The sequence below is a fragment of the Phacochoerus africanus genome, chromosome 2, assembly GCF_016906955.1.
Source record: "Phacochoerus africanus isolate WHEZ1 chromosome 2, ROS_Pafr_v1, whole genome shotgun sequence".
Lineage (NCBI taxonomy): Eukaryota > Metazoa > Chordata > Mammalia > Artiodactyla > Suidae > Phacochoerus > Phacochoerus africanus.
This window is the reverse complement of record NC_062545.1, coordinates 211184346-211472703: the sequence shown is the minus strand read 5'-3', so window position 1 is coordinate 211472703 and position 288358 is coordinate 211184346. Positions and strand designations below refer to the sequence as shown.

General features: G+C 37.6%; 1 protein-coding gene across 7 annotated transcripts; it reads right to left on the bottom strand.

Moving 5' to 3' along the window:
- Nucleotides 1-59865: 59865 nt before the first annotated feature.
- On the bottom strand, nt 59866-229956 carry MPDZ (multiple PDZ domain crumbs cell polarity complex component). Of its 7 annotated transcripts, none has more exons than XM_047767639.1 (48): nt 229833-229956; nt 204387-204462; nt 201778-201944; nt 169799-170008; nt 168952-169091; nt 167072-167285; nt 166234-166362; nt 164472-164681; nt 161682-161796; nt 161248-161336; nt 154421-154604; nt 153507-153596; nt 150622-150731; nt 147982-148128; nt 146951-147115; nt 144684-144872; nt 143395-143604; nt 140330-140446; nt 137468-137635; nt 130746-131030; nt 130369-130492; nt 122633-122831; nt 116392-116496; nt 112679-112771; nt 106131-106308; nt 103201-103311; nt 98615-98713; nt 97804-97875; nt 94945-95107; nt 92712-92908; nt 91494-91585; nt 91187-91277; nt 88825-88905; nt 80153-80245; nt 79988-80062; nt 78858-79032; nt 75756-75901; nt 75100-75183; nt 74654-74847; nt 72989-73136; nt 69417-69503; nt 68410-68500; nt 67485-67528; nt 66564-66686; nt 65096-65200; nt 64416-64528; nt 63200-63323; nt 59866-61234 (listed from the first exon to the last, which is right to left on the bottom strand). In XM_047767639.1, exons 2-48 carry the CDS (start codon nt 204400-204402, stop codon nt 61088-61090), a joined length of 6309 nt encoding a protein of 2102 aa, XP_047623595.1. In that variant the 5' UTR covers nt 204403-204462; nt 229833-229956; the 3' UTR covers nt 59866-61087. The 7 variants fall into 7 exon arrangements, with proteins under 7 accessions (XP_047623595.1, XP_047623597.1, XP_047623596.1 ...); XM_047767641.1 differs by having other exon boundaries at nt 153525-153596; XM_047767640.1 differs by lacking the exon at nt 229833-229956 and adding an exon at nt 205689-205827.
- Nucleotides 229957-288358: the final 58402 nt, after the last annotated feature.

Sequence of the window (288358 nt, the reverse complement as noted above, 5' to 3'; positions counted from 1 at the left end):
AACATACATTTCTTCTGAAAAAAAAAATGGAAAAACTTTATTAAGTATATCAGGTACTCTCCTAAATGGAGAGACAGCAACAGACGAGAGAGAATGTTGATTGCCTTGGACCTTACATCCTAGAGGGAAAAACAACAAGCAAGTAACAAGCAACAAGCACCATCACATCAAACTGCAGTAAGTCTTAGGAAGAAAATAAAACAGGATGACAGCATAGGGAGGGGACGGCGCCTTCCATCAAGATGGTCATTCAGAAGTGGCCTTTGACCTGGGACGAGGACTGCCGAGAATGTACAGGGACGAACTCTAGGTTGTGGGACTCAGGTGTTCTGGGAAATACAGGAGTGATGGAGGAAAACAAAAACCACCCTGTTCCATGGAGATTCTTATTGGAGATTCATAAGGCACATTAGCAGCTTAAAGATATTTTCAAGCCCTCAGGAAGGAGAACCTATTTGAAAAGGTTCCCCAATACACCTGAAAGGAGTGGTCCTCCTTTTCTTGGGGCATATGTATGCCTTGCAGGAGTCAGGAAAGTAGACAGGCAGGTTGTAATAACATTTCCGCTAATGGTTCTCAAAATACCGCTTAATGCTAAACTAAGACGCCTGAACTCCAGTAGAATAAAACCTAAATAGGGTTTCCTGTAGTTGGGCCATGTGGTGGCCTCTTTGGATTTTGATTATAGTAAATAAGGAGCCATTCTAGCTTTTGAACAGGAAATTGACAAGGTAAAATTGTGTGTTCTGATATTGTTACCCTGACAAGAATAATGCTGAGTGGGTTTAACAATGGAGAATACAGAACTAGGTAGTCTAGCTAGGAAACTATTTTCCTAGCCTAAGCAAGGATTAAAGATCCAAGATTTAACCAAGGAGGTGAAGGGAAAGGGAGAGGCATGAAAGTAGGAAAGAAGACTTGGCCCAACAAGTGGACATCTTGTCTAGAACATGGAAGAAACACTCATTAGTGAGTCAGAAGCAGGGGGTTGGTTTTGGGGTGGTGCATCAGAAATAATAAAAGAATATTAAATAATATTTCACAAGAAAAAAAAGGATAGGCAGGGAACAGAAAGATGAAATGGCAAGAAGAACTGAAACAAAGTTGAGGTTATGATAGGAACGGCCTAGTGTGGAAGCCTAGTGTGGAAACGGTAGGAGTTTATTACTAATTTTCTAGGCAAGCTATGATGGTCTTCTTAGCAGGAATGATTTTGAAACATGTTTTTGTAAGTTTCATTGGGTACTCATGTGTAGGATTCACTGGAGAAGAGAAAATGGAGATAGAGCCACTCAAGGACAAGTTCAAAAGTCCAGTCAAAGATAAGCAATGCCTAATGGAGAAGGGAGCGTGGGGGCTAGGGAAGAGGACAGGGTTGTTAAAACTGTCTCACAGGTAAAATAGGGGAACTGGTTGGGACCAAGTGTGAGGCAAGCACTGATGGGGAAGGAAGAGTAGAGCCTGGTGGCAACTTCATCAGAACCGGGAAGTTGGACAATTGATGTGAAGCAGGTACCTGGCCCCAGACCCTCCACTCCATCTGCAACATGCTGGATTCGATGATCCGGTAGGTGTTTGGGAAGAGATGTCCTATAGCCAGAACTGAATTTGAAGGAAGATTTCAGCCTAGAGGTAAAGATTAGAGAGAGAATTTGTTTAGCAGGAAGGGTATGTAACAAGACCCTGTCCTGACCATCGCCTCCTCTGCATGGGACTCTGAATGTCATTTCTCTTTTACGTGACTCAGTTTCCTCCTCAATAAAATTGGGGTGAATGCTTTTAATCATTACATTTCATATAGACCTTCTACTCCTAGTCTCAACTCTAATTGCTCATGATTTTCTCTAGAATTTGGAATGGTGCTATTTTACAGGATTTTGTATTAAATTCACAGAAATGATTGCTCTCTGTGTCATCTATACTATATTTTGGCATTGGAGTGTCAGAATGATGTTATCTTAGAAACCAAACTGAAATGGTATTCATCTTTGTCTATAGTTAGCACTTGCTAAAAATGTGAAGATAATACATTCCGAAAATTTTAAAAAAATATATTGTGAAAGTGTGGAATCAAAAAAGAATTAAAAATAAAAAAACAAAACAGGGATGATAAAATGCCAACCTCATAACACTGTCATAAGGGTTAAATGTCACTATACGAGAGTAACTAAAACAGCACCTAGTATTACAGTGCTTTCTAGGACCACAGCACTGTTATTGTTTTATGGTTATTACTGCTACTAAATGACATAAATGAGGAACTTAAGCAATGAACTAGAGCAATAATCTTTAAACAACTCTTTCTAGTCTCAGCGTCAAATTATATAAGCCGTCTAATTCATGAGAATAAGAAGGGCTATTGCAATGGAGTTTATATTTTGATTTTCAAATTCAGACTCAGAAAAATATCCTTGTAAAGGTACAATACACTATGCCTTTGCCTTGTGTACAGAACAGTGTTATTTTCTTTGTAGTAGTTGATTAATTCGGCAGTGAGAGTAACATATAAACTAGACCTAGGTTGTGAAGTAATTTTAAAGACAATTCAACACTCCATTAAATGGGATGGGCTTGGAGAATCAGAGGGATAAATGGAGAAAGTATCCCTTTATTCCCAAGGATTCTATTTCAACTATTTATGCTACTGAAAACATAAATAAGACTCAATTCAGGTACCTTCAGATTAGGCTTAAGGAAATTTTAGCAAACTAAGTTCTTCAAGATATATGACTATAAGAAAATGAACCATTTAAATAATTATTTTCTTTTTTCTTTTTGTGGCCACACCTGTGGCATATGGAAGTTCCCAGGCTAGGGGTCAAATAGGAGCTGCAGCTGCCAGTCTATGCCACAGCCATAGCGAGGCTGTATCCAAGGCGCATCTGCAACTTACACCACGGCTTGTGGCAATGCCAGATCCTTAACCTATTGAACAAGGCTGGGGATCGAACCCACACCCTCACAGACGCTATGTTGGTTCCTTAACTTACTGAGCCACAAGGGGAATTCCCATTTTTAATAGAAAAGACTTTTTTTTTTTGGCATCAGAATGTTGGCCAGTTACTGTTGCAATAAAACTGCAAGGATCATTATTTCAGTTTAATGAAGCTGACTGTGAACTGCTTCTTTAAAAATGTGTGCCTATGAATCCAGACTGTATCTCAAAGTGGCCCTTCACAAAGGAAGTGATTCTCTTGTCAGTACATCCTGTTCTGTTGTGCAATGAGGATGCTTCATACGTTCATCTGAGGATGATTCTCTGGAAGCAGTTAATACCCTGAAGAGGCATCCTGGAATAGGAATAGCACAGCTTCTCTTCACAAAGGGAAAAGAGTTGGTTCACATGTCTTAAATGCTAAGACCTCAAAAATAAAATGGCAAGACATGGTTTTGGGTGACTTCTTAATGTGTGAAAAATAGTTTAAATATGTGTTTAAAAATGAAGATTCAGTTCTTTTATGGAAATTAAGAGTCACCAATAACATGTTTAAAATTCTGATGGCACGTAACTGTTCTATGGAGAAGCATAAACAGATTAGATTTATCTCTTGAAAGGTTTGAGTCAGATATGCACAGGAGAATTTTTTAATATTTCAATTTTGTTATCAAACTTCTGTTTACTGTAAAGTTTTTAGCAACTGCAACCATGTCATGTAAATATAGAGAAATTTAGGCAGAGGATATTTTCCACTGTTGATCATGGGATTTTGTTGTTGTTGCCATTATGTTTCTTTTATCTCAAACAGTACTGTGAATCAAAAGACATTTTTCTTGAAATTCTTTTTTTTTTTTTTGCTCTTTAGGGCTGCACCCACAGCATATGGACGTTCCCAGGCTAGAGGTAAAATCAGAGCTACAGCTGCTGGCCTATGTCACAGCAACACAGGATCTGAGCCACGTCTGAGACCTACACCAAGTTCATGGCAACACCAGATCCTTAACCCACCGAGTGAGGCCAGGGATTGAACCCTCATGGTTCCTAGTCGGATTCGTTTCTGCTGCACAAGGATGGGAACTCCATTTTTCCTGAAATTCTAAAAGAGCATAAAGACAGTTTGGTGTTTAATGTTTGAAACACCTGGAGGTAAAAGAAAGTTGCCACTTTACAATTGCATTTTATATGAAATAACACATAATCTCTATTTAGCTACATTTTTATTTTTTAAAAAAACCTAGAAATTTAAATGGAAGTTTCTTTCCAGAATTTTCCAAAGAAGCAGAACAGGAAGTTTATATGCTCATAGGAATGGGGCACCAGCTCACAAATTGGGTGGGGAAAATATCTGAGCCTGAAGGGGAAACATTGGACTTTTGGGTACCCTCCTCTAGTGAGTTCTGTATGATTATTCAAATTTTTTTTCTCATTGCAGGTCACTAGCAGAGCCCTCCTTCCCTGCTCTGGCTCCCGCAGTTGGAGCAGATGGAAAGGCCACTGACCCCTTGTGTGACTGAGGGACTGAGGCTTCAGGCTTCTTTCTGAGGGCTCTGAGCGCAAGGCCCAAGACCAGGTGTGGATATATACAACATTTTTCTTAACAGTTCACTTCTCACACGGGAGATTAACAAAAGAAGAAACATTTTCTGTCTTCCCCCTCTGTATTTGTATCTCCCAGCACTTAACAATAATCCCTGACACATAGTAGGATCTCAATAAATAATTATTAAATCAATCAATCAATCATTACAGCTAGACTTTTTAAAGGGCATGGGCAAGTGATCCAAGTAATAGGATCAACACAAGCCTTCAAGGGAACAAGACTATAGCACCAAAAGGAGAGGGTATCACAGCATTTTTGGCAAATATTAGAATCTCTCATTTGGCTCCTCTCTGTGGCACTGTCCCTTTCAGTCCTACATTACAGTATTTACCTGATTGCTCTGGTATTTTGTTTACATGTTTGTCTGCCCTACTAGACCACGATGTCTGCTTTTCTCCTGCTTAGTACAGTGCTTGGCACATAATGTTTAATAAATATTACATGAATGAAGGGACAAGTAACAGGTATCCAGATGTGTTATTGAGATGTCAAGAATCCCTTCAGCTTTTATTTATTTATTTATTTATTTATTTATTTATTTATTTATTTGCTTTTTAGAGCTGCACCCTCAGCATATGAAAATTCCAAGGCTAGGGGTTGAATGGGATCTATAGCTGATGGCCTACGCCACAGCCACAGCCACAGCAACTTGGGATCCGAGGCACATCTGGGACAGTCTGTGGCAACACTGGATCCTTAACCCACTGAGTGAGGCCAGGGATCAAACCTGCATCCTTGGATTATTTTTCACTGCACCACAAGGGAACTCCCCTTCAGTTTTTAAATGGAAAAGAATTATAGAGTGATATCCTTCTCAAGGTTTTTTTGACCCTTTGGAAGACTGGTTCATTCCACTTTTCAAACATAAAGGAGAAAGAATGCCTTTCTTCCTCTGAAATTCCACTAATGACCACATGGTGGTGCTGGTGCTGCACCATAAATACCAATGCAGCTGGGTAGTGTGGATTCCCTAGGTACACCCAGGGGCCTCCCTCTGTCTTTTCCTGCCCCTATTCCTCTGCTGTTTTTTCCCCCAGGTCCTCCTTTCCATCCAGTGGAGCTTGATACATACAATATTTTCCAAGAAGCTTTCAGACCAGAACTGGATACTGCCCACCTGAAGCTGGTATGTTCTCTGTTCTCAGACAGCCCAAATTCTGTATGTTCCTCCCATCTGAAAAATGCCTAAGAACATTTTAAATGCTGTTTAAATCTGTGCATTCTTAGTTTGCAGTACAGGTCTTTTTATTTTGCACTTAATGGGCCCTTGCAAGTGACTATTCCTTCCTAACAAGGTAGCCAACAGAGCAAATAATGTCTGGATAAATTATTAGAATCCACCCAACTAAGAAAATTGAGAACTCAGGCTTGCCAACATTTATAGAAGTGTATTCTGACAGTACAAAGTGTATAGATTTCTACATACAAGGTAGATTGGAAGACTTAGAGGACAATAATAAATTACTTGAAAATCATCTACTTCCTAAGAATTAAAAGTGAGTTCAGAAAGCAGAAAATTAATATGGTTTTCAACAATAGAAGAAGGATAAAGTTTTCATTACATTAAATGGGGACTTTTTAAATTGGGGTAAATATCATCTATGGTGAAATGCTCCAAGGTTTATGCTCCTTTATACCAATTTTGTTGATATAATTTACATTTAATAAAATGTATCTACTTAAGTATATTGCCTGATGCATTTTGACAAATGTATGTATTCTGACTTAAACAATATCACATCTTCACAGTTGAGATACAGAACTTTTCCAGTGCCTGAAACAGTTCCTTTAGACCTTCTCAGGTCAGCCCCTCCTCACCACTCTGATTTTTATTGCTTGAGAATACCTTTTGCCCAACCTTGACCTTCATAACCATGGACTCATACAGTAGAAATATCCTTTTCATTTCTGGCTTCATTTACTGTTTTGTCTTGCTTGGTTTTGTTTTTTTTCATAGAGTTTATTCCTTTTTATTGCTGAATAGTGTTCAACTATATAAATCAAAAACAAGTTTTATTCAGTCTCTTGGACATTTGGTTTATTTCCAGTTTTGGCTATTAAAATGAAAGCCATTATGAATATTCTCACACAGTATTTTTGCAGACATAGGCTTTCATTTCTTTGGAGAAAATACCAAGGAGTAGAATTGATGAGTCGTAGGGTGTGTGGGTGTGTGTGTGTGTGTGTGAGTGTGTGTGTGTAAAGTTATCAAAATTTCTAAAGTGGTTATATTATTTTACCAGGAATGTGATAACAAAGTACCACAAACTGGGTAGATAGATCACCAGAAATGCATTGTCTCAGATTTCAAGAATCTAGAACTCCTCAAATCAGGTGTTATGATGTCAAGGTGCTGTGTACAAACTCCCTGTCAAGGCTGTAGGCAAGAATCCTTACTTGCCTTTTCCAGCTTATGATGGTTGCTGGCAATTCTTGGCATTCCTTAGCTTGTGTCCAATCTCTGCCTCTATCTTCATGGTCATCTTCCCAGTCATTTGATTTACAGTCCATCCTGTTGTGGCTTAGTAGTAACAAACCCAAATAATATCCATGAGGATGCAGGCTCCATCACTGGCTTCACTCGGGTTAAAGATCCGGCATTGCCATGAGTGGTGGTGTAGGTCACAGACGAGGCTTGGATCTCATGTTGCTGTGGCTGTGGTGTAGGCCGGCAGCTATGGCTCCGATTTGACCCCAGTCTGGGAACTTCTATATGCCTTGGGTGCAGCCCTAAAAAAAATAGTGTAAGTCTTCCAACTTTGTTCTTTTTTAGGATAGTTTTGACTATTCTATGTACAATTTCTTTTCCATATAATTTTCAGGGTTAGCTTTTCAATTTCCACTAAAAACAAACAAAAAAAAACCCTGTTTGGATTTTATCAGGTTGAACTGAATATACGGAAACTAGGTTTTAATAGTTAATTTGTAAAGTCCATTTCTTGCTAAGAAAACCTCATTTTCTAACCTTTTTTTTTATTTTCCCCAAATTGCCTTATCTTTGAAAAATGTGCATAACAGTCATAACAGCCAGATCAGACTTTATTTTGAAAATCTTGGAAATCATCCAATCCATTTTAAGCTACTTTTCCTTGAAAAAAATAAAAAATAAAAAAACTTCTCAATAATTCAAGTCTGGGAAAGAATTTTTCTGACATTAGGAAAAAATATACATGCTTATGACAAGTAAAAACTGTAACTCCCAAAATGTTTTGGAAGATTTAAAAAAAAAAAGACACATTTCCATTTCATTTAACTCTTAGCTTCTAAATATGTCTCCAGAGTAGACTTAATAGAAAACTATACTATTTTAACTCCATGTATTTGAATATTGAAAATTAAAAACCAAATCTATTTTTCCTCCCAGCTCTCTCTTATTCCACTATCCCCTTTAATGATATATTCGCTATATATGTATAGAAGGTTTGAAAAATCCACTGCACAGAAGAAAACACCTGGCATATTTTTACTTTGCAAATGTTTTCAGCCTTAGGTTGTTCTCAGTCTTGTTTGTGTTTCTTCCCACATGAAATATATTTAATGTTCAGAAAGTGAAAACTCAAAAAAAGTCTTAATTATCCTAGCCTTGTATTTTTTCAAAAATCTTGTTCTCTGATGCCTGTTGAAGAAAGCAGTGATGTATTTTGAAGAAAGCAATCCAAACACCATCCCTTCCCAGACATCCCCACTCCCTTTATCACACCTCGTTTCAATTTTCTGTGCATGAAATATCTGGATTTTAGCCCATTGTCCTTTATCTTTCCAAATCCAAAGTGAAAGAGCTGCAAAATTAAGGAATTGTTGTCTTCAGAATCACAATGATTCAAAGAAAACTGCAGCTCCCACTGAAGTGTGAAACTTAAGTCTCTGTGGTGAAGGTGCCATCTGCTGGGAAGGTGAGGGAGCACAAACCTGCATCCCTCACTGATTGAACACGGGTGATTCCTATATTCCTTCCAGCATAAGATGTAACTTCCTCTCAGTATAATATTTCCTAAAATTGATACGCATTGTAAAATATACGTTAAAGTATAACCATGGGAACTAGTAACTTCCCCCCATCAGAGAAATATATAAACTGAGGTTACAAGGATTAAATCAATTCAGTACAGCAAAAGCTTGCAAGACTAGATCTGTTTGGAAAATGGCCTGGAGACTATGTATAAAGAAATTAATTGGGAGTTCCCGTCGTGGCACAGTGGTTAACGAATCCGACTGGGAACCATGAGGTTGCAGGTTCGGTCCCTGCCCTTGCTCAGTGGGTTAACGATCCGGCGTTGCCGTGAGCTGTGGTGTAGGTTGCAGACGCGGCTCGGATCCTGTGTTGCTGTGGCTCTGGCGTAGACTGGTGGCTACAGCTCCGATTCAACCCCTAGCCTGGGAATCTCCATATGCCGCGGGAGCGGCCCAAGAAATAGCAAAAAAAAGACAAAAGAAAAAAAAAGAAATTAATTGAATGAATTATGAGAAATCCATAAAATGAATGCTTCACTGTTATTAAAGATAGTTATGAAAAAGTTTAATGAAAATGATTTATAATACTAGTAGGAAAACTAAGACAACAAAACATTCATACCATTTAAGCCCAAACTAAGGTACTACTGTGTCCTGGTTAAGGATGAAGGATTTAGCAGGCCTGTGTTCCATTCCTACCTGTGCCATTTATTCCCTGTCTGATGCTGGGAAAGTTAGCCATGCCAAGCCTCAGATTCCTCAACAAAAATTGCCAAAAGTTACAAAATTCATAGGTTTGTGGAAATTAAATGTTGGAGGTGAGGCTCTTAGAATTATCCCTGGTACAGATTACACTCTCATGGGAAGGATTTATGAGTTTATAGCAATAATAAAATAATTCAGGCCAAAACTTAAAAGTGAGCTTATGTGAAATGATTGTGATGCTTCCTTAAGTATTTCTGCATTTTCTAATTTTCTAGAGTGAACATATTTTATTTCAAAAATGAAGGGGGCAATGGGGCAATGACAAAGAACAGGAAGAAAATAGCTGCTCTCCGGGTTCTAATGCAAGCCTCAAGAGTGGCAGTCCAGCTATAAGAAAAGCAGCTGCTCACAGGCCAATAATGTATTAGTCCTAATTATATTAGAGCTGTCTCTAAGCAATGCAGTGGGAATCACTTGAAACCCTCGGGCAGTCGGGAATATCAAGACAGAGAGGCATCTCTTCTAAAATCTTCTATACAAAGTTTTCAAAAAGCACAAAATAATTAATGCAAAGAAGTTATGGATCCATATCTTCTTCAGCAAGAATAATGCTCTTGATTTTTGCAAGTACTAAGAATTGAACAGGAATTCCCATTGTGGCTCAGTGGTTAACGAATCCAACTAGGAACCATGAGGTTGCAGGTTCCATCCCTGGCCTTGCTCAGTGGGTTAAGGATCCTGTGTTGCCGTAAGCTGTGGTGTAGGTCGCAGACGCGGCTGGGATCCCGCGTTGCTGTGGCTCTGGTGTAGGCCAGCGGCTACAGCTCCAATTTCACCCCTAGCCTGGGAACCTCCATATGCTGTGGGTATGGCCCTAAAAAGACAAAAGACAAAAAAAAAATTGAACAAGCCTAGAATTTCCTCACAAATTGATACCAGCTAGAGAGGTGAGAATAAATCTAGCGCCCATGTTGGTAGTTACTATTTTCCTCTAGAATCCCACAAAAACAAATAATTCTGAAGTACAAAGACAAAAGGGAAAGTTACAATAAAGAAATTGTAAGAAAGTTTTGAAAGAGCATTACAATGCTAAAAAGCCCATACTGTGGCAGTTGGGAAATGCTAAATATACCAGTGTTAACAACATGTAGCTGTTCACATATATCATGGTTGTATAACTCCTCATAGCATGAAAGTCTATTAAACTGTCCCATGAAGAAGGAATATAATGCTGCAGTTTCAGATACTTTAATCTGATGAAGGACTTTGTTTCTTGCAATTAAGATTATATCTTAATATTTCTATCTTCTTAGTGCCAGGAAATGGTTTATGTCTATGCAGCAGATAGGAATTTGCAACTTTCTACTTGGGTAACAGAAAGAGCATAACTTTAATAACATAACAGAAATAAATAACTTTTCTTTAATTAGCTTAAACTTGACTCTAAGCACCCATCCCGACAGGCTGCCAAGAAATTCAACCCCAGTCATTATTAGGATTCTCTTGTACTCCAAAGTCAAATTATACATCAAGGCTCAGGAGTTTTGTTTGGCATGGGGCAGGTGGAGAGAGCGAGCCCCAGTCATCTGGAAACAGTAACAGCTGCTGAGATGCTGATGTGCTGGCTCTCACGGTCATCACTCCTTCTGCTTGTGTCATTCTTAGAGCATGTGAACTTGTGCCCAGCATGGGAACCGCAAGGCCAGGAGGCCACTGTCACGGTCTTCACTGCTTCTGTGTCATTCCTGGGGCATGCGAACTTGTGCTCAGCATGGGAACCTCAAAACCAGGAGGCCACTGTCCCCTTCTCTCTGGTATCTTGCTGTCACAATCCTCCAGGCCAGAAGGAATTGGCCTTGGGGTCCCTGTATCTTTTACATGATTTTACCCCTTTTTGGGGCACAGCATAAAATTTTATTTTTCAGTCAGGAAAAGCAGAAGAACGATAGGTAATTGTTTCCATACTTAATCAATCCTAACTATCCACTGCCTGGATGAGATCTCAAAACTTCCTTATTGAAGGACAGAAACTTAATATCAACACTTTTATCTTACTATAATAAAATTCTTACATCTTCTCTATTCCCAATACCTACTCCTCACATGGGTCAGGCAGGGGTTAGGTCAAAGGCACCACAGAAATCACATGCACAGAAAAGCAAAGAGAACTTATCTTCCTAAGTGTTGGCCCATCTATCATGATTTCTCTCCTGTCATCTCTGCCTGGACCAGTTAAGTAATTTGCAGGGCCAAGTGCAAAATGAAAATGTAGGGTCTCTTTTTCAAAAATTATTAGAAGTTTTAAGATAAGGACAGTAGAGCTTGAAACCAAGCACAAGACCCTTCAAAGCTGGGGCCCTTGTGTGACGGCACAGGTCACATGACCTGAAGCTGGTCCTGACCATGGTTTAGTTCAGCTCTTAGTTGCCTTCCTTGTTGTTCAATGACCCCCTAAATGATGCTCCTTCTTTAGATTCACTCCCTTCAGCATCATCTTGTACATACCCTCCACACAGAATGCTAAAACAGACATCTGGTTCTGTCACATCCCTGTTTAAACCCTTCAATAAATCCCCTACAGGGGGATGTCCAAGTTATAACTGTGAACTTCAAGGCACTCCTCCATCTGGCCTCTAATTGACCAGTCATCTCCCATTGCTTTCCACTCCCTGCTTCACACACAATGTTCCACCTGAGAGTCAAAATTAAGCTCCATTTAAGTATTACAGACTCCATCTTCAAACAACCAGAGAAAGACGGTAAAACAACACTGCATTAAACATATGCAGCCCTTCCTTTCATGTCGATGGCAATCTGTCCTTTTGGACAACCCAGCTTCCAGACATGTTATTTATCAACCAACGAAACCTCAAGAACCAGAAAATCAAATGCTGCTTTAAATACACTTGAGATTTATATTCACTGTCAATGCCATTATTTCTAACCCTGTTATAGTCTAAATTCTCAGGTTTCACCATTCATGTATTCTTTATTTTCTGCGGACCTTTTGTGCAAATCTTTATTGTACAATTGCTTTGTTTTGGGCACTCTGCTAGGTGCTCAGGCTAGAATGATGAATAAGAAAAAAAAAAGATTAAACCTCTTCTCTCAAGGAGGCCGCATTTTAAAGGAGATGAGGAAGATAAAAAACAAAGCAATTACAATATAATGTACTGTGGCTATCATATATCAAGCCCTCACATAAGTCAAGTATAGCATTGAGTATTTCATATGCTATACTTAGGCTGTTGCTAAACTTCACAAAGCCTGGACATTCTTATTTCTATTTGATAAGTGGGAAAGCTAGGGTTCCAAGAGTATAAATAACATGTTATGGTAGGTCATAAGCCAGGACTTAAAGCCAAGTTTGATTCCAAAGCCCCTTTCTTTCCCCCATGTTATGATGCTGTGTCTCATATATACGAGAATGGTGCTCCAAAGATGGTGTGTACAGAGAAAAGAGACCAACAAACCCAACCAGGTTATGAATGAGCTAAACAGAAGAGGATGAGAAGTGGCAGGCCTTGTAGAAAGAGTGAAGATTGAAGAGTGCAGAATGACATGACAAAGGAAGAACACATTGAGACAAGGTCCTGTTCTAGGAACTGCAAGTAGTCTGCAAGGAAAGGACCATGTATGGAATTAGGACACATAGAGCCAAAATGTTAGGCAAAGAGCCATGTCCCAAGGGCTCGGCAGGCCACCTAAAGAGCTCAATTATTCAAGGTGATGAGGGGTCATGGAGAAGATTGAGGGGTCATGGGAAGTGATATATCAGGTTTGAATTTTAAGAAAACATTCTGTTACCAGTTTGGAAAGCAGATCAAAGGAGCAAGCTACCACTGGCAGAAAGACCATGAGGCAAGCCCTTGAAGTCTACGGAGAAATGGAGATGGCCTAAACAAAGTCAATGCAAAGGAAAATAAAGAGACTATTTAAAGAAATAAATAACAAGAAGAGAGATTTGGTGATCAATCAAATCAGGACTTTGTGATAAGTGTGAAAAAGGAGAGTAGGTAAACTCTAAGGGTTCCTAATTTAAATATTGGAGCAGATGGTTCTTAACCCAATTGCTCACTTAGATCTAGAACCCCAAGTAGCAGACCTTTGAAATGTTATTTTCTGTCATAATCTTCCATTTAAGAAACATGACTACATTTATCTTTTTCTTTTCTTCAGAATTGAAGCAATCCTTATTCCTTCTTCCCTGAATCACATTGCTTTGCTGCTGTGTCTCTTTTTAATGAAAGGGACTATTTGAGATCAGTGATTACTAATGAACATGGTTGCCTTTCTTCTCAATTATTTTCTAAGAAACCATTAGTCTTCCAGGAGGAAATCTTCCTCAACTTACGTGTGTGGGAAACCCTTACACTATGATCACTCTCCGCAGTATACACAGCATTTTCATGAAAAATTTCCATTTGATCCCCTGGGAGCTGGAGAGGAATTCAATTTCCTATTTTAAAATGTGGAAAAGGAAACTTTCAGAAAGCATGTATCATTCCCATTCAAAAGGGACATAACCCAGGTCAATCTAGTTTTCTGAAAAGGTGGGCATTCATCCTCAGTTCTCCCTCCTGCAGCCATGTTTGACTTTTCTTGACCAGCCACAAAGCAACCAACATGTGCACTGTAATTAGGCATGAGAATTTATTAAAAAAAAAAAAAACATAAGGAACCAACAACTTTCAGGATCTGGGGAAGATAAGGCTCAAGCCAGTTTCTATTAAATAAGGATTCGTCTGGTCACTTGAATTTCCTCCCCACCCTCCTGAGACAGTATGTGTGATTGGATTTAGGCCGTTTGCACCATGCAGTGGATCAGCTAATTGCTCCTCTGCTTCCTATAAGGACAATTGGCTACATTGGTTAGAAAACCAACCCAGGGAATAGGCTATGAAATTGGTATTGGGGCTTTGGCAGCAGACTAGCTGATCAGGATACTGAATGAAAAGCTGAAACACAAAGCACAGCTTGTTTAGTTCTTTTTTTTTTTTTAACAGTAATTTCTAGTGGCGGAGACAGATGTTTCTTGAAGTGGCAAGAGATTTGCAAAGCAGAACGTTATAGCACTTACTGTAATTGCTTTATTAATATTGTATGTGTTTATGGCTTCTATCCTTTGGCTTGTGGCACCTCTTATTTCAAATGACTTTAGATTTCCTGATGACTGGCAGTTAATCATTACTTTGGAGATACTTTGAGTCACGTATGCAGCTTTGCCCCGGCATAGGGAATTATTCCATATGAATCGGCATTTTTATTTGCTTTTATTACACTTAGAAGCCCTCAGGGGGCAGTGAAACACCATCAGAGACAGCAGTCCTATATCTGCAAAGGAACCTCTAGTTTGCCAAGAAATAAACACCCAGTTACCTGCCCATCCCTGCAAAGGAAATAACCTATTATACCCCCAGCCAAGTCTCTGGATTTAATGTATCATGAGAAAGACTTAAGAGATTTTAATCCAGGATCTTGAAAGGACTGGATCCATTTGGGGGAGTCAAGTCTGTAATAGGCAGATTCAAAATAACTTATTTTTTGTGCTTGCTTTACTTTGTTTCGAAAAGTAGAGACCTTATTTTAATTATCTTCCAATATGTGATTAAAAAGCAGGAAGAAGGAACTGATAAGGAAATAAATCAAAACATGCAAGTTAAATTCAGAGTTAACATTTTTGGAGAAGGTTGGTGGGTTGCTCAGCAGCTATCGTATTTTCTTCTTTCCCTTCCCAAGCCAATCGTAGTAGCTCCTACTTGTGCCTCATCTTCTCTCAGAAGACTTTGGCTCTTCACTGTCCTTGCCCACAGGGCTTTCCTAGGTGAGGAGGGGCAAGGGACATTGTTTGGGAGTTTCCTTCTGAATTTCATGGTTGACATTGTGGTTTTTTTGTTTGTTTGTTTGTTTGTTTGTTGTCTGCTCCTGCAGCACATGGAGGTTCCCAGGCTAGGGGTCTAATTGGATCTGTAGCTGCCGGCCTACACCACAGCCACAGCAATGCCAGATTTGAACTGCGTCTGCGACCTACGCCACAGCTCACGGCAACACCGGATCTTTAACCCACTGAGCAAGGCCAGGGATTGAACCCGCAACCTCTTGGTTCTTAGTTGAATTCGTTAACCACTGAGCCACGACAGGAACTCCCAGGTTAACATTGTTATAATTTTCTTTAGGGTTGCCCCTAATGACAGCCCTGTGGGTTAAGTGTAGGTTCCACTCAGCCAAAGATCATAAAGGGTGCATGGAAAAAACAGCCAAGTCTACAGAAAGATGCTGATCACTGAGTCGTTTCTGCAAACTGCTGAGACTTCCTTGCAACACAACCAGCAGTGAAGGATGGAGCCAGGTGTGATGTATTCCGTGTTCATTACCATGTTGTGACAGTCTGATTCCTTTGTGCAAAGAAATACAACTGGAAGCCTCCAGACTCACTGGTAGGAAAGAAGCATCTTTCTTTGATTCACGCCTTGAGGAGGAAGCCTTCTCAATATGTAATTTTAGTCTAACATGTCACACTTTTTCCATGCCAAGAACTAGCCCACCGGTGATGCATAATTCATAGTAGTGGACAAGAGCCACAGCAGTGCTCCTAGACAGATGCTGTTGAGAGGTGCTATGCAGCAGTCAGCTCTGTCAACTTCCCAGAGACTTTTGGACTAAGGTGTTTTTAAAGTTGATCAACATAAACTCCTTATATATAGACAGAAATTATTTAATGGAAAAAAGAAAAAAAAACAAAAATGGAGTAAAAAGTTGATTTTTTAATATACCTTGTCCAAGAGGGATAAACAAGTGCAGCTTAGAGCTAATCACAGACAAACTTTCTGGACTTCAGATTCTCCATGTGCGCCGATGGCTCTTCTTTAATAATGAGGGTGAAATGGATTTTAAAACTATCCAAGACAAAGAAACAGGGTTGCAAGATGCTCCATTACTGTGGTCTGTAGTATGCAAATAGTTTGAAGTTGAGCCCACCATGGTCAGAAAATATCAAATGATAAGAATTACTGGAATCTACCTTGAGCCCTGACAAATACATAGTTGCCTCTGTTTTTATCTTCAACCATAAACTCTCTCTCCCACATCTGATCTACTTCCACTCTTTTCAAAAGAGACTTAAATTCTACCTTGCTGATATCAAAAAAAAAAGTGGAGATAAATATCTATAGAAGTTACATTTCTGTACTTAAGCTAATACCATCTTGCAGGTAAAGAGATTATTTCTAAAGGCCAGGTTGCCATATAATATTATTAAAATACTTCCATTCCCTCAAGCTGTTCAATAGCACAACAATCTGATGCATTAACATACTGCATAGCGAAAAGGCTGCACTTGCTACGTTTTCCCGATTTTGTTTCATTTAAAACATTGTGTACAAAATAAGTCATGTTCAAGATATCGCTTGTCCACAACATCCCTGAAGTGCTTTGACAGCTATGAGATTTTTTTAGTAACTGAGCCATGTATACATGCATTTGTTCCCCGTTAATGATTTTTATAAAATTTTTTTGGGTACCACCAGCATTTGATTTCACTTTTCCTTATGGGTAGTTCTTGAGCCATGCATTTTTTTTCTGGGTTGTAACCAACTTTCCAAATGGATACCGCTAATTGGAAGCTACCCCATTTTACCTGTATCTTATAGTGGATGCCTTCCTAGTCCACAGTAGAATTGTGCCCAATAAAGAAAGAAGAAAGGAGGGAAGAAAGGAAGGAAGGAGGAAGAGGGTGGGGGGTGAGAGAGAGGGAGGGAAGGAAGGAAGGAGGAAGGAAAAAAGGAAGGGAGGAGGGAAGGGGAGAGAAAGAAAGAACCTTATGGATATTTTCCCTCCAATTTCTCATTTCCTTCAGTTCCAAGATGTGCAATTCTGAAGAATATTATGTTCCCTGGGCTGATCAGTATTCTCTTTCAATAAAACCACAGGACATAGCTGTTGGGCACAGAAACTAAATGTCATGAATTCAGTGCCCTGCTACTTGGCAGGAAACTCTGGCTGCATGCTTTTTATGTAATGTTTTTTTCACCTTCACTCTCTTATTGTGCTTTTTTCAAAAAAAGTTAGACAGTAATAACTAGTACATTTACACACCGCAGTTAATGATCGTAATAGTATAAGGTAAGAGGATAAATACTCATTAACACAAAAAAAGTACAGTATAACCCTACAATGAATAGAAAAAATTATTTCAGCAGTTAATGAAAACATGGATACATTTGACAGAATTACTTAGGGGAAGAAAATCACTTGCATGCCTCCTGGGGTCAAATTAACTGGGTGTGTATGTGTTTAATCCTTTCAGGACTGTAAAGTATAATTGTTGTAAACTGCCACTCTCCTTGCCTCCTGCCCCAGTCTGAGTAGGCACCCCCCAGCTCTATCTTACCTTCTGGTAGCTAATTTGAGTTTCTCTTCCCAAGATGCACCACCATGTCTGCAGGAAAGGTGGCTAATAATGCCTTTCTGGGAAATCCTAGATTCTCTTCCCTGGGGTTAATTGTTGATCGAATAATGGACAATCAGAGAAGTAGCCATTTGGATGAAGACGACAGAAAGGAGTGGAGGGGGGCTATGGCCAGAACAAGGAAAAAAAAATACTTTCAAAATCATTCTATACATTATCTAATTTCACTTTTCATTATCAGTTAGCACTTCTACATCTTTTGTTACTGTACCCTGAATTAATTTGCTGTTCAGACTAATTAAATTAAATATAGACTAATTAAAGGGCTTTCCATGATCACCTTGTTGCTTGCTAATCTAGCCAATGACAAAGAGTTTTCCCTGGCATATATGGAATATATACCCCCAAGGAGAAGGTACTCATCACATATACAGAGCTAATCTATCAAAATTCAGATGAGTAAAATAATCTTAGCTAAATACATTAGGAGATGATTTAATAAGATTAGTAAATGGGCAAAGTCTAGGATCTGACACTTACTGATTAGAAATGTGATGAAAGTGAAGAAATTCTCTTGAGACAATTAACTTATGAAGGAAATTCACTCTATAATTCTTTTTTTTTCTTTTTTTGTCTTTTTAGGGCCACACCCAAGGCATATGGAGGTTTCCAGGCTAGGGGTAGACTCGCAGCTGTAGCCACTGGCATATGCCACAGCAACACCAGATCTGAGCCGCATCTGCAAACTACACCACAGCTCATGGCAATGCTGGATCCTTAACCCACTGATCAAGGTCAGGGATCTGACCTGCATCCTCATGGATACTAGTCAGATTCGTTTCTGAGCCGTGACAGGAACTCCTTATTCTATGATTCTTGCAATTGGAGATGAATCATTTAACTACTGTAACTACTGTGGCCCTCAGCTGAATCATAGCATCTATAAAAGATCAGGGTTGGGCAAAGTGTCTACAACTCTAGATTTATTTAATTTAGGTAACTTTGAAAATTTGTGATAATTATCAAAAAAGGAAAAAGGGCTTCAGAAGATGAGGACATGAATATATCGTCTTAGGTTTCTTGATAACATAAACTTTAGCAATCTAGGTTTCAGTAAGCTGTGTGTAGAAATACATGGCATTCTACCACCAGAGAATTGAAAAATATCCCTAAGAAAGGGTGGGAGGCACTAAAAGTTTCAAGAAATCACAGAGAAAAAGAAAAGGAAAACAATCTAAGGAAATGAGTATCTTGGAAGCAGACATGAAAGGGGAATTTGGAGACAAAATGATTACTGGAGAAGGGGTGGAGATGTCCTTAAAAGACAAAGGAGAGGGAAGTAGGTTTGGGTAAGGAAAGCCCTTAGGTGTCTGTGCAGATCTGACCCTTGTGAAAGAGGGCAGGGAGGGGGCAGGATTGGGCAGGGAGCTTCAGATAAACTCTCAGCCAACCCAGTAGGAACTATAGGTAGAAACAACTAAATAAAAGTATCCTGCCAAAATGGCCAGGCCCTAGAATCCCCTTGCCATGTTCAGGCATTGGCTGTGGACTTCCCAGAAAGTCTGTGGCCTTGGCCCAAAGCTAAGGTGGTATGTGTCATTGTAGTTTGATTTGCATTTCCCTGATTAGTGATGCTGAGCACCTTTTTACATACCTCCTGTTGGCCATTTGTATATCTTTGTTGAAGGATAGTTATTATAAAAAAATAAAAAATAAAAAAAAACCCCTTAAGAGACAAGTGTTGGTGAAGCTGTGGAGAAAAGGATAGCTGTGCTCTGTTGATGGGAATTAAAAACAGTATGAAGGGTCCTCTGAAAGTTCAAAGCAGAATTACTTCTGGGTATATATCTAAGGGAATCTAAATCAGGATCTTGTTAATATATATTATCATATTTGTTGTACCATTATTCACAATAGCCATGGAAACAACCTAAAAGTTCATCAATAGACAGTGTAAACTATTTTTTAATTTAATACCCTTTTAGTCTTCCACTTGGCTCTACTGCATCTTGTAACATATTGCATTGTACCATGTGTGAGGTACTACAGCATCTTTTCTAGTATCATATAAAACCACATGGCTCATCTAGTCAATGCCAATGGGTTAATTCAGTTCAGTTATTTTTTCTATGCACCAATGTAACATTGTAATGTGTTTATTTGAATATCTTAAAATACCACAGGTTATCATGATAGCTATGTAAGTTTCATTGATAAATCGAAATGAATAATTTTACAATGCTAATATTAACTCATTTTTTTAGTTCAGCAACATAAGTATGGAAGGTTTTTCTATTTTAAAATAAAGATATCAGTGGAAATGATAAAGTTAGTTTTATAAGTGGAACATTAAAGAAAAAAGAAGGAAGAATATCTGTGACAAATAACATATCAAATGGAAAGTAAAATTTGTTGGAGGAAGAAAAACAGCTGCTTATTATATAAAACTATAAAAAAAAATCAAGATATATGACTCTATGCGCTTGTAAAAAAACTATACAGAGTGGATGTTTTGGTGAGGGTGCATTTGGATAAGATTAACATTTAAATCAATGCACTTGCATAAAGCATATTGCCTTCCATCTTACGGGTGGCCCTCATTCAATCAGTCAAAGGCCTGAATAGAACAAAAGGCTGACCTCCCCTGAGCAGATGGTCTTCAGACTTGAACCACAACACCTGCTCTTCCCTGGGTCTCCAGCCTGCCAGCCCACCCTGAGGACCTTGGACCTGCCAACCTCCATGAGCATGGGAGCCAATTCCTTTCATCAGTCTCTTTATGTATATTCTCTAATGGTTCTGTTCTCAGGATAACCCTGACTCATGGACACTGCAACTCACACCACCACTGAGTAGACGAGTCCCACTGCCCAGGCCTGTCATACTTGTATCCCTGTGGATGGTCAGGACAGGGACTCTGAGAACAGGTTTTAATTTCCCTCCTCCGGATTTCCCTTTGGACAGGCCTGTTTCTGAGGACTCACTCTAATAACTGACATCCTCAGAGACCGTCAATCTGGGTCCTCGTGGAAAAGAGTTTAAGGTTAACCCCCAGGAAGCACAGAGATGAATGGCAGAAACGCATCTGTGAGTTAGTGTCCCCCTTCGTGTCAATGATCCTCTTCCTGGTCCTGCAATGAGACTGAAAGAAAAAAAAGCATGAGAGTCTGGGGCGTCATCCCCATTCCCTACTATCTAGAAAAGCTGCCAATGTGCGTTATCTGTGAATAATATGCTTTTCTGAATTTAACTTACTAAGACCAACTTTCCATGTCTGTTATTCATTTTTAAAGTGGATAAATTGATTGTCCACTGTTTCTTCTCTGAAGAACTCTGAAAAGGTAGCAAAGGAGAGGCCTTCAGGTGACATTTCCACCAGCAGTCCCTTACTAAAGAAGGGCCCAGATCCTCAGATATTCTGAACCTTCCACACTCCATCCAATGGAATTCTGTTCCCTGAGCAGAGGGGGTTACATCTGATCAGAGCTCAGCACTGCTCTCCAGATCAGTCTCACACAGGAGGCACCATCCTGGGGCGGCTGAGACAGAAGGCAGCTGATGAACAATATTGAGAATGATCCTCCTCCAGCATCTTAAATACTTTAAAAAACCAAATTAGCACAGCTGAAAAATGATATTTGGGATTTACCCGAGGAACATCTATCACACCCAGGCAGACGGTCTGTGAATCTGGGGTGGAAGCCCCAGTCTCCACTCTGACACCTTTCCTGCCCAATTTGTTCCCCTAGAAGGATGATGCCCTGCTACTTCCTGAGAGTTCTCATTTCAAGGGTCTCTGCTCCAAGCGACTTAGAAAAGTGGGAAGAACAGAATAAAACAAGGCCCAACCTCCTCTGGGAACTAGGTCTAGCTTCTTCTCTGATTTAGAGCCTTTCCCTTCATATTGATATATATTAGAAAAAAAAAAGAGCGAGGGAGTTCCTTCCTGCTGTGGTTCAGAAGTAACGAATCCGCTTAGTATCCATAAGGATGTGGATTTGATCCCTGGGGGATCAAATCCCAGGGGGTTTGATCCCAGGGGGTTTGATCCCTGGCTTTGCTCAGAGGGTTAAGGATCCCAAATTGCTGTGGCTGTGGCTATAGCCAGCAGCTATAGCTCTAATTCAACCCCTAGCCTGGGAACTTCCATACGCTGTGCCTGCGGCCCTCAAAAAAAAAAAAAAAAAAGGAGGAGCCACATCTGAAAAAGAATGTACAAAAGGAAAGCAGAAGAGAGTTAGAGCTTGCCCACAGGACAAAAAGTACCCATTCTCCACCATCTGAAGCATGCTGCATCCACAGGTAACCAGGCACTGACCAAGCATGCTGCAGAAGGGCAGAAGGGGGGCTCCAGGCTTGGAACTGTCACAGAGGGCTCCTGAGGATGAGGGAGGGGACAGGAGATGAAATGTGTCCTCAGTATCCAGGTCGCTAGATCCCCCAACCTTCTCTGGATCTTACCATCTTTCACTCCTTCCCTTCATCATATCATGTACATAAACATTAGTCAATGTTTTATTTACTTCACATGTAACCCAGATGCTTGCTGGGTCCACCTTTACCCTTGGGGATATTGGCTTTGAGTCTATCAGTGCTATAGCCTTGCAAGTCTGAGGTTTACCCCAGAATGTTTTGGAATTACCCGAAATGTACCCGCTTGTCATTTCCTCCATTCTCTTTGCAGCTTCTGGACATAATCTATTTTGGTCTTGTATCAACCCACACAGAGACCTCGGTCTCTCCCCTTCAAGCATCACCAAAAGAAGTTACATTTTTTTTTTAAATGTTATTGAGCAAAGTAGCCCTTACTCAAGGGTCTATATGGGTGATAAAGGGTGGGTAGCTCATCCCACTATGAACAATCATTCTTCTCTTTATAAATTGTCTTCCACCCAAAGTGGCTTTTGAACTTTTCTACCCAGCAGGCTCCCAACTCTCCCCACTCCACTTGTGCAGTGTCACAACCTGCTGGCCCCTCTCTCCTCTTTCCCAGATGCCCACACTACCACAACCAACTCCTACCTCAAATTCTCTCTTTTTCAGAGTATGTCAGCTCTCCCAACTCTCTACCCGAGGCTGGGTAGCCAGACACATCCTGATCTGGAGGGTGAGCAAGGTCTTTTCTTTTGCATAAATAACTTTTTTTTTTTTTGCCACCCCCATGGCATATGGAACTTCCCAGGGTAGTGATCAAAACCAAGCCACATCTGCAACCTGAGCCACAGGATCCTTAACCCACTGCACTGGGTGTAGTTCAAACCTGTACTTCCACAGTGACCAGAGCTGCTGCAGTCAGATCCTTAACCCACTGCACTGGGTGTAGTTCAAACTTGTACTTCCACAGTGACCAGAGCTGCTGCAGTCAGATCCTTAACCCACTGCACTGGGTGTAGTTCAAACTTGTACTTCCACAGTGACCAGAGCTGCTGCAGTCAGATCCTTAACCCACTGCAGCATAGTGGGAACTTCCTGAACAAATAACTTTTTAAGAGAGCAGTTGGAGTCATATAGGGACAATATTTTTTGTTTTGAATTACATCCATATGTTACTTCCTATATAAAGGTTTTCCTAATATTTCCCATCTATTTGCTAACTTTTCTCCAAAATCCCCATCCGTCTTTCAATACTTATTAAAAATAAAGGATAGGTGGTTACCAGGGGCAGGGAGGAGAGGGAAATGGAGAGTCGTGATTTAACGAATATAAAGTTTCAGTTACGGGAGATAAGCTCTAGAGCTCTGATGGACATCACAGTGCCTAGGGTTAATAATACTGTGTTGTATACTTAAAATTCTTTAAAAAGAAGATCTCCAGTTGTGCTTTTACTACAAACAATAACAACAAAAACCCAAGAGGCAGGAAGCAACTTTTAAGTGTGATGGATATGTTTATTACCTTGATTGGGGCAATGGCTTCTCAAGTGTATGCATATGTTTAAACTTATCAGTTTTATCCATTAGTTTATGCAGTTATTTGGATATAATTACACTTTCATAAAGTTGTTAAAATTAGTTTTATTGTGGCATATCTATGTCTGTTTTATCTACCCATGTTAGCGAGACACTTAAGAAATTTATACTTACTTATGACTTTATTCTAAGGATTTTTAAGAATGAATCTGAAGAATTCAAGTGCTGTCTCATTTCCTCCTTAGAATGCTTCACTTCCTTTGTAATGCTGATGAATCACCAGGCCCAGGACCCCTAAACTCTACCATGGATGGGATGAAGTTTCAGCAGAGCTGACAGCTCCTCCTTCACAGTTTCCTTCTGCACCAGTAGCTTCTCCAGAGTCACCTTCCAACAAAAGGCATACATTTCAAGCTCCACCCTTGTCTACTCTCCCTTCAGTGCAAAACATAGTTGTGTTCAGCCAAGTTTCCCCATATATCCTAGTATCGCCAGCATTACCATTTATGGCCCAAGGCTATATCCCTGATTGATCTTAAGGGCCAAAGGGCTCCCAGGTCTAAAAACAAAGTTTGAGCAAAAATTAGCTTCAGAGAACTATTTCCAGGTGAGAAGAAAGGGCTCTAAAAATGGCCCATCAACTGAATTTTCCAAAAATGTCAAAGTCATAAAAGACAAAGCAACCCTGGGAACTGTTCCAAATTAAAGGAGACCCAATAAAGACTCACAACTATGTGATCCTCGACTGTATTCTGCACTGGAGGGAAAACACGTTGTAAAGGACATTGCTAGATAGGTGAAATGACAAAGCTGAAATAGACTAGATAGGAGTCCAGTGCTCATGGTAAGTTAGTTCATTTGATAACTGTGCTATGGCTGTGGAAGGGGAAAGTCTTCTTTTTGGCAGATACATGGTGAAGTATTTAGAGGCAAAGGGCCATGATGTTGGTAACTCAATTTCAAAAGCATAGACAGAAAGAGAGCAACAGGACAAATTATAAAGAGTAAGTGGATCTGGGTAAAGGCTATTGGTCATTTTTACTATTCTCGCAAATCTTCTGTATGTTTCAAATTGTTTCCTAATAAAGACTTTTAAGAAATGGTCCCTCAATCAGTCCTGCTGAGTTTTAATCCCTCTGAGATATGCACATCAATGCCCACAGCTGTCATCATCACATCCAACATCCCCAAGTGAGAAACTCCAACTTTTAAACAGTTTAATGAGGTTCTAACTCAGACGAAAACATAAGGATCTTCTTATTACAACTGTGGTTCTTACATTTTCAACACTGATTCTTAAATTTATCGGATAATGAAAATGAAATAAAAATGCATACATGTAGAAATATAAAAATTAAAAGAATCACATGAAAACCATGATTTCAAACCTTTGTCCTGCTAACATACCAACAGTGTGATATGGGAAATGTCATTTTACTTCTTTCTTTGTCAGTTTCTTTATCTGGAAAGTAGAGATGAAAATCCCTGGTCACATTAAAAATAGTTATGATTAAGAATAGAATACTAATAGAACCAACTGACCTGAAATGTCTTTATTCAGAAGATCCCAATTTCTCTGAATGCACCTGGCACAGCTGCTGCCCAATAACCCTAGAAGCCTATGGGTTGATTCTATTCCACAAGATGGTATGCCCAGTTCTTATTTTTGCATGTTCATATCCCTATCCCATAATTCTGATCTGCTGAGGTCAACTCAAGGCAGACTTCAACCCATTTCAGCTTTTATGGAATCTTCCCGAGAGCTCTTTCACCATAGGCTATTCTCTTCCCTTGAGACTTGCTCACTATGTTGGGCTAGCAGATTTCACTTGACTTCATTTCTCTTCAAAGCTTTTCTACACTGGGATAACATTGCTCCATGTTCGCTTCACCATGCCTCATGCTGACTTTTGGTTCATCTCCCTTACTCTTTATTTCCTCTCTGAAAAATCTATTTATAGGTGTCATTTTCTACCAATAGAACCATTTTGCTCCTGGCCTCCTATAGAAGAGAAGCAAATATTCAGGCATAGGTAACCACTTTGCACTCTGTGCATCACTGTAAATATCTAGAAAGAAACCTACAATTGCATGGAGAGTATGAACTGTATCTGAAAACTTCAGACTGCCAAATCTGGGTAGGAAGGGTGTACTTCACCAGCTTCTTGATTGCACTGGTAAAAATTCCTAGTTTGAAAGCTTAAAATGATGAAACACAAGGCTCTATAGCGTATCCCAGAGTTAAATGTTACTGCATGATTTTTACTAAAAAGGAAAAGATATTAAGGTTTTGGCACTTAGGATACACAGTTCCAAATACATACCAATATATCAACATGATTTTAGAAAAGTTTTTTTTTTTTAATTTTCTGTCTTCAAATCCAATTTTTCTAGGTGTTACTTTTAAGAAATCCTACATAGACAGCATTTTAGGGTTTCATATAATAAAATCACATTTGAGAAACAAAAACTTTTCAAGTCATAACTGTAAAATAGTATAATAACCAATATTTCTGCTTTCTGCCTACCTTCCACAAAAGAAAAATACTTAATCACCTTTATTTCCAAGGAGTCAGACATGGGTTTCAAGCATGAAACATAAAGGGTGCATTCACAGACTTCAAAAACTTATGGTTACCAAAGGGGAAAGGTTGGGTTTGGGATTGACACATGCACACTACTGTACATGGAACGGATGGTCAACAGGGACCTGCTGCATAGCACAGGGAATACTACTCAATGTTCTGTGATAACCTATATGGGAAAATAGTCTGAAAAAAATGGATAAGTGTGTATATATAACTGAACCACTTTGTTGTACAGCAGAAATTCACCTAACAGTGTAAATCAACTACGCTTCAATACAACTTTTTAAAAATGTACATCAGACCTAGGAAAGAATCTAAGAGGTTAATTACTTTGACTCCCTGTTTAATATAATAAGAAACTGAGGCTCACAGAAGGATTGGCAGGACTACTCAGCTAGAGATGACACATCCAGCTCTCCCCTGGTCTCCTTGCTCCTGGCCTGGTCCTACTTCTTGGCCCTGCACATCCCACCCATGCTAAAGTTTTGTCTCCAACATCCCTTCCCTCCACTGAGGACTCCTCAGGGCTTTCTAGATACGCTGCTTCAGAATAACATCTTTAAAGTCATTATTTTCATTCTAGTGGTTCTCCTTCTGTGACATTAAGATTCTTTCCAATTATAATGGAAATACCCCACTCATGTTCACTGAAATGCAGTTTGATGACTTTCATACCTAGAAGTCTTTCCTGAATTCTTTTCTTTTGCCTCTATTTATTCAACCTTATTGACCTACTACTGAATGAGAGGAACTCTGAGAGATGCTGAGGATATAAAGTCAAGTAAGACAATGTTCCTGCAAGAAACAACTCAGTTCTTGGAGTTACTTCTATTGTCATCACTGAGGCTATCTACCAATTTGCAATTCTCTTCGTTCTTGCTTTTTTTTCTATCGGACATAAACATTGGGTGATATGTGTTTATATGAGTACTAATACTATCTGCCCATCTATCCATCAGGTCATTCTTGCATCTGTCCATGCATCTATGTATCCCATAAACAGAAGATACCATTCTGTTGACTAGGGCATCGACTTGCCTGATTTATTAATCTGGCATAGTCGTGTTGAATTATATCACCACCTTCTCATAATTAATGGTCTTTTGTTCATAGGGTAAATAGTTTGGAGTTAGATGAAAATCTGGAATACAGTGGTTTTCACTCTTGTGCCCTCAGGATGATGATTTGTTAAGGTGCTTCTTCTGTCATTTTTAAAGCTATAAAATGACATTTTAAAATGGTACCATATAATCAAATCTTTTCAAAATACCAGAAGAGAATCAGTAAACTTCCAGAAACTTGAGTCTTTGTATTCTCAATGGACAGTCTCTTAATTAACTGCTTTGAGATCCCACCTGCTGTTAAAAAATGTGCCATCTTTTCACTTAATTCTTATATAACTTCAAAAGACTTTGAAGTTTTTTTTTTCCTTCTTGGATATTTACTTTACTTCCCCACATTACTTTTCTCATAAACTGTTTCAATACACACTTTAATTCAGAGGAAAACTGAAAAGGAAGAGCATTTTCTTTATTAAAATCCAAGAGCCTTCTCAACAGGGAGGGGCTCTGGAATAAAGGGAGCAGCCTTGTTAAAACTAAGCTACGCTTGAACACATCCTAAAATGTTTAAATTGTCGGTTCCGGTTATAAATTATAAGCTTGGTAGTTTAGAGCCAACTCCCAATGACTAATAATATGGGAAATATTGGAGTAGGCCAGATCCTAGTTTTCTGTGAACAGCTTCTTCATGAATTGCAATGAGAAATGTTCAGTACAAGTGACAGTAAACAAAAGTTAGATTTAAAAAATGCCTGGAGGACATGTAATTCACAAGAATTATGGAATTTGTTTCTACTTTCAGATAAAGACTAATAAATCATAAGCACATCAAATGTAGCTGCTGATACAATAATAAATATTGATATAAACAAAGCTCATAATACCTTCTCTTGCAGCCTGAATCTTCCAGTCCAGTCTGGCAGCTCAATGTTACTCAGATTTTACTAAGGTAAACTTTTTTTTTTTAGATTAAACAGCAATAACAGAAAGCACTGTGTTTATCTAATAACAAGGCATTACAGTTCACGTGAGAAAAATGGATTCTTGGGTAGACAAGATTGTATAAAATGCTAAGTTCCCCAAAAGGTGAAATATTTGGTACCTCTAAAATAAGCAATCATAGGGAGTTCCCTTGTGGCACAGAGGGTTAAGGATCTGGCATTGTCACTGAGGTAGTTTGCGCTGCTGCTATGGCATGGGTTCGATTCCTGGCCCAAGAACTTTCGTATGCTGTGGGCGTAGCCAAAAAAAAAAAAAGTAAGTAATCATATTATAAGAGTAGTAAAAGAAGGAGAGCTTAGATGCTTACATTCTTGGTGTTTCATGTAAACCACAAAATTAAGAGTCTACTTCCACTTTCCTTCACAAAATAATAATATCTGATCTTTTGTTTTCAACTGATTATTTGCATTGCTGCTCTTTGCTTTCCTCCTCAAAGCACTCCCATTTTGAAAACCTTCATGAAAAAGCTGTTTTTTGTGTGACTGTCTTTTATTTTCACTATACACTAAAGTTTGAAAGTGGTATGTAATAAAAGGACCCCTGTCTGGAAAGTTTAAAGCCAGAATTCTGGTTCAGTGTCTGTATTGTGAGAGCTATGATGTCATGGGGAATTCATTTACCCATGTTTTCATTGATGACATGAGAAAGTTATCCCAGATGGTCTGTATAATCTTTATACCTCCAAGAAAACTGACAAATTTCAATCCATCATATCTTTCACTTCTTTGAAGCTTAGTTTCCATGGGACTTTCCAGAGAAAACTAGAAGTGGAATGAAGTGTGCTCTAGCTCGTGGAACTAGGTCTTCATTCCAACTTCCTATTCAGCCTGGTACAAAGGAGGACATTTTTGATTTGCAAATTCCAGTTACTGTTTTCTCCATGCATCCTGAATTATGCCAGGCCATTTCCTTGAACACGGTTTACTTTTTACTCCTACAGCTGATCTTTCCATACTCCCTATTTGCTATCACTTGACAAGTATTCCTATCTGGCTGAGGGATACTCACTATCAGCCTTGCCTCCTGCCCCATCTCATACCTTTTCTCACATGTGCCCACTGCTCTAGGCAGCTAGTCACTTCTCCCTGCAGCTGCTAATGACCCTTCCAAACACTATGCCTTCACTTTCTCTCTTCTTCATCCATCCTGTTCACATTCCAATAGAATCTTTTGGGCAAAGATGGAGATGTCCTGGGCTGTCCAATATGATAACTATCAGCCTCAAAATATTACTGAGCACATGAAATGTGGCAAGGCAACGGAAAATCTGAATTTTATTTTATTTTCACTCATTTAAGTTATAATAGCCACATGTGGCTGATGGTTAACATATTGGACAATACAGCTCTAGATTATTATAGCTCTTGTCTAGCTCAAATCTCATTTCTTATAGGACAAGGCTCATTAATATTAGCTCAAACATGTAGAGAGAGAGAGAGAGAGAGCTGTCTAAGCCCCATCAGCAGATTCTTTTGTCTTTTCTTTTGGTCACACCCATATCACATGGAAGTTCCCAGGCCAGGGACTGAATTTGAGCCACAGCTGTGACCTACACCATAGCTGCGGCAATAATGGATCCTTAACCCACTATGCTGGGCCAGGGATTGAACCTGAATTGCTGCAGAGACAATGCCAGATCCTTAACCTCCCATCCCTCAGCAGAATCTCCCAGATTTTCTAATCTAATTCATCTGGCCATGAATATTTTTAGAAGGCTTTCAAGAAGATGCTGAGGGGCTGCCATGGTTGACAACTGCTACTCTGTGAAGACCTCTTAAGCCTTTCATGTTTCAGTTATTTGCTGGATGTCTCTAAAATACTGCACAATAGTCTGGATCATGCAAATTAACATTTCTTTTTACTGCTACCTTCAGTCTTATTTACCAGATTGGAAGCATCTTTTCCATTTTGTCCACTGAATCTACTGCCACTCATGGAAGATTCTGGATACATTTTTGATTAGTGAACAGTCTTCACTTCTTATACATACCCATGAAGTGCAAAATATTTATAGCTTTGAATCCTCATTTATAAACCCTAAATGATGTTAGGCTTGCTTGGGTTACTATCTTTCCTTAAAATCATTACCATTTTTTTGTAGTTAGCCCATTAATGAGACTTCTGTGCTAGACTGTGAGTTCCATGAGAGCAGGGGCTGTAACCCTTCACCAATGTATCTCTACTAGCTAGTACCTAGTCTAACACATAGAGACATTGAATAAATCATTGCTGAATGAATCCCATCCTGGTTCAGCAGTTAACAAACCTGACTGGCATCCATGAGGACACAGGTTTAATCACTGGCCTCGCTCGGAGGGTTAAGTATCTGGCATTGCCGTGAGCTGTGGTGTAGGTCACAGACGTGGATTGGATCCTGCATTGCTGTCACTGTGGCATAGGCCCAGCGGATACAGCTCTGATTTGACCCCTAGCCTGGGAACCTCCATATGCCGCAGGTGCACCCCTAAAAAGACAAAAAAGAAGAAGAAATCATTGCTGAATGAATCATTTAATGAAATAAGTGCTTGAATAAATGCATTTAAAGTCATATCAGTATGACTTGTTCATGGAAGGTGAGCATACCATCATCAGTACCCTGAGGTGGAATGTGTATGTGTGTACATGTGTATATATGTGCACATGCATGAGTGTATGTGCATGCATGTGTGACTATCTATATGCTGTGTGTGTTTCAGATGCACAATCACTGTGCGCATCCTTACAACGATCCAAAAGTTGCTGAGTATTCCAAAGGATCCCTCAGCACTTCTCGGTTCTGCACAGCTGGTATCTCTGCTCTCCCTAGCTATCGTCCTGGGAAATATGGTATTAATACTGAACGAACAGATGGTGTAGGGTGTGTTACTTAAGACAGTTTTGCCAGGAGGTAAATTTATGCTTTATAAATGTACTTCAAAACTATGCTATTTGATTTAATCACTTAATGCAAAGACAGCTGCATACTATATTTGCCTTAACTGCAGTTATATGGGTTATCTGCCAATCTGTTAATTATAGTATTTTGAAAGGCTTCAGGAAAAAAAAAACAGTAATTATACAGATGGGGGGGAGGAACATTTTTGAAGCCTAAATTCAGACATTCATTCCCAGCAAACACAAACTTATTGAAGATTTAGAAAACCTGTTAAAAAAGTGGGAGTAGATGTGATGGTTTTCCTCTGAAAGGGACTTATGCATGTGTTCTCACCCAGCATTAGTTACTATGGGTAACTGCAGGGGAGACAGGAAGGGAGAGGTGGTCCAACTGGACAGTGCCACAGCCCACTCGCCATGGTCTTTGAGCAACTGCTCAATTCCTTGAAATTAGAAAGAGGGGGAGGAGGAGAAGGGGAAGGAAGAGGCAAAAGGGGGAAGACGGGAGAAAAGGGGCATGAGGAGGAGGTTCTACTTTAAGTGCCAACCTAATTCTGCCCTTGATGCTCTCATATTCTACCATCATCTGCTTGCTCCCTGAGCTCTCTGTGCCTAAGTTTTCTCTGCTAAACAGTTACAGCAATGATTAAGCAAATTTAATTAATACCATATCAGGGAAAAGGAATATTTTAAGCTTAGTCTGACAACTTCCTTTTCTTGCCAAGGACTAGATAGTGCATACTTGAAGGAGAAATCTGGCCCATTTCCCCTATCCTCTGGGAATGCACGTTCAATGAATTTTGTTGTCATGTTAAGAGCAAGATTTCCTCTCTCTGGGCAGCTGTACCAGGATGAAAGCATTGAACAGGACCCAGGCTGTAAATCAAAGAATTTTGGAAGGAGTGTTACAGATTATCTGGTCCAATTCACTCTTTTCACAGATGAGAAAACTGGGAATCCACATTCTTAACTGACTCACTTTCCCAAATTAAGAAAAAATGAGGTTTTGACCAAGGACCCTCTTCTATCAGTTTAGGCCATTTTGACGTGCATCACACTGTTTATAAGCCTATAAAATAACCGAAAGAGCAAAGAATTTATTTTCCTGTGCTAGTCCAACACATGATTGGCTGGAGCTGCCTTTGGGCAAAGTAAGAAGCCAGCAGTAATAGTAGTCATCCTGACTTCCTAAGGCCTCCACATATCACAGCTTCCAGTGCCATCTGCCCTGACAACAGTGCCCTGTGCAATTGTGCATCACAGCCTGCGTGCCACCTACTATGTGCTAGGTACATTCCACACATCATCTCAGCAGCAACAACTGCCCACAACCTAAACGCAAATAGCATCTCACACACACTTCACAACAGGGAAACATGCTCTCAAAGTTTGAGTAAGTTCCCATCATAGCTCAGTGGAAACAAATCCAACTAGGAACCATGAGGTTGCAGGTTCAATTCCTGACCTCACTCACTGGGTTAAGGATCCGGCGTTGCCGTGAGCTGTGGTGTAGGTCACAGACGTGGCTTGGATCTGCTGTTGCTGTGGCTCTGGCATAGGCCCCTAGCCTGGGAAACTCTGCATGCCGTGGGTGTGGCCCTAAAAAAGGACAAAAGACAAAAAACAAACAAAAAAAAAAATTGATTAACTTGCTTAAACTCACACAGCTAAGTTCTGGTACAGTCTCATATTTAGACCTCATATTTAGATCAAAAGATATTTGTCTTCCCCCCAAAATATACTTGTTTCTTGGCAACCTCCTTGCAAGATGGACTAAAAACCTTCCTCTGCTTCCCTGAGGCATTTTACTGGGTCTGCTGCCATTTGTCTAGTGGCATCTGGTGGCCTGCTACCCCAGGCTACCCCTGTGCACTGCAACTCACCTGACCAATAACTCATCTTCATAGCCAGGCCCTATGCAACATTCAACAAGCCTCAGTTGATAAAACTGATGTGTGCTTCGACAAGCAGCCTGTGAGAACTCAGCTCTTTTTTTGCAAGATGTGTACAATTCCCTACAGTCTTGGTTATGCTGAGTCCCAGGGCCCCATCTAACCTAACAGAGTAGAATTTTTTTAATTTCTTGTGTTAGGCAGAAGGCGAGGATAAGGCCAAGGCTGGCAGATGAAGAGGAATTAGAGGGGGGCAGGTCTCACTTTTGGTAATTCTCCTATCATATTTAAGCAATTCATCCCTAATCTATAAAGGAGTTGGGAGGTACTTACATTTTCAGTGGTCCCTCGTATTTTCATTTCCTTGAGGCTGATTAGATCAAAATTATGAACACAGCAATCGCTCTGAACCTTCATATCTCTGCCTTGAACAATTTTATCTATTAAAAAACAAGTGTTTTATTAAATTTTTCACAGGTATGCCTATGATCACAATTTTCTTGTGTTTTAGGGCAATATAATTATCAATATCCTCTGCTATTTTCTGTTTTCTGATTTTTTTCTATTATTTCAAATTTTTAAAAAATTAGTCATCTTTGAATAAAGCAAGTTTACCAGTTAATTAAAGGTAGTTTATGCATGATAGATTAGCATTCTAAGTAGGAGAAATTCTTTCTGGTTTATGCTGAAGTGCTTTACAGCACAAGGTTGAGTGTGTGTGTGTGTGTACACGTGCACATGTGTATTTCTTTATAGTATAGGATAGCTTTCAGGAAAGCTCTGCCACTAGCCCAATAACCCATTTCTGTTCTTCCAAAGAGGGAACTTTCTGTTCCTAAGAAGTATGTCAATTCTGGGGAATTCTAGCTGTTTAGAGATCGACAGCCCCATATAGAAAGTCTTTATTAAAATCAGAAACTTTTTCTCTGAGAAAAAGAGTGAAAGACAAGTCAAAGATGGGGAGACAATATTTGCAAAACACATATCTGACAAGTTATTTGTATCCAAAATAGAGAAAGAACCTTTAAAAACTCAAAAATAAGAAAACTGATGCCTTTGGGATGGATTAGCAATGGGATCCTGCTGTGTAGCACTGGGAATTCTGTCTAGTCACTTATGATGGAACATGTGATATAAGAAGAAAGAATGTATACATGTATGTGTAACTGGGTCACCATGCTGTACAGTAGAAAAAAAAATAATAAAAGAAAAAAAAAACCCTCAACAATAAGAAAACAAGCACACAGTTTAAAATTGGTCAAAAAATCTGAACAGACACCCCACCAAAGATATACGGATGGAAAAGCAAGTGGAAATACTGTCAACATCATATGTCACAAGGAAAATTGAAAATTAAAACAATAATGACATCCCACTACACACTTAGGATGGCTGTGCAAAATGCTGATAACACCAAATGCTGACAAGGATAGAGAGCAATAGGAGTTCACACTGGTTGCTGTGGGAGGATGCAGATGAATACAGCCATTTTGGAAGAAAGTTTGGAAGTTTATTAGGAAATTTTAAGCATACTGTTACTACATGACCCAGCATTTGCACTCCCAGGTATTCACTCTATTGAGTTGAAAAATTACATCCACATAAAAAGCTGAACAGTGGTATTAGGCGGCTTTATTCATAATCATCAGAAACTGGGAGAAATCAAGTGCCCCTGAACAGGTGGGTAGATAAACAAACTATGATACATAGAATGGAATATATTTAGCAATAAAAGAATTAAGTGATCAAGCCACCAAAACCATGAAGGAATCTTAAGTGCCTATTGCTAAGTGAAAGGAGTCACTCTAGAAAGGCCACATATTGAATGATTCCAACTATATGACATTCTGGAAAAGGCAAAACCACAGAAATAAAACCATCAGTAGATGCCAGAGGAAAGGGGAAGGAATGAAAAAGTGAAGCTCGGGATTTTTAGGATGATGAAACTACTCTTTAAGATACTGTAACAGTAGATAAATGGTATTATGTATTTGTCAAAATCCATAGCACCGTCCAATATAAAGTGTGAATCTTAATCTAAACTGTGGATTTCAGTTAAGATAATGTGTCAATATTTGTTCATTAATTATAACAAATGTATCACACCAATGAAAGATATTATATAAGAGGGAAATTGTGTGTAGATTCAGGGGAGGCATCTATGAGAACTCTGTATTATCTACTCAAGTAAAAGTGTTTTTACATCACTTTTATTTAGAGAGGACAAAGATTTGGGTGATGATGCCATCATTCAAGAAGTTCTGTGGGGAGTTCCCATGGTGGTACCATGGTAACCAATCCAACTAGTTTCCAAGAGGACGTGGGTTTGATCCCTCCTCAGTGGGTTAGGGATCTGGTGTTGCCATGGTGAAGGTTGCAGGCGCAGCTCAGATCTGGCGTTGCTGTGGCTATGGTGTAGGCTGGAAGATACAGCTCCAATTCAATCTCTAGCCTGGGAACATCTATATGCCCTAAAAAAGAGAAAAATAAAGTTCTGTGGACATTTTTCAGACTACTTTAAGAGGCTGTGCCATATCTTTCTGAACATCTTTAATCCTAGCAAGTATAATTTTTTTCTTTGAGTTTCTGAAGTTAGTCTTTAAAAGATATTATAAGGGAAAGCTTTTGTTTATAAATCTAGGAAATATAATTTTGGTTTTAAAAAACAAAATTAAATATGTTTATGGAATAATCTATCCATGAAAGATGGATTCTAAAAAGGTAATGTATAGTTTGATTAAGGCAGAATAATAACTCAGGTAGTCAGTGTAGGAGCATGGGCTTTGATACATTCTTTGATATGGCTATTCATTAATATTTGTGGCTTAAGGGCTCCAGGGAGTAGCATCCCCACAGGCCTTGTTTACTATAGGGAGTGTACCTACGCCCAGGTGGACATTAATCTCTAACCCCCTGTGATTCAGTCTAGGGGAAGAGAAGGACAAAGAAACCATGACACTTACAGGACACTTCCACCCCTAAGACCCCTGTTGGGCAAGGACTGATACAGGTAGTTGGGCAAGGCCAAAGGTATAAAACCACATCTTTCTGGACCCCACGTTGGTAACCCTCATCTTTAAGGGATGAAAATCCCTATAAAACAATAGAGAGGGGGATTCTTCTTCCCCCTCCCAGCTGTCCTGGGAGCTATTTTCTTTCCTGTAATAAAGATTTTTGCTTGCTTGCTGTCTGTGCATTCATGAAGTTCATTCTTCAGCTACATGAACAAGAACCTGGATTTCATTACCATCTTTTCAGCATCACAATGATATTAGCAATTGCACTGTTTCCCAAGATAACTATTGTGGAAGATTGCCTTCATGGAGACTTTCAAATACAGATTTTCATAAAATCTGTCAGAATATTACCCATGCCCTCATGCACACCCATCAAGAAGAAGGAAAAAATGCAAAAGAAAGATTAGAGGCTGGGAATCAGAAACTTGACCAAAGAGACAAGATGACCACAAAAATGCATGGGATCCTAAGAGAAGTAAGGAAAAGAGAAGTAATACCTGTTATTTCTAAGGTGTTTTAATCCAGGTGAAATAAATGGTGTTATAAATAGCTTATAATTAAATTTATTGTATGCATACTAACATTTTCTTATACAATACAAATGACACTTTGCTAATTATGGGAAAATAAATTACACATACAAAACAATTTGGGGGTGATCATTTCTACTGCTTAGTGTAGCCTGAGGGCCAAGTTTACATACCCTTTGTTCACAAACTTCTCTTTCTCATAGATTCTGCTCCTATAGAGCCACACCTTCTGCCCTCTAAGTTGTCCTAGAGTAGCTCTTAAGTCTTCATAAAGGAAGACTTCAGACAAGTGGTTTAGAAATGGATTAACTGAACAGAAGGTGTTACTCAGATCATGCCTGTGGCTGTCTGAAGCACAAGCTAGGACAGAAGAGCTTAGGATGCGGCTTCTGTTTGAGTAACTCACTCTCTCTTTGCCCAGGAATAATAGGATGCCACTGAGAAGAACGGTACTCCTTTTTGAAGAACAGGAATGGCATTCAGCCATGGGGAGTTTGTGTTATTGTGCTTTGTGTTGTTTAGGGTCCTGAGAAAGTCCTAACATAACTTAATCCCATTGGATCCTTGTAGGTATATGTATATTAATTTTGAGTTCTCTACAAACTACAGAGACCAAGTGATAGGGATAGAGTAGGATAGTTACACAGGTAGTTGTAGAAGTCCCAGCAGGGGACAATAGCAGAGGGGGAAACCTAGGGAACTTTGGGAGACAACTGTATAAGTTAATGATTGCTCAAGAAAGACACCAAAATGTCATGGAAAGAGGCAGGCTTGGTCAACTATAAAACCATAAGTAAAAGCCTGAGATATGCCCCATGAGATAGGTCATTAAGTGAAAGATAAAGTGAGGCCTGCATTCAAGTTCAGCAAGATAATGGTCCTTAGGACCAAGGACAGGAATTTAAGGGAAAGATGACATTCCAAAGTAGGAGACCCTAATAAGGAAATCTGAGATGATTCAACATATTTTATTTTATTTTGCTCTTTAGGGATACACCTGTGGCACATGGAGGTTCCCAAGCTACAGGTAGAATCAGAGCTACAGCTGCCAGTCAATACCACAGCCTCAGCAACTCAGGATCTGACCCCAGATCTTAACCCACTGAGCGAGGCCAGAGATCGAACCCACATTCTCATGGATCCTCATAGGGTACATTAACCACTGAGCCTTGAAAAGAACTTTTGATCCATCATATTTTAGCATATGTTACCACCCTTTTGCTGATTTGAATAAGCACCTTGGCAGTCCAAATTTGACCTCACAGGGTTAAATACTCACTTACCCAATATGAAGATGGAGCCAGTGATGTAAGCCTGATGTCTACTCGAAGAATGAGGAAAAAGTTGGTCATTTCCCTCTCTCCACTTTCCTCGGATTATAAAAATGTACCCCACACAATTCTTGGGGCTGATCCTTCTTACCTGCCTGCTTGTATCTCTCACGAGCATCCTATCTTAATAAATATATTTCTTGCCTATCATTTTGTCCCATGCCAAATTCCTTCTGCTCTGAGACATAAAGAATGTGAACCTCATCAGTAAGTCCAGATACAAGGTGAGTGATTCCAAGTAAAAAACTGTAAGTTAGGGAGTTCCCATCATGGCTCAGTGGTTAATGAACCCAACTAGTATCCATGAGGATGCATGTTTGATCTGGCGTTGGGTTAAGGATCTGGCGTTGCTGTGAGCTGTGGTGTAGGTCACAGATGCTGCTAAGATCCTGCGTTGCTGTGGCTGTGGCGCAGCCTAGCAGCTACAGCTCCAATTCAACCCCTAGCCTGGGAATTTCCATATGCTATGAGCATGGCCCTAAAAAGCAGCAACAACAACAACAAAACTGTGGGTTCAAGTCCCATTCTGGGTCCTGGCGAGGTTCAGGTCAGAGGTGCTTCAGTTTCATAAGGTATACTATTAATACTTATACTCATTTGGCACTATCTGCCTTTTTTTTTTTTCCCCTCTATTTTCCTAACCAAATAGTAATTTTTTTTTTGTCTTTTATCCTTTTAGGGCCACACCTGTGGTATATGTAGGTTCCCAGGCTAGGGTCTAATCAGAGTTGTAGCTGCCAGCCTACGCCAGAGCCGCAGCAATGCCAGATTTGAGCTGTGTCTGTGACCTACACCACAGCTTATGGAAATGCCGGATTCTTAACCCACTGAGCAAGGCCAGGGATCGAACCCACAACCTCATGGTTCCTAGTCAGATTCACATCTGCTGAGCCACGACGGGAACTCCAAATAATAAATTTTTAAGTCAGGACATATTAGGGTTTTTTTTTGGGGGGGGGGGGCTCATAACACCACACTGTCTTGAATATAGTATAGTATATACTAAAGAAATATTTAATTTTTTAAATTTTTTTAAACTTTCACTTAGATTTCATTTAAATATAATATTCAAAAGCACATGTGGTATATAATGTAAATTTGTTGTTTCTCCTTTTCCTTCTTGAACATGTTATTAAAAACATCCTTAAATTTATTTCAAAACACTATCTTAAATAACTTCATTTTTCTTTTGATTTTCTTTAAGGTTATTAAAAATCCTCTCACATTAATGTCATATTGAAAGGGATGGAGTAGGATAGTTACACAGACAGTTGAAGAAGTCCCAAGAGAGAACTAACCATAGATAGAGAGGGAAACCTAGGGAACTTTGGGAGATCACTGTAAGTTAATAATAGGTCAAGAAAGTCATTAGCATGAAGCAGGCTTGCTTCAGGAGATATACTTCAGGTCATTAAATGAAAGATAAAATGAGGCCTGCATTCAAGTTCAGCAAGACAATGACCCTTAGGAGCAATGACCCTTAAGGGAAAGATGACATTCCAAAGTAGGAGATCCTCATCATATAGAAACATGAGATAATTCAATGTATTTAAGTATATGTTACCGCCCTTCTGCTGATTTGAATAAGCACCATGAACTCATGATGTAAGCCTGAAGAAAGAGGAAAAGCTGGTCTTTTCCCACTCTCCATTTCCCTAGGATTATAAAAAACTATCCCACCTAATCCTTGGGGCAGAGCCTCCTTGCCTGCCAGCTTGCATCTCTCACAAGCGTCTTATTTTAATAAATTTATTTCTCATCTATCATTTTGTCTCTTGCTAAATTTCTTCTGCATTGAGGCACCAAGAACCTGAACTTTAGTGAGTCCAGGCACAAGGTGAGTGATTCTCATTTAAAAACAGTTGAGTTCAAACTGCAATCTGGGTTTAGGCTGGATTTGAGTCCCGGCATGTGGGTTCAAGTCCCAATCTGGATTCTGACTAGGTTCAAGTCCTAAGTGTTGTCAGTTTCAATACATTATTCTCTGAACCCTTTATAAACATGCTCAGGCAGGTGTGGACATAGCTATTATAATACACAATCATGTGGAATTTTTAGAACTTTGACATACTCAGTCTGAATGAACACTTAGGTATACCTTTTTAAATTTCGGCATTGATTCATATTTTGATGTATGTGTAAATATATCTACAAATAAAACATGAAACTTGATGAAAACATAAAACAAATTATTATAGAACTCTTGCCTTTCCACAGCACAACTTAAAGATAAATTTTAAAAAATTACCTCCCACTTGTTGTAGGCTTTCAACTGCTGGGTATGTTGAAGTAACTCATGCTAGACTTGCCAACCTGCTGTTAAAAAAAATTAAAAAAAGAGAACAACTCTGAAACTGGACAAAATACAAGAGACAGCTATATTCAAATAGTGAAAAATAAAACCTGTAAGACTATAATTCAGGAGGGAAAAAAAATTTGAGATGATCCTTATATTCACACTGATGACAAGAGCCTTAAGGTTTTTAATGGAAACCTTTTTGCAGGGCAACAGAACTCAAGCAGAGCAGAGACCACAAATAGCAGAATTTAGGAAGGCTGGAACCACTGGAATTTTCAGACAAATTACAAGACAGATGGGAGAGTGAGTGAGTGGGGCCAGGGATCAAACCCACATCCTCATTGATACTGGTTGGGTTCCTAACCCACTGAGCCACAATGGGAACTCTAGAATAAAGTCTTTTTGACTTTGAGTTAGACAAAGCTTTTTAGATAAACACAAAATGCATGTACATAAAAGAATGAATTAATTATCAGACTTTATCAAAATAAAAACTTCTGTTCTTTGAAAGACAATGGGAAGAGAATGAAGAGCATATCACAAAATTGAAGGGAAAAATATTTCTATGTATATAATATGAAATAAAGAACCTGCATCTAAAATATATATAAAAAGACTCCTCAAAACTCAATAATTTAAAAAAATAAACAAGCCAATTTTATAAATGTGCATAAGAGACTTAGACACAACTAAGAAGACACACCAATAGGAGATAAGTTGCTTGACATGATTATTCATTAGAGAAATGTAAATTAAAACTGCAAAGTAGGAGTTCCCATTGTGGCTCAGCAGTTAACGAACCCGACTAGGATCCCTGAGGATGTCTGTTTGATCCACGGCCTCACTCAGCGGGTTAAGGATCCGGTGTTGTTGTGGCTGTGGTGTAGGCCAGAAGCTACAGTTTTGATTCGACCCCTATCCTGGGAACCTCCATATGCTGCGGTACAGCCCTAAAAAGACAAAAAAAAAAAAAAAAAGATTGATCATACCATGTATTAGAGACTATACCAAGAAACTGAAACTCTCATACTATGACGGCGGGAATGCAAGGTAGTACAGTTTGCAAGTTTCTTACAAAGTTTATATATATATATATGTGTATATAAACTATATATATATATATATATGTGTGTGTGTGTGTGTATATATATATAGTTTCACGTATGACCCAGCAATTCTAACAATAGGTTTTACCCAAGAGAAATAAAAGTGTTATATGGACACCAAAACTTTTTCAGGAATCTTAGTATCTTTATTTATGATAGCTGAAAACCTGAAACAAATGTCTATCACAGTGAAGTGGACATCCCAATAATGCAATACTATTCGGAAATGAACTACAGAAATGTACAATATAGATCTCACAAACCAGCTGAGTAAAAGAAGCTAGAACCAAGAGAATACATGCTTTATGTGATTTTGTTCATATGGAATTCTAGTAAAGAAAAACTAATCAGCAGTGCCAGAAAGCAGATCAGTGGTTGCCTGTGATCAGGTGCGGCAACAGGGAGAAGGGGCATCTGCCTGAAGAGGGACACTTGAACTTGTGGGAATATTGGAAATGATTGGCATATAGATTTATCAAAGCATATTGAGATCTACAGTTAAACCTGTTACATTTCACTGAATAAAGATTATGCCTTATTAAAGGTGATTTCAGCTATAGTTTGTCTTAACTCCAGCAAACATCCTGAACAGAATAGCCACTCAATGGTGAGATCTACATTATCTTCTATACTTAATGTAATTTAATTTGTCCTTTATTTATTAAAAAAGGAAGTAATCGGCTGCAAAGAAAATTAAAAAAAAAACTTTCTAGAGATGTACCAGCTTGTTTTCAAAATAATCATTTATATAACTGAGATTAAATTGTAATTGGCCTTTTCAGCTGAAGCAGATAAAGATCTGGGTTGCTGGAACTTGTTTTGCTGCTCTATAAAATAGCTTTAGTATTATTGGCACTTATAAGGTATGAATTGTGGCACAAGCTTTCTGTTTAAAGACTTCAGCAGAACAGCTGCATTCTGAGCTATAATGATGGGGTTGAGGACAGGGTAGAGTCTGTAGGTGCAAGAAGGCTTCTGGGGGTTCATACAATTGTTCCCACTAATAGCAATGACTCTGAACTTGGCTTGTGCTTTCAAATCCCGCTTTAGTCCAGTTTATACCACTTCCCCTCCTCGGGAATGGAACTACAGCTACAGTTTTGACAAAAGCAAGAACTGGAGATGAAGTCGTAAGGTGTGGCTTTGATTCTTACTCTGCCCCTTTAAACTGTGCAATCTTAGACTATCTCTCTTTATCATATCTGTAAAATGGAGAAGATCATTGTCCCACTTTAATGAAAGTTTTAAGTATTCAATTTTTATAATGTAATGAGGGATTCAGTCACCATAAGATAAGCCCTGAGTAAATAATGGTTGTATACGAAATCAGAGTCTGGAATAAAAGGCTAACGATTTGGAGGCTACCCAGTAATAATGCTACAGACACCAGAGGATGTCTTAACTACCACCCTAGAAGAGGACCAAGTGACCTATTCTCTCCAGGGCAAGCTGGTCCTCAAGTCCAAAAGAGGAAGTCTTGGCAAAGTAGTATAGGTTGGAATGTTAGCTGACAGGAGGAGACACTGAGTTAAGTAAGGTCATCCTGTTTCCAGCTTAACCTGATCAAGTAGCTCATTTAAGTGTAATCTCATCCACAGAGAGGAAGAAAAGGACCTCTCTCCATGCTAAAAAAAAAAAAAAAAAAAAAAAAAAACTTCCTCAGTAAAAGTTGCCAAATTAAAATATCTTATTCAAATTGGGCAACTATGTGAGAGAAAGAGGAGTTATGAGTGGTCCCCATTTCCAGAAAACTTACTTGACAAGTACAAGTCTTCATTTCTGAAATACCAATTTTCTGCTTTAGGGTCTAGGGATTATTATTCTGCTCTAAGGAGATAAAAGTAACATATTTGAGGTTACCTTGTGTTGTTTGTTTGTTTGTTTGTTTTGTTTTTGAAAAAGAAGTGTCAGAATCCATGTGGCTGCCTTCCAAAGAACTTCTACTAAAAATATTATAGCTAAGATTGCTTTGATACACCTGCACTGTCTCCTTAAGATCACGTCCCTGTAGTTCTTTAAGAAAGGCCAATGTAAACTGAATCATTGCATGAGTAATAGCAGACTTACACACCAAGGAGAAACTTAAACTGAGCCAGGAAGATTTTTGTCTATAAAGCTCTTATTGCAAAGCCTTTCCAAGAAGTTACTTGTCAAGCCCCAAGTAACTTCCACATACAGAATTAAGTCCTTTGCAAATCTCCAGAGTAAATTTGTGTAGGGGGGCAGAGTACCAAAACTGTGTGTGGTGGTTACAAAAAAAAAAAATTCTGGTGACAACATGCAAGGAATTTGGAGAAAATTAATCACTTGGGCCAGCCATTGAAAACACAGTCTTTGAGACACTGCAGTTTGCTTGCTGTAATCTCAAAATATGTTTAAAAATATCTCTGCCAAAATTCAGTTGACTTTAACTGGAAAAAAAAAAATGTGTCATGGAGCACTTTTATGACGAGAGTGAGACACTTTAATAAAAACTAACCAATATGACTGCTAAAGTTAATCTATCTTAGGGTTAGCAATATTGAACGTGTATTACCCATAAGAAAATGCTAAGAGTTCCCAGCATAATGTTTGGAATTTAGATACATCCAATAAATGATAATTTTTGTTGAACAAATTGAGTATCTGCTCCATGCCCAGCACTGTTTTGGGGAATAAATAGTTATTCAAAAGTATAGTTGAAGGTCTAAGCATATCTAATCAAGTTTTCTAAGGAAAACTCATATATTTTTCCTTTTAGGAGTTGAATCAGAGATGCAGCTGCCAGCCTACACCACAGCCACAGCAACACCAGATCAGAGCCTCACCTGTGACCTACACTGCAGCTTGTGGCAAGCCAGATCCTTAACCCACTGAGCCACAATGGGAAGTCAGAAAACTATTTCTTAAAAATATTTCTCGATAGGATTCCACTCTTCAACAAGTAAGATTATCAGCTCAGTAAGTATGTTTATAGAAAAATTTAATTCCAAGTATTTCAATACCAAAGATCCTAACTAAAGTTTTTTTTTTCTACAAAGGAAATTTTATGCATAAAATCTTGAAGACTGCAGTGATTATCACTGACAGAGCTGGAAGCAGAAAATAGAAAAATGATTTTACTTTTATCAGTGATGTATTACAACTTAATCTTTCTTTATTGGATAAAACACAAAATAAGCACTCAGAAAATCGGTTTCAACTTAAGTCAAAGAAAATTTTGAAATCTTTCACTTTAACAAAAATAAAAGCTTTTGTTAAAAGAGAGAAAGGCAACGGAAACCAGAAAAAAAAATTGAAAAATCCATTTTTTTCTTCCAAACCCTAGAAATCATATGCAATAATAATATCAATGAAAATCTAGGCTTCATGTGGCTATTATTTTATGTTCTTCATATAGAGTTTCTTCTTAAAAATACAAAGAGCTTGGTTCATCACTTTTATATTTTTTAAGTTAGATTTTCAAGAATGGAAGTTATTTTAAGAATTGACCTAAGAATTAATTGATTTAGTATTTAGCATTAATTTTTTTCAATAGCCACAGAAAAAGGCCTTCAGATATCCCCCTCCTTTTCTGCTCTAAGCATTTACTTCAAAAAAGGAAATTTCAACATAGACAAAAACAGTATAATCAAACACCCCTTATATTTGGAAAAATTTATACTCATATTCTACTTGTACTACCTTGTATCTCAAGCATGTTTTTAGAAAAGGTAATGCTCCAGTATTTTAGAAATAAGAAACTGCCCCTTTTCTCAATAATCCATTTACCCATTCAGCAAGAGAAGGAGGGGCTGAAGACAAAGTGGAGGTGGGGGCCAGAGAAATGGGGCGGGTACTGTAGAACAAAGCCAATGTAGCATGGACTCTTCTGCCCTCTAGTGGTTGGACGCTAGAAAAAAAAATTAAATTTTCCCTGCATTTCTTTTATTCTCTAGTGAGTTTATTTTGAGAATTTAAACTAAATGGAAAGGTCTTTAACCAATCGACAATATTTCTTGGAGTATTAGGAACAGCTTCCTTTTACTTCATCAGTCATAGTTATCCTCTGGTTATTTTTTCAGGAAAGCACCCTAAACAGTATATCAGTAGAATAAAAGCACTATTGAAAGTTGTCCACCCCGTATCCCGCAAATTAAATAGCCTGGTTTCATAATCATATACGCATTTTCCCCAAATGCCTCACTTTCTCAAAAATGTCTTTTTTTTTTTTTAACATCCTGAAGTTCAAGAAGTAAGATCAATCAGGCCCGGTGGTGTCGCTGTTGCACTGTATGTGTACACATTAACCGGCAATACTTGAGGAAACTAAAATAGCTGATGCTCCTGGGGTGAGGCGTATATTTTAACGTGGGTATAAGGTTATTTGATGTTACACTTATTTATTGACTCTCTAATAAAAGTTGTAGGCTAATCCTTAATGTATTTATTCTCAAGTTTTCCCATTAAATGGGACTGTGCTTTTAAAAATTTACTCATCTTAATAGTGTTAATTGCTAATCTAAACCTATCGACTTGTAATGCATTTCCATTTACAGAATGAGCTTTATAATCATATATGATTCCAATTGACTATACCTGAACAAATGCTTTTAAACTTCTCAAAATATTAAATTATCACAAAATGGTTTTGTCTTATAACCTAATATTGCAATCACCATCATACAGAGACATCTAATTAAGCTTATGCAGGGAATTAGTATCAACAGTGACCACAATAATAATGAAGACATAATTTTGTTTAATTTTATTTTTATGTAATTGTCTTAAGACTTAGTGGCTAGAATGACAATAAACTCATGGAGGCTTTGCCTTATATTGCTATGGGGAAGGGAGATGAAACTTAACTCCAATTTAGAGATACAATTTGAGAAACAGTGAACTTTAATACCGGCTGAACAAGTTGCTCATCTACAGCTCCTTCCCCCATCAAAGAAAAAGTTGAATCTGAAAGATATTTCAGGTATTGTCCTGCTGTATTATTTGTATATATGGATGACTATGAACTCTATATAGATTGATGTCTGAACTTTTGTGAGTACAGCTCAATGAGTTAATGACAACAATCAGCTCATTCATACCCTTTGCTCTAACTTAAAATGTACAAGATTAATGTGTAGTTAATTTCCTTCAATTATGTTAATATGGTAAGATACTATTATTATAAATTATTTAAGTACTGAATTCTTTTTAAAAGAATTCAAATCACTTTTAAATACTTGTGTTGAATTAAGAGTCACTCATTATCAGGAAACCTGAGTTGTAGTCCCAGTTTTACCATAGATTGCCAGTAACTTTGAAGATGGCTCCTCTATAATATTAGTGGTATAGATTAGATTTTGTAATTTAAAATTTTTAGCCTTATTGAAAGTGAGAATTTTCAGGCCTCTTACTTAGTATTGGCTTTGGAATGACGCCATGCCAGGCACATAATATATGATTAAGGTTCTGGTCAAATTTAACAAGCTAGGGAGATGGTAGATAATTAAAATACTAAAATATACTCAAGAACTTACCAAGTAACAGCCACCTTGGAAACATATTTGACTATTAAGGACTGGCTTGTACTCTACAACCTACTCTTTCAGTATCAACTAAATTATTTCGTTGCAACTTTGTAAGTATGCCAAAAGCTGACCCAGTATTTCTCTCTCCAGAACCAAGCTATCTGCATGTCAGATAATGCACAGAGGGTTTTCTTTTTACCACTCACAATTAATTTAATTCCCTAAAAATAATAAACATATTTACTCTACCTTCCTTGCTTTCAACTCCTTTCCATTTTCTTTAGGGAAAAAACCTTTCTCTCTTAAAAAGAAAAAGAAATGTATCATGGCCTGCCATGTGATATATGTTATATTTTATGGGGATAAAAAGCTGAATGAGACCCAGTGAGACTCAAAATATATTGGGGAAGAGTATACACAGCCAAATGACTTTATCAGATCAAAGACTAATGTGCTAGAGGTGTGCTCCCTTAAAATGCATTCCTCGGAATTAAGTCTCACCAGATTGTTTTTTGGTCAATTTAGTTTGGAAGATGGCATCTCACACTCAGTGAAGATTTACAATATATAGCTAGATTTGTCATTCTGGAAGTCTGACATAAAAAAAATGTCTTTAACTGAGTTTAACATATATTCCAGCTATTTGGACCATGGAAGAGTTTTATTTTTTAATAAGTAATATGTAACTTTTAAATAATGCTATGCCGGTGACAAAATTTTATGAGCATAAGAAGAAAGATGAGTTCTGATTAATAATAATCAGTATTCTAGGTGCTTTCCATGAGAAATACTTTAGCACACACACCAGCTTATGAAATAGAAAACTTTATGAAGAGTAGGTGATTTGAGCTGGGTCTTGAAGGATGAAAATAAAATATAACTCAGGGACAAGTTAAGGAAAAGGTCATTCCAGAAAAAAGTTAAGTGTAAATAGAAACACGGAGGCCAGTCTATACCAATCATGTTGGGAAAGCTATAAAAATAATGATAGGATCAGAGCTTCTTCAGGACAGAATGGGGAACTAGGTTGGAAAATCTAATTTAGTGGCCAAGTGGTAGATGCTTCCAATATTAAGCAAAGTATGGACATATTTTTCTACACGGTGGGAAGCCTAAGACATCTTTGAGCAGAGTGGTATGATTAAACAACTAGTCCAAAAGAATATCGTTAGTGACACAAATAGGTCAAAGAAAACAGAAGGCTTGCATTTGGAAGTAAAATTGGGACTCTTACAGAACCAGGTTTTTTTCATTTCTAGAGTTCTTGAATGCTCTTCTCTGAAACCCCCACAAGAGTATTTGACTTCTCCTCCTCTAATGAAGCCTACTTCTCCTCCAACACCAGTATTTAGAACATCCCAGACACTAGTTTTTCCATGTCGATTATTTAAAAATTTAACAGAATGCAACATTAGTAGACAATAAAGGCCAAGAACAAAGACAAGAACAATAAACAGTTTTAGTAAAAGAGATGGAGAACAACGTGAAGTGAGGCTTTGAATCAAGGCCCCCTAGGAGCCAAAATAACCATTCTGACCTGCAAATTGCAGAATGAGAATAAACTCTTTCCTTCCTGTCCCTACTCAGCACACACCCTGAAACACAGGGCTAGACCCCAGGCAGTGATCACAGAGCACCACCTTGAAAGGAGAGCTCAGTCTAACCAGTGGCTAGAGCAGTGGTAAAATATGTTCCAAGTTCTATTCTCAACCACTACCCTCCTCATCTTCAACTATTCTTACCCCAACAAAAATTTTGAAACACTAGCCACTCTGGAGTTAGAGATATCTTTGGTATGAGGACTTAAATGTTTGCATGGGAGAAACAAGTGCCATGATCCTTGCTGTTCTGACTCTTATAGAACTTCCTAACAGGTAATGAAATGCACTGGCCTTCAACAGAGAGTGAGATTTTTCCTCCATGTCCCCAAACCCACCCAAGTCATCCAATGCCCCCTCCTTCAGTTAGATGACTTGGAGTGACCAGTTCTGTCAGATAGTGGGTTGTCCACAGGCAAGGGGTGGTCAATTCAAGTGGGCTGTCAATGGAGGATACTCACTGAAGGACAACAGGACATTTGGTCCCCATCTCCTCAGCTTCCAGGTCCTAACATTGGGCAATACTTCCAGCCTTCCACTTTAAGGCTTTTCATTCCTTCTCTTCCTTTATTCCTTCTCCCTCACAAGCTATATTCTGGTATAGTTTTCGGGAGTGAAAAACTGTGCATTAAGAACCTGAAATTTTTCCTCTAATATTTTTGTCAGCAGCTACTTTGAGAGTCTGCTTATATTTTACTCTGGGCTTGGAGGAGGGGAAAGATTTCTTTTTTTTTAATTTAAAGAGAGAGAAAGGAAGACAGATAGGTTGGGGGCAGAGGGTATGGAGAGAGAACTATGAAATGCATGGAAAACACACATATCCTCTGTTCCAGATACAATCCCATTACATGTTTGTTATTACTCTATACGTATTCACTATGCCCACCCACCTCACCTTCCTACACATTCTTCCAAGCAAGCAGATTTCTTTTTTTTTTTCTTTTGCTTTGCTTTGCTCTAATTTATGTGTGTGTATAAATCAGGTAATGGGATGATTTTGCCATGAAAACTGGTCTGAGTTACAATGAAATCTATTTCTTGTGGGCTGCTCTGTGCATCCTTCCATGACTGTCAAAAAGTACACGGAGGAGTTCCCGTCGTGGCACAGTGGTTAACGAATCCGACTAGGAACCATGAGGTTGCAGGTTCGGTCCCTGCACTTGCTCAGTAGGTTAATGATCCGGCGTTGCCGTGAGCTGTGGTGAAGGTTGCAGACGCAGCTCGGATCCCGCGTTGCTGTGGCTCTGGCGTAGGCCAGTGGCTACAGCTCCGATTTGACCCCTAGCCTGGGAACCTCCATATGCCGTGGGAGCGGCCCAAAGAAATAGCAAAAAGACAAAAAAAAAAGTACATGGAGTTACTGATTAACGTCATGTGTCTGGCAGGCACAAGTGACCATTAAAGCATGAAGCAAAGCAAAGAAATAGGGTAGCACACAGTGTGAGGAAAGCCCTGGGAAATGAGTAGGGGCGAGGATGTCATTTTAATCCCTTCTTTGAAAGCAGAAGATAAGATAAAGACCAATCAAAAGATGTTTAAGAAGGTTTAATGTCCATATAACTAAGTTTTCATAAGTAAAATAAATACACAAGCTCCTTTTAGTTGTATATTTTTGTTGCCAGTCTGTGCTTCTTTGGATATAGCCCATTTCTCTTTGGATAACATATCAATTACAGTTCACCCATTGGTCATGCCATTATGAATATCAGCTTTTGATTTCATGTCTATTATATAATGTGTACTCGGAGTTTTGGAGAGGGCTCACAAGAAAACAAAGGAGATTCAAAAGTTGATAAACAAGGAGTTCCCGTCATGGCGCAGTGGTTAACAAATCTGACTAGGAACCATGAGGTTGCAGGTTCAATCCCTGGCCTTGCTCAGTGGGTTAAGGATCCTGCGTTGCCGTAAGCTGTGGTGTAGGTCGCAGACGCGGCTCTGGTCCCACGTTGCAGTGGCTCTGGCGTAGGTCAGCGGCTTACAGCTCCAATTAGACCCCTAGCCTGGGAACCTCCATATGCTGCAGGTGCAGCCCTAGAAAAAGGCAAAAAGACAAAAAAAAAAGTTGATAAACAAGCTATGGATAGAAAAGGCTGGGTCTTCAGGGATGTCATGTTTAGCTATGGAAGATGAGGTGCGGGTAAAGAAAATAAGACTTCATGAAACCCTCCAATCACTTAACTCCCACAAACTTTTCCTTCATTTGTCAAGAAGATGTTGCAAGCACTTCTAAATAAAATGTTACCAACACTCTGAGAATGAGCTGCGGGTCCTTCAGCCTCTGTAGTAAAACAATGGTTGGAGCAGAGGCCTTCCCAGTGACAGCAAAGTCTGGTTCCCTTTTCCCTCTTAGTCTAACCTTAGGCAATGAGTTCTCTTAATCTAACTAAACACAGTCCCTAATGTTGTGACGCATCTTGAGGAAATGCTTGTCATTACAGTAGCTTCCTCTGTGTGTGTGTGTGTGTGTGTGTGTGTGTGTGTGTATTTAACGTTTCGCTTCAGTATTATTATTATTTTTGGCTACACCTACGACATGCAGTAAATTCCTGGGCCAGGGACTTAACCCTCACCACAGCAGTGACAACTCCAGATCTTTAATCCCCTGCAGCTTCCCATGTTTTTAATCCAAAGCAAACACCACACCCTTTCATGTCCAAGAATTTAGGTCTTATCTATTTCTCTGAGAGAAGCAATGAATCGTCTTTCTACAGTTTGAATAACAGTGAAGACATTGCAAGGGAACTGCTCTAATGGGGCAAAAATACCTTCACTAAAGGAAGAGCATTATTTGAGAAGGGGAGATGGAAAGGTTAGGGAAAGCCCTACAGAGGATGTGCCTATAGTCCTGAGCCTCTAATCATCTTTTCCTAGGAAACATTCACTGTCTAAAGAGGTCATGCAGAATACATGTGAAAAAACATTTCCTGGACCAAAGACTACTCTGGTTTTCAACTCCTGTCAAAAATGAAATCCACATCTCTGTGTCTTTTGTTTTTGTGTTAGTACTTTATTTTGATTATACTTCAAGCCAAATCTATACTAGAAACACTGAAATATCTAGATTATGGTAATGATGCTTTACAGAAGACTTCATTCAGATGATTCACAGACTAGAAGGCAGAAAAAATATTCTTTCCTTTGCATGATATCAAGTGGTACCATTGGAACGGACTATTCTGATTATCATTAATCAGCATCTACCTAGAAACCAAGCCTTCCCATGGAAACTACCCAGTGTCTCTAAGTGTGGCAATGTCTGCAGAAACAAACAGCAGCTGCGTTCTGCCTTTCGACCCCTTGAGACTCATGCACTTTTCCTACTTCCTCAGAGAGTGAAAAATATCCATGACTTACCACCATACTCATAGTGTCATCTTCTCAATGTTAAACAAAAAATTTGAAAAGGAGGAAAGAGACAAAAGATGCAGAAGATGCAAAGTGGTCTTGGCCCCACTGACATGATTCTCCATTTCTTTTTCCTTGATCTGTTCACATCTTTCCCCAAATGACTCTATCTTCCCTTCATTTAATCTTACTAAACACTTATGAAGGTCTTAGTATTTATAAGCAATATGTGAGATTTTTGTCAAGTCTACTTTTTGTCTTTAATTATAAATATAATTGACCCTGACTTTTGTCTCCCATTGACTCTGAGGAGGACATCCATATTTAACTTTCATACCCAATAGTAGAAATTTTATCAGAATAGGCTTGGGACTAATGATCCCCCTTTCTCTAAACTTCCTTCCTTCCTTCTTTCCTTCCTTTCTTCCTTCCTTCTTTGCCTCTCTCACCCCTCTCCATATTAGTAAGCAAAACTCCTGAGCTAATATTATTTTCAGTAGAATAACAGAGCCCATAATGAACACAAAAAAAGCAACAGAGTGCAGCTATCTGCTATAAAATGGGTATGTCCAAGACACAGTAATGATAAAAATGGTGAGAAGATCTTGCTTGGGAATCAGTGTAGATTTGTTCTTTACTGTATTTATGATTAATTTTTTTTAAGTATAACAAAAAGTTAATACTTTTGGAAAAGTATGTGATGTATGTCATTCACTAATAAAGCATTATGTCAAGAGGAATATTTCATGTCTAGAACTATGTAACAGGAAAATTACAAAATATATATTTAGGTAGTATTGGTTACTTTGATAACTTTTAAACACAATAGTCATAAATGTGTGGTTTAATTAACATATAATAACAATGATCTATGGTTTAAAACTTTAAAAACTTTTATATCCATCACGTATTCTTACTTTCAACAACCTAGTTGGAAAATACTATCCCCATTAAGAAATATATTTGGAGCAACTAAGTATCTGGCCTTAGTAAATTTTCATGGCGCCACCTCCACTTTTTCCTCCTTTGCATTAGAAACATTTTCCACAATCTCATGCAAATGCTTTAGTAAGTAAATTTCTATTCTCTCTAGTGTTCAGAATCACCTTATGGAAAGTTAAGATATTTTAATAACTGTTTCTTGTTTTCATCTGAAAGTTGACAAACAGATGAGCTTTCTAAGTAGCAACATCACAGCAAGTATCAAAAAAAATATGATCCATGCAACATCACAGCAAGTATCAAAAAAAATATGATCCAAGCAAATATTTTCAGGCTTTAGGACTTCCCATCAAAACTTTCAAAGGAGGTCATCTAATTGCAAATGATCACTTCTGCACAGGAGGTTATAAACACAGATTCTTTAGGATCTCAATACTTTCTAAAAGTTTAAGGGTGATCCTTGAATTTTCACTGTTTCCAAAATGTAGGTAATTTAAAAGTATAATTTGTTTTATAAATATCCATAAAGTATTTTATTAGCAAGTGGGATTGAGAATGTTTTATGAGCTTATCCCATTCAATGCCCAAACCTAGAAATTAGGCTTATGTGCACTAGTTATCTGCTCTCCAGTACAGCAAAACATCACCCTTTGCAACACCCTAAGAAAAGCATGCTGTAGTATCCCAAATAGAAGCTTTTACTCTCTCAACCCTCACCTAAATCTTTAAGAGTATGAACTGTCGATCCAGGTTTTCAGAGACCTTAAAGCTTATTTTATAGTCAAATGTGGTTGTCATTTGGTAGAAATCTTCTTTAAAAGTTAATTCTTCCCTTTCATTGGCCCCTTAGGGAAATAATTTAAAAATTTAGCTTCTAGTAGGGCATATAATTTTCACCTTGCATCTCCCCAGCTTACTTAGTTTCAAGCACTTGAGAAATAATATCTAATGTGGAAGAAAGGAGTATCTTAGTCTGATCTCACCACCTTTCTTCTAGAAGACTGTTCAGTCTACTAAGCTAATTATTTTGTCATTCCCTCCTTTCTGAAAAGGAAGATAAAAATAAATTTACTTATCCTAATTAACTGAACATAGATGATAAGGAAGGAGATATTATATGAGTGATGGATATTGCACAACTTCCTGTTTACTTTAAAATGAGATACTGGGCTTATTATGCAAGTGATGGGGCTTAGATTGACAACAAAACCCCTCACTAGGTTTAAGTAACTCCAATCCCAAGTATATCTTACTTAAAATACTAAGGAATGACACATTAACTTCACCAACCAATGAAACTACACAGTTCTGTTTTCCTGGAACCATGTTTGCTTCTGCTTTCCATCCTAGCAGAAATCATGAGGATATTTATAGAGTAAGAAATTAAGAGGGCACTTGGAAAGTTTATTTTCAATGTTGGGATATAAATTAATAATTGTGACAGCACACTCTACTCCAGATGATTCCACAGTCACACTGACTTTAGAAATAGTAACAGTACTGCTGTCATCTGTCAAGTGCCACCATGTGCAGACACTTCATCTCATCTAACATTAAGAGACCTGTGGGGGAGGTGGTATTATTCCCACTTTACAGTCAGGGAAGCAGAGGCTCAGACAGGTCAGCCACCTTCTAGAGAGGAGCCAGGCCAGGATGGGAACACAGAGCCATGAGATCTGGAGGCCCATGCTCTTTATACTCCATTTCACAGAAATCCCAAGCTCCATGAGGTTAAGACGTTTGTCAGCTCCGACTACGTTTATTCATGGACATCAGAGTGGGCATTGAGACATGGATGACTTCCTTACATAAATACCTATAATGTACAGAAAGGAAAAACTTCAGAAAACAAATCAACTACTGAATACAAGGACTAATAGTCAGGCAGTTGTAAATAAAATAAATGAATGGGTTAAATATAATTCTCATGGTTTTAGTTATCCAAATAAATCCAAGAAAAACTGTTAAGTGTCTATTTTAAAATATATAATTCCTTTATTCTAATCCTAGGATTAAAGAGTCAAAGATGAAGAAATTATATGCTCCGTAGCCTTAAAAACTTTTCTTTAAAATGAGCCAGCATCCTTTATCATAAAGGAACACATGGCACCAGATCTATTTTGATGAAAATAATGTCTGAACAAGAATATTTTACTTGTCCTATTTAGTTTTAAAATGTAAGTTATACATATCTAGTTACAAGAAAATAATGACTGTGTATAACAAATATGAGCATTTTAAAAATCATTCTGAAAGTAATACTGGAAGTTGCTGGTTGTGCTTTTAACTGCATAGGAAACTGACTGCAACAAAGTGAAGTTTATGAGAATTCAGATTCCTTACATGAAGAAAATGCATATAAGCTTCACAAAGTGCAGTGGCATCTCTGAAATATCTGTAGTAAAACATGTTATCTATAGGTTTAATTGCACTGATATATTTTTTAGAGTAGCTACTTCATAAAGAATTGAACAAGTTTATAATTATCTGATAACCAGCCAATCTAATTTGTACCTAGAAAGCAAATCTACTTATTCAGGATGCTATTAGTAAATTTATCTTTTTAACTAAGTAAAAAAGTAAACTTAAAGTACTTCTTTACTAGTTTGAGAAGTATCTTTTCCTTATGGGACTCAGACAGATTTCATCATTCACAGAAAGGACAGAGACTACAGAGACTATGACTGTAAAAATGACTCATTTTAAAAATCAGGTAAATGTTTATTTCATTTAACTTAAGAGAATTGCATATTTTCCTCAAAAATAAGTATGTTAGGCTGTTTTTCATAGATCGTGTTAACTTAAACTTGTCTGGAGCGAGGGAACAAACATATTTTATACTCAGTTGAGAGATTTCTATCAGTACACTTAAAGGCAGCAGGGTGCATAATTAAGTATGCTTGCCATCTGCATTGCCCTCCAGGTGTAGAAGACATTAGCTTTATTTAATATTACCACAACATTAATTTTACTCCATTAATTTATGTCATTTGTCCTTTATTCCAAACTCAGATTGCCAAAACTAAAGCAATGGAGGCGATGACCCAATTCTGGTTTTAGTCAAAATCTTATAAACAAAATCTTAACCACATTAGCTAAGAACACTCTTAAGAACAGGTATTGACTGGCTTGCTTTTACATTTTTGAAAAGAAGTTGATAAACAAAACCTTTCTGGTTTGGGTATAGTAGAATTTTTCCAAAGAGGGTGTGTATCGTGATATCATTGTTATATGGGGCACTGACAAAGCACCAGAAAATGGGAAAGCATATCATGAAAAATGTATTTTCAGTTCTTTCAGTCCAGGAAAGAGTATCCATTGAGGCATTAACACCATTCCAGTACTTGCAACCCTCCTTTTCTGAGAAGACAGCATGCCTCAAGTTCTGATCCTTGGTACACAATGGTATTTTGATAGAATTTAATAACATCACTTTTGTTCATAATTAAGTTTATGGCAAATGATATTGGTTTTCCACTCAAAAGTAGTGAGATACAACCTCTGTTAAGTACATTTAGTTAAATCTATTTATTTATTTATTTATTCATTTATTTATTTACAGGGGGCAGGTATGGCCTATGGAAGTTCCCAGGCAAGGGGGTTGAACTGAGCTATAGATGCTGGTCTACATGACAGCCACAGCAATGCAGGATCCTTAACCCACTGACCGAAGACAGGGATGGAACCTGCATCCTCATGGAAACTAGTTGTGTTCATTTCCGCTGAACCATGATGGGAACTCCAATAAGAGTCTATTTTAAAGATAGAGAGAGATTTAGTAATTAACAGTAGAGTTATATGAGGACATAGGAAACAACATAAAGGTTGTATGCAAAACAACTGAAATTTTGGTGTAAGTTGGTTTGCATCCAACGTTAGAACACATGATTATACAAAAATGAAAACTTAAAGCTAAAGAAAGCTATTGAATTTACATTACTCTATGTCTTCCAGGATATAATACTAAAATAACAATTACTATTTCTTGGCAGCTTATGAGTATTAAAACTTTAAAAAGTTATTTAATTTTCCAAAGCAAAGTAAATTTGTAAGTTTCACTGAATGGAATAAAGGGCCATTGGATAAATGAAATATAGAGAGTGGAACTCTGAATATGAAATAATTCAAGGCAGACTCAGGTGAAAAAACAATCACAATTTTGAATACATCAATATGAAAATAAGACAGAAAGTAGGATTTCCAAGGATGATTCTTTATTTCTGAAAATCTACAAGGCAGACTCAGGTGAAAAAAATCACAATTTTGAATATATCAATATGAAAATAAGACGGAAAGTAGGATTTCCAAGGATGACTCTTTATTTCTGAAAATTCAAAGTTAAACTTTCATTCCTGGTAGACATATGAGGAGGAGGGAGGATGGGGGAAGGAGGGCGAAAGGATCACAAAGAATCAGCAAATAACACAATTTTCTGAAAAAGCCCTGTATTAGATCAACAGTTAAAGCTCCCTCTTCAAAGCTGCCTATAGCAGTCTTTTTGATGGCAGTACTTTTTGAAACTTTGAGAAACAGTTTCAGGGAGAGGATTCTGAGAACATGACCATAGATTTGCCTCCGTACTGACAGAATTCCTTTTAAGGAGCTACTATTGAACTTTCAGTACTTGAGTAAGTAAAATTCCTAGACAAATAATATTCTTTTTTTCTAATTTACATAAAATGGAGTACTGGTATTTTGAAGGAAGCAAAGCTGCAACATCAAGTATACAAAAATCATGATAACTGCATTTGCCTTCCTTGTTCTTTCATTTAGAAATATTCTTGAGGCCAATTTTTTTTTTTTCTCTTGAGGTAAGAGAGGTCAATCCCATCTTACAAATGACTCCCTTTAGGAAGGGTCAAAGTTAAACTTTCATTCCTGGTAGACAAAGTTGAGGAACATCTTTGCACAAATGAAATGCATTCCAGAATACTTGTCACTGACATGAAAACAACATACTAGGGCTGTTGAAAGCAGGCGATGATAGTTTTGACATCCCCACACCTAGACCCCCAAAAAACCTATTTATTCCTGTCTCCCTGCAGGCATTCTTTCAACTTCTTCACTGTGATGGAGATCAGAAGAAAGGCACTAAATCACTGTCTGGCATTCTCAGACAATCAGCTAGACCAAATCTAAGACAACATGGCACCATATAATTCAAAGCGGGGAAGAGGTCCCTTTGTTTCTTCAAATCTATCAAAATCTGCTTTATCAATATTCTTAAAATGGAAAAAACAATCTCCCTTTTCTTGTCTTTAATCTTTTATGCTTCCAATTCCATCTCTGTTCTGATGTATGGGTTCCATTCACCTCCTATACCGCAATGGTCCTCCTGCTGGTATGTATCAGTAGGTGTTGATATTAAACACATCATCACCATCATCCTTTTGCTGGGGTCACAAAGAACAGAAGTGCATGGAATTCACCAATGTGATTTAATCACACAAGGAAGTATACAGAACCAATTATGGGTAATCCATAGTCTTATATATGGTCTTGAGTTTGCACACGACATTAACACTATAACCTTCAAGTCTTTAAACTCTTTGTTCAAGCACTTTCTTCCTTCTCCAGGAGAATTCTCACATTTCCAAAAAGAATAATATAGGAGACAGAAGCCTTTGTCACTCTCTCCTGTACTAATGCATCTATATTCTTTTCCTCTCAAGTCTTCTTTTCCTTCCTTTCTCATTTTCTTCTCTTTGCTTCCACATGTTTTGACTTTGTTAATTAATAACAGTTCAAGAAGGGAGCTTTTCCCCAGTGTTTTTATATTGCTACAGTGGCATTCCCATTGCTGCATTTTTGCATTCAGTATGAAGGCTGCAACCAGCTTAACAAGGTGATACCATGAAATTAATCATGATCTATAATTTAATCATCTATATGCTGAACAAACACATACAGAGCCTCTCCTATTTGCTAGGCATAGTGATTGTAGCTAAGGATATAAAAACATCCTAAGATACTATATTAGTGCATCCCAGGGCTTCCATAGCAAAATACCAAAAACAAGGTGCTTGACAACAGAAATGTATTGTCATACTTTTGGAGGCCAGATGTATGAAATCAAAGTGTCAGCAGGGACAAGCTCTCTTTCAAGAAACCAGGGAAAAAAATTTTTCCTCTCCCAGCTTCTGATGGCTCCAGGTCTTCTTCAGATTGTTTTTATTTTTATTTTCTTGTCCCCATTTTTATATGGCCTTCTCCTATTTCTCTGTGTCTCTACATGGTCTTCTTTTTAAGGATTTAGGGCCCAATGTATTCCAGCCTGACTGCTTTTCAACTGAAGTAATTATATTCACAAAGACCCTATTTCCAAATAAGGTCACATTCTGAGATTCCTGATAGGCCTGAATTTTGGAGCAATGGTACAAAAATACCCACAAGGCTCTTCTCATTGGAGTACTCCAACATATCTACTCAAACTTTAATTTGGTTGGTTAGCTTGCCTTCCTAAGGTCTGCCATGGAGTGGACTCCATAAAATCTTTGCTGTTTGAAACTTATAAAAGGATGGCTTTGCTTCCAGCAGCCGACCACAAGAGGATCTTGGCATGCCTTCATGATGGAGGGCCATTCATTGGTGACTAAGAAGCTGGATGGGTCACTGTGATACTGAAATAAATTCTGTTACATCAACTACCTCCAAACGGTAGTACAGTAGCTGGTTGGGAAGAATATCTCCCAAATTGCTGCAATGTGTAGTTTGTCTATTCATTTTGTATACATAAGAATCACAGAATTCTATTTTAGAACTTGACACAAGCTTTGACATAAAATAGCCTATCATTTTACAGATGAGATGAATATGAGGAATGCTTGTGTTCATTAGCTAATTAGGGGAAGGACTGGCAGAACAAAGGTTCCCCAATTCCTTGCCCAAATTCAAATCAGATTTTTCATGTTATTACAAATAATTTTCCTAATGACGTCTTCTGTGTGAATTAGCTCTTGGCTACTCTAAAGAACAACTTATAATATTGCTTCATTAACAGCGTCTCAGAAAAGCACATACAGGCACGACACCTCTCTTTCTTCAATGTTGTTTATCTTCCTCTGCTCCATGAGGAGTCTATGAATCTTTAGCACTAGTAAAAATTCTGGGCATAAAACACATTGAGCGTTTCATAATGATGTTGTCCAAAGTTCCTCTAGCCGTAACTATGGACACCATATGTTCAGTTAGACATGATAAAAACCAATTTTAAATTGTAAATCTTGAATATAATAAAGTTTTTCCCCAGTAAAAAGAACAACAACAAAAAAATACGCCTGCGTCTTTTTTGTGTGCCATGAAACTTATTTATTCACTTCAGTTCTGCATTTACACAAAAGTGCTGTAATAAAATATCTGTACACTACTTTTGTTACAAATATAGATAATATTTAAAGTGACTTTATATATTCTAATGTAGGAGTTTCACGCTCTAAAATGGGAATGAACACATGATAATTCCTCACCAGTTGTCTCAATAAACAGCTCCATCTGTTTCCCTTAAACTATTGTATTATACGATGTTAATATAAAGCAATGAAAAGAAGTTATGTTAATCCCCTTAAGTTTTCTATCAATTTACTAATGGCATACAACCAAAATAATTACTAACGCATTGCTTTTTTTTTTCTGTCATTAATACTAATTGAAAACCAATTGCACAGCACACTGACACATTTTTAGTGCTGCATCACTTAAACCAGTACTGACAATTCGGAGAGTCATCTATGTTCCTCCACAGTAAGCATGGCTGCTTCTAGACAAACCAAAGTCAATACAAGACAGCAGCATCATTTTACTTACAGAAACATGAAAATATATTACAACAGGTCAAAAATGAAAATGACCATCAAGCTGTGCAATAAATGGTTTCTTTACAGACTTAGGGACAGTGCTTCCTGTATTTGCTAGTTACTCAATCTTGAAGCCCATTTTGGAAGGAAACTATGTATGTATATATTAGAGGTGGGGAGATGTGATTTTTAATAAGATTCAAAATTTTTTAAATAATGAAAGTAATTAAAAGTATTTTTAAAGATTTTCAGCAAAACTTTTTTTTTTGGTTAGAATTGGGGAGACAAGGTGGATTAACAAAATAAGATTTTTATAAATTTCAGGTTTCTTCTTTATATTTTCATTTTTTTACTTTAATTTCATGAAGACATTCCTCCTTGGTTAGCTTTGAATTTTCTTTCTATACAAACCAGTTGAACACATATTAATTTTTGCCCTCATGATTATGAAATATCAGATACCTTCAGGAAGAAAGACTGGATTTACCCATGCCAAGAGTCCTTTTCTTTGAGTTTATATCACAAAATACAAGGAGAAAGGAAAAGTGATGCACTGTTGTCAGTAGAAAAGCAAACTTAAATGCTATTTCCTCCCTTCTGTTTTGAAGAGCCAGATGACCACAGACTGGGAAGAGTCCACAGGACTGGTTCCATTCTCTTTACACCACCAGATGCATAAGAGGGGCTGAGGTAGCTCAACTCCAGCAGCAAATTCAGGAGAGAACCATCAAAGTGACAGTGCCTTTTGTCCGCTTAAGGATGGCAACAGCTTCTTCATGAGTTACCCCTTCTAGACTCTGCCCGTTGACAGCAATGATCTGATCACCCCTCTTCAGACGCCCATCTTCCGAGGCTGCTCCCTGCAATAATTAAATAGGCTTGTTTATGTCTCAAAAAATGCTGCCCTGCAGCTACACAACAGAAAAAGATTCAAACAGGAATGTAAATTGCTCTGCGTGTTCACAAGCACTGTTCTCAATGCTCCACGGGCTCTCCACAGCCATTAAGCAATGATGAACAGATACAAAGGAAGCCTTTCTCCTAAATGGTGTTAGCACTGAGATTCCAATTTGAGTGAAAATTTAGCAGTCAATAGATTAGCTGGATGGTTTTTTGACTGTTAGGCACAGCAGTTGGTGAAAACTCAAATTAATAAAGAATATCTGGGAATATGCCTAATAGCAGTGATTTCATAGAATCCAAGATTTTTTATCCTATAAAGAAGATCTACGGAAAGAATACAAAGGACTAGCAGTTTTATAGGACAAGGGCATAGGGCCACCAAACCCAAAGGTTTGCAGAAGCACAAAAGCCCACATGAACTTTGACAAGGGCAGGATAAGGCACAAACTGCTGATTGATTCCAATTCAAATTCTTTTTGTGGCTTTGAAAAGGCTGCTTAAGCTGTGTGATTCTTTACTTCCCAAGGGTAGATGGCATCTTTATATGCCTTATGTGCCCTAAATGATGACAACTAGATACACTGTAAAATAACCCCATCTTAAGGCATATTTAGAGTAGGCAATTATGCAATTAAATATAAGATTAAAAACATGGAAAAGTTAATGAGGAATACATCATGATGAAATTCTTAAAATATGTTCTAACTAGCCTGCCTTAAACAAATCGTTCCAAGACTGAGGAAAAGGACTGCATGACTCTTCCATTTACTTGCAAATGCTGTTTGTATTTTTGGACATACCAATGGCTTTAAAAATCTTATAAATTAAGTCTATAGCTAGACTGCTATAGATACAGCAGTTTAAGTTGGTTAAAAAATATTTTTTTAAAAAAAATAGAATGAAACCTTTATAGGTACATTTTAAAGAACCACAGCACTAATCTAAAACTCCTGCATTAGATCTTTTGATAGGTTTAATATAGTTTTGGCTCCTTTGCACTGTAGGTTTTGAGAATTCAGGTTTTTCTCTTGCAGGAAATTTTTTTTTTTTTTTGCCCCACAGCATATGGAAGTTCCTAGGTCAAGAACTGAACCTGTGCCACACCAGTGACCCAACCACTGCAGTGACAATGCCAGATCCTTAACCCACTGCACCACAAGGGAATTTCTCTCCCTCAGGAAATTTTGTTTAATTTTGTAGTTCCTAAAAAATTGCTTTAACAATAAATTAACAATAATTATATGTTTAAATTATTTCAGTAGCTTCACCAATGTAATAACTTTGTTTTCTAAATATTCTCAACCTAGAATGGGATGCTATATGATCACAACTATATACAAATAGTTTTCTTTATTCAATCTTTTGCAAATAGCTAATCTGTGGTAGTGATAGAACTACTGGATATTCTTAAATTTTTTTAGTAGTTATTATTCTATTTCATTCAATGAAATGAAATTTGCAAAAGAAATGACCTATTCGTTATTCTGCATATGCATTTTATGTACTTTTCAATGTCTATTTTATATTTCATGACCAAAAAAAATGCAAAGAAAAATAAACACCAGGGCTCTATAGCATACACATAATTAAAATGTCCTATTTTTGAAAGATGTTCAATCATATGCAACTTGTTTTCAAAGGAAAAAAAATCAAGCCCTTTTAAGTAAACTTCATTAATAGTTTTATGTATATGTCAAGAGCGCCCATGCAATTTCAATTTGCGCCTGTTTTCCTTTAAATATAACTAAATCTCAAAATGGACAAAAACATTTAATGACCTGTTCCTGTAGGGAGTTCCCAAAGAAAATGACCAACTGTTAACCATTTGGCGTTACCTCAGGACATAAACTAATAAGCCAGCTGCTGACCACTGTTAATGAATGTTTAGAGGGGAAGAGGGTGGTTAACATATGCAAGCTTACCTTTGCAAACACTGTTTTAACATAAATGGGTAAGTCTCCATGAGGGCTACCATATCCTCCTACTATACTGAAGCCTAAGCCATCTGGTCCCCGGTCCAGTGTAATAGACTTACACTGAGGAGGTCTACAGTAAAACGAAGAAAAAAGAGATTTTAGATTTTTAAAATATAAATACACATATATGTTTATACACATATACATATGTGCATAGTATATGTATGTATCTCCACGAATCTGCAAGTTATAGGTTATCTGACTCCACCCAGGGCTAGTATAATTCTGTTACTGACAATGACTATATTATGGGTATTTTGGGGATGCTTAAATTGTCAGTGCATGTCCATGGTCCTATCTTAAATTTACATAATCTAATGTAATCCAACTTAATACCCTAATCCTATTACTCATGTCCAGCACCCTTAACCTAACACATCCCTGGCATGTTCTCACTGCACTGAATAGCTCCTTCTTTTTCGTTTATTTAAAGCGAGAGGCTAATGTGCTGAGGACTCTGATGAAGTCAGTCATAAACGTCAGTATTCTCAAGCTCAGAGACAAAAATCGATGATAAGCAATATAAAAGCTGTGTCAAATTACATAAAAATTCTAATAATATCCTCTCTTCTCCTCTCTCTATTCTAATTCTTTTGCACTTGTTTTTTTAATCAAAAGGATGATTAAATGAGTATACAGTGTTAGAATTATGTTTTTAATTTTTTGATTAATGTATCTTCTTAATTTTTTAAAGTTTTATTGAAATATAATTGATTTACAAGGTTGTGATAATTTGTGCTGTACAAAAAAGTGATTCAGTTATATGTGTACAGCTATCCATTCTTTCCAGATTCTTTTCCCATATAAATTATCATAGAATATTGGTAGAGACCCCTGTGCTATAGAGCCGGTCCCCATTGGCCAGTCATTCCATACACCACAGAGGGCATATGCCAATCCCAAACCCCAAGTCCGCAGACTGATCCCAATACTAAATATCTCTCCTCAAAAATATGAGTCAAAAATATGGGAATAGAAGTGGCAAGCATGCATGAGTTCTGACTATCTATCTAGCTATATACCTACCTCTGATAAGCTAAATCCATGTCATAATTATTTAAGAATTTAGAAACACTTGGTCTTTGTATTTCATACCTCATTTCCTATTATTTCACTTTTATGTTAGTGGTAGGGACATGGAAACCACAGTATCTGAGCTCACCCTACATCATCCTGAAATATACTGCTTGATGTCAGCCCAGTGAAAGACAGACTAGAAGTGACAGGCTCCTGCTGGTGACCTGTGACCACACTCACATCTCCTCCAGCAACTACCTGCACACAGCAGAAATATAAAAAGAAAAACATGTGCTCATGAGGCTAGGAAGACATCAGTAATTTTCCTTTCAAAAGGGCATTTGGATTAAAATGTGTATTTTATTGTCCACTTAATCATTTCTTTAACATGATTAAAATTAGAGAAGGGAATTTCATAAGACCCAGAGGCCTCTTGAGCTGACAGTAAGAATAATCTACTTATTCATTTCTATCAAGTTTTCTGATGCTTTTCAAACACAGTCTCACATGTAATTATTTTTAAAGATCTTCAGAATATAAGCCAATCACACCACTAAAAATTTCAGCAATTAATCATTTCCTGCTAAAGACCTCATTTTTTCCCCCTTACCTAAGTATGAAACAATAAATGCATCAGGATAAAATGTGACATGAATGTGCTTCTTCCGTCCTTTCCTGGAACTCTCAACGTAATCGTTTATGTTTAAGGGAAATAGTAATAAAGAAAGAAATAGCAGGGGATTTAATCATTTTTACAGCTTTAACATCAAAGCTCATGTGCCCTCAAGCTACCCATGTTCTGAAGAGTGGGGATAAAAATCTTACCTGCATTTCTATGGAGCCAGGGGCATTTTTCAGTAAGTTAACTGCTTGAGTGTGAGTCATCCCCTCAGTAGATGTGCCACAGATAGTGACAATCCTATCCCCAACCTGCAAGGGAGAGAAACAGCCATCTGCTGCCACAGCCCTGGGAGTGGGATGATTTCCTTCCGTCCTGTCCGTGTCATTTATATACTGCTAGTCAGCAACAGAAATAGAAGCAAGGAGCCTCCACTTCCAAGCCACAGCAACCACAAAGAGAAGCTGCACATAATGGCTGAGTTTTATCATCTGTGGGGCAAGGAGCAGGGAACTGCTTTTCCTTTCTCTCATTTTTCCAGGGTAAGACATTACTTCCTATTACAAGAGCAACTTACCTGCTATCATTTCAAAACCAGAATTTCTCTGGACATTATAATACACATCAGTTAGGACTCTAAGTCAAGGGTTGGCAAACTATACAGTTCACAGGCCAAGACTGGCCCACCGCTTATTTTGGTTAATAAAATCTGGTTAGCAGAAGACACAATTATTTGGCTGCTTTCACAGGGCAGAGTTGTGTACTTGCAACAAAGACACGTATGTCTCTCAAAGCCTAAAATATTCATCTGGTCCTTCATAGAAAAGTTTTCTGACTCCTGTTCTATGAGTACAATCAGTTTTTAAGTGCCTGTCATAAATTTACTTAACAAAAGGAGAGTGAATCATTATGATTTAGACACTTTTTAAATTGTGGTTATTGTTTGAGACCATTTTTAAGGCATGAGGCCATACAGATTTTACTTCATAGAGATTCAGTTACTTTAATGTAAATATGACCTAATTCTATAAAACTGATAAACAAATACAACATAAATGATAATTTTAAATTTAATAAAAGTTAAATCAGCATTTAAACCAATAAAACACATCAAGAAAAATTTTACTAAATTCTGGCAATACTTTCTTAAAATACTGTTTTCTTTTAACTTCTTCAACAGGGTTTCAAACAAGTGAAAATAATAAGAAGCAACTGTAAATCTTCTCATTTCACTTATTTGCAAATTGGCATATGACAGCAAATTCTCTTTTTTTTTTTTTTAGGGCCACACCTGCACATATGGAGGTTCCCAGGTTAGGGGTCCAATTGGAGCTGTAGCCTATGGCCTAAGCCACAGCCACTGCAATGCCAGATCCAAGTACCGTCTGCAACCTACACCACAGCCCATGACAATGCTGGATCCTTAACCCACTGAAAGAGGCCAGGGATCAAACCTGCATCCTCATGGATACTAGACAGATTCATTTACGCTGAGCCATGACAGGAATTCATCTTCATCTTTCACTCAAACCAAGCCCTGCTGTGGCTAGATTACCTGATTTAAAAGCTCATACAGACATTTCAAACTGCTGGCAATAGCTGGTCAGATTCAAATAGTTTAAAAAACCTTTTGACAGATTTTCTAAGGTTACCCGGGCTATGAGTAAAACTTACTCTGAGTTTCTGGGTCTGAGCTGCAACTCCATTCGGGTGCATCATTGCAATAAATATAGGAACATCACCAAGGGGGCTGCCCACTCCTCCAGCAATGCTGATCCCCAGTGAATCAGAAGGCCCCTGACATTGAACAGATAGAGTATTTTGGTCAAACTGCTATTTTTAATTGGCTTTTGGTTTCTTTGGCATAATATTCTAGAGTTAACTCTGATCTTCTAGATGGTAGAAAATGAGGCCCAAGAAAATTGCATTACTTCATTTGATACAGGTCCTAATGTGATTTAGAAAAATAACCATCTGTTCAGGAAGTAAAACAGATCAAAACTGGCTAAATGGAAATCATGTTATCCGGACTGAAGAAAAGCAAATTAACTGATGAAGTAAAAAGGAACCAGAGAAACAAACCTGTGTTAAAAGGCCCACACTTATAAATGGTAGGATGTGGAACAAATCCACTGCTCTCAAGGAATCTCTAGATCTTCACGGACAAAGTGGACAGATTACCATGCCTCTACGCAGTGACTATAACATGATGATGATGGCATGCAGTGTCTGCAAGAGTGCTTGGCGCATAAATCTGCTTTTATTTTCTCTGTTGTGCATGGCTGTCAGAGGAATCTGTTTCAAGTAACAGGAAATGTCTGCTGAAGCCAAAGTCTTACTTATCAGTATGAGAAGTGAGAGAAGACTGGTGTTCTTTTGTGTGGGGCTGGACTGATACCATTTTTGGCAATAAAGGATGTATCAACAACGATTTTTCCAACAAGGAAATTCAGCAAAGACTGCATTATGCCCTATCTGTGTATGATACATATTTTATCTGATAGAACTATAAAATAGTAAGGCAGTAACAGGAAAACACATATGCAGACACCTCTGGAGTCAACAGTTTACGTTTTTTTCTCTCTTCTAAGTTACCTTTTTAATTTCAACTGTTCTTAATCCCTGTATTTCAGATGCTACTGTAAGGGGAAAAAAAAAGATTAAATATTGTTATTAAAGCATTTTTAATGTCAGTTTAGACTTTAGTTGATGTCTAGAGCTAGATGAGACTAAACGGGATACTCTAATTTTTTGTTAAGGGGGTGCTCAAAGTTATTAGCACACATGATTAAATCTGTCTTACACGGGGACTCCCAGTTGGCCATATCCACACACCATCCCATTTTTTCCCTTCTTATTTCAAGCATTGCTTATACAACTGCATAATCCACTTTGAATGAGTCAAGGACAGGATGTGCTTTGGATAAAAAGGCACATGTGCACAGCTGAGAGGAATAAAGTCGTGGAAGCATTAAAAAGAATCCATGGACTTAAGGGCCTAAATTTCTAGAATATTAGTCACATTGCAAACAGAGACTGCCATATGGTTAGTTTCTTCAATTTGAACAACTTTCAACCAACGCTCCAAGCCAAAAAAACCCTCTGCATCATGATTTCATGTAATTAAAACACAGGAGGATCATATTAATTTTCTCAATCAAAATTTTTGCAATCTTCATGGAAAGAAGGCTTCACTTAATGGCATCTTTTGAGGTATTAGTGTTACATCAAATAGAGAAAGGGAATAAAAATCAAATATACCAATCTGTTTGTAAGAAACATTAGAATCTTGCTTCTAATGTTTAGAATATCACATAGGGAAAACATCAAATGGGAAATGCCACCATAGGCATCATTTCATGCTGTTCCAAATTTCTGCTGGCACTCATTTTTGCACCTGTATTAGGATTGGGATGATTTAGAGGAAAGAGAGCTTCAGAGTAAAACAGGGAAAAAAATCAGCATTGACGGTCAAAATTCAAACCAGTAAGTCATGCTTAAAATTTCAAACCAATCTTACATGCATTCTTCTTTGAGCTACTTTCCAGTGACTCAGATGTACTGGAGCCCGAAAGTGGAAAAGTAAATGATGACAGGCTGCCTTCACTCATCTACAAATACATAACAGTTGTTTTAGAAAGCTTTGGATGTAATAATACACCCCCACTCCAATACCACTTATTTCAGAATTCTTTTAGTGCACCTACAGAAGAATATCTGTTAAGCAAAAGCTGCATTTGATAATTTGAAGGGCAATATAAACAGTTTCCACTGATTTTTTTTCTTTTTAAGAAAGAATTTACCCAATGACATGAATAAACTGAAGGTAAAAGAATGGATGCAACTGACTCCAACCTACCTAAAATTTTAGCAGATTTTCTCACTAGATTTAGAAAATAATCTCACTAGAGTTAACCTTCTCTAAATTTAAACTAAAAATTTGTACATAGATAGGGACTTAAACAAAAACTGTAGAAATAGTGCCAGTCAACAGGAAACTAATGGCAGTTATCAAGGGATAACTAAGGGGTCTTTAACGACAGGCCAATAAAAATGGGCTTCTGTTATCAGAAGGCTAGACTGGGGAGGGGCTTGCCAAAGACTCCCGCTACCTCACACCAAATTTTTATACATTGTGGTGAGCTTCCACAGTTCCCCTACATGGGATATTTTCAGTTGAATATTGGTTGATACATGCTTGTTACCAAATACTTTAAAAATATATCATCTTGTTAGGCTTATTTGTATTAACTGGTTAATTTTGAGATTATGGAAAAAGATTCATGTCAGAGAAGAAGAATGCTCCTTAGAATGACTCACCAACTATTCAAGGGCCACACCTTGATTTCCTGTCCACTCTCATCTCCTGCTCTTGCCTATCTCAAACTCTGTACCTCAGCGGCTCTGCAAGCAGCCAGAGGGCCAGGCCTGTGTACAGAACCCTGGACAGACCCAAAGTCAGGGCCACCTTTGAGTTCTATTTGACCTGTGGACTGCACCACCCTGATGAATCCCATAGCCACCCACCTGGCTGCTTTGAGAAGGCCTCCTTTCAGAATGGAATGGACCAGCTTTGACTCTTCCAACTTCCAAGGTTACTGTGCCTAGGGAACACTAGGGGAAAAGTTGTTTTACAGAAATGTTCAAATAAAACGCTAGTCAGCTTTAGGATTACATTTAACTCTTTGAGACTGGGTTTTTGAAGGGCATTTCCCTTTTGGAATTTCTATAGGCAAAGATCGTTCCAATCCTTTGTGGAAAGAGGCTTTTTGAAAACATTAAAACGAGCAAAAATTTTAACAAGCTGTGGCAGCAACACCAAGAGTCTAACTACCTCATGTTTTACATGGAGACTATGTATCCCGAGGCAAAGGGAAACTGAGCAATTATCTCATGAAACATCAATTTAAATAGGCTAGAAGAAACAAACAACTCAGATTAAAAAATAAATAAATAAATAAATAAATAAATAAATAAAACTACCACTACTGCAACAGTTCATTTGGCTCTCGCCAGCAGATGACTGAGTAAGTGCTCTGCCACCAACACTGTACCTGCATAGATTTACTATACTATACTTAAATAAGCCCTGTTGTTATTAACACAAAACAAGAAATGAAGACAATTTCTCTGTGGCTCTTTATGAATAAATCATAGACATGCAAGAAATGCTATACAGTCTAAAGCAGAAGCAACGCAATGAGGTATTTGAGAACCCAGGCTTTTTGGCATCAGATACACTGGTTTCAATCCAGACTATGTGATTTACTAGCTGTGTGACCTTAATAGAGATCTATCTTGACAAGTCTTTAACTCTGCATTTTTAAAAATGGAGACCATTAAAGGCTGTTATAATAATCTACATACAACGCTTATGAAAGTGTCTAGCACAGAGCAGTACTGTCAACTGCTGCTTCCGGTGTTTCTATTACTACAAACAACATTGCAATGAACCTTACATATATGAAGAATTTTGTGTACTGAGCATTATGCATGCAAGATTTTTAAATGAAGGATTACTAAATCAAAACAACAGGAAGCAGCAGCTACAAATAACAAACTTATACAAATATTTAAGGCTCTCTGTATGTACTGCCAAACTGGGTGTTTAAATGGTGGTTTAACTGGTTCTAAAACTATTTATGTTATTTTCTGGATGTCTCCTTTAATGTCTTTGAGAGTCATCTATTTTACAGAATTAACTATCATTTTAAATTTATCTCCAAAAGACAGCTACTTCTTAAAGAATTCTAATCTATTTTTTGGAAATTGATAACTCTAATAATAAGAAATGATAGATTTTAAATGTGCTTTTTTCCCCCTTTTTCTTTTTTTTGTCTTTTTAGGGGTGCAACCATGGCATATGGAGGTTCACAGGCTAGGGGTCTATGAATTGAAGCTGCAGCTGCTGGCCTACGCCACAGTCACAGCAATGCACTCAGAGCTGCGTGTGCAACCTACACCACAGCTCATGGCAATGCTGGATCCTTAACCCACCAAGCAGGGCCAGGGATCGAACCCACATCCTCATGGATACTAGTTGAGTTCGTAACTGCTGAGCCACAACAGGAACTCCTAAATGTGTCTTATTAATAACTAAGTGTTTATGCACATACCAGATCCTATGCAAACCGCAGAGGTTAATAACAAGAAGCTCACTTGAAAATCACTCCATAAAGTTTAGCCACTGACGAGGCTTCCCACCAGCATGTGAGAGCTCTGACACTTCTACTGCTGGTGGACACTGACATGAAGGCTCGTGTCCTTTAATATGTGCTACATCACATGGGTACTGATGGTGACCAACTTCTAGTCAGCACTGAACTATATTTCAGGTCATAAAATTACATGTTAGGTAAAGGAAAAGCAATGAGATAAGCACTGCTTTATCTATTTACAAGACACAAATACCCTCAGGAAACTGGAATATTTCCCAGTAGGAAACATACCTAAAGTGCTAAGAGTTGTATTTTTAAGTGACTAATTTATATTTTATAATTTATTTTTAAAATGAGACTGGATCTGCCTTTCTAATCAGAAAATGATTCTTCATGGAGAGTTTACTTTAAAGGAACTACATTTCAGGACTTCCCGTCGTGGTGCAGTGGTTAACGAATCCGACTAGGAACCATGAGGTTGCGGGTTCAGTCCCTGCCCTTGCTCAGTGGGTTAACGATCCGGCGTTGCCGTGAGCTGTGGTGTAGGTCGCAGACGCGGCTCGGATCCCGCGTTGCTGTGGCTCTGGCGTAGGCGGGTGGCAATGGCTCCGATTCCACCCCTAGCCTGGGAACCTCCATATGCCGCAGGGGCGGCCCAAGAAATAGCAAAAAGACAAAAAAAAAAAAGAAATACAATTCATAAAGTAAAATGTGCTTAAGCCTAGCAATGACACCTTGGGATGGGTGCCTTATAATTACTGAAATTACAACTATAATAACTGATGAAGGTACTGCTAGTAAATTTGCATTAAATCACCTTAATTTCATAAGGATGACCCATTCAACTACAATTTTTTTTGTCTTTTATGGAAGCACCTACCATATATGGACATTTCTGGGTCAGGAATCAAATGCTGGATCTTTAACCCACAGTGCTGGGCCAGGGATCAAACTTGTGTCACCACAGAGACAATGCTGGATCCTTAACTTGCTGTGCCAAAGCAGGAACTCCCATCCAATTACATTTTTTTTTTTTTTTCACCCAAGGCACATGGAAGTTCCCAGACTATGGGTTGAATTGAAGCTGCAGCTGCAAGCCTACGCCACAGCCAGAGCAGTGCAGGATACGAGCCACATCTGTGACTTTCAAAGGAGCTTATTATGGCAACACTGGGTCCTTAACCTGCTAAGTAGGGCCGGGATCAAACCTGAGTCCTCATGGATACTAGTAGGCTCCATTACTGCTGAGCCACAAGTGGAACTCCCAAATATGATTTTAAAAGACAAACTTTAAATAAATAGTTTTGAATCAGAATAAGATGTGAACCAAGCATTCTCTTCTATGGTTCAAAAGGGTAAATCTTTCTTCTACATTATTCATCTCTGGGGAAATATAAAGATGTCCAATTTAGCACCCAGATAGGGGTTAAGAAAGGGGCTGAGACAGGACAACCCAGAAAGCATGACTTCCAGAGATGCCCTTCCTCCCTCCTGTGATCTCCTGCCTTTCCGCTGGTCCCTCTTCAAAGGGCATCCATGCCAGGGAGGAAAATCTTCCCTTATGCCAGGGGTCATAAGAATATACCCAAATATAAACAGGGGAGAACTGAGGTTAAGACTTTTTGTTCCTCCTTTGTGGCCTGAATATGTGCTTTTCTTTCAAGAGGAAAGCCACACAATCGTCACTATATAATAAAAGATTTACTAAGATCGCAGATATTCAGTTCATAATTCTCACTATGTAACAATATAATAGACAGCTGATTCTAAGTTTGTTAGAGATTTATCACTGCAATATGGTATCTTATGCATAAATACACCTTATTTTAGAAAATCTAATAAATAAAGAGATCAGTACTTGTCTGAGTGTGGCAGCTCAATGTGAAATGCTTTCCTTTCCTGCACTATCACCCACGATCATGTGTGGCATTGGCTTTCTACCTTTAGCAGAGCTGCGACAGCTTCCTGGGTGGCATGACGGACGTCTTCCCCGTTCACCATCAGTATCTGGTCTCCCTGCATCAGTCTTCCATCAGCATCTGCAATTCCTCCTTTGACAATGTCAGACACAAATACTCCAGTATCATTTCTGGAAACATAATTTTGAATTTCAGCATTATTATTTTTTCTCCACCATAATGCAATTCTGATGTAACATTTGACAGTCTAACAGTTTTCAAGTGAAGACTTTATACTTCTACTTTTGTGACTTTAAAATAGTTTTATTGTTTTCAGCATTACTGGGGCAACTATAATAATGATTTTTGTAATAGTACCTGCATAATATTTCATAGATGAACCACGTTTTATAAGCATATTTACTTAATTCTACATTGTAAGTAGAAGTGGCTACTGTTACATTCATTTTATGGGTCACATAGATACTGAATGAAAAAAATGGAACTTAAGAGTCAGTCACTGGGAGCTAAATATATTGTCCTTTCTACACCATAATGAAGTCTTGAATGCATATTGACCTGTGCCCACACAAATATGTTACTATTGTCACCAACATCATTAGCATGACTAAAAATAAATAATAGATGTGTATCTCCACTAAAACCAGTTGTTACTCAAAATTTAAGTGCCATTGCTATGATGTCTTTCATTTTAAATCATTAACTTTATTACTTTTAAATCTAACTTTCACACAACATAGGTGTACACAAATGAACAAATATTAATCTGATTCCAACCTTTGTTTCATAAAACTATAAACAACCCAACAACTTCTTGTTGAGATACAAAGGTAACTGTACGTAGAAGCATTTAGTGAAAGCTGAATTACATCACTTGTTCTTGCCAAGGTCATGATCTCAAACAAATCATTTCATAATCTGATACTCTGCTTTCCCATCTTTAGACGTATTAGAAAATACTGGAATACATATATATATATATATATTTAATATTACCTATATATAAATAAATTTGGTGAATGTACATTAAGTTCAGTACCTATCTAGCCTCTTAAATAACTTTTTATGTTCCCTTCTGATGGCATGCTCTTGTTCACCCTGATCCCTCTCCCTTAAATATCCTCCCCCTTTTTGTTAGACCAACTCACATATATCACTTTTAGCTTCATCTCAAGCACATCTTTATGAAGATGTTTTCCTTACCTACTTCTCTTAAATAAGGTCACACAATCTCTTTCTCCTTTGCGTCCATGGATCCCCCACAACACGTTTCTGCCTCTCATTACCAGATGCCTTGGTTGTAAGAATTTCTCATTTACCAAGCTGAGGTTTTGTTTGTTTTGTTTTGTTTTGTTTTTTGACATCAGGATCCATGTTTTACTTAATTCTGTTCTCCAGAACCTAATGTATCTCCTGGCAAGCACCAAGTACTCAAAAATACCTATTGGCTTTTTGTCTAGTACCTCCAACCTCCCAACTGCCCCGCCTCCCCGACCCCCAGCACAAAATACTGATGAAAATAGTTCAACACCAATGTCTTCTGATGTTCCACTATTGTGTACGCTGAAAACTACTAACTGAAGAAGACTAGCAGTTGATAAAGATTCCACTACTGCTGGTGCTCTTTAAAAGGACTTAAATTCAATCACTTCCAAGAGGTCACTGTGTTTGCCCTGTTCAGTCATACCTTTTACCAACAATACTCAACCCCAGGCCTTTCCCCGGCTTCTTCTGCAGCTCAATAGTGAGGGTGTCATACACGTCCTCCTCTCTGTATGGGGCCTCATCTCTGTAGAGCATCAGGCGCACCCTTTGTGGTGTCTGTCTCAGGACATTTATTGCTTCATCATGTGTGGCTTTTCTCAAGTCAATGCCATTCACCTGTACAGAAATGGGACGCAGACTCTGAGAAGTCAGGTAAGTTGAGTAAAGAAATGAGGGGAGACACGAGAGATGGGTCAGGGGGGGAGCGGGGAAAGGAAGGGAAGGGAAGGGAAGTAGGAGAGTGGAAGTGAAGGAGAGAGGGAGAGAGGGTGGGAAAAAAAACAACCACAAAGACCACCCTCCCCAGAGTAGCCTCTCCTTTGTTAGTTGTAAAGGTCAAAGGCACAGCATTCTGTACCTATTCTGTACCTCTAAAATCTGATCTCCAGCCCAGAGTCTCCCGTCTTTACATGCTGCTCCTTCTTCGTAAACCTCATGGATAATAATGGCACCCTATGGACTCAAACAAAACTTTTGCTAAATGGTTCCAGGAAGCTTATACTTCTTTCAAATGATGGGAAAGTTTAAAGAAATAAATTACAAAATACATACAAATCATCCAGACATGCACATATGACAGATATTTATCACCTTATCCCCTTTTCTATCCACAAGTGCATCTTAAAAGTACTTTTTTTTTTTGGTACTTATAAAATTTTGTCTACAGATTGTCCAAATTTTCATACTTTTCTCAATATGGGTCTAACCCAGCAGTATCCAGTCAGTAAAAGGAAAATTAAAATACAAGAACTGGTAAACTAATGAAAATATTTTGAACCTAAAGGTCATAATCACAAGTATAAAGGAATGTTATTAAGTCAGTGCTGGCTTACTCAAAATAAAAATTTCAGTACCCAGTTGGGTATCTGCCCTACAAGTTAAAATAACAAGGAATGATTACGCTTTTCTAAGCCTTTGTACTTCATTTCATAAAACTGATAGAAATCTCCCTGATAATGGTCTCTCAGGGTTCACTGAACAGGCTGCCTGTGGGCTGAAGCATCCATCTCTGGCTGTGTCCTCACCAGCAGTGTGTCCGCACCCCCGACAATGCTCAGGCCCAACCCTGTCCGCCCTTTGGAAATCTCAATTGTTGTTTCACAGCCTGGGATGATGGGGCAGGTTGCAGGGTCAGAGGCAAAGATTGCTGGTGTTGATGACCTACTTGTACCTAAAAATACGTCAGAAATGAAGTAAAATACAAATGAAAATTGGTTAGAAGGAGTACATATCAAACTTACCACAACAGTTGCCTATGGGGGATGGAGAAGAAAATGAGCATAAGTTTGGGGACAAGGATGACTTCAATACTACCTTAATCTCTTGGTTATATTTAAAACTATTCAACAAATAATTAAATCATCATTGGTAATTCAGAATGGTAGGCACGAATTTACCTGTTAAATTATTTTCAGGACTATTCTATATATTTTTTTTTAATTACGAGAGATGATATGTAAAAAGAATGAGAACAGAGAGTTGAACTGAACCTCTAGTTTACCTCTGATAGCCTGTATTTCACAGAGCTAAACAACCTTACAGAATTATGATTTGTAAAACTGAGATGTATGGAGTTCCCGCTGTGGCGCAATGGGATCGGAACCATCTCTGGAGCACTGGGACACAGGTTTCATGTCTAGCCCACTGCAGTGGATCTGGCAATGCCATAGCTGTGGCTTGGATCTGATCCTTTCTCTGGGAATTCCACATGCCAAGGAGCGGCCAATCAGGACAAAAAAACAAAACCAAAACTGTGACATGTGGTGGAGACCTAACCCACATTCAGGAGAAACCACAAAACACAAAGAATCAGTCGGCCAAAAACAAACAAAATAATGCCATTTGCAGCAATATGGATGGAACTTGAGACTCATACTAAGTGAAGTCAGAAACAGAAAGACCATACGATTTCACTTATATGTGGAATCTAAAATATGGCACAAATGAACCTATCTACAGAAAAGAAACAAACTCATGGACATGGAGAACAGACTTGTAGTTGCCAAGGGGGAGGCAGGCAGTGGGATGGACTCAGAGTTTGGGGTTAGTAGATGCAAATTACTTCATTTGGAGTAGATGAGCAATGAGATCCTGCTGTATAGCACAGAAAACTATTGTCTAGTCACTTGTGATGGAACATGATGGAGGATAATGTGAGAAAATGAATATATATACATATATTTATTATAAAACTAGGTCACTTTGCTGTACAGCAGAATTGATAGAACATTATAAATCAACTATAATAAAATATTTTTAAAAAAAAAGGACATCAGTAACTCTGGTCATGGTGCCTGACATTCAGGACTTTTCAGGTTTTTATTTGGTTTTCCTTCTCATCCTATCTTAGAGTATCTCTTCTTACGTAATTAAATTTGAGCATATATGCAATTGGATTTAATGTCTGAGTTTACAAGACATCAAGTGAAACCCACCTGCCATTTCTTTCCTTGTGTTGCATTGTTTTACAAACTCAAATATTAAATCCTGGTGCATATATGCTCAGAATTAAATAAGATTAGATTATGGAAAATAAGAATATAATTTCACACTTTGTTTTATGATGGTCTTCACATCATATGTTTCCTGATTTGCTAAGAGCACACAGCAAACAGCTTATTTTAGGAAAGGTGGAATACTTGATAAATTAGCTTTGCAAAAGATGCTCTCATTTTAAGAATCAGAAACACTTTTTGCTACTTAAATGGGAAAAGCAGGTGTAAAATTATTTTCTTTTCTTCTTATGGACACACCTGCAGCCTATGTAAGTTCTCAGACTAGTGGTTGAATAGGAGCTGCAGCTGCCAGCCTACACCACAACCAGAGAAACTCCTGATCCAGGCCATATCTGTGATCTACCTCGCAGACTGAAGCAACACAAGATCCTTAACCAGGGATAGAACCCACATCCTCATGGACACTAAGTTGAGTTCTTAACTCACTGAGCCACAACAGGAACTCCAAGATATTTTCTTTTATGTTTCCATTTGGCATTTTATAGTAGAATAGACAATGCTATCTAGGGATCAACTTACAACTGAAAAATGTTCATAAAATTTTAAAATATTTTAATGAATTACCAAGTCTTTTTTTTTTTTATGGCTTTACCTGCTGCATGTGAAAGATCCCAGACCAGGGATCGAACCCGTGCCAACAGTTGCAACCTGCGCCACAGCTGCAACAATGCCAGATCCTTAACTTGCTGTGCAACAAGGGAACTTGTGATTCAGTCTTTTTAAATAAAGGGTTATTTTCATCAGATATTTCTTACTTTAAGACTTTTTAACCAACTATATTACAAATGTTTTAAACTGTTGTTTCCTTAAAATCCTGTCAAAGAACTGAATGTTTCAGTTTGGAGGCCAAAAGAGATCTTTTTCTCCCCAAGTGCAGAAAATGCCAATGTGTTTAAGTACTTTTTTTAATGCTGCAAATCTTGAAATTTACTCTTTTATTAAACAAGAGTTTAATTTTTCTCAAAAAGTAACTCAAAGGAATAATGTGCCTCAGTATACTAGACTGGCATTTTAATCATGCTCAAAAGTGTCATCCCAGGCTTTTCCTCTACTTTGACAGGATCTACTACTCACACCCAAAGTACAGAACTCATATCAACTACAAATATGCTGCAACGAATAGCATTTTTAAGAATTAGATGTAGTTCCAGGCACTGCTGATTCCACCACTGAAGTGGTATCACTGTGTCCATTTTGCAGATGAGAATACTGAGGCTTTGCAAAGTTAAATTACATGCTCAGTAGTATTTTTTTTAAAAAAAGGAATGTAAAAAAAGATGTATCTCATGTATTAGCAACATATTTGGAATCACAGGTGCCCTTAGCAAAAGATCCCTGGAGAACAAACAGTACCACATCCTTGTCTTAGACATGAGCAAGCTGAGGCTCAGAACCAGTGGATAGGTTTCCTAGAACCCTGTAGCTGATTAACATATAGCACACAGGCCACCTGCCTCAGAGTCAAGTATTCTTTCTTCAGGAGCCCTCTCTCCATACTACCCTCTCACCAACAGGTCACTGACTATGACCTTTCAGGCAGGAGGCTCCCAAGTATGGACCGGCTGCTGAGTCTGTGTATGCATGCAGGACCAGGAGGAAACCAGCCCTTACTTCGGATAGACTCTGGTTCCGGGGAGCCAGACGGCGGGACAATCGGAGACAGGGGGCTGTTCTTTTTTTCTCCATTGGCTGTACCAGCTGCTGAAGCAACAGCCTGGGAATCTGCATTCTCAGCATGAATGGTCAGTTTCACAGTTGTCTTCGCTGTTTTCAAAAGGCTGATAAACTGACATGGTGTTGGTGTGGAGCAGAAATAAAATTTAAAGGCAAATTAGTAGATTTATACAAATAAACCACTATTATAGCTGGAATCTAAAACTAGGCATAGTTGAGAGAAGAGTCAGAGGCAAATTCCTTCTCAGGATTTGAGAGGTCAAGAAAAGAATGGATACAGTTTCTTTCTAGTTTTTTCAAATTCCCTGATATTGATTAAGGCCACCGTTAAGTTCTACTATACATCTCATTCTGACCCTATTCTTCATTATATAAGTAAAGGGCTTTCAACTTTTGACATTTCTAATATCATCCATTTATTTATATCTCTACAACCTTAGAAGACACATGGGGTGCTTTACCCCCTTCTGATTCTATAGAGAATCTTAAGTGGCTTACACAAATGTTTTTTAACAAAATGGAAACACTTATGTTAAAAGTAAGATAAGGAAAACTATCCAACAAAAGAATCAAGCCTAATGGAAAGTTAAAACATACACAGGTGGGTTAAAGGACCAAATCCATACAATTATTAAAACTGTTTAACACCAATAAAAGTTACACATTTAATGGCTGAGTTTTAAAATACGTTTATAAAGCAATGTACATAGTGCATATTTATAGGACTAAACACACTTAAAATATTCCTTTGGTTTTAATTCTAAGTTGACTTTTGTTTAGAAGTTCCAAGTTTTCCTAAAGGAAAAATGAAATGATATTTACCAGAAGTGCCCACTGAATACTGAATTTATCAGGCAACAGAAAATACCTTAACATTACCTTCACTGGAAAACATAAATGAGAAATTAAATAACTTCCAAATAATCTTTTCTTTTCCTTACAGATATATGTCTAAACAGCTACACAGCTCTGATTCCCTGACTGAGCACACACACACACAAACACATACATTTAGGCATGCCCAAGGATGGGTTCACAGTACCACCTGCATTCTTTTGGAATATTACCTTCTCAACAGGATAGCCAGCAACTACCTCATCATCTACAGCCAAGATCTGATCACCAACTTTGAGCCGTCCATCCTAGATGGAAAAATGGAAGATTTTGAGTGATTTTATAGAAATAATTCCCTTCCCATCACTTTATGAAAGTGAAAATGGGGGAAGCCTCACCTTGGCTGCTGCCCCATGCTCTGTAAGACTCTTTATGACGACTCCATTGAGTGTATCTTCTTCGCTGATGGCAATGCCTAAACCTCCCTGATCCTAGAGAAGCAAAAACAAGAACATTCAGAAAAAGTGAAACATCAAATTTATCCAAATGGAAAATGACAGAAAATTCTGAATATCACCTTCTTACTCAAGAGCTAGAAAAGCATTCGAAACTGTTCTAAAATCTACCATTAGAAATCTCTTCTCACATTGTCATAAGTGACTAGACATGGTTCCCAGTGCTATACAGCAGGATCTCATTGCTTATCCATTCCAAAGGCAATAGTTTGCATCTATTAACCCCAAATTCCCTATCCATCCCACTCCCCCCTCTTCCCCCTTGGCAACCACAAGTCTGTTCTCCCTGTCCATGATTTTCTTTTCTGTGGAAAGGTTCATTTGTGCCATATATTAGATTCCAGATATAAGTGATATCATATGGTATTTGTCTTTCTCTTTCTGACTGGGTCACCTTGTTGTACAGTGGAAAATCGACAGAACACTGTAAACCGGCTATAATGGAAAAAATAAAAATCATTATTAAAAAAAAGAAATCTCTTATGGAAACTTGTAAAATCTTTAATGGGAATAAATTCTCCATCAAATATTCAAACATTGGAGTTCCCATTGTGGCTCAGCAGGAATGAACCTAACTAGTACCCATGAGGACGAGCGTATGATCCCTAGCCTCGATCAGTGGGTTAAGGATCCGGCGTTGCCGAGAGCTGTGGTGTAGGTTGCAGATGCAGCTCGGATCCCACATTGCTGTGGCTGTGGTGCAGGCTGGCAGCTACAGCTCTCATTCGATCTCACCTAGCTTGGGAACTTTTATATGTCGCAGGTGTGACCCTAAAAAAAAGCAAAAAAAAAATTCTAAACATTTTTACTCCTTACATATGTCTACTATCTACATAGCATATCTTTTGCATATATATCCAGTAACAGAGCTTTAGTTACTGTACCAAAATACTCAGGGAACAAAAATCCATTCAATAATTCAGTGAACATAAGGGAGTTCCTGTCATGGCTCAGTGGAGACAAATCTGACCGGCATCCACGAGGACACAGTTTTGATTCCTGGCCTTGCTCAGTGGGTTAAGGATCCAGCACTGCCATGAGCTGTGGTGTAGGTCACAGACACGACTCAGAACCGGAGTTGCTGTGACTGTGATGTAGGCCAGCAGGTACAGTTCCGATTCAACCCCCAGCGTGGGAACCTCCATGTGCCGTGGATGTGGCCCTAAAAAGACAAAAAAATAATAATTCAATGAACACATAACACCTGAGCATGTAGTTCTGTGTAACTGGCTAACCAACTAAGTGATTCAAAACCAGTAACAAGTACCTTCTTGCTTCCTCTTTCTGGCCTAGAGCTCTAGAGACAGTCACCAACACTGACCACGTCATCCTTTTCTGCTGCCCTTCTTTTTAGCAGACAGACTGCCATGGCTATTCATATTCAGGCTCTGTCCTTTTTCGGGTCAAATAAGCACTTTCTCCAAAGACTCATATTTCAATTTGGTGCAGAAGGAAAACGCTCTCAACTCTGAGTCCAAAGTCCTGCACTGAAAACCTGCCAAGGCTTAAGAGCTACTCCTGATGATCTATACTTTCCATACCACATGGAAGTTCTCAGGGTAGGGGTTGAATCAGAGCTGCAGCTGCTGACCTACGTCACAGCCACAGCCACAGCAATGTGGGATCCGAGCCTCATCTGCGACCTACACCACAGCTCACTGCAGTGCCAGGTTCTTAACCCAGTGAGCTAAACCAGGAATTAAACCCGAGTCTTCATGGATACTAGCTGGGTGCATTACCACTGAGAACTCCCATACTTTCTTTCTTTTATCAGAACCAGGTGTTCCATAATACTGGCTACACCTATCCTTAACATCTACATGAATACAATTACCACAGGGTTTTGAAAATTTTCAGTCTGGTTAGAACCAGCAACATTTCTCATTAGAGTTTCCATCCAGGAAGATGCAAAGCAAAACGGACAAAAGGGTATCTCGCCATGGTTTCTCTGAAATGTATACATGAGAGGCAGGCTTGCCACAGGACATTTAGGACCATGACATGGAGGTAAGGCTTCGCCATCACTGTAAAGGTTATCAACATTGTGTCTTTGCTGAGACGGATGAGAAATGTTTGACGACTTTTCCACTGTCACTGTGCATCTTCTCTATCACCCCTCTTTTTCAGGTCATCAGCTATGTGTACAAGAGACAATCATGCGCTTTTAGGGTAAGCAGAGCTCAGCTCTAATTTCCTTTCTGGCTAGATCTAGAAATTTGAATACGTTAACATAACATCGTCGAACCTCAATTTTCTTACCTTCCCCTCAAAAATAATAATAAAACTTGCCAACCATGAGTTTGCTGTGAGGATCAAGTATAATAACAAAAGGCCTGAAAACCTGACGTACTATACAGAAGTGTTGCTATAACACACATACTCCTTCTACTTATAACTCTACACAATATAATCACATTTACTTCAGATAAAACCTCTAAACTTGCCAGGGTTTTGAAACCCTGATCTGGTGGTCAAAAAAAAAAAAAAAAAAATCAGGCCCAACCAATAGGAAGGCCAACATGCTACCAAACTGACAAATCATAATGCCGATGCCACATGCAAATAACTGAGCTACCCTCTATTGGGGGTATTCGACACCAATGCTCTTTCCTAGCCCCACAAAGAAATATTCATATGAATACATAATACTCTATCTACAATGACTGTGTGCAGTCAATTCTGAGATTTGATTCTATTATGGTCTATTCACTTAACTATAATCAGAAAAATACTTCACTAGCATAGTGACATTTGCTGGTTGTTTACCTAACATCCATTCTCATCTTAGTCCTTCAGACAAACTCACAGATTTTCATTAGAATATCCAGTCCCCTGTCCCCCTGCTGCCTCAAAACAGTTCTCACTCTCATCCTACATTTTGGGTGGTGGTGATTTTAATGTATGTTCACAAACTCTGTGATATTCCTCCCTTTAAGAAGAGGATCTTAAGTGTGGTCTGGACTTGGTGACTTAATTGTAACACACAGAATTAAGCAGAAGTGATGTTATGCCAGTTCACAACTAGGTCAAAACAAAGGCATCGGGCTTCCTCTTTGCGTTTTCCCCTGGACCACTAGTTCTGAGGGAAGCCAGCTGCCATGTTATGAGGACAGGCAAGCACCCCATGGAAAGGATATAATTCTTGTCAATAGCCATTTGAGAAAACCATCTTGGATATGGATCCACCAGCCCCGGTCACTCCTACAATCTAGCAGTTTGCTGGCAACTGAACATGAGAGTCTGAGCCAGACTACCTAGCTAAATTCTTCCCAAATTCCTGACCCAAAGAAGCTGTGAGATAATAAATGTCTATTTAGTTGCTAAGTTTTGTGGTAATCTGTAATGCTGCAATGGACAAGTAGCTCCAAAGATGATGTCTGAATGACTTAAGTCTCTTGTATAATTCTATGCCGTGGCCATAGTCCCTAGCCTAAGTTCAATTACGGAATCCCGGGGCTTTTGCCTGAAATTTTTCGACAGCCAACTATATATGAAAGAAGTAGCACATGACCCCAACTCTGGTTAGTAGCCATTCTACAACTATGAGGAATACAAGCTTTGGGAAGAAGCTGACACTGTGGATGGATGTGCAGAGACAGGAAAAGAAGTGGCTTTGATGATATTGAGCCCCAGGATCAACTGTCCTTGAACATTGCTGACTAGCTACCAGAGCCCATAAATTCTTTTCCTTGATCAGGCCTAATAAATTAAGTTTTTGTTATCTGCAACAGGCAGAGTCATAAAAGGAACAATAAGCTACACACCTCCACATTTAATATGCCCCATTCCACTTAGAATAGTACCAAAATAAGTTTATAGACATTTACAGACAACTCATTAATATCAGAAAAGCAGAATGATAAGGAAGGATAACAGGGTGTCCATGCATCATTTCCAATCTAACTGCTCAACTTTCCACCTCACTTCTGCCACAGTATATACAGACCTCAATAGAAAAAGACCTGAGAAACTCTGTCCTGAGCTAGTTATTAAAATACCACCATACAGGAAATTTGAAACAAATTAAAGAAGCACATTTAGGAAGGAACAGCTGTATAGTTAAATAGCTAGAAAAGGGCAAAGAAGAATTAAAAGTGGGACTAAGCTAAACAAACTACTATCATTAGGGAAACCAGTTGGAAGATTCCCTAAAATTCTGAAGAAGGAAAAATTCTTAATTGTACTTGAAATCCATACATATAAAACTGTATGGATAACAAATTTATCTCTGATAATCATGTAAGGCTGTAATCTGCTATGACATTTAAGTACTTTCCTAGGGCAACATGTGCTAAAAATAAATCACTAGTCAAAAATATTGACTAAAATACTGACCAAAAATATTGATAAACTGAATTAGCATTCAAGTCAACCACCAAGGGTTTAGATTATATAATTTTAAGCTTTCCAATAAAACTCATTTTTAAAAAAACTTTGTTTATATTTCTATTTTCCTACTAAAAGAAGGATTAAAAAGAAAAAAATAATCAAAGACAAGGCAGTTTCCAAGGAGTCAAAACAGAACGAGAAATGATAGTTTCCCTTATGTAACAGAACAAAAATTATTATCTCCTTCCTCACTCCTGATCTTGACATCTTTTCCCTTGTGCCTACACTGCATGTAACCATTCTTTCATACTTCCCTCCCAGATACTTAGCATGAACTATGGTATACAATATATAATAAGAGAAAGGATAAGTGTGTCCTCTCTCCAGATGTATGCAATTTAGATATACAGAAAAATACACCCACATGAAACTGTACTTCAAGAGACATGCTCTTGGGTCATGCATAGTTACGTAAATGAAAAATAAATGAAGACACTAAGAGTATGCGTTATAAAGGCCAGAATGAGGAAAGAACATTTCAAAGGAAAGAGAGGTGAGATTAAGTGAGGTCCTGAGTTATGCAGGATTTAAAATAATCTAACAGGAGTTCCCACCTTGGCTCAGTGGTTAACGAATCCGACTAGGAACCATGAGGTTGCAGGTTCCATCCCTGGCCTCACTCAGTGGGTTAAGGATCTGGCATTGCCGTGACCTGTGGTATAGGTTTCTGACGCGGCTCAGATTTGGCATTGTTGTGGCTCTGGAGTAAGCCAGTGGCTGAATCTCCAATTCAACCCCTAGCCTGGGAACCTCCATATGCCACAGGAGCGGCCCTAGAAAAGGCAAAAAAAAAAAAAAGACAAAGAAAAAAGAATTAAAATAAGCTAACAGAAAGAAGAAGGGCATCCCAAGTGACATAAACAGGCAGGAGTAGGGGCATGAATTCTTAAAGCTATTTCCATGGGCTCTTGATTCAAGTCAGTTTGAATAAAATAGTAGAGGGTTCTTATAAGGACTATATTGGAGTTTTGGAAAGGGAAACGAGGCTCATTCAGAAGTTGAAACAGGAAAAAGAAAACAGGACTTGAAGAGAGCAGACTGGATTTTAAGTTCTAACTTTACCATTCTGAGTTTTGGGAACTGCTAAAAATGGGGCAAATAACAGCAATCTCACAGGGCTGCTGAGAAGTAAGTGATGTAACGCGCACATTTGACTTTACCACTAAAGTAGTTGTTCAAATAACCATAATCTTAAAAAAAAAAAAAAGGACAGTATAAATGACAAAGGATTTCAGATGAGGATGAATGCTGTAAAACTGCTTAATTCTTCCTTCTTTGCTTTCTTGTGTTTTGTTCCCAAAGTCTAATAATGGAGTTTAGAGCCTACAGGCCTAGAGTCAATGTGTCACTTAGCATGTCATTTTAGCAATGTCTTCCTCAAAAGATGTTTTCAAGGCCATTCAGAAACTCATGGTTAAAAATAGTAATGAAAACAATAACTTGCCCAGTGCTAAATGGGTTATGTTAATTATTTCATTTAATCCTTACAAAAATATCTTTAATATAAAGGCATTATTATTTCCCCCATCTTATAAAGAAACTGAGGCTCAAGAAGTTAAGAGCTCCAAAAGCCCACACTTAAAATCATGATCGAATGCCTCTTCTGTCAGCTGATTTTAACAGATTATTGAATATTCCCCTTAGTCACTTTGGCTTTCATCAATAAATACACTTTGGTTACCCGAGCTTTAGATTGTTCAGAATCTACAGATAAGTGGAAGCTTTCTGTGGGCAACAAAATCAGATCTTGAAGTTCTAAGATTCCTCCATAGCAACTAACTCAGAAAAGGATGTGCACTTTTCAAATACATTGGCAAGAGGCTAAAAGGCAGAAACCAACACTTAGGTTGCAGAATAAAGAAAACTTGCTCATTAGCTTAAACGATTCTAACCATAACCCCCTGATCCAGGCACCCCCCACTCACAGAACAGGAAAGTGGGGACCAATGGGATTAAGTGACCAAGTGACCTATAAGCAATCACTCCAGCTGTGAGAAAGACTTTTGACAGCACTGCTAAAGCAGCCACTGATAAATCTTGTCAGGCCAAGCAACTTGAATTTATCTGTTTGAAATTAGAAGTTCTTGAACGATTCTGAGTAGGGATTAGGATGAGGCAAACATCTATGGAAGACCTTAGGTAGCCTAATACAGGAAGAGAAAACCAGCGTCATGAAGCAGGCAGAGTCTCTTTGCCAGCTTATTCTTTCCTAATAATTCTAACAATAATAATAATAAGGTGACACTTACCTATGTATGCAAGATACTAGACTCTATATATGTATAAATTTAATTCTCACAATATATATTTAACTCTCACTACGACTCTAAGAGGTTAAGCACTATTATCATCTCCATTTGGTAGACGAGAAACTATGTACAGATTAAGAAACCCTCCAGGGTCACACCTAAACAGCCTCAAAAGAGGCAAACTGAGGGGTCCAAAGCAGGTGGTCTGGCTTTCACTACAGTGCTATGCTCCTTATGCACTGATTTAATAGCTCATTCCCCCAACATTTTCTGGGCACTCAGGTCCTAGGACGTACTATTATCCTCGGTGGATAGATTAGAAAGGATACATGTGAAATAAATGATCTTATTTTGGAATTTTCTGAAGATAAACATAAACTAAGATTAAAAAAAATCATCCATTATAATAAATTTAGCATATGTTTAAATTTTCATAAATAATAGATTATAGGGGAAGGATTACAGTGTTAAATACTATAAACTCTGACTTTAGGATTTAGGGGGAAAAAAGAAACTTCAACCCTAAAATCATCAGGAGAAAGAGGAAGGTATCACCTCTCTTAAATAGCAACAGAACAAGGGATTCTTTTTTCTCTTTTCTTTTTTTTTTTTTTGGCCACACCATTGGCATACAGAAGTTCCCAGACCAGGGAGCTAATCCAAGCCACAGCTGTGGTAACAAACGATCCTTAAGCCGCTCTGCAAGGTCAGGATCAAACCCATGATGCCACAGAAACAATTCCAGATCCTTAACTCGCTGTGCCACATCAGGAACTCTGAATGTGGGATTCTTGAATGGAAGTACACGGACTTCATGGTAGAAAAGGCTTTAAGGACTTTTGTTCTTTTCCCATAACACAAACTGTCCACAATGTCCACAATAACTTTTAAATAGGTAAGATCAGAGCAATTCACTTCTATACAGGGTTACCTATTATTTAAAAAAAAAAATCAAGAAGAGTCATAATATTTTTCCCCACTAAATGCTTAGCAAAGTCTGACCACAAGCCAAGCATCATGCCCATCACTTTATAAACAACTCATTTATTCTTTACCTCCTTTCAAAGGCAATATTATCATCTCCAATTTACAGGTGAGAAAAAAAGAGACAAAGGAAGATTCCACGATGTGTGACATCTGTACCAGATGAAACAGGGATTCAATTCAGATGCACTGACCCCAGCACCTGTATTAAGCATGGAGCTACACTGCCTTGGAGTGGGAAGGAAGGCACACAGGAAGGGCTCTTCTTCCTTCTGGTGCAGCCTTTCATGTAAACACCTCATCCCCTACTCTACCTTGGCCCTTGGCCCTTCCTCTCCTCTTCCCTGAGCACCTCATTACTCCTTCTGTTTATCCTCTGGTTCATCCACTTTCCCCTGCCTTCCGGCATGAGACTGAACAAACCACCTCTTTAAAGTGGTCACCTGAAACTAAGGTTCAGATCTGTGCAAAAGCAAATACCTCACGGATGCCTATCAGTGAGACTTCCAGTCATCTGAGCCTTCAGTTTTAGAAAGGACAAAGACTGTAACTTTGGTTTGTTTATTCTTTTCTTTTTCCTCCATGGCAGGTCCCTGGTAAATGAATCAAAGGAGAGACCACTAAATGTCATACCCTGGGATAATCATAAAGGCAGGAGAAGTTGGATCCTTGCCAAAGTATTAATTAGCTCGGTGGTTTTCAAATGTAGAGCACACTGGTGTCATAAAGAAGGCTTATTAACACACAAACTGGGGGCTTACCCCCAGAGCTGCTCATTCAGTAGGACAGGGTGGGTCCATGCACCTGTATTTCTAACAAGCTCTTAGGTAATGCTGCTCCTGCTGGTCTGCAGACCAGTTTTGAGAACCAGTGAATTAGAACACCGGTGTGAAGGTACTTACACCACTTCACTCCAGTTCAAAGCAGACTTACCTTGGGAAGCTCCAGATGCTGCACGTCTTTAAATGAACTGAGGTCTGCAGTTTCATCGGAAGTAGGAACACTCAGTTCAGCCTGACAAGGGAAAGAAATGACGACACAGGCAACTGAGCTATGTAATTTTGTTTAAATATAAGGGCCGCTTGAAATTATTTCACATACTGTAATTCATTATTACTAGTTTAACATTTCATTTAACACTACATTCTCTTTAGACCACAGAGACACAGTGCTTCTCAAAATCTCCTGGATTTACTCTATAATGATATAATAGCAACCTGGCTCCCAGATGCTGCCAGCACTGAAACACAGAACACCAGGAGAAGCACCATTCCCTGTTCCTGTTTTAGTCATCAAGTGAATTTAGGAGCTATTCTATGTTTTACCTGAAAATTATTAAAATCCATTTTCTTAAGAACGTATTTGGCACAATTCATAGGAAAATAAAATTTTCTCCTTTGTACTCTTGAAAAACCACTTAATTCAGTTCACCACTATGATCAAGGAGTCAGGTGATCAGCATGAGACAATGATGTGCACATCCTTTGTACAGAAAAGCCCAATGTTTAGATATTTAAGGAAGAGTGTTTCCATTTTTACACCCCTCGCACTGAGAGTCATCATGGCTCCTCTAACTTTAAGCTTTTCACTGTCTCTTACCTCCCAATACTCATTCTAAACAGGTATCTAAAGACTTTCCAAATCAAATCAAAACTCCCTCCAAAAATTCTCTTAATTTTTTGTTACCTCTAGTCACTGCCTTCTCTTTCCTAATATCTTCTCCACCATTTGCTCTTTCAAAATCATTAATAATCTCCTAATTGGCAAATCCAATGAACTCTGTTAATCCACCTTCTGATTCACCTTCACCTTGAGACCTCAAGGTAGTCAAGGCTGTGGAATATACCCCTTCTCACTGGGCTCCCCTCAGCTGCTTTATAACACACCACCTTCTTCTTCATCTCTGACCTTTCTGTTAGGCTTCCTACTCACTGCTAATGCTGCATAATTCTGACCTTGGCCTTAGTCTTTTCTCAGTGTTTCCCATAAGCTGCCATGGCTAACAACGCCAAGCCAGCATCTGTGGGAATGCAATGCTAAGCTCTAGACCAAATGACACTTGGACCAGGCTTTCCAACAGGCATGTCATTCTCAAGCTTCCTCAGAGAGAAGTTTTTTTGTTGTTTTTTCACAAATACCTCCTTTTCTTATTTTTTCTATTTTGGTGATGAAAGTTGGCCATCTATCAAGTCACTAAGTCAGACATCTAGAAGCCTGATACATCTTGTCTGTTTCATTTACCAGCCTAGTCTCAACCCAAAAGACAATACCAGGTATAAGGCAGATGCTCAATAAATTTTTGTTGGATACATAAATTTTCAACCACTCATTTTTCCTCACTGGATTTATTTAGTTAGGGATAAAGTAATGTCAGTTTGGGTCCTAAAGACCTGATGTAACCATTATTCATTTTTTTTCTTTTTTTTGGTATTAGTTCAGACCCTCATTATCTATCCTCTAAACTACTCCAGTAAGTTTCTTACTCCATTTAAATTAACTTCTCTGCACTGCAACCTACGATTTTTCTCTGCGCCACTGCCAGAGAAATTTTTAAAACTACAATTCTCATTCTTTGAGTTTGCAAAGATATGTCCTCCAAGACAAAGTGTGTGTCATGATCTCCATGATCTGATCCTAACTGTGCCTGCTTCCCACTGTTCAGGAATGCTTGGCAATGTTCAATGCTCTACATTTGCCAGAGCCTCCAGGCCATGCTTCAATCCATGCCCTCTGCTTGGAATGTTTATATCCCCCAAGTCTTCTACTTCCAACATAATATATCATGTGTAACCTCTCCTATAAAGTCTTATCACTTTCTCTCCAGAGATAAAATTGTCAACTCCTTTCTACTTTCATTATTCTGTATGCAGACTTTACTAGCAACCTTCATGTAAGTTGTGGGCTTATCTACATGAGTGTTTCTTATCTAAATTATAAACTCCTTGGAGATCAAGGCTATGGCTTATTTATTTATTTTTTGCTTTTTAGGGCCGCACCTGAGGTATATGGAAGTTCCCAGGCTAGGGGTAGAATTGGAACTAGAGCTGCTGGCCTACACCAGAGCCACAGCAACAGAGGATCTGAGCCACGTCTGTGACCTACACCGCAGCTCACAGCAACCCTGGATCCTTAACCACTGAGAGGGTCCAGGGATCTAACCTGCATCCTCATTTCTGCTGTGCCACAACAGGAACTCCTCTTATTTTTTATATCCCTCTAAGGGTTCTATAACTATAAACTGAATAAATGGTGTATCAGTGAAATCTTCCCAGATAAACAACCACAAGCTACATACCTCCTTATTTTGAAGATTCTCTGAGGTAGGAGGCAAAGGTTCCACTGCATGCCCAGGACATACAGCCATCTGACTCACTGCATCTTTATTTCTAAAAGAAAAAAAAGCATTGATCTATCATATCCTATCCATTCATATTATTTTCATTCTTTAGCCTGAAGGCTCAGATTATTACAGAAAACTCTGTAGCCTCAAACACCTGGAACTACAATATTCACATATTTATAAATGTTTTATTTTCATTCAAAAGAACTCAAAATTGTAAGGCTAAGAAAAAAATTTAACACCAGAAAAGGAAAATGCTCACCTGATAAAAATTATTTTTACTTTAGAAGGGGCACATTTAATGATTGATGAAGCATTCTGATGACTTCTTCCATATAAAATTTGACCATTGATCTACGAGAAATAAAAATTATTCACTGAGCTAAGAATTTTACTTTCATGTTTTTCATCCTATCTAATGGAAGGCACATTTTTTCTTCCTTTAAAATGTTATATATATCTTCCTTCCCAGAACATGAACATGACTGTAATGCTGAATAAAGAAAAGCTCATGTTTAAAGCCAGTATTAAAATATCATGCATGTAGTTTGGTTTCCACGGGCTAAGAGGCACCTCTTAGACTCACTATAGGAGAGCAGAGTGCCAACTTCTGGGCAGGCAGTGAGCTGCTAGTGTGCTTTGTACCAAGCAGGGGCTCTGTGGAAGCACCTGTGACCCCTATATCTCATCCTGGGAAGTCCCCTACTGTCACAGGTCCTAATTAGTCTCAAAACTCAAGCCCTGGGAACAGCCACTGGAAGAAGCAACACAGTGGATTCATGGTTTGGGCAACAGAATATGCTCAAGCAGCACAGTACCTGAGGGAAACTGCCAGGCATCCTGCCATTTAGACACTGCTGACTGAGCCTTCCCAGCCAGTAGGGACGCACACACAGCGTGGGGAGGAGCATTAAAGCTGTGCAAAGACTTGTGGATCCCAGCCAGCAAGAGGCAAGGACAAACACATCAAGCAAATACAATTCAAAACACTATAAAGACTGGTCCACACATTTATTTCGTTTGGTGGGCTGGATTACTGTTTTTGTTATTTAGCCTTAACATTGACCCCACACACCCTACTCCCATCATTTCTACCATTAGGGATTCAACCTTCTAGAAGGTCCAGTGGATCAGACACATTACTGGGGGAGTGATTGGTCATTTGGTTTTTCTAAAGCTCCTAATAAAAATGCAGCACACAAAAAAATGTTTTTGAAGTGTGATCTTTACTACTCTCTTTGGGCAAAAACTGTTTCTGGTGCTACATAGTCACAAACTTTTAATGGAAGTTAATGGGAACATGAGCTGCACTTAGAAGAAATTTGGTTTTGAGCCAAATTTGCTGCAACGCATCTATTTTATTAGGCAAGAGATAGTTTTCTCAGTCATCATATGAGACCCAGGTGGATTTTCTTGAAACTGATGGTTCCATTGCACCAATTCAGTGAGAGCAAATCCAGTGTCTTCCCCAAGAACTTACCTCTAGAAGCTCATCTGCAATCTGCAATCGACCGTCTTTCCCAGCGGCTCCATTTGGATCAATCCCCACTATAAAAACACTCATCCTGGATCGGTCTTTGTTCCCAGCAAGACTCAGACCCAAACCACTACGACCTTTCTCCAGTTCAATCATATGTAGCTCTCCTGTTAGGGTTCCATAACGCTCTCTGATACTTTCTACATACAACAAGGACAAAAAACCCACAGGTAGTCAGAACTAATTCACAGCTAGGTGCCTTACTATGGAAGGTAATTTAGAATGGCATCATAAGGGCATTATTTGTACCAATATGTAATCTTTAGCAATTAAGAAAAGTTGAACCAACCAGCCATCTAGGCTTCAAGACTGGTTTCCTGGAGCACCCAAACTCTGAGGAATCTCTCTGTATCTAGGATGCATAAAGTATAGTGTCTAATTAATCAGTTCACCTGGGGTGATCAGGCTTCAAAAAGTCATTCACATTAACAAACTCTCCAAAGATTGTGATTAAAACAGAAAGTTACTTTATCGTTTATAGAGAACAAAACATCCAAAGGATTTGTCTTTACTGGTAAGTGGTAGCTCTTTTCCCAAAGAAAAATCTCCACTTGTGTGTCACATCATGTTGGATGGTGCTTTGTCACAGATCCAGAATAAAAGGAATGGGTTTTCTTACTGCACTGTGCCATCGGGTCAGGACAAAATGATGGATCTGTTCTAATTAGATGAGACAATTCATATCTCCCATCCCACATGTTCAAGAGATAATTTTATTTATTAGGCCCAAACCAGGGGCATATGGAAGTTCCCAGGCTAGGGGTCAGATCAAAATTGCAGCAGCTGGCCTATACCACAGCCACAGCAATGCCAGATCTGAGCCACGTCTGTGACCTACCCCACAGCTTACGGCAATGCCGGATTCTTAACCCACTGGGCAAGGGCAGGGATGGAACCTATGTCCTCACAGATACTAGTTGGGTTTGTCTCCACTGAGCCACAGAGGGAACTCCCAGCCCTCATTCTTTAATCTGAGAGGGCAAGGTCACATACAGGTCCCTCAGGCCCAGATGAATGACTCGCTAGAAGCAATATAATTGCCAGCCATGTGAGTGAGCTATCCAAGAGGCCCAGCCCAGCTGAGCCTGATCAACCACAACACCTTGATAGATTATGAATAACTTGTTTTCTTAAGCCATTAAGTTTTGAGATAGCTTGTGACACAGCAATTGATAAATTAAACATTTCATTTCATGTTTCCTCAGAGTAAATTACTGGCCACCTTGATGGATTAGCAAAATGTTCTAACTTCATCAGAAAAAGTCTGAGAAAGCTACAAACTATACAAATCACCTCTTAGAAAATGTTACTAAAGGGCTAATGCCATGTATTAGATATTGATTCTTAACTGCATCAATTTCATAAATGAACATTTCCTGATTCTCCTTCTACAGTTTAGCAGCACAAATTTTATACTCTGTACTTCCTAAAAGCATATAGCATAGCATTCTTAAGGGAAATAGTAACATTTTTTAAATGAAACTTTTTAAAGCACTGACATATAACTTTGGTCTGAATTTTTAATATTTCCCTGTAAAATGGCTTGTTTCCTTGGGAAACAAAGACTTTTCCATGACCCTAATAACAGCTGCCTTTGAATGCTTTCTATGTATCAGACACTGGGCTTACGGCTCCTCAGAAGCTGTCTAATTCACTGTTAGAAGCTTGAGATAGGAACTGCACTCTATAAAAGGGGGTAACCCCCCCAGGCTGGAACTTAGAGACAGTTAAACAACTGGCCAAATGCCCTAAATGTTTGCCTCAACAATTATATATGTTACCACCTTAGCAGAGAAAATACCTAAGTTCAACATTGTCTAGCAGCAACAACAAAGATATTTTACAGTGAGGAATCTGAAGCCTAGAGGGAGACAATGACTTGGTCAAGACAATGAGACAGCTGGTTCAATACCAGTTTCTGGGGAAGTGCTCTGCCTTCCTCAATCCTCATACAAATTGCAAAGTGGGATTGAACAGGAATGCAGATTTTTTTTTTTAAAGGAAGAACATGATTTCATGCCTCGGGAATGTGTACTGTATTCAAGCACAACAAACAATAATTTTTGCCACACAAGACAGCAGTGTTTGTACCTAAATGGGGAATGTACTCATTCATACAGGGCATAAGACTTGAGAAACCTCTAATAATTCAATGCATTTCAAAAAGACAACTTACTCCAGCTGTAACCAAACTCATCCTCTTTGTCCACATCTTCTGAGACTTTGTTTGCAGACGACTGTGCATGATCCCCACTTGTTTCTGCAAATGCTGAAGAAGGGGGTGGAGGCACACTGCACAGAGGAGCCTTTTCCGGCTCAGATTCCGACTGACTGGGCGCCTGTGGGAACAAGAAGAATGCAGTGAATATGTGCAGTCTATGGAAGGAAAACACAGAAAAGAAACGACTGTAATGTTGAAAACAAAAAAATTAGCTTTATGATAACTGTCACATTAAATAATGGGAAAATATGCATAGATAAGAATGGCAGACAGGATTCAGGTAAAGTTGAAATACACTAAACAAAACAGTATGTTCAAGAGTACAATCCACTAAACAGTTATGTGGTATTTTAAGGTGAAGAATTATTTGATTTGAAGGCTTACATAATTTAAAATGTAAAGTTGTATAAAATTCCCTTTTTGGAAAATAAATCCCTTAACATTACTTAAGATGGGAAGTTGCACAAAATTTCTTTTTTAGAAAATAAATTTCTAATTCAAAAGTTATCTGGGCAAGATTTTGGGGTCTTGAAAAAAATATATTAACAAAGTTAATCAAATAACCAAATGAAACAGTTCAAAGCTTATAAGACTATATGTAGAGACTTTTTTTTTTAATTGCTACCCGAATCCTCTCTCCAAATGACTCTCAACAAATTTATGAAAATAAGCACTGCAGCACTGCACATGCAAGTTCATCTACCAGGGAGGCAGTCTGTTAGAAGAGAGCACACAAATTCACAGAACACAGATCTGAGGGGATGATTTTAAGGAAAAACACCATTGCTTCCTTGTCAAGGTAGCCCAAAAGGTAAATGGGAAAGCAGGGGTGACTACTTTATACACACCCAAAGTGTGGTTGGTATATTTGCTATCACTTAGGACTACAGGTCTTACTTCCAAAAAAGGGATGTGGCATCAAATTCTTTTTTTTTCTTTAATTGAAACAGAGTTGATCAAGTTCTTATATTATAGGTTATCAAGCAGAATATTAGAATTAGAAAGGCTCTTAACTTTCTAACTTTAAAATGAAGTCACTGAGTTCATTTTACTAATTTTGCAGACGAATAACCTAAGGCTACGAGAAGTTAAAGACTTTGTTCAGAATCACACAGTGAAACTAGACTTTTTTCTGCTTGATTCTTAACATAATCCAATACACGTTCCATGATATCATGCTGTCTCCTTCAATTTCCATAGTAAGACAGAAAGTACCTAATTCAAGGGTCAGAGATACCCAGCTAAAAGTTCTAACCCTGGTGGGAGGATTTCCCTGATACCGTTAGCCTGTATTTTTCCTTCCTTATTTTACCTTTTTCTATACAAAAAATACATACATTGTTTCATTTTTGTTGTGTATATCTTGAAAAAGATTGTAATTTAAAAATATTTCTTACAGAACACACTAAATGGCAGGTATGCATTAAACTTAGGATTTACTAATTACTCTAAAGAATCAAAAATATATACCTAAAACTAAAACCATATGGCACTGAATGTAATCTTACTTTGATAATTCAGAAAGCACTTCAGGATTCTAACCTATTCCAAAAACAATCCTAATAACATGAATTAATATTTTTCTGGCAAAGCACAGGTAAGCTGATTGATAGACACTTATGGGCAACAGATTTTCAAGTACAGAATGTGCTGCATTAAAATGTTCAGTTTACACACCGATTGGCCAAATAGACAAAAATTACTAATGCAAACAAAATCCTTGTTATCTTCCCAAATGCTGTGCCATGAAACTCTCAAATTAATAATGTAAAATAAATACAAACAAATAAAAACTTCATTTGATCAAATGGAGGTTCATTAAACATACTAAGGTAGGGAGAAACAAGTAATTTAGAATTTTTCTGGTTAAAATTTTTTTTTTAGTTTGATATAATTTCTATTTTTTTCCATTTAAGCTGGCTTGCAGTGTTCTGTTAATTTCTGGTTAAAAATTTTTAAAAAATTACCTAACAACAGAAAATGTGAGGAGGCATGAATTAAACCCATTTCATTTGTAAAAAGTGGAACAAAATCTAATTTAAACTTGACATAATTCTTTTTCTTTTTTGGGGGGGGGACATACCTGTAGCATATGTAAGTTCCCAGGCTAGGGGTCAAAATGGAGCTGCAGCTGATAGCCTATGCCAGGAACAGCAACACTGAATCTAAGCCACATTTGCAACCTATACCACAGCTCAAGGCAATGCTGTACCCTTAGCCCACTGAGCAAGGCCAGGGATCAAACCCACATCTTCATGGTTACTGGTCTGGTTCTTAACCCCCTAAGCCTTAACAGGAACTCCATAAACTTGTCATATTTTAATAAATTTGTGGATGCAAAGTTTATAGATCTTACTTGCTACATAACTTTTCTGAGCTGTTTTCTTTAAAAACAAACAAGACCTGCATGTCTGAAAACTATTCAGAATCTTACTTTGGCACATTTTCATACTAAGAATAAATTCAAACGGTATCCTAACATACCTGATTAATCATCAAGCCAATACAGGCCTGCATTTACTAACTGGGTAACTAGGTGTTCTATTTTATTGCCCCTGAAAGGTTCGTTCTTATTGAGATAGTGTAACTTAGCTTGCTGTTGACACTTCTTAAAATTTATCTGTGAAAAAAGAACTCTTTAACAAAGATCATTTACCCTTCACTGGCAAAAATGCAAAGTGTACTTGAAATCACTCCATGCCATGTACACGCACAAGTTTCATGTACATATACAAGTGTAACATACACATATACAAGTATAACATACACTGTAACACACCCACCTACTTGTGAAAATTTCACACTAAGACAAACCTTAAATGGTGTGGGAGCAAAGGGGTTAGTTGGGGAACAACTGAAGATAACTCTACTTGGATTCTGTAATTCCTACAGCAACAGAAAACATATTCCTTCAGATATAGCATCTTTGGTTATCCATATTACAATAACATAAAAACCCAATGAATATTCATAAAATGCTTCCTGAAGGAAACAGTTAACAGCTTTCTTCCTTTTATGATCAAATTATAGCATACACGTTCTTTTAAGATTTTGTTTCAATTTTGGATTTATAATTTCATAAGAATATGAGAATATCCAAGTATAGATTTACAAATGTTGACACAGTGCCACATTTTCTGATCAGGCATTTACATGGACACACTTTATGAATAGGCAACAGTCTCCTGCACATAAAGAATTATGTGTGGCATGATTAACTAATAAAAGAGCTTCTAGGACCACCCTGTATAATAAGTCAGAGAAGGATTTAAACCAATACAGGGTTTTAAAGAAAGTATGTGTGAAAGTGGCTCCTACCTTTTGCAACTAACAAATATTTAAATCTCTGAAAATTCAACTCACACCAAAATATGGGAAAGGCATTGGACTCACGATTCTCACTCATTCTTCATAAGGGCCATCTAATTAAGCTATAAAAATGAATAGGCTCTGGCAAGAAAATTGCTTAAGCAAGGATTTGCATGCCCACTCCAAACACACAGTTGTTTTTGGTTTTTTTTCTTTGCCCAAATTTAGTCAACAGTGAATTGGGACAAAGGCACAGTGGTAACAAAGAACAAAACATTGGCAAAAGGCAATGGCAAGACAATGGGCATTATCCAACCTTGTCAGCGGTGAACTGAAGAGAATCAGCAAATGGGTTAGTGCTGCTGAAGTTGTACTTAGGGTAAAGGTTGTGCGGCAAGGAAGGCAAAGGGGATTTCTAAAAGGAAACATAAGAGGCGCTGAACGCAATAGAAAACAACTTAGTTATAAGGACAAAGTACTTACTGATTTAAATAGTTCTGCAACACTACATCCAGTTAGATCTCGTAATGAATAACATCTTAGCAAATGGTCTAAAACTAATGATTCCTCTAGCAACCTGAATCCACACCCAAACCTGACCACAAAACACAGAGGAACCAATTCTGTCAAACTGATCCCAAATTCCTTTTTTTTTCACTATATGTTTTCACTATCACTGACAGAGATACACATATGCTGCCCCCACTTATATTAAGTTCCATGTATATCAATAAGTATGCTTCAAAATTAAAACCATACAAGTTTTTTTTAACTTACATTTAAAAGCATATTATGCTTTTTTGGTAAAGTGAAAAAAGTTTATCTGCTGCAAAATGCAAATTAAACATTTGTCTACTAGTTCATTGGTAACCTTCAGTGTTCTTTTATCTTGCTTCCCAGTAAGGAAACTTTCTGTACATTGACTCAATATTAAGGCTGCTTCACATTAATAGTATTCTTGAATTTTAAAAACAAAATCAACATTAAAAGAAATGAACCCCTGTAAGTGGTGTTCTCTATTTCTGCCCCCTTTTTGTGGAGATAGTATGTATTTTTTTAAAATTCCCTGTAAAAGTTTCTATATTACTGGGGAATTTATGAGGCGTTGGGTAATATTTGAAGTCCTGCCTGAGAATGTTCTCATAGATTTTGTGGCCTGCTTGTGATATGCCCTGAACTTGGACTATTGGAACTGAATATACGTATTACAGGCAGGATGACTGCCAGATAGAATGAAGCATTTTTATAGTTTAAAAAAAAAGAAAGAAAGAAAGAAAAAAGAAAAGTAATTTCCTTAGCACAATAAATTCTTCTCTTTTTCACACTGCTATCTTTTTCTTTTATTGACTGTATCTTTTAAGGGAAATTGCAGACATTTAACATTCATTTTGGCTCTAATTGAATGTTTGTGTTACTTCTCTCTAAAAACGCCCAACTGGCAGGCACTGAGAGTAGGAGAGGCTGTCACATGACACCCCTTGTAGGAGACAACACTGCAATGACTCCCCTCATACAGTTCCCCTGCACTATGGCTTATGCCACATTACCCTTTCAATCTGCTCTTCCTGCAATGTTTTTCCTACAGAAGGAAGATGGGTAAAAGATGGGCACAGTGACATTTCTGCTCATCTCAACTCTCTCTCTGCTTTTCAGTTTAAAATGTCAACTCCTGCTTTACAAAAGAGAAGATCACCAATGCCAGAAGACATGACCATTTATTAAGGTGGAAGAAATGACTAGACAGAGATTAAAATCATATCCTAGGCAAAATAACGCAGTGCTATGGAAGGCAGAGGTTATTTCTCATCCTCGTGCAGAGATTTGTTAGATCTTACATTTCCCTTATAATTCTGTAGAACAATATAAAGCAAAATCATACTGGCAAGAAATGGGATATTTTAAGAACTTTTTTTTTTCCCCCTTTAGCTTTGCTTTTTGTTTTTTAAACTTGCAGCTCTTATAGGATTAGAATTTGGCCCTGATAGAAGAGGATAAAGGTACAGGAGGAGCACAGCAAATCAAACAGTAGATCACTCTATTATTAGGAAAAGATTTATAGAAATGGGCTACATTTCTTATTAAAAAATCAGTGATGAAACCTGTGTTCATAGTCCCAATGGCTGATAAAAATAGAAATATTACTAACTGAGAAGAAACACAGGGATACAAAATCAACCTCTGGCCGGTATCACTGGGGCCCACTCTTTAACAGGACAATGTGGACAGGTTCAACTGTGAAGTCTCACATTGGTGGAATTATCAGGACTAGTTCTGGGAAGTTCTAATTCCTGAACAGTTTAAGAGCCAAACAGACCAGCTTTTCAGTCCACGTGTAAGATTTTCTTGAAGCTTTATTATACCCACAAATAATATGTTTACTTATTTGTAATTTTTTTCCTTTAGATTACTGGAGACATGATTATTTCCACAGGGAAGTAAATCACTGAAAACAAAGGATAGTTCATTTTAAATGCAAAATTAATTCTAATTTCCCAAAGCAAAATATGTATGTATGGGAAGAAAAATATCTTTCCTCTACCATTTAGATTCTTGGCTGGATCTCTGTAACAAAAACAAATTAGTAAGAGAAAAGCACCCACATCAATTTCATGTAAGTTTTGCATGACAGGGAGCCCTCAAAAGGAAATGAAGATCAGAAAAAAATGGTTAAGGCTGAGTGTTTTTATAGGAGGTCTGGTGAACAGTAGAAAGTTGGGGAAAATAGGATAAGACAAACTAGTATAACTAACTGTAGTCAAGGGGGAACACAGCAAGACCTGTCTGTCAGATTCCTCTCAGGGTTCCTACTCTTCTGGAGGTAAGGATGCTCCTTTCCTCCAGGCACAGGGAGTGTACCTCTCAGGAGTCTTAGGACCTGTTTCAGGGGAGAAGGGGGAGGTCAGAGTCCTTCCAGCACCTGACTTTCCTCAAACAACTTGATTTTAAATATTCAACATGTCAAAGTGCTGTATTTTAGGGTAGCATGTCCTAAACCCTGTTGTGTATAATTTGACTACACGTCATTCTAAGCAAGATTTATTCTGGAATAATTGCTATAAATCAGACTTCAGTATACTTCAGATAGTAAGAATATTTTGCAGGTGCAAGAGAACATATCTTCCCAGCACATTAGAAAACGTGACTGGCATTGAAAGAAATGTTTGCTGTTTAATTTTTAAAAGTAATACTGAGAATCCTATTCAGCAGTTTGTAGTCTTGTCCTAAAATGTTATGAAGTTGGAAATTGAAAATAATATAAAAAAGGAATAAACCCCACTCCCACACAAAAAATAGCTTAACTTAAACAGCCATTTACCAACATTATCATGCTGTGTCTATGTTTAACACAACAAATGGAAACAAATGTAGAAAGATCTGTAGTTATTTAAACAAACTGAATAGCATTTGAAAAGAATGCAGGATGATGCAGCCCTACCATTTGCCAGATTTTCTCATCTGAATGGATAATTATCACCTAACAATAAACAACTGAATGATTAAGAACTGCAGATGTGAAGATAACTGCTTACTTTAAGAACTACTAATTCACTCCCTCCAGGGAACTCAGACCAGAGCTACACCTGTCTTGACAACAAAAGGAAAAACCGATGGGATAAATCTGGTCACTTTGTTTTCCAGGGCACAGAATCTTGGCAAGTTCCTTTTAGTGATCTTGTCTACTATGGAGCTGTTTGCTATACTTCTCCCATCATTTGAGTGCTGCTATGTTAAAATTTTACTTTCAAAAATTAAAATTAAATGTATTATATGCATAAAACTACATATTTTAAGTTTTAAATGATTCTTTTCACTTTCCTCACATGTTAACATTTTCTTTTAATAAAGACAATAAACCCTAAAGGCTAATAAGCAGGTACTTCAAAGAGAATCAGTATGACAGGGTTCTTAAACCCACAAGTCGAACCTCTCTATGAGACTCAGGACATTTAGGAAACTCCTGACATGACATGCTAAGCAAAACTTGCAGTAAATCTGAAGAACTTTCAAAGGAATATGTGGCTCAAATACATTTAATAGCTGCTATACAGGAAAAAAAAAAATTCCACCAAGGCATAAAGAAGAAACAAAAAAAAACAGTTGTAAACTCTTGGCATAGTTTTCATCTTCAGCAGCATTTGGGCATATCAGATACACAAAGCCTCACTTAGTATCTTGCCATCAACCACATTCGCTAAATGTGGTTAGACTTTCTCAAATTCTTTTGAAAGCCATTTCATTTGTGATCATTGATGGTAAAATGGATTCACAGGTCTCTGTTCATCAGGGGCTACATAGTGATGAGAGCTGTATAGTGACTGTGGCTAAGGGACTGCAGTTGTGAAATCACTGGTATATAAACACAGAGATAAACAAAATCCACCATGTGGAAAGTTCATGTTCACTGGGGTAGATAAATACATTAAAGACAATCCACAGGAAATTATGGGGTTGCATAAGCCGAAAATTCTGCCTAGAGAATAAATTGATAAAGAAAATGTACTCTTCTCATGCTTCGAAGGGACTTAACAGTAGAGGCCACAAACTGTTAACCTGAATAACTACACCACATCCCTCTTAACAACTTAGATGTTTTATGACGGTAATGAACACTAATAATTATCGATCAAGACGCCTTTGGCCACCAGGGACTCCTACTTCTGTGTGTTTTCAACAGGTTTCAACTGTTTGTTAAACACGGTTGAAAGAGTTTCCAGGACAACTCAATCAAAAAAAGAAAAGAAAAGAAAAACAAACTTTTAAAAAGTCTCCTGAGATTTTGAGATTTTGAGACTCTCTAGGATCAGAGATCAGAGATCCTAGAGACACGTGGGCCCTGGATACACTGGATTCCAGGGTGAACACTGTTTGGATAGGCCTACCTTGCCCTCTGTGTTTGCTTACCCTTGGTCTGTTTATAATGCTCTGTACCATAAAGACTACAGGGTTGCCTGCTTTCCGAATGGCTTCCACAGCTTGTTCATGGCTTGCATCTCTGAGGTCCATTCCATCCACCTGCAATGGAAGGCCTCAGCTTAACATTTCAAGAAGCTATAGAACAACAGAACAATTTGTGGATCTGGAGTTTTGAGGATCCTGGGTAAGACTTCTGGAAAAGCTGTCTCAGAGTCAAAAATAATTGAGGCTACTTGTGAGGCTCCAGAACTTTTCATCACTCCAGCAGATTTGAGATCCCTTGTTTTGGACAAAGATTTCTGCCTCCAATCACCAACTGAAATAATCAGAAGTTCAAATAAAGGCTATGCTTCTGCTTCCCTTACACTGCCCAGTTGTTCCTTTAAATTAATAAACTGGCATCATCGAGGCAGTAATATAAGGGGACTGCCTGGCAGCTCTGTCTTCATCAGGAAAGTCACTGTATAAATTTTCTTCCAATTCATTACAGAGAAGTTTAGGAAGTGAGTGGGTGATGCTTTTTGTATTTCTCTCTGCACAGGGAGGCCTGAAGTTAAAAACAAAATTCTGATGTATGGAAAAATCAGGTTATGATAAGGTTAGTCTTGCAAAAGAATCTTTGCAGTACACAGGACAGGAGCTGAAAGCCAAGAAATTGTGCTTATTTGTTAGTAATTCTAATATAAAGAGCTTGAAAATGAAAGCTATTTTGTAACTTTTTATTGCGCAGGGCCGGCCTGGGTGATGATCAGCTCAGTTTAGGCACTATATGAATAGGAAGGAAAGTAGTGTGAAAGGCCAAATACTAATCCTGCCAGAAAACTATAGGATACTACTGTTATTTTATCATTTCCAATTACCACAGAATGGTAGATACAACAAAACAGCAAAATCAGAGGACACAATCTGAAAAAGAAAATTATTAGATCTCTGCATAGAACATTATCATCTTTAAAAGAATTACATTTAATTGAAAACGTCCTTCAAGTTGATACTTAGATGAAATAACATCTCTTTCAGTAAATACTAAAAATGATATTCTAACTTTTTACGGAATCAAAGTATTTATGTTTACTACATATTCCATTAGTGGGAAAATTTAACAGGATATTAAATATCTTCGCTCAAGTCCAAAGAACTCTACACTTAGAAAAGAATACTTCACAGGCGTGTAGACTTCCAGTTTACACACATTTTCAGAAACTCTTAGAAGGAACATGTTCAAGAATCCCTAGGATTACAGAGGCCAAAGGTTTATTACTATTTACCGAAAAAAAGCCCCTGTACATAATAGCACTCAACAAACCACTGCTGAACAGCAGAGTATTTTACCACATACCCCAAATATTTTCTTTTCCATTTGGAAGGGATGCTTTACCTCTCTTATCACACTGAAACAACAATTTGGTGCAAACTGATTAATTCTTTCTTCAAATAATTATAAACATTTCTTGCTTTTCCTATTTAGGTCAGAGTATTTAATAGTGAAGGATTCATAAAATAAAATGCCTTGTGATAACTTTAAATTAGAAATTTTATGTAGCATTTTCACTACAAGAATTCTGTGAAAGAGGACTAAGATATCTAAGGAAAGGTAAAGAAGAAGGAAGATATTTACAAGCCCATCATTTTTATAAATGGCCAGAAGGGGGGAAAAAAAAACCCACCCAACATGGCCCTTGCTTTCTCTCAAGTCTCAAGCTTCTTCTTTCTTCACTTCTCAGAGATAATCAATAAAGGAATAAATGCTTCAATGCCCAAAATGTTCATTTTAAAGTTGTGGCTGATACATATAACCTTCTTCTACAAAATTAAGTCACTTGAGTGATTAAGTTATATGGATTTAGAAAATCAAAGACAATCACTTGTATCAAGCAAAAATAATGGTTGTTATAGAAACAAAGTGATCTGTTTCTAGATGGAAGCTGTCTCTTTTAGCCTATTGTCTAAATCCTGACAAGTCAGCAAATCTGGGTCAGATCCCCTTCCTCTACCCTCTTAACTAAAACTATGATTATGCCGATCAAATAATTCATCACACTGCTCGGAAGGGACTTGATTACTCGTCAAGTATGTCCCGCTTGACAGGCAGGCACAGTGTTTTATCTACTGTGGCATGCCCAGAGCCTGTTAAAGCACCTGGAACACAACAGCTGCTCCAGAAATATTTGTTGAGTAAATGAGGGACTCATGAGAGAAGAGTCTTTTTAAAATATTAAACTTAGCTTTGAATTAAGGGATTAGGTACATTTTGCTCAAATGCTTCTCTCTCACACATAACACAGTACTCACACACGTGTACACCCACGTGCATACATACATACATACGCGTGTGCGAACACACAACCCTCAGTGATGAATGGGTGATGGGCACAGCACTGAGATGGAGGAGAAGCCAAGCCTGGACTGGCAGGGATGGGGAGTGGGGGACAGTCATATAAAAGGCAATAAGGATCTTAGCATAAAATAATTTTACCCAAAAGACCCACTTGGGGAAAAATATGTCGCTAAAAACATTTAACCATTTCTTAAAAATCTCATTTGAGGCTTTAATTATGACATACACATTTTGTGTATATTTATTTATATTTGTGTATGTCATAATATATAAAGTTTGCTTTGTTCTTTTAAAATAATTAAAACTTAAATTATTTTATCTCAAGGCCAATTTTTTTTAAAAGGGTTGATTATACCTCCAAACATCGGTCTGTACACTGATATATAATTTGTCACCATATGGATGGTGGAATTATGAGAAGAATTATGGATATGGATGAAAGCAAACAAGTAAGGAATAAATGCTTTAAGGACAAATGTATTTTACTCTAATGTTGGGTCAGTGTGAAGATGATGATTCCTATGGTAGAGAGGATGGGCCAGGTAGATAATTTTAGCACAGAAAGCTCACTGGAGGGTACCTCTACTATTCTATCTCCAGGTTTCAAGGTTCCGTTTTTGCCAGCTGGACTATCTTCAAGAACATGTTTGATGAAAATGCCCCTCATCACTTCACCATTGCTTAGACGACTCCCCATCCCTCGTCCACCAACAATGCTGATGCCCAGGGACTTGCTTGGTTCTCGCCAAAGTTCAACCCTATAAAAAGAAATAACATTTTAAACTTTCATAAGAAAATACAGAGAGAAAGCCTCATAACATTGGGTTTGGCAATGATTTCTTGAATTATGACACCAACGGCAATGCAACACAAGGAAAAATCGACAAACTGGACGTCGACACAATTAAAGGCTTTTGTTCATCAAAAGGTACCATTAAGAGAGTAAAATGGCAACCCACAGAGTGAAAAAAAGTTTGCAAATTACATATCTGGTAAGGGATTAATATCCAGAATACATGGAGAACCTTTAAAACTCACCACCAACAAAAGAAACGACCCAATCAAAACACGGGCAAAGGACTTGAATAGACATTTCTCTTGAGACTATATACAAACAGTGAATAAGTGCACCTGACAAAATGCTCAACATCACAGATCATTAGGGAAATCAAAACTACTAAGAAATACCACCTCACATGCAGTAGGATGGCTAATATTAAAAAACAGAAAGTAAATGCTGGCAAGAAGAAACTGTAGAGACTATGGAGAAACTAGACTTGTGCACTGTAGGTAGCAATGTGAAATGCTGCAACTGTTATGGGAAAAAGTATGGAAGTTTCTAAAAAAATTAAAAATAGAATTACCATATGATCTGGCAATTCCATTCCTAAGAATACACCCAAAAGAATTCAAAGCAAGGTCTTAAAGACATTGTATACAACCATGTTCATAAAAATGTTATTCACAACAGCCAAAAAGTGGAAGCAAACCAAGTGTCCATGTACAAATGAGTTAATAAAACAGTATATAAATACAATGGAATATTATTCAGCCTTCAAAAAGAAAGGAAATTCTGACGTGCTAGGACACAGATCAACTGTGACAACATTATGCTAAATGAGATTAGCCAGCTAAGTGAAATAAAGGGAAAATCCTCTATGATTCCACTTATATGATGTACCTAGAGTAGTCAAACCCATAGAAACACAAAGTAGAATGGTAGTTGCTAGAAGATGAAGGCAGAAGGGAATGAGGAGTTATTATTTGATGGGTACAGTGTTTCAGTTTTGCAAGATGAAAAAAAATCCCAAATGGATGGTGGTGATGGTTACACAACAATGTGAACATACTTAATGCCACTGACCTGTACATTTAAATATGGTTCAAATAGTTCAAAAATAAAAAATATATTTTTAATTCAAAGAAATAAAATATCATTATATATGTTAATTTTTGCAAATATTATTTGCTCAGTTAAGGTTTCACAAGTAGTAAGACATGATTATTTCAAGTATTTTTATAATTATGTGCTTTATAGGGTCTGATAAATACTAATGTGTTTCTGAAGCTAACAGATCAAGCTACTTGATCTGTTACAAGTAAATACTGGATTTATGCTCCTGGCTGGGGCACAGATGAATGTAAAAGGACCATTTTCCAGAAGCTCTATTATTGTAGACATTGAAAAATTCAGCTACCCTCAGACAGATGGCAGCTTCTAAGCTTAGCAACCCAATCAAGTTTGTGCATTTCTGCATGCAGTAGGTCAGAAGCTTTCCTCTGCAGAAGTCTGTCTGGTCAACGAGACCTAGTAACTAACAGGGCATGTGGAGAAATTGCTAATAAGACCCTCGGTGATGTGATCCCACCACCACCTCCTAAACGCATTTCAAACAGCTCTCCACTCCAGCTACCACTCATCTTTCTGCTGTTCCTTAAGTTCATCAGACATGCTCTCCTGCCTTGGGGACTTGGCACTTGCTACTGCCCCTTCCTTGACCAGTTACTCTACCCACGTAAGAAACGCTTGAGCTTATATCCAACAATTAGCTGTCAGAGCTAAGGATGAATTCAAAGTACATGTCTCATGAAAAGGCTGGAATAGAAGAGTAAGGTGATATGCAGCGAGGTGTCTGGCAAAGAAGAGGGAGCAGCTCAACTAGGGGAAGCAAACAGAGAAAGAGAGCAAAGAGTTCTGAGACAGGTAAATAAGACTGCAATCTGCTCCCCACTGCAGGGAGGGAGCCAGTGCCAGACATCAGAAAGGGGATGAAAGCATGGTCCCACATGCCCTTAACCTTGGCAATTAAGGTGCTCCTAGAGGAAAGAAAAGGTTGGATTTAGGACTCCTATGCAGTGAGAGAGGTAAAAAAGACTGGTGATAAAGGAGCCCTATGGGTGGAGTGAGGGGGTGGACAACTGGTCAGATGAAGGTAGATGATGAAACAAACCTTTTCTTTGTCAGCCCCTTTTTCTTTACTAGAACTCTATCATCCTAGAGATCTACTTGTTTACATTAAAAGAGTCTCACCATGATTCTTGAACATAATATATGTGTGTGAATAGCTTAAATTAGTTAAAATCCTATTCATCATTTTCTTTCATTCTAGGAATTCTATTACAGAACCAATTTCTTCCTGTTCCTAAGGTAAAATGGATGGTAAAGTACTAAAGTCAGTAGAGTCAGCCATTGTCTTCAATATTTAAGAATTCAGAATACACAGGTGGGAATTCTCCTCTCTTTTTTCAAAAGGAAAAAAAATCAAAGACATAATGAAAGAACTTGTCTCCTAGGATTCTTTGTGGTTGGTATAAATAAGAAAGTGGTTTTTATGATTTCTTGGTTACTAAAGATAGCAGCAGCAAACACTTATGAAGGGCTTCTCATATGCTCAGTATTTATCTCTGAGTTCCATATACTTTTATTTAATTATCAAATAATCCCTATTTGGCCGATGCTCCTGTCAGCCCCATTTTACAAAGAAAAAGGCACAGGGAGGTCAAACAGCCTCTGGATACTAGCACCGTATGCTTCCCTAGGATTTGGCACAGACAGCCGAATATACCCCTTAAAGCGTTTTCAAAATATACTCCTTAAAACATCAGAGAAGGTAATCCAAGACAAGAGCTGCCAAAATAACCACAGAGCTGAGGAATCAGACTCAGTATTCACAGAACAGAACATGAAAAACATTCCATGGAAAGAAAAAGAGAGACCTAGGAAAGAAAAATTTTATAGAATTTGTGCAAAGCTGGTTTTGCAGAAAAAAATAGCAGCCTTTCTTGAGAACACAGGTTTAAAGAGTGAAATTCAGAAAAGCAAAGGCAAAACAGAACTCTGAGGCTAGGCTGCCTGAACTCTGAACCAAGGCTGCCCTTTTGCTCCTTAGCAATGGTGTGACCCTCTGAAACTTCTTCAATCTCTTTTACTTTCCTGAGCTGGGAAATAGAGCCAATAGAGTCTCTCCATCACAGAGTTGCTGTGAGGATTAAATTAATGAATACATGCAACATGCAAAACAAAGCTTTGGTGCATATGGAGCAATCAACAAATCTCTGATTACTATTATTGTGATGACTAAAAATATGATAACTGAAATAACCTAAGATGTAATATTCAACCCATACGACAAATGAGCAAATGCGTTCCCCAGCAGCTCTATTCTGTTAGGCTTATACATTGTTTGTAAGATAACGTACCATTTTCTATCCATTAGGTTGACAAAAACTTGTTTAAAAATGATCATGTGATGTGGTAACAACAATATGGGGAAAAGGAAACTTTCATTTACTGGAAATAGAAGTTAAAATTGGTGTAGCCAACTGAAAAAGTAATTTGACAATTTCTAGTAAATAATACAGTTAAATGCATGAGCCAGAAATTCTACTTTTGGATATATACCTAGATAAATTCTCATCCATAAGTATAAGAATGTAGATATATTTACCGAACAGAATTGTTCTAATAATGGATAAATGTTAACTACTCAATCATCAATGTGAGAATAAACTGGTATATTCATATACTGAAATGCACTGCAACAAGTAAACTGAATGAATTAGATATTTAAGTATCAACAAACTACATCTCCAAGACATTGGCTTAAGACAAAAGTAAGAAAGCTGGCAAATGATACATACAGTATATATGGTACAATGCTTCATGTACATGCTGTACAGCACAGAGAACTCAACCCAATATTCTGGGATAATCTATGTAGGAAAAGAATATGAAAGAGAATGGATATGTGTATATGTATAACTGAATCGCTGTTGTACAATAGAAATTATCACAACCTAGTAAATCAACTATACTTCAATAAAACTTTAAAAAATAAAAAAACTAAGCAACATGCTAAAAGCCCAGGAAAAAGAAAGAAAGAAAGAAAGAAAATCACAGCCAAGGAGGATGTAACACAGGTTATTTATAATCTTAAAATTTACACTTGGCTAAAAAAAATTTTCTCTATTTCCACACAAAGTAAATTTTTCCTGACTACATGTAAGAATGTTATAGCAGGTTCCCAATATTTTTAAGCATATTCATAACACTTGTTCCTCATTTACTAAAAGATCTGCTTATTTTGGTAGGTTTCCTCATGAACTTCTATGAACTTTGCCCCAAAAGTTCTTTAGGGCTTTATTATAGGTTAATGAGGGCAGAGTACCTTCTTTAAGATTTATGGAAGTTCCACACTGTAAATTAGTTACTACCTTTACAGAAATCTCTTAGGCTGATGTGAAGGTTAAAATCAAGGTTGAATGTGTTAAATTCTTCTGGTCCAGAAGTTATACCCAATTCCACCTCTCAAGAAAATTCCACAATGAGTCCCGTGCTCAACATTTTTTATCTGCTTTATTCTATGTAATGATGATGAAGATGATGATAACCACTAACGGCGACCACTGAGTGCTCACTCTGTACTAAGGACTTCACATGCATTATGATACTGAATTCATTAAATTCTTCCCCAAGTGTAAAGGTTTAATGTTTTCTTAATTTTTTAAATAAAAAAGATATTACTATTTCAAAAATGTTTCTTTTAAAATGAAGTATAGTTGATTTTGCATATTAGTGTCAGAAGTACAGCATAGTTTTTCAATATTTTTACAGATCATACTCCATTAAAAGTCATTACAAGATAATGGCCATAATTCCCTGTGCTGTATAATATATCCTTGCTACTTATCCATTTTTATGGAGTCGTTTGTACCTCTTTCTCTTAACCCTAATTTAACCCCCACCTTCTTCCCCCTTTGATAACCACTAGTTTGTTTTCTCTGTGAGTCTGTTTCTGTTTTGTATACACATCTGTTTAATTTTCAGGTCCCACATATAAGTGATATAATACAGTATTTGTCTTTCTCTATCACTTAGCATAATATTCTCGAGATTCATCCATATTGCTACAAATAGCAGAATTTCATTCCTTTAATGGCTTTATATATATGTATAACTCAATCTAATAAAGATAATTCCATCTAACTTACTCTATCTTCAAATAAATAAGAAACTTAACATCTTATAATACAGCTTCTGCCATAGATCCAGCACTTATATTCTCAACATGGGTAATAATGTAGAGAGATCCTGATTTCTTTAAGCAGCCTAAATAGCATTTAAAGAATTAAAATAAAAAAGTCACTTGAGATGGCTGGAAATGCTTACTGGTTTTGTGAAAGCAACAAAAAACGTTTCCTATACTTTGAAATGTGACCCAACCTACAAAATGTTTAAATGTGATGGCTGCAGGGACAAGTTCATTTGTGAGCAAAGAAAATCATCAAACTGTATTACACATTTCCAGAGTAGAAAAATTTTGTCTTGAGAATTTTATTTATTTGTTGTTGGATAAATATTAAGTATTTACTACATAAAAGACAACTTTGTGACGGTCACCTTTAGATCTGTTTAGAGAAAGCACACAATGATTATATGCTTAATGCAAAATAGGTACATTTTTCATTATTTTGTGTGTCTATACATCTCACCTTCCAAATACACAAGAGCTTTCTTAAAGGCAGAATTTATGTCTTGCACTTCCCTGTTATTCACGAAATAATCTGCCTCTCATCTGGGTCCATAATCAGGACTCAATGAATTCTTATTAAACTGAATTTCATTCTACTTGGCATGAACATGAAAATACACTTTAGTGATATGTAGTGGTTTATCTGAGCATATTTATGAAAACTGTCTTTTCTATTATATATGAAATTCATTCTAGACAGAGCATGGGTTAGAATTCCTGCAGCCTATGATAAGATGTTTACAGGTACATTTTGAATATATGTTTAACTATCTAGTTTCTACAAATGCTAGAACGAATTTAACATTTGGTGGTATATCTAAGATCAACTCGAGAGAAAAAAAATGACCTATTCTAATTATGCATACTTTTCTCTAATTAATTTTATTTCATCCCCACATGTGCCCAATCCCAGAATACAGGATTTTAAGCTTGTGTGATGCACAGTATCTTCTCTACTGTGCACATGAAGAAGTGGAGGGTAAGAGATATTAAACAGCTTGCTCAGAGTCACAGTAGCAAGCTGTAATCCAGTACTTGAAACCACCCCTCCCTATCTTTAAACACTGAGTAGGCAGGAGGCAGAAATAGTCCTTACCGCCTGGGCTGATTCCAATTGCTGTATGCTGCATTTTGAAGTTCACTTTCTTCCCCCTCTCCTTCTTCTCGTTCTGGTAGCTCTGGAATGTCTCTGTTAAAAAAGAGTTACACAGTGTGTACTCCAAAGTCCTACTAAAACCATGCAAGGTTGCATTATATGTACTTTATTATTGTTTCAGCTAAAAATAAATTGCTTTGTATTTTCACCATACTTGGCTGATTAAGTAACATTTTACATTAAAGGGAAAGTGAAACATGATTAAACAAAATAAGAGCACTGTATTAGAATCAATCATCTATGATAGAGCTGAACACAAAGAATCTTGCCTAGTCTGTTTCTTTCCTAATGAAACATGGATGAATAAAGGAAAGGAATGAACAAAAGGGAACAAATGCCAGAATTTTTAAAGGACAACTGTGCAACAAGTATTTCTTAAATGCTTACCACATGCAAGAAGGTAGAAGCACCATGTGGGTGATAAGCTTGCACAGCCCTGACTGATCCCTGGCCTGAAAGAACTTATCAAGTATGGCAGGAGTACAGTATCTCTGCTTCTTCAGAATGCACCAGTGCTTTCCCTTCAACTTTTGAAGACAGATGGAAAATGCTTAGGGTCCAGCTTTAGCCCATCTAAAGGAGCCAGACACAGAATTCGCCTTACAGGAAGCAGTTCAGAATGCCCTCATGTTCAAGGACAGTTTTCAGTTTCCGTAGGAATTCAGATCTTGCCAAATGGCAGGCATATAACAAAATGCACCCAATCTGTTAAGTGAGTATAAATAAAACTATAAAATAATAACCTTGTCACGAAATAGTTTGGTTTTCCAAAGTACATGTCACATCAATAAATGGCATTGTAAGGGCAATAGAGAATAGTTAAATCAATTATGGTGTAGCCTGACGCTGTGAGTAACAATTGGATTTCTTAAGAAATATGTCCACATATTCTTTTGCAAATAGAGGTTTTACAAATTCTATCTCAATAAATGTTTAAAGTTGTTTTTTATAGAAACTGTAAAAATCTAAAGAAAGAATATGTTTGAAGTTCTCTTGCGGTGCAGTGGGTGACGGATCCAGCATTTTCACTATAATGGCTTGGGCTGCTGCTGTGGCGCGGGTTCCATCTGTCAAATTATATCATCTTTAGATTTTTAGATCAGATGTCATCTAATCTGATAAACCATTTGTGTTTGAACGTGTTTCCCAATATTTCTGCCAAACGACTGTCCAGGCTATCCTTGAAATCTCATTCTTTCTTTGAACTGAATGTTAGATTTTTGTCTTTCATCCGTTAAAAGGAAATTCACTTGCTTGTGGTCCCTGCCCATCAGTTGTGTGATTGAATTCCCCTCCTGTGTAAACAGAGGAAGGAGGCTCTGAATGAGGCTGAGATTCCCACAGCCTAGTCCTGACAGTGAGACAAGACTGCCGGGATCCAAAAGAAGCTTTTTAAAACAATAGTAAGAAGCTGACTGAGAACTAAACAGCCTGAGTGAAGCTCGATCCAGAAGACTCAAGGCAGAGAGGGGAAACAAAGGCCTAACCCTCGGAAACACCACTGGAGAGAAGAGGACAGAAAAAGCAGGCATAGAATATGGATGAGAAGGAGAACTTAGAAGAGTCCCTAAAATATTCAGTTCTTTCCCCTAAAGCCTAACCTGGGGAAGCTACTCAGACAGAAACACACACACACTGCATCACATGTTGCTTCATTTTGAGTTGGGAAAGGATGAATAGCCAAAGTCTTCAGATACAAAGCCCTGTTCTCTTTAAATGATTCTCCAATCTCAAATCATTTCACTAACACAGATATGCTCTTATAAATGTGCTGATTATCTCTATCTGTCTTAGAGTGGGGTTTGTGGGATTCATGTTGAGTGCTCCAAAGAGCAGAATGGACCGGTTCTGTTCCTCCTGCACTCAGTCAGCCAAGAATGAATTAGTCTTCATTGCACCTGTGTCTGATTGTTGAATATCAATGAAATGTCTGTCACTTATAATAACTAATTCACCCTATATCTGCATTAAGATGCCAGAAGCTGGCACAAGGTCACATAGTAAAGGTGCAGAGTCGAGACCTGAATTGAGGCCATCTTACTACAACACCTGAGTTTTTAACTTCCATGCTATGCTGTCCCATATTTTTATACTGGGTTTGTGCAATTCTTTCTTTGGATCCCAATGGTTAAGAATATGGAGACTGAACACCTGCATTTTAACCTTGGCTCTGCCATTTAACATCCACGAAACTTGGGCAAGTAACTTAACCTCTCTGGTGAAGATTCTTCCTGTGTAGAACTAAGACTGTTTTGAGAACTTATATTAATAGCAAATATAATTTTTCTGCAGGGAATCAGCCAGTCACAGCCCTGGACAATTTAGACCATTTTCCTTTCTGTGCTGGGAGGGAAGCACAGTGATCAAAGGGATTCTCACTCTAGCATTAAAATTTTGAGTGCTTTTAAAGCCTCAGAACTTAATAAAAATCATGTTACTTTGGCATATTTTTTAATTAAGCCATTTGAAATGCTACTTCAGAGAGATGCTGGAATTACTACTTTTTCCATTTTAACAGGAAGTATCAGGGCCACTTTAATAAATCTATGGCATTAACCCTGTGACAGAAATTCTAGAGAGGAACATGGCTGAGCTTTGAGCAGGGTGGAATGAATACTCCTTTTCCCATAAAATTCAAGAGGCCCCCAGGGCTATGACATTCCTTCCCTTTGTTAAACGTGTAACACACCTTTTCCTTCTTTAACACTTTCTGTATTACTGTGCAATTGTAAAAGAAATAATAATATGATGTCATGAAGCCTGCAGAGTCACTGGACACCAGAGCATTCTGGGATGTTTTGACACCCTCTAAGGAATGATAGAAGTTTTGTTAGAAGACCTCAAATGTTTGCAAAGACATTTCTCCTCTACAGCATGCTTAAAGGAAATCTGTTACTCAGCTGCTAATGCAAGGCAGGGGGGGGGGAAGGGGGGGAAGGGGGAGGGGACGGGACACAGGCCCTCAATTGAAAGTATACAATGATTCATTATTCACTAAAAAGAAACTTGAAATTATTTCTCTCCCATTGCTGAACTCAGCAACAGCATCAAAACCTAGTTTCTGCCATTCCTAAGGAGGGGAAAAACTTCTCCTATCTTATTTAAAGGTTCTTAATATACTGTGTTTATCAAGAAGCTCTAAAAAGCCATACACTCTATTTCCTAACATGCATATACAAAGACATTCAGTTCAACGTTCTCCAAAAGAGTAAAAAGTAAACATTAAAAATGTTTCTGAATCTGGAGGCATGTCAATAAAGAAACAAAATTTCTAAAAATGTTTGAAAATATTTATGAAAGAGGAAAAGTGCTAACAATACCATATAAATTATAGATTTCAGGGAGTTAATGAAATCATATTCCTATCTGCAGTGAATTCCCAAAACTCGGTATATTGAAAGTGCTATATTCAGTAGTACAACTAAAGGTGGTTTAATTTATTGATTTCAATTTTCTCATTTGTTCCAAATTTTCCACACTATATGATCACTTCTTAAGCAATATGGGTGAAAGGGGTGAATATTTCTTAAAATCTTGAGAGGAAATGAATTCAGTCTTTTTCACTTCCAGTCCTCCTAACTCTGTATTCAAAACTGTTCTTTATGACTTGCTGTATCATTTATCCACTATAGCTGATTTACTGTTTTACTTACCTTCCAGTGTATGAAGAAAAATTATCCAATGCCATTATTCCTCCAGATTGTTGTCCCAAGTTTATTTTGAACTCTTCCAAATGTTCTGCAGGCACATAAGTAATTCTGGAACAAGACATAATCCATGAAAGCAAAGAGAAACAAAGTTTTGACTGTTAAGAAAATTTTCCAAATATGAAACAAAATTAGATTGTCCTTTCATCTCTCCTTTTCACACAACCTATTTAAACCAGCTCACTTAGTAGAGAGTGCAAACTTCAGAAAGAAAAAGTATCCTATAGGGAGGAATAACAACAGAAACTGATTTTTTTTTTGGCCTTTTTGTCTTTTTGCCATTTCTTGGGCCGCTCCCACGGCATATGGAGGTTCCCAGGCTAGGGGTCTAATCAGAGCTGTAGCCACCGGCCCACGCCAGAGCCACAGCAATGCAGGATCCAAGCCACGTCTGCAACCTACACCACAGCTCACAGCAACGCCGGATCATCAACCCACTGAGCAAGGGCAAGGATCGAACCCGCAACCTCATGGTTCCTAGTCGGATTCGTTAACCACTGCGCCATGACGGGAACTCCGAAACTGATATTTTAAATGCTACTTAAAACTAGGTGTTTACCAATATTCATATGGGGAAGGAAAACAGCATTTTATCTTTCCAAATGAGAGAACTAACAGCAATTTTTTGAAATTAGAAAAATCTTTAAATCCTTGGAAAAATAATTGTCAGTAGTAACATTTATTTTATCCAAAGATTTTTGGGTTTCTCAGCAGAAACAAATTAGATAAACTCTACTAAAACACTGGGTTTCCCAAACTACCTTACATTCTCCCATAATAAGTAATTAGGGATATTAACAAGTATTATTAGTAAGTATATCCTAGCTTTATTAAGTTATGAACTCTTCAAGTCTAAAGTTAAATCATTATAAGTTTATGTAAAGACTCTCTTAACTTGTAGCAAGTTCTTGGAAGTTCATTTTGGTTTCAGAGAAAAGCCTACTGTTTACACTTGAATGGTCACTTACTAATTCAAAAAGTCCTGGCTGAACACATACAACAGAGAAGGTGCTAAGCAAGATGCTGGCTATAGCCACAATGCTTAGAAACTGACATTTCGAAATTCAAATTTTCTGCTCTCCTATAGGGCTATAGAATTGATATACCTAGTTAAGAAGGATGCTCTAAGATCCTCAAATTAATGAATAGTAAGGCAAAAGAAATACTGCATTTAAAGTTGGTTCAGCATATTTGTGCAATGGAACAAAATTATGTATCAAAAATGCACAATACAAAAATCATGAAGACTCTCAAACCAGCTAAACATAAACTTACCCATGAAGACACCATGTATTAAAACCTTAGTGCTTGAGGGTAAGGATAAAGGATTGCCTTTATTTTATATTAAAGTAAGATTTACACCAATGGCATAATTTATTGAATGAGGAGAATACATAATTTCAGGCACATTGGTAATCCCAACAAAAAGCATTCACTCTTTGGAGGTTCGGAGTCAGAGGACACAGTTTTGTTGCCTCTCAGGAACATAACATAAGGCCAAATCACCACCAATGAATCTCCACATCCTCAATCACAAAAAGGATGTCACTTTTTATGAGCTTATGGTAAGCTGAGAAGCATAATATAACGAATGTAAGGCGGTGCTCTAACAGAGCATCAGCCAGCCTGGCCACACCCCATCACTCTGCCAGAAGCCGAAGAGCCTTCTGATACTTCATGACACTCTTACTTCAGGGAAGCACAAAGCACCATTCAGTGGCTATAGGATTAGGCTGGTTGTGAGAGTTGCATTCTAATTCTGGCCCTATTTAATTTATTCATCTATAAAAATACATACTCTATAGTGTCACAAAAGTATATTAAATAGAAATCTGGCATTTATCCCTTCAAAGGAATGAGCCAAAAAAGGTATAATACATTATTACACTGGGAAAGAAGACTGTCTTTTATACACAAAAAAATAAACATAAAACATAAACCCAGAAAAGCTTATTCAAGAAAACTGGTATTATTTCTGAAGGTTCAGTAAAGGAAAAGCTCATACAAATAAAACTTAAAGAAAAAAAAAAGCCAGGAAGAGGTAAGGAGAGAAAGTTAGAATACAAGAGGAAAATAATAATAATAAATTCAAAGTATTTAATTTTTAAAATTGGCTTGAGAAGGAAAAGGTGTTTCTAACCCAAACACTGTTGAAAATGAATTTCCCTCCCTATCGGTTCAAAATTGTCTACAATTTTACCAAAGGGTGGGGGATAAAGAGCTTTACAAATATTTTCAGATATTTTAGGGAGCAGAGAGAAAGAGAAAAAAAAAGCAGTTTTCATAAATATTGAGCCCAATACAGACAGGAAGGCCACCAGAACATGCATCCCACAGTGCCTTAGCACATGCAGAGCAATTCTAATACTTGCCTGTAACACAGCCACACATCACCACCACACACCAGCAAATGACACCATACGATATTATGAGCTGCATAAACACACTGAAACAGCTTATTTGAGAGCTGTATTAAAAATTCTGAAATGCAAACTAACCTTAGATTACACATGGAGTGGGAAAAAAGAATAGCATTAGTGATGCCGAAATGGGACACAGCTATTCCTTCAGAGGTTGCGTCCACACATGCAAACAGGATCATCCCCTGACAAAAGAGCTGGGAAGCCTAGTAGTTGGAATATATGATTTTCAAATGAGTTCACAATCACCAGTGCAATGTGAAAATGTAACAATCTCATGGTTCCAATGGAACGGATGTTGTTACGTAAAGGAGAAAAAAAAAAAAGCCTACATGTATACAGGCTGAATATCTATCTGGATCTATCCCTGCTTCAGGATGTTACAAAGCACAAAATGGTTTTCACAGACAAGTTGTAACACACAGCCATAATGAGCTTTTGAATCACCGATACTCACACATAAAAGGGGGCTCGATCGTCAGCAGGTGCTGCAGAAAATCTAGAATGTGAAGCATACGCCGCGGCATCTTTTTACAATGGTGTTAACAAATGTCAATGTCTTGTGCTGAATGTGAGATGCATACATATGTAGTTAAAAGTGGGTGCTCCTGGTTGTTTCTTCCCCTTTCCACCTCCCTCCTATCTACACCTCCCCCAGAAAAGCATCTGCTCTTTACTGGTGTCTATAGCAGTGATTATTAACAAGCATAGAAAAATGTAACTGCAATCAATCTTTTATTCCTTGATCAGGAATTCATCCCACACTTTAGGTTAAGGCAGGTGAAGTCTGATTCAGCTCGGTAATTATCTGGCAGATGTTGCAAGCAGCTGCCGCCAAGCGCAAAACCCTGACTATTATTATAGATATATAAGCACTCCTGGCAAGGTGGAGTGTGAAGTGAGACAGAATGCATTCTGGTGAGGCTTCACATCTGGTTTTCCACAGAAAATAATGAAACCTGGAACTTAAACTGGTTGTTCCTGAACTCTTGAAACTCAAATTATCTACCCAGGCACGCATGAAGGCACATTCACAAAGTTCCTAGCCATCTCTCATAAATGGCAAAAAAAAGCCAGCCAATCCATTGTTTCAATAAGGAGTACTTTTCCTAAAATCAATCAGTTATGTAACTGAACCAGTTAGAGTCTTTTTTTATAAAGTCCCTGCAATACATTCCTCCACCACCACCCAAGATTAAGCTAGCCTCATGACAAGAAATCAAAAGGAAGAGACACGGATGGAGGCTAGATCAAGGCAATGACTACAACCTTTAACTGGCCTGAGGAAATGTCATGGTTCCATTCAGAGCATGGAAGGACAAGACTTTCCCTTTGAGAGAACTACTCACATGGCTTTCAAGGTAATTTTAAAACTTTTGCTTCATGAAAGCAAGTGATAGGGAGGAGACAGGACCAAAAACACTTCATGCAAAATGCATGGAACATGCTGGTCAATCTATATGGCTATTTGTTTTATCACTGAACACATTTTTTTTTCTGAAAAAGCATTCTGTGACTCATTTCTTTTTATCATTTACCCAATGGGTCAAAACTATAGCCTTTCAAATCACAGCTTTAGTATGATACTTGAGAAAAGAAACTGATGTGATTCGTGGGGCGGGAGTGTGTGTGTGTGTGTGTGTGTGTGTGTGTGCATGGGAGCATGTGAAAGACTGAGTGACTTCCAGAAGAGGGAAGGTTGGGATTTTTCTTACTTTCTCTTTTTAACTTAAGATACTTATATTACATTTTGCTTCCTGGCATCCTAAAACAATTATTTATGAAACTAGCTCTCTAGCTCTTTAGATACCCTTCACAGTCATAATAAAGCTGCTAAATACACAAATGGGTAACTTGCGGTGGTAAATCACAGGATGGGAAGGACATCAAAACAAACAAACAAACAAACAAAACCAGGAAAGGAGAAAAAAAGACTTGGAAGCTGGAAATATACCTAACAACTTCTCTAGAGTCAACTAGATGCATGACTTCCGCTAAATTAATGTCACATTGGTCTTATCTGTTTGCTGGCCACACTTAAAGAGCTGCAGTACATTAAAACTGAGAGGTAAGGTTAAACCAAGGGCCAATCTAGCGCTCAGAGTACCAAAATGCAGACAGGCGACCTGCATCCAGTTTCACAACATTAACAAGTACGTTATCACACAATCAATCAAAGTTAGAGGCCATCTTTATTTTATACCACCTCTAAACTACATAAGCTAAAATTCCAGCAGTAAAGAGTTTCCACGGAGATTATTATTCATCCTTTAAAGAATCACTAGCCTGTAAGTGGCGAGGAGGAAAGCTCTTCAAGTTTCTCTTTTTATTTAGTATAGAGGCACTGACATTTCATCTTCACTTGTACTTGCATGATTAATAATAAAGGAAATGTCACATGATCTAATGACCTGTTCTATTATAAAAGTCAAAAAGGCATGCAAAAATATGAAAGCCCATTAGTGAAATTCTGCCCAAAAATAATACCTCTTTTTTTATAACACTGCAGAATCCACTCTATACAGCATATATTTTTCTGCTTTTTTTACTGATGGAAGCTCATTTTTACCTAAGATCCACCAATATATATTTTGCAAAAAATAATACAGAATGCTGTCTGTAAAATAATATTAATACAAAAACTCTCCATACTTGTATTCATTACATCAATTTAAGATAAACAAGCTTTCCCTGAGCTCTTATTTTACTATTTTATCCCTTAAAGGTTAAATACAAATATTCGGTTATTAATGCTTGGGAAAAAAGCATTACACCGAAAAAAAACTACACTGTTAAGGCATGACAATAAATTATGAACTGATTTTTATGTTGGCTTAAGAAATATTTAGTGACTTAAAAACCAAACCATACATATGACACACTTTCAGTAGATTATAGGATGATGAGACATTTAAATGCTTCCTGACCAAACAGCCTTAATGACCTACCATCGGACCATATCAACATACTTCTGAGTTCTCCTATACCATGAAGCAGTTCAACAGAGGGTAAGTTATGGGTTAGACTGGCATTGTTCTATACGATCTCTTCCATGCCTAGCCCTTAAAGAATTGGCTCACTTGGTGAACCCATACAGATTGTTAGGTAGTGTGCAATATGTTATAATGAGGCCAATCCAAATTTCTAAGTTCCTAAGAGTGGACCATCCTGCTCTATAAAAGATACTTCATATCTTCTACATCTAAGAATTTTTTGTAGAAATCAATGGAGAAGTAAAAATAAAAAGAGAAGCAACATCATTTTTAAATATAGCTGTCCTTAGGTATCTACAGGGAACTAGCTCCAAGTATCTCCACAGACACCAAAATTCACACTCAAGTCTCATACATAAAGTGGCATAATACAGTCAGCCCCCTGTATCCATGGGTCTTCGTTCTGTGGACTCAAACAACTGCAGATGGAAATTATGATCCAAGCTTGTCTGCATCTGAAGATTTGAAACTCAGGAGTATAGAGAACCAACTGTACACTTACTGAAAAAAAAATTCCTGAATACATGGACCTGTGCAGTTCAAACCTGTGTTATTCAAGGGTCAACAGTATTTCAGTATCATTAAAGTCTTTAGGAGACACCATCTACAATCAATAAGTTTTTGGTAATATTCAAATTCTTCAGTGACTTCTTTTAAATAAATATATAATGATTTTTGTCTATCAAAAAGATGTATGTACCGAGAAAAAATTCTGATTAGTGAACTGAAATTTCTGAATTTCCCAAGCCAGACTAGGGTCCAAGTGATACTTACTTTATGTCAGGTCCAATGAGAGAATGTCTTCTTAACATGGCTCGTGCTTGGGCATTGGTTAAGCTGATAGTAGATTCTTCATTAATAGACAAGATGCAGTCACCAACAGCAATCCGGCCATCTCGACTAATGGCACCCCCGTGAATAATGCTTCGAACAATCATCCCCAAGCCATCTTTATTAGCACTTACTGTCATTCCTACGGTTAAAGGAGAAACACATGAAGTAAATGTCTTTCAAATTCATTTTAATTGGAATTTAACAATCCCTATGGATTCAGAGATAAAAGGGAAGGAGCAAATTTTTAGCAAGTAAAAAAACAAGCAAAAGGAAAGGAAAACACTGGTTTATAACAAAAAATATGTTTTAAAGTAAATTTATAAATGTTTATGCTATTGTATCTAAAGATATTCCATGCTAAATACATTAGAGATGAAATAATACCTACACTGTGGAATGAATGGAGCTATTTGATGTGTTGCCACATATGCAAAAGCTCCTCCAGGAAGAATGTTTTGACAGTCTCAAATCAATTTTACCATAACAATTTATCTATTACATATATAAAAGAACAAAGAGCAAGACTACAAATGGAAGATTAGTTCTATAAACAAAGAAACTCTCTATTACCTTTAGATCATTTGTTCATTTGATGAATACTCATTATATGCTTAGTACGTGCTAAGTACCATGCTGGGGGCTTGATATGAAAAAGCATTAACATAACTCCTAACATCAAGAAGTTTGTACTCAAATCTTATCTGCACTAGGGCCTATCACAGTGCCTGAATGTACAGGAATCTGTTGAACTAAACTGATGTGAACTTTAATCTATTACCATTTTATTTCCACATCTGAACGTCCATGAGCTCCAGATATGGCTATTCATTTGCCCTCTTGACTTAATCCCTGGATGATTTAAAGAAAATACAACCCTACTAAGTGTAAATTTGAATTTCCTAGTTTCCATCTCCCCTTATTTCTCCATTGGCCTCACACTTTTGGGTAATGGTACCACCACACTACTCTCCATTACTCAAAGCAGAAATGAGGGAGTCATTCATTCTGGATTTCCATCTTTCTCTCACTCCCTATATTTAATCCATCATCAAGTATTGCCATTTCTAACTCCAAAACTCATCTTGACTTCATTCACCTTCCATGCTAAAACTAGACTAAGACAGCACTTCTCCTGCCTCACTTTTTGAAACGGCCTCCCAACTGGTTTCCTGGTTTCCAAAGTTGTCCCCTCCAGTGCATTCTTCTCGTAGCAGACAGGGCCACCACTCAAAAAGACCAATCACATCGCTCCCTTTGCTAACAGACCTTTAATAGTTTCCTATTGTGCAAATACACGACATACCTACACAGCACTATTAATATGGAGCTCATGGCCTAGCTCTCCAGACGTGCACCCTTCTCCTGTGCCTTGCCCTTCTTGCCCCGCTCCCCATGTTTCAGCAACATGGCCTTCTTTCAGAAATACACCTTGTCTCTCATTTCAGTCTCTGCCTGGCACCCCCTTTCTGCAGCTCTTGCACAGCTGACAACTTCCTGTTCTTCAATGTCACTTTCTCAGAAAAATATTCTCAACAAGTACCCCATCTGAATGTCTCCTTCTTATACTACCATCACTCTAGACCTTCCTACTGAAGGACTAGAAATATATAAAAAATATTGAAATAATTTTTAAAACTCTGCATAAAGTAATAACAAATTCACTTAAAACAAGTACTCAAATATCCTTCCAAAACAATATTATATAATTAAACAATATAAGGAGACATATAAATCTATTTAAGAACACTTTGGAGAGGAACCACCAATCCCTTTTTAGGTTTTTATATCTTTAAGAGAAAGAAATTCTATTAATTCTAATTACACCAAATTAGACATGATATTTCAAATATTTTTTAAGAATGATCCTGGAGTTCCCGTCGTGGCGCAGTGGTTAACGAATCTGACTGGGAACCATGAGGTTGCGGGTTCGGTCCCTGCCCTTGCTCAGTGGGTTAATGACCCGGCGTTGCCGTTAGCTGTAGTGTAGGTTGCAGACGCAGTTCAGATCCTGCGTTGCTGTGGCTCTGGTGTAGGCCAGTGGCTACAGCTCCGATTCAACCCCTAGCCTGGGAACCTCCATATGCCGCGGGAGCAGCCCAAAGAAATAGCAAAAAGACAAAAAAAAGAAAAAATGATCCTGATGACAATATATTTCTAGGCTGATATTTCATGCCCGGATATGGGCCATCCAGGCTCCTATTTATCATTTTCTGATAGAAAAGAACCATTAATCAAATGTACTCTGTCAGGACTCATACTAATGATTTTTAAGTGTATTGTTATTGAGGAAATAGCTCTGCTTACCATAAACCAATAAACAAGAAGAGACACTACTTGATTCAAGGTGGGTTTCTTATGAGCAGAGGGGCTAGCTCTGAAATGTTTCAACAGGTACTTGTTTGCTGTGATGCTGCCACCATTCCCACCAAGATCCACCAGAAACCTGTACTACTGTAAAATCAAAATGTAATTTAACTCCATGACCCACCTGGAGGCCTAAATCATCATCCTGATCTCCTCAGCACCATGCATTCTGCAATCAAGCAAGTCTTTAGAAGCTACGGTGGACACGCCCTCTAGATACATTCTGAACGATGTATTTAACTCATGACTATCAGTTATTAAAGCTGTCAGTTCACAATAACCATATAAAGAGGTTGATATCAGTTAGCTCAGCTTATACTTTCCTTTGACCAATGGATAATTTTCAGGGTTCAACAACTTCAAGGTAGCATCTACTGATTAGATTTTGGTTGTAACCTGTGGGATTATTTCCTGAAAAAGTTAGCAAGACAGCCCAAAGCATGTATATAGCAGAATGAAAGAACCAGGTCCAAATTTGAGTTCTGCCACTTCTAATCAGAGCAGCTTTGGGGGACTAACTGATGCTCACATTGGGCTTCATTTTACTCATCTATAAAATGGGGAAGATATCTACTTTTAAGGTTATTTAAAGAATTATGTGGAGTTACCATCGTGGCTCAGTGTTTAATGACTAGTATCCATGAGAACACGGGTTCAATCCTTGGCCTTGCTCAGTAGGTTAAGGATCCAGCATTGCCATGAGCTGTGGTTAGGGTACAGACATGGCTCAGATCCCATGTTGCTGTGGTGTAGGCTGGCAAGCGTAGCTCTGATTCAACCCCTAGCCTGAGGACCTCCATATGCTGTGCATGCAGCCCCAAAAAGACAAAAAAACAAAAAAAAGAGAGATCCAAAAAAATAATAAAGAATTATACAAAAAAGCACATGTAGAGTACCTTTCAAAGTGCTCAATAAAGTACAAAAAAAAACCTCAAAGAATATTCAAAAGGCATATCTACCCCCATCTAAAGCTATGCTGCTTTCTAAAACCTAAATGAAAATCTTAATTCAGCTTCAAAATGAAGCTTGTTATTACAACAACCTTAATGCAGTCTTGGGTGCAAGACTGGAGTGCCTTGTGTGGTATATGAAAATTGGAGCCATACTCAGGTTAGGGTCCTGGTTCCACCTCTTAAGGGCTTAGTACTTTCAGAGAAATTCCTGAGCCTGTCTATGTTTCTGCATCTCATCTATGAAGAGAAGATAATGCCTTTCATGTGCTTCTCACATTTTTACCTTTGCTTTTTACCTCTAATACATAATACAACATAATCAGCCAGTGGACTTCAAAACTACCAAAAATCATGAAGATTAAATTTTTTAAATGTCACTATATGCATGTGTACATATGTGTGTATATTAAATTTAACACAGTTTAAAAAGTTATTCAGTTGTTCAATTTAAAAAATCAAAGCAAATGGATGATGACAGCTTTTACAGAAACCTGTCATTTTTAAATAATTTCTTCTTATTATAACTGGAAAGAAACAAATTACCCAGAAAATGAAAACTGCAAACAACCTTACACAGACTAAGAAGAGACTGAATCTAAGAAAATGTGTTCAGTGATAGACCCTTTCATGACATACTCTCCTACTACCACAAAGCCAGTCTCTGTTTAGATTTTCTAAAAATCACCCTTTTTGTTACCTCACATTGTAAAGGCAACATCTTCCTACATCAAAAGCTCAAATGACTGCTTTAATTAAATGGTTTTAATGTTCTACACAGGTTTTTACAATAGGCATTTTTCAATATCCCTTTACATTTAGTTATTCTGAGTGTGGCAGAAATTTGAATATCAAAATCTCCAGTCAAATGAAGTAACAGAGAAGTGTTCTTGTTTTGGCATATTGAATTTTAACTTCAAAATGCTACAGGAATCTCACTGAGTTCTAGGAAATTCAACAGCAAGGGAGACAAAGCCCCATAGATATTTTGGGTATGTACATTATTCAAATAATGGAAATAAAGCAGAAAAGTAAAATATACATACATACATATGTATAAATGTTTATATATATATATACATAGATGTTTATATATATGCAGGTAGACTAAAGATATGCATTTAATTAAAACATACATTTTTATATTTATATATATATAACACATGCACATATATATGTATATATGTTAATACTTTTATATTACAATTTGGTTAATAAACTAATGGTGCTATAATTTCACACTATAAGTGTAAATGGTTTACTCTCATAAAGCAAACGAATCAGCTATTTTATACTTTAATTTAAAAATCAAACTACTAATGTATAAATGAATTTCCTGACATAAAAGCAAAGATACTTCACCTTTTACTGTTTTTCCCCAAGAGCTTAATCATTTTAGTACATTTTTTAAAAAATCAAAAATCAAAAGCTAATGTGGAAGCAACCCAAAATCTCCAACAGATGAGTAGATAAACAAAAGTTTACACACACACACACACACACACACACACACAAAATGAAATATTATTCAGCCTTAGGAAGGAAATTCTGAGACATGTTACAACACAGATGAACCTTGAAGACATTATGAAGTAAGCCAGTCATAAAAGGACAGATATTGTATTATTCCATTGACATGAGGTACCTAGATTCGTCAAGATTTACAGAGACAGAGTAGAATGGTGAGGATGCCAGGAGCGAGGGAGGGCAGGAGGATCAATGAGTGCAGAGTTTCAGTCAGGCAAGATGAAAAATCCTGGACATGGGTGGTGATGATGGTTGTACAACAATATGACGTACTTAATGCCACAGAAATATACACTTAAAAGTGGTTTAAATGATCAATTTCATGTTGACTATCTTACTAGAGTTAAAACATGAAATATCCTGACATCGTAACAGAATAAACGAAACATCCATGATTGTCTCAATAGATGAAGGCAAGGCTTTCACAAAATTCAACATTCTCTCCGCAAACCAAAAATAGGTGAGCAATCCAAAAGGGCAGATTGTAGAATCAGATGTGCTCAAACCATGGTTCTTTTTTTTTTTTTTTTGTCTTTTTGCTATTTCTTGGGCCGCTCCCTGGGCATATGGAGGTTCCCAGGCTAGGGGTCCAATCGGAGCTGTAGCCACCGGCCTACACCAGAGCCACAGCAACGCGGGATCCGAGCCGCGTCTGCAACCTACACCACAGCTCACAGCAACGCCGGGTCATTAACCCACTGAGCAAGGGCAGGGACCGAACCCGCAACCTTATGGTTCCTAATCAGATTCGTTAACCACTGCACCACGACAGGAACTCCTCAAACCACGGTTCTTGCAACAGCCTCCCAATTGCTTTCAATCGACCTGTGCCAGAGTGATCTTAAAACACATATCTGATCACGTCACCACCTGCCCTTAGCCCCCAGTGACCACTGGAGTTACAGCAGGGGCATGTTATGATGCAAGTCCCATGTCTTGCACATGAACCTGCCTAGCAGTTGTCTCCCACCTGCCATTCCCTCATCTTCAACTCTTATTCTCTCTGCCACCCCACCACACTTCATCCACACTGAACAAACTTCAGTGATGTTTCACAATTTTCTGCTTTGGCTCTAGCAGCTTCCATCCTTCCCACTGCTTCAACCACGTGGTAAAAATCTACTCCTTTTACATGGACTAAAGCAAACATCTTCTCCTCTTTGAAATCTTCCTAAACTCCTCCACACTCAGGGAACAAGGTCAGCTATTTTCACAATGAAGCCTTCAGTGTTCTCTGTATGACTTTCTATCATAGCATGTATGATATTTAAATGCAATGAGGATTTTATAAGTCAGTTAGTCTATTCCTTTAAACTTATGTTCCTTAAGGAAAATGATTATATCATGGTATCTATGCATAGAGTACAGAATACAGAAAATAACTACTGTTTGAGAGAGTTCAGTAAATGCATATACCAGCACAGGGTTTCTCTTATGGACTCTCCGTCTTATAAGCTAATAAAAAATGGGTTCTACGGCCAATGACGTGAAAAATGCTGCATCTTGTAACTTCTTAGAGATCCACAATGCGTATTTGAGTATAAAAGCCACCGAGCAGTGAAAACAGAAACACCTGTCTCCATAAATTTATCACATTCCAAACTTTTAAACTTGGAATCCATTTAGAACTCCTATTAGCATCCTACACAGATCTAGTATTCTAAGTAACACACTTCCAGAAACACTACAGTAGCAGATGAAATCCTTCTGACATGCTTAGGTATCTAGAGTATCTATCCTGTAACTAAGGCATTACAGAAAGTTCTATGGCTCAAGTTTTATATAATTCTATTAAATGTTAAATGTAAGAAATGTTACAACTAGGTAGAAATTATTTGCTATGATTCTCCATTTAGCTGCTGTCAGTAGAAGCTAGCCACCAGCAAATGGAACAAAATCTAGGAGACAAGAGATAGGAATCTCAATCACCTATTATGCCCTGCTGGACTCCCCTGCCAAGTCCCAAATATAACAAGCAAAGTAAACCCACCACAGCTATCAATGTAAAAGGTACTGTTGGTTACATCCTAGAAGGAACAAGATCTCTGAAGGAGAAATAACCAGAGAGAGTTGGGCTGCCATCAGGCCTCCAGAGCAACTGACTTATGATCCTATTTATCAGCAACGAGCACTCAAGACAGAGCCAAGTCATGTCACTGCTTAACTCAAAAGAAGAACAAATGTGACCTGCCACGATATAATTTTAGCTATTGTGATTAGGGCTTTATTTCTACAGGGAGTCTTCTTTGCCCAATTCAGAATATTTAGGATTATTAGACATTCGCAACCTTCCATGGGAAAGGGGGAAAAAAAAAAAAAAAAACCTGCCACCTGGGAAGGACTGTTGAATAACTGCATTTATATTTTGGTGTGGTGCACCTGGCTGTCTTTTGAGTCCTTACTTCAGTGAATGAAAGAAATGAAATACAAAGTGACTTATACATAACTGGTAAGATTCAAAGAAACTAATAATTTACTTTTCCAAAAGAATTTAGAATTCTAAATTGCTGACTTTTCATTTTCTAAGAATTCCTTTTCTGATTTGCTGTTTCATACACAAACAATTCATGTATCTTTTACATGAATATAGATGAGGCTCATGAATTCTTTTAAATAATTAGGAGAATGAGGGATTTAGGCTAGTCTGAAGTACGCCAACCTGTTAACCATTTCAGATCAAAATAATGAGTCTATAAAAAGAATAACCATAAAACTATGGTAAATTTTATAACACCACTTTTTTATCTACAGTCAAAAGTACTGAAACTATGTTTAAGATTTCATCCTGTCAAGGCGGTTGGGAGGGAAGTTATATGTGCAAAATAGGAAACTTACCTAGGCTAGAATTGCCTTTTGCTATTGTAATAGTCCTCTCAAGAGATTCTCTGGATAGATTTTGGAGCATGGCACACTCGGCAGCAGAGGCCAGGCAACCCTGTTGAATTAAGAACTTGGAGCCCTGTCAGAAAACAAAACAAAGTCACATGGAAAGGAAAACTAGACTTTGGAGTACTGTTTCAACATCACCTGTTCTCCCACTATTTGTGCTTTTTTCACCAAGAACCTATAAACAAAACAAGTTCATAGGTTGTCCTCTGAAAATCTCAACATCAGAACAGCACTGGCTCCAAATGGGGAGATTAGCTAGAATAATCTAACCCTTCACTGTCTCACTTCACCATAATACACAAACTTTATCTCTAGAATGTTACCTTCCCAGAGGAATCACTTAGCACAGGAGAATTCAGTTCTGCACTTGATACAACTTCATTTGGTAGATGAGATTCAGTCCAGGCTCTTGTGTTTTCACATTTGTATTGCTGTTCAACAGCATTTGCAGGTGTATAATCATTTACGGTAAAGCCAGAGGCAGGTCCCATGGTCATGTCCACTGAAGGCGGACTCTCGTCCTGTCTTTGCAGGAGATTCTGGGCATAGAGCTCCTCCAAGGACATGTGCAGATCAAGTACTGGATCTGAAGAACTTTCAGTAATATCCTGATGATTAAAGAACAAATAAAAGTTATGGCCATAATTATATCAATGCATTTCATAAGATTTTAATGAACTATTTAGTGAAAAACAAAACTTAATCACTCATTACTCAAAAGTATTAGCAAGCACACACATTCTTTGTTTAGCTGACATTCCACGTATATTTACTTTCATAAATGCTTTCGGATACATTTCCTGCATATCATAACCTCACATTATATTGACACATACAAGATACTAGTACTTAAAATCATTAAGACACAATATTTCATTTTACTCACAAATAAAATTATTCAGAGCTCATTATGCATAGGAAAATAAATAACTGCTATTTCTAAATCTTATTTAAAAAGTAGTTCATTTCCAATCTGTCTGAACTTCCTACTTATTCAGAACATAAAGAATATGACATTAATTGATTTCAATTTATAGGGACCTCCAAGAAAAATTATTTTGATAGGTATTTGCAGGTATTTATGGAATTGAAAAGAAAGCCATATAATTCATATTATCACTGGGAAAAAAGGAACAGAACGAAGAAAGGGTGTCAGAACCTATCAAGGTTCTCTAATTAGCAATACATACATCACATAATCTCTCTTGGCTTTATGTTAGATACTTTCTAAAATTCTATCAAACTCTAAAATTCCACAATTTCACATAAATACATGTACCTACTTACAACACATATATTGTATCATTTAGGTGCTTTGGGCAAGCAGTGTTCCATGAACTGCTACTGAGTAAGTGTACTGATTGCTCCTTCAATTCTTGCAGTGATATTTTTAAAGCATAAAAGCAGTGTATGAATACATTATCATCAGACAAGATTCAGGCCACATAGGTATATACGTGTATGCATACGGAGTATAACAGGAAAGTCCTCCCCCATAGCTTATACTCCCAGTCCTTTCCTCAGCAGAAAAAAAATGGCTAGCATCAGTTGAGTGTTTATTCATCAAAAATGTTATAATATCTGTATAATATCTATGTACAAGTACACATGCATACACATATAGCTAAACCAAACTATACACGAAGCACTATAGGTCTCCTTGCTTTTTTGAAGTATCTTTGTATGCTGACACAAGATATCCACGTCAGTATATATGCTGTCATTAACATATTCTGAACAGAAAAGTCCTTGTGCTGAAATATTTTCCAGGCTTGCCACTTGTCTTACAAGTTTGTGGATATTATACATACACACATGCAGAAGTTAAATTCTTCATGGAATCAAGAATTCTTTATGTAATTCTTTATGAAATTCTTTATGTAATCAAACATGTCAATTTTTTATGCTTCTGGGTTGTACATGTTACCTAATAAGTCCTTCCTCTGCACAGAGTAAATGAAAAGCTTTCTATTAATTTTCTCCAATTTTATAAATGGCGTGTTTTCAGATTCAGTTTCAATTCATGCGGAATGTATTTCAGGGTGCTGTGTGAGATATACGTCTTTTTTCATTTTTTCTTTTAAATTAGTAACCATTTGTTCCAACACAACTTACTACATTCTTCTTGTTCAATCAAGTTCTCGTCTCTCTGAAATTATCAAATATTCCTGGTACAAAGAATTGAGGAATGTGTGAACACCACAGAAGCAAGTAACATCTTTAAAATACTCAGGAACAAATGATAGAAAAATATCATCCTCTACATGCCTAGAACCTAACTAATAATCCACTGGCCCATTCACCCAACTTTATTTTAGTCTTATGAAAAAGTCTACTTCCTAGAGAATTGGCTAGCTTTAGTATTACTAAATTAATTATAACAATTAACAGTAAATCACCTCCACCACTCTTCAAATAAAGATGACAATCAAAGCTACTTTTCATCAGAAAAAGAGGTCAAGCTGCCCTTGTTAGCTGGGGTTTACTATAAATCATGCAACAGAAATTTCCATGCATTATTCATGCCGGCGTTCATGCCGACACATAGAAAAGAAGAGTGAATCAACACAGCAGACAACACACGCCTACTTCAGAAACATTTCTGGTTGCTGAACAACCGAGCTTTATTTTTAAAAAGTCTTATGGATCTAAAAGAAAAGCAGTCCTTCTCTTATAAGATATCCAAAAATAACTCTTCGGTTTCCCAGTACAACTTGCTATCCAAACTGAGGTCTTTCAAAAATTCACGTTAATATGTTTCTCCACTTTATACATCCTTGGTCTTAAGAAAAAATGGGGGAAAGGTTAAATTCAAATGCCGAGTAGACTTAAAAATAGTTCTTTTTCTTAAGTGTAATGCATATAAGGTTATACTTGGGGACATTATTTACCCAGATAACATGTTTATATAGACTAGCTACATACTTCAGCATTCAATGAACACAACCTGCTTTTCTTGAAGAATCGATCTACCACAGAAGTCTTCACTTACTTTTGAAAAATATACGTAAGCACAGGTGCTCCAACTTAACATTGCTCTCCCACTCTTTCTGAAATAGGGTATAGTTCCTTTATTTTCTGTACTCTTATACTCCTGAGAGAAAAGATAACGTCTTTCATACTTTTGCAAGCTTGCAGTTTTGTCACTAAGATTTATAGTCACTCTCATCACCTTGACTGGAGTGAATTAGTTAGTTCTGATACTAACCCTTTCTCCAAAAAATAAAAATTAAAAAATGGTATCAACAATATAAACATAAATGTGAAGGCAGAAATACTTTATGCCAGAGAATGACACCAAGTGGAAATTTACTCTTACAAATAGAATTTTTTAAAAATCATGGAATCCATTAGTTGTGTTTGTTATGCAAGGTGTGAAGAGGGGTTTCTATCATTACAAACATGAAGTTCAACTTGTACTGGAATCAGCAGCATTTCCTAGGGGGTCCAATGTTCAGGAGTGCAGGACATGCACCAAAATGGTATCATTTCATCTCTAAGCAAGAGGGAGACTGTGGGTGTAGCAGAAAGTGTGGGGCATAGGTGTGTGGATAAGAAGCAGAAAAGAGAATTAATTACACTGCTATTGAATCTTTACTGGTTGTACTTTTAGGCCAAAACAGAAAAAAAAAATGATAACATTTTCTCCCTCCCAACTATACTGAGCTTTTAAAGAAAAGTCTACAAGCACTTAACAAGTTTTGAACACAATTATTTCTACATTCTATTATGTCTTTGAAGATGAAAAGGAAAGGGGGATAAACAAATTAATCAAAAATTAAAACCTAGAACAAGGAGAAAACTCACTGGCGTTTTGTCTTTAAAATCCACATTTCAGTGACCGGCCTCTATTAATCCAAATACCATGGAAGTGGCCATGTTTTTCAGATTCTTGAGTAAGGGTTGTTTCCTTTAAACCCTTAAATGATAATCAAATATGCAAACACAATTCCTTAAAAAAACAAACAAACAAACAAACAAAGAACCCCACAAAATGGTCCTGCAAAGGGAATTTTGTGCAAAGGAGCTCTAAGGACTGCCTACAACCTTTGCTATCCAAGCAGCTGTCCAGGCCCAGGCTCTGCCCTTAGGAGTAGGGCCTCACATTACCTTGAGTCCGTGCTCTGCGTGATTAGCTCACCAAACTTAGAATTTCCTATAACATACTAGGCAAAGGTCAAATCAATTCTCATCAAGGTAAAAGAGAGAGGTAAAATTATTTGTGTATTTCCAGACACCATTTAAGCTGCAGCATTATTACACAATGAGCAAAGTCAAAAACCTGAGGAATCACTGAGATCCTCATACTCTATTTTATCCTTCTTTCACACCCACATGGAAGATTGTTTTTCTTAAATATTATATATGATTTTAATAATTAAAGAATCCCCAAGTGAGTTCAATTTTCTTTAAGAAAAATGGTCAACTTTGAAGTTCCATAACAAACTGCCACTCTGTCTTTTTAAAATAAATTTAGTGCTAAGAAAGAGGAAGATGAATTAATCATATAATTTTAAATTTACTTACATACAATTTTCCTGAAAATATCTTGGTACTAAAAAGACATTACAAAACAAGTAGAGAAACAAACAAGCAAAAAAAAAAAAAAAAAATCCAGTATTGCAATTTAATGAAATACAGAAAACAGTTCTATTTCTAAGAAAACCGAAAGCACACAGGAGTTTCACAATGTATTTTAAAACACTCTCATTAATGTCTCCTTTGTTGTTTTGTAGTTTAAATATTTCAGTTGATAGGCCAGCTTGCTAAAATTTGCTCCAACAAAAGAGTAAACTGCTTGGGAAGAAAAAAAAAAAAGGAAGCAAACAGACTTCAGTAAGCCAATATGTTGTGCCGCATACAGCCAGCATTTGCCCTGTAAAATATATGCTTCTCAGTATGCAGATTGTGTAATCCCTTTAAGTAACAATTACTAAATTAAACAATGCAATCTGTCCCACTGGCAAGAAGAAGTATGCTATGCTGTGGATTAGGAGATTCCATTAGGAGATGAATTCAGCTTCCAGCCCTGAGGCCAGTCAGACTGAATATGTTCCAGACAGGATTCAGTCCGACAGAGTCTCAGGTGTGGTGACAGAGGAGCAGCTGCTCTATTCAGGATTATACCTTGAAAACCAATTCAAGGAGATTGCCCAGCATCATTTGCAAGGATAACAGGTGCACTTTGAACATAAAAGAAAATGCTTTGAAAATGTTCTAGCCAAAAAATTACTTGTTAATCAGGAAAGGAGGAAAACTATGCAAGGCCTATGGAAATTCTACTTCCAACTTATTCATAAATATGGATTCCCTTACCATTAAATTTATGTGGAAAAAATACCTATTTCATATATTTAAAAAATAATTATTATCTAGTCTTTTATCTTAATTTTTATCTATACTTATATTTCCAACATAGAAAAATAAAGAAAATATATCCACATATGAACTCTTTGCCCAGATTTGAAAATCATTAATATTTTGTCATATTTTCTTCAATCTCTCTTTCTTTTTAAAGGGATATAATGTATTATAGATAGTTAAATTCCCATGTTTTCTTTTTTCTCCAAGAATAACTTCTTTTCTGATGTTGACTCATTCCCACCTATTTTCAGATTTTTAAAATATACACACTCACACACATACTTATAAAAATACACTGAATTGCTCTGTATATAAATTTCTAGAAAATATAAACAACTCCAACAAATCAATAGAAAGACAAAAACAGCCAAAAGACATACGAAGAGGCCATTGATGAATATGACAACTGGATGGTTCAATGCACGACAACATGTTCATTCTTCTAGTAATGAAGAACTCCAAATTAAAACAATAAGATATCATTTCACACCCAAAAGATTGGAGAGGTTGTTAAATATTACTTATTAAACTTTGTAGAGTATGTTATTAAGAACACAGGGTTAAGGGGGCACATACACCAATAATCTATTTCTAAAATTATAGATGGCACATAAAGTAATAGCAGCTAAATTCATCGTTCACATCCAGTGACCTAAACATACTCCACCATTCACTGGGATTTTTAAGTCAAGTGTTCCTTGGCATCATTTTATATAAAAACATATGAGAGCATTAAGTTTTAACTTAGGTAATAAATATTAAATTCATGCAAGAAATATTTGACTATACCACTGTGCATGAAAGTCAGTTTTAAAACTATTAAGAAAAATAAATCTACTACTGTAATTTTTCCAATATAGACACAGCTAAAAACACTACTTCAGAAATACATTTCAGGAGTTCCCGTCGTGGCGCAGTGGTAACGAATCCGACTAGGAACCATGAGATTGCAGGTTCGGTCCCTGCCCTTGCTCAGTGGGTTAACGATCCGGCATTGCCATGAGCTGTGGTGTAGGTTGCAGACAGGGCTTGGATTCAGCGTTGCTGTGGCTCTGGCGTAGGCCGGATTCGATCCCTAGCCTGGGAATCTCCATATGCCGCAAGAGCGGCCCTAGAAATGGCAAAAAGACAAAAAAAAAAGAAATACACTTCATTAATATTTTCCTTTCTGGAGTTCCCGTCGTGGTGCAGCTACAGTGAATCTGACTGGGAACCATGAGGTTGAGGGTTCAATCCCTGGCCTTGCTCAGTGGGTTAAGGATCCGGCATTGTAGTGTTGGTTGCAGCCGTGGCTCGGATCCCACTTTGCTGTGGCTGTGGCGTAGGCCTGCAGCTATAGCTCAGATTAGACCCCTAGCCTGGGAACCTCCATATGCTGTGGATACGGCCCTAAAAGGACCAAAAAAAAAAAAAATTTCCTTTCTAATATGCAGATTCTAATCAGATTTTTAAATGCTTGTGTCCATTATTCTGTATAACAGAGCCTAGATTTAAAAAGTCTCTAAGTGTCTACAAGGTATCCAATTAACACTATCCAAATAAAACTTTAATTTGATAATGAATCTATGACTGGGAAACATAATGTCTTCAACATGACACTCCCAAAACACCCCATTAACCACAACCTCTGGGAAATGACACACTATGTTCTCCCATAAATAAAATGGCATGTTCTTTGTACCTTGGGAGGAGAAGATGGAAGAGAAGGACCATAATTCAGGCTATCACTACAAGCACTGCCATGAAGAGACAGCAGAGACGTTTGAGTGGAGTAGATACTGTCATTATCTGGAGAGTACTGAGACTCAAATGCAGATTCATCAGCTAGGTCAACATCATTTGTGTCCACCTAGGAATAAAAACAATAATATCAGTGGGGCTGGGGGGAAGGGGGCAAGAAGATTTCTGTTACATTTATCACAAGGTCTCCACTTGAGACTAAAAGGCATAAAGTTAAACATTCTTTGGCCTATTCTATTTTTTATATTATCTCTTCACCCTCTTCACATCAGAAACTAACCAGTTCAACAGAACAAGGACAAACTGGTTCTAGCATGGAAGGCACAGAAAGTTATTTCATCAATAAAAGGATGAAAGCTAACAATTAACAAAGGGCCTGGAGCAATTCTAAGTTTAAAGTTTCATAAATTTTAAAAATACTTTTTTCCAGTTCACATTTTCTTTAAAAAAAAAAAAAACAGCTGTCCAACTCCTTGAATTTTATAATAAAATGAATGAGATCATCACTTTTCTTATTCAACTAAAATAAACTTATTCAACAAGGCAGCAAAGTAATTAATCTGTGTGTAAAGTTCCCAAAACAATGTATTTTGTTTCAATTATCCTTTAACCAGATTTTAAAATCATTCAGGTTGTAGGTCTAGAACTTGATGGTGATCATCAGAAATCAAAAAGAATATCTATGATTTCACACTGCAATTATATTAATAAGAGACCTAATTATGATCTGTTTATAATGAAGCTGTAAGTTATAAACTTCTATTGTTGGAAAACTCAGAAAGAGTGAGGTAGAGAACTTCACATTTTATTTAAAAAATCCTATTACCATTTTCTGTGGCAGAACCAAGCAAAACAATTAAGTCACAATGAACTTGTAGCTCTTCCTACAAATCACCCACAAGTTACATCTTAGAATACACAGAACTGACATAAATACTACCTTTCTCTTATATCAGCAGTATTTTTCTTGATGGTGAAAACCCATATGTTGTTTCTTTGTGATTTCAACTTACAAGTTTAGCCAGGAGAAGCACTGCAACATTATACTTGCTTACGTTCTTGCAAAAACCTCATTAAGACTGCAGGTTGGTCATTTTAAAGTGATCCTCTCTAATAACATATTTTAAATACTTATTCAAAGTTACTAGTGGAGGTTTATACCTTACAAATGTACAAAGGTACGTAGACTCTTAACTTTTGCTATCTAGATAGTATTAATGAAACCTGGTGTTATGGATTATAATAAATACGTAAGAGTATCTAGGAATAATCTGTATGCTTATCACTGACACCCTAGAATCCTGAGAGATCCTAACAATGAATTCATCTAATTACTGTAGAGACTGAAAACACTAGAACCCAGAGAAGCTGACTGACCAATGTAAGACCATACAGCTAATTAGAACACCAAATACCATTATAAGATGCTGAACTCACTTAAAGGTGGGTCTACTTTTCTTTTTGACTGGCATTTATTTAAGGAGATTCAAGTAAGCCATGTAAAATCTAGAGAAAACTGCTACTTGGGGCACTTCTAGAGACAATAATGTATTTGTGATATACTTAAGAGGAATTTACTATGGCTGGGTACTATTTAATACATTTATACCCTAGTAGTTTATGTAGTTCATAGCATTCTAAACTATCTACCTTTGAAGTGGTAATAACGCCCTGGGGGGAATGGGGCCAAATGTTACCTGCTATGCTGAGGATTATAATGTGAAATTATTCATTTATTACAATTACCCCAAAACTTACCAAATGGCTATTTTAGGGGCTGGCAACTGAAAAATACTAATGTGAAGAACTGTCTCCTTTAACACAAGGATTATCAGAATCAAAGAAATAATTCATACTCTGGTTTAAAGAAAGATACACACGATTGATTACAAACACCTAGTAAAGAAGTTCACAGGTTTTAAACCTCTCACTAGTCTAATACTACTAAAGCAAGTATTTAAAATATTCCTTTCTAGTAGACAAAGCAATGTCCCTCCTCCCCAAAAAAATTTAGGTCAGGCTTTAATGGTGGAAGTACTAGGAACAGGATATACAATTTGCTACATTTATATTGTATAAATGTCACATTCATAGTTATATCTGGAATTTAGTTTTATACTTTAACTATTAACACAGCATTGGTTCCTCTACCAGAAAATAAGGTTGTTGGGAGCAAGAATTATGTATTTATTCATTAAAGTGGCCTCCTGTTGTCCCTAAATATATTTATCACAATGAATGATTTTATATAAATCAAGTAAAAATGAAATTTTAATTTATATTTTTTCTAGTAAATCAGTAATGTTTACATGCACATATTCATAGAAAAGATGGGTTTGCTTCTTTTGGAAGTTTTAGTGCTCTTAATCAATAACTGAGCCAATTTATGTTGACTGTTACATTATTAACACCTAATGAAAAATACACCTGTTACTTCATTAAAAGGAAGCCTAAACAACTGATTTATGACTGAATATCAAAAAAAGTTCAAGAATGCCTACAGATAACCAAGTATGGAATTAGAGCAAACAAGTGCTCCAACAACTTTGGCATGATTATGATGTAAAAATTAATTCTATATGTTGACATAACTCATTATGAACTGAATCTCCTCCACAAATCCAACAATTTTGTCTTATGTAATGGTTTGTTTTTCTTCTCATTCTGAACTATGAAAATTACTGGAGTTGAAAAGAAAATGTTTAGTTTTCAAAAACATAGTGAACGAAGAATAATATTTTGAAAAGCAAAAATAAGACACACAAGATTTTGAAAGAAAGTTTGATAAGTCGTGGCCACTAACCAGAGCCAAGTCAGCCCTGAAGAGGGCTTTGTCAGCCAGCCCCTCCTCCTCACAGGAATGTGGTGGGTAGAGAAAGGAATCCTCCTTAGCAGAAACATAACCTTCTTCTGGTGACAGCTGCAGGGAGAATGAAGCTCAGTGTTTGAGGAGTAGTTCATGAAAAAGAGAGAATACAAAAGAGGGAAGGAAGGGAGGACAGAGAGAGAGAGAGAAAAAGGAAGGGGAGGAAAGGAAAAAGAGGAAGTTTTCATATATGTTTTCAAATTATAGTCATAATAAACATATGACTGACATAAATAAGCATGAAATATGATAAATATTCATATTCAACAGTTTTATATGTTAAGACACAATGAGGATGTTTATTCCAATACCAACATCATCTGTTGGATGAGAATCCCTTTCTACAAATTTCTTCATTCTTATAAAGATTATCCAAATCAACAACTGCTTTATAATATAATTATCTTCTGGTCATTCCTGCCTGCCAAATATTCAGATTAAGTGATGACTTGTTAACATAGAGGTAAGGCAACTTTTAGGTGTCAAGACATAAAAGAAGTTGTAGAAAAACAAAACATAAAAAGGACGAACTTCTTTCTGTCATCCCTTACTAGAATATTATCTTAAAGATGATTATTTCCTTGACAAGAAACACGAGTAAATCCTACAACGAAGGCTCACAATTTATCATGGCTTAAAAAAACCACCACCACCAACCCTACATATACACAGTCTGCTTACTGTGTATCCTCAGATATCAAATTATAACCATGATCACAGTGACAGAAAACCTAGTTCTTAAATTTACAATCTCAGATAAAATAGGCTACAATATTTAGGTAATCTTGCCTATATCGCCCTGTATCACCAATACACACAAAAGGGGGTTTTTTTGGTTTGTTTTTGCCTTTTTTTTTTGCTTTTGTTTTAGGGCCACACCCATGGCATATGGAAGTTCCCAGGCTAGAGGCTGAATTGAAACTATAGCTGCTGGCCACAGCCACAGCCATGCAGGATCCAAGCTGTGTCTGTGACCTACAACAGAGCTCACAGCAACACCAGATCCTTAACCAACTGAGCAAGGTCAGGGATTGAACCTGCACCCTCATGTATACTAGTCAGATTCATTTCCACTGTGTCACAACAGGAACTCCCACACAAAAGTATGGAAACTCCCACACGAGAATATTTAAGGGGAAAAACATTGGCACTGTTTTGTTTGTTCATCTTCTTTTCCCACACATATGAGTTTAATGGTGAGTAAAACTCAACTTTATGTAAAAAAAATTTATCATCTTTTGTAATGTTCATTAAATTTGAAATATTAAATACTCTTAGGAAAGAAATATATTTTGGATCTAGCTAGGAACAAAAAGATCATTTCTGAGTAAGTGGCATGGTTTTGCCTTAAGGGCAGTAAAAAACATATGTTGAGTCACTTTCCTTTGCCTAACAAAAAGATCAATCCAAATGTATGGTCAATCTTAATAAATATGTACAGACCCATAACAGCCTATCTTCATTCACATTCCCCATTATACTGATCTCTTCTGATTTCGCCAGCCCTCGATTGATTGATTTTACGATTTGGTTAACATATTCTTCCTTCTTCCCTTCCTCTCTCCCTCCCTTTCTTTCTGTTTTCATAAATATATTTTCAGAGGTTACCAAAATTCATCATAGGATAAAAAGTGGAGCATGAAAAATTTAATCAATATTTTAAATATATTAACAAGCTTCCAATTTTTTTTTTTTTGTCTTTTGCCATTTCTAGGGCTGCTCCCACGGCATATGGAGATTCCCAGGCTAGGGGTCCAGTCGGAGCTGTAGCCACCAGCCTATGCCAGAGCCAAAGCCACGTGGGATCTGAGCCGCGTCTGTGGCCTACACCACAGCTCACGGCAACACCGGATCCTTAACCCACTGAGCAAGGCCAGGGATCGAACCCGCAACCTCATGGTTCCTAGTCGGATTCGTTAACCACTGAGCCACAATGGGAACTCCCAAGCTTCCAATTTGAACAAACTCTTTGACAAAGTCAACAAACCTTTATTTGAAGTTTTATGTAAATATATCTATGTGTTTATGTTTCTTTAAGAGAAGGTCTATTTGCCTTTGCACTTAAAAATATATGTACACACTGAAAATCCATGAATACCGAGAATGACTCTAATATTTAATGGTAATTCAGTGACAAGTGCTATGTTTCAATCACTATATGTAATAAACACATTGATATTATGCAGCATGAATTTATTAGTTATTTTTATATTGCAGTAATGAATATCATGAAGGCTATTCCCTTCTAGGAGGAGAGATATCAGCTGAAGAACCCACACTGGAAAGTTCATTTTCTTGCTCTGCAGTAATTAGACATCAAACATGTCAAAGTGAATAAGACAGAGATTCTACTTTATTCTGTTGTAATTAAAGATTCTACCATGTTAATGTCATTAGTTTCTCTAATATCCCACCAAACTGGAAAAGATATTTTAAAGCCTATTTCTCTGAAAATATGTGATTCTATTTTGATCATGACCTTACTTTTGAATAAAAAGGTCAAAAGTGAACCATACAACAATAAGTGTGAAATTTATTTCTGAACTTCCTGTTTTCTTTCCTTTAATCTTTTTTTTTTTCCCGCATTTTTAGGGCTGTACCCACGGCATGTGGAGGCTTCCAGGCTAGGGGATGAATCAGAACTACAGCTGCTGGCCGAAACCCAGCCATAGCAATGCAGGATTCAAGCCGCGTCTGTGACCTACACCACAGTTCACGGCAACACTGGATCCTTAACCCACTGAGCAAGGGCAGGAATCAAACCCACAACCTCTTGGTTACTAGTCAGATTCATTTCCACTGCATCACAGTAGCAACTCCTTTCCTTTATTCTTTTAAAAAATATTACTCAAAATTAAATCATTAGACTCATTATACTCTTGGAGCTAATAATCATGTAGATGAAAAGTACCCAATGTCATGATTCACTCAGGAAAACATGAGCTAAAAGCCTGAAAGACATTTTACAAATTAAAAGATACCAATAAAATCTGAATTCTTACAGGTAAAGGCTTGGCAACTCCTATTCTCACAGTTCCTGAGGGTGCACCCTTCAGTGCCTGGACAGCTTCTTCAAGACTGCTGTTTTCCAGGTTAACATCATTGACAAACATGAGTCGATCTCCAGGGAGAAGTCGTCCATCCTTTTCGGCAACACCACCAGGCACCAGAGAACGAATTACAATCACAGTGCTTGCTGGGTCAACTGGATCCTGACAGAACAGAAAAGGAAAGAGAAGGATTTCTACACTTAAAAATGTTGTTACAGGTTGTCCACTCTGAATTGTAATGGATGATAATTGCTGCAAGTGTCTTTTAAAAATTTTATACAGCACTTCCAATAAATTATCTTGGTGAAGGCTATTTGCATTTTAAAGAGTTTAGGAGGAGTTCATCCTCAACAGTGGCACTCTCACTTTCCATGGTTCCTAAGTTAACCTCTTTAATTATACAAGTAACTTTAGATAAACCTTTCAATTTTACTATCACCAGAGATACATGAATTATTAACAACAGCATTTGTTGATAGGAAGTCACTGCTGTGGGACATCTGTAAATGTGAGTGTACTGAGGGTAGGGTCGGGGGGGGGGGCATACAATATTTGGTGATGCAGTGTTTTTAGATACACAGAAACATTAACATTAGAACCAGACTCCAGGAAGGAGGCCCAAGGAAGAACACAATGCCCTGGAGTCAGCTGAGCCGGCTTTCGTCTCAGTACTAATTAATGAGGAGCAACAGCTACGCTTCATCAGACCAGTTTCAGCTTCTCCTCAGTTACTCAGCTCAGAACATAAGGATGCAGGCCACACCTGACCAATTTAAAATTATTCATAAATTCTATCAGATAATAAGAATATTAGAATTTAGAATATATTCAATTATAAGTCTACATTCACTTTGGACAAAAGAAATAAATACTTAAAACTTTGTCTTACCACTCAAATATGAACCTTCAATTAAGAGCAGGGAAATAAAAATAATTAGGCATTTCCCCAAAGAAACAAAAAAAACTATATTTCTAGAGTATTACTAAAAAATATTCTGCATATTCTTCAAATTCCCAAGAGCTGAAATATAAAAAAGCTCAACGAATTCTGTATGAAAAGAAATGCTTCATGATAACCAATTAATCATATCAATTATCATTTGGAAAGACTTATTAGAAAAAGAATACCTCTCTGATGACACTAAGATATTATCTACTTTTCTCCTGCTCTTGACAATATACATTTAGCACCTGTAATCTTTAAAAAAAAAAAAAAACTGTTAAAAGTAGGATATATTTACCTGATAATCTAAAATGCTAAAACCAAGTCCTTGACTGCCTTTTTCCAGCTCTATGTTCTGAACGTCAGCCTCCCACATGGCCAAAGGTCCTTGAACCTCCTCCTCTCCATTCTGGCCCACATCAGGCATCGCCAGCACAGGATCCTCTGTCTCCGAGGACCCGATGAACTCACCAAGATCTACGTGAGGCTGCATAATAGACCAGACAGCTCTTATTTCAGAGGCACTAGAAACACATACCAACCAAAAACACATACTTGCTACAGGGAAAAGGGAGAGCGCCAGCATCTCTCCAGAATAAAACATTCACATACAAGAGCAGCAACAGCTTATCATGAAACCTTTATAAATTAAGGGAGAAATTAGAAATGCCTAACTTGTAACAGGCATTTAAAATGTATGGTTCAAAGATCTCCTATAAAAATATATAATGGGAGTTCCCGTCGTGGCTCAGTGGTTAACGAATCCGACTACGAACCATGAGGTTGCGGGTTCAATCCCTGCCCTTGCTCAGTGGGTTAACGATCCGGCGTTGCCGTGAGCTGTGGTGTAGGTTGCAGACGCGGCTCGGATCCCGCGTTGCTATGGCTCTGGCATAGGCTGGTGGCTACAGCTCCGATTCGACCCCCTAGCCTGGGAACCTCCATATGCCACAGGAGTGGCCCAAGAAATGGCAAAAAGACAAAAAGACAAAAAAAAATAATATATATATATATATAATGATTGCATCTCAGCAGCATGATTGTAGGTAATTTTTACTTTGTAAGTGAATGAAACACATTTGTCATCAGAAAAAATATGTAAGGCTATTTTAATATTTTTTCAATGGTAATACTGTAATTCTTTTTTTTGTTTGTCTTTTTTTTTTATTGTACTGGGGTATAGCTAATTTACAATGCTGTATTACTGGCTTAAGGTATTTTTATATTAAAGAAAAAGAACTGTTATTATAAATAACAATTCAAGGAGTTCCTGTCATGGCTCAGTGGTTAACAAATCCGACTAGGAACCACAAGGTTGCAGGTTCGATCCCTGGCCTCGCTCAGTGGGATGAGGCTCTGGCGTTGCCGTGTGCTGGGGTGTAGGTCACAGACGCAGCTCAGATCCCGCATTGCTGTGGCTATGGTGTATCCCGGCAGCTACAGCTCCGATTAGACCCCCAGGCTGGGAACCTCCATATGCCGAGGGTATGGCCCTAGAAAAGAAAAAAAAAAAAGTAACAATTCAAGAGAAGATAGCTATAGGTAGAAGTTCTGCACTCTATGCAGATAAGGGCACTAAAATGATGTGACTTGTGCACATGATTATTTCATTATGAGTTAACATGCACAGTGGCGAGATGAGATCAAAGTTAGAATGGCCTGGGCTTGAAGACCATCTCTATGATGCTTCTGTGTTGCTCTGAGTGGTATTCTCAACCTGGGCTTCAGTTACCCATCTCATAGAATTTTTGAGGATTAAGTGAGGTAACATTTGAAAGCATTTGGCACAGAAACAGGGGTTTAAATATTAACTTCTTACAGTAAAAACATATTACAGTGAATCTAGGTTAATTCAGCTTTGTTCACATGTTGGACACACTAAATAAGAAAAAAATGTGTTTTTGAGAGGACATTCTAGTTTAACTACTATCTATGCTTTTCATCAATTATTGCACAGTAGGACCATGGATGCAAATACATCCACTTGCTTTACTGTAATAACCCCATTTATATCACATGAAAATGTATTTGGGTTTGTATGGTTCTAGGCTTTGATTTCTATATAATTTGGAATTATGTTTCTTATCTATCCCATTCTTATCACTGAGCTGGGGAGGTTACATAAAAGTATCTTTTATTAAATATGTACTACATACCTACTACTTTCATACGTTAATTTTCTTGTCTGTTAAGGCAAACAATATGAGTGTCTCATTCATAAGAATAATGTGAATAAATTATACAAGCACATAGTGCACAATAATATCTAATATTATTATATTAGTTAACCCATAGGGCAACCTTCCAAGACAGGCATCAGGACTTATATTTTACGAAAAGAAAAGTGAGATTCAGAAAGATGAAGGGACTTGACCAGGTCACAGAGCTAGTAAGTGCCAAGCCTAATTCAAACCCAGTCTGTCTGACTCTAAAGTCTATCCTACAAGCCATGGGACATGCGAAGAAATCAAATACCAAGTAAGAGGAAAAAGGCTTAAAAGGGTTTAAATGCCATTCGCCTTTCTGTTATAATTCAGGTTAGTCTCCTATCTGCAAATCTGATACCTTTTCTGTTAGTTCAATGTCACACAAGTCCAGGCTGTCCAATTCTGACTGGGCGGTGGGTGGCACGGTTCGACGACAGCACACCATTGTCACCTCTATAGGCAGTTCTTTTAAAATAGTCACCACATCCTGGTGATTCTCCCCAAGGAGAGTTATCCCATTCACCTGTGCAAAAAGAGAGGTTGTCCAAGAAAGAAAATGACTAACATGACTACTCTTTTCAAAATGATTTTTTTACTAAATAAACTGTACTAAGGGGAGTACACAGCTCAGTTGTGCTCAGAACTACAGTTGTACCTGCAGTGGTGTTACCTAAAACAATCTACATGCAACACAAGAGGCTTGCTGGAACTGCACCTTCTAAAACACTCACAGGAAAAATCACTAGCTTTCAACCATGTTCCACCATATGCCAGTGTGAGAGTCTGGAAAGAGAGTTAATAAAATCATTTCCAAAGGATGAAGGGAAAAGGAGTTTATTTTTGATGATACTTTGTATCATTAAGTGAAAAAATCAAAACAGAAAATGGCACTGATTATATGCAAGTATGTTTTGAAAGCTGTGAGAAACAAATATATTCAAATTTTCTCACTTATTCATTAAAAGCACCTGAGAGATGCACAGAACCAATTATAACAGGGGTTACACTTAATGAAGGGTAATGAGAAGTGAGTTGACTGGGACAAATAAGAGATTTTCACTATAGTGTCTCTTTTGTCTTCTTTGTGATTTTGAAACATGTGAATACATTACCTATTCTAAAAATTGAAGGTTTAAAAAAATTTAAAGCAAGTTTTTATAATTCTCTGGACCTAAAACAAACAAAAAGCACACATGGAATTAGGTCTGAAAATCAATGTACATACAGACTTGAAATTTATGCTTTGGGTGGGGTTTTGCTTGTTACATCTCTCTCAAGAACACTTTGGAGAGGAACTTTAAAATAAGAGCTTACTTATTCACCACATTAAGCCTCCCACGGCCTTTTCAGAATTTTATTTACAGAGGGGAAAATGAAATAGCTCCTTACTTCCAACAGCTCATCTCCACTGAAAAGCTTCCCGCTGTGTCCAACAGGACCTTCTGGTAGAACAGATCGGATAAAATGATGTCCCACTGTGGCTTCCAGACTTATCCCCAACCCACTGTTCTCACTGAACTTGCTCACATGGGCTACCTGAAAGGAGAAAAAAATCATCACAACTATAATATTCTTCCCTTCGTTTTCTCTTCTCATGTATACATTTTATGTTCACTGTTCCCCAACCCACCCCTGCACCCACCCCCAGATCAAGTTTCTCACAAAACCTTCAAAAACTTTAGTGTAAAGCTGCAAACTTTGGAGCTTTGCCTCGGAAAGAGTACTGATGATTATTGGTTTCTTGAACCAATACAAACCAAAGAGAAGCAGTCAAGTGCAAGCACCCAAGACATTCTGCAGTGCCTGCTGATGCTAATAACAGAGGGAAGGTAGCCAAAGCTACCAAGCATGAAATCAAAAGCCTGAGGTCACACAACAGCATAAGAAAAGACACACCCTTAGCACTTGCCATGGGCCAGGGACCATGCCAACCCCATTACACAGATTACCTCACTTACTTTTCACAAGCAGGTATACTGTCTATCCTTGTTTCCCAAATTTGGAAAATGAGGTTCTGGGAGGTTACCTTTGATAGAGTCACATGGCTAGAAATGGCTAGTACTTTAACTAAGGCATCATGAACCTAAAGCCCAAGCTGCTGACCTTATGCTTATGAAGCAACATGTTTTTAAAAGTCGAAGTTTAAAACCCGGGAATAAGCTTTCTATTTCTGATGGTTACACTCAACAGTGAAGAATGTTAGGAAATCATCATATCCACAAAGAGTCCAATTGTGGCAATATTAAAATCAGAAGGTATACTAAACATGATCTACTTCATCCCCTTTACAGCTAAGGACACCGAAGGGTAGAGAAAATATTGTTTCATTACAAAAGACCATTTACAAATCTCAATGGTAACAAGCATAGGTTTAACATCAGAAGCTGCCTTATTTCACTTTGAGATCTAATGCTGGGTGAAATTCCGCCACTCCTTAAAATCCAATTTAGGAATCACTTCCTCCAAGCAGCCCGCCAGGTCCCTACTTATAATGTCCATCAATCCTTCTCTCTACTACACACTCCTCCTAGGATTTCATTTATGCTGTACAACTCCACAAAAAACAATCTGAGGTCCCAATCCATGTCATATTTACCCACATCTGATGAGGGTCAGTAAATACCTTAGTTCTTTCTTATAGTAAATTAACCTGTGACAGATTATTGGAAGTGTCACAAAGAGAGCAGTGCACAAAGGTTCAGTTTCAGGTCTTGACCTCTGTGACAAAATGGTTAGTGAAAGGGTATTGTTCACTCTTCAGCTACCACCTGAAGAAGCGCAATCTCACTTATGCTTGCCAGCCAGGTTTAACTCTACCCCATAGAAGGAATCCCCCAGCTTGTTTTTCATGTTAAAGCAAAATTAAGCTGGACCTTGTTGTACTTTTCCATTACTCCATTTGAAACAGCAATAGCAAATGTACTTACTCAAATCTTGTTTGACCTTCAACCATTTTGAGTGTTTAAAAAAAAAAAAAACTGTTCTTTATGAAGATTAAAAGAAACAGTAAGTGGGAGTTCCTGTCATGGCTCAGTGTTTAACAAACCTGACTAGTTTCCATGGGGACGTGGGTTTGACCCCTGGCCTTGCTCAGTGGGTAAGGATCCAGCATTGCTGTGAGCTGTGGTGTAGGTAGTAGACCTGGCTCAGATTCCACGTTGCTGTGGCTGTTCCATCGTGTGACAGCTGCAGCTCTGATTCCACCCCTAGTCTGGGAACCTCCATATGCCATGGGTGCAGTCCTAAAGAGACCAAAAAAAAAAAAAAAAAAAAAGAAACAAGAATACTACTTGGCTTGGCACAAAGTACTTTATAGATGTTAGTTATTATTTATATTATATGTCATTATCGGCTGTCTATTATCTCTTCTAATCTAGAGTTATTGAATATTATGAGAATATGAAGAATTCTACCTAACCTAGTAATGAATTACTCTTTTTGAAATTCCTAAAATTGGTGTCAACTTGGTTAAAAGCTCTTTTTAGGATAGCAGATCACAACTGCTACATTAGGTAGGCAAACTGTTTATAAACATAAAACATTCACTATGGCATAAGTGATATGAGGAAAGCATGCAGAATAAAACCCCTTAAAGAGAATAAAAGCATAAGATATTGTGATAAAGGAGAAGGTCCTTTTACAATTCTGTACATAGGTGATGATGATTTTTGTTTTATTCTTAAGTAAATTCTGTCATTCCATTCTGATTTTTTTCCATAAATCCTAGGAACAAAAATCAGAAAAACCCTTGTTTATATCAATAAATATACACCACTGTCAGACGAAAGGGTGGAGTATAAGTTCTAAAACATCCATCCCATATATTTTAGCATCCTTGGTTACCACCCAACTTTCTCCAACTTGAATATTTTTAACATCTGAATCAGCACATTTAGGTCTTCAAAAAAAGTCCTGGGCATTTACTACTTCTCTAGGACTCTTCACGATGATGACCTTTATTACTGTCAAGAACTTCATGCTCAAATACAGTTCATGAGTTAGGAAGTTAGGGCCGGTGAGCTAACCCACCACTATTTCATAATTAATCCCCATAATCCTTTGCCACTTGGTCAGCAGGGCAGTGTCCTGTCGTTGTGCATCTTCTATTTCTTCTCTCTCAGCCAACAGTGATGGATACCCTGAAAGAGTGAACACAATTAAGCTAGTGACATACTACAAAAATCTCCATATCTTAACATTCTATACCAGGGACACTGTGATCAGAACCTGCCTATCATACCAAGTCAGAATCTTCAGCCATTACATGAGTTCCTCTTATTTCTCTACACATTTTAATAATTCAATTTAGAATCCTATCCTCTTCATGTTCCAACACTATTCCCTTTTAAGAGCTATGTTTTAGGTGGTTACATTTCCATTAAAGTACCATATACTATCTTTTATTTATGAGAACAAGGACTCCCAGGAGCTCCAGGATTCATTTTGAGGTCTTCTGGTGATGATATAGTAAAAAAGCAATACTGCCTTCTATGTTAGTTTATCTCTTTCATTTTCATCTGGATCCACAGAGTAAAGAAGGGACCACACTACATCTTAGCAAAAATAAACACAATAAATTAATAAAAATATATGCATGTCCATGTACAATAAGAAAATATAAATAAAAATAAACATTAAAAATGGAAAATGTACATTAAATTAAAATCCTATAACTGCAATCATGCTGACAAAAGGGAAAGAAAAAAATACAAAATGATATCAATATTGAATTGAAACACGTAGCTAAAAGAAAATGCTTAAGAAGGATTTAAGTCATATTCAAAGATTGCCGTATCTCGTAGTTCTCACTCATCAAGATTGTATTCTAAAAAATATATATATATATCTAGGAGTTCCCATTGTGGCTCAATGGTTAACGAATCTGACTAGGAACGATGAAGTTGTGGTTCGATCCCTGGCCTTTCTCAGTGGGTTGAGAATCCGGCGTTGCCGTGACCAGTGTTGTAGTTCACAGATACAGTTCGGATCCCATGTGGCTCTGGCGTAGGCTTAGCTCCAATGAGATCCCTAGCCTGGGAACCTCAATATGCTGCAGGAGTGGCCCTAGAAAAGGCAAAAAGACAAAAAAAAAAATCTACAAGGTATCACTCCCTAAATTATAGATTTTTTGTTTATCACTTCTAGCATTCAGATTTCAAATTTAAAGAGTATTCTAAAATTCAGATTTCTCATTAACTGCCTCCTTGTTAGTGGAATAAATGAGCTTTCACTCCAGGCCTATTTTTCAGGTTTGTTATGCCTTCAATTAATAAAATGATTGTTTTCTCCTTGAGAAACTGGAACAATAAACTATATATTTCTTTAAAAATCTGGAGACTAGCCCCCCCAAAGTGAGTGTTTTCTCTTCAAATTTCTATTCAGTCTAGAGAGGGATAAATGTGCAGGGTGAACATAGATTACAGGAAATCTTTCGACCTGGTGAGAGTTAGAAAGAGGAGGGCACTATCCTTCCCATAAAGCCGTTCTCTGATCCTGCTGTGTTTACACAGGCAGGCAGTGATTTAAGCGGGGTGGGATTTTGAGTAGAGAAAGTGTGGGATCTGGAAGCTGCTGTGCTGAGATCTGTATTCATACAATCAGTCTAAAGGCACACAAGTCTCCATTCTCCCCATTTCCCAAATGCCCCAAGATTTCAGGAATATTTAAAATATAATAAAGCCCCATCTTGTGTTGACAGTGAGAAGTCAAATGACTTTCCGGGCTCACATAATGAGTCAAATTTCTGTGGAAGAGGCAATGACATCTATCCCTTGTCTGAGGACCAGCACTGGAGTAGATGCAGACATTTTTCCTTTATTTTAAAATGAATGTGGGAATCATGATTGTAAGGCTACACCCTCTCCCAACCATGCCCCACACATATATGCACATTCACCAAAGCAAAAGCGATGGCTGAGCCTTTAAGACAGTTCCCCACACCCTTGTCCTCTTACTATTTTAAGTTTTAGGCTTTGAAGCATTTTTATCTTTTCTCACTACTTTTGATATTCACTTTATCCTAAACAATTTCTACACCTAATAGCATAAAAATGGCAGAATGTGATTAACATCTGTGAATCCTACACATCTCACTCCTGAATATCACTGCAAACAGAAATAGTCTTTTAAAACAAAAAAGGTAAATCACAATTTTCAGCAGAAAAAAAACCTTAACAATGAAAAAGTGAGTATTTTAAAGAACTACAAAGCTTCAATATAATTATTTAAGGAAGGGCAGAATTCTCCTAAGGAAGCTCCATCTTGGTCTTTGTTCAGTGAATTTAAGAAATGCCTACAGCAATACGACATGTCAGGGAAGCATACAGCATCCAGTCTAAAAAGATGGCAGCGACATTCTGGCATAACTGTATATATATTAAAACACTGAAGCTCTAAAAACTTTTTAAACAGTTTGGTGTCTAGGTTTATCGTTAGAGAAGTCCTAGAAGGGCTTAATAATTCCTCTGTATAGCTTCTTTCAAAATTTAGAATCTTTGAAACATTTAGAATAAAAAGCCCCCCCGAATAAAGATAATTTCATACCTTAAAGAGCTTATGCTTTAAAGATACTCTTGCTTTCATTTTAAAACATACTTTAAAACTTTACTATATTTATTTTTATTGCTCAATGAGAGATATGAAGGCATGTCCTAAGAAATAAGGAGTCTGAAATAAAACCATGGATGTAACTGAATGATTCCTAAAAGTTCTGGTTAAAAAGAAGAAAAAAGACTGACTCTGTGATAAAAATCTGCCGGTTATAAACAATTTTAACCCACTAGAGCAATTAATCATGTCTGTAAATATGGACTTTCACGAATCTCTGTTTTGAAAGTTTTTTACAGTGTATCCATAGAGCTTGAATCACATGTATAAAAATCACTTTCTAAAAATAAATAAATAATAATAATAACCTGGCTCCAGGTGTTTACCTTCTTCAACTGGTAATATGCTGGTATTTCTTCTATGCTCTTGTAAAGAATCTTCACCTTCTTCATGATTTTCTTTAAGATAAGAAGATTTTAGTACTTACATCTATAATATAATTAAACACTTGAAATTTTCAAATCTCACTATATTTATTTGAACCCCTGGAAAAACTTTTCAATAACCACATGTACTCAAAGGAAAGTTCTCCCATTAATGGGACAAAGAAGTGATAGAGTTTGCCTGTGACTGGCCTCCCTTTCTCTTAGTCTGCAATCAGTCGTGTATGGCATAAATGCCAGAATGGTCAACAGTTTGAAAAATGAAACAGCACTTTCTAATCAAAAGCCTGACTTCTACCAATAAGCCCTCACATCGGTGAGCTACACAGGGATTTGGTAATCTTCAGAGATACACATGTTCAAACAGCTTATGAATGACATTTCCAACTGTGGAATTAAGAGTCTCATGCTCTACTGGCTGAGCTAGCCAAGCCAAAACATGGAATCAGAGTTGATTCCTTTGGGAAAAAGCTGGGAATTAGAAATGTTATGGGGAGGTCATACACAAATCTAGGCTTAATAGGTCCTCCCTAAAGAGAAAACATGGCAATGACATCCAAAAGGAAGGCAAGGACAAAAAGGTAAATGACTGCACACATTTCCACATGAGAAGTGGTGAATGAATAAAACACGACAGAAATCTGCTTTATAAAGAAGCTCATTCTATAGTTAATGGACACATCTCTGGTTCCACTTAAACCCAACTTCATTAAGTTCTCTTTTTATTTCATTCATGGTGAATAGTTAAGACTAAAACTCATTCTTTAATAATTTCAGAATTAGAAAAAAATCAAGTGATTTGAAAGAGTCTAGCCAAAAACCAGAGTAAGTGACCTTACCTTTGCTTACACTGCCATCAGCAGGAGACAAAACCGTGTCTTTGGTGACATCCTCCCTTGATGTGAGCTCTGCTTCTTGCTTCATTCCTCTCCTCATCAGTGTCAGGTGCACAGTCTGTCCTGTGTGTCGCAACACCTCTACTGCTTGTTGATTGGTAAAACCCTGAAGGTTTGTGCCATCTACCTGTGATAAGCATATGTTTAAAAATGTCCTTTTTATTAGAAAAAATAATATGATATTTGCATTATCAAATCACCAAATGCATGGTCACCAGTTGTCAGGGACAAGAGAACTGGGAACAAGAACTGCCCTCACTGGGGAACAGACAAACACCTGCTTGGGGACCAGTACTAGATGAGTCACACGGGAATCACTCCAGATTGTTGTGTCAGGACTATTGTCCTTTGTTTTAATACAGACTAAGGGGTCTCACTTCTGGAAATTATGAGCCAGCAGTTCTAGGAAAGGGTCCAGGAAGCTACACTTTTTAAAATATTCTTTTATTTTTGCCATATATTAGTTTTAAACTTATCATGTGATCCTAATGCACAGTCAAGTTGGAAACCAGTACTATGCAGGATGTAGAAGTACAGAAGGCAGTGAAGCAAGCGGCCACTGAGAGTGCTGACGAATTCCAAAATCATACTCACATTGGCTTTGGAAAGACAAAGAGGACAAAACTACTTTCCTTTTCGTAATTTAAAAAATTTTAACTACACTTGATATACACTGTTCCTTCAATTTTTGCAGCACAGCAAAGTTTACTTCTTTGCCTCTTTAAAAAGAAAAAAAAATCTCCCTTTTTATCTATTTCACAAATAAAAACACACTTGAAGATGCCCCACTCATCTTTCCAAACTACAGACAAGATCCTATCACCCACATTGCTTTCCACAGAACACTCCTTAAGACAATGCTCCAAATTCTCAACATGGCCTCGAATGCTCTGGGTCAACCTGACCTCCCACCACCGACCTCATCCTGCAAGATGCTTACTCTGCCCCCCAGCCTCAGAAGACCATGTCCATTCCTGTGACCTTCAGCACTCCCTTCAGGCATGAGGTCTCTGTAAGTTCTGTCCCCTCAGTCTAGACTCTCTGGACAGCCAACTCCAGCCCATATTTTCTCATCTATTCACTTAGAAAATACCTATAACTGCTTTAACTTCTCAGTTCTCACTTAGTCACTTCTACAATTATGCTATTTTGATGTCCTTGACTAATGCCCAGGCCCCAGTTACCATTTCTTCTTCACAGCACTTGATCAGAAGTTTAATTTTACAGTTTCTGCCATTATTTGGCTTATGACGGTATTCTCCAAGAGGACATCAAAACACAGTGCTGTTCACATAGTAAATATTCACAAACCGGAACTGGCTCATATGTCTAAATTTATTTGTAAAGAAAATTATATTCTGGAATTAGTAAATGCAGATTATAATATCTTATTTTTTAAAATTCTTAAAACTTGAAAACAGTTTGAAAAGGGAAAAAATAAGTTTAATGTTGAAATTCAAAGTCATTGATATTCCTTCTGAATTGTGACAAGGCTAAAAAAAATGGCTATAGAAACGCTGTTAGTGTCATGCTTTTCTCAGTATAGTTTGACCACATTAGGCACTCAAATACTTACTAAATGAATAAGTATTACAGTAAGATCCCGAGTTGCTGTGGCTCTGGCGTAGGCCAGTGGCTACAGCTCCGATTCAACCCCTAGCCTGGGAACCTCCACATGCCGCGGGATTGGCCCAAGAAATAGCAACAACAACAAAAAGACAAAAAGACAAAAAAAAAAAAAAACACATTCCAGGCCCCAAGTTCTGAGATAGTAAGTACTAGCATAGAAGAAATTGCTATAATGGACTAATTTCAGACTTTTAAACCTAGACTTTAGTTCAAACTTCTCAGTATCTTCTTCATGTGTAATACAAGAATAATGACACCTACTTTTCCGAAATTACTTGCATGGCACTGTACTGTAAAGATACTCAGAAACTGGTATACTTATTAATAAAAAGTGACTAATAAATATAAAAAATTCAAGTTTTCATGGGAGCAGTGTCTGTCAAATATAATTACATCCATCATATATGAGACAAAATCACCAAAACCTAAATTAAGGCCCAGGCTGGCTCTGGTCCCTCATTATCACAGGAAAAGAGTTAAGAGGTGGCTTTAGACCCCACTGTACCAGAGACAAAAGTACTGCGGAACTATGTGCAATGGCAATAAACTGCCTCTGTGCTACATTAAGGGCAGATCCAACATCCTCATAATATGCAGTTCAGGTACCAAAATTTACAGGGAGAAATCCTAGTTGAAGCAAATGGAAAACCCCTGGTCCTTAGTCCACTCAATCTAGCTGGCCAAACCCTCCTCCAACACAGCCTATTCCTACATACACATATAAAGAGAGAACTTGAGACAATTAACAAAGACACAGAATATCAAACACAATGTTTGATACCTGTCCTTATTTACATGCTTATTTAAATTTTTCTAAATCAGACATAATTCTATACTGCTTTTATCAAAGATTTCTGTATACCAATCTAAAAAAAAGGAATACATGATTTTGTCTAAAGACAAGCATGGTCAACTTTAAAAAAAAAAAAGGTAGAGTCCTTCTAATAAGTAATTCATATAAAGAATAGTAAAATATAATGAAAAAAGGTCTCATTTGCTCTACTCCCTGCCCCCATAAGGCCTATAGAGAAACCCTAGGGGACAACAGAGCATAAATCATAAAACAGGAATCTTAGAACGAAAGAGTTTAATGTTTTAAAATAATACTTCCTCAGAGTTCCAGTCGTGGCACAGTGGTTAACGAATCCGACTAGGAACCATGAGGTTGCGGGTTCGATCCCAGGCCTTGCTCAGTGGGTTGAGGATCCGGCATTGCCGTGAGCTGTGGTGTGGGTTGCAGACACGGCTCAGACCCCACATTGCTGTGGCTGTGGCGCAGGCAGCGGCCACAGCTCCGACTAGACCCCTAGCCTGGGAATCTCCATATGCCGCAGGTACGGCTCTAGAAAAGGCAAAAAAAATAAATAAATAAATAAATAAAATAATACTTCCTCAAAATAGTAGTAAGATAATTTCTTAGTCTTCTTACCACTTCAACAATTACAAAATGAAAACAGTATAGTTTCAAATAGCTGCTAAGACATAACTGAAAAAACAAAGACAATAGTTGTGAAAATGCAACTAGTGCAAAGAATTTTACTACCCCATCTCAAAAGCCCACAAGATGGTAGTATTTTGCACAAAATTAATGCAAGATCAGAAGTACTGCATGATGTTCCCTAGAAATCTGAGGTGTTTCTAACTCTGAGGTAAGAGAATCTTGCTAAAAATTCAAAATCAGAATACTGATTATAGCAAAGAAAAATGATTTTATTGAAAGCAGGTAAATACTTCAGAAGAAGGGGGCTTTTATTTTTGAGTCAACACTTTCCTGTAGGGTTGATCTTGTCCAAGCAAAATTATATTTGAAGTTCCACTTACATAAGAATGAAAATAATGACAAGTTTGAAGGGAATATTTTGTGAGATTCAAATGTGTAATTATTTCAGGCATTCAATAAACATCTGCTTAATTAAACTGTACTTATGTGCCAAGTATACTAGGTATTTTAACTGAATAACTCCTTTAGTTTTCCTAAAAATCATACTATGGAAGTTTGCTTTTCCCAGTTTTGTAGGTAAAGAAATCCTGCTTCTTGCTAAATGGTTAACAGAGTTAGATGATCCAGCAATTCCACTCCAAAGTATACACCCAGGAGAAATTAAAACATACTTTTACATAAAAGTTTGTACATGAATTTTCAGTGTGGCATTGTCTAGTAAGAGTCAAAATGTGGAAACAACCCAAATGCCCATTACCTGATGACATGGATAAAATGTGGTATGGTGACACACAGAAATATTATTCAGCTATAAAAATAAATTAAGGAGTTCCCATCATGGCACAGCAGAAATGAATCCAACTAGGAACAATGAGGTTACAGGTTCAATCCCTGGCCTTGCTCAGTGAGTTAAGGATCTGGTGTTGCCGTGAGCTGTGGTGTAAGCCCACAGCTGTAGTTCCTACTGGACCCCTAGCCTGGGAACCTCCATATGCCACGAGTGTGGCCCTAAAAAAAAAAAGGCAAAAAATTTAATTAATTAATTAAGAATTGATATATGCTATAACATGGATGAACCCTGAAAACATTATGCTAAGCAAAAGAAGCAAATCACAAAAGGATCACCTCTTAAATGGTTGTTTTTACATGAAAAGTCCAGAACAGGCAAATCTATAGATTGGTAGTTGTCCAGGTCTGGAGGATGGGGGAATTCAGTAGTAACCACTAATGGGATGGGGTTTCTTTCAGGGGTAATAAAAATGTTCTATAGTTGGTTGTGATAATGGATGTACAACTGTGAATATACTAAAAGTCTCTGAATTATACACTTTAAATGGACAAGTTGTATGTTCTATGGGTTGTATCTCAAGAAAGCTAACTGTTAAAAGAGCTTTCTATTGGATTAAAATATATAGCTTGTGAGGAGTATTAGCTATGTATTCAATTTTTAATTCCTTATCAGATATGGATTTAATATATGTATATATTCACTCTCTCTTTCTTCTTTTCTTCCAAAATGAAAAAGTGTAGTTAATTTTTAATCTATATTAAAAAAGAGATACAACAGGAAAGCTCTTTTCCAGGATATAGTCAGCCTAGGTGGGCAAGGATAACTTAATCTTAAGAGCAAATTTTAAGAGGTAAACAGGTGTAGTTAGGAGTTCTATAGAACTAAGGTCAAGAAAAGGAAGCTGCAATGTAGAAGCAAAGAGCAGAGACAAAGCACACCTTTTTTTTAATTGTGAAAGAAAACTCAAAACATGAAATTTACCATCTTACCCATTTTAAGTATACAGCTCAGTAGTGTTAAATGTATTCACTTCACTATATGATAGACTCCAGAATATTTTCACCTTTCAAAACTGAAATTCTACACTCACTAAACAACAGCTCCTCATCTCCCCTTCTCCCTGCCCCTCACAACAACTATTCTATTTTCTGCTTCTAAAGTCTGACTACTTCAGCTATTATTAAGTGAAAACAAACAGGATTTGCTTTCTTGTGCCTGGCTTATTTCACTTAGCATAACATTCTCAAGACGTAGGATTTGACAGAATTTCCTTCTATATAAGACTATGTTCTGAAGTCCCGCTGTGGCTCAGTGGAAACAAACCCTACTAGTATCCAAGAGGATGTGGGTTTGATCTCTGGCCTTGCTCAGTGAGTTAAGGATCCAACCTTGCTGTGACTGGTGGTGCAGGTCACAGAAATGGCTTAGATCTGGCATTACTGTGGCTATGGCTATGGCGAAGGCCGGCAGCTATAGCTCTGACTTGACCCCTAGCCTGGGAACTTCCTTATGCTGTGGGTGCAGCCCTAAAGAGAAAAAGAAAAAAAAAAAGACTACATTCTATTCTACTGTATGTAGATACCACGTTTTGTTTAACCATTCATCTGCAGATGGACATCTGGGTCACTTATCAGCTGTTGTGAAAAAATGCTGCAATGAACAAGGAGTCTTCTATCTTAACATTCTACTTTCTTACTACTCTTAAGATCCTAAAAGGATAACAAAGACTTCATTTAAGCATAAACAAATACATATTAAGATAAATCAGCATCCCCAAAATGTATTCTCAGGAATATTAATCTATGTTCGAGGAAAGAAAGGACTCATGATTACAAAAGTTTAGGTAACTCTGAAGTATAAGGGTTAAACAAGTTTCTTTACTGCAGAACTTCTCAGTCTTGATTTTTCAATGTGCAATGTGAAGCATGTATATCACATGCAGTTTTTCCTAAACTTATTTAACCAGAAAGCCGTTGATGCAGGGTCTCATGAAATTGTGTTCTGAGAAGTAGTTAAGGTAGTCCAGTTACCACAAATACTGAACCAACAGTTGGATTCTTTATACAGTGTCTTGAATAGTCAGATGGTGAAAAAAAAAAACTTCTAATGTTACTAGGATAACAATGAACAACTTGATCTAATAGGAGGTGCTGGATCTATTTCTGCTATTCTTTCTACTCTTAGAGCTAAAGGGAACTTTGGTCATGGTGCCAACAATAACAGCATCATTTTGCTAATGTAAAAATGCACACAACCCTAGTTCAGATTCAAGTACACTAAAGATTTTAACATCTACTCTTTTCTTTAATCTATATTTTTTTTCTATTTTTTCTTATTTTATTTCTTAGGGCCACACCTGTAGCATATGGAGGTTCCCAGGGGTCAAATCAGAGCTACAGCTGCCAACCTACGCCACAGCCACAGGAACACCAGATCCAAGCCACATCTTCGACCTACACCACAGCTCATGGCAACACCGGATCCTCAGTGGGCAACACCCACTGAGCGAGGCCAGGGATTGACCCCACAACCTCATGGTTCCTAGTCAGATTCGTTTCTGCTGCACCACAATGGGAACTCCCTTAACATCTACTCTTTAGCTTTGCAGTGTCTGCAACTAAAATACAAGTATGATTATTAATGTGACCAACTCACTACAACCAGACATCAAGTGTATCAGAAAATATTCAAGAAAGAGTCCTACTTTTAAAATTGAGATCAATAAAGCTTCTACCTAATGCTCTTACTTCCCACAAAATAATAAAATGGGTAATTATGATGTCAGCCTCAAATCACCAAAGCAATCTTAAGATAGTACAAAGCTACCTTTCGTTCTTAAAACTGAGTAAACTAGGAGAATGCATTTCTCAACCATTAAAATTAACAAAGCTAATTAAATATGTTACTTACTGCTATAATTTGGTCTCCAATTTGGATTCTTCCATCATGTTCAACAGCACTGCTCTTTGTAATGCTCTTTACAAAGATTCCTGAAGGTTCTAAGATTAGAAATAGGTTTGGTTTTGGTTTTTTGTTTTGTTTTGTTTTACTATTTACAAAGCACCCTCAAAGAATATCCATTATAAAGTACAATTTTGAATAGATATAACTTAACAAACCACACAAACGAAAAACACTGGTAGAAATTGAGGCTACACAAAAGACAAAGGTTTTTGCCCAACTGAAATAAAATATACGTCGCTTGCATTAAATTATTCCTAAGGAAGGTTTCAATTAGTTTATCAGAAAATCTGAAAACATATTGATTCGATTATTTCATAAGACGAAGATATCAGAGGAATTGCCAAGATAAAAGAAATGAACTATTAATGCTTAAAAACTACCTAATTTTTTATCGCCAATGTAACCAGCAATGGTAATTCCCAATCCTTGGACATTTTTAGTGAGTTCTACATCAAATGTCTCACTTTCTTCACTTTTCTGAGTGGAAGCATCAACCTAAAATAAAACGAATAAGTAAATATACAGAAAAATAAACATATAAAGAAACAATATACTTCTTAAGCCACAATCTCATTTAGAAATAATATGATACAATTAGGTATTAGAGAACTCTGCTAGAGGATTATAATAGGGATTATTCCTTAGTCTTGACAACTTGGACTGAGCATCACATTTTTGCTGAAAAGGAATGTCAGGAGTAAAGCTGAATGTCCCAATCAGAGAAACACATTATTGTTTCTGTGTGGAAAATGTAAAAAATCAAATAGTTTCTTATTTTAACAAACTCTATTTTCAAGGATGGCTCATCTTCGTTTTTGAAGGAGTTAGGATATTAATACAGTTGAAACAAGTCATGTTTTGAACTCATATCAACAAGTTCAAGTCTAGCTTTGCCAATGAATTTTTTTCTAAGTATCACTTTGCTCAACTGTCTATCAGGAATAAGAACAAGTCCAGCTAACATTTATTTAACAGTTTCTATATAACAGGCACTTGACATATCTCAATTAATTTACTCCTTAGAATAAGCTTATGAGGTAGGTACAATTACTGTCAATTTTTCTCTGAGGAATCTAAGGAACATAAACTCTTCCAAGGACAAACAGTGAGCAATCTAGTAGAGGCACAACTGGAAGGCAGATAGGTTGGTTACAAAGCCTTGCTGTTATATGCTGCATAGTACATAAATCCCTCCTAGAATGTATGTGGGGGGTGGGGTGGAGGGCAGTGTACTGTCCATTCAGGACATGCTGTTACTACTATTTTATGTTGGGAGCTGATTCTAACACCATGAATATGAATCATCTTCCAGATATATTACTAATAGACTGATGATTATTTTGAAAGCCAGTGAAATGTACTAGAAAGCTAATAAAAACTGTCCTTGTATTTGCTTTATAAATTCAGGCTTTAAGAAGGAAACATGCCTTTTGGCACTGATTTGTTTCATTCTTGGAATGATACCTGAAAGCAGGTTTCTTTAATATGCAGACTTGTTATTATATATGGGACTGAAGGGCAAGGCTGCCTAAACTGAATATGAGTGGACTAGTGTAGTAGGTCATCAATAAGTTGACGGCATCATATGTCAGTATGGGGTCAGCATATCCCACAGAGAACCCAGGAAGATACCAAGAATGAAGTTTATGGTTTGAATGGACATGCAGGTCAGAGCTAGCTGATAATGCTTCCTGATTTTCTTTACATACGCTCTGTATCTCACTGATAAGTCCACCTAAATGAGATATAACTTCATAATAAAGTTTATTTTTTCATTGTACATAATTATCTGTGCAAACTTAGCAAAAGTTTAAAGTTTAGATAATTACAAGAAAATGACAGGATGAAATCTGCTTCAATTGAAACAAATGTGTTTTCTATTTTTAATAAGACTTATGCGAGTGCTATTTTAGAGGGTGGCAATTTGACTATCGAATGGTTTTAAAAGGGGCACAAGCTTCAGAAATGATGATATGCACAGAATAGATATTTTTCTAAGCTTTCAATTACATCAAGTGGTTTTCGGTATTGCATTCATTTATATATTGCTGAATAAAGTGTTTTGTTTACCACAAAAGAATGCCATTTAAATACTTTCATAAACAAGCTTGCTTTCTTTACTTCTTTCTCCCTGCAAAAAATAGCAACCAGATTCAATCCTAAAAACAACAGAATCATGAAAAATTTCAAATGTTCTAATAAAGTTTTAAAGGGCTTGCAGAGGTTAGAATATTAAAAAAAGAATTTGTAGCAAACAAACACTATAATAGAAAAAAATATATATAACTATTTTAGATCTGTAAGAAAGGACTGTAAAACTTGCATTTGCCATAAAGTTCATCTAGAAATTGAGAGGAATTATCTTCCTAAATATTTAAGAAATTGCTGGATAAAATTATTTTGTTCATAATTTAATCCACAAGTCTTGCGACCTGAACTATTTCAGATAACCATCACATTCCAATAATTTTGAAATGTTCTAACTTTTTTCATATCAAGTTAAGAACAAAGATGGAATGCTATGCCTACGAATACAGCTTTTGTTACAACCTAAAAGCATAACTGTTGTTTAAAAAAACTTGACTGGGTCAAGGACAGACTTCTTAGGACAAATATGATAGCAGTTCTACAATATACCTTAAAATAATAATATTGAAAGGTTTTGGTAAGCTTTATTCATCCACTCTGCCCCCAAAAAGACACTAAAAGAAACTTAACTGACATATCTCAATTAATTTACTCCTTAGAATAAGCTTATGAGGTAGGTACAATTACCATCAATTTTTCTCTGAAAAGGAAATGAATGGAATTTACAGTCAACCTTACCGAGGGCCTTCAAAATAAGCAAAAGTTAGAATTCAAGATTTTAGGTATTAGTAGCAAATAATTCTTCAAAATTTATCCACACTTCAAAACACTATTCTTATAAATGTGCTGCTTAAAGAAAAATGGAAAATAGTAATCTAATATTTTTAATTCATACAACCTCTGTTATACTTTACTCCTAAGTAATAAACAATTATTAGTGCTGAAACTTCTCTACATTTGAATTGTTTCATTCTTTAGCATTAATACACTAACATTAAAAAGTCTAATTTCTAAATAAACATCATTATCATGTAAGAGCTATAGTCTATGACCTTCCCATTAACCATTTTTAATCTCCTTACCCGCATCTCTGGAGTGGAAGATGGAGATGAGGAAAGCGTGACACCCAAAGAGGCGGATGCTGCTGGTTCTTCTATCGCACCTCTCGCAATCATCAACTTGACTCTATTGCCACATTGTCTGAGGACTTGGGCCACTTGCTCACTGCTCATTCCTGCTAGATCTGTGTCACCAATCTTTAGGATGTGGTCACCACTGCATAATCTTCCATGCTGAATAAAAAGAAATCGATCAGGATGTTACTGTTGTTACTACCAATATTAATATTATTAACTTCATCAGAGAAATCCTAAATGAGGAAAGGGAATAATGACAAAAGACAGGATATGAATTACCAACCATGGTACATTAAACATGTGGTTGTAATGTTAGCTGTCTTCTGAAGCATCCTAATGTCATTCAATGTGATACTAATAACTAAAATTCACAAATATTCTTCAAATCAATAATTTATATGAGCCTTTCATTGATTTCTTTGAACGTGATGTAAGAAAACACTGGTCTTTCTGTGAATTTTTGGAGGGACCCCCAAAAACAGAAAATGCTATTAAAGAAAGATGAAATATAGCTCAATATACAAATATATAATATTCAAAATATGGTATGAACCACAAAAAAGCACTGAGTTAGTACTATAATTTTCTGCCTTGCCATTTCAATTATAAACATCCCTAAAGAACACATTTGCAGGAGAAATCCTTGGGAGATATAAATGCATACAGACAAGGGAAGTGACCAGCAGTCTGATAAGCCTCCATATAAGCCCTGCCCACTAGAACCTCCTGCAATGATGAAAATGTGCATTGTCCGACACGACAGCCACAGACAACATGTGGCTATAGAGCACTTGAAATATAGCAAATCCATTTGAGAAAGTGAGGTGGTAATTTTATTTAATTTTAATTAATTCAAATTTGAATTTAAAAAGTGATATGTGGCAAGTACCTAGAGTATTAGACAGTGCAACTCTACACAGGAGATAAAGCTTATTTATCACAAGCCTGTCAATTAGAGAAATTCCACTGCATACTGCTTGATACTGGATAATGTTTAAAATTTAAAAATAAGAAAACATGCATACTATTGTGTCACTGTCAATACCTCTACTGATAAGGTTGCACATAAATCTGCCTTTCATTTATGAATATGAAAAATATTTACAAACCTAACTTCATAATTTAAATACACATGCAAAAGCAAACAGCTTTATAAACAAAACATTATAACCAATGCAAAAGATACACTAGAACTTGTCAAATTAAAATATAAATCATAATTAATAACTTTAAATTTTCACACATACATTCTAACATTACATAGAATCAATAGCAATGCTTTAATTAACTACTCTAAGTGATTAAAAAGGCTGTGATTCATATACAAAGATGAAACCAGTGACCCATCCCTAAAAGAACATGAGTCTTATTTTTTTTCCCCTCAATAATGAAGTATTCTTTTTTCCCATAATACTCTGAGGCTATAAAACAAATAACTAGGCTCATAAACATGGTTTATCATCATAAAATAAAGGAGAGCTACTTCTATAATAATCAAAATCATAACCTGGGCTTTAGTCTATGAATCTCAAGAGTCTTAAGATCACTGTCTATAACTGTAACTGAAGATCAAGGTCTCTTTTCAAAAGTAATTCTCTTCAGGTCAATGAGAAACACTCTACAGAGAAGACTGGCCAAAAAAAAAAAAAAGATTCTAACATTATCATATTATGTGATAAGACATAAAAGATCTGCTGGAGTGGCTTACCTGATCAGCTACTCCTCCAGGGAGAATGGTTTTCACGATCACACCAGTTGCTTTTCCTCCTACAATGCCAAATCCCAGACCAGAACCATCATTCACCAATTCGATAGTTTCCACATGCTGCCAGTGAACCTGAAAACAAAGCTCCCATGTTAATTTGAAAGCATTTAAGAAAAACTAAAATTTTTATTACACTTGAGATTTTTGTGAATATTATCTGTAATTAGTATTAAATAACTGAGTGCAGACATAATAATGAGCCTTGTTTCCCTTTTATTTGGTATACTTCTCTTTCAACAGATTGTTAGTTACTGATGTAATGATTCTTGTTATTATCATTATAGTGACCACATTTTACCAGGTAAAGAGAGACAGCAATTTGTGAGATACTTTTTAAAACTTAAAAAAAAAAAAAAAAAGGCAATGAACAAGGGAAAAAGAAGAAAGGGTTAGCTGTAAAGAACTTATGCATAAATCCTGTTGCACAGGATTCCAAATTAAATGAGCTCTTAAAGTCACTGACTTCTCAGTGAAACAACATACAAAGCAAAATCACGATTTTATTTGCTTACAAATGAGTCAATTTTTAAGGGATTAGACTTTTTTTAAGGCATGATATGAAGTTAAAAAAAAACTACACCAAGAAAACTAAAAAGGTTTTTTAAAAGCTGGAAACTTTATCATAATTACATAACAAGTATCCTAGGCTAGGGAGAGAGAAAAGAACAAAAAGGCAAAAATCCAGGAAGTACAAAGAACTTACAGGAATTGTGAACCTGTACCAAACCAAAAAGAATTAGAAAAATATATTCTGTTCCTCTTGAAAATCATGTGTACTTACCGGATTGGAGTGAGCTGAAATGGTGCTGGCCGCAGAAGGAGAACGGGAAACTATGGGGCTGATGAGCTGAGGCAATGAGCCTCTGGCAATAACTAGCTGGACATTATCTTTGGCTTTCTGCAGGATGCTGATGGCCTGCTGATGTGTAATTGTCTGATCGAGTGCCTGTCCGTTAATAGCGAGGATTTGATCAGTTTCCTTCAATCTCCCATCTCTAGGAATGAAAACGGAGGTAAAAGATAAACTGATGGCTCTCAAGAAATGACGGTTTCTCCAACATGCATTTTCAGGTTAATTTTAAACCCATTTTCTTTTTTTTTTTTTTTTGTCTTTTTGCCTTTTCTAGGGCCGCTCCCACAGCATATGGAGGTTCCCAGGCTAGGGGTCCAATCGGAGCTGTAGCCACCGGCCTACGCAAGAGCCACAGCAACGCAGGATCCGAGCCGCGTCTGCAACCTACACCACAGCTCACCGCAACGCCGGATCATTAACCCACTGAGCAAGCGCAGGGACCGAACCCGCAACCTCGTGGTTCCCAGTCGGATTCGTTAACCACTGCGCCACGATGGGAACTCCCTAAACTCACTTTCTAATGCCCACACTTTGTAAGCGTTTTCCTGTAGTCCTACATCTTTTTTCAATTTATTTAATTTTTATCTATATGAAATGGTGTCATTTTTATGATAGTCATTCCATGATTCAGGTAGGCCCGGTCATTACACTGTATACCTTAGTCTTACACAGTGCTGTATGCCAACTATATCTCAATAAAATTGGAAAGAAAAAAAAAATGTTTTTGTTTTGGCTACAGTTACCCACCCCTAATGAAACCCTCCCAGTCAAAAGCCTTCTTTTCAGCTACCCACTCAACCTATACATTGTGCTTTACATGTTCTAATCTACAAATGAAAGCAAAGATGTATATATTTAGTTATTGCTTTGAGTAATAAATAAAATATAGTTCAAATTACCACAGGCCATTTGTATCTCTGTCTATAGAGTAATTTTGAAATCTAATCAAAAAGAGCCCATTTAATAACAATGAGAGCAATGTCCTATTCAAAATGTTCTGACCTTATTAAAAAGTAGTTAAGTTATGACTATATTTAAAAGTTACTCTTCTTTCAAAGGACTGAGGATTTAGGATTGGCATATGCACACTTAGCTATCTGGAATGACTGCTCCAATGGGGACCCGCTGTGTAGCACAGGGATCTCTACCCAATATTCTGTGATAATCTATGAGTAAAGAATCTAAAAGAGAATGGATGTGCGCATAACTGAATCACTTTGTGGAAAAGTAGAAATTATCACAACACTGTAAATCAACTATGCTTCAAAAAACTTTAAAAAATGAAAACAGAACTTTTTTTATTATAAAATGCTAATGATTTAATGATTTTTAAAAACCTCCAGGAGTTCCCGTCTTTGCACAGCGGCAACGAATCGGACTAGGAACCATGAGGTCTCAGGTTCGATCCATGGCCTTGCTCAGTGGGTTAAGGATCTGGCATTGCCGTGAGCTGTGGTGTCGGTCACAGACATGGCTAGGATCCTGCACTGCTGCTGTGGTGTAAGCCAGCAGCCATAGTTCCTACTGGACCCCTAGCCTGGGAACCTCCATACGCCGCAGGTGCAGCCCCCAAAAGGCAAATGACAAAAATGAAAAAAAAAAAGTAAAAATCTTCAGTTTTTTTGTCTGTTTTTATTCATTTTTTGTTTCTCAAAAATCTCCCAAGGTGATCAACACCTTCTGAATGTGGTATCAAAAAGAGAAGTTACAATATTGTAAATCAACTTTGCTACAATTAAAAAAAAAAAAAAAAAAACAGTAACTTAAAAAAAAGAAGAAGAAGAAGAAGAAGAAACTGGCAGTCCCACCTGTGAGCCACACTGCCCTCCTGGATCTCCTGCACAAATATCCCTAGCTCTCCCCGGTGTTCACTCCGCAGGCCCACAACACTGAACCCCAGGCCTCCACATGGAGGTTTAAGGAGCTCAAACACTTCTACATGGCGACCCTGCACAGGAAAAGAAACAAAAATAATTAAATGCCCATCACTACACTTGCAGTAATCTTATTAGTGGCATTATTCCACTTATAAAAGAGAAAATTTTTAAATTTTTTCCTAAGATAATCCTTAGCACTCATCCCACCTAGAATGAGACATTTTATTTAGCCTGAAGAATTTTTCTGGAACATAACATATAATGTTAAGTTTAATGTGATGATAAAAAAAAAGGAGGAGTTCCCATGGTGGCTCAGTGGAAACAAATCTGACTAGTATCTATGAGGACACAGATTGGGTCCCTGGCCTCGTGTTTAGTGGGTTAAGATCTGGCGTTGTCATGAGCTGTGCTGCAGGTTGCAGATGCAGCTCAGATCTGGAGTTGCTCTGGCTGCAGGGTAGGCCAGTGGCTACAGCTCCAATTCGACCCCTAGCCTGGGAACCTCCATGTGCCATGGGTGTGGCAATAAAAAAAAAAAAATAGGAATAGAAAAATCTCTGAACTCAAACTTGCAAAAAAATCTGTCTTTTGCATTCCAATTTTTTCAGATGTTGTATCCTCATTAATAAGAATATAAGGTTTTAAAATCATTTCATGTATTTAAAGTATGTATATAACATACAGAATCTAAAAATGTATAAATATTCTTTAAATTATCCACGGCTCAGTTATGTTCTTAATACATGCTATGGTAACCAACAGGAAGAAATGCTCTTACCCGGGCCATATTTTTGATTAGTTGATCAAATTCATCACAAGCAGGTTTCCCATTGATGTGTTCAGTACCCAATCCTGTAAGAACTTCCAGATTCCCATTATTTGAGGATGATAAAAATGATTCATTTTGCAGGGGAGGAATTACAGCTGGGCTGAGATGTGGAATGTGGGCATATTCGACATTTGAAATTGTTGAAGTTGCAATGTTTACCTAGGAGTAATATGGAGATATTAACAACGTTGACATTCTATAAACTGTTTCACAGAAAATATCCCAAGAGAAGTAATAATGAAGTACATATGAAATTTCAAAATATCCATATCCTTTTAATCAGCAACTCTATTTCAAGAAATTTATTTCAATGAGAAAAATGAGAAAAATACACAAAGATGTATATACAAGAATGTTTAATGCAGCACTACTTTTTAGGTGGAAAAGTTTTAAAAATTATCTCCCAGTGTTAAACTTCAAGGTGCTCATTAAAATACAAACACAAAATATACACCCAGAGACACATTCTTAAGTGAAAAAGCCTAGTCTGATTCAAAGTACACTCAAAAAATGTTTGCATGTGTATTAAACATCTGGAAGAATATATACCAAACCATCAATAGAACACTAGTCATCCCCATGGGATTCTAGAGGACCGTTTATTTTCTATATTGTTTGAATTCTTACAACAATTTATGCAGTAAAGAATTTGGTCTTGGAGTTCCCGTTGTGGCGCAGTGATTAACGAATCCGACTAGGAACCATGAGATTGAGGGTTCGGTCCCTGCCCTTGCTCAGTGGGTTAAGGATCTGGTGTTGCCGTGAGGTGTGGTGTAGGTTGCAGACGCGGCTCGGATCCCGCGTTGCTGTGGCTCTGGTGTAGGCCAGTGGCTACAGCTCTGATTGAACCCCTAGCCTGGGAATCTCCATATGCCGCGGGAGCGGCCCAAGAAATAGCAAAAAGACAAAAATAATAATAATAATAATAAAGAAGAAGAATTTGGTCTTTCGGAAAAAGAGGCCTGACTGGCTTTGTCCCTAGGTCCCAGGAGGTAAGTTCTAAACCATTGGGATTTCCCTGATTAGGAGTGTCTTTGCTATTCAAGCTGAGCTCCAAGGCCACATGGTATCAGCTCAAATTCCAAAATTAAGTAAATCACATAGGCAACTAAGTCCCAATAAAAACTCTGAACAGTAGTTCCCGTTGTGACTCAGTGGGTGAAAAACCCGAGCAGCATTTATGAGGATGTGGGTTCGATCCCTGGCCTCACTCAGTGGGTTAGGATTAGCACTGCCACAAGCTACAGGGCAGGTTGAAGATACAGATTGGATCCCATGTTGCTGTGGCTGTGGTGTAGGCCTGCAGCTTCAGTTCCAATTGGACCCCCGGCCCAGTAACTTCCATAGGCCACAGGTGCAGCCCTAAAAAAGAAAAAAGAAAAATGAAAAACTCTGAACACCACTGTCACGTGAGCTTCCTGAGCTGGTGATATCACAAGTACTGTCAGACATGGAGTGTGGGAAGGGAACATGTCCTGAGAAAAACATGCTTCACATTTGGAATCTTCCCAACTCTGCACTTTGTGTCTCTTCCTTAGGCTAATTTTTTATCTGTATCTTCTCCCTGTAACAGACCACAACCCTGAATAAAACAGCTTTCTAATGAAGCACTAAACCTGAGGGGGGAACCTCTTAATCGTGCAGGTGGTAACAGAGGTAAGGACAGCCTGGTGTGGACTCTTCCTTCCAACTTTGTTTTTTGGAGCTTATCTCCTTGTTGTTGGGATCACAAGTCTTAGGCAGAGCTGCCAGTCTGCAGGACCATGCTCTCAAAGGACACAGTATTGCTAACCCCAGGCACAGTGGTATTAAAAAACAACAACAAAAGAGATAATGTCATTTGGGAAAAATATTCTATAATTACTTGTGTGTGCTTGTCATACAGAGTGAAATAATCTAATAATAATAATAATAATATACTTATTACTAAATAATATTACATTAAATGTTAATGTACTTATATATAGTAATATTTAAATAAAACTATATTTTGGAGATTAATCCCTTGTCAGTCACTGCATTTGCAAATATTTTTTCCCATTCTATAGGTTGTATTTTTGTTTTGTTCAGGGTTTCCTTTGCTGTGCAGAAACTTTTAACTTTAATTAATTCTCATTTGTTTATTTTTGCTTTTATTGTCATTACTCTAGGAGGTGGATCTGAGAAGATATTGCTGTGGTTTATCTTGAAGAGTGTTTGGCCTATGTTTTCCTCTAAGAGTTTTACAGTATCTGGTCTTATATTTAGGTCTTTAATCCATTTTGAGTTTATTTTTGGGTACGGTGTTAAGAAGTGTTCTAATTTCATTCTTTTACATGTAGCTATCCAGGTTTCCCCGCACTATTTATTGAAAGGACTGTCTTTTCTCCATAGCATATTCTTGCCTCCTTCATCATAGATTAGTTGACTGTAGGTGTATGGGTTTAATTCTGGGCTTTCTATCCTGTTCCACTGATCTATATTTCTGTCTTTGTGTCAGTACCATATGGTTTCGATGACTTTATCTGCGTAGTATAGTCTGAAGCCAGGGAGCCTGATTCGTCCAGCTCCATTTTTCTTTCTCATGATGGCCTATAGCAAAAACCACAAACAACCCCATCAAAGAATGGGCAGATCTAAACAGACAATTCTCCAAAGAAGACATATAGATGGCCAAAAGACACATGAAAAGATGTTCAACATCACTCATTATTAGAGAAATGCAAATAAAAACCACTATGAGATACCATCTTACACTGGCCAAAATGGCCATCATCAAAACGCCTACAAACAATAAATGGTGGAGAGGGTGCGGAGAAAAGAGAACCCTATTACACTGTCAGTAGGAATATAAATTGGTGCAATCATTGTGGAGAACAGTATGGAGATGCCTCAGAAAACTAAAAATAGAATTACCATTTGATCCAGCAATCCCACTCCTGGGCACCCATCCAGAGAAAACTATAACTTGAAAAGACACATGTACTCCAACATTCATTATAGCACTATTTGCAATAGCCAAGATATTGAAACAACCTAAATGTCCACCAACAGAGGAGTGGATAAAGAAGATATGCTACATTTACACAATGGAATATTACTCAGCCATTAAAAGGAAAGAAATGACAGCATTTGCCGCAACATGGATGGACCTAGAAATTATCATGCTAAGTGAAGTTAGTCAGACAGTGAAACACCAACATCATATGCTATCACTTACATATGGAATTTTTAAAAAGGACACAATGAACTTCTTTACAGAACAGAATCTGACTCACAGACTTTGAAAAACATGTTTTCCAAATGAGACAGGTTGGGGGGGTGGGGGGATGTGCTGGGGGTTTAGGATGGAAATGCTATAAAATTGCATTGTGATGGTCCCTGTACAACTATAAATGTAATAAAATTCATTGAGTAATAAAAAAAGAAAAAAGAAAAAGAAAATTCAAAAAACTATATTAATGTTAAAATTATAAATACAAAAAATGCCTAATAGCATTTAGTTAAAGCTAAAAAAATCACTAAAACAGTGCAAAGAGCCAATTCTTTCACATTTCTAATGGGTGTCTAGAATGCAACTTTTTACTTATAATTAATCATAAGAAAGGGCATACCAATGATGTTTTTAGATCACTCTCTGAACTCACCTCTCAGCACTCTGTCCTTTACTCACAAAGCTCCAGCTACACTGACCACTTCACTATTCCTCAAACTCAAACCGTTCTCTCTAGCAGCCAAGTACATCCTTCCCCCAAGTGTTTAAATGCTTATGTTTTTATTTCATCCAAGTGCACTCCACATCATCTCAGAGAAGCCCTCCCTGCCACCAACCAGGGAGCAACCCACCAGTAGGCTCTGAGAGCTTGCCCTGCCCTGTTCTCCTTCATGGTGCTTATTATCACCTGGCAGACACCCTGTTTTGGAGCTTCCATCCCAATCTGTGAAGACAGACTAGAATGTAGAATTCTCCAGTATAGGAGTTTGACTATTTTATTCTCTATTATATCCTCATTCTCTAGGACAGTGTCTTACACAGAGTTGGTATTCAATATACATTTGCAGAATAAATGTTTACGCATTTTTTAAGGACCTACTCTGATCTAATCTCCCCCAAGCCCTTAAAGTATCACTATTTCCCTTTTACAAATGACAAAATTACACAAAGTCACACACCTAGTAGGGAGATCATGCCCTAGATTTTTTTTATCATGGTGTTCTTATCACCTGTATTATACAAACAGCAAATAATCATTCAGAAAATCATTTTTGGAAACGAGACACTAGTAAATAGCTTCCATTGACAGACAATCAAAATATTTCACAATATGTCACCAATCCATGCCTAAGAGTTTGTTATGTGTCTTTAAAAATAAAGTATGAAACTCGATAAATTATCAGAGTTACCAGTAATTCACCATTATATTGGCTTTCTACAACCGCAGATAAAAAAAGAGATCAATGCGTTTGAGGACAAGGTTTTTGGGTATCCTTTCAAATGCTTATTTTTAAATCTACAGCAGGCATAATCAATTATTATTTTTCAAAAGCAAGCTTCTTATGCCAAACCTGATTTTTTTTTTTAATCTGAGCATGGCAACTTCAATAAAGTCTGCCGGCAGAAGATACACTATTCAGGTTGAAGCAGATGGCATAATGAAATCTGTGACAGGCTGAGGATCCCACACACCAGGACCTAATGCCTATGGTATGTTTGCATAGGGAAAAAATATTTGGAGTTTTGTTACAGTGAGCCAGAACGAAAGAGTCACATTATAAAAACAAAGAGTCTATCTATATGAAGTTAACTGGCAAAGAAGAAACTCTGATACAATGTATGACAAAGTATAAAGGCATTCTAAGAGTAAAGTTACATAAAGTTATAGGATACTGAATATCAACTGTCCTCTCCAAAATTATTAAAGGTTTAACCAATATCAGTGACTCCTATCTACTCTCAACCATTAAGTACATGTGATGTAAAAGTAAAGCGATCACAATGGTTAAAAACTATAGTTTAATTATAACATGATTCCAAAGGCTTGTTTTTTAATTTGAAAACTTATACCCATAGGAAAAAGCACAAAGGTACTGCTTGATCCTGCCATAGCTTTAATAACAGCTTTTTGAACTATAATCTCATGGTAGAACAAGAATGTATCTTCTTTGCCTTGATAGGTCTGTTCACAGCAAACATAGTACAAACGTTTAATAAAAAGAACTAGACTCCCATCTTGGTTTATAGACATAAAGTAAACAGAAGAAAACATAACTATCTGGTGATTTTTATATACAGATAAACAATCTGTATAATTTATGGAAGTTGCTAGTAAATGAGCAAGAGTCACCAAATAATTATGTTTTCTGTTTAACTTCTGGCTATTTTAATCTAAAAGGGTCTTTTATGTTCTAAGTAAATAAACATATATTAATTTATGGATTTTAATTAGTGTTAACACCTAAAACATAAATGAAGAATGTAAGCTATTCAATGAAAAAGTTGTCAAATTATTTGTGAAGGGAGAAGATGAAACATCTTCTCAGTGTTTACAACAGGAGCTCTCTAGTAAGATGCAGTCAGAACCAGTAAAAAGATTCAGTTACTCTAAAAGTTCAGATAAAGCAAAAATCATAGAAAAGGACAAATATACATCTTAAGCCCTTTATTAACTTAAAACCTTTGTATAGTCATTCACAAATATCTTCATGTATGGGAGGTCCCTACCTTCTTTCATCTATAAACCACACTCACATAATATGGATTTTTTGGTTCTCAAATTTAGCCTCTTTAAAAGGTGGAGCAAGAATTTGGACACTTGAGAAATAATTTCATTAAAGAAATCTCAATTTTTATGAGATCTTTCCTCAGCTTTCATGGTTTCATTTAACACAAATGATTCACCAAGAATTATTTTATCAATTCATCTATGTAGTCTTTCAAATGAATTTAAATAAGTTTACACAGAAAAAGATCTCTGCATAAATTTTATATTCTATAATAAGGCCATACAAATATAAAATAATTACGACTGGCATAAAGAGCTCTAAAATGAGTTTCTGAAAAAATGTGCATTTACAAAAGCAAACAGACAAGAAAACATCTGAACAAACAAGTGTTCAGTGCTCTGGGCATCAGTCATTATGCATTAGAGGAGAAACGGACAGTGTCCTTTTACCTAACAAGCAACTTACTTGAGATGTACTAAGAGAGCTGCTGCTTTGGTAATAGCATCCCAAGAAAACAAAAATTTTCTTTAGTTGTAGATAAAAGTAAACTCAATTGGGAATTGTTGTATCAGAATAACTTTTCTACTGAGATCAATTAGAAAATCTGTGTACAACACTGTTTAAAAAAAAAAAAAGAAAATCTTTAAAAGATCAAAAAGAAACCATCACTTCCTCCGCATTCATATTCTATTAATCAGAAGCAAATCAATAAGCCCAGCCCACACTCAAGAAAGTAGCACACAAGAGCATGAATACCAGAAAGTGAGGATTACAGTGTCCACCCTTGAGGCTGACTACCACAGGGTATCACAGTAAAGCAGCTGAAAACCAAGAGGGAAGATCTTAAAAGCCCCAGAGCATACAGGGACCTTACCTTCAAAGAAGAATAAAGCTGGTATCTGACTTTTTAAAAGAATCAATCAAACACGGAAGCTAAGAGAACTTAAAAATTTTTTAAATGTAACAATCTAGCATTTTCAGAACACCTCCCCACACACACATACTTACACACAAAGCATTGTTTCAGATTTGTACAAAAGAAATGCCAAGACAAATTCTTGGGCAGAGAGAAAATGATCCCTGACGGAATTTCCCTGATGCAGAAAAAACTGCAGAGGCACACACACACACAAAAGTTTAACATTTTGAGTAAATAAATAGAAATTGCTTAATACACATAATCTAAAACCTGTAAAGATTAAAGTCCATGTAGAATTGAACTACCTGAATAATTAGTTCAACTAAAGACAGGAGTAGGGTAAATGGGATGGAAATGTACTAAGTTCCTTTCATTTCCAGGAAGTAGTGAAAGTACCAGTAAAAGAAGAATCAAATAAGATACACACACACACACACACACACGCACACACACACATATATATATATGATAAATGACTCATACCTAGAATATATAAACAAACTCAAAACTCAGTACTTAAAAAAAATCCAATTTAAAAAAGGAACAAAAGACACAAAGAGACATTTCACCAAAGAGGTCACATGGATGGCAAATGAGAACATAAAGGTATTCAGCCTCTTATCCAGTAGAGAGATGCAAATTAAAAGCACAAAGAGATACCACTTATATCTATCAGAATAACTAACTTAAAAATAGTGACAAAAACACATGCTGATGATAATATGGAGAAAATGAAGTGTCCATACACTGCTGGTAGAAGTGCAAAAGAGTAGAGCTCCTCTGGAAAAGATTTTGGCAGTTTCTGAAAAAAACTAAATATATATTTACCATATAACCCAGTAACTGCATTCCTGGGCATTTATAAATAAATAAAACCTATGTCCAGACAAAAACCTGTACATAATTGCTTATAGCAGCTTCAACTCTAAGATTAAAATCTGGAAATAAACAAAATGTCCCTCAGTGAGTACACCCATACCATGGAATAATACTGAGAAACAGGAACAAAATATTAATATACATGACAACTTGGAGTGATATGCCAAGTAAAAAAAAGACAATCTCAAAAGGTCACATATAATATGATTACATTTTTATAACAGTCTTGAATTGATTAAATTACAAAGATGGAAAAGGTTGCTGGGGTTAAGAACAGTGTGGAGTAAGGGGCTGGATATGAATATAAAGGTTTAGCATAAAGGACACCTTTGTGGTGATAGATACTGAGACTGTGGTAATGGTTACACAAAATCTATACAAGTGAAAAAATATGACACAAATAGAAAAAGTTAACACACATTGCACCAGTATCAGATTTACGGTATGATACTTTACTACAATTAAGATGTAACCACCATAGGAAACTTGGTGAAGTTCTATATAGGACTACACAAATACCACATTGAAAACTTTCTATAAATCTATAATTAACTCAAAATAATTTTTAAGTTAAGTAGGTCAAGAATACTTACTATAATCTTTAGAGTAACCAATAAAACATTAATAAAATTATGTATGCATAAGATGCCAGTAGAGAAGGAATATGAAATTTTAAAAGTTAACTGATAAAAAAAGGCAAAAATGAATAAATGAGAAACCAAAAATGTTAAATTAAAACTGAAATTTATCAATAATTACATTAAATATGAAGGGGTTAAATACTCAAAGTAAAAGACTAAAATTGTCAGACTGAATAACACAAGGAGCTCCCGTCATGGCACTGTGGAAACAAATCCAACTAGAAACCATAAGGTTGAGGGTTCCATCACTGGCCTTGCTCAGAGGGTTAAGGATACAGCATTGCTGTGGCCGTGGTGTAGGCCAGTGGCCACAGCTCCCATTTGACCCCTAGCCTGGGAACCTCCATATGTCATAGGTGCAGCCCTGAAGAAAAGCAAAAAAAAAAGACTGGGTAACATAATAAAACTCAAATGCATACTATTTACCAAAGATACAAGTTAATAATACTTAAAAAAAAAGATACAGAAAAAGTGGTAATACCAAGATGGTAAAAAGATACACCACACATATATATTAACAAAAACAAGCCTGGGACAGCTAAATGAATAAATTTTAAGGCAAAACTATTACTAAGAGATAAAGAGGGACAATTTATAAACAGTCAATTCAACAGAGAGACGAAACAATCTTACTAATCTAGACAGATAATCTCAAAACAGGCAAGGTAAAAGGAATCAGAAGCCAAATGAGAAACAGGCAAGTCCATAAACATAATTAGAGATTATAACACATTTCCCTAATTGGTAAAATGAAAAAAAAAATCACTAAGGATACAGATGAACTGAACAACATTCTAAATAAAGTTGACCTAATTGACAAATATACTCAACGACTGAATGCTTAATTTTTTTCAAATACAAAAAAAAAATTTATCTAAACAAACCACAGGCAGTTCACAAAGCAAGTGTCAACAAATCTCAAAGAACTGATATAGATGACCTCCGATTACAGTAAATTAAGCTAGAATTCAGTAAGAAAAAGGTAACAAAAAGTAAAATGGTAGTCAATTAAGCAGTACATTTTAAATAAACCATTGATCAAAGAGATTACACTAAAAATTAAATACTTTCAATCAAATTACAACGAAGATAAAACATACCAAAATTGTAGGATGCAGCTAAAGCAATACTTAGAAAGAAATTTATAAACTTAGATGGATATATTAGAAAAAATGAAAGCTTAAAAAAAAAAAATCAATGAGTTGATCATCTGTATCAAAAGGCTAAAATAAACAGTATACTAAACTTGAAAAAGGAAGAAAATAACATAGATTAAACCAGAATTTAGAAAAATAGAAAAAAATACATTAAATAAATTCAATAAAGCCAAAAATTGCTCTTTTAGGGGAAAAAGAGATTAATAAAACAGATAAACCTCCAATAATGTTTCAGAAATTGGATGGTATACATTTTTATAAAAATTTTATTAAAAACTAGTTATCAAAAGAAAATTACAGGAGTCAAAAGGCAAAACACAGCAGAAAAAGACAGTTTTAACACAAATGTTCAACAAAAAGTTGCACTCAGAATATATAAAATACCCTTGCCAAGAAAAAGACTGATAAAACAATAGAAAAATGGTCAAAAGACATAAACAGAACCTCCACAAACAAGGATATCCAAATGACCAATAAGCATATAAAACGGTACTCAACATCATCAGTCATCAAGAAAATGCAAATTAAAATAATAATATGATACAACAAGATATCCCTAGAGTGGATAAAATGGGAGAAAAAGAGAAAAGGCTGACAGTACAAAGTATAAGTCCTGATGCAGAGTAAAGAGAATTTTCATATAGTATAGTAAGAGCAAAGACCTACAAATGCTTTGGAAAACGGTTTGGGAGAATCTACAAATGCTGAATATATATATACCTTAAGACCCAGAAATCTCACTCGTTAAGTAAATACCCAAGAGAAATGCACACTTATGAACCTCAAAAGACCTGTGTGAGAACATTGGTGGCAGTTTTATTTATAATATAACCCAAAACTAGGGAAAAAAGCAAGATTACAATCAACAAAAGAAAGGACAATCATATTCTAGTACATTTACACAAATACAAATAAAAAGAACGATAGCTATATACAACAACATAAATGAACTTCACAAACGCAATCAAAGACAAAGAAGCCAGGTACAAAAGTATATACACTCACGGAGTTCCCGTCGTGGCGCAGTGGTTAACGAATCCGACTAGGAACCATGAGGTTGCCGGTTCAGTCCCTGCCCTTGCTCAGTGGGTTAACGATCCGGCGTTGCCGTGAGCTGTGGTGTAGATTGCAGACGCGGCTCAGATCCCGAGTTGCTGTGGCTCTGGTGTAGGCCGGTGGCTACAGCTCCGATTCAACCCCTAGCCTGGGAACTTCCATATGCCGCAGGATCAGCCCAAGAAATAGCAACAACAACAAAAAAAAAAAAAAAAGACAAAAGACAAAAAAAAAGTATATACACTCAGATTGCATTATAGAAAATTCAAATATTTATCTACGGGATAAAAGTCAAAATAGTGTCTGACGTGATCTGTGTGCAGAATCTAAAAGAGCCAAACTCCATAGAAACAAAGAGTAGACTGGTGGTTGCCAGGGGCTGGGGGTGGGGGAAATGGGGAGATGTTAGTCAAAGGGTACAAAATTCTAGTTCCAAAATGAAAAATCCCAGGGATCTAACATACAGCATGACTACTACAGTTAACAATACAGTGTTAAGATGCCAACAGAGTAGATATTAAATGTTTTCATCACCCCCCCCACACACACAAACAGTTAGTTATGTGAGGGGATGGATGTGTTAACTAGCTTTACTGTGGTAAGCATTTCACAATGTGTATCAAAAATTACACATACATCATGGAGTTCCCGTCATGGCACAGCGGAAACGAATCCAACTAGGAACATGAGGCTGCGGGTTCAACCTCTGGTCTTGCTCAGTGGGTTAAGGATCTGGCTGTGGTGTAAACTGTGGTGTTGTAAACTGTGGTGTAGGTCGCAGATTCAGCTCGGATCTGGCATTGCTGTGGCTGTAGTTTAGGCCGGCAACTACACCTCCGATTAGACCCCTAGCCTGGGAACCTCCATATGCTGCAGGTGTGGCCCTAAAAAAAAGGACAAAAGGCAAAAAAAAAAAAGAAAGAAAAGAAAAATTACATATACAGCTTAAACTTACATGATATATTACGTCTCAAATAGGTGAGGGAAAAAAGTGATTCCTTTGGGGTAATTAGGACTGTGTGAGGGGACACAGAGAGTATTCTTCGAGTGCTGGTAACTTAGATTTCTACCTAGCTAGCTGGTAACTTAGATTTCTACCTAGCTAGCTGGTAACATAGATTTGTACCAGCTAGGTACCTAGCTGGTACCTAGATTTGTGTGAGGGGTTATATGTGTATATCCAATTTGGGAAAAATCCTTGAGCTATATATTTTTTCCTGATTGTACAACTTTTTTTTTTTTTCCCCACTATACAGCAAGGGGGTCAGGTTATCCTTACATGTATACATTACAATTACATTTTTTCCCCCACCCTTTCTTCTATTGCAACATCAGTATCTAGACAAAGTTCTCAATGCTATTCAGCAGGATCTCCTTGTAAATCTATTCTAAGTTGTGTCTGAGAAGCCCAAGCTCCCGATCCCTCCCACTCCCTCCCCCTCCCATCAGGCAGCCACAAGTCTCTTCTCCAAGTCCATGATTTTCTTTTCTGAGGAGATGTTCATTGTGCTGGATATTAGATTCCAGTTATAAGTGATATCATATGGTATTTGTCTTTGTCTTTCTGGCTCATTTCACTCAGTATGAGAGTCTCTAGCTCCATCCAGGTTGCTGCAAATGGCATGATATCATTCCTTTTTACGGCTGAGTAGTATTCCATTGTGTATACATACCACCTCTTCCCAATCCAATCCTCTGTCGATGGACATTTGGGTTGTTTCCATGTCCTGGCTATTGTGAATAGTGCTGCAATGAACATGCGGGTGCACGTGCCTCTTTTAAGTAGAGTTTTGTCCGGATAGATGCCCAAGAGTGGGATTGCGGGGTCATATGGAAGTTCTATGGATAGATTTCGAAGATATCTCCAAACTGTTCTCCATAGTGGCTGTACCAGTTGACATTCCCACCAACAGTGCAGGAGGGTTCCCTTTTCTCCACAGCCCCTCCAGCACTTGTTATTTGTGGATTTATTAATGATGGCCATTCTGACTGGTGTGAGGTGGTATCTCATGGTAGTTTTGATTTGCATTTCTCTTATAACCAGCGATGTTGAGCATTTTTTTCATGTGTTTGTTGGCCCTCTGTATATCTTCTTTGGAGAAATGTCTACTCAGGTCTTTTGCCCATTTTTCCATTGATTGATTGGTTTTTTTGCTGTTGGGTTGTATAAGTTGTTTGTATATTCTAGAGATTAAGCCCTTGTCAGTTGCATCCTTTGAAACTGTTTTCTCCCATTCTGTAAGTTGTCTTTTTGTTTTCTTTTGGGTTTCCTTTGCTGTGCAAAAGCTTTTCAGTTTGATGAGGTCCCATGGGTTTATTTTTGCTCTCATTTCGATTGCTTTGGGAGACTGACCTGAGAAAATATTCATGAGGTTGATGTCAGAGAGTGTTTTGCCTATGTTTTCGTCTAGGACTTTGATGGTGTCCTGTCGTATATTTAAGTCTTTCAGCCATTTGGAGTTTATTTTTGTGCATGGTGTGAGGGTGTGTTCTAGCTTCATTGCTTTGCATGCAGCTGTCCAGGTTTCCCAGCAATGCTTGCTGAATAGACTTTCTTTTTCCCGTTTGATGTTCTTGCCTCCCTTGTCCAAGATTAATTGACCATAGGTGTCAGGGTTTATTTGCGGGTTCTCTATTTTGTTCCATTGGTCTGTCTGTCTGCTTTGATACCAGTACCACACTGTTTGGATGACTGTGGCTTTGTAGTATTTCTTGAAGTCTGGGAGAGTTATGCCTCCTGCTTGGTTTTTGTTTCTCAGGATTGCTTTGGTGATTCTGGGTCTTTTGTGGTTCCATCGAAATGTTTGGATTGTTTGTTCTACTTCTGTGAAAAATGTCCTGGGTAATTGGATAGGGATTGCATGGAATCTGTAGATTGCTTTGGGTAGGATGGCCATTTTTACAATATTGATTTTCCCAATCCAGGAACATGGAATATCTTTCCATTTCTTTACATCTTCGTTGATTTCTTTGATTAAAGTTTTATAGTTCTCGGCATATAGGTCCTTTACCTCCTTGGGCAGGTGTATTCCGAGGTATTTGATTCTTTGGGGGTGCAATTTTAAAAGGTATCGTATTTTTGTATTCCTTTTCTAATATTTCATTGCTGGTATACAGAAATGCAACTGACTTCTGAATGTTGATCTTATATCCTGCTACTTTGCTGAATTTATGAATCAGTTCAAGGAGTTTTGGGGTTGAGTCCTTAGGGTTTTCTCTGTATAGTATCATGTCATCTGCATACAGTGACAGTTTGATCTCTTCTCTTCCTATATGGATGCCTTTTATTTCTTTGGTTTGTCTAATTGCTATGGATAGGACTTCCAAACCTATGTTGAAGAGCAGTGGTGAGAGTGGGCATCCCTGTCTTGTTCCAGATTTGAGTGAGAAGGCTTTCAGTTTTTCCCCATTGAGGATTATATTTGCTCTGGGTTTGTCATAAATGGCTTTGATTCTGTTCAGGAATGTTCCCTCTGTACCCACTTTGGCGAGGGTCTTGATCATGAATGGATGTTGGACTTTGTCAAATGCTTTTTCTGCGTCTATTGAGACGATCATATGATTTTTGACTTTTCTTTTGTTAATGTGGTGTATGATCTGATTGATTTGCGTATGTTGAACCATCCTTGGAACCTGGGATGAACCCAACCTGGTCAGTGTATAATTTTTTTGGTATGTTGTTGGATTCGGTTGGCTAAGATTTTGTTGAGAATTTTTGCATCTATATTCATCAATGATATTGGGCGATAGTTTTCTTTTTTGGTGGTATCTCTGTCTGTTTTGGAATGAGTGATGGTGGCATCACAGAATGTCTTTGGGAGTATTCCTTCTTTTTCCACCTTTTGAAAGAGTTTTCAGGAGGATGGGCACCAATTCCTCTTTAATGTTTGATAGAATTCACCTGTGAAGCCATCTGGTCCTGGACTTTTATTTGTAGGGAGTGATTTTATGACCTCTTCCATTTCATTTCTAGTGATCGGTCTGTTCAGTTTGGTCTGTTTCTACTTGATTCAGTTTTGGCAGGCTGTAAGATTCTAGAAATTGTCCATTTCTTCCAGATTGTCAACTTGTTGCCATATAGTTGTTCATAGTATTCTCTATGGTTTTTTGTATTTCTGCTGTATCCGTTGGATTTCTCCTTTTCCATTTATAATTTTGGTTATTTGGGTTCTTCCTCTCCTCTTTTTAGTGAGTCGGCCAGGGTTTGTCAATTTTGTTGACCTTTTCAAAGAACCAGCTCTTGGTTTATTAATTTTCTCTATTGTTTTTTGAGTCTCTATTTTATGGATTTCTTCTTTGATCTTTATAATTATTTCCTTCCTTCTGCTGACTTTAGGACTTTTTTGCTCTTCTTTTTCTAATTCATTTAGGTGGAGGGTTAAGTTGTCCATTTGGATCTTTCTTCTTTTTTGAAGAAGGCCTGTATTGCTATAAATTTCCCTCTGAGCACTGCCTTCGCAGCATCCCATAGATTTTGAGAGGTTGTGTCTTCATTATCATCTGTTTCAAGTAGTTTTTAATTTCCTTCTTGATTTCCTCATTGACCCATTGGTTTTTTAGTAGCATGTTGTTTAGTCTCCATGTAGTAGGTTTCTTCTCTTTCCTTTTCCCATGGTTGGTTTCTAATTTCATGGCATTGTGGTCAGAGAAGATACTTGAGATAATTTCTATGCTCCTAAGTTTATTGAGATTAGCTTTGTGTCCCAGATGTGGTCGATTCTTGAGAATGTTCCATGAGCATCTGAGAAGAATGTGTTTTCTGCTTTTTTTGAGTAGTGTCCTGAAGATATCAGTTAATTCTAACTTTTCTATTGTTTCCTTTAGGATCTCTGTTGCTTATTGGTTTTCTGTCTAGAGCATCTGTCCATTGATGTGAGGGGGGTATTAAGGTCTCCTACTATATTGTATTCTCATCAGTATCTCCCTTTATGTCTGTTAATATTTGTTGTATGCATCTGGTGCTCCTGTATTTGGGGCATATATGTTGATATAAACATCCTCTCCTTGGTGGATCCCTTAATCATTAAGTACTGTCCTTCTTTGTCTTTCTTTATGTCTTTTGTTTTAAAGTCTATTTTGTCTGATATGAGCGTTGCGACTCCTGCTTTTCTGTCATGTCTACTGGCGTGAAATATTTTTCCCCACCCTTTCACTTTCAATCTATACGTATCTTTTGTCCTAAGGTGAGTTTCTTGCAGGCAGCATATTGAAGGTTTTTGCCTTTTTAGCCACTCAACCACTCTGTGTCTTTTAATTGGGGCGTTCAGTCCATTGACATTTAAGGTGATAATTGAGAGATGATTACTTATTGCCATTTGAACCTCGTGTTCCAATTGATTCTATGGTTCTCCATTCTTCCTTTCTTTTTCTTTTTTTCTTTTGGTTGGATGGTCTCCTGCTATTATCTGCTTGAGTGTATTTTTTTTTCATTTTTTTCAAATGCAATATTTGGTTTTGGCTTGTGGTTGCCCTGTTTTTTAGGTATGCTAACACCTTCCCATAATTGTGTGTTTTAGCCTGATGGTCCTGTAAGTTCAAACACTTCATTACTATATTAAAATTAAGAAGAGAAACATACAAACAAACAAACAAAATGGGTTATTCACTTCCTAACATCCCTTGCCCACATTTTATGGTTTTGATGACTCTTTTTTATTTTTTTCTTTTTAATTTTATTTTGTTTGAAGCATGTTCATGATTAAATCTGTATGCTGGCTTATTTGAGTGACTGCTCTCTGACTGTGGTTTCCTCAGTCCTAGTTCTTCCTCTTCTTCTTCTTTTTTTTTTTTTTTCCTCCCTTTCCTTCCTTTCTTTTTGGTTTAGAGAAGCCCTTTCAATATTTTTCCTTTAACCTGGTTTTGTGTTGCTGTATTCTTTAAGTTTTGTTTTGTTGGAAAAAATTTTTATTCCCCCTTCTATTTTAAATGATATTCTTGCTGGATAGAGTATTCTAGGTTGCATCTTTTCCTTTTAGCACTTTAAATATCTCTTGCCATTCCCTCCTGGCCTGTAGTGTTTCTGTAGAGAGTCAGCTGATATTCTTATGGGGGTTCCCTTGTAGGTAACATTCTGTTTTCTCTCCTTGCTGCCTTTAGGATCCTCTCTTTATCACTAACTTTTGCCACTTTTGTATGATGTGTCTTGGTGTGGGTCTGTTGGGTTCAGTTTGTTTGGGGCCCTCTGTGCTTCTTGTATCTTGAACCCAGTATCCTTTAGATTTGGGAAGTTCCAGCGATAACTTCTTCAAATATATTTTCCATCCCCTTATCTTTTTCTACTCCTTCTGGAATTCCTATTCTGCGTAGATTGGCCCGCTGTATATTATCCCATAGGTCTCTTATATTGCTTTCCAGTTTTTTGATTCGGTTTTCTGTCTGTTGACCGGATGGAGTGATTTCCATTATTCTATTTTCCATATCACTGATTCGTTCTTCTGCATGATTCATTCTGGTTTTTACTGCCCTTAGTTCCGTTGGCATCTCTGCCAATGAATGGTCTAGTTTTTCTTGGCTCCTCCTTCTATTTTCTAGTTCCTTCCTGAGGGTATCTGCATTACTGTTCATATCTTCTCTTAATTCCTTCAGTATTTTCACTATTTCTCTTTTGAACTCCAGGTCTGTCAGACTGCAGAGATCTGTTTCATTGTAGACTGTTTTAGGTGAGTTCTCCTGTTGGTTTGACTGGGGGTGGTTTCTCTGCTTCTTCATCTTGCTTGTTGTTTTCTTTCTCCTGAGGGAGTTGTACTCTCCGTTATCGGGCAGTGTTTGCCTTGTCACTGCCGTGGAATATTTCCTGAGGGCTAGCGTTGTTGGTCAATCTTTTTTGAGGCAGTGTGGCTTTTATGGAGTGTTGATGGGGCTAACAGGGTTTCTTTGAAGCAAAGGAGGACTTCCTGAGGGCAGACAGGACTGGGAGGTCCACACCACGATGGGAGCAGATTTCACTTGGTCATGCAGAGCTTGCTCTGGTGTTTTTAGGCTGTGGGGTTCTTGCAGGGGGTTGGCGGTGTTGGGCAGCTGTTCCTCAGGAGTGCAGCATCCCCTGGGGGCTGGAGAAGCTATCTGGGTCTCTGAGAAACTAAGAGGCTCTTCCCTCGGGCAGCCCAACTCAGAAGGACGGCCTGCGAATGCAGGCAGACGTTTTCACAGTCTGGCCAAGCTTGTTGCAGCTTTTCTGGCCTGCAGGGGGTCCTCCAGGGGGCTGGTGCTGCTGAGCAGCTATTCCGCGGGAGTAGGGTACTCCCTGGGGGCTTGGGCGGGTAGCAGGGCTGACGGAAACCCAAGAGGCTCCTCCCCGGGGCAGCCTGACTCAGAAAAACCGGCCAAGAATTAGGCAGATCTATTCACGGCCTGGCTAGGCTTGTTCTAGCTTTTCTGGGCTGCAGGCCTTTTCTCAGGGGCTGGTGGTGTTTGGTGCTGCTCTGCGGAAGTGTAGACCCTCCAAAGGGCAAGCAGGCCTGTGCAGGGACAGCCCCTGCGGTGGTAGGCTTCAGGCAATTGTTGAGGCCAGCCCTCCTGGATGGCACTCAGACCCAGGTTCGGCGAGAGCATAGGGGGTGGTCGGGGTGGGGGAAGGGGATGCACTGGGAAGCACAGCTTTCAGCTAGCTAGCGGCCTGTAAGCTTGCTGTGGCGTGGGGGGTATTCTATGGGGACCCACCCCTTCTTCTCTCCCCTCCCCAGCACAGGCGCAGACCAGGCTCTTCTCCCAGGTTCCCTCTGACGCGGCTTTCCACTTCCCCACCCATAGAGTATTGCTCCCTTTCTCTGTGACAGCTTTGTTTTCTAGTCTCCCAGGCAGTCTCTGCCCCGTCAAATGGTTTCTATACCTCCCAAGCAGTTTCCGCTCCACCCCGCCCCCTCGTCCCTTTCCTAGGGACTATCCTCTGGAGCCGAGGTCTCGGTGCCCAGCCCCCAGCCAGGCGTCTCAATTTTTGGTGACTGTGCCCGTAGTTCAGATGGTCTGTTCGGTTCTTGATCGGCTTTTCCGTACTCCAACTTACTGCTACACTCTTCTCTGCATCTGGAGATTCCTCCGGTTCGTTTGATCTTCCCCCCGTGTAGGTGACTTTCCAGGGTTCGGGATCCCTTTCTCCTCCACAGTTCCCTTTCGGGAGCGCCCGTCCCGTTCGGATTCACCTTCTCTCACTCTCCTCTTTTCTCCCGTTCTGCCCAGTAATGTCACAAACTTCTTGCCGTTATTGGAGTTTAGGTTCCTCTGCCAGCGATTGGTTGCTGTTCTGTGCGAGTCATTTATTCTGTAGATGTGCTTTTTTGTTGTGTTTGTGGGAGAGGGCGAGCGGGTCCCCCTACTCCTCCGCCATCTTGTCCTCTCCCTTAACTTTTTTTTAAGTTTACAAAATAAGTGATATAATCAGAGCAGAGAACCTGGGATACCCCAATGAATAACATAAACACACTTTCTTAAAGAAAGTACATGGGAAGAATACCCTTCTACGTATCAAGCTAAATCTCCTCTGACAGAAACTCTCAATTTAAAGGTCAATTACCAAGCATTCATTTCCTTCTTTACCAATGAAAGAAAATTAAGAAACTTAACATGTGAAGACGCAACTTAGTTTATGACTTGTAAAAGATGACCCTCCACAGGTCATATCAATCCTTGAAAAGGATTCAGCTGGCTAATCCCCATTCCCAGAATGAATCTTTTAACAAGTACTCAAATCAAGATGAATCCTCAGCAACTATTTTAACTTCAGGAGCATATCTAGATTTTTCTTCCTCAAAGAATATTTTAAAACTTGTATCACTTAATTAAACATCAAATTACAAGAAGAAAAAAAAATCAATACGCTATCTTGTAACTAAAGTATTCTGACCCACCCTGGTACATGGCTGATATAACTGTAAGATTTTTAAATTATAAACTGGTTTTTTTTATTTTTGCAATTATAATACCTATTCTTTAAAATTAATGTCATTCCAAAAAGAGCCATGTCTTAAATACTTTGATCATATAAATATGGTCTATGCACTTAAGCCCAACCTAATAGAAAATTTTCAAATATGTAGATTCACTTAACTAAAACTGCTAAAAAATACCGATATATTGACTTCTTACATTTTATTTACCCCTTCTGGGTTCTTAACTGAAAGGAAGTTAACATATTAGCACTATTTTAATGGCTAACCTTAGTCTTATCAGAAGTACTTGTATAAATGTCTACAATAATGATTGCTTAGAATCAATTTCCCATTGTATTTTTATATAGATTATTCAAGCCTGATTTGCAGTCCTGTTATTTTGACTTATTCTGAATTCACAGTATAGCAATGAGAATAAAATGATGCAAATGCTTACGTACATTTGGCAAATACTGTATTTCTATCATTTAAAAGCTAAAATATATATTATTTTGATTTAAGCAAGAAAAATGACCACTGATTTTGCAACCCTAGTTTTGGTAGATTTTAATCAAATTTATAAACATATAATGTTGCCAGTTCAATTTCCTATATTTTTGTTTGTTGCTCCTCAATACGACGAAAAATAAGAAGGCACTCTCTGGGGAATTTGCCATAACAGGTGCACCTCACAGAAATGCAGACTGTGTTTTTAATCTGCACCTTGTCTTCACTTCTTGCAGAGCAAGTAAAGTGCCTATTATCTTGTGAATTTACAAAAATGCTGTAAAACACCCTCTGGAAATTCTCCCAAATATGAAATACAAACAGGGATAAGATGCTGAGAGTATTCAATGAATAACAGCACCTGAAATGGCAGCAATCACAGGGAAAATTTTTCATACATAATAGAACTCCATTTCAAGTTTGGAACCAAGAGAAACCTCCTCTTCTATAAATCTTTCAGTGAAATACCAGGCAGAGCACAACTTTGATGCATTATTGAACAGGCAAACCCTTGCACAGTAATTGATGATGGCATTCCGATTTAATGATCCTTATTTTTAAAAGCTAATTAAAGAAATTGAGTTGCATGTTCAAAGCAGATTAGCTTAATGTGACCAGGCTTTTTTGAACAGAAAGTAGTTCACAGCTCCTGAACTGAACAAGATACAAAATGAAGCAGCAAGTTATAAGGGCGGGGAGCACATTCAGATGAAAAGAGCATACTTTCACCATTTCTATGAGACCTTCCTTTTGTTCATTCACATATTTTATTTCATAGTTAAGAATTTTAAAGTAGCAAAGCAGAGAGTGGTCTAGAATCCACATTATAATTTGGAGATATTCTTTTTTTTTTTTTTTTGTCTTTTTACCTTTTCTAGGGTCACTCCCGCGGCATTTGGAGGCTCCCAGGCTAGGGGTCTAATCTGAGCTGTAGCCACCGACCTACGCCACAGCCACAGCAACACGGGATCCAAGCTGTGTCTGCAACCAACATCACAGCTCACAGCAACGCCGGATCTTTAACCCACTGAGCAAGGCCAGGGATCGAACCCACAACCTCATGGTTCCTAGTCAGATTCATTAACCACTGAGCCACGACGGGAACTCCTGGAGATATTCTTAAAGTGGCCACTATCACTGGCTGACAAATATAAAAAATAAGGATACTGAACTTGGAAAATAGTTCCCTAACCCAAGAATGTTTAAGGAGGCGTTGAGTAATCAAAATGTAAAATTTCAGCATCTACCTCTATGTAGATTACCAGTACAAAGTTTCTGTGGCATATTTGTTTTAAAATTCCCCTGTGCTGAAAAGGATCAACTATAAACCAGAAAACTAAAGAGAGAAGGCAAAGAACACCAGAGCCTAAAGAAAGAAATAGATTAAAGAGTACTGAAGACTTCTGTCTTCTCTGTTTTGCTATTTAGGAGGGCACATTATGGATGATCAATAATCTACACAAAGCAATGTGTATGCTACAGGCTACTGAATGAGAAGATCAAGCACAAAGCTGTAAGCTTAAGATCTTTATCCACTGTTGTCCACCTAAGTGAATAGCCCCATAGCAGAATTTATGCTATTTCATTTTTAGCACTCTAGTTTTCACTCAAAGCTGAACCTATGAAAATTTTACTCTTAAAATTATGAGATATTTATTATCATCAGTCCACAGGGCATATTGCACTAAAATGTGGGGCTCAGGAAGCATAATTCAGAGTACTCTGTGTATTTTACGAAAGAATTTTTTAAGGAAGGCCTAAGTTTCACTAAAGTCTTTAGAAATACTCCAACATAAATAGATTCGGATTTCCCCCACAACTTCCTAAAATACATATATGAACACTTGGGTAAAGACTGGAAAATAACATGAACTTAAAACAGTCATAATTTTGTTATAAATGTTTTTCATTATTGTTATAAAAGAAATTTTAAGTTCTATAAAAGTGATACATAACAGAATTTTTTAACCTATCTCTGGGTTTCCACTAAGTGAGATTCCTGCTAGTTTCCAATTATTTAAAAAACAATGGTTTCCTATTTTATAGCAAAGGCAACTCAACTCAATATTCTGTAATAATCTGTATGGGGGAAAAAAATCTAAAAAAGAAGGGGATGTGTATGTACAACTGAACCACTTTGCTGTAGGGCAGAAATTAATGCAACTTTGTAAATCAACTATAATCCTCCTTCAACAAAATTTTTAAAATGAAAAAAAGTCGCCAATTTAGAAAAACAAAACAATGGTTTATTTTCCATACTTGTTTGATCTTTTTTTTGATAGTATCTTTACTTTTATCATTGTTATTAGGGGAGAGGTGTTTCTGGCAAGCTGTAAAAAAAAATTATTTTCAGCTCCTCTCAGCGAGAATAAATCTATTTCCCTACCTTTGAATCACATAAAAATTGTGATGAAGCAGAAACAATTACTACTTTTATTCATTCTTGACTCTTGCATGTATATCTTTTTAAATTGTTTCAAAATGGTAAATAAATACAAAGTATCTCTGCTATATAAAAAATACAGTGTCAGAAGAAAAGCACTATTGTTGTATTGAGCTGCAAGCTAAACTAGGCTACTTTTTTCATGGGTACCATATTACTTGAACAAATGACTTAAAACCAAAAAATGACTATACAGACTTGAGTATATGGCAGACAATTTCTCAAAAAATAAACATAGTATGCCTGTCACTTCAAGGAAAACAACTGACAGTAATTGTTGCCAGTAGTGAAATTCAGCTTTCAAGCAAAAATGAGAATTTTAAAAAACTTGCATCTGCCACTCTGAGCTTGACACAGAAGCAATATTAGCAAGTGTAATTTTCTGATACTAAATAATGAAATATGAAATATAATTTTTCTATTTTTCAAATTTCCCAGATGACCAATGTAATATAAAATTATGCATGAGTAAAAAAAAAAAAGTAAAAATTCAAAGCACAAGATAGATTTTACTGTAATAGAGTACAAAATGTTCATTGTTTTGGTGTCAGATTCCACATTGTAACTAACATCTAAGAAACTACCAAGAGTTTTGGTGCCCTGTCAAAGGAGGAGATCCATAGTATCTATAAAGGCTATACATTCTCCTCTCACTTTCAGGTATATACTGACGTGAGGCCAGATTTTCTCATATACATCAACTAAAACAACAAATTCAAACAGATCAAATGCAGAAGCAGAGATGAGAATCCACTGTTTTCTACTGAGCCACATGCAAGAGATGTGCAAAAATGTACAGAAGGCAAAGAACTCTGAATATTCAGAACTGTTGTGAATGCCACTCTTCTCACTAATTTTTAAATGTAATGGGCTTTTTAATGTCATTTGTAGATGCATTAATAGATACATTTTTACAGTGGTTCTCAATTTTAATTTCTAACCTGATTAATATTGATGAATAAAACCACAAAAACAAAAGCTTTTTGAGGTCCTTAGTAATTTTTAAGAATGTAATGAGGTCATGAGACCAATCTGTTTTGAGAAATGCTGACTATTAAATCTCAGTAGGAAGAGAAAGCAATAAGCAGAGAACTGATATTTATTGAGTGCTTGGTAAGCAGTGGGCTTATGTCTTAGAGTTCTTAAATCCTTATTATTTAGTTCCCATTTTACAACTAAAGGAGGAAAAAAAAAAACAGACTCCATCAAGATAAATATATTTTTTCCATCTTAAGAAATAAACTCTTGCTTAAGATCATTTACTTATAAATATCAGTGCCAGAATACAAATCTAGATTGAACCAATCTCCAAACTAGACAACTCGGCCAGGGTGTGAGATCAGATAATCAAAATAAAGGCCTAGAGATCACCAGGAAATCATGAAATTATGTTCATTTATACTGTTTACAGGGACAGTCAAACAAAAAAAGACAAGAGTTCCATGATTATGACCTGGTCTCTTGAGTCAGCCTGCCCGCATGCAAAGACAAACTCCACCACTTAACCTCTCTGAGCCTCCATTTCTCCATTTGCAAAAATGAGGAAAATATTATCATCTACTTCACAGTATTGTTGTAATGATGAAGCAGGTAACTGTACATGGACTAGCTCTGGGTACACAGTAAGAATTCAATACATGTTTATCGCTATGATGAAGGTGGCTGCTAAGTGACATATGTACTCCCTATGGTTACTAAGAGAAAAATGAGGCATCTTCAAAGTAACTTCAGTTATTTGGCTCATTTATTTATGTTAAACATTAGTTCTCAGCAAGGAAAGATTAAATTATTAATGCACAACAGTTTTGAATATTCAAGAACATTCATGTACTCATTAATTCCACAATCATTCACTGAGTTCGAGTAAAGTGTCATGGTAGGGATAAGGTATTCAAAGGTGAACATGGTATGGATTTTATCCCAGAATTGGTAAGCGGACTCCACACAAACCTGAAATACAATGAATTCTAAAACTCCTTTTTATGCCTGTTAAGAACAAATGGCAAGTGGAACGCAGTATATACACCGCAGTCTAGGCATGTGTGTTGACGTGCATTTGCAGAATGTCTTTCCTTTATTTAAATCTCAACACTTCTGTGCTTTCTTAACAAAACTTCCAAGGGAAAAAAATTTAAAGAATGTAGCTTGACCAAAAATAATATTCTTATCAAAAGTATGCTGAAATTTTCTATATCAAAGGTGCAAAGTCATCAAAATTAAGTAATTATTTTCAATGCCACAAGAAATGGGAATTTAGAAATTGAAAATTTAGGCAAATGACATGTTGGAATTTTGCAGTGTTTTTTCTATCATTCCCACACTTCCAGAAGATAAAACTGATTCACTGTTCACAGTCTGCTTAAAGAAAAATAAAAATAAAACAAAACCTTCCAGACATTAAAAAAAAAAAAAGAAATGGGCATATGAAGACTGATTTAACTTTGCCATGTTGCCTCTCCATCCACTATTATCTTTACCTAGTTCATTTACTTTAAAACCTAGCATAATTATCAATAAAAATAGAATGAAAGCTCTGGTTTATAGTGAAAAGGCCCTCTGATTAAAGAAATTAAAGGAAACAGTAAACCTGAAAGAATCTGAATTTACAAAAGGTTTATTTAAATGCCATTCTCTTTAGAAATCCTATTGACTGTTTTTTCAATGTATTTGTTGCTTTGTATTAGAGAACTAAAAATGGAGAAATAATGTAAATTACAGTTAAAAAAGCTCTGGCTTCAAGGTCAGACAGACCTAGATTTCTCCTCTAAAGATACCAGTGAATAATTATATGATCAGGATTAAGTTACATATATGCTCTAAAACCCCAATTTCCTCAATGGACAAAATGATAATAAAACCCACCTCCCAGAGCTGATGGACTGGTTAAACCCATAGCACACCAGGGCTTTCTCATAGTAACTGTCCTAGTTGTCGTCATACTTCAAAAGCAAATCGACCTGTTATTCTAATCCTAGGTTAAAAAAACAGATTTAGATTACACCCAGCAAATTTCACATTTTTTTCCCTCTTCTCCAAAGACCATTTAACTTTGTCACAAAAACACCATACAATTAGCACCAATTGCTGTTTTAGACACACATGCATACCCAATAGCAAGATGGTGTTGCATTTTAATCCAGCACTGTATAAAAAGCTTGAACAGTGCCTTCTTGCCCAGGATAAAACAAGAATTTCAGTCCCTTCAAAGGCTCTATATTTACAAACTTTTAGTTAAAGGAACAAACATTTAAAAGCTGTTATTGTACCAAAAATAAAGTATTTGAAATTCCTACAGTAAATAAACTTTATGGTAAATGTAAAAACATGAGCATCAACTCCTTCTCTTCTAACTTCTCCTAGATAATGTACATTAAAGTCCCAAGAAACAAACACTTTCCTGTTGGGCTGCTGCAAGGCACTAACTATCAAAAACAAAACCATTTTAGAGGTTAAAAAAATATTTTTTCTGATTTTCACAGGCAACATCAACTGGGAAGAATTCCATTCGATTTTTAGATAATTCCGTTAACAGGGTCAAGTCATATTTTCTTTCCCTCTGTTCCCTCTTTCCCACTCCGAGTCATAATTTAACCTAGGCATTCCTGAGAGACAGTAGTCATTTCCCCTTCACTGACAGCAAGGCTAGAGATGAATCATCTTCATTTCAGTTTCAAATTAGAAACTACAGACAGAAGGGTTTTGTTTTTGTCATTTATATGAGTAATAAAATGAAGCTGAGGAAACACAGGCATCTCTGCTCCTTGAGACATGAATTGCACAAAACAGCATCTTTCTGATAACCAAAGTCAAAACAGAGTAACAAAATTCTCAACTTCCATAACTATAAACTTACCATCAATCCAAACAAATATAAATGTAAGAAACGGGGCTGCTGCTATTATTGCTTAAAAGTATACCTCAACACTTTGGCCATGAACTTGATGTGGCAGTCTTACAAATGCAGTGGAGTGGCTCTTCAGGCAGGCCCCAGGAGAACAGTGTTCCCTCCACACACTCTACTTACATCAGGTATTTGAAAATGACCCTCTGAAGAACACAGGGACTACCTGTTTCACTAGGTTTTATAAAATGTGCTTCTATTTTAAGACAGAGCATCAGAAAAAGAAAAAAAAAAAAAGATGCACAGGGCACACTACATGTACCCTTTGGCAGAAAAGCTACTACTAAATTAGTGTGTATTCTGAGTGTATTTCCTTCTTAGAAAGATGAAAAAAAAAGTCTTTTGAAGCACAATTCACATGATTTACAATTATAATTGAGGGTCTTATCCAACAAAATGTTGACCTTAGTTTTATCATGTGTTTTTTACTACAATTTTTAAAATGTCAAGAAATAAATATAAAGTGTCTGTTAAAATACTGTATTGTAATAGGATGGTTAAAAGATAAACAACATGATTTCTACTTGATGCAACAAAATTCAATAAAGGAAGTTAAAAGATGATACAAAAAAAAAAATACCCTCAAAAAACAAAAAGCCTTACTTTAGAAAATCCTTCACAATCTGGCACCAAAGTTTCCTCTCTTGCCAATAGCCTCACATGTCCTCTTGTTCTATAATACAGGTACGTGCGTAATCTGTTCCAAGGTTTCTCAGCCTCAGCACTGAACTCATTCTAGACCCAAGAATTCTTTGTTTTGCGGGGCTATGCTATGTTGAGGATGTTCAGCAGCATCCCTGGACTCTGCACTCCAGTAGCATTTGCCTCACCACCCACCACTGTGACAATCAAAAATGTCTCTAGACATTGTCAAATGTCCCCTGGGGAGGGAGAATGTAAAACCACCCCATCAGGAACAACTGCTCAGTACTCTTGTATCCACTGTTCCCAGCACCTGAATTATTTCCTCTATCTCTGCAGAAAACTCCTATTCATTTTTCAAGACCCATCTTACATGTTACTTCCAGTGTAAAGTTTTCCTCTTATCAAAGATAGTAATTTCCTCCTCTTTCTTCCTCTTACACCACTCCCCTTCTTGATTTTTCTATTTAATTACGTAAGACTATAGATGTCCTATCCTTCCCTCTAGGATAGTGAGAACCTCCAGCTTACTTATTCATTGTATTTTTGTTTTAGGTGTTCAACAAAGGCTTATTAACAAATGATTATGAGTTTTCTATAAAAACATCCATGAGCTCCCATAACTCTCCCACTTGCCAAAGGAAAATCTGGTGCACAGAATGATATCTCCCACTGAGCAATATATAATTCTCTAGTTCTTTTGTGCCTTTGTCCTTGGAAATGAGGATTAAACTATATATTCAATTTTAGTTACCCAAGATCCTTAGTATATCAAATTTTCTAATAATTTTATTTGGTCTCTTTAGATAGACATTTGCATCATCGATTAGTCACTCCTTAAGGAGCTGTTCCAAATTCTTTTGGGAATGTGAACAGATGAAATTTAAAAACACATAAATATAAAACAACAATTTTATAACATGAAGAGTGTAATTATCAAGACTAAAAATGAAAAAATGACTGAATTACTCTAATCAATATTGAACAGTAATTTCCAACACTAAATCTATGTTAAATCTTTCCAATTATTTTAAGAGATGTTATAAATTTTCCTATGAAAAACTCAGAAAATTCTGGCTCCAGGTTTTTTTTGTATACACACACACACACACACACATATTATGTATCTACATGATATATACAAGCCAACACTTCTGCGAGAAAAGTGAATTAACCAGGAACCTGGAAATGTCAAACAAGAACAGCAACAAAATACCAAGTGTCACACTCCAAAAAGGCTAGAAATCACTGACAAAGAGAAACCTCCAGAATATTCTGTGCCTCAAGGCTAGTTTTCCCCATCAGCAGCTTGGGAAACCTGTAATTGTAACCTGAATACCCACGTTGTTTCTTTTCTTCAATATCAGAATTGGTATTTGTAACCATGACTCAAAAAAAAAATCTTAGCAATGACAATTTCTAAGGATTAGTCCTAAGTTTCTAATGAAATTTACAGTTTTAATTCATCATTTTCCTACAAATAACTCAGGGTAAAAAGACAATTTAATTTAGTGCCTATAGTCGATTCAGAAAGCAAGGAAATTAATGAATCAGGAAAGCAAGATCCACCTATAATGGACTACAGAAACGTCATGGAATAAATATGCAAATCCAACATTCTCATGGTTGACAAGTTTCTATTATTATACTGCTAACGTGTTTATTTCCTCCACAATAGCTGGATTTTTGTCATGAATATGCATCAGGCCCTGCAGTTATTAGCTGTGATGACTAGGTGACAGTGAGGAAGCTACTTGAGAATTTGCACTTGACAGATCATTGACACAAAGTCACAGTTCCTTTTTTTTTTCCTTCCTCACTTAAACAGGAATCATGTAAAAGGAAATGAACTGGAGCTATTAGAGATTATTCAGGTTTAATAGCACACATCCTTTTAGCTGGCGGTTAGAACAATACACAATGTGGCAGAGTTAAACAGAAGCATCAATTATACTCTCAGACCTGTTAATATTTTTGACAATATTTAAATAGCACATCCCTTCAGGGCATGGCTTTTTTGCCCTCTCAGTTACACACCTGTCAAGTATTTAATTTGCCAAAGGGAAACAGTTTGATTTCTAAGGGCAGTCTTAATACTGAAGATGCAAAATGGTAAAATTAAACATAATTGAATAGAAGTAATGAGAAGCATCTAAGGGGAAAAAAATAGTAGGCTTAATTCAACATGACATGTCAGCAGCTGTCATTAATACAACAGTATGATCATGTTCCCAATATGGTATGTATACCTTGGGCTTTTCAATTATTCACTTTATTTGCTTTTTAAAAAACAGAATGATGGCAGAGGAAAATCGAAGGGTGTCAACATTTCCAGCAATACTAAGAAAAGATGGGGACAGTAACTCGCACCCATCATGCACGTAAAATTACATATTTGAAAATATAATTTAGGTATAAAATAATTTTTAAAAATCTAGCCATTCATCAGATTTGTATAACTGCTGGATTAAAAGCACAAAACAAATTTCACTCCTAAAATGGATTAAATACTAAATTATAAATATTAATCAATTTACAACAGTAAATTATATAAAAATTTAAATCTAACATAACATCTAAAATATTTAGGTTTAAACTTTAAGATAAAATAATAAAAGTTTGTGAAAATTTTCTCTAGTCACACAAGGAAAAAAAATTGGTTAAATTAACAAAAGAAACTGAATTGATAAAGAATGAAGAATAAACTGAAGAATCACAAAAAATGTGGGAAGTATTGATGGCTTCAACCAACATTAAGCTCCTGGCATCTAGGGACTAAATTTTTACCTTTGTGAAGTGATGGGGAGAAAGGGGATGTGAGACAAGTTGTGGTTAAGGGTAAGGGCCATGTCTTGAGAGCCAAGAAACCCAAATTCTAGTTCTGGCTATACTCTTCTAAACTCAGCTGTGCTAATAAGCAGAAGGAAGAACTGATGGTTTCCTTGGTCCCTTTTAATATTTGGAGAGGTGACCAATAAGCCAAAGTCCAAAGGCATGTTAAGATATGTTTACATAATTCACAAACATCACAGCCTACTTAGCCTCAAAATACAGTTGACCCTTGAACACCCCAGGGCTGCAGGGGGCAGGAAAGACAGATGGGGTGCCAACCCTTGCAAAGTTGAAAATACAAGTATAACTTCTGACGGCCCCCAAACTGGACTGATAATAGTCTACTGTTGACTAGAAATTGTACTGATAACAAAAAAATTCAATTAACACATTTTGTATATTGTATGTATTATACACTGCATTTACAAAAAAAATATATTATTAACATCATAGGGAAGAGAAAATATAATTATGATATATAAACATATTTATTGAAAAAAATCCACATATAAGTAGACCTGTGAAGTTTAAACTCATGTTGTTTAAGGGTCAAATGTGTATTAGCATCTATCATTAATATAGTAAGATCACAATGAACAAAGTCACAGACTGCTGCAACCCAATGTCATATCATCTACCAACTGGAAGCAGGTTGGAGGGTTAGCCACAGTGAATCTGCAGGTCTCATTCATTCAGAGGTTTAAATTACTTCATTAACTATTCATTAACACATACAAAAAATCATCCTTTCAGAGAAGCTCAATATATTATGCTATAATTTCCAAAGAAATTTCAGTTAAATCCCATGGTACCCAAGCAGTTTTAGACCCCATACTCTGCTTCCCTTCAGAAATAGTAAAACAAGCTCAACAACAAGTAGTAGGCCCACTTCCCTCCTCCTCTCAGCAGGCATGGTGAATACATATGCTATTTCTCTTACATGATGCTGGCTGGAAGCAAAAATTCGATAGTTACCTCACTGGACTAATAGTATTTCCTCACATACTTACTAGTACTTTTTCTTTCAATTTTTCCTCTCCTTCTAATCATATTTTTATATAATACAATAAGAGGAGAAGATACTTGTTCAACATCTTCACACTCTCTAAAATTCAGGTAATTTTCCACATCATAATTACACTTATACTCATGATATGGGTTTCTCCAAAAGCTTGCCAATCCATTCTGAAAATAAGAAGCTAAAACCAATCTTTTCCATAATTTACAAAGGAAACAAACACAACTACATACAACAAAAAGACCTCTTTTTCTTAAATCATTGTCAGGGCCTTTAAAATCATTAAGCAGAAATTCACTTGAGAAAAAATATTTGTAAAGATTCTTTTTGATCTACTTAGATAATTGGTTTTTTTTTGGCTAACAAAATATCTAGATTAAGAAGTTACAAGACACTGAACAAATTTCTCATCTATTGCTACTGTTTGTTCTTTTTGCATTTGAACACTTTTTTTTTAATTGGAGCTGTTATTTTACTAAATTATGAAATTCATATTCAGGTTTCATTTTAAACTTTTAAGGCATAATATTTGCTAGCAAGTCATCCACAGCTATTGCATTAATATTAATTAAAATCATCAGAATGAGAATTAACTTGGACTGAAAGCATAATGAGACTGACTTCAAAGCTTGTGAGGATAACAACCATTTAAAAAATATTTTTTAAAAACCTGAGTCACTAAATTAAATAAGTTCAAAGACTATGACTCCAGTTTTCATTCTGTCATTGTGATATGTTTTAGCTTTAATATAAATGCCAGGAGGACTTCTTAATGCTCATAATTTTTACAGAAATAAAACACTGTGTTCCATTTAGAAGTTCTAATGTTTACCGCCATCTGATGCTGTCATGGGAGCAATTGCTACTTACACTCTTCTAAGAAGTGAGAATTGCAATTCCTCTAACTGATGACAATGTAATTATTCCTTCTACTGTCAAAATAGAGGTGATTTCCCTTCCTCACACACATGATTACACATGCAAACCCAGGCTCCTCTGAAACCTTGTAAGTGTACTGAATGTCTGAATCTGAATGAGCAAGATCACATAAACAATGAGTCTTAGTGATGACAGGAACCAAGTCTACAGCCACCCACCCTAAACATATTTTTATCAGCCCATTCTCCAGTAGAAACTCATTCTTCTGCATCTACACTGCTGCAACCCAATGTCATATCATCTACCAACTGGAAGCAGGTTGGAGGGTTAGCCACAGTGAATCTGCAGGTTTCATTCATTCAGAGGTTTAAATTACTTCATTAACTATTCATTAACACATACAAAAATCATCCTTTCAGAGAAACACAAGACTTCATGAGATCCATGTCACACCATGAAGGCCTCCTCAGGGAGCACCGTGTCCTACCTGGTCTTTCAGCTGCTGTACTGATGTCTGAAGGTTCAGAATCTGACTGAAGAGCGGGCTCTGCAACACTGACTTGAGCAGATTCAGTTTGTCTTCGTTTGCCACATCCCCACGCTCACGCAGCTTGGTCTGCAAGCGTTCAGCTGCCTGCAGGGCCCGATTTTTGTCTAAACCAAAAAGCAAAAGACAGGCATCAAACCTTGCTTATGGAAATACTAAAACTATTCCTTTTGAGAGCTCAAAGTGACTCAGGAAAAATGGAGGGACTAAAACCTGTCACTGTAAGTATAATCTTCAAATCTTGAAGCTTCTAGTAAGAAAGCTTGAAAGCATGGAACCAGTTATAGTGCGCATGCTACATGCAACTAATTGTCAAAGACGAATTCAGATGAAGCATACCTGAATTCCAATACTAGCTATTTCAAATCTCTCATAAAAACTAATGAAAACCAGAAATTATGACAATATTGTAAATCAACTATACTTCAAAAAAAAAACTAATGAAAACCAAACACTGTGATGTTGTAAATGCTAATATTTTCATTTTTTAAATAATTTATATTCAAGAAAAATTAGAAATAAAACTAATAAGTGGAGGTGAATAACATCACTGATGAGTTATCTAAAATATGACAATTTCATATATTAAGGAGCAAAGCATTATAAACTTGTGAATTTACTTGAAAATATATCACAATAAGGCCTATCTCTTCAAAAACACAGCATTTGTTACTTTAAATGTCTTATTACTCCAAAATTAAATAGCACATGTATGTATGCAAAAACAATACAACTCAAATATTTATTAATCACCTTGAATCAGGCACAAAGTTGCAAAGGTAAATATTTTCAACAAGTGTATCCCTAATAATCCTAGCATCTTACATGCATGCTTCCATAGATAGTGAGTTTCTACCACAAATAATAGCCTAAAAATCCCAAAATTCACGCTTGCCCTCCCTCTCTCCCTCGCTCTCTCACACTTTCTCTCCCTTACTTACAAGTGAAACAAAATGCATTTTAAAAAATGGAGGCTGCTCAGATATACGTCCTAATAGATTCATGATGGTATAAGGGCATACATTAAAATATATTGGCCATATCGTAGTAATTAAAATGAGTGATAATTTGAGTTCCCACTGTGATTCAGCAGGATCAACGGCACCTCTAGAATGCTAAGACACAGGTTTGATCCCTAGCCTGCCACAATGGGTTAAGGATCCAGCAGTGCCACAGCTACAGCAGCAGGTTGCAACTGTAGCTCGGATCTGATCCCTGGCTTAGGAACTTCGTATGTTACGGAGCAGCCAAAAAAGAAAGGGAAAAAAAAGTGAGAATTATCACCAGAGACATTCTCTATAGCACCAAATGTAGAATTATGCAGGAATAGGGAAACTAAAGACATGAATTCACACTGACCACGAGTTCACTCACAAACACAAATAACATTTACTCATATGCAGGATTTTAAAAGCAAATAATAATAAAATTACACTTGAGAAAATCACCCTGGTTCATATTTCTCAAGGTTATTCTCAGAATACAAATCTAGTATTAATTCCCATGTCAATTTCTAAAAGGTGTACAACTTAGTAATAATTTACAGAATGAAGATTATAAGGTAATGGTTTAAATAATCCAGTATGTCCCCTCTGCGGCCCACTTTCTTATTAGGAACTTTCCTATGTGGACTTGAAGCCTCTCTGGTAGAAAATAGGTGATGAAGGAAATGTACACCCATGCATTCTTATTACAGGCATAGTACCAAGAAGAAATGTCACAGTAATGATGCCCATGATCACAAAAACAACTCTTTCTCCTTTCCTGGCGCCCACTCTCCCCCACCCTCAAAATCTGCAGGTGTCAATGTACTAGCCATGATCATCAAGGTGCCACCATCAAGTGAAATCGAGATACTTCCCAATAATCAGACCCAAAGAGGTCTCTGGAAAGGGCAAAGGCTGCAGTGTCAGGTGAAGGATGACGAGGAACTGGGTGTAACGTACCTGATATACCTAAAACTAGTTCTATTAACAAGTTTCTCTAAAAGTAAAGAGGAGTGTGAAAAAATGATTAACACATGAGCTTAGAAAATCTGAGTATTTCAACTTAAATTATCTCATGTAGAAACTAAACTTCTATAAATTTTCACTTAAGTTTGTCAGCCTACATGTTTGGTACTATTATTTTTATCAACTTAAAACCAAAGTTCGGTACTATTTCACCTGCCATGAATAAAGTCAAAGTAAGACACTGGCAATATCTTTCAATATTTAAAATACTTTCTGGCACTATCCAGAAACAAACATTAACCAGAATTGGTTAATAAATCAGAACTGGGTTTATACTGAGCTTTATTAAAATCCATAATTGGTAGAACATTTCATATGCTTTAAATTTTTGCTTACAAATGGTATATTTTTTCTAACACTTCATATGAAATCATCCAAATATAGAAACCCATTACCACAGTATAATGATAGTGAATAAAAATTTTTTACATGAAGATTACCATAGACAGAATCCTGGTATGTAGAGCATACCATATTTCAAAGATCCCAATGGAAGGAGTTTCAATTATTATAAAAATAGGAAGAAATAGGTCTTACCTATAGTTTCTAACATTTTTTCCCAACTTCAGTATTCTTCTCTACAAGGATTATAAACAGCAACTACAATGGAACTCTAGGGAGAAAAGAAATTGGAATGGTTATGTTTTAGAACTTTTAGATTATATTCTAAAACTAAGTACACTAAAAAGCATTTGATACTACTATGAGTCCTTTGACCATTAAAATCTTGAGGTAGCTTAGCTAAGACAGATTTCCTCACAAGCAAAAAAAAGTAACAGTGCTAGGATTTATTCAAAATTATCTTGTATTTGTAGGCACATAATCTGTTTTAAGTAAGACCGTAGAAGTATCCAAAATATTTCCTTAAGAGCTTCTCAACATCAACCACTAAAACTTTGGATTGCCTTACAGATCCTTATGCAGAGAGGGTATGAGAAATTCTGTAGGCCAAAAAAAAAAAAAAAAAAATTAAAATGTAAAAAGGAGAAGATGTGATCCTGCCCTTGGCTCACAGTCTTAACTGGGAAAACAATACAGACACACCAATTAAGAAATGAATTGTGGACTTCCCATCGTAGTGCAGCAGAAACAAATCTGACTAGGAACCATGAGGTTGCTCGTTTGATCCCTGGCCTCAATCAGCAGGTTAAGGATCTGGCACTGCCATGCGCTGTGGTGTAGGTCACAAATTCAGCTCCACTCTGGTGTTGCTGTGGCTCTGGTATAGACTGGCAGCTGTAGTTCTGATTGGACCCCTAGTCTGGAAACCTCCATATGCCATGGGTGTGGCCCTAAAAAACAAAAAAAAAAAAAAAAGAAATGAATCATGACACTCAAGCAGTAAGTTTGAGAATATATTAAATCATGGACGAAAACCTAAATAAAAGAGAGCACAATGTTAAAAAGATTCTTTAAGTTTTCAAAATACCCTCCTATGTATAATATTCTGTCTTTCCACTCAAAAAAACCTTCTCGGAGTTCCCGTCGTGGCGCAGTAGTTAACGAATCCAACTAGGAACCATGAGGTTGCGGGTTCGGTCCCTGCCCTTGCTCAGTGGGTTAATGATCCGGCATTGCTGTGAGCTGTGGTGTAGGTTGCAGACGCGGCTCAGATCCCGCGTTGCTGTGGCTCTAGTGTAGGCCGGTGGCTACAGCTCCGATTCAACCCCTAGCCTGGGAATCTCCATATGCCGTGGGAGCGGCCCAAGAAATAGCAAAAAAAAAAAAACCTTCTCAACGTCTTCAGTTCACACAGATCTCATCTTTCTCTGATGATATTCATCTGGACTCTTTGAAGTGCAGGTACATATCTCCATGGACAATATCCACATTACTAACCCATCTTTAATCTCTGCTGTCCAGCAACTCTTCACAATTGACTCCAAGTTACATCTTGGCCTTGTAGAAAACCCTGACATCAGGAAGTCAGTCATCATTCCTTCAGTGGAGAAAAGGAATCTACTACAAGACATCCTCACTGTTCACCTAGAAGATGAGGTAGGGGATTTCTCTGAGAAGCAAGAAGTTGTCCTTTGTAATCTCTTTAGGAGAGAATGCATTTGGGAAAAAAGAAAGTATGTGATGCATATGAGCAGTTACACAGACCATCAATGCCTGCAATCAACTCTGTAACAGCTGAGAGCAGTACTTATTGACTTTCCTTAACCCAGTTTAAAACATACAGTTTAAAATAACAATTCCATTTCAAACAGACAAATAGCTCAACTACTGGCACTTGTTTTTAAAAATGCCCTGGTATCAGGAAAAGAGGGCCCTAGCTCTGACCTGGAATTGAAACCAAATGAGTGGTGTGGACCTTGAGCAAGGGGCCTATCATCTGAACCACAGTTTCCTAGAAAACACATTCACTCACTGGGTATGATGTGCTAAGTCAATTAAATAAAATATACCAATTTCCAGCTCACTGTAAAACTCCTAACTCTAAAATATATAATTTAGGATTAATGTTGAGCCCATATCAATGAGCATTCCAATGCCAGGCCTTGTATGGTTTCATGGGGAAAAAAATACAGGGAGGTCTTAAACTAGTTATATTTTTGTTCTTATTTACAAGAAGAACATAATATTTCATAAAACAGAATACTACTAGGTCCCCTCTCAAAAAAGTATTAATTTCCGTCAGTAAAATAAGAAAGAATGATATCCCAACATAAGGAAACCCAGTCTACAAAGGTATATTTAATGAAACTGCCCAGGAGGAAGCATGATAGCAATGAAAGGGCATGGACAAGGGAGTCATGGACCCGAGTTCAAATTTCAGCTTGACCACTTACTAGCTACAGGCCTTTGTTAAGTGAGTTACCTGCCTTTTTTTAACTTGAAAATCTCTAATCATAAGTGAATGATAGTCATAAAGTTTTGAAAGGGTAAACTTATATGCATGAGTGCTTGGTATGCACAATAAAATTTAGTTCTATCCTCTTTCCCCTATGAAAAATTAATTCAGAAAGATAAATAGTATTCATGATGTGACAGGGGAGGGGAGCAGCCTATGGATTTAGAGGCCCACTGATTTATGAAGAGTCTGCAGAGAAAGTACAGAGTAAGCATTTCCCAACTGAGAAAGAACACTGTCGTCCAAAAAAGTTCACCCACAAGTCAGTTATGCGGAAGCAGAATTACTATTTTTTCCCCCAGAGAAACCCTTATAATCAAGACTGGAAAAAAAAAAAAAAAAGGCTCAATTTAGCTGCAAGTCACTGACATTAGTTCCCAGATAAGAGCTTTATTCCTCTGGATTTCACTGACAAAAAATTAGTTCCACAGTTTGTCTTCTCTTCTCTGATGTCCCTAAAATAAATACACAGCTCTTCTGATTTCACCATTCATAATCAGAACAGAGACAAGAGGTTAAAAAAATTGTTCCTTTCTATGTCCTATACCCCTATGACAAGCATTCAGTTCTAAGAGTAAAGCTCATTTGTCATCACAGAATTTTGGAGAAAGCGAGATGGAGTCCACTTCCATCATACGGCAGACATGAATTCTCCTCTACACCCTTTCACCACCCCACCATCACCCTTCCCTCTTTACCTCTTCTCTGTATGGAAACAAATGTGCACCTGGATGGTTAAGAGTAGGCTACAGCCAATGGGTAAGAAACAAAAGAAGTTTCAATACCTGTCAGAAAAATGCTAAGTTCTCTAGCTTTTTCTGGGCAATTTATGCTGGCAGTGATGAATCCAGAGACCAGTAAAGAAAAGAAGTAAGATATGGATACAGTAACAAACAGATTGGCTCAGAAAGGGCAGGCACACAACACTTACTACACTCAAACTCAGGTGTGTTTCAAAGCATGTCATCTAATTAAGTTAAGCTTTAATCCTCACACAGGCTACTCACAGTACAAACGTGGAAACTGAGGCACAGAGAAGTTAAATAACTTGCCCCACTAGTAAGTGATGAAGTTAAGATTTGAAACTGGGCAGTGTAATGTATCTTCTACAATATGCTGCCCCTCAATAAGAAGATTCACCTTACCCATTCTCTTTCCTCTATCCAAGTTCAAAACTGTGCATATCTTGCTCTACACAGGAGAAACTAAAGAAAGACATAGGGACCCAGAGTAAATGAGGTCAAATGAACTGGTACAGACAATTCAACACAGTCAACAATCCACACAAAGGTATGAACAAGTTAGAATGAAGTATTTTAGAAACTATAGGTAGGTACATCAAAGAAGGATCAGTAATATTCACCATAATGTCCATAAATGTACAAATCACTTTTAAAAATACAAGATTTTAAGAAAAATTCCCAAGAAAAAATAAGCACATTATATCAATATTCAAAGTACATTTAAAAACGTGGTTATTCTATTTCAAAGTACTAAATCCTTCAACAGAATAAGTATAGCCAAACAGCATAGCAAATACTAGCTTCTATACAGTAGCCCCTCTGGCTACTGTTCAGATATTCTGCTTATAGCTGTATCGCTACTTAGTTATAACTGAGCCTGTTTCAGTAGCCATGACACTCAGAACTACAGGGCATACTAGCAATGGTTCGGTGAATTCAGTACCTATGAAACACTACAGTGCTAGGCAAATGCAATTTCCACAGTTCTTCTGAGTTTTTAAAATTTTGTGTCAACACAAGGTGGTCAGATTCAGCAAATAAAAATACAGGATACAAGAATTAAACCTGAAATTCAGATAGGTAAATAAATTTTTAGTATAAGTATATCCCATGCAATACTTGTCAATGTCATAGAGTCAATAAACTCATATTAAATACCAACTTGATTGTCTGAAACTCAAATTAGCCAGGCATCCATTATTTTATTTCTATATTTATTAGCTTAGAAACAAATCAAATTTCAAAAATCTTTTTTAATTCAAGGACTTTATGCTTCCTGTAAAACTTTAATATGAGAGAGTTGCCAAATCCTTAATAAATCTCCAAAGATTTTAGCTATAACCATATGATTCCCCAGAAACTGGCTGATAACACTTAGTTGCAGCCAAGGCTAAAAATCAAACAGCTTCTTAAGTTTCTTTTAGAAACAGAAACTGATTAATTAACGAATCTTTTTACTTTTCAACAAGTTGTACCACTAACATGTAGGCAGCACAGCTTTTATGTAGTAGAGAATCAGTGTTTGAAACATAAATCATTCTGCCCAATGCAGATTATATAGCAACTAACAAGTGAAAATATGTCTTATGCTAAAAATAACTCTACTAAGAGAAACTGCCCCAAATGCATACAATTTTCTAGTTATCTTAAACAATTCTGACTGTAAAAGGAGTACACCATTAAAAGAGCTTGCTGCAATAGTTTGCGGCTTGTCAAAGTTGCTCAGCATCTGTTACTGGATTTAAATTTAGCATTTGTCTCATTCACAGCTGCCTCAGCACTACCTGAAGTTAGCAGACAAATGCAAGGCAGTAGTAATTTGCAGGAAGTCTGTCATAAAGTCAATTGGCCATGACGGTAAAACTGACACTTGCAGTCATAATTCATATTCTAGGGTAACATTACTGAACTATTGCTCCAACGGCATAGAAACATCCCACAACCCACCAACAGCATGCAATCATCCAACAGAAAACAGTCGGTTCTTCTTAGCATCTGTTCTTTAGAACTTCTCCCTCATTTTTAAGTGCTTGATCAAAAAACCATTTGTGAACAAAATCTTCCTTTTCAGGTTGACATTTATGAATCTCTCCAAATTCCTTCAACAATAATAAAATTTATTCATTCTTTTTTGCTCCCCCAATTCAAAGAAAATTAAGAATCTAGGAACCTTGCCTTTACAACATAATTCAAATACTGATTGATAGTCTTTTCCTTTATTAAATGGAAAGAAAAATTACCTGTCCAAAATGAATATGCTGAGGGGATCACAGGGTTAGGAGAGAACTCCAATTCTGTTATTTACTGATTCAGCAATTCATGGAGTGCCTACAAGATGGATAAGCTGCTGGGTGGGAGAATTAGAGAAATGAGGACACAGTCTGGGAACTCATGGGCCAAGTGAATGGAAGGAAAAACAAGTAAACAGACACTTAAATATAAAATATCATCAAATCCAAACACAAGAGAAAGGGAAAACTTCCTGAGGCTGAGACCCCTGCACAGGATCCACAAAATACATGGGGGTGAATGCAGAAAAGGTACAGAAAAGCTCCCCACAAAGAGCCAAGAACACACAGTACCCTCTGAGCACTGCAAGCCGTTACGCCTGGACTGGGGCTGAAGGAAAAGGAAAGACAGAAGTGATGAAGCTAGAGACACTAAATCACTGAGGACCCTACATGCTACTTTGTGTGTGTGTGTGTGTGTGTGTGTGTGTGTGTGTCTTTTTAGGGCCTCACCCGTGGCAAACTGAGGTTCCCAGGCCAGGGGTCCAATCAGAGCTGTAGCTGCCAGGCTATGCCACAGCCACAGTAACCCTAGATCCAAGCTGCATCTGCAACATACACCACAGCTCATGGCAGCACTGGATCCCTAATCCACTGAGAGAGGCCACATATCGAACTTGCATTCTCATAATGCTAGTCAAATTCGTTTTCACTGAGCCACGACGGGAACTCCTTTATATGCTATTTTTGAAGCGTGTTTAGATATCTAATACTGGAGTTTATTTTGGTATAATGATCAACATAGTCAAACTTTGTTTTAGAAAGATCACTTTCTGTAGGACACCTATAAAAGGAAGGAAATCTGGAAACAAGAGAGCCAGGGAAGAGACGTTTTCAAAATAGAAATGAAAGTGAAAAATACATAAAATTGGAGACAGATTTGAAGAATTAAGAGCTATAAGCAACAGGACCCAGTAAGGTGGAGGTAAGGCAAGTACATATAAGATGAATCCCAGAGTTCCTGCTCGAGTTATTGATTGGATGGTAATGTCAAATCACTGAGACACTCATTCAGCGGGTTAAGAATCTGGTGTTGCCGTGAGCTGTGGTGTAGGTCACAGATGCAGCTCAGATCCTGCATTGCTGTGGCTCTGGTGTATGCTGGTGGCTACAGCTCCAATTGGACCCCTAGCCTGGGAAGCTCTATATGCCTCAGATCGGGCCCTATAAAGACAAAACACACACACACACAAAAATGAAGAGGATAAGATGGGGCACACGCAAGCTTGAGTTATGAGAGAGTAAAACAAATCAGCTAATAGAGATAGAAGAATACAGCTGACATTAGGAGAGGCAGGTATTCCTTGGGAGACCCAACACAGCCAATGAGAGGGCAACAGAGTAACTGGTCCCTAAGATGCACACACAACAACATCCATTCCTCCAGTGCACTCTATTTTACCAGGGGTAACTAGAAAGAGGCCCTGTTTGTTCCACTCAAACATACCTATTACCACCTGCTTTGGTATCTCATCATACTATTATTACACCCCAAACAAAGCAGTGCCCTGCTTAAGAAGTACCCTTTCTTCATTAACTAATTCATATGGATACTCTATTTTCAATAAAGATTTGAGGGACCATGCCAGCAAAGATAACTTTATTAGGACCACTGAGATAACTAAGAGTCTTGTAAGGAAGATAGGTACACTAAAAAAAAAAAAAAAAAAAGCAAGGAGAACTGCTACTATGGCAGACGAAATATTCAGTTTTTATCAGGCCCTGAGAAAAGTCATCAGATTTCAACCAAACAAACCATAAATCCATTGCTGAAAAAGGAATATGAGATCTGACTGACAAAGTTTCTTTCTATAAACGAAACCATAGTAACTGTGGAAAACATTTGCAAACAATGAAAATATTTCTGTTTAACATATTCCAGTCACAAGAGAAGAAAAATACTTTCACTTCAAACTTCATTAGAAAAATAAGCCAAATATGTATGTTTAAAATTAAGAGTAACACTAAAAAAGAGAAATGGAATCTACAATTTATAAATCAGGAGGGAAAAAGATGGAACAAAGAATACTCAAACAATCTAAAATAAGTTGGGAACAAAGAAAAAAAGAAAAAAGCATAGTAAACAGAAAACACAAAACAAGAGGACTGAAATAAATTTATATATCCACATTCACATAAATATAAATGGGTTAGATTCACTAAAGAACAGGTTCACAATCCTTATCTCAAAAATGAAAATGAGGCGTTCCCACTGTGGTGCAGTGCATTAAGAATCTAACCATAGCAGCTCGAGGTCACTTTGGAGGCATGGGTTGTATTCCCACCCCAGAAGCAGTGGGTAAGGATCCAGCATTGCCACAGCTGTGAGGTGTATGTCACAGCTGTGGTTCAGATTCAATCCCTGGCCCAGGAACTTCCATATATGGTGGGTGTGGCCCTAAGAAAAGGCAAAAAATAAAATAAAATCAATTACCATTCTAGTTATTTTTTAGGGGTGGACAGATGGAAGTGGTATCCTGGACCAGAGAGAGGTCAAAGTGGACTTCAGCCTTTTCCATTTTCTTAAGAAAACTATACTTTTAAAATGTTTGAAACATATATCTTAAAAGTAATTGGGTTGAAATATTTATGGATAAAATGCTGAAATGCTGGGAGTTGCTACCAAAAAATGGAAGAGCACAGAAGAAACATGACGGGCCATGAATCAGTGGCTGTTAAAAGTGAATGATGGATACATGAGGATTCACTCTAATATACACACTATAAAATGTACATTTAAAAGTTTTCATAATAAAAATTAGAAAAACAAGAGATTGTCAGAAAATGTGAAAAAATGTTAACACCTAATTTGGGAGGATAGGGCTAGAAATGATTAGTTCCTTCTTCATTCACACTATTTATCAAATTCTCCCTACCATCCGTCCTTAACAAAAAAAAAAGAAGATTTCCCCTCTATTAAATTACTTGGAAAAAATTGTTTACCATTAGTAGTTGCTATCAGAAAGATAATTTCTTCAGACTAGATTATCTAGCTCCAACAAAATGAAAGGAAATATCATGAAAAGATTTCTTCAAAAATTAGTAAATCATAAGGAATTTGCCTTTGTACCATTAAAAACAAAGCTTTTTACTCTACCCCTAGTTTTCCTAAATTGCATTAGAGAAGAGCCTTAGATGCAGATCCTATGGCCCCAGATTAGCCACTTCCATATGGAGGAGTGAGGATCAGGGCAGGAAGTAATGCATGACTACAGCTGTTCAATTTCTGCAAACAAAAATTCCCACCTTTGGAAATGATGGGGGAACCCAAGAGGGCATATAAATATAAATCTGTTTCAGTTAAACAAAAACTTCAAATGATGATTCAACATAATGAACAGTCATACATCTAAACTAATACAACACCATGGGCAAGCATCTTATTAATCCACAATTACACAGAGATAAACACAAATAAAAATCATTACTTTGACAAAGAATCCACATACTCTAAACAAATTTTGGTGAAAATAATATAATACCATTCCTTTTCCTAGGAATTTCTTAATAGGGAGGGGAAAAAATCCCTACTGAGAACAAAAATAACTATAATATAAATACTAGGATATTTTACTATAGATATACTTACACAGCAATGTATTTATACTATCAAACATGCTCATTAACTTTATTTTGGTTTTGAAGCCTACTTCCTTTTATTTTTTGGATTCTTGGACTAAAATGATGGGTTTGATGTCATTTCAAAATGTATAATGCTTCTATCCTTAACCTCAGATTCCCTAAAAGTACAAAGATACTAACTCTATAAAGGCATTTTTCCAGATTCATATCCACTTGCAGATGACACATTTAAATTTTATTTTGTAATGCTTTTGAGTCAAGCCCCCTTACTTACTGCTCACATTCAATGATGAAGTCAATGTTATGGTTGAAAGGAGCTTCAAAAAACATGTAGGTGACAGCCAAGCTCAAGTCTACTGTGGTTTAGGTCTGTAACAAATCAGTGATCTACCTGGAACTTGAACCTTAGGCTGCTGTATTCCACAACTATTTGAAAGGCTGAACATTTGTAAAATATATTGGACAAATCAATTATGTTTCCATTCCACTATATCACATTTAAATCCTTCCTTCTCCATCACCATTCACATTTCTTTTAAAAAAACAACCAAACCCACACACACACAAACACATACACACACTACTAGAGAAGTAGAGATTCCAGTACTTTCTCTCTGGGCACCCATTTTAATATATTTTCCACCCATAATGTTCTTAGTACATCCCTACAGAAAATGTACCCTCCCCAAAATAAACTCATATCAAATATGATGACTTTGAAAAAAGGTTTAGATGCTTCTGAGAATGAAGATTTAGTCTCTCTTGCTTCCTAGCCCCAGCTGAACATAGAAGAATTTATGTTGTTGGGCAGTTTGCCCCTGTTTGCTACCACATTTTCAGTGTCAAGAGCCAAATGCAACAGGCTGGGCATGTTTCTTGGACAGATCAGGCAGAGGGATTCCTCCAAGGGCTACCCTAGCAGGCAAACAACAATGGGTTGACATGAAGCTCCAGAGGCAGCTACCTGCTTGCAAAGCCTGACTCCAGTCTCATCATTTTCTTGGGGGAAACCAAAAATGTGCAAAAGGATTAACTCTGTGCCACAGAATTCTCAGGTGTCATTCCTACAGTTGGCAACTAATTCCCCAGAGGAATTACTTGAGGCCTCTGCCTCTTGCCCTTTTGTCTGCCTGGAATGAGGCAATTCTCCAGGGGCCTGGGCGTACAGTGTCCTTAGTGCTTAGAAAAAGTGTGACTACTCAAAGTGTCCCCATGGGACCCTGAAACAAAGTGGGCAGCTGCCCTCTATAAGGACTGATCAACTGCAGGAGGAGGTGACAGATCTCTTCTCTTTCCCTGCCACCCTCTCAATGACGATGAGTTCTTGAGGTCTCAATGATGGTAGTGGATAGAACAAAAACAATACATGGCTTTGTCAGTTGTGACTCAGTCATTCCTTAGGGTAAAACCTTAAAGAACAGTGAAGAGAGACAACCTTTCCAAAACAGACAAAACTGTGGAATGAAGAGAAGGAAGGTGACCAGAATATGACCTCCATGCTGCTTCAATGAACCCCCCCAACTCAACAAGCTCAAGTTCATGCTCTTCATTAAAGGTCATTTCTATGGTTTTTCCTTATAACTTTTAAAATAAATAATTCTATTTCCACCATTTCCAAAATGTTTCTCCCATTCTGGAATCTTTTCTACAAAAATTATGAAGTGTCGTCTATCATATCGCCTACTTAGCTATCACTGAGCTCTAAATACTACCCATAATTAGATATTTTTATCTTTCCCCATCAATCATGGTCTCCTAAATTCCATTTGTGGCTTTCATGATTTCCCTTTGCTGAATTCAGATAGGAATGAAGCAAAAGTTTACAAACTTTACTCAGAAAAGGGCAGCCTCAAATGTCTAACAGGAAATCCTCTGGGAAGCAAACAGCATATTGCAGTGATATTTAATGTGGCTATTCTTCTTTCTTGGACTTTGCCTGCGGTGACTAGAGGTCTACAACCCTGTTGGTTTAGTTGCAATTCTTTGCACAGAGAAGGATCACACGTCTAAGAAGGGCTCATGAAAGATCATGCTCTCCTGCTGTGAGCCTGTTCTTGGCAGTACCTTTTTTTTGGAGCAATTGAGAACCCTTATATTTAGCTGGCAGAAGAAATCAGTGCACTTTTTTTTGCAATTATTACCACTTAGTAGTTTCAAGTATCTTATTTGAAGACATCAGATAATTTTGTGAGCTTTTCTCTTTCCAAAACAACTTGCTAACACCATGTTTTACAGATATGGAAATTGAAGGTCAAAGAGATTACTAACTTCCCCAAGGTCACGTATCTCAGATGTTTTATTAAACAATCATATTTCTAAAGCCATTATGATGTGGATGTACTGAAAAGTAGCTAACAAAACATCAACAATTATCTAAAAGTTTCAGCCAAAAGTAGTGTAGTAGTCTTAATGCAGCTACAAATGGACTTAGAGGAAGAGAAGAAGGAAGAAATAACAGGCTTAAAAATCTTACTCCTGCAGTTACCACCATGGCAGTGAGTTAAGAATCTGACTACAGTGGCTCAGTTCACTGTGGAGACACAGGTTTGATCCCAGCCTGGCACAGTGGGATCCCTGCAGCAGCTGTGGTGAAGGTTGCAGCTGCAGCTCAGATTCAATCCCTGGCCCAGGAATTTTCATTTGCTGTGGGCACAGCCAAAAAAAAAAAAAAAAAAACCTCCTCCATCAGATTGGGTATCTATCCTAATTAAACTCCCTAAAAAATAAACTTTAATTTTCCTTGTAATTTTTGCGATTTAAAAAAGGCGGAGGGTTGGGGAGGAATTCCTGTTGTGGCGCATCGGAAAGGAATCCGACTAGGAACCATGAGATTGCGGGTTTGATCCTGACCTCATTCAGTGGGTTAAGGATCCAGTGTTGCCACGAGTTATGGTATAAGTCACAGATTCAGCTAGGATCTGGCGTTGTTGTGGCTGTGGCATAGGCTGGCGGCTGTAGCTCCAACTAGACCCCTAGCCTGGGAACCTCCATATGCCGCGGGTGCAGCCCTAAAAAAGCAGGAAAAAAAAAAAAAGGCAACTTTTCTCCTCAGGTACAAATTCACAACCAAATTATTTCCTTCAGGAGGCAAAGGTTTCCAAATATATATTCACCCAGTGACTATCTAAAATGCAGGCTTGGTTGTAACCCACAAACTAAACCAAATATTTCACCACTTAGGGCTTTTAAGAAATACCTAACAATAAAAGTGTATATAAGAAATGGCTGCTATTCCATCTACCATAATAGTAACTCTTCCAGAGAATAAAAGTCTCCACAAGTGAGTTTTTAGACAATGAACCAATATTATATTTACTGTTTGAAATGAAATCATTTATGAAGTAGCTTTATATATCTGTACTCTCTTTTTCAATTTTTTAAAATTTTATTGAAGTATAGTTGATTTACAATGTTGTGTCAATTTCTGCTGTACAAAGTGATTCAGTTATACATATACATACATTCATTTTTTTTCTGATTCTTTTCCCATATATGTTATCACAGAATACCCCTGTCTTCTCAGTGTATATATGCTTCAAAAACATGTATTTTCCTTTAATCCTACAAATAGCTACGTATGAGATACACTCATTTTCAATTAAGAGAATTGAGGCTCAGAAAGATGAAAGTGTTTTCACCTATATTCATGAAGCTTATAAGTAACAGAGCTAACATTAAAAACCAATCCATAGACTTGTGGTTGCCAAGGGGGAGGGAGAGGGAGTGAAGTGGTTGGGGAGCTTGGGGTTAATAGATGCAAACTATTGCCTTTAGAATGGATTAGCAATGAGATCCTGCTGTGTAGCACTGGGAACTATGTCTAGTCACTTACGATGGAGCATGATAATGTGCAAAAATAGAACATGTACATGTATGTGTAACTGGGTCACTATGCTGTACAGTAGAAAAAAAATTCTATTGGGGAAATAACTATTAAAAAAATTAAAAAAAAAAAAACCAATCCAAGTCTGACTGACATCAACATCAAATCTGTCCTACCAAATCATAGCTCTGTGCTCTAATAATAATACTACGGGGAAAGAAAATATGTTATTCACCTTCAGATTAAGCAGCCTCAGGCTATAGAGGTCCCAGGCTGCTATAATAAAGTTCTCTTGAAAAAACACTACTATTTTACTAGTTGTGAGATCATAAAGTCACTCAACTTCTCATAGCTGATGTTGTAAAGTGATCACTAACAATAACATAATGCAAAGTGCTTGGAAGTAAGAGGCATACAAAAGCTGCTGTGATCATTATTCTGTCTTCTACCAGTATCTCTTATTTCCAATTTGCTTTGAGATTTATCAGATTTATTAAATCAGTAACTCCTTAACCCAAGGGAAAACTGATCATTTCTGAACTGGGACTTGCAAATTGTACCAACTGAGGTGCTACGCAGTAAATAAAGTATGTGGCTTTAGGTTTTCCATTGCTGTAATCTATGCATATTTTGGAACTATTGAGGATCCCCCAAATCTCCTCCTCTAAAATACTTCATAGAAGTAGAAATGAACCCAATAATTACAAATTCCAAATTCAGCTTAGTCAAAGCAGTGACACTTAAAGGTATTAAGTTATCAATCAGAGAAGACAAAGAAAGGAAATAGGCTTGATGTCTGGCAAGACGCAGATAAACAAGCAGAGAAATGGAAGAAGAGATAATGAGATGAGGAAGGAGAAACAGAGAAAAGATAGAAAGCTGGAAGGCAGCAAGGCAATTTAGAAAGGCCTCAGAAAAATTCCTCTGCATTCTCCAGACTAATAGGAGGTGGGGCAGGGTGCTTACTGACTGAGGTCACAGATACCCAAAAGAACTGAATCCTTTCTGGATAAAGTGAAATCTGATCTCTGAGGAAGAAATGCAGTTCTCTATGCTTTCTCTAGATCAAGAAGCAAAATAGTAAGACTCATTACACTTGAGTCACTGGCCTTGTGACTCAGTTGTGTGAATCCCATAAGATAAAGTATACGAAAGTGCTTAGAAAATAGCAAATGTTATAAAAGCATTAGGCATATTATTATTATTTTAAAAATAGTATTAGCATCAGAATGGCTGATATTCCTTCCTAATTTTAAGAAAATCAACATGAAAAAAGCATATATACACAGCACTATTTTAGCAAGTTTTAAATAAGCATTTATACAATTTCCTTAAACAAAAGGCATAGATAGATTAGCATGAAGATATTTGCACAGGATATTACCATTTCCATACAAATATGTACTTTTATGTCTAATGTTGTATTCATAATTTTTTAATTTAGAAAGCCATCTTAAATTCTATAAACCTTAAACATCCCCAAATCTGTACTATCTGCCTCTATCACTGAAGCATTATGGCAAAGCAAAATAAAGACAAGCACCTAGCTTCTGAGCACTCAGTGTACTAGAAAAGAGTAGTTTTACTGAAACAAGATATGCTAAATTCTTACAAAGGAATCTAAGGCTGTTAGAATGAGTCAGAAAAAAACTGGAGATGTGACATACCAATTGTTCTAAAAGACATGCAATTTAGGAGAATATGAGAGACAGCCTGGAGCAGAAAAGGCACCTCTTTTCAGGGGAAGGACATCTGCTAAGGCAATGAAACCAGATAATTGAATGACAATGGGTCTATGTAGTACTGTGCCACCACACACTAGACAGGAGGGAGGAAATCAATGTTTCATGGCTTCCATGGCACTTTGCCCTTCAAGGGGGTAGCAGAACAATTTAGATACATAGGTGGGGGGGGGGCCTGAAAAAACAATTCTGACAATAGCCTAAATAATTAACCAAAAATAGAGAAGAAAAATAATAGTATAACCAGATGTTAGGCTGTTAAAAAAAAAAAGTAATAAAGTAATGTGAGCCAAGATTAATGCAGTGGCAAGAAAAAAAGAGTGGATACAAATTCATTCATTAAAGGGAATTAGAAGACTCAGTGACCACTAGATGTGTGCTGGGAGCAGGTGGAATGAGTGAGTAACAACAAGAGAGACTGACTCTCAATGTTTCTAATCTGGGAAACTAGAAATACTGGGACATCATTAAACAGCAGCAAGAGAAATTTCTCCTGTTTTTAGAAGAAGGGGTGGGGAGTGGGGAGGTATTCCTTTTGGACATGATGAGCTGAAATATCTCCAGAAAATAGGAATATTACAAATTAAGTTCCATGAGGGTAGGAATTTTTGTTGTTGTTTTTAATTACTGTCAGTTCCTTTTTCTCACAAGGCTTTATCACCAGTGGCTGACCCAAAGTGGGCACTAAATAAGTACTTGTTAAAAAGAATGGATCAACTACCTATGTGAATCTAGGGAGAAATAAACCTGGAGATATAGAAGCAGGGCATCACTGACCTGGAGGTGCCACTGAAGATAAAAAGAGATTTTAATCATGAGAGAAGAAAGGAGGTAGAAATTAACAAGAGGGGAGAACTTAAGTTGGAACCCAGGGGAGCTTGAACATCTGAAAATAGAATATAATGCATAAGAATTATTTTAGGGGAAAAAAACAATTGGAAATAAAGGCTCTTCATGCTTGATCACTCAAATAGGTACCATACTCATAAAACTCCCATTATGGCTATCACACTAGGCTAAGTTACTATTCATTTAGCTGAAATAACTAAGGCTTATCTGACATCATTTTGGTTCCTATACCAAAGGGAAAACAAATTACTTATGGACAATAAAATTAATTAGGTCAAATTAAATATAGGAGAAGATTAAAATGTCTTAAATAGACATCGATCACCTGTAAGGAGAAATTTAAAATCCTAGTGGAATCAAAAATATTCCAGGAACTCAAAGATGAAATGATATCTACATATGAAGATAAATACATCAAAAAAAAAAAAATACAAAACAGCCATGATCTCCTTTTACTTACCTCCATACTAAACTAAAACAAATTCACCCTTGGACCTTTCTTAACTGATTAGGTATATACTCAAGAAGAAATTAGAGTTTGTCCATAATAATAAAAGCAGTGCTTATCATCAACTGTACTAAAGACTCACTAGAGAGGACACTGTACCCTTCTGACAGCAAAGAGATGTCATTATCTAAATCATCAGGCAGTAGTAGTCTACAATGCAGAGAGTTCACTGAGGAAAGGCAGCCAAAGAGATGACAATTTACATCTTGCTGGGAAAATTCCAAGTTGTTCAGATATGGGAAAATTACATAAAGAAATCTACATTAATATGAACCTACTCAAATGCAAGCCTTAGCCATATAAAGTAAATAAGCATGGACTGATTGAATCCCCTAACTACTAATTCAGAGATAACTGTAAAAGACTATACTATTTAGTTACCTTATGTAATCCCATACATAGGACTCACCAGGGCCATCCTGACAACTTGGTATTTTCTCTCCTAAAACAATTTAAAAGATCTTATTCTCTTTCAATAAACATGACTATTTGTTCTTAATTAACTCATCTGCTATTTAACTACATTCATTAACTATATTTTATCATGGTACTCAAAGGACTAACTGTTAAAATTAAGATTATAAACCAACCTTTACTTCTGTAATAATCCAGAGAGCACATCTGCTTTAAATGGCTTTGCTTTGGGTTTTGTGTTTGTTTAGCCACTTAAAAACCACGTGATCAGAAGGTATAGACAAACATATAAACATTAAAAATGGCCTGAAAATGCCGAAGGATCCCAGAGAGAATAACATGTTTTCACAACATAATGACCATCCCCTTTTGAATTCTTGGTATGTCTGATGATCTTATGTGTAACATACACTGAATGGCAATTATTTGGACAATTCAGGAACTGAATTACTTTAGTTATCCAATTCACTATATGACAATCACATAAATCTGTCACAAGAACTGACTGATAAATCTATCAAAAATTTTAAGAACTACACAAAACAAGCACGTGGGTAAGAAGAATTAGGCAAGCAGTCTGGAAATAAAGTTCGAGCTCAACACTGAAACTGACTGCATAAGGTAGTATACAAAAGTTTGTGGAAAGTTTCAACACATCTGACTTTTTTTTTTACTTAATCACCTGATATCTTTAAAGATTAAGAAACTTTAGAACTTTATTTTACAATTACTGGGTGTTTTTAAAAAATATTATTTACATATTTTGAAACTTCAAGTAACATTAAATAAAGATATTTAAATTTTATGTTGATCCAAAAGGGGCATGGATTTAAGACTTAATAAAACTAACAAATATAGAAAACTGACACATAGTTGAAACCAAAACAGGTACACTGCAAGACAACGGACAAAGTATAAAGGAATTCTATACTCTAAAAACTCTGAGGTGCATAGTCATACAATGAACTAGTACTCAGCAATAAATAATAATAAACCATATAGACAATATGGATGAATCCTAAAACAGTGAAAGAGTCAGACAAAAAAAACCATATTGGAGTTCCGTAGTAGCTCAGGGGAAATGAATCTAACCAGTAACCATGAGGACACAGGTTCGATCTCTGGCCTCACTCAGTGGTTAAGGATCCAGCATTGCTATGGCTGTGGTGTAGGTCCGTGGCTGCAACAACTCCAATTCAACCCCTAGCCTGGGAACCTCCATATGCCTCGGGTACAGCCCTAAAAAGACAAAAAAAAGAACATACTGTATGATTTCCTTTATTCAAAGCTCTAGAGAATGCAAAGTAACCTACAGTGACAGAAAGCAGATCAGTGGTTACCTGGATGAGTAAGAGGCAGGAAAGGATTACCAAGGGGCATGATGAAAATCCAGCGGTGGTGGGGGGTGTGGAATGGGTATGTTCACTATCTTAACTGTGAAGCTGGTTGCACAGGGGCCAAAATTCAATAATTTGTACACTTCAATATGTGCAGTTTATCTCTTGAGAACTATAAATCAGATCTCAATAAAATATTTAAAAACAAGCCCTCAGCCCTCCTTGAGAAAAGGGTGGAGCCTAAACGTTCTGAATTTAATGCCCAAGAGGTGTTCACTAATTTTAAGAGAGCTGCCTAGGGAGCAATAATCTAGGCCCAGGGGCTGTGTATGTGTGTGTATGTGTGTATCTTCTATATGCATGTATGTATTATGCAGATTTTATACTAAGAGGCATTCTGGTGCTTCTCTTTTCTAAAGGGGGAACAGGATGGCTACATTCACTACCACCAGGAAAACCATGAATGTGGTGCAAAGGAGGGGGAGGGTGTCAGGCAAAACACCACTGAATCCTACACTTGAGGCCCCTCCAGCACTAGAGCTGCAAATAAAAGTTGCCTAGAGGCATGTTTGACTTATTTAAAATACCCTTGGAAGACTGGGGGAGAGAAAAGGGGAGTAGATGGTCTAAATCTTTTTTTAACTTTAACCAGAATGCCTTAAACAAACAGGAACTGTTATGGAGGCCCAGCAACATATACAAGGAGTTGGACATATAAATTAGATAGAATCTTTTAAATTGCAGATAATCTTTAATGTTTACGGTTCTATCATCAAGTTTAGCGACGTTTTCTGAGTACAGGATAACAGCATTTTCAGCAGCCAGCTCCCTGAAGCATGGGACGCTAGGGAACACCTAATTACATAACATAAAATTACTCCAAAATTAACTATAGGTCTATGGAACATTTAATTTTAAGCCAAGATCAAGATATAAAAAGGCATTCTTGGAGAAGTTTCCACTGAGGCACAGTGGAAACGAATCTGACTATTATCCATGAGGACATGGGTTTGACCTCTGGCCTCACTCAGTGGGCTAAGGATCCACTGTTTCTGGGAGCTGTGGTGTAGATCGCAGGCGTGGCTAGGATCCTGCATTGCTCTGGCTGTGGCATAGGCCAGCGGCTATAGCTCCTATTCAGCCCCCTAGCCTGGGAATTTCCATATGCCATGGGTGCAGCCCTAAAAAGCAACAAATTAAAAACTAAAAACGCATTCTTGGAGTTATCAGAGTGGTGCAGGGGATTAAGAACATGACTGTAGCAACTGGGGCCCCTGGCGCAGTGGATTAAAGGATCGGGTGTAGGTTGCAGTCCCAACTAGAATTCAATCCCTGGTCCTGGAAATTTCATATGCTGCAGGTGAAGCCATAAAAAAATAAAAATAAAAAATTCATTCTCCACTGGTTTTCTGTGTGCCACATAGTAGTTAACCATATAATACCTATTGAAAGAATCAAGAGACATTAACTCAAACAGACCCTATTCATGTTAATTCACGTTATGGATGTTTAATAATCTCAAATTGTATTATCCTCACTGAGAAAATGGGCAGTTAGTTAAAACTACTGATCAACTGCTCTGTTTGTTCATTTGTATATCAAAGTAAGTTAAGCATCCTAATTGCACACGGTATGTATTTTCTTTGTGAAGGCAACAGTACCTCCGTGATAGAACTACAGATAAGCTGCCTGCTTCTTTGCACTGGTCTATGTCGTCCATGTTTTTTTAAACATGCTTTTTTATTATCAAAAAAGTTACTAAAAGAATTATGTATTTTACTAAAACTATAGTTTTAAAACATAAGCAATAGAGTAAATGAAAAGTATCCTAAAACATATTCATACTATCAACAGTGAATCATCAATACAACCTAAATAGTTTACTCCTTACTTTTCTGTTTTGTATTGTTTTGTTTTGGTAGCTGATGTTTCCATTTTTTCCTTTCTTACAAATGTTTTCTTTTTCACTTTCCCCATCCTATGTTTATTTATAGCACCTTAGATCTGGAGATAGAGTGGTTTACAAGAAAATAACAATGAATGTTGATTTTGCAGTTGTAAATAAAACTAAAAGGAGGATAAAGATAAGAATTCCCTAGACCAAACGAATTTAACCACCACAGGCAAGGACAAAAAAAGCAAGAATTTAAGCCTTCTTTTACCTTTTCTTTTTCCCCTTAGCTCAGCTGGCCAAATTTGGAAGAAATGCTTTACCATTTCTCTAACAAATACAATTTCAACACTTCAAAAAGTATTTGCTATTTTATGATATAGGATATAAACTATTTTTTAATTACATTTTTCCAAAAAGGTAAAGAAATTCCTAGGGAAAAAAGACTATGCCAACTATTTGCCCTCAAAACACGCACAGGATATACACACAGTTTTTAGGTCAATGGAATTTAAATAATACATGATACTGTCTAAATCAAATTCCAAAACCATCATGAGATGTTTTAATACTAATATTTCCTCTTCGCTGAACTGAAGGTTTTAATCATTTTTGAGAAATAGTAGAGATATTTTAAGAAAACTGATGATTTTATGAAACATTTAAAAAGAAAACTAATGCTGTGTCTATAAAAAGGAAGCGCCTCTTTTCCAGGGAACACAAGAAAGAAAACAAATGGTCTTAGACCAAAGGTCAAATAGCTTTTTCCTCACACAGCAATCTCTCTCTCTTTCCAAACATCAAATTACTACAATAATGCTCAGTTACACCTTCTAAAGGACCAACCTCCCTAACCCTGAACAAGAACTTACCCCAGTTTTTCAAGGTCACTAGTTTACAATCCATAGTCTGTAAGAATCTGAGAGGCTCTGTAAGAATTTGTCATGGACTGAATCCTGTCTCCCTCAAAAGTTCTTATGTTGAAGTCCTAACCCCCCAGTACCTCAAAATGTGAGCATATTTGGAGACAAGGTCTTTAAAGAGGGAATTAAGGTCAAATGGGGTCATTAGGGTGGTCCCTTATCCAATAGTGTCCTCTAGGACACATACACACACAGAGGGAAGACTGCATGAAGACACAGGCAGAAGACAGTCACCTACAAGGTGCCAGCATGCAACCCTATGGTGATGTCTAATTTCTTTAATCCCTCTAACGTTTAAAACATTTTATTCTTTCCTCTGTGTGTTTATTTTCCCAACTAAGACAGTAAGATTCTGGAAGAGTATATTTATTTTGTGCTCTACCCAGGGCTTAACCCAATATAACAATCTATTACTATCTACTAAATGAAGCCCTCAAACCTTCCTGCGAAGTGTTTCACAGGAAAGAGATGTCATCCGCTTCCTCTACCTAGAAATAGTCCTTCACCTCCTTATTCTTATTCATCCACATGGAACCCCACTATAATTATTTAATCATAGTATAACAACTTTACCATACTAAACATCATTTCCCAACTGTACTTATATTGATATTCTTTTATGCAGGAAACCAGTTTACAAACAAAAAAATAATACCTTTCTTGTAATAAATACGGGGTTGGTCATGTATGCAACAAAGTAAAAACATCAAATCAATTTCTACTTTAGCCCAAATGTGTTTTAAAAGCACATGTAACTGTTTGGGAAATATAACTGGTGACATATCATCGTTCATATGCACCGTCAGCTGTCCTGAACTCTATGGAAATTTGTTTGCCTTTACTCTGACTTATGAAACCTTTGGCTGGCAGATGTGGCCTTTGCTCTAGCATATATGGGGACATCTCCAGTCCAATATATTATTTTTGCCTGAAGATATTTTGTGAAGAGTACTGAGAGCTTTGTGCATATTATAAATATATAAAATGGCACCAAACTGCAACTCAACCTGAGTCAAGACTGGGATGTCAGACTTGGGATGTATGTAATCTGGAGAAAATAATCTGTTCTTAACTCAGAACACTTATCTTCCAAGCAATTCACTGTCACTCCCTAGCTTCTAAATCTCTTAATCTTTACTCTAGACAATGGGTCCACTTCTTGGCAAAGCAGAGCCTCTCTACCACATCAGCTAAAGGCTAAAAGCCTGAATCAATGCAAAATTACATTTCAAGGATTTCCATGAAAGTCTCTGAACACTACACCCTGCCTAAACTCTGGGGACAGCCTCTACTCCCTCACCAAATATGGTCCCTGTTTTTTTTTTCTTTTCTTTTCTTTTTTTTTTTTTTGACCATGCACCCATGGCATGTGAAAGTTTCCAAGCCTGAACCCACACCACAGCAGCAACTCAAATGTGACTGACATCTCTTCCTCCCTGCAACAATAGTCAGGGGATAAAATGAAGGGGTGTATCAAAGGAAAAAAGAAAATCAGAAACAAAAGAGAGCAGAAGAAAAACTGAAAGGAGCCAAGGAAAGGAAGAGAACACAAGAAGTATGGTACACATATGAGCTATCTAGCAGTAATATGTTGAGATAAACTTGATTGTTTTTTTTTTTTTTTGGTTTTCACAAATGAGGCAGGAATGAGAAGTGGTAAAGAGTCAAGAGGCCCACCAAATTACCTTTGCCTAAGTGACAACTTGCCTATGGAAAGTGATTAAAGAAATTTTCACATATTGAGATATGGGGGAGTCATTCTGGCTTATAAGGAGTTAAGCTGAATTTTATGCTAACTAAAATAGTCTATTTGTCTCCTATCAAACATACACTGTACATCTGCTTTAACTATTAAAGAAAAGGGCACACTGACCAGAAGTACGGAATGTCCACATTAAAGATAAATATTAAATGCCCCTCTTCATGGGAAGCCAATGCTAGTCCTTCTTTAAAGGTAAGACTCTCTTCCCAGGTGCCAAGGCCATATTGCCTCACTGTGTATGTTCTTTTATTTATTTATTTATTTAATGTGAAAGAAATGTAACCTTCTCCAGAGCAGTTTCTCAGATAATCTGGGAAGTGGACTCAAATAAAAAACAAACTCTTGTTTATTTTTTTATTTTATTTTCCAAGCTAATCCTTATTTTTGTCTTTTGTCTTTTTACGGCCACACCCAGAGCATATAGAGGTTCCCAGGGCGGGGGTCAGATCAGAGCTGTAGTTGCCAGCCTTCACCACAGCCACAGGAACGCCAGATCCAAGCTGTGTCTGTGAACCACACCACAGCTCACGGCAATGCCAGATACTTAACCCACTGAGCAAGGCCAGGGATCAAACCTGTATCCTAGTGGATACTAGTCCAGTTCATTAGCCAATGGGCCATGACAGGAACTCCCAAACTCTTGCTTATTGATTATTTTCATTGAGGAAAGGAACCTATGACATCCCCTAATCCCCACCTCTCTCTACCTAAATATAAATAAGCAAAACTATAATCCCCAAAGCTGCTCAGGTAACAGAGCATCTAGAAGTCACCAGAACTCTACAAAGCACCCTGAGATATGGCTATCTACTTTAAGCTTAAAATAACTAAATACATCATTTCTGCTAATCAGAAACCCCATTTTATCAGAGATACTAAAAATAAAAGCTATCACAGCTGTGGTGTAAGTTGCGGCTGCGGCTCATATTCAATCCCTGGCACAAGGACTTCCACATGCTGGAAGTGTAGCCATAAAAATTTTAAAAATTAAAAACAAAAATGAAAGATACCAAAAGGTTAAGAAAACTTTCTGAGAATGAAACATGGAAATAAGAAAATCCAATACATTCACTCAATTTGTCTGCCTACTGGGGAATAGTCTTCCAGTTCATAGCACACCAGAAACAGGACCTAAAAGGCAATGCAGTTTAACAATACACCCATTACAAGAGGGTGTGTGCAACCAATACTTTTGAAGTCTGTTCTTGACTAGCAAATTTTTTCTGTAGAGTAAGATAGCAAAATTTTCAGACTTTGAAAGCTAACCATCTCTATTTCAACTATGCAACGACTCAACTCTGCCACTGCTGCTGTGAAAGCAGCTACAAACACTTAAGAATGAGTCACAGACAAGATGAATGAATGTGGCTGTGTTCCAATAAAACTTGATTTACGGGCAATGAAATATGATTTTCATGTAATTTTCACAGGTCATGAAATAGTAGTCTTTTGATTTTGTTTTTGAACCATTCAAAAATGTACAGAACCTCCCTGGCTGTTAAACCTTATCGGGAAAAAACAAGCTGCAGCAGACAGACTTGGCCTATGGCCCACAAGTTTACAGACCTCAGCTTTTAAAAACCCTACTGTGAACTCCGGGGGGGGGGGGGGAGGAGTGGAATACAGCCCAGTCTAGATAAATCATACCATTTGTAAACTACCCCATTAGCAAGGGGGGAAATCTGGGCATCTCAGACAAGATTATCCCCATCATCCTCTAAACTCTCTCAGCCCTTCCCTCAGGCAAGCGCACAGGTGCATCCATCTGGAGCTTTGCATTGTATTAGGATTCACGCCAAAGAACTTCAAGTTTTGCTGGGTTCTTAAATGCAACTGTGTACCTAAATTCAACAACAGACCAAAGTATATATGTTATACAAATTTCAATGATGCCACTCTTACAAAAAGTTCATTGTAGCCACCTATACCTAAATTCAACAAATAAACCTGAAACACCATCACCTTGTAAATTTTTTAGACTGGGTGTTGTTTATTCTGCAAAGGGTGACCCAAAAGAGAAATGTCTATAGAAACACAAAAGGGATATTTACACCACAGCTGTTGACCAAGCTGGATGACAAAGTCTAGCGGCTTTTCAGAGTATTCCGCTCTCCACATGAAAATAACATAAAGAGGTCTCTTTGTAGGCTGGTGAAGTCAAGGTCCTCTTATCTAAGGATATCTACGAAACACTAGCCGCCAACATATCCACTCCAAGGCACACCCCGGGTTCTGCCCCAGCAGATTAACCTCAGCAACCCAACCCCTGGAGATGGATGGGGCCGTTCGCCCCCGTCATTGCGAGGCAGCGGCCACCTCCCGCCCTCGCCCAGCCCCTCCTCCTCTATTCAGCAGTCCCAGCTTGAATTTCCAGGAGATGTGCAGGAAAGAATAGCCCAGGCTTTGTGCCTCTGCAAAGAATGTACACCATCACCAAGGCTGAAACACAGACGCACACGCAAGCACATGTCTTTGGAACAGCGCTTCCCAAAAACATTCGGCATCCCGGGACTAATCGCAAACAAAGGCACCCCTTCGGCCAGCTCGGGGTGGGGGGGGGGGGCAGGGAATAAAGGGGGAATCGAGAGGAAAATGCTCCCTTCTACCCAGACAGAGGATGAAAGTGCACTGGCGCCAGGAATGGAGGGTGGGGGGCGGGTACCAGTAAGCTGAGTTCTGAGTACCCCTCTGCCGAGGCGAGAGAGTCCAGTTTGGGGACGCGTCTCCCCACCCCTTGGCCACCCCACACTGCTGAGCGCCGCGAAACGACGGACCGGGAGTCTGCCCCGGGCGCGGCCACCCCAGCGGAGAGCAACAGGCGCCCGCGCTCTGGAGCGCCAGGCCCGCGGACCAGGCCCGGAGTCCCCCTCCTTGGCACCCTTACTATGTCCCTCCAGGCGAAGGAAAAGACTAAACCTTTCAACCTTTTAGAGTCGACAAGAGCAAAAGAAGGGGGGAGGGGTGACAGAAAGGACCAAGACAATCTAAGACCCGGCGACTCGCAAAGGAAACTTCCAGACTCCATCCTTTTCAAGACCCAGAGGAGCTGCGGCTTCCCGGTAGCGGTGGGCCCTGCGGGGTGGGACAAGCACCCTGCTCGCTGGGCCCATACCCCACCCCCACCCCCACGCCCCACCCCCACGCCCCACCCCCGCGCCGAACCCCTGAAGCCCGCGCACCTTCCTGGCCGGCGCGCGCGCGCGCGCGGGGCGCGGGGGCGCGCTTCGGCCTCCGGGCCCGGTCTCAGGCCCTGGCGCCGCTTACCCGGCTCGCGGCGGCTGCCCCCGGCGGGAACTCGAAAGGGGCAGAAGGCTGGGGAGCCGGGGTCGCCGAGGACTCGGAGAGCCTAGCCTCGCCCACGCTCGCTCTCTTCTGTCCTGAAGTAACGGCCCGGCCAGGAGCTTCGGGATAAACACGCACAGACGCTCCCGCACAACCGAGAAACTTAATCCCGCTCTGAAGCCAGCTGCCCGACGCCAGCCTCGCGCTCCGCCGCGCCCCCTCCCCCTGCGCGCGCCGCACTTGCGCCGACCCCGGCTGCGGCGGAGGCGGCGCGGCGGGTTCCCGGGCTGCCGGGCTGCGTGACGCCTGCAGCCGGCGGGGCGCGGGCGCGCCTCGGCCAATCAGGGGGCGCGGCCCAGCCGGCCGGCCTTGGGGTTTAAACTAGCTCCGTGGGCTCTCCGCTGCGGACGTGGGGGGTGTACTCCGTGTGGTTGCTGGAGAAAAGCCCCGTTAAAGTCACTGTCAAATAAGCATTAATTTGGACAAGCCTGCCCCGTGCCATGTTGGGGATAGACTTACACTAAAAATTTATTCGTTGTTTATCTGAAATTCGGGTTTAACTGGGCAGTGGGCAGCCTGTATTTTTATTTGCAAACTCTGGCAGCTTGTGAGAACTGGTAGCCTCTATTTTTAGTTCTCGGAACTTATTTTTTATGCGGACTGCTCTCTGGTAGCTTATTAAAATAGCCTGTGATGGTGATGAGAAGCACCTTCATAAAATGCATAGGTGGTGCAGCTGTTCTCACTTTCTGAAAAGTTCACTTGTAGTGCATCAATATGCATTCTTAGACAGATGATCTAACTAAACGACAAAAAGAAAGTGAAAGAAGGATTCAGAAGTGCATGGTGCCAGAAGGAACATATTCATTTCTATTTTGTGCCATTTAAGATTGTCTTTCTGATAGCTTCAATTCCTGAGTCCCAGGAATCTTCTCTGTGGAAGAAAATTGCTCCCTTTGTCAAGTCTAATATTAAAGTATACAATAAAAATGCTCAGAATCCCAACTTAAAATATTTCAAGAATTTATCTTAATATCCTGAATTTTTTTTCCTTTGGCAGACCTGTAATTTTTTGTTTTGTCTTAGAAACGCAATTGTATTTCTACGGCATTCACCAAATGTTTAAGGAGGAGCATGGCTAATAAAATATACAAGGCTTCAGAGGGAAACTGGTTTGAGTTTTTAAACAGATATTTTCAGAAATTTGTGAAATAGAACATTTGCCTGCAAATGACTAGAAGTTGAGTAAAGTGAGTTCAGTGTCCTGGATGGAGAGAGTGTCTTTAGCCCAAGGACTCTTGTGCTTTTGTAAATAGTGTGATTTTTCCCACCGAAGAAATAAAAACACTTGACTAGATTTCTTCAAGAGTCTATGGCTTTTCATTTCCTCTGGGTCTTCTGAAGATGAAAGTTAAGATAGGATAAAGGGAAACTCATTCCACCTTATCTTTTCATTTGTCTCTTCGACACAATCTCAATCTTGTGTACCCTTTCAATCAGCACCCTCAAGACGCTCCATCTTGAAAAAGAGAGAGAAAAGGAGAAAGAAAGAGGAGAGAAGAGAAAGATGGAAGGGAGGAAGAAAGGAAATACCTCTCCAGCCCATCTTCGCCCAGATACCACACTTTCTCCCTTCTCCTTCACAGTTAAGTGTCTTGAAATCAACCAACTGCACCTGGCTGCCTGCCCCCATCACACCACTGAAGTGAATGGCTCTTGCTAGGGACACCAGTGACCACCCACTACCTGAATCCAGTGGATATGTTTCACTCCTCCTGTTCCTTGTTGCTTTAGATGCAGTCATAACTGCTACACACTCTCTTGCTGTAGTGTTCCCCTCCCCCTGAAAGTCCATGCAGTCACTCTCTGTTGGTTTTGCTCCTTCCTCTTAGTTAGGGGCAGATGTGTGAAAACTGAAGTTTGGCTTACAATTTGGGGCTTGGCTTTAAGAGAAGAAAAACAAAGATAGCATTCTTGTGACAATTTTACAATAATATATACCTATGTAAACCCATTGCCCGCTCTCCCTAAGCAAGAGAATTTTTGCCTTTATTAGCTGCAAAGTGGATCTGCCTCTGTCAGACCATTCTTTGATATCCTTTGCCAACTAATCTCTCCCTAATCTTTAAATGGAATTCTTCAAGACTCAGTGATGGGCCCTCTTTTCTTTTTTTTCATATAATGAACGTCTTCAAATATTTTCAGCTGCATACTCCCCCGTTGTATGAGTGCATCATGATTTCTGTAACTCACTGCCTAGTGATGGGCTCTTGATTGTTTCTTTCTTTTTTTTTTTTTTTCCTTTTTGTCTTTTTGCTATTTCTTGGGCCGCTCCTGTGGCATATGGAGGTTCCCAGGCTAGGGATCTAATCGGAGCTGTAGCCGCCAGCCTACGCCAGAGCCACAGCAACGCGGGATCCGAGCCGCATCTGCAACCTACACCACAGCTCAGGGCAACGCCGCATCGTTAACCCACTGAGCAAGGCCAGGGACCGAACCCACAACCTCATAGTTCCTGGTCGGATTCGTTAACCACTGCGCCACGACGGGAACTCCCTCTTTTCTTTTTTAACTCTGTCCCTCAGTAAGTTCATTCTCACCTTCAGCTTATCATTTATTGGTTAAGGATTCCTAAAATGTTGTTTTTAATCCAGACTTCTCCATCTGAGTGTTTGACTCCCCTGTATGCTTGTCTCAAACCTAGATTACCCCAAAGGGAACCAAGATATTTCTGCTCAGGCCTGGCTGTCTTTCCTAGTCGAGTGTTTCAATGAATGGTACCCCCATGGACATTACTCTGTGATTCCCACAAATTAGGATACCCCCCCGAGATACATTCTCATCTATACTTTTGCTCCATAGTATTCATCCTACTTTGTAATTATATATTTAGTTTACATATTTAGTTATATAGGCAATATTTCTCTTCCTCCTCAGACCATAAACTACTTGAGTAGGGCCAATGTCACCATTTCATCCTCAAGCCTAGCAAAATGTTTCATACCTAATTATTGCCCAGATGTCATGGGATGAATGAGTATATGAATGCAAGAATGAATGATTTGTCTATATAACTTCATGTTCTTGCCACAGAGTCATCCCAGGGCATCCCTTTTGGAGAAGATTCTCCTATTGCTTAGAAATTCCAAAGGATTCCTCCTCTTTGAATAGCAAAGCCCTCCCTTTTGTTCCTTCCCAAATCTGGTCATTCCCAAATGCAAGGGAAGTAAGTGCATGCAGTGCTAGTTGGTTGGAGAAGTATAGAAGGAGAATGATTCCATTACCAGGCACTGAAGTTTTTCTGAGGGTCTTGAAAGGTAAAATGGCTTTTATGTTATTGAACCACGGGAAAAGAACCCATAACACTGAATTAGAGGCAAGCTTAACGAATTTAATACCTTGCTTTGTTCCAAACCTATAAATGAGAATCAAAAAAAGGATTGGTTTAAAAGACGTTATTGTTCTGGTCTCATTTAGCAAAGCAAACCATATGTGCACACCTTCAATGGTAAGACTCAGAGGTCGGAAAGACCCGTTGCTTTTGTTATCTCTTCCATCAAGTTATCCAGCACTCGGGATGATTCCATCCTGGAACATCTCCTTTTGAAGTAAACCCTTATCATTATGGCTCCATTCTCTTCTGCTTATTCTAACCCAGATGACCCAAGATTTTTAGAAGTAACAGGGAAGTATAGTATATTGCACTGATTTTTTTTTCTTAATGTTTTGTTTTCTTTTTTTGTAGGGTTTTATGGCCATGCCTGCAGCATGCAGAAGTTCCAGGGCCAGGGGTCAGTCGTGCACCACAGCAGTGACCCAAGCCACTACAGTGAAAATGCCGGATCCTTAACTTGCTGCACCACAAGGGAACTCCAAAAAATGTTTGTTTTTTTTTTTATATGATGTAAAATCTTATAGAGAAAGCCAAAGTATAAAGCAGATGAAGGAGTTCCTGTTGTGGCTCAGTGGCTAGTGAATCCGACTAGGAACCATGAGGTTGTGGGTTCAATCCCTGGCCCTTGCTCAGTGGGTTAAGGATTCAGCCTTGCCATGAGCTGTGGTGTAGGCTGCAGATGCGGCTCGGATCCCACGTTGCTGTGTCTCTGGGGTAGGCCGGTGGCTACAGCTCCGACTGGACCCCTAGCCTGGGAACCTCCATATGCCACAGGAACAGCCCAAGAAAATGGCAAAAAGACAAAAAAAAAAAAAAGCAGATAAATTAGAGCTACTCTTCTCTATGAGGTGGGTCAAAAGTCACTCCATTTGTATTGATTAATAATACTTTCTATTTCATGTGAGCACAGGCTCTGGTATCTGAAGATGAAGGAATTAGCAATGTTACCTACATCCCAGCTGTATTCCCAGGGAGGCATTATGCACAGCAATTTGTTTTTCTCAAATTCAAGTCATGTTCAGACTACTTTTATAAAAGAAAAATTTTGAAGATTTCCAGGATTAGCTAGAATTCTTCTTCCCTTTTTTTTTTTTTTTGTCTTTTTAGGGCTGCTCCTGTGGCATGTGGAAGTTCCCAGGCTAGGCATTTAATTGGAGCTACAGCTACCAGCTAACACCACAGCACAGCAACACAAGATTCTTAACCCACTGAGTGAGGTCAGAGATTGAACCTGAGTCTTCATGGATACTAGTCAGGTTTGTTACCACTGAGCCACCATAGGAACTCCTAGAATTATTTTTATTATCAGTTAACAAGTACAAACATCAATTAACTACACAATATTATTTAACATTTGTAGCACCTCTGAAATTCTAATACTGGTGAAAGTCCCATTTGTCCACTCAAAACCTTTAATGTCTGCTAGAAAGATAGATCCTGGAAATTCCATGTTTGATCCACCAAGATACAGAGTTGTCATCCAAGCAACATAATCATTGTTCTGTTCTCCTAAGAGTGGGGAAGTCCCTCCCTCACAGGTAGGTGTTACTTCAAGGCTCCCAGGTCAGCACTGTGTTAAGTCCTTTCCCAAGGACTAAATGACTTTGGAGAAATTCTAATTGTGGGACAGTGGGCTATTTCCATACCTTTAACCAGCTGTGACTCTTATTAATAATGCTTCATTTAAATGCAAACTAGTTGATGTGTTTGCATCTCCTTCTGCCTAAGGGTTAGCTAATATGTAACAAATATGCATTTTTTTATTTATTATACTTTGCAGAAAGTTTTTTATATTCAATCAGTGTTGGCTAACTGGTTTTATGGTTTCAGTTGGCCAGTGGTTTCTCAAATAAAAGAAAGGAGTTTGGATACTTTTTTTTTGTTTCCTCAGTGTTAAAAAATAGACTATTTTAAACAATCTTTAACTTTGTTGAAAACAGACAAGATTGAAAAAAACAAGATGAGGAAGAAAGAAAAGAATGTTAGGATAATAAATATATGTGTGTCTACAAGAAATCCATTAGGAGGAAGTAATGGCTGGGAGAGAATGCCAGGCATGAGAAAAATGTAAAAATTATACCTCTTTTGAGAACATGGAGAGTAATCTGTCTCTCTTCATATAACAAACTGTTTATAGAAGAATAGAGGCCCTGAAACCTACAGTATGTCTGACTGAGTCTCATCTCTCTGAGGAAGTAAGGAAGGGCACTGGGAGGCCATGACCTTCTGACCTTGACTTCATTCGCTTTTGTCCCCAAAGAATTCTAGTGCAGAGAAGAAATCCTGGGAGAAAGCATTAGAATGAGGTTACTTTGGGGGTAGAACACATCCAAATATGTTTCCAGATTCTCTGGCTCAAATTTATAGAAACTAGAATGGCATTTTGGATTCTCTCTCCTAAAAATATTTTTTTCTGCATCGTGCTTACTATAAGGATATACATCAGTTATCCAAATAAAAGTCAAGATACATAAGCAATAATGATAATGAGAAGAAATTGTTCAAGTCACAGTATCTTTTAGGTAATACCCCTCCTTCGTTGGCAAAAAGAACAGATAAAAGAAAGAAACTGAGTTTATGAGTCCACCACTGGGTCACTGGATCACACATTACCTAAAGGCTCCCCCCCCCCCTCCCCCGTCTCTTGTATTTCCATTTATATGAGCCAATGAATCTCCTTTAATTCTTAAGTTAGTTTGAACTGGATCTTCTGTTATTTGCAACTAAGAGCATTCGAACTGATGATTTATACATATTAAGCCATTCACAGTGAGCTAAATTGGTACTTTTAATTTTCTAGGAGCACATTGAGATGATCTCAGTTAGTTGGAATTGTTAAAGAATAACTAAGTTTATAAGGAAGACAAGAGTTTCCAGTGGTGAAACTCACTGAGAAATTTGACATTTTCTGGTTCTACCACAAGCTCGCAGAGGAAAATATAAGGTCATTTCTGAGGATATAGCTCTAGAGACCAGGTTTTCTTAGAGTCTTTGCAATTCTACCAGGATTATTATTCATCATAGCCCTGTCCCTATTTATCTTGCTTTCCATCTGCCTCTACCAATATTTGTTTAAATTTGTTCTTTGAAAGTCTGATGATCCTTGATATTCTTATCTATTTAATAAAGAGGCAGTAGAGAGTTCTAGGATCTGCACACACAGGGAAGCTTCACTGACCCATGTACTCCACTTTCCCAAGCAGCGCTTAGGAGGCCCTAAACTCCAAAAGAAGGAAGTCTTGGCTTAGATTCATTTGCTGTGTTTAGAGAGGACATTTCTGGGTGTTTCTCTGAGAAATAGATGCCTGGCTGACAGGAATTCTGTATGGAAGCTGTGTGTGTGTGTGTGTGTGTGTGTGTGTGTGTGTGCCCGCGCACCCACATATATGTGATAAGGACAGTGTTGGTAATGTCGATTGTTCTAATCCCCATGTTTTGCACCTGACATTTTCTTTTCTCTCCATCATACCTGGTATATTTCACTGTTCCCAGGTTTTCTGCAGTTTTAATAGCTAGTTCCACTCCCTCCAGATATAGTACTGGAGGCTCTAGGGCAGTGCCTCTCAAATGATCTATGCAGGGGCAAGTTTTTTCTTTTTTGATTTTAATTTCCAATGTATTACTGACAATGCACTTAAAATGAATTACTAGCAAAGCAATTATGTGCTTGGATATTGTATCAGTGTTAAATTGCTATAAAGATACTTAAAGAAACTTTAAAATTTTCTGTAGACCAGGCTGTAGACCATGCTTTGGGGAGCAATTCTGTAGGGGCCTATTACTCCAAGTATGGTCCATAAACCAGAAACACAGGCCTTGCTAGGGAGTTTATTAGAACTGCAGACCCTCAGTCATCACTCCAGAATGAATCTGAATCTTCATTTTAATCAGATTGCCAGGTGATTTATAAGCACATTCAAGTTCTTAGGGAGTTTCTACTCTTTCATCTGTTTCTTGTCTTCCAGGAATTTGCTGCTCTATCTTTACCTGGAAATATTTTTTTTCAGAGCTTCAGACAGCTGGCATCTCCTCCTCATTCCAGTCACAGGTCAAATATTACCTCTGTGGAGAAGGCCTCTCTGGTGCTCCAACGAAACCAACAGCCTCTTCCATGCCACTGCATTATTTTCTTTAAAGTATTTATCACTATCCAGGAGTTCCCATTGTGGCTCGGTGGGTTAAGAACCTGACATGGTGTCTATGAGTTTGCTAGTTCAATTCTCGCTCAGTAGTTTAAGAATCTGGCATTGGTGTGAGCTATGGCATAGGTAACAGGTGTAGCTGAGACCTGATGTTGCTGTGGCTATCATGTAGGCCTGCAGCCACAGATCCGATTGGACCCCTAATCTGGAAACTTCCTTATGCTACAGGTTCAGGCTTAAGAAAAAGAAAAGAAAAATAAAAAAGAAAAATAAATAAAACATTTATTACTATCCAAAATGATTGATATCCTGCTTCCTGTCTCTCACCCCCAGCTAGAATGTAAGCTGCATGAGAGCAGAGATCTTGTCTGCCTCATTTCCTGTCCCCACCCCTGGGAGAGCATGGTTCCTGACAGGCGGTACATGCTGCCTGCAATGCTACCTCCACTACTTCTGTTTACTCATGACCTCTGCTCGCTCTTAGTTCTACCTGCCTCCCTGCTTCTATTTATTGCTTTCTCCGAATGTCTCTCTGAATTTGTAATAGAAAGCCCAGCAAGAATTGGCTTTTAAATAAATAAAACGGATGCTGGTTCCTGTAAAAGAAAGGTCCAGAGGAAACACAGCACAGAGGCACAGTTCAGTTAGGGCTACAGGCCCATTTTTCTCTGATTCTTTCAGCAGTGCCCACTTCCATGGGTCAGCTTCATTTTTCAGGCTGGCAACTAGGTAGTCACAGCAGTCTTGGCTGTCACATCCACATGAACACTGTCCACAGACCATCCACTGTGGTTGCTCACTTTGAAAAACCAAGTGCACTTCTGTCCCCCAAACCTCCTGCAACATCCTTCAATTCAGTCCTTATATTAGATTACATGTTCTATCAGATCACATGTTTTATTCACTCTTCAAAACAGTTATACACATATAGAAAGCGGTATATGACAAACAGTACAATGTACAGATCTCAAGTGTGCATTTCAATCCATTTTGACAATGACAATGACATAGACACCAATGAATCAAGATGTAAAATATTCCCATCACCCCAGAAAGTTGCCTTGGGTTCTTTGTAATCAATCAGATGAGTAAAGGTGACATGCAAAGCCATACAGAAGTCGGAGCAAAAAGGAACAATCTGGAATAATGATCCTATCTTTATTTAAAATGCTGATGTATTATTCATCATTTACCTTGACTTTTATTTCTGTTCACAGTGCATAAAAATATGATTTACCTTGATTATTAGGTTTTTTGCTACCCCATCCCTTAAATTTTTTGCCAGGGTGAGCACCACACTCACTTCATTCACCCCTGCCTAGTTGCAGCCCTGCTGTTGAGGAGCCTCTCTCTTTCTGTCTCCATGTCTCTCTCTTAATATGATCTCTGCATGTAGTATTTCCACATGATGGCCTCAAAATAGCTAAACTTCTTCCATGGTAGCTGAAGGCTCCCAGAGTCAGGGCCAAAGAGAAGCTAGCAGGGAGGCTGCATTCCCTATCTGATGTAGCCTCAGAAGTCAGCCAGGGCAAATTCTGCCATGTTTCATTCATTGCGACAGTCACAAATGCTCACCAGGTACAAGGAGAGGGGAAGGGATTCTATCTTTTGATAGGAAGATATCAAAGAATTTCCAGACATATTTAAAAACCACCATGGATTCCCATTGCTTTCAGAGCCAATTTCGAGCCTTATTTTCCTAAATTTTTAAAATATCTAAGCAGTAAATCATCTTTAATTTTTTTTTTTAATTTTATGCACTGTGCAGTGGCTTAATGTGTGATCTTAGTTCCCAGAGTAGGGACTGAACCCAGGCTGCAGCAGTGAAAGCACCAAGTCCTAACCATTAGACACCAGGGAAGTCCCTCATAGCCCTTATTTTTTAAGTACTAAAAAATTCCCATCCAAATGAACTTTTAAAAATTTTACCTTACATTCAATTTAAAGCATCTCCTCTTTGCTTCCAGGTGTAGTTGGACAGTTTTGGTTTTATTCACTACTTTCTCTCCATTTACTCACTGCTATTTCTGGCCTTTCCAAGTTAAGGATAAGAAGCTGGGAATCAGAGGGAAGAGAAGCAAGCATATCTTTTTACTTGGCTGAATATTGAAAGCTCTCTTCAGTGGCAGTTATCCAAAGGCTAACACTATCTCTTAAGGGGTCATTTAGTGAGTTATTTGAAGATATACTATACTCTGTCTCCTTGGACTTCTGCCCAGTTTAAAGATAATGTACATTCCTGTGGACCTCATAAGACTTCCCTTCAAACCCTGCTTTCCTGGTACACCCCACACATCCTCTTCCTGCTGAGGCCCACTCATCCAGGCAGGGAGTTCTTTGGAGAAGACCTTTCAAAATGGCGCTAGTCTAGAACCACTTCCTTCCAAGTTGTCTTCATGGCATCACAGAAATACTCAGCCCACTCAAATCTCTAGATGAGTTTTGGACCTGCCACCTAAAGCAATTCAAGACAGCCTGTCAAAATCAGACTTTTCCAGGGGAGAATCAGATAGAAATCTCTATGTTCCGTGAATTCCAGAGGATCCAGATAAATTCCTCTAATGATTTTCTCACCACGTTCTGTTTTAATAGTCATACCAGGCAAGACCTGTTTTTACAGTTCAGCGGCTTCCAGCCTAGGTGATGAAATACCTCCTATCAGACAAATCACACCTGGTAAGTCGTTCACTTAAAGCTCTCCTCACTTGTCTTGGAAAATCTTGAAAAAACAAGACTTTGCCCAGTGTGAGGAATGGAGGAGAAGCATATAGTATTCTTTACCAAGTGTATGGTTTTCTCCAAAGAAAACCTCACTCTGGGGAAAAAACCTTCCTTTGAATTCCTACTTTATGGCCTGAAAGTGGATGATAGGTGAAGCATGTTGCATTGTAAGTGCCATGGGGAGTGTGTCTAGATCTTCTGTTTACAATATGTGGATCAAATATCTCTATGGTCTTGAGACTGGCATCTCAGCAAAGTTTCAAGACAATAAAAATGACCCAGCTTACGTTAGTAATGCTTACATTATCTGATATTAGGGTCATATCTTACAGTATCTATTACTGGATCATGTCCCACCTGTCTCATTTCTTGCATCAATATCAGTTTTTTTTTAATTATTATAGCTTTATAATAATCAAGCTATAATAGATTTAATAATAAAATTTTAATAATAAAAGTTTTACTAATTGGTTCCCTCTCACTATTATTTTTCTCCAAAATTGTCATAAGTATTTTCACCCAAATTAATTAATTTATTTCTTTAGTATGGCCTCCCTTACAACATATGGAAGTTCCTGGGCAAGGGACTGAGTCCAAGCCACAGCTGCAACCTATGCTGCAATCGTGGCAACACTGGATCCTTTAACCCACTGAACTTGCCTGGGTATTGACTCTGCACCTCTGCAGCCACCAGGGGATTTCTAACCCACAGTGGGAACTCTTAGAAGAATTTTTAAATTATGAACTTCAAATTATGGAAATCAAGAATATTAGTTAATACCAAAGATAATCCAAATGGAATCTATAGCTTATTTTTTTCTTTAACTAGAATCTGAACTTATTTGCATCTTTTTATAAGTAGTCACATAGGCAGATTTTATGGAATCTATATTTTAGAGGCAAATACATAAAAGCAATAGCAGTAGTGGCTTTGAGATGTATTTCTCCTCCCCTCCCCCAAGTTTCCTTTAAAAATGCAATCAGTCAGCCAGAGGCCAGCTATCAAGTTAATTCAGAAGATATTAAGGGAGTTACGAGATCTGCTTTGTGATTTATAGCTTAAAAATACTGCTTACTTAGAGGAATCTGGTTGAAAAAGAGTAATGAAGAGTAAAAGAGAAAAGCAAAACACTTTTAAACCATATGCTACATTTATATTATTATCCATACCTTTTAATAGCCTCCCCACTATTACTTCATAATCTTCCCAGGGTGGTAACAATAACTTAAATTTAAATATATATATATATATATAGGGAGTTCCCGTCATGGCGCAGTGGTTAACGAATCTGACTAGGAATTGTGAGGTTGCGGGTTTGATCCCTGGCCTTGCTCAGTGGGTTAAGGATCCGGCATTGCCGTGAGCTGTGGTGTAGGTCGCAGACGCGGCTCGGATCCCACATTGCTGTGGCTCTGGTGTAGGCCGGTGGCTACAGCTCTGATTTGACCCCTAGCCTGGGAATCTCCATATGCCGTGGGAGCAGCCCCAGAAAAGGCGGAAAGACAAAAAATATATATATATGTATATATATATATATATATATATATGGATAAAGTGAAGGATTTAAATTATCTGTAGAATGAATAATTCACCTCTGAAAGTTCTTATCGTTGTCTCAAGAGGATGATGAAGTCAATGAACATAGAGATTGTATTTTCTAAAAATGTTTTTAAAATGAATGAAGATGGAGCATTCTTAGCTTAGTAATGAGAATGCACAATTGAAAAGGACAAGGTGAAAAATTTGACAAGAGCAAACTAACACATCAGTAACATTATCTCAAGGGAATATTTGAGCTGTGTCTACTTTACAGGGCATGGCCTCTTCATAATATTCTCTGAATTTTGGCTCTTTATCTCTGTGACAGATGCTATGGTCTTCAAGAAATAGTTCAGTGATTGAAAAACACTTGTTCTAATCTAGTCAACAAGTGCACATGTGGTTATATTTAATATCAATTAAATTTTGATGTTTTTCTCTTTTATCTTATGTTGCAATTAGATTACATGTAACATAAATGACAACATGTGACAACAGAGCTTATATGGAGAACCCTTTTTTTTTTTTGGTCTTTTTAGGGCTGCACCAGCAGCATATGGAGGTTCCCAGGCTAGGGATTGAATCAGAGCTATAGCTGCTGGCCTATGCCACAGCCACAGCAACACCAGATCTGAGCCGTGTCTGTGACCTACACCACAGCTCACAGGCAACACCAGATCCTTAACCTTCTGAATGAGGCCAGGGATCAAATCTTCCTCCTTATGGATACTAGTCAGATTCCTTTCCATTGAGCCAAGATGGGAACTCCTAGAATAAGATAAAATTTTAAAAGAGATGAATTGGCACATATGTGGAAATATGTATAATTATGCTGTATAGTATGTATGTGTAGCGTGCAGTTTCATTAAATTATTTTTAAGGATGTTTTTGCTTAGACATAGCAGGTAAACTTGGCAGAGAAGAAACTAAAATAAATGAGAACTAGTCTGTGTTCACTCTAAAGAACAGTAGGATTTAGAGCTCAGACAAACCTGGTACTGGGTGACCAAATAAATGCAGAAAGGAGTGTCCTAAGCCTCATCTTATTTAAGGCAGATTTATACTCTCTACTCCATTGTTTTACTTTCATTATGTAATCAGTATCCTTGAACACAGTAGCGGTTGGGTGATAAAGCTATGGCAGCCACTCATTCTTTAGGGAATGATAAGTGAGTACCTGATAAGAGCCGGACACTGCGATACTCACAGAAACAAAGATTATGTAGGTTCTGCTCCCAAGACACTCAGAGTCCAAAGGGGAAGGCAGGTGTGTGGATGACAGCAATGCCGGTTGGCTGCTCTCCAGTCCAAGCATACAAGGTCCTCATTAGCATTGTTCTAAGGTCCCGAGGGGGCTATTGAAGGGCTTTACAATGGAGAAGAGCATCATCAATTTTATAAATCTCAAAGACCAAAAAGGCAGAGGGAAATTTTCTTTCAGGACCAGCCTTTCTTTCTCCCTTCATTTTGAGGTCAAGTTCAATGTGCTTGAAGCTTTTAGCTAGGTCCAAACTTAGGGTTCTGAGGCAAAGAGGGGAAAGAGTGAGCCCATCTTAGAAGTGACTAGAGATGTGGGGGTAATAGGTACATCAAAAGAGTTCAGGAATATTAGTCTCTCTCTGTGACCATGTGCATAACAGTTTTCACCCAAAGTCTGGTTTCCTCACATCATCTGTCCAGAATCTATCTGTTGCTTTTAAAACTGGCCCAGTTCCTAACTGAAAGCCATTTCTACAAGGAGTTCTCTATTATCTCTGATTTCAGGACTTCTCAGGGTCCCTATGGACTTATCTCCCAATACCAAGCATACTATTTACAAGAGCTGTATCATCAACACTTTCCTACTACCACCACTGTGGTTATGAACACCATAACTCCTGCCACTTGCACAATCACCTCCACTACTATGCACCATGCAGTCAACATCAACACCACTCCAACAGCTATCAGCTACTGCATGACTTCTGGCTCAGGCAGTGATCGTGTGTCTGGACAATATTTGAATGCCTAGTTCTGAGCCTGAGTTGGGACATTCTGTGCACATACTCATTTCTGTTGTGACCTGGGCATATGCACTACCCAAACCAAGTAAGGGGCATTTCCTTTGCTCTCAGTGAAAACAAAGGAAACTAGTGAAATCAGCTGTAGTTTTTTTGCTCAACAATTCCATTCTGGTTTTACTTTTGACTTATCCGTCTAGATATCTTCTTGCTTCTTTCCACATCTTGAATGTGATGTTCATATTCCAGGTCCAACATCTCTGCAGCATGATGTATGGCCACAGAAAACACCAACCCTGACTCACACACCAAAATAACACCCTTTTAACTACTTTGTGGCCTTTTTTCTTTTTTGGCTGCCCCACAACATATGGAGTTCCTGGACCAGGCATCAGATCTGAGCCACAGCTGCAACCTATCCTGCAGCTGTGGCAATGTCAGATCCTTTAACCCACTGTACCAGGGCAGGGATCAAACCTGTGTCCTTGCACTGCAGAGACACTGCCAATCCCATTGTTTTGCAGTAGGAACTCCTCTGTTGCCATTTTTATCCATCCATCTTCTGTATTACATTGCCTGACTTGACCTAGTTCAGATCCAGTGAAAAGTCTCAGATAATGGCTTCTTCATAAAATTTTCTCTTCCTTTGGATTTCATATAATCTGCTCTCTGATCATTTCTTTCCCATCTTCTTTCTGTAAAAAAAGAAATGTTGAATTTTTTTATTCCTGTTGACTTTTCTATTGCTTTTCATTTAGAGGCAGGTGTCTCCAAAGCCTTCACCCAGAAACAATCTATTTCCATATCAGAATGATTATGCCTTGAAATCCTGACTTTTTGGTGGTAGCTACTTTATCAAAGCAAAATTTAAACTTATACATTTTGTCATGCTAAGATTTCCGGAGAAGCATAAAATTATTGGGGAATGCTCTTGCACCTGGGTAAGGGGGTGGTGAAAGAAGTAGGAGTGGCCAAATGGGGGTGTTGAATGCTATAGTATTGCAGCAAAGCCCTCAGGGTGCTCTGCACCTTAAATGGCCCTTTAGAGTTGTTCCGCCTTGAGAATAGGAGTCTGGCCTTAATAGTTTTATGAAAATTACCTAACTTACACAATATTCCACATATTGTTACAACATCATCATCCTTGCCTATAATTTTTGTGGGCTTCCCTTAAACAAATTGCTTTTCCAGATATTTTCCTAATTCTGTAGTTGTTTTCCAAATAAAATCTAATTATGTTGCCCAACTACCCTTCTCTCCATACACAAGAATGCAGTGCAGAGTTCCCATCATAGCTCAATGGAAATTAAGCTGACTAGCATCCATGAGAATGCAGGTTCAATCCCTGGCCTTGCTCAGTGGGTTAAGGATTTGGCGTTGCTGTGAGCTGAGGTAGAGGTCACAAACATGGCTCGGATCTGGCATTGCTGTGGCTGTGGTGTAGGCCAGTGGCTAGAGCTCCAACTCGATTCCTAGCCTGGGAACCTCCAGCCCTAAAAAGACACACACACACACACACACACACACACACACACACACACAAGAGTGCAGTACAAAAAAAGCAGTGCTGGGTATAGCAAGATTCAACAGCCAGCTCGTCAAAGTATTCTCAAAGTGGAAGATGACTAACTCAAAGCTTGGAACAGCAAGCATAAAGGTGAAACCCAGATACAGAAGCAGAATAACACACAGGAAACATAGCTGGGTATCAGGAACAGGGCAGAAACTGGATCAGGGAAGAAATTGGGGCAGAGCAAGAATAGGTCAGAAACAAAGCAGTTGCTACAAATAGCACCTAGTGTCCACAGTTTGCCTTTATTGGTCAATTAGTCCTGAATATGTGGTAAAAATGAAGTTGTCTATGGCTTAATAGAACACAGAGAGGAGGCATTTTAACAATTGGGTTTATTTCAAGAGAAATGGACTGCGCCTGAATCATGAAGAAATAGGCCATTGGAACAGACCTATTCTAGTGAGGAGATTAAACCAGGGTTCTAATCAAAAGCCCAGGATGAGAAGGCTTCATTGTTGAATTCTACCAATAGAATAATGAGGCATTTATGACAATATTGTTAAAATGTCTAAACCACCAAAGCAATCTACATATTCAATGAAATTTCTATCAAAATTCCAATGGAATTTTAACAGAAATAGAACATACAATCCTAAAGTTTGTATGGAACAACAAAAGATATGCTTCTTACCCATTCCTGCAAACATTTTTCATGCTCCTTGGTCAAATGGATTATAGATCGATTCCGCAATGGAAGGACAGAAAAAAGGGAGGAACCAGTTTTTTGTCCTCTTTCTCTTTGCTTTGGGCAGCCTTGTGCTATGCTTTGTCTCCTTGGAGACTCCTGTTCCCTCTGGATAGATAGAGAGGCCCCCATTCATCCTGCTCTTGAGCTCTGGGTAACACTGCCTTGTCCCTGTCTCTTCAGAAGACACTGGAGGCTTTCCATTATAGCTAATGTTTGGGAGTTCTCACCATTTCCATTTTGGTTTTTCTGATTTTCTAATACATTTGTAACTCATTTCTCACAAAAATTCCTTACATTAAACTAGCTGCTGGGATTTCCCTAATGGCACAATGGGTTAAGGATCCAGCATTGTCACTGCTGTGGCTCAGGTCGAAGCTGTGGCACTGGTTTTATCTCTGGCCTCAGAATTTCCACATCAAAAAGGCATGGGCAAAAATAAAGAAAGAAAGAAACAAAAACAAACTAGGAAAGGATTTGTTTTCATTCTGGACTTTGATATACTCACTCACATTTTGTGTTCCCTTGCACAAAATAAGGACGGTACTGACTTCTAAAGCACTTTCAGCTCTCTTATTGGAGATTAATTCTAACCAACACACTCCCAATGGTCTTGTATACTTATTCATTCATTCAACAAATATTTATTATGCTACTACCAAGTGCTAGGCACTGTGCTAATGCTGAGGATATATACAACAGGGAAAATAATCAAAGTCTTGCTCTTATAGAGCTGACATCCTATTGTGGGGTAGGAAAAGTGAGTGTCTGTTTTCCAGATGCAAGACTTATAGTACTAAAACCTGGAACATTCTAGGCAAATTGGAATACATTGGTCACATTTGTGTGGGGAAGTAGGTAAGAAAACTGTTTTTTTAAAAAAAAAAAATGTCAGGAGTTCCCCTTGTGATGCAGCAGAAACAAATCTGACTGGTAACAATGAGGTTGGGAGTTAGATCCCTGACCCCACTCAGGAGGTTAAGGTGTAGATTGCAGACACTGCCTAGATCCTGCATTGCTGTGAATGTGGCGTAGGCTGGCAGCTATAGTTCTGATTATACCCCTAGCCTGGGAACCTCCATATGCCATGGGTTTGGCCCTAAAAAGAAAAAAAAAAATGTCAGGTGATCAGGAGTTCCAATTGTAGCTCATTGGGTTAATGACCAGCATTGTCCCTGTGAGGATGCTGGTTTGATCCCTGGTCTCTATGAGGGTTAAGGATCTGGCATTGCTTCAAGCTTCAGCAAAGTCATAGATGTGGTCATAGACTCAATATTGCTGTGGCTGTGAAGTATGCTAGCAGATGTAGCTCCAATTTGACCCCTGGCCTGGAAACTTCCATGTGCCACATTGATGACCTTAAAAAGAAAAGAAAATAAAGTAAAAAGTCAGGTGGTAATAAGTGCACTGAAATAAAATTAACCTGGATAAAGGAAAATAAGGGTAGAGTTGCATAAAGTTTTTATTTATTTATTTATTTACTTACTTATTGCTTTTTAGGGCCACACCTGTGGCATATGGAAGTTCCCAGGCTAGGGGATGATTCAGAACTATAGCTGCCAGCCTATGCCACAGCCATAACAATGTGGGATCCTAGCCATGTCTGTGATCTACTTCACAGCTCATGGCAACACTGGATCCTTAACCCATTGAACTAGGCCAGAAATCACACCCGCATTCTCCTGGGTACTAGTTGGGCTTATTACTGCTGGGGATGCAAAGGGAACACCCTGAAGTTTCTTTTCTTTCTTTTTTTTTTTTTTTTTTGTCTTTTCTAGGGCCACACCTGAGGCATATGGACGTTCCCAGGCTAGGGGTCCAATTGGAGCTGTAGCCACCAGCCTATGTACGCCACAGCCACAGCAATGCCAGATCCAAGCAGTGTTACACCACAGCTCACAGCAATGCTAGATCCTTAACCCACTGAGTGAGGCCAGGAATTGAATCTGCAACCTCATGGTTCCTAGTCAGATTCGTTAACCACTGAGCCAGGACGGGAACTCCATTAAGTTTCTATTTTGATAGTGTGGTCTGGAAGACATTTTAGATGAAATAACATTGATTAGAGAGCTGGATAATGTATGGAAACAAATACTACAGATATCCAAGTTGAGGAATCAGCCAAAGGAGAGACCCTGGAATTGAACTATGCTTGACCTATGTTTCCATCATATTCTAAAGGGAGACAGATGGCATGAATAAATAACCACTAGGCAGGGAGTAGGAATGCTTTAAAGGATAGAGACTGTAAACCAATCAGTGAGACTGGGTACATGAGGCAATGCCATCTCAATGTCTCTATGATTATCTCCTCTGCTTACCTCAAAGGCACCATTGAAACAATCCCTTCCCAGAAAATAATGGAGAAATAGATGCACAAAAAACTTCTCGCCCCAAATTAAATACCTCATTAACCAATAGTTTCTTAGAAAAAAGATAACTTTCATATTTTTATGAACATACCTGTAATTGCATAGCTCCTGTTGCATATATTACTGCAATGTAGCTGTAATTCTAGATTGTAATAAAATACTTTATTTTTTTTAAAAAATAGTTTTATTTTATTTTACAAAAGATTGATCTTTTTTTCTTTTTATAGCTGCTTGTGCAGCATATCGAAATTTCCTGGCTAGGGGTTGAATCAGAGCTGCAGCTGCTGGCCTATACCACAGGCACAGCAAGACCAGATCTGAGCTGTATCTGTGACCTATACTGCAGCTTGTAGCATTGCTGGATCCTTAAGCCACTGAATGAGGCCAGGGAATGAATCCACATCTTCAGTGGATACTAGTTGGGTTCTGAATCTGCTCAGCCACAACAGGAACTCCCAAATACTTTATTCTAATATTTTAGAATATATTGGGTTATTTAAAGCCTCATTAAAACAGAACTTATTACATAAAATATCAATCTCAGAAAATATAATTAGGTTATATGACAGATACAACTCATTTTATATCCAATTTCATTCTTCCCTTCTTCCTTGGTAACAGAACCCTAACTTTTTTTAAGGTTGTACTGAATTCACCATGGACCCTCAGCATGCCTACATGTATTGGCTACATATACCAAGGATGGAGGTCCTGATGGCTCTTGACCTAGGCCTTTTTTCAGAGTTGCTTTTGCAGCAAACAGGATGAAGAGCAGGCTGGCTTACTGCTTGATATAAAATATTGGGTTTGCCCAAACCCCAGTGCTCTTATCCAGTAATAATACAACCCAGTGCACATGTAGACTGTCATCCAAGCCTATGGCATAATTCCCATGGGATGTAGGGACTATGGTAATCTAAACAAATATGTTGTATAATGAATAATAAAGACCCAAGAGTCTCTTGTCCTCTGTCAGTAACTATGAAACAGCAACACGATAACTTAATAGCTTGGAAGTTAGGCAAAATCAAACTACAGACTTAACTTGTGAAAAAGTACATTGCAGCTAGGTGTGACCAGTTGTCTAAATTCAGGCCAAGGATCTGTAAGTAGAAATTATTGGGAGGAATTGGTGCAAAGACTCCTTAAAGGGAGATAGATGGCTTGGGTATACTTTATCTTTTGTCCTTTATCCCCATCCTCTTTTCTACTGTGGGAATAAAGGTAAGCTGAATGGATATCAGGCAGCCATCTTGGACCACACGGTGACCTTGAGGATGGCAGCCTACATCAGGGATGGCAGAGCAGAAAGAAGCTTAGGTCCTTGATGACTTTTGTGGAGTTTTCATACCTACTTTAGTCTACTTGCCTGCCTCTAGATGGTTATTTTGGTGAAAGAATAAAGTATTATGTCATTGTTAGTCCTTAAGGCATTCCTTACTTTTAGAATTATTAAAGAATTTTTATAAATTATGAACATCTAATAAATTATATATTAGTTGTTTTAAGCATCTCAAGAACAACGGTAATTTCTCCAAAATGCCTCATGGACCTCTCTGAAAAAAATGGTTAGTAGAATTCTGGAAGTCAATGTGTCCGTTGGGTAGGCTTCTGGGTCCTTTCCTTATAACTTTAATTAAAGCAGCTTTGTTTTTTCATCTGCTTTGTATTAGCTGGTCTTCTCAAAAAGGTTATATTTGAAAAAATGATCCACCTTTATAAGGAAGTTTGAAAACTACTGTGTTAGAGAAATAGTTTATGAAACACCATTCGTATTATTATGTGAACTTGAAATTAGGAAAGTTTATCTTTAGTTTACAATTTGGAATATATTTGATATTTTTATAATTGTATTTTCAAGAATAGAAAATTAGTTTCAGTTGTGATGAAATGTGTTTTGGCAATCCTAGTGCATGGATTTCCATTTGTAAGTAATTTAGAAGGTTATATTCTTCCCTGAGTACACATTTTCAAGTACCCATTATTACTTTTCTATTTTATGCATTAGTATCTTGGGAAGAGTATGGCGCTTAATGTAGAACAGGGGATTACAATGTTATCATTCTTGATATTTTTTTAAAACAACTACTAAGAGGACTCCGCAATTACAACACATTAAAATATGTTCACTGTTGCACAAAAATGATCTTATAATAATAAGTGCTTCAGTATTTGCATAGTAAGCACAGCAAAATTTCTGAGTGGGATATTTTACTTTTAAATAGCCATGAGTGGAATGCTTTATTTTAAAATAGCCATGCATCTATTTCCTTCGAAGACAGATCTAATATGCAGTAATGAGAAGTGGGAAGAAGTTATGCAATAAACTAGCTAGTTTTGAATTGAAAGCATCATGATGTCTTTTGGATAATGTTTTTCTTTTTTTTCTGTCTTTTCTAGGGCCGTACCCACGGCATGTGGAGGTTCCCAGGCTGGGAGTCTAATGAGATCTGTAGTCGCTGGCCTACTCCAGAGCCACAGCAACGCGGGATCTGAGCTGCCTCTGCAAGCTACACCACAGCTCATGGAAATGCTGGCTCCTTAACCCACTGAGCCAGGCCAGGGATCAAACCCTCAACCTCATGGTTTCTAGTCGGATTCATTAACCACTGAGCCATGATGGGAACTCCATAAATGTTCTTCAAAATTAGGATAGTGCTTTTAAAAGTTTGTCTAGTTAACTTCTTCATTAACAGTAATGCCATTGCTTATCTAGATAACCACCAGAAGGGATGCTCTTGTGAAATATTCAAAGTGGCTCCATTTCCTTCCACTAAAGGAAGATGATATAGCAGAAAGATCCAGAATCCAGAAACTGATTGAGGAAAAATAGTAGATTGAGCAGTTGTCTACACAAAATGTTTGACAATTGATATGACATGGGCACTAGGGAGACATGAGAGAAGACCTTGGACCTCTTTATGGTAAGAGTCATTTATTAGTTCATGCATGAGGTCATGTGATATAGGAAGGATGTTTGTGAGCCTCTCTGGAAATAATCCATTACAATTTCCTTCTATCTTTGGTTCCCCCATTGGCTTGTGTCTCCAAATTAGAAGGTTCTCATAGGTGGATTAGGCAGAAGATGCATATTCTTTCCTTGTGGAAATATTAGGTACTCCTAAGATTCCACATGAGCTGTGGTAAGATGCCTCAGCAAGAGCCAAGAAAACCAAGCCATGGTCCCTAGAGTCATTAGGAATCAAGAAAACACAGTGGAATTCTAAGACTGAATTCTAGTATCTTAGATGAGTTAATTAGAAAGGGTGGTATTAAGGAAAACTTACGGTGTGACCTCGACAACTTATTTGCCATTTCTCAGATGTCACTTATACTGTCTCAGAAATGAGTCTCTCCCATTTCTCTGGTGAAAATATTCTAGTTACTGAACAAAGCTCGGTCAATAAGATGCCTAATTACAAAATTAATATCCCAGGAATTCCCCTGTGGCTTAGTGGCTTTAAGATCTGGCACTGTCACTGCAGTAGCTTGGGTCCCTGACTTGGCATATATTTGCTCCCTGGCCTGGGAACTCATGCGTGCCACAGGCTCAGCAAGAAAAATGTTTAAAAATTAATATCCCAAACTCAATCTCTTCCCTTTTTATGAGCAAATGTAGTTAGTAAATATTATGGAAGAAAAGACTCTATTTATGCAATCAATCAAAAGTACTTAAAAATTAGGAATAAAGATTTAAAAACATAGGGCATATTAAAAAGACTATTACTCTACTGATATACATAAAAAGACCGGAATAAACGAAGAGCTAGGCCTTGTTTTTATTTTTTAGTCTTTTGTCTTTTGTCTTTGTTGTTGTTGTTGTTGTTGTTGTTGTTGCTATTTCTTGGGCCGCTCCCGCGGCATATGGAGGTTCCCAGGCTAGGGGTTGAATCGGAGCTGTAGCCACCAGCCTACACCAGAGCCACAGCAACGCGGGATCCGAGCCGTGTCTGCAACCTACACCACAGCTCACGGCAACGCCGGATCATTAACCCACTGAGCAAGGGCAGGGACCGAACCTGCAACCTCATGGTTCCTAGTCGTATTCGTTAACCACTGCGCCACGACGGGAACTCCTGCCTTGTTTTTAAATAAGAAGAACATCATGTCAGTTCCTTTACATTGATTTAGAATTTAATGTAATTCTAATAAAGATTCCCATATTTTTAAAGAGAAAAATTGACTAATTCTAATGCATATATGGAAGGATAAATATGTGAAACTTCTAATTTGAGATGGTTGATAAAAACATGCATATTTTCTCAAATGATAGTATAGAAATATGACCACATAAAAAGAAGTTATAGTACACAAGGTAAATATGTTGGGAGAGGAGACCACAATAACAAAAGGCTGGTGGAGTTCCCTTGTGGTGCAGTGACTTAAGCATCTGGCATTGTCACTACAGTGGCTCAGGTTGCTGCTGAAGCTTGGCTTCAGTCCCCTGGCCCGGGAACTTCCACATGCTGGGGACATGGCCAAAAAAACAAAAGCAATGCTGGGTGGGAATGAGGTGGAAAGCTACAAAACCACTTAATTCACCTTGCAGACTTAGGCATCCGGTACTTGTGGAGAGGAAAACAGCACAAAAAGAGTGGGATTGACTGAAAGTATCTTTTAGCAGAAGCAGGCTCCCATCATCTGGCCCATTCCCACAGCTGGGATAGTTGCCTCCTTCCCATCATGGTAGAGGAAAGGGCTTTATTCTTCATGGAGAATATAACAAAAGGTTCTGGCCTGGGGAATGTTGGGTACAGCTGAGAGCCAGGATACAGTACTGAAAATAGGGACATTATGGTGAAGGCTTAGAAAGTCATTGTTAATACACAACAGTCTTCTCCGCAAATCAGTTTCCAGAGCACTAATAGCCTCATGTATATTCTTAGGCATGACATTACAAAGTTCTTTACCAAGAACTTTAATCAATCCAAGATACATTCCTAAAGATATTGATATTATGTGCTCCCTAAATTTTTTTAAATAAGAAAAATTTTAAAATAAATTATTTTAGATGCCCAACATCACTAATTATTAGAGAAAGGCAAATAAAAACTATGAGGTATCACCTCACACCAGTCAGAATGGTCATTGCCAAAAAGTCTACAAATAGTAAATGCTGGAGAGGATGTGAAGAAAAGGGAACCTTGCTACACTGCTGGTGGAAATGTAAATTGGTGCAGCCACTTTGGAAACAGTATGGAGGATTCCTGAAAATACTGAAAATGGAACTACCACATGATCCAGTAATCCCGCTCCTGAGTATATATCTGGAAAAGAGAAAAACTCTAATTCAGAAAGATAATGCATCCCAATGGTCAAAGCAGCATTATCTACAATAGCCAAGACATGGAAGCAACTTAAGTGTCTATCAACAGATGATTGGGATAAAGACAATATGATTATAGACACACACACACACACACACACACACACACACAATCACAATGGACTATTACTCAGCCACACAAAAAAGGAGGAAATAATGTCACTTGTAGCAATATGGATAAACTAGGTATTGTCATACTAAGAGAAGTAAGTCAGAGAAAGATAAATATCATATGATATCACTTATATGTGGAATCTTAAACATGAACTTATTTATAAAACTGAAATAGACTCAAAAACATAGAAAAAAACTTCTTGCTCCCCAAAGGGAAAAATGGTAGAGGGGATGAATTAGGAGTCTGGGAATAACACATACAAATTATTATACATAAACAGATAAACAACAAGGACCTACTGTATAGCACAGGGAATTATAATCAATAAACTCTAATAGAAAACAATCTGAAAAAGAATATATATATATATATGTATGTGTATATACACATACACACATATATATTCCAAATCACTTTGCTGTATACCTGAAACCAGCACAACACTGTAAATCAACTATACTTCAATAAAAACTACATATATATATATATATATATGTATATACATGGTATTATAGGTTAGATTCCCCAGGAAATAGATTCTGAAATGGAGATTACCTTGTAGAAAGTTAATTAGGGAGTGCTCATGGGAACCACATCTGTGGAAGGAAGAAATTTTGGGGAAGGGTAAGTGGGGTTGTGATCACATATCAAGCTGACCCCATGAAAGTTCTGAAGCAGGGATGGTCCTTCAAAGGTGTCCTGGAATGAGACTAAATGGATGGCTGCTTTCACGCTGACCAGTTTCTGGATGCAGGTTTCCCCCAAGAAAGGGGCATGATCTTTGAACCCACTTAAAGGTCAAAGAAAAAAAAAGATTTCACCCATAAAAAATAACATCCTTTTTAAAAAAGAGAAAACAAAAAGAGTTCTGGAATTTAAAAACAATGGTAGAGATGAAAAGCTGTGTTAGAAATTTTGATTATTCACATGAAACCTGCCAGGAGATAAAGCATAAGATGAAAAGTGGAAAATAATAGGAAAAAGATAAGAAAATAAGAGCATCAGTCTGGGAAATCCAAACTTACAGTAATCAGAGATGCAAAGATAGAGAACAAAAGAAAGAGAGGGAGGAAAATCACTAAATAAATAAATCAAGAAAATTTCCCAGAACTAAAGGTCATGGGTTTTCAGAACCTAAAGTCCCCTGACAGCAAAATGGATTAAAAAAGACCTAAATCAAGGCACACAATTGTGAAATTTCAGATCTGTGGAAGAAAAGATAAGAATCTACAGTCTACTAAGGAGAAAAAGATGTTTTATATAAAAGGTCAAGGATCACAATGGCCTTGAACTTAAGCAATAGTGGTACCAGGAGCTAGAAGACAAAGGTGATTAGCCTTCAAATTCCAAGAGTATCTGATTCCCAATTATAATTCTAAACTCTGTTAACTATATACCTGATCTAAGCTGTAGAGATCTAACAATATTTTTCAAGTGTGCAGTGTTTCAAAATACTATCTTCCAGTGACTTTACTTTCAAGGGAATAAATCAAGAAAGAACAAGAAATGGGAGCCAAAAGTGAGAGACTGATTAGAAGAGAGAGGCAAAAAGAGATCCCAAGATAACGTCTGTCTTCGAGGCCAAACAGTCCAGATGAAAATAAAGATGAAAGTCATTGAATACAATGTATGTGAACCAACTGTGAGAAGAACACTCCTAAGAAACAGTTTGTGTGTAAATTGAAAATGACTATTACACAGCTCATGTGTGAATGGCAGTTATGTAGCTGGAGAAATATAACCCTGAATATGAACTGTACTGCAAAATAAGAGAGAGGAAGCATTAGTGTGGAGGGGTTTAGGGAGGACTATAAGGGGCAGAAATTGGTGATAAAGTCCTCATCTTCCACAGGATGAAGTCATTAGAGAAGTTCTGTAGCCAAAATATGAAGAACAGAAATTAGTCATGTTATTTAAAAGTAGAAAGTATGCCCCAGTAGAAACATCTAAGAGAGAAGAATATTCAATTATGTAAATTAATGCTCCTTTTTTTCTTAAGTCAGTTTGAGTTACCTTTTTTGTTTTTTTTTTTAAATTTTGGGGGTTTTTTGTTTCTGTTTTGTTTTTTACACTGAAAGAGTCTTGTCCAACACATGCATACATATGCTCAGATTCCACATAAGAATTTTTGGCAAAAAGGTATTTTTTAATAAAAAATTTTTTTAAATTCATGGCATATCGAATCCCAGGCTAGGGGTCAAATCAGAGCTGCAGCTGCTGGCCTATGCCACAGCAACAGCAACGCCAGACCCGAGCTGCGTCCATGACCTACACTGCCGCTCATGGCCTAACCAATTGAGAGGGGCCAGGAATGGAATCTGTGTCCTCATGGATACTAGGTGGGTTCGTTAGTGCTGAGCCACAATGAGAACTCCAAAAAACGGGGGGAGGGCATTTTGAAAAGCTTTCTGATGCATAGCCTGGTTTGGGGATCAACCCCTGAAGAAAAATACTAGCAATGAGCTGTATTCTTAGATAAGGGTTCTAATGAGATCATCGTTCAAATTCTGATGGAGATGATAGCTCATGTACTAGTACACCTCTTCACATTTCTTATCTTTCATTTAGGAGATGAGTGATTTTATCTCACATATGCAAGTATGAAATAGTGATGATGTTGGTAGCAAGAACCACATTGCTTACTCAGGGGAGAAACACACAAAAAACAAAGGACTTGAAGAAATCAGGAATTTTATCTGATAAACCCATAAATTGCCTAACGTGCTTTAAACTTTTTTACCTCCCTAATGTTCCTTCACCTCCTCTGCCTTAACCCTGGAGAAATATTTTAGTGATTTATTCTGTATAAATAAAGCTGAGAAAGGGCCTCTCATCTTTCATTCTATGAAGAATCCATTTGTTCTACCAGGAGATAGTTTTCCAGTTGAACTGAATCTGTGAATTTACTTAATAAAATGTCAAACTGGACATTCTTTAATCCTATTTCATCTGATGAATCAATGTCTCTGCATCCCAATTTGTGCTGTAGAAAGCAGAATTTTCATAATCTCCACCCTATTAGTGTTGTTGATATTAAAATGGTTGTGAAATTCTTAAATAATAAAATCACTGAATTTCTCCAGGGAGGAAAGTTCTATTTATCATCTGATATATAACAAGCTACCCCCAAACTTAGTGGCTTAAACAACAATCTTTTTTAATATCTCATGATTTTGTAGGTTAGGAACTTCCCCTGGCCTGGTTAATGATTCTGTTTCACGTGGCATGACTACTCAGTGGTGTTGCTGAGTATTGATAAGTAGAATGGTCTGGAGGGTGCAAGGGGGCTTCATTTGCATGTCTGTCACCTTGGCAGAGATGGCTGGAAGGCTGAGTTCAGCTGGCACTGTTGAGGAGAAAGCATTTACAAATGGCATCTCCGGAATGGTGGTCTTGGATTAGAATCTTTACCTCCTTTTTTTTTTTTTTAGGGCCGCACTTGCAGCATATGGAAGTTTCCAGGCTAGGGGGTTGAATTGGAGCAGCAGCAGCCAGCTTATGCCACAGCCACAGCAATGCAGGATCTGAGCCGCATCTGCGACCTATACCCACTCATGGCAATGCTGGATCCTTAACCCACTGAGCAAGGCCAAGGATTGAACCCACATCCTCATGGATACTAGTTGGGTTCATTACCACTGAGCCACAATGGGAACTCTCTCGAATCTTTACCTCTTAACTAGAGGCTTAGCAAAGGAATTGTATCCGCTTTTAATCTATCACAGAAGGTATGATGACACTCATGTTTCTGGGCATTGGGAAATCCGTTACTACTCAGGATCAATCTAGAAGTTATTTTCCCACAAAAAAGGGATGGATAAGCCACATAGATCTTTAGAAGAAGGAACAATCAAGAAGACATAAGCAAGATATACAGACATAATAAAGGTAGCTTCAACAATTAAAAGACAGACTTTACTGGTAATAAGAATCTAGTATAGTCACATAGCAGAGCAAATCAGAGGAAACAAACTTCAGTATCAATATCATTAAAAAATATTTTGCATTTAAAATATGTAACTGCAGATGTAGTGAATAAGAATTTTCCGAAAATAGTAGTAACGTTTTTACATATGAAAAACCCTCTAGGGAGTTCCCACTGTGGCTCAGCGGTAACAAACCCGACTAGTATCCATGAGGACAAGGGTTCAATCCTTGGCCTTACTCTGTGGGTTAAGGATCCGGTGTTGCTGTGAGCTGCGGTGTAGGTCGCAGACGCAGCTTGGATCCTGCATTGCTGTGGTTGTGGTGTAGGCTGGCAGGTGCTGCTCCAGTTCAACCCCTACCCTGGCAACTTCCATATGCCATGGGTGCGGCCCTAAAAATATGGAAAAGAAAAAGAAAAAGTCTCTAACTCAGGTGGCAAAAGACAAGAGCAATGAGAAACTCACAAAAACAGAATCTGCACAATTAAAAAATAAGAGAACTATGGAAAGGGGAAGAATTAAATCGATCTCTTTAGCCACAGATGACTAAATGATTTGAACAGTCTCCCAGCATGGAGGATTAAGGTATTACTATAAAATTCTATTATATTGTTTTCATATTTGTTGTATACAAATTATGCTTGTATTAATCCATCTAGCAACTGAATATATATTTCTCTTCTCCAGGCAATATTTTTAACTCTGCAACTATCTGTTGATTAACTGAATGTATGATACAAGTATGGTTAAAAAAATTAATAATAAAGAATAAATAAGCAAGATCTTCAGTGATCATGTACGAGTCTCACAAACTTTGTTTTTATTTATTTATTTATTTTTATGTCCACACCCATGGTATGTGAAAATATTCACAGGCCAGGATCAGAATCTGAGCTCAGCTGTGATCTACACCTCAGCTGTAGCAATGCCAAATCTTTTAACACACTGTGCCAGGTTGGGATTGAACCCATACCTCTGTAGTGACCTGAGCTGCTGCCATCAGATTCTTAACCCATCGTGCCATAGAAGGAACTCCTTTCATAAACTGTGAGACAGATGAAAGCAGTATTCTAACCAAGTTAGAGTAGAAAAACTAAAATCACTGTTTTTTGCATACCTAATGTACAACTTTAACAATCCTGACTGTTTTAAGACAATAAGCTTGATCTGAAGCTCTCATGTGATTGCAAATTTCTTTAAAATGTTTGCTTATATTTTGTTTTTAACTAAGAGATACTTACTCCCATGATGTTGACAGAAGCTATCTGCAAGTATAGAGGAAAAGTGAATATTTTTAATTTTTTTTAATGAACACCAATTTTATATGGGGGGGGTAATTTTTTTTAATTTGTTTTTGTTTTTGTTTTTTATGGCCACACAAATGGCAGGTGGAGGTTCCCAGGCTAGGGGTCCCAGTAACGCCAGATCCTTAACTCACTGATCTAGGCCAGGGATCAAACCCACATCCATGGATTCTGGTCAGATTCGTTACTGTTGAGTCACAATGAGAACTCCTTTAATTTCTTATAAAGTATAAATATAATTTTGGTGTCAACATAGAACCTTCTGGGAGTAAGAATATTAGGCATGTTAGAAGACTGATTCTATCAGACTGGCAGGTGTTCCATGATGGAAGTGTATTTCACGAATCAGAAGGGAAAACTGTCACAGATTGTAACACAATCACTTGAAAAGTGGAGAGAAATCTATCGAATGTGATAAAAAGAATTTGGGACAAATCTCTTTTTTTTTTTTTTTAAAGAGACTTCCCTGGAAGTTCCCTTGAGGCAGAGCAGGTTAACAATCTTGTGTTGTTGTAGCAGGTTGCAGCTGCAGCTTGGGTTCTATCCTTGGCCTAGAAGAGAGAGAGAGGAAAGAGAGACTTCCCTGAGTAATGAAGGATAACTTTACATAATTTTAAATTGGGAAATAATATTCATAGTTAACTCCTGAAACATGAATTTGCTGTACACTGTTAATAATATTAGTTGTATAGTCTGGGGAATGATACATACTGGAGCCAGGCCAGGAATAACCATAATGAATGGTTTTTATTTGTGTAGGATTGTAATTATGCAAATTAAATTTAGCTATAGTTATGCTTGCCTTGTTGCTGAATGTACTGTAAGCACAGATCTTGTGAAAGTTTGGAATTATGTTTTCAGTGGTACATATTGCATCTACATCAGGAAAGGCCTTGAGGTAAAGGCTGTAGAAATAAGAGTGGCTTTGGTTATCAGAATTGTTTTAGAGTCTGCATTTTTTTGTATTAGTAACATGGCCTCATGTAAAGACTGAAATATCTTTGGTCCAGAGAGGATACTACAGGATTTCATTCTCAACCTAAATATGAACGCGCTTTTATTCTAAAATTAATATTTGCATATTGAAGGAAATCTGGAAATTTCCCAAGAGTAGAATAAGACACATAACATTCACTACTTTGAGATAGCTACAGTTTTCATGTATCTGCTTTTCCTTTCAATGTCTTTTTATGTATCTATGTGAATATACTCAATATTTCAGAAATTAGTATAGCATATGGTTGCAAGTAAAAGAAGTTAGTATAGCAGAGTGGAGCCAAAGTGCTTGGATTAAATTCTGGCCTCATCAGTTTCTAGCTGTATGATCATATATAATGACTCAGTTTTCTCATATGAAATACAGAGATAATAATTATTACCTACAGTTATTATAGGCATTAAATGATATAATCCTCTATCTAAATAGACAATTATCTAAAGAAGACATATAGAGAGCCAAAAACCACATGAAAAGATGTTCAACATTACTAATTATTAGAGAAATGAAAATTAAAACTACTATGAGGTACCACCTTACACTAGCCAGAATGGTCATCGACAAAAAGTCTGCAAAGAATGAATGCTGGACAAGGTGTGGAGACAAGGGAACCCTCTTACACTGTTGGTGGGAATGTAAATTGGTGCAACTACCATGGAAAACAGTATGGAGATTTCTCAAAAAACTAAAAATAGAATTGCCATTTGATCCAGCAATCCCACTCTTAGGCATCTATCCAGAGAAAACCATGACTCAAAGGGTTTTGATACATGTACTCCAATGTTCATTGCAGCACTATATACAATAGCCAAGACATGAAAGCACTCTAAATGCCTATGGACAGAAGAATGGATAAAGAAAATGTTGTACATTACTCAGCCATTAAAAGGAGAGACATAACATCATTTGCAGCAACATGGATGGACTTAGAAATTATCATACAAAGTGAAGGTAGACAGTGAGACACAAACACTATATGCCATCACTTACATGTGGAAACCAAAAAAAGGATACAATGAACTTTGCAGAACAGAAACTGACTCATAGACTTTGAAAAACTTTCAGAGGAGTTCCCTTTGTGGCACAGCAGAAACAAATCTGACTAGAATCCATGAGGATGTGGATTCAATGCCTGGCCTTGCTCTGTGGGTTGGGGATCTGGCATTGCTGTGAGCTATGGTGTAGGTCACAGATGTGGCTGGGATCCTGCGTTGCTGTGGCTCTGGTGTAGACTGGCAGCTGTAGCTCCAATTTGACCCCTGGCCTGGGAACTTCCATATGCCAACGGTACAGCAAAAGAAAAAACGGAAAGAAAAACTTATGGTTACCAAAGGCTAGGAGTTTGGGATGGAACTGTTGTAAAATTGGGTTGTGATGATGGTTGTACAACTATAAATATGATAAAATTCACTAAGTTAAAAAAAATGACATAATCCTCATTAGAGCTCTCAAGGAAGAGTTCACACCCCTGCTTTCATCCAGACCTTATTAAAGAGGGCCAGGTTGTGGCTCATTGAATCTAAGAGAGCTTTCTGTGGTGATACATTGCAACATTGACAGAACTCTCCAGGAATCTGTTCTCTAGACTTCCAGGAAAAGATTAATGGTGAAGAATTAAATAAATCAAGATCCCCTGTAATCATTTTAGATTTTCATAAGAAAGTGTCTTACAGGACACTCAGCTACAAACCTGACTGTCAGGGAAAAGCAGGGGCCAAGGGAAGCCACTGGCATTGCAGGAGAAGATAACTAGGAAACAGCAAGTATTGCAGGAGCCAGGTGCCAGAGAAACCTAGGATATAGGAAGTAAAACCCTTTCCTCCTGCAGTGTCTCTTGAGCACCCTCTCCTGACAAAGCTAAACACCATGTCAGATGGTAAAGGAAAAATATTTAAAGGGCCTAGTTGAGTTTTCACAGAGCAGACAAGAAGGGTAAATGCGGAGCTGACAGGCAATATACCCATAACCGGCAGACCTTGTAAAGCATTTATAACAATGTCTAGAATATAGTGAGTGCTCAGGAACTATTTGCTCTAATTTTATCAGAGACATATGCATACTTATTTGCAAAAACAGGATCACCTCTGCTGTACGCTAAATTTTCACTTAGCTTATATTATGGCTATTTTCATAAACATTTCTTAGAGTCTCAATTTCAGGTCTATTTAATTATCCATCATGTGGAAATATAATAATTTATTTAGCTATTGCACTGTTGTGCATAATATGGATGTTTCTAATTTTCAGCCTGATAAGTAAAGCTGAAAGTATAGCCATGTTTTTAATGTGTATTAAATAACTTCCTATAGTTAAATCTTTAAGATAGAATTCAAAGAGTGAAATTCTTAAAATTTTTTATATATGCTACCAAGTGTCTTTATAGAAATATAATTTTTTTTATACTTTCTCTTGAAATTAGTGCTTGCCACAATATATTTAATATTATTTATTTTAAAATTTTGGAGTTTCCATCATGGCTCAGCAGTTAACCCACCTAGCATCGATGAAGATGTGGGTTTGATTCCTGGCCTTGCTCAGTGGGTTAAGGATGCAGCATTGGCATAAGCTGTGGTATAGTTTGCAGACATGGCTCAGATCCTCTGTGGCTGTGGCTCTGGCATAGGCTGAAGGCTACAGCTCCAATTGGACCTCTAGCCTGGGAAACTCCATATGCTGCAGGTGCAACCTTAAAAGACAAAAAGCTAAAATATATATATATAATATTTTATATATTTTAATATATTATATTATCTATTTTTAAATGTTATATATCTTAATATATAAAACATATAATATATAATATATGCATTATAATTGTATATTACATTATATATTATAATTATATCTATATATTATAATTATATATTATATTATTATATATTATAAAAAATATATTTTTAAAATCTTTTACTCTATGATAAGAGAAAAATAGTGTCTTATGTTTGTCTTTATTTGTAGTTTGACTGTTAATGAGATTTGGCATTTATCATTTTATACCATATATACGTCCATATTTTTATTGGATTATTAAAGTTCTCAGAATTTTAAAGAATTCTTCATAAATAAAGGATTAAATTTGTAATAAGTGAATTTATTTTTTTAATTTTACATTTGAGATTTCATCTATTTTTTTAAAAAACAAAGTTTTAAATTTTATAATTCTTGTATATTTTCCTTCATGATATTTCCAATTCTCTTGTGATAAAATACTTTCATTTTCTTAAGCTTTTTTTTTTTTTTTTACATATTTACACAGTTTCTTCTGGTTTGTACATGCTTTGATCCATTTGATATTTATTTCTAAAGCATCTGAAATAAAGTTTAGTGATTATATAATATTGCGTTTTTGTATAATAATTATCTATCATTATTTGTTTGAAAATCTAGCATTTTCTGATTGGCTTGCAATATCGCCTAATATATACATATCTGGCTTCACTGTTCTCGTTAAATTCAATGCTAGTGGTATATTTTAAAATGTATATTTAAGGGAAATAGGTTTTTATTACTTATATCAGTGACTATGCACCAGGGGAGTGGTATTACTTATTATATAGCTTCTTTTTTAATCAGTAAATACTAATAATCACCTACTAATTACTCGAAAAAGAATTACAGGCAATTGTGGCCCTACATTTCCAAAAATTTGTTTGGGAAATAACTTCATTCTGCTATTATCTGAGGGATAGTTAACAGAATAGACCTAAGTTAGAAAAATACTGAAATTTCGTCATCTGCATATTTTTCCTAAATTCTTTCTTTACTTTAGGATCTACTTTATTTCCCTGCTTTTATAAAATTATATGCATTGCACATGTGTAGTGTACAATTACACGCACTTTAGTCTGATTTTTAATTTTAGCAGTTTAATCTTTAAAAATTGTTTTCCAAATCATACAACACACACAGTCACATACACACAAACCTCCTTTTGATTACACAAGTAGCTCTCAAACAGAAAATCTAAGAAAAACAGACATAAAAAGAAGAAACTTTATTATTCAAAACTAACCATCAGGGAAAACCATATGTTAACATTTTGGTGGATCTCCCTCTCACCTACCATTTCCTGTGCATGTTTGAGAAAAGAGACAATTTTTGGAACCAAATTCAATAATGTTCAACAAATGACTTTAGAGTTTATGTGGCATTGTCTTACATAACTTTCCCATTATTTATTTAATTCCATACCACTGAATTTTTTTTGTTTATTTTACAAATCTATTATAATGCTATGAATGCTTGTCTATAGATCACTGGGTAGCCTATCTTCTAAGGCAAAATTACTAAAAATTGGATTACTAGGTCAAAGTGTATGAACATATTTAATGCTCCAATCCATATACATTGCACTGGAGGTTTAAAATAAAACAGACAGGAAAAACCCTGCTAACTTAATTAGTTAAAAAGTATATTTTATAGTTAAATATTATTTTATTTTATTGTTTCTCAAATGAATGGATAAGTACCCTGTTCAATAATCTTTAGAAAAATCTTAGCTTTTTTTTGGGGGGGGCGGAGGGGTGGTTTATTCTGGCAAAAAAAAAGAAAAAAAGAATATCAATTTAAAAATATTATGAAGGGAGTTCCCGTCGTGGCTCAGTGGTTAACGAATCCGACTAAGAACCATGAGGTTGCAGGTTCGATCCCTGGCCTTGTTCAGCGGGTTAAGGATCCAGCGTTGCCGTGAGCTGTGGTGTAGGCTGCAGATGCAGCTTAGATCCTGTGTTGCTGTGGTGTGGCGTAGGCTGGTGGCTACAGCTCCGATTGGACCCCTAGCCTGGGAACCTCCATATGCCACCAGGAGCGACCCAAGAAATGGCAAAAAGGCAAACAAAAACAAAAACATTATGAAGAACTTAATTGTGATTAGGTTAAGTCTAAAATTGATTTGGGATCAAATGACATCTTCACAATATTCCAGTTTAGGAGCATATTATCTTTACCATTTATTCAAGGAATATTTTATATTTTCCTTTGCATCTTGATTTTGTTTTTTGCTTTTCAGGGCTGAACCCATGGCATATGGAAATTCCCAGGCTAGGGGTCGAATGGGAACTATAGCCCTGGGTCTATAGCCATAGCAACACAGGATCCGAGCCGCGTCTGGGACCTACACTGCAGGTTTTGGCACATGGGATCCTTAAACGAATGAGTGGGGCTGGGGATTGAACCCTTGTCCTCATGTATATTAGTCGGATTCATTTCTGCTGCACCACAAGGGGAGCTCCCTCCTTTGTATATTGATATTTTCTATATTTAGGCATTTTATGATTTTTGCTGCACGTGAAATTGGAATCATTTTTTTCCCTTCGGATTATCTTCAGATAATAAGGTAATTTTGAAATTAAGTAGAAGCAGCCATGTGGTAATTAAAAGCTCAGGTTCTATATCCAGATTTCTCCCCTATGTCTGGATTCAGCTCTTACTGTGTGACACAGGCAAGCCCTGCACTGAATATGTCTCTTATCCCTGCAGAGCCCTCTTCCAGAGCTGGAAGCCTGGTTTCATTAGGGCTTCCTGGTTTTCTGGTTTCCAGTTAGTTGCAACCAATAAGGATACTGGCAGGAAATGAGAGGGCAGGAAAGGGAGGGGAAGATCACCATTTCCATAGCTTCCTCTCTGCTTAGTTGTTGCCTGGGTTGTGTCCTGCTAAAGGGGCAGCTTCTCACCACGTTGTTACCCTATCCCAGTCTGGTGACGTGTCCTCTGCTTGTCCTTTCAGGCTTGTAAGTGGTCACAGGCTCCCTGCTGTTGCTAATTTGGGATGCTGCAGAATCCTGTGGTGTTTCTCTAACCCTGTTATCCAGCCTGACTGTGTCATGAGCCTCCTGCCTGACGGGGGTAAAAAAAAAAAAAAAAGCACACATCCTGGCCATTTTCCTCTTGTTATTGAGAATGCCTCTTGACTTTCATCATAATGATAAATTTGGCAAGTGAAGTAAGTTAGGTGTTCTATATTATGTTCAGACAGTATTCCTTTTTTTTTAAAGTGATTTTCTGAGTTTTATTAGCTACATTTAAACTTCTGCATTTGGATATATATGGAGTTTGTTTTAATATTGGACATATAGATGTATTTTATATTCTCGAGTTTATCAATAAAAAAAATCCATCTATTCCTGGAATAGTACAAATTAAATTTACTTTACTAATATTTTATTTTAAACAGTCTCTCTTACCTGGTTACCTCAGGCCATGTTAAAAAATACATGGAAAAAGAAACACTGTTAAACTGACATTTTGATTAAGCACGAATTGCTTTGAATAACTGCAAATCTTAGTAGCCCTTTATCACGGAAAGTACTTTTTTGTGTTTCTTTCAGTTTGGAGTTCAGAAGCAAATGACTCATCTAGGCTTTCAAAGCACAATAATTTGGTGTGGCACAGGGGGGATGGTAGGAGTTAAATCACACATGTAAAAAAAGTCAGAGTGAAGAGGGTATACAATGAAATGATTAGAGTGACTTCTCCTCCCACATTTTTTTTGGCCACCCCTGCCACATATAGAAGTTCAGCTGCAGCTGTGACCTAAGTCACAGCCAAGGCAATGCCAGATCCTTAACCCACTGCTCTGGGCCTAAACTACTGCAGAGACAACACTGGACCTTTAACCTGCTGTGCCAATCAGAGCTCCTATCTGCTCTCTCTTTTTTTCTTTTCCGAAAAAAAAAAAAAAATTACTCCATTCTTTCAATTGTGTTTTTATTTTTTTTATTTTTTTAATCTTTTTTTAATTATTTTTTTTATAATTTTTTTTTAAATTTTCCCACTGTACAGCAAGTGGGTCAGGTTATCCTTACATGTATACATTACAATTACATTTTTCCCCAGCCTTTCTTCTGTTGCAACATGAGTATCTAGACAAAGTTCTCAATGCTATTCAGCAGGATCTCCTTGTAAATCTATTCTAAGTTGTGTCTGATAAGCCCAAGCTCCCGATCCCTCCCACTCCCTCCCCCTCCCATCAGGCAGCCACAAGTCTCTTCTCCAAGTCCATGATTTTCTTTTCTGAGGAGATGTTCATTTGTGCTGGATATTAGATTCCAGTTATAAGTGATATCATATGGTATTTGTCTTTGTCGTTCTGGCTCATTTCACTCAGTATGAGAGTCTCTAGCTCCATCCAGGTTGCTGCAAATGGCATGATGTCATTCTTTTTTATGGCTGAGTAGTATTCCATTGTGTATATATACCACCTCTTCCCAATCCAATCCTCTGTCGATGGACATTTGGGTTGTTTCCATGTCCTGGCTATTGTGAATAGTGCTGCAATGAACATGCGGGTGCACGTGCCTCTTTTAAGTAGAGTTTTGTCCGGATAGATGCCCAAGAGTGGGATTGCGGGGTCATATGGAAGTTCTATGGATAGATTTCGAAGGTATCTCCAAACTGTTCTCCATAGTGGCTGTACCAGTTTACATTCCCACCAACAGTGCAGGAGGGTTCCCTTTTCTCCACACCCCGTCCAGCACTTGTTATTTGTGGATTTATTAATGATGGCCATTCTGACTGGTGTGAGGTGGTATCTCATGGTAGTTTTGATTTACATTTCTCTTATAACCAGCGATGTTGAACATTTTTTCATGTGTTTGTTGGCCCTCTGTATATCTTCTTTGGAGAAATGTCTACTCAGGTCTTTTGCCCATTTTTCCATTGATTGATTGGCTTTTTTGCTGTTGGGTTGTATAAGTTGTTTGTATATTCTAGAGATTAAGCCCTTGTCAGTTGCATCCTTTGAAACTATTTTCTCCCATTCTGTAAGTTGTCTTTTGGTTTTCTTTTGGGTTTCCTTTGCTGTGCAAAAGCTTTTCAGTTTGATGAGGTCCCATGGGTTTATTTTTGCTCTCATTTCGATTGCTTTGGGAGACTGACCTGAGAAAATATTCATGAGGTTGATGTCAGAGAGTGTTTTGCCTATGTTTTCTTCTAGGAGTTGGATGGTGTCTTGTCTCATATTTAAGTCTTTCAGCCATTTGGAGTTTATTTTTGTGCATGGTGTGAGGGTGTGTTCTCGTTTCATTGCTTTGCATGCAGCTGTCCAGGTTTCCTAGCAATGCTTGCTGAATAGACTTTCTTTTTCCCAGTTGATGTTCTTGCCTCTCTTGTCAAAGATTAATTGACCATAGGTGTCAGGGTTTATTTCCGGCTTCTCTATTCTGTTCCATTGGTCTGTCTGTCTGTTTTGATACCAGTACCACACTGTTTGGATGACTGTGGATTTGTAGTATTTCTTGAAGTCTGGGAGAGTTATGCCTCCTGCTTGGTTTTTGTTTCTCAGGATTGCTTTGGCGATTCTGGGTCTTTTGTGGTTCCATATAAATGTTTGGATTGTTTGTTCTAGTTCTGTGAAAAATGTCCTGGGTAATTGGATAGGGATTGCATGGAATCTGTAGATTGCTTTGGGTAGGATGGCCATTTTTACAATATTGATTTTCCCAATCCAGGAACATGGAATATCTTTCCATTTCTTTACATCTTCTTTGATTTCTTTGATTAAAGTTGTATAGTTCTCGGCATATAGGTCCTTTACCTCCTTGGTCAGGTGTATTCCGAGGTATTTGATTCTTTGGGGGTGCAATTTTAAAAGGTATCGTATTTTTGTATTCCTTTTCTAATATTTCATTGCTGGTATACAGAAATGCAACTGACTTCTGAATGTTGATCTTATATCCTGCTACTTTGCTGAATTTATGAATCAGTTCAAGGAGTTTTGGGGTTGAGTCCTTAGGGTTTTCTATGTATAGTATCATGTCATCTGCATACAGTGAGAGTTTGATCACTTCTCTTCCTATATGGATGCCTTTTATTTCTTTGGTTTGTCTAATTGCTGTGGCTAGGACTTCCAAACCTATGTTGAAGAGCAGTGGTGAGAGTGGGCATCCCTGTCTTGTTCCAGATTTGAGTGAGAAGGCTTTCAGTTTTTCCCCATTGAGGATTATATTTGCTGTGGGTTTGTCATAAATGGCTTTGATTATATTCAGGAATGTTCCCTCTATACCCACTTTGGCAAGGGTCTTGATCATGAATGGATGTTGGACTTTGTCAAATGCTTTTTCTGCGTCTATTGAGACGATCATATGATTTTTGACTTTTCTTTTGTTAATGTGGTGTATGATGCTGATTGATTTGCATATGTTGAACCATCCTTGTGAACCTGGGATGAACCCAACCTGGTCATGGTGTATAATTTTTTTGGTATGTTGTTGGATTCGGTTGGCTAAGATGTTGTTGAGAATTTTTGCATCTATATTCATCAATGATATTGGGCGATAGTTTTCTTTTTTGGTGGTATCTCTGTCTGGTTTTGGAATGAGGGTGATGGTGGCATCACAGAATGTCTTTGGGAGTATTCCTTCTTTTTCCACCTTTTGAAAGAGTTTCAGGAGGATGGGCACCAATTCCTCTTTATATGTTTGATAGAATTCACCTGTGAAGCCATCTGGTCCTGGACTTTTATTTGTAGGGAGTGATTTTATGACCTCTTCCATTTCATTTCTAGTGATCGGTCTGTTCAGTTGGTCTGTTTCTACTTGATTCAGTTTTGGCAGGCTGTAAGATTCTAGAAAATTGTCCATTTCTTCCAGATTGTCAAACTTGTTGCCATATAGTTGTTCATAGTATTCTCTTATGGATTTTTGTATTTCTGCTGTATCCGTTGTGATTTCTCCTTTTCCATTTATAATTTTGGTTATTTGGGTTCTTCCTCTCCTCTTTTTAGTGAGTCTGGCCAGGGGTTTGTCAATTTTGTTGACCTTTTCAAAGAACTAGCTCTTGGTTTTATTAATTTTCTCTATTGGTTTTTGAGTCTCTATTTTATGGATTTCTTCTTTGATCTTTATAAGTATTTCCTTCCTTCTGCTGACTTTAGGACTTTTTTGCTCTTCTTTTTCTAATTCATTTAGGTGGAGGGTTAAGTTGTCCATTTGGGATCTTTCTTCTTTTTTGAGAAAGGCCTGTATTGCTATAAATTTCCCTCTGAGCACTGCCTTCGCAGCATCCCATAGATTTTGAGAGGTTGTGTCTTCATTATCATCTGTTTCAAGGTAGTTTTTAATTTCCTTCTTGATTTCCTCATTGACCCATTGGTTTTTTAGTAGCATGTTGTTTAGTCTCCATGTAGTAGGTTTCTTCTCTTTCCTTTTCCCATGGTTGGTTTCTAATTTCATGGCATTGTGGTCAGAGAAGATACTTGAGATAATTTCTATGCTCCTAAGTTTATTGAGATTTGCTTTGTGTCCCAAGATGTGGTCGATTCTTGAGAATGTTCCATGAGCATCTGAGAAGAATGTGTATTCTGCTTTTTTTGGATGTAGTGTCCTGAAGATATCAGTTAAGTCTAACTTTTCTATTGTTTCCTTTAGGATCTCTGTTGCTTTATTGGTTTTCTGTCTAGAGGATCTGTCCATTGATGTGAGGGGGGTATTAAGGTCTCCTACTATGATTGTATTCTCATCAGTATCTCCCTTTATGTCTGTTAATATTTGTTGTATGTATCTGGGTGCTCCTGTATTTGGGGCATATATGTTGACGACAGTAACATCCTCTCCTTGGATGGATCCCTTAATCATTAAGTACTGTCCTTCTTTGTCTTTCTTTATGTCTTTTGTTTTAAAGTCTATTTTGTCTGATATGAGCGTTGCGACTCCTGCTTTTCTGTCATGTCTATTGGCATGAAATATTTTTCCCCATCCTTTCACTTTCAATCTATACGTATATTTTGTCCTAAGGTGAGTTTCTTGCAGGCAGCATATTGAAGGTTTTTGCCTTTTTAGCCACTCAGCCACTCTGTGTCTTTTGATTGGGGCGTTCAGTCCATTGACATTTAAGGTGATAATTGAGAGATGATTATTTATTGCCATTTGAACCTCGTGTTCCAATTGATTCTATGGTTCTCCATTCTTCCTTTCTTTTTTTTTTTTTTCTTTTGGTTGGATGTTCTCCTGCTATTATCTGCTTGAGTGTATTTTTTTTCATTTTTTTTCAAATGCAATATTTGGTTTTGGCTTGTGGTTGCCCTGTTTTTTAGGTATGCTAACACCTTCCCATAATTGTGTGTTTTAGCCTGATGGTCCTGTAAGTTCAAACACTTCATTACTATATTAAAATTAAGAAGAGAAACATACAAACAAACAAACAAAAAGGGTTATTCACTTCCTAACATCCCTTGCCCACATTTTATGGTTTTGATGACTCTTTTTTATTGTTTTCTTTTTAATTTTATTTTGTTTGAAGCATGTTCATGATTAAATCTGTATGCTGGCTTATTTGAGTGACTGCTCTCTGATTGTGGTTGCCTCAGTCCTAGTTCTTCCTCTTCTTCTTTTTTTTTTTTTCCTCCCTTTCCTTCCTTTCTTTTTGGTTTAGAGAAGCCCTTTCAATATTTCCTTTAACCTGGGTTTTGTGTTGCTGTATTCTTTAAGTTTTTGTTTGTTGGAAAAAATTTTTATTCCCCCTTCTATTTTAAATGATATTCTTGCTGGATAGAGTATTCTAGGTTGCATATCTTTTCCTTTTAGCACTTTAAATATCTCTTGCCATTCCCTCCTGGCCTGTAGTGTTTCTGTAGAGAAGTCAGCTGATATTCTTATGGGGGTTCCCTTGTAGGTAACATTCTGTTTTTCTCTTGCTGCCTTTAGGATCCTCTCTTTATCACTAACTTTTGCCACTTTTGTTATGATGTGTCTTGGTGTGGGTCTGTTTGGGTTCAGTGTGTTTGGGGCCCTCTGTGCTTCTTGTATCTTGAACCCAGTATCCTTTAGATTTGGGAAGTTTCCAGCGATAACTTCTTCAAATATATTTTCCATCCCCTTATCTTTTTCTACTCCTTCTGGAATTCCTATTCTGCGTAGATTGGCCCGCTGTATATTATCCCATAGGTCTCTTATATTGCTTTCCAGTTTTTTGATTCGGTTTTCTGTCTGTTGACCGGATGGAGTGATTTCCATTACTCTATCTTCCATATCACTGATTCGTTCTTCTGCATGATTCATTCTGGTTTTTACTGCCCTTAGTTCCGTTGGCATCTCTGCCAATGAATGGTCTAGTTTTTCTTGGCTCCTCCTTCTATTTTCTAGTTCCTTCCTGAGGGTATCTGCATTACTGTTCATATCTTCTCTTAATTCATTCAGTATTTTCACTATTTCTCTTTTGAACTCCAGGTCTGTCAGACTGCAGAGATCTGTTTCATTGTTGACTGTTTTAGGTGAGTTCTCCTGTTGGTTTGACTGGGGGTGGTTTCTCTGCTTCTTCATCTTGCTTGTTGTTTTCTTTCTCCTGAGGGAGTTGTACTCTCCGTGGCCGGGCAGTGTTTGCCTTGTCACTGCCGTGGAATATTTCCTGAGGGCTGGCGTTGTTGGTCAATCTTTTTTGAGGCAGTGTGGCTTTTCTGGAGTGTTGATGGGGCTAACAGGGTTTCTTTGAAGCAAAGGAGGACTTCCTGAGGGCAGACAGGACTGGGAGGTCCACACCACGATGGTAGCAGATTTCACTTGGTCATGCAGAGCTTGCTCTGGTGTTTTTAGGCTGTGGGGTTCTTGCAGGGGGTTGGCGGTGTTGGGCAGCTGTTCCTCAGGAGTGCAGCGTCCCCTGGGGGCTGGAGAAGCTATCTGGGTCACTGAGAACCTAAGAGGCTCTTCCCTCGGGCAGCCCAACTCAGAAGGACGGCCTGCGAATGCAGGCGGATCTTTTCACAGTCTGGCCGAGCTTGTTGCAGCTTTTCTGGCCTGCAGCGGCTTTTCTAGGGGGGTGGTGGTGCTGAGCAGCTATTCCGTGGCAGTGGGGCACCCCCTGGGGGCTTGGGCGGGTAGCAGGGCCGACGGAAACCCAAGAGGCTCCTCCCCGGGGCAGCCTGACTCAGAAAAACCGGCCGAGAATTAGGCAGATCTATTCACGGCCTGGCTAGGCTTGTTCTAGCTTTTCTGGGCTGCAGGCCTTTTCTCAGGGGCTGGTGGTGTTTGGTGCTGCTCTGCGGAAGTGTAGACCCTCCGAAGGGCAAGCAGGCCTGTGCAGGGACAGCCCCTGTTGTGGTAGGCTTCAGGCAATTGTTGAGGCCAGCCCTCCTGGATGGCACGCAGCCCCAGGTTCGGAGAGAGCATAGGGGGTGGTGGGGGTGGGGGGAGGGGATGCACTGGGAAGCACAGCTTTCAGCTAGCTAGCGGGCCTGTAAGCTTGCTGTGGCGTGGGGGGTATTCTATGGGGACCCACCCCTTCTTCTCTCCCCTCCCCAGCACAGGCACAGACCAGGCTCTTCTCCCAGGTTCCCTCTGACGCGGCTTTCCACTTCCCCACCCATAGAGTATTGCTCCCTTTCTCTGTGACAGCTTTGTTTTCTAGTCTCCCAGGCAGTCTCTGCCCCGTCAAATGGTTTCTAGACCTCCCAAGCAGTTTCAGCTCTGCTCCGCCCGCCCCCGTCCCTTTCCTGGGGACTAACCTCTGGAGCCGAGGTCTCGGTGCCCAGCCCCCAGCCAGGCGTCCCCCGGCCCTTTCCTGGGGACTAACCTTCAGAGGCGAGGTCTTGGTGCCCAGCCCCCACCCAGGCGTCCCCCGGCCCTTTCCCGGGGACTAACCTCTGGAGCTGAGGATTCGGTGCCCAGCCCCCACCCAGGCATCTCAATTTTTGGTGACTGTGCCCGTAGTTCAGATGGTCTGTTCGGTTCTTGATCGGCTTTTCCGTACTCCAACTTACTGCTACACTCTTCTCTGCATCTGGAGATTCCTCCGATTCCTTTGATCTTTCCCCCGTGTAGGTGACTTTCCAGGGTGCGGGATCCCTTTCTCCTCCGCAGTTCCCTTTCGGGAGCGCCTGTCCCGCTCGGATTCACCTTCTCTCACTCTCCTCTTTTCTCCCGTTCTGCCCAGTAATGTCACAAACTTCTTACCGTTATTGGAGTTTAGGTTCCTCTGCCAGCGATTGGTTGCTGTTCTGTGCGGAGTCATTTATTCTGTAGATGTGCTTTTTTTGTTGTGTTTGTGGGAGAGGGCGAGCGGGTCCCCCTACTCCTCCGCCATCTTGTCCTCTCTCAATTGTGTTTTTATTTGATTTATTTATTTATTTATTTATTTTGTCTTTTTGTTGTTGTTTTTGTTGTTGTTGTTGTTGCTATTTCTTGGGCCGCTCCCGTGGCATATGGAGGTTCCCAGGCTAGGGGTTGAATCGGAGCTGTAGCCACCGGCCTATGCCAGAGCCACAGCAACGCGGGATCCGAGCCGCGTCTGCAACCTACACCACAGCTCACGGCAACGCCGGATCATTAACCCACTGAGCAAGGGCAGGGACCGAACCCGCAACCTCATGGTTCCTAGTCGGATTCGTTAACCACTGCGCCACTACGGGAACTCCTCAATTGTGTTTTTAAATCTATCATACTTGGATTCAGTATGTGGCAATAGCTTGAAAGCCAATGCAATTAAAAAAAAAAAAACATGCAATGATCATCTTCCTATGTGATTACTATAATATATACTAGATCATAAAACCTAGAACATCAATTTACAGTAATGAGTAATTCCAACAGTTTATACCTGTTATACCATCCTATATCATATTGTTTCAATTATAAACTTTCATTTTGATTCCCATGAATCAATTCCATCACAGGAAACTATTGTGGTTCCCACAATATCCTCTAGGGATACAAATAATTTTATTTAGTGTTTTTATTTAAAAAAACTTTTTTTTTTTTTTGGTCTTTTTAGGGCCACACCCACGGCATGCAGAAGTTCCCAGGCTAGGGGTCTAATCCGAAGCCATAGCTGCCCATGTACACCACAGCAATATCCACACTAGATCCAAGCTGCATCTGTGAACTACACTGTAGCTTGTGGCAACACCAGATCCTTAATCTGCTGAGTGAGGCCAGGGATCATATCTGCACCCTCATGGATACTAGTTGGGTTCTTAACCTGCTGAGCCACAACAGGAACTCTTAAATTTTTTTAAATCAAAGTACAATTGATTGTTTATCAATTGACAGAATGTTCCATCAATTTCTGCTGTAATCAAAGTGACCCAGTCATACATACCTATATATGTATACATACACACACACATTATTTTTCTCATATTATTTTCCATCATGTTCTATCACAAGCGATTAGATATCATTCCTCGTGCTACACAGCAGGACCTCATTGCTTATCCTTTCTAAGAGTGCCAAGCACTTGAAATATTAGAATCATAACTGATATACATGCTGAGTCCCTGACATAAGAAAATACGTGCTATTTAGTTCTCCTTGCAGAGTTTGACATTGAAACAGAAGTAAGCATTATGCTAAATGAAGTAAGTCAGAGAAAGGTAAATACTGTATGATAGCTTATACATGGAATCTGAAAAAGAAAACAAACTAGTAAATATAACATAAAAGAAGCCAACTCAAAGATATAGAGAACAACTTAGTGGTTACCAGTGGGGGAGGAAGGGCAATAAAGGGGTAGGGGAGTGGGAGATAAAAACTACTGGGTGTAAGACAGGCTCAAGGATGTATTGTATAACATGGGGAATATAGCCAATATTTTGTAGTAATTGTAAATGGAAAGAAAACTTGAAAAACTGTGTAAAAATAAAAAATTTAGAAAGCTTTAAAAAAGAAAGCAAGCTGGACTATAAAGATTGTATCTGAACTTGTGAATGAGCAGCTATTTGATTTGGTCTAACTTAAGAACAGATTCTGCAAACATTAAGCTTTGCATGTTCATTTAAAATTTTGTCAGGCAAATTCCTAGTAAAGACAAACTGTCATTATTTATAATCAAAGATAATTACAAATACCAAAAAAAGATTTAGAATTTGTTTGAGAAGGGGCAAGTTGCTAAATTCCAGAGCCAAGAGTTTACTTTTTGCAGTGCTCTCTTATTTATCATCCCTCCTCTCTTCCCACACCCAGCTCAGAATGTTCCCTCAAGTTCAACTCACTGCCATTGGAGACTTTCATTCCCACAATGCACTTACTTCACAGACTCTTCTTTCCAGTACTTTGTTGTGGTTTAGAGCTGAAAATACAAGCGTGAGAACATATAGTATCTAGTAAAAGCCAGCATTACTAAAGAACTCATTAAATCCAAGTGGGAATTGCAAACTCCAAAAATTAAAACATCTGAACATCTGTGAAAACTCAATCTGTGTTTCCTTGAGAAAAATAACATCTGATCAGCTTTCAGTGTAGAATCTTAAAAGAATAAACAAAGAATCTTGATAAGTAAATTTAATGGCAGATGGTTCAATAAGTTAGGATCTGGGATAATTCTTGGAAAATTTCCTTAATTTCTTTGAAAAGTGAATATAAATCAAGAAAATTCCCAAGCAACAATAAAGTGAACCTGAGGGATTACAGTCACAAATGTGTAGGAAGAGATGGAAAATTACTAAGAACAAGTAGATAATTTGTGAAGAGAAGGAAGAAAAATCAACTGACGGGTTTTCTCAGCAAATATTTTAAGTTATCAGTAAAGTTAAGAATTTGGTTTTTAAGTTGAAGTTGTTTATTTACTTAAGCTTTATTTTTTACAAAGTGCTTTTCCCCCACTATACGGATGGCTTTGTTAAGTTGCTTTTCATTCTTCTCACTTCTCTCTCTTCTTTAAATATATGCTTTAAAACTGGCTTTTTTCTCACAATGGCAAGATGAAATGTTTTTAGGATTTGTCCAAAGGTCAGGTTTCTGCGGAATATATTCCCACACATATGTAAAAAGCATTGCATATTCTGGCGCTGGTGTAAATAGCATGTTTAACTCTTACTGCCTCGGAATAGTCAAATTCCTAACTTTCCTAACCTAATTATTTGTCATTGTTCTCTCTAGAGCTTCCACATTAAAGACTGATTTCTTTGTCCTCTACTGAAGATATTTTTAATTTTTTCCTGTGGTGGCAAATTTTCAAACAGTAAGAAAAAAACGTAGGATTGGGTTTGCATGCTTTCTAGCAGGGAATATGATTTCATTACTGAAATCATGTTTCCATAAATCATGCCAGCATAGGTGTCAGATGGTATCAAGTACACCTGCATGGTTGGCCGTAACCATCTGGGGTCTTGAAACATCATCTCTGTGCCTAACCACCCCCATTGCTGTACTTTCACTTGAAGCAGAGCCACAGCAGTTGGGATGCTCACAAAATTCTCCTTGATCATTGTCTTTGCTCTCCATCAAATCAGATGCTGCAAATAAGGCTATTTGGTGTCCGGGTTCAAGCCATCTGGTTGTTGGGCTCCCAGCTATAGATGTATCCAGTATGTCTGGCATTTTTGTTGAAACCATCTGGAAACATAAATGTAAAGACCTGCTTCAAGTTACGAGAGGCAGCTCTGAATGAGGACACCTCCACTCTTCACTTTTACCCAGGTGTTATTTCTCTGCCTGCTGACCCTCCAGTGGCAAGCTCCAACGTTGTCATCTGTCCTGCTATTTTTCAGCCATCTAGACACTGGGCTGGGATTGAGACTAACTTCTGGGAGATTTCACTGTAATCCTTATTTATATCTTTTTTTTTTTTTTTTTTGCACAGGTAGAGCTAAATCCCCTTTTGCTCCTCCTTCCTCTGTTACCCCAGCTCCAGCTTCCTCCAATCTCCTAGACAAACTCAATTCCTTGCCAAGGTTTTCCCAGTCTATGCATTACTTTGGGAAAGGAAGTAGTTTTGACTTTAGATACCAATTATTTCCATGTAGCATTTAAACAAGTAATGATACTATGTATAATTGTTTTCTGGTGAGGATTTTTTGTTTTTGTTGTTTTAGTTTTTAATTTTTTTTACAAAGTCGACACACACCCATTGCAAGAGCTAAAAAGAATAGAGTTAAAAGTGCATTTTCCTGCTCAACATCGCTGGTTATAAGAGAAATGCAAATCAAAACTACCATGAGATACCACCTCATACCAGTCAGAATGGCCATCATTAATAAATCCACAAATAACAAGTGCTGGACGGGCTGTGGAGAAAAGGGAACCCTCCTGCACTGTTGGTGGGAATGTAAACTGGTACAGCCACTATGGAGAACAGTTTGGAGATACCTTCGAAATCTATCCATAGAACTTCCATATGACCCCGCAATCCCACTCTTGGGCATCTATCCGGACAAAACTCTACTTAAAAGAGACACGTGCACCCGCATGTTCATTGCAGCACTATTCACAATAGCCAGGACATGGAAACAACCCAAATGTCCATCGACAGAGGATTGGATTGGGAAGAGGTGGTATATATACACAATGGAATACTACTCAGCCATAAAAAAGAATGACATCATGCCATTTGCAGCAACCTGGATGGAGCTAGAGACTCTCATACTGAGTGAAATGAGCCAGAAAGACAAAGACAAATACCATATGATATCACTTATAACTGGAATCTAATATCCAGCACAAATGAACATCTCCTCAGAAAAGAAAATCATGGACTTGGAGAAGAGACTTGTGGCTGCCTGATGGGAGGGGGAGGGAGTGGGAGGGATCGGGAGCTTGGGCTTCTCAGACACAACTTAGAATAGATGTACAAGGAGATCCTGCTGAATAGCATTGAGAACTTTGTCTAGATACTGATGTTGCAACAGAAGAAAGGGTGGGGGAAAAAATGTAATTGTAATGTATACATGTAAGGATAACCTGACCCCCTTGCTGTACAGTGGGAAAATAAAAAAAATAAAATAAAATAAAGTGCATTTTCCTCCTATCTTTCATTCCATATGGTTTTTCATCTCAGGGAAAACTTTTTCCTATGTACATTTCTAGAGAGGATACAACATATCCATATCGAATCATACATATTTATGATTATTTTATACAAATGCTAGTATGCTTTGGATTTTTTTGAATCTTATTTTTTTAAGTTCGTGTAATACAATAGAAATAATTCTATATCAATATCAAAGGTCTGTCATTCTTTTTAGCGGTAAGAGTATTTTGTTGCATGAATGCATCATGTTTTAAGAACAATCTGTCACTGATGATCAATGGTATTGTTTCCAGTATCGTTATAACTACAATGATGTACTGAGTATCTGTGCATTTGTCTATATGATAAAAGCTGAAAATGAGAAAGGAAATTACTGGGTCAAAAGATAAGTGAATTTCAAATCTCAGTAGAGATTATTAAATTTCCTATCCAAGAAATCATACCAATTTGTACTGCTTATGACAATGAGCGCCTGGCTTCTTAAACCTCACCAACACTGTGTATATTTTCTAGTGAAATAGTTGGATCTTTCTGAATCTGATAAGTGAAAATTTTTATCTTACTGTTGTGCACTAAGAGAGCAAACAGGTAAATTGTGATTTTCCTAACAGTGGCTCAGCCTAGGCACTGAGTCCTGACTGCTCCTGATTCCAAGTCTCACTAGCTTTGTGCCTTCCGGCTGGTTATTTTACCTCTGTAAGCCTTGCTTTCTTTGTTATCAAATATTTTTTCAAATATTAGCTTACTGTGTGTAAATGCCATTATATACATCGTTTTACAAAAAATCTGTAAACACACTATTAGTATCTTCATTTCATAGATGTGAAAAGTACTTTTTTCATCTTTTAGATCATGATGAAAGTGTCTTTATAGGATGTTATGGGAATTAAGTGATAAACTTAAAACCATTAGCACCATATTTGCTCATAACTCAGTATACATTATTATTGTTTTATTAATATGGAGAGAGGAAAAGCCTTTTTCATTAGAGATATAAAAGAACAGATCCTAAAAATATGCTTAGAATATCTCATTTTTTTATTGTACTAAACTTCCAAAAGCTAGAATAAAATGCTTAATATTAATTTCTAAGCTAATGAATTTCAGCCTCTATTTCTCGAGTTATTGCTAGGGTTAGCTGCTAAGTCTCAAGGAAATTAAAATTTACTGAGTTAAAAACAAAATTGAAAATTTCCCACTCTATCATAGTCGGTTAAGGATCTGGCATTGTCTCTGGAGTGGCTCCTCAAGTTTCTGCTGAGCAGTGTTTGATCCCTGTCCTGGTCGAATGGGTTAAAGATCTGGCTTTGCTGCAGCTGTGGCATAGGTCATAACTGCAGCTTGGATTTGATCCCTGGCCCAGGGAACTTCTATACCCCATGAGTGCCGTCACACAAACAAAGAAAGAAACGTCCCCCACCAAGGTGGGGTTGACATATACACACTGCTATATATAAAATAGACAGGTAACATGGACCCACTGTATAGCACAGGATAATCTACTTAATACTGTGTAATAATCTATATGGGAAAGTAATTTGACAAAGAATGAATATATGTATATGTATAACTGATTTACTTTTCTGTACACCGGAAAGTAACACAAATTTCTAAATCAACTATACTCCAATAAAATTGATTTTTAAAAAAGATTTAATGTTACTATGTTTCATATTGGGAAAAAAACCCAGACAAAACAAACCCAAAATACTAAAATCACTCATCAGGAGTAGGATAGCTTGTGGCAAAATAAACTAAAATTAAAAATATGAAACCCAAAAGATATCAACTTTCCTTTTTTTTTTTTAAAGGGCACAATTTACTCATACTCAGAATTAATAAATGAAGACATTTTTGTCATTTTTGCTTTAGTTATCTTTTATATGTCTAAATGATTCAACATTACAAAGATGAAATCTTTCTTCTCCCATCTGTGGGGAAAAAGTCCTGTCCTGCCCCAAAGGCAAACCCTGTCACGAATTCAAAGCACATCCAGGTTCTGTTTTCATGTATTCACATATATTTCATTCTGCAACTTGGTTTTTTATCAAACATATGTATTTTGAGATATGTGTAGAATTATTTTGTCATTTTAATTTGAGATTAAATTTATTTATCCTGGCTTGTAATGTTGGAGATTTGAATACTTTCCAAAATTTGCTATTATAAACAGTGCTACAATAAACATTCTTGGACTTATTTCCTTGTTTCTGGAGAATATTTACCTAGAAGCCAAATTGCTGGGCATAGGGAATTTGTTTTTCACCTATACTAAACATTGAAAATTTTAAATGATTGATTCATTTATACCTCTCCTTCCCATTGCCCCACATGTTCATCAATGCTACATATTGCCAACTTTGAATTTCATGGCAATCTGATGAATATGAAATGCATCATGTTTAAATGTGTATTTCTCTAATTACTGGGAAGGATGAACATTTCTTTACATATTTATAGGCTTTGAGGTTTTCTTTTCTCCAAGTTGATCATTTTTCTACGGGGCTTTTTTACTGTTTTGGTCTTCTTTTTATAGTCATTATGTGCTCTAGATAACAATCCTTTGAATGTTGATAATGTTGAAATATATTTCATCTGTCATATTTTGGGGATTACCATTGCGTATTAGATGGTTTTCTGTTTAGATATTTCAAATTTTTATGTATCTCATTTTTTTTTCTTTATGGGTTTGTCTTTTTTTATCTTGTTTAATAAATCATTCCTTGACCCAGAGTACTAACATATTTCCTCTTATAGTTTTAAAGATATGTATGTACCTTTACATTTAGTTGCTTTTCTATCTGAAGTTTTGTGTGTGTGTTAGTAGAGAGCTACTCTTATTTTTTAATCTATATGGCAAGACAGTAGTCCCAGTACCATGTCTTGGTGTACATTGTGTTTCCTCTACTGATTTGTAATAATATTTCTATCATACATTAAATCTCCTTGATATTTCTATGCCCTCTATTGTTTCATTGACTTATTTGTCTATTATCATTGTACTGATAGTGCTGTAAGTATTTACTGCAGATTTATATCTCAATGTAAATTTTATACTTTGTCAGAAGTATATGTGGCCACCCATGGCCTTTGCCTCCACAGAATTTCAGTAAAAGTATGTCAAATACCAAGATAAATTATGTAACAATTTTTATGAGAATTTGTATGTATTTGCCATTTTAATATACCCAGTAAGAGTTCTCATTATGGCTCAGTGGTTAAAGAATCTGATTAGGAACCATGAAGTTGCAAGTTCGATCCCTGGCCTTGCTCAGTGGGTTAAGGTTCCAGGATTGCCCTGAGCTGTGGTGTAAGCTGCAGACGTGGCTCAGATCTTGCATTGCTGTGGCTGCGGTGTAGGCCGGCAGCTACAGCTCCGATTAGACCCCTAGCCTGGGAACCTCCATATGCCATGGGAGCGGCCCAAGAAATGGCAAAAAGACAAAAAAAAAAAAAAAAAGAATTACACAGTAATTCTACCCATTATTTCTTGCCATTGGTTTTAAGCTTTGTTAATGTCCCTCAAATAACATTTGGTAATTTCCACACTAAAGGTCATGCATATACTTTGTCATATTTATTTTTAATGAATGTCAAATTTATTTTTAACATATTTATATTTAACAAATTTATGTTTCTATTGATATTATAAGGGAACTATTTTTCTATTAAATTTTCTATTTGGTTAGTGATAGTTATTAAAAGCATTATTGACTTTTGTCTATTGATCTTGTGTTCAACACTTTTGTTAAATCTATAAATTCCATTAATGTCTATAGATTTTCTTGAATTTTCTAGGTAGACACTCATGTTGTTTTACAAATAGTACTTTTTTCTTTCTATTTCTTGTCTTTTCTTCTTTTTTGTTGCCTTGGTTAGGAATTTCAGTATATTAGTGAATAGCTATAGGGTCATCTTTAATTTTTCCTGATTTACAGTAAGTGTGACACTTACTATAGATTTTTAGTGATATTCTACATCATATTGAGGAACTCTACTCTTGGTTTTCTGAGAATTTTTATTGTGAATGGGGGTAAAATATTATCCAGTGATTGTTTTTCATCAATAGAAAAAAATTAAATGAGATTTTTTCCCCTTACTTCTTTAACACAATTATATAGCAATTCTACTATTAATTTTCTGATGTAAAGCTATCTTGTATTGCTGAAATAAATCCTACTCCATTTTGATGTATTATTATTATTTTTAATACACTATTGGATTTATTTGCCATTGTATTTTATGTTAGCCTCATGAAGTGAATTAAGTAGTTTTATCCTCCTCTCTTATTCTTTTGCATTTTTCCTACTTTATTTTTTGATCTTATTAAAAATTTTGAAACAGGTTTCATAAAATAGTGATTATCTTGCCAGGGTAGATGATAAGGAAGGATTTGACTGAATTGTCCACTGTACATAATCTATGTTTATTTTTTACTACTAAAATTGTTTATTTGATCAAAATTATTTTCTTGATTGATTTACTGAATTTTTTCTGATTGCACTGGATTTTTCAAATAAATTGCTCTAATATTTGCTTGTTTGTATGTTTGAGTCTTTATAAGTTCATTGGTCTTTGTGTCTGATAGTACCTTCCCTTTTGTCTTCTATACATTTCCTTTCTGGTTTTTTAATTTTAATTTTTGCTCTTTATTCTATAATTTTATAGTTTCCAGTTTAACTTGTCAGTTATTTGTGAATGTGGCTTACAGTTCCCAAAAAATGTTTAAATTTTTTAAAAAAAATTGTTTATTCTTAATTGAATTGCAATAATGGCTAGAATGGTTTCATTTTTGTTCTTTATACAATTTCCCTATAAATACTGCCTACTTTGTATTTTACTGCCTCCATTAACAATAATTTTACTTTATAATCAAGCATTATTTTTTCATATATTTTCTTAATATTTTAGGGATATTAGTTTTATGATTTTAAAATTCTATTCCAAAATTAAAATCATACAAAAGGTCTATGGTGAATTTCTCTATCATTTTTTCCTAGCTAAACCACTTCCCTTCTCCTCTGAAAGTTCCAATCTTATCAATTTCTTAACTAGATGGAGTTAAACAGTGAAACATGTTTCAATAAAACCCCCAAATACATGTCATTATGGGCAGAGAAAAGGCTCTATGTGCTCTTAACAAATCCCAACTTCAGGGGGTATAAAGGTTAAAGAAAACATTGGTTACAGATATGAAAGCACTTAATATAATTGGGACACAATACGTATTCAACTAATGGGAAAAATACATACATACTGTGTTTATTATTAATAGCAAATGTATTATTATGATGAGAGGCTGGATAGTAGTTAGGAAGACAGATTTATTGTCAGATACTTCTGGTTTAGATTCGCTGTTTTGCCTCTTTCTAATTAACTTCTTAAATTCTCAGATTTACCATCTGTGAAATGGGCATCACAATAATGTTTAGCTATTAGAATTTTCGCAATTAAGTGAAATCATAGACATAAAGTGTGTATACACCTAAATTATGGTGTTGCCTATAAGATAATAGGCCCTTCTCCTTTTCCATCTCCTCTTCCACTTCCTCTTCCTCCTGATCATCTTAGTGGTAGTAATTAATGAGAATTATAATTTTAAAAATTATGGTGTTTATTTGGAGGACAAGTAATTGATCCCATTTAGATTTGAAAGACAGGTTGAATTTAAATCAGGAAATTTCAAGATTGACAATAGTGTGGCTCTTCCAGTCTTAGGGCATTCAAATAATTGTATTCAATTAGTATCTTGGGAGTTATTACATTTTACAATATAAGATATATTTATGTCCATTTTATGGAAGATGAGAAGAGAGCTACCTAAATGACAGATGGTCAATCTGTGGATTCCTAGAGAACCTTGGAGATCCTGGGGATGGCACCCACGTTAACAATATTGCCTTACTCAGCTTTCCATTTTTCCTCAACACTAGCTTCAGGCAAGACTACAGCTTTAAGTTATGCATATAATGGGTGGGAGAAGGCTGGGGTAGGTGGGGAAGATTGATCTGGGTAGGAGGTAGGCCGATTGCCAGATTCCCTAGGGTGATAGAGAACGCTTTTTATTATAATTTAATAGAAAGTCTTATGCCAAAAATGTTTCCATAAATAAATACATATGTTGGTTCTTGTTGAAAAATGCAAATCAGATGGTTTCAATGTTTTAAAGCTTACTTGAAATACCTTAAATAACAAGCAAAAACATTTATGTGTGTACATATATATATTTAAATGTACACCAAATTAGGCACATAGAAAATGTTTTATAAAATGGCATAATAGGACCTGACCAGTATCCTGACATCAGGCTGAAATTCAAATCAAATAATGCAACCATGGAACCGCTACAGGAACTTTCATCATCACAGCAAGTATTCATTAGACTTTTTCTTAGGTTGTATTTAAACAATTACAGCCCCGACCAGACAGAAACAAACATCTGGCCTGTCTAGCTGCATCATTCCTATTCCAAAATATTAATCTTCTAGTTAGAGGGCATCAAAACAATCTTGGATGTAGTGTCCTGAAGATATCAATTCAGTCTAACTTTTCTATTGTTTCCTTTAGGATCTCTGTTGCTTTATTGGTTTTCTGTCTAGAGGATCGGTCCATTGATGTGAGGGGGGTATTAAGGTCTCCTACTGTGATTGTATTCTCATCAATATCCCCCTTTATGTCTGTTAATATTTGATGTATGTATCTGGGTGCTCCTATATTTGGGGCATATATGTTGACGATAGTAACATCCTCTCCTTGGATGGATCCCTTAATCATTAAGTAGTGTCCTTCTTTGTCTTTCTTTATGTCTTTTGTTTTAAAGTCTATTTTGTCTGATATGAGCGTTGCGACTCCTGCTTTTCTGTCATGTCTATTGGGCTTATCAGACACAACTTAGAATAGATTTACAAGGAGATCCTGCTGAATAGCATTGAGAACTTTGTCTAGATACTCATGTTACAACAGAACAAAGGGTGGGGGAAAATATAATTGTAATGTATACATGTAAGGATAACCTGACCCCCTTGCTGTACAGTGGGAAAATTTAAAAAAATTATGTATATAAAAAAAATCTTGGGTATATTAAATATACCAGTATCAGATCCAAAGTCTAACTCCTCTATATCTAGCAGAGCTGATCTAAGCTTTCTTTTCTACTGCTGAGGCAGGTATTTTAAAATTCTCTGAGAATTAGGATATTGGCATAAAGTATAGAGACCTTGTAGTTAAGCTGAACAATGATCATCCATTCCTCATCAAACATCTGTAGAACATGATGCTCTTTAGATGTTAGTTGGCATAGATGATAAATATATACAATTTATTTTACTAAAACTTTCTTGAGGAGTTTCCACTGTGATGCAATGGGATTGGCAGTGTCTCTTTAGCACCAGGACTCAGGTTCAATCCCCGGCCCAGCACAGTGAGTTAAAGGATTCAGCATTGCCACAGCTGTGGCATAGGCTGTAGCTGTGGCTTGGGAACAGTTCCTGGCCTGGGAACTCCATATGCTGCAGGGCAGCCAAAAACAAAACAGAAAAAAAAAACCCCACAATCTTCCTGACATAACCAAGATATTTTCTGAGCCATGATAACAAGTGCACTTCTGAATAATGTATTCCTGGGAACGAAAGACTGTATTTTAAGACTATTGATTAGCAAATGGCAAACTTTTTCAAATCACCATAGATTGATGACAGATTTTATATTTGTATTATAGGGTAAATCATCATTTAAATTTTTTTTTGTGGAGAGGTACAGTCGGTAATAATAATAACCATAATGATTGTCATTTCTATTATGTACATTGTAACTGGTACATAAGACTTATTACAAAAAATACATAAAAACCAACCCTTCAAAGTAGTTGACACCATTATGTAACTTGGAAGTTATCAGAGAACTAAGAAATAGTAAGTTTGAAACTTAATAGCAGGTATTATGTTCTGCCTTAAGAAAAGAACCTCTTTTCCTATTGGGGAGTAATTTATCCTTTATTCCCAAATTAAATGAAGTACTTAATGAAATGACATATTATGGCTCCCAGGTGCACCCTTTGATTGCTTAGAATGAGGTGCTAATGACACCAGTTTTTGTCACTAAATAGTTTATATAACAATCCCCAAATTTGATTTTGCTCAAAAATGTTCAAGGGAAGCACCTGAATAACTTAGGAGCAACTCTCATTGCCACAAATTGGAAAGAACAGCCCAGTTCACATTTTAATGATGAAAGTAGATAATATTCATTCTCTAAATATATTTCAGAGCCTCAGGAAGGAACATGAAAGATGAATTCATTGCAATACTCAAATATCTAGTTAGGTTTCTAGGCACTGTGCTAAGTGGTAGAGATGAGTAAGGCATATCTTTTGCCCTCAGAGAGCTTGCAGTCTAATAAAATGAAGTGGGCTGAATACGCTCACCCATGCCTGTGAGGTGGGTGGATTTGTATGAAGGATATGCTCAGAGGTCTGTGAAATCTTTTGCACTGAGTTTTATGAACATTTTCATGAAAGCCAGAGCTTGAGTTAACATTTACAGGGTTAACAGTACAAAAGGTTTTTTTTGGCCATGCCTAAGTCATGTGGAACTTCCTAGGCCAGGAATTGAACCTGCACTGTGGCAGGACAGCACCAGATCCTTAACCTGCTGAGTCACCAGGGAATTCCAGAAGTTCTTGAGCTCTATGAGCACATGTGAATATAGCAAGATGAAAAATGATGGTGAGAGAACACCAGGGCTATTGGGCTTCAGGGCCAAGTCTGAGGCCAGAACTCCAAACCTATGGTATAGCAGTTGACAATTCTAATCTAACTCTTAGTGGACACAAAAAAACTCAGATGTTAGAGGCTCTGGAGCAAAGACTCAGAAATGAGTTAAATGGTTGCCTGCTATGTTAGGTGCATAGCTGGTCACCTACCAGGGACATAGATTTATTATATAATATTTATATAAAATATATTTTATGTAATATATGTTATAAAATACTCATTTAGTAAGTTATATATTTATATGTATATTATTATATTCTTTTTATATATCACATATTCATTCGTGGCTGAGGAATCTCCATGGAGATGACTCTAGAGTGTCTGTGAGTAGGGCAAACTCAGTAGCCTGCTGGCCAGAGGCACAGATACCTAGGAGACACAGCACAGCAGTTTTCTACCCTGGCTGCACAGTAGGGCCCCTGGGGAACTTTCCACAGGCACTAATACAGAGTTCTGAACTCCAGAAATTCTGAATTAATTGCCTGGGATGAGGCTAGCCATTGACACCTTTTTTTTTTTTTGTTTTTTGTTTGTTTTTAGGGCTGCCCCTGTGGTGTATGAAAGTTCCCAGGCTAGGGGTCAAATCAGAGCTACAGTTGCCAGCCTACACAACAGCCACAGCAATGTAGCATCTGAGTTGTGTTTATGACCTATACCACAGTTCATGGCAATGCCGGATCCATGACCCACTGAGCAAAGCCAGGAATCAAACCCACATCCTCATGGATACTCATTGGATTTGTTTCTGCTGTGCCACAATGGGGACTCCCAACACTTTTGTTTTTTGAAATTAATAAATTTGATATTTTCGAGCAATATTAGGTTCACAGCAAAAGTGAGAAGAAAGTACTGAGATTTATTACATATGCCCTGTTCCCACATAGGCACAACCTTCCATCCACTTGCTGTACTAAAGAGCTACCCTTGTTATAATCCAGGAACCTATCTGACACATCATTATCACCCAAAGT

Bases quoted from the DNA above. Each gene is read 5' to 3' on its own strand.
- MPDZ (XM_047767639.1), bottom strand. The intron at 131,031-137,467 runs GTACAAAGAACA...TTTAATCATCAG, and splicing joins TTCCATCTTCTCCTCCCAAG to GATATTACTGAAAGTTCTTC. The intron at 64,529-65,095 runs GTAAGATTTTTA...TGCTGTGTGCAG, and splicing joins CTGGCTCCATAGAAATGCAG to GTAGTTGCTGGAGGAGATGT.